This window comes from Phocoena phocoena, chromosome 13, assembly GCF_963924675.1.
Source record: "Phocoena phocoena chromosome 13, mPhoPho1.1, whole genome shotgun sequence".
Classification (NCBI taxonomy): Eukaryota; Metazoa; Chordata; class Mammalia; order Artiodactyla; family Phocoenidae; genus Phocoena; species Phocoena phocoena.
Window position 1 is genome coordinate 27,158,287 of NC_089231.1, and position 217,989 is coordinate 27,376,275.

Genomic DNA, 217,989 nt, shown 5'->3' on the forward strand with positions numbered 1-217,989 from the left:
CACATGATCATCTCAATAGTTGCAGAAAAAGTTTTGACAAAATTCAACATCCATTTATGATAAAAACCCTCAACAAAACAGATGTAAAGGGAACATACTTCAACATAATAAAGGCCATAGATGACAAACCTATGGTCAACATCATGCTCAATGGTCAAAAGCTGAAAGCATTTCTTCTAAGATCAGGAACAACTCTTGTCAGTTTTATTCAACTGACAATTTAGTATTGGAAGTCCTAGTCACAGCAGTTGGACAAGAAAAAGAAATAAAAGGAATCCAAATTAGAAAAGAAGTAAAATTGTCACTGTTTACAGATGACATGATACTATATATCAAAAGTGGTAAAGACATCCCCAAAAAGCAATTAGAACTAGTAAATGAGTTCAATAACATTGCAGGATACAAAGTTAATATACAGATCTTTTACATTTCTATACACTAAAAATAAACTATCAAAAAGAGAAGTTAAGAAGACAATCCCATCTACAATTGCATCAAAAAGGATAAAATACCTAGGAATAAATCTAACCAAAAAGGTAAAAGACATGTACTCAGAAAACTATGACATTGATGAATGTCATATTGAAGATGAGACAAACAAATGGAAAGATACACTGTGCTCATGAATTGGGAGAATTAATATTGTTAAAATGACCATACTATTCAAGGCAATCTACAGATCAAAGCAATCCCTATCCAAATAACTGTAGCATTTTTCACTGAACTAGAACAAATAACTCTAAAATTTGTATGGAACCACAAAAGACCGTGAATAGCCAAAACAATTTTGAGAATGAAGGACAAAGCTGTAGGTATTAGGTTTATATATACAAATTATAGTAATCAAAAAGTATAGTAGTGACACAAAACCAGACACATAGATAAATGGAGCAGAATAGAAATCCTAGAAATGAACCCACAGTTATATGATCAATTAATTTGACAGAAGAGGCAAGAATATGCAGTGGGGAAAAGACAGCCTCTTCAATAAATGGTGTTAGGAAACAGGACAGCTATATGCAAAAGAATCAAACTGGACTTCTTTCTCACACCACAAATAAAAATAAACTCAAAATGCATTAATGACTTGTATGTAGGTACCTGAAACCATAAAACTTCTAGAAGAAAACAGTCAGTATGTTCTTTGATATCAATCTTAGCAAAATTTTTTGGCTCTGCCTCCTCAGGCAAGGGAAACAAAAGCACAACTTTAAACAATTGTGCTTGATGGGACTACATCAAACTAAAAAGCTTTTGCGCAATGAAGGAAACTATCAACAAAATGAAAAGGCAGCCTACTGAATAAAAGAAGATATCTGATAAGCGGTTAATACTCAAGGTATACAAAGAGCTCTTATAATTTAACAACAAAAAATGAACAACCAGATTAAAAAATGGCCTCAGGACCTGAAGAGATGTTTTCCCAAGGAAGAAATACAGATGGCCAAAAGACACATTAAAAGATGCTCAACATCACTAATCATCAGGTAAATGCAAATCAAAAACCCCAATGAGATACCACTCATATCTGTCAGGATAGCTATCATAAAGAAAAAACAACAAATAACGAGTGCTGGCGAGGATGTGGAGAAAAGAGAATCCTCGTGTGCTGTTGGTAAGAAAGGAATTTGGTGCAGCCACTATGGAAAACAGTATGGGGTTTTCTCAAAAAAAATGAAAACTAGAACTGCCATATGATCCAGCAGTTCTGAGTATTTACCAGAAGAAAACAAAAACACTAATTCAAAAATATATATGCACCCCAATATTTATTGCAGTGTTATTTACAATAGCTTAGATATGGAAGCAATCTAAATGTCCATTGATAGGTGAGTGGATAAAGAAGATTATAGATATAGATAAATAATGGAATACTACTCAGTCATAAAAAATAAAATCTTGCCATTTGTGACAACATGGATGGATCTAGAGAGTATTATGCTAAGTGAAATGTCAGTCAGAGAAAGATAAATACTGCATGATCTCACTAACGTGGAATCTAAAAAATAAAACAAACAAACAAAACAAAATGAAAACAGACATAGATACGGAGGTGGTTGCCAGAGGGAGGGGGTGGGGAGATGGGTAAAATAGGTGAAGGGGGTTAGTAGGGACAAACCTCCAGTTACATAACAAATAAGTTATGGGGATGTAATATACAGCATAAGAAATATGGTCAATAATATTATAATAGCTTTGTATGGGGACAGATTTTTATAGACTTATCATGGTGATCACTTCCAAATGTCTACAAATGTCAAATCACTATATAGTACACCTGAAACAAACATAATATGTATGACTATATTTCAATTAAAAAATATTTTTAAACAAAGGAAAAAAGACAATTTTCCCTTCTGTGATGTGGAGTGTGGAATTGCTGGGGACCAGTTAGGAGGCTACTGATGGTGATGAGGACTAGGGTAGAGCAAAGGGGCAGAGTTGAGAGCTCTGGAGGAGATAAACAGAGTAAGCAGACCATGGATAAGGTTCAGAGATGTATTGGATGGGGGTGGGGGAGGGGAAGTGAGGTGTCAAGGATGACACTTTCTCAGCAGAGACACAGAAGGCTGAGACACCAGCTCTGCCCTGAGTATGGGATTGGCTGGTGGAGGAGAGAGATCAGCAAGTGTGACAAATTCACCAAATGGGAAGTTTCAATCGAGGTACCAACCAACAATGGATGCCACCTCCCCAGGAGGTGCTGGACCATGTACACAATTTTTAGACAAATTAGCTCAAAACTAGTTAAACTGTTCTTGGCCCCTTCATGCAGACTGAAGATTATAAAAGAGGTGGCAGAGTTGATAGAATAGTTGGTTTTTGAGAAGGATTTCCAATGTAGAGACCAGTCACCCCCCCCCAAGATAAAGGGGTGGGGTGGGGGTCAATGATACTTCTTAACCCCAGGCTTAGTGAGAGGGGCTTCCATGGGACCACCTGGGGAGCATGTCATGGATTCCCTGCACCTGGAATGCAGGGCACTGGGGCCCCACTCTTGCCTGGGGAAGATAAAGTGGCTCAGGGCAGCATGGTCCAGCGAGTGGGGAAAGTTCCAATAGAGTCCTGGAAGAGACGTGCGGCAGAGAGGTCAGCCAGAGGTCATTTGACAGGGGATTTCTGTGGAAGAGGGTAGCCTGCCAGGGGGAGGGACCCTTGGCAGTAGGGGGTTGTGGGGATGCACTGCTGGGGCAGAAGCTGAGGTGGGATTAGGAACTGTCCATCCAAAGGAGGGGCAGGGAGCTGAGCTGGAAGGAGTCCTGGGAGCAAACACACAAAGTTTCCCAAGGAAGAGTTGGCCTTAAATATCCAAGGGACCCAACCCTGCAGTGGGGTGGGTGTGGGGTGGGGTCAGACCTCCAGTCCCCAAGAAAGGGAGGAGGTCAGAGGGATAGAAGGCTGTTCCGCACCTCCCCCCTTCCCCGACCTTGTGAAAATCACAAAGAATGAGTTTGGTGAGTGTGTTCAGGCAGGGTGGGGTGGGGTACAGGGGCCTGGGACTGGGCTGGAGTAGTAGACAGCGCCAGATTTGGGGTCCTAGTCAGCGGAGCTAAGGAGTGGGTACTTTGTTTTCTAGGAGATGGGGCAACAAGGGAATAATGTGTCCGCATCAACTTTCTGGAAAAGCAACCTGGCAGAAGGACAGAGATTTGCTGGGCATCCAGCTAGGGGACATGGTCCCAGTGAGAGGAGGAAGGTGGAGACTTAGAAGGTGGCACAGGGGACAGAAAGGAGGGGTCGACTGCAAAGACGTGCTCTAAGGGGCTTTGCCCTTGACAATGGGTGTGTGTGTGCGTGCACTTTTTTTGATTGGGACGGGAAGAGGAGTGGGTGGAAATGGGGGTGGGGGGCTGGAGCCAGCATGGCTGGAGAATGGGGGGGATAGTGAGGGGTGAGGAGATGAGAGCCTACGGGCCTTGAGGAGGGATCAGGACTTTATTCTAAGGGCATGAGAAGCCTTTGGAACATATACACTGGGGAGTGACATGATCTGATTTATTTTTAAGTAAAATCCCTCGGGCTGCTCTGAGCAGAGTGGACAGGAGGGAAGGGGGCGGAAGTGGTTGAAGATGTACTTTCCTGATACACCAGGTAGCAGGAACAGGGACAGGGTTTGCCTAAAATGTCTGTGAGAACTAACATTTCAGTGAAACGGGAAAGCCACCAATCCCACATCACTGCATCACTTGTCCTGCTCCCAGAATAAGAGGTGGTTCATTTTGAGATACCAGACCAGCTAGTACCTTGAATGAGAAATTAGGGACACTAGGTGGGTAGGGAGCCACGAGAGGGAGCCAGAGCTGCCAGGACGAGCACTCCTGTTCTTTGCACTTGTATATGCTCTGTAGCCACCCCCAACACACATACCTGTAATTCACTCATTCACTCATCATGGCTTGAGTCACACTCACACTCTGCTAGGCACGGGGGATACACAGGACCTCCTGGGAAGGAGCTGTGTCTGGTGGAAGAGAGAAGTCATTGGGGAAGATTGAGTTTTTGCCCTCGTTCTCACCCCTCACCGTGTCCACACCCTTTGCTATGTACATTTACAGCCCTTGACAATGGCCTCGGACATGTGCATTGCTTTGCTTGGTTGAGGATGTTAGCAGGTTGATGAAAGCGCTTGCCTTGTCAGGGTGGCCCTCCTTGCCCTTCGACCATGGCCATGAGAAGAGCTTTCTCTGGGCAGCTGGACCCATTAGTGCAGGCCTGCCCTAGCCACAGCCAGCTGGTCCTGTAGCTGGATGCAGAGCAGTTGAGCCCAGTGTAGATGTCACCCCAGCTGAGCCCCAGACATGTGAGAAATAATGCTTATGCCACTGAGATTTCTGTGGTGGCTGTGTCGCAAGAGCTGGCTGGTACGGAGATGCACACTCTAGCTCCGACGTTAGAGTAGACTAGGCTCACACAAGGAAAGCACCAGGTATGTTTAGAAAACAGAACTTCTTCAGTTTAATTGCAGTGTGGGTTTCCTAAGGGGGAGGTTGGGTCAGATTACAGGACCTCCAATGCCATGGAATTCTATTAGTGCCGGGGGTATTTGTTAATCTTTTTTTGGCAACCCAACATCTGAATGCCCTTCTAAAGTTTGAGGAGAGCACAGGTCCCAGGGTAAGAGCTGAAAATGCCAAATCCTCACTTTCCCAGCCTCCTTTCCAGTAAGGTGTGGGCACACCACTTAGGCTCAACCAATCAGATGCACAAGCCCCAGACTCTGAATTGGCACAAGGCAGCAGAGTCCATTCTGGTCCAGCATCGGTGGGGGCGGGGCCTTACCCAACCACACGACCTCAGGCATCTTTCCAGGGTGCAGCCCCTAAGCATGGTTCTTAGCCCTCTGGAAAATCCTGAAACCCCTCTTCCCCCCATTAACTTTTAAATAAATAATTTTTCTACTTAAACTAGCCAGTGTTAGTTTCTGTTGCTTGCAATCCAGAATCCTGGCTGATAAAATCTGGCTGTACTGAGGTATAACTGAAGGTTTTTGAACTGGAGGGTGACACGACCAAAGGCAAGCTTTAGGAGAATTGATTCAGCAGCAGGGGGATGTAGTTAAAGGGGAAGGAGACTTGGGCAATGAGATCATTTTGTGTGTGTGAGAGAGCATGTGTGTGCAAGCATGCATTTGTGCACACGTGCCAGTGGTCAATGGGATAAACAGGCCCCTCCTTTAACCAGAAGTTTGGGGTCCCAATAATTATCCTGTCTGCACTTTGTGTCAGCTTTATCAAGAGTACAGAAGTATACGTCCATGTTCAGGGCCTCATGGTAAGCCTAGGTTGGACAAGGTGGCTGACACAGACCTCACTCTGCCTGGGATGGAAGGTAGGTCTGCAAATCATGCCTTGAGCACCTTTTCCCAAGTCAAACATGTGCAGGGTCTTCACACCAAAGAGCCTGGGATGGGGATCGGGTCAGCAGCCAGGACTGCACTGGGGGCCTGGCCCAGATAAGCTTTCATAGTGGAAGACAGAAGGTGAGGCAGGCCAGTGAGAGACAGAGCAGAGCCTGAGGCCCAGCACTGCCCTCTCATGCTCCCTTCCAGTCAATGCCCTCCCCACGTGCCTAGCCCCTACAACCACTAGGCTAGTTTCAACACTTCTAGAATGTCAGATACATGTGATCAGACAGCATGTAGTTTATTCTGACTGGTTTCTTTCTCTACGAATAATGCTTTCGGGACTCATCCGTGTTTGGGCGTGTATCACCTCTTCTTCCCTTTTTTATGGCTGAATAGTCTTGGCCAGTCAATGGGCATCTGAGTTGTTTCTAGTTTGTGGCTATTGTGAATAAAGCTTCTATGAACATTCAAATGCAGCTTTTGTGTGGACAGATATTTTCACTCCTCTTAGGTAGATACCCAGGAGCGGAAATTATGGGTTGTGTGGGAAGGGTCTTTATAAGAAAGTGCCGAACTCTTTTGCAAAGTGGTGGTACCATTTTACACTGCCGCCAGCGGTCTGAGAATTCTAGTTGCTCCACGTCCCCATCAACACTTGGTATGGTTTCAGACTCTGCTCTCTTAATCATTGTGTTCTAAGGCCATGGGATTCTCTAAAAATATTTTGGTTTCAGTTTTTTGAAAAAATTCCAATAAAAATTTAAATTATTTTTTCTCTGAATGGGTCCTCATGTAAAATTAACACTTCATTTCATTTTTTTCTCTGAATGGATCCTCATGAAAAATGTTATTTCCCTAGTGATTTCCCAGTAATCTTTTAAGGTCTCCATCCTGAAGAACCGAATGCGTAATTAACCACGGAGGTCAAACCATATGGTGCCAGCAGGGGGCGTGCGTCACCCACACTTAAACTCCACTTCTATTCCTCATTCAGTCTTTGAGGGGACCCTATACCATCCCTCAGCAGAACAGAGGAGGAGGTAAAGTTGATCTTTCCTGAGTGATGACGTTTAGGGCCAGAAATACCTTCCCCTGGTAGGGACTTGGGTGGCTCCAAAACACAAAGCTGCTCCAGGCTCTGGGGAGGGATGTGAGTGCTGACTGCTGCTTGGATGTCCTGCATCACCCAGGAGCTTTGAAAACTCCCACTGCCCAGGCTGCCCCAGACTGATCTCTGGGACAACCCAGGCATCAGCGTTTAAAAACTCTCCAGGTGGCTCTGATGTGCGGCCGGGGCTGTGCACCCTGGGATGGAAGCTTGTTAATCCTCTCCCATGGCCCAGGTGAGCTGATCAAGTTAGTGAGTTCACCTGGGACATATAGGTCACGGTGGCTCCAAATTTCAGTACATAGAAAAATCCCTGGGAGGAGAGGGGGGTTGTTGAAAATGTAGGTTCCAAGTTTCCCCCTCAGAGATTTTGATTCAGTGGTTGGGGGTAAGGGATCAGAAATTATCATTTTGATGAGTTGTTCCACAGAGTCGAATCCGGAGTCCTGGAATCCCACCTTAGGAAAAATTGACCTTGACAGCATCTCAGAGGGTAGGAGACTGAGAACAGAGGAGGGGCGGTGGTGCCAGGGGGTCCTGGGCACTGCGGCTTGAGGCTAAGGGCACTGTGGGTGGGCTCAGCTCCGGGCAAAGAGGTTGTGAGACACAGAGATGACAGAGAGGAACCGTGAAAGTCTTGTGGCTGTTGCAGACCAGCTCCCTCCTCCTCTCTGCACCCCACCTCAGGCTGGGGGGCCAGGCATGGCGGGCAGAGGCCCTCCTGCCCTCCTCAGTCCCCGGTGGTGGTGGGACAGAGGCCCCTCTGTCTGATCTAGGTTCTGCAGCAGAGGTAGAGCTGGAGAATCACGGTGGCCACTAGCTGGGGGGGCCTGTCATTGTTCCTCAATGTCCACCCGCACCTGCCACTCAGTGTCATAGAATGTCCCAGCTACCTGATGGAGAGTCCGCCAGGTCCAAATCCACAAAGGCCCCTGGAGCGCCCCCTGCTGTAGGCAGACAAGCAATGCTAGCCAGCCCTCATATCTCTTGTGACACTGTCACCCCAGGCAGTGCTCTCATCCTTCTTCATGGATTGAGCTGAAACCTGCCTTTCTGTAATCACCACCTGCGGGTGTAAGATTGCCCTTTCAGCCTTAGTCTAGACAATCATTCACATTTGTAGACCCTTGAAATGTCCTCTTCTCCAGGCCAAACGTGCTCAGAAGGTTATTGGTTCTGGAACACTTTACCAATCTATCTTGTAAAGTGTGTTTGCTTTTCAGCCCATTCTGTTTTCCTTGTAGCTGCTTTAGAGCTCTGCTGCAGTTTGCTCATTCGTGCATCCATTCATTCACTGAACAAAGGGGTACTGAAGGCCACAGTGTGCCAGGCATCTCATAGGTACTGGGAACCTAACAGTGAGCAAGGGGGCACCAGCCCTGCCCTCACAGAGCTCAAGGCTGGGAGAGGCGGGAGATGGGTAACAAGTAAGCAGGGCCTTACAAGACAGTCCTCCCAGGAAACTGGATTTCTCATCTGTTTACTAGTGTCTCTGATGTGTTAGTGTGGGTCGGGACCCACAGAGGAAGGAGGACACCGGCGGTTGGTCCTTGCCTACGGGACCCGAAGGAGGGCTTCTGCGACAATCTGAGATGATAACGAAGCATCACACACAACCCACCACCCCCGCCCCCGCCATACAAAATAAGAAAGAGAGAAATCCTCAGTCATGAACTTTTATTAAGCTTCTACTGTCTTCCAGAGGCTTCCGCTTACTGAGTATTTTCTCCAAGTGCTCAATATGCTTTAAGGAGTCATTCTCCCCCTTTTATAGGTGGGGAGACAGGCTTGCCCAGGCTGCACAGCCAGGAGGCGGTGGGCAGACCAGTTTTGTCTAATGACCTCACGCCACCAGGACAGAGGAATGAGAGGACTGAAAATTTCTAGCTTTCAGGATTTACATAGAAATCTTAAATTCGGGTTGTAAGAAATCTTAATAAAATAAAATAAGCAAGGAAGAGGAGTCCAGTGGCCCTAAGGGAAACTTGCTGATCTGGGGTAGAGAGAGGTCTCTGGTTCTCTCTCTCACTCAGAATCCCCGTGTGGGGCTGCAGGGATGGTAAGGGCTGAGTGGGGTGGGCATCCAGGTGAGCTCTCAGGGTTTCTATTATCTCCTTGCGAGCACAGAGGGCAATATGGGTAAATGGAGAGCTCTTGTTAGAACAGATGCTGGTTAATCTTGCCGGCCTGTCGGGGCACTGTGGGCGTCACCTAGGACTTGGCGGGCTTTCCCAGTGCCCTCAGCTCTGGCTGCAACACCAGGAACTCATGACTCAGAAAACACTCTGTGGGTGGTCTGAGGGCTCATCAGAGCAGCAGGTCTCTCCTGGCTGAATGGCCACTTCCAGAGCCAGCAGACTTGAGGAGGTGGAAGCAGAGAGCTCGAGAAGGATCCAGTAAAAACATTGCCTGCCCCGTAAGATGAGCAGAGGTCATGAATAATAGAGAGAAATGGAGTCCTCTGAGTCCTGGGGGCCCAGCTTGTTTGGGGCCCTGCCCTCCTCAGAAAGGTCTCAGGCCCTGGGGGCATCTTTCACGGCCCTTGGGGCTGTGAGGCTGGGGCATCTCTAAGGGAGATGCCCCACCTGCCCCTGCTGTGAGGCCAGGTAGGAAACAGATGCCAAGGGCTTGATGTCACCTGATTCTCCATGAAAGGGGGAGGGGGGCGGGTGGGGAAGGGAGGGGTAAGGAGGATAGCCTGTCCTCAGTCCCCATGAATAAGTCATGAGACCCAAAGAGAACGGCAGGTGCAGAGGAGGGGGCCGGAGAGAGGGGCCAGAGATAAAGCACCGAGGTTCTGCTCAGGGGCCAGCGAGGAGAGGGGAGCAGGGCAGCTGTGTGGGCATGTGTGGGCTCTGGCCCCCCCAGGCGTGTGCACGGGAGCTCCAGGTGAGAGGGCCGCGGGTCCAAGGAGGTGCAAAGGGGTGGGCACCGTGAGCCAGTGAGTGGCAGGAAGGGACAGCCGGCAAAATGATGCCCCAGAAGAGAAAGAGGAGGAAGGAGGACATCGACTTTCTAGCCCTGTATGAGCAGGAGCTGCTGGACTACGCCTCGGAAGACGACGAAGAGGAGCTGCAGCATGAGTACTACAAGGCCAAAGGTGTGCGGGGTCCCGGCCTGTGGGGCGGGGGCACAGGCGGGGCCCGCGGGGCCCACACCATCCTGTCCCTGGTTTCCAACCCAGCCCCTTTCTTGTGGACTAACCTACATCCCCTTGGGGCCTCCACTGTAGCGAGGGTCACAGAGTCTGATTGGCACAGAATAGACTAGAACCGAAGTGCCCACACTCTCCAGGTCCTACACGTCCCAGAAGCCATGTTCGCGCCTGGTCTCTGAGGTGTGGCCTGCATCAGGCTGTGCAGAGGCCTGTGGGAAGAGACCTGGTCATCAGCAGGTGCCGAGCAGGGGCTGGGGGCCGATGGAGGTGAGGGCCTGGGACTTTGCAAGGTGATGGCCCTGGCCCACATGGGGAGGGCAGCTGGTGCTTTGGACCCCGGGCCCAGTCCTTCCAGTCTCACCTTCCTCTGGGGTGTATGGGAGCTGCTTAGAAATGCTCTACCTTCTTGTCAGGTAAACCAGAAAGGGGTGAACGGGGGACCCAGGAGCCAGTGTTGGCTTTTGCAGAGAGATTTTTGTTGCTTTGCTGTTTTTGTTGGTGGTGTTTTACTTTTACAGTTAAAAAAAATATGATTGACTGTGAATGTCCATAGGCAGCGGACTTTATCACTCATAGGTCTGTTTCACTCCTCAATCCTGCCTGCCTGGCCCCTGAAGGCATTTAAATTCTCAGCGCTTTCTCTAAACTGGCTCACTTCTCCCTGTAAGCACCAGACTCCCCCATTCATTCACCAGATAAGTATCGAGTGCTTGCTCTGTGCCTGCCATGGGCTTGTTTGCCCTCCTTAATTCCTGTCTGCTGGGAGTTCCTTGATTATATCCGATTCTGTTGGGCTTGTGGCCTCAGCCATCCTGACCTCTGTGCGGGAGGTGGGGGTGGGGCTCCTTTATTTGTCCTGACTCCTAACCCAGCTCCCAGCACAGACCCAGGCTCAGAGAAGGTGGTCGCTGCTATGGCACTTTGAGGCTGTGACTCTGCTGAAGCCTCTTTCCCAGCGTGGTGTCCTGGGCACCTTCTGGGGTGGAGGTGGGTATTGTGGGGAGGAAAGAAGGACCTAGAACAAGTGAGGTATTGCTGCCTTTTCTCAGCGCGTGTGCTCCAAGCTCTGTCTGGTGGGGCTAGGGGCATCGAGGCTAGATGTGCGGGCAGCACCCGTAACAAATACTCTCAGCTTTGGGGTGATTTGCCCCAGCCAGCACGACTGCTGGTGAGAGCACTCGAAAACCTCTCATAGCGCCATCCCGTCCACTTCTGTTCATGGGTTCTGCCTGCCTTAGTGTGACTATATGATCCTTCACAGCTTCCCTCTTCTTTTTACCCTTCTCAAAGCCTCTTCACTTCCATTCTCACTTGGAATCCTCAATATCCCCGAGGACAGTCAAGGCAGGTGTGATTAGTCTCAGGTTAAGGACTGAGGCTCCGAGAACTGACGTGATTTCAGCAAGGTCACAAGCAGGAGAGACAAGAACTTCAACGGTTCCCAAGACAAGTCCCCACTTCAGGCCACGATGCTGTTCGGTAGAATCATGTATTTAATGCATCAGGCACCACGCTGAGCACTTTACCCATGTGGATCGGTTTAATCTTCACAACAACCCAACAAGGTGGGTTGGGTTCTTAAAATCTGCTTTTTCAGGTGAAGAAACTGAGGCACAGGGAAGTTAAGTAACATGCCTAAGATCACAAAGCTAGGAAGTAACAGAGTTAGGGGTCTTGCTGCTCCGGCTGGTCCTTACTTTTGTACTGTCCAATCTTGACTCTGCTGAAAAGAGCTGGAGGAGAGCAGGCCAGGGTGGGTGCCATGCTGACATTTCTAAGAGACACAGATGCACTGACTCCGCAGTCAGCTACAGGACTGGGCGATAAATGTGTAAGATTCTGACAGTAGTCGCTGTCTGAACTTTACCTGCACTGTCATTGTTACCCTCTCTGCTCTAGAACGATGTGTCGCCTACTCCCTTTGAGCACTGGGTTCTTGCATTATGTGGAGAATCTTGATGAGTGTTATGGGGAAGAAGAAGGAAGAGGAGGAAGGCCTAGGTTTCCTTCTCTGTTCCTCAGGTCACCTCCAGGCTACACTGGAGTTTACCAACAGCCAGAGGAAGGAGAGCAGCTTCCCTCCATGCCCTGAGGGTAGGCTGAGGCTGGGGCACTGGTCTACCTCCTGACTACTACAGGGCCCGTGAGGGGAAGAGAGTGGCTCCTACCAGAATCTGGGATCCGAAGGGACCTCAGAGGTCATGCTGCACAAGCTTCTAGCCCTGGGCCCCTTTTCTCTCCTGTATCCCAGACAGGGGGCTACCCAGCGTCTGTTGGAATAGTTTCCCAAGGCAGCCTTCCTTCTTGGGGATGTTGTTAATGGAGATGATGGTAGTGATGATGTTGACGATGGCAACAGTGGAGATGATGATGGTGATGTGATGATGGTAACAGTTTACCACTTGTGGAATGTATATCTTTCATCCGGCTGCGAAGGAGTGTCTGTAAGATAAATACCCAGAAGTGGAAATATGCTAGGTCAATGAGTATGAAAGTTGAAAACTTTGTTTTATTTGATTTAATCCTTATGATAATCCTTCAAGGAAGAAATTCTCTCTCTTTCGGTGATAAGGAAAATGAATCTCAGTAAGAAATTTGGTTGAAATCATACAGCCAGTATGGTAGAATTGAGATTTACATACTGGCCAATTTATTTCCATAGTCCACCTTCATTTCATTGATTGTTTCATTCATTCACTTGTGTTTTCATTCATTCATCCATGTAATTATTTATCGAGCATCTCCCATTTGTCATGCTCTGTGCTAGGAAGAACCCTTGTTGCTGTTGACAGTTCTTCTTTGTGCTGACCAGGGGATGTTACTAGTTGGGACCCTCCTCTCTGGACCAAACAGAGTTTTGTGTCTTTCATGAGATATCTGTCTTCTCTAAGATAGTTCTTCAGCTGTCTGAACTTTTTAACTTAAAAATTTTAAATTGAAGAATAATATACATGTTATATATATGTATATACAGCACATTATAGAATATATATCATATGTATGTGCACATATAAATTATATATGTAATATATATAATTAGCACAAAACTCAAAAAGGAACAGCTGATGAATTTTTACACAAGTGCATGCTTGTGTAACCACCATTCAGAACAGGACACAACATTTCTAACCTCCTGAAAGCTCCTTTAAAATTCTTCCCAGAGGTAATGGCCCTCCTGATTCTATCACATACATTAGTTGTTTTTTTTTTTTTTGCGGTACGTGGGCCCCTGACTGTTGTGGCGTCTCCCGTTACGGAGCACAGGCTCCGGACGCGCAGGCCCAGAGGCCATGGCTCACGAGCACAGCTGCTCCGCGGCACGCGGGATCCTCCCGGACCGGGGCACGAACCCGCGTCCCCTGCATCGGCAGGCGGACTCTCAACCACTGAGCCGCCAGGGAAGCCCCACATACATTAGTTTTTTGCTCTTGAGCTTCATATAAATGGAATCACACAATACACACATTTTTGTGTGTCTAGCTTCTCTTTCACTCAACACTATATCCAAGAGATTTATCCATGTTGTGACTCGTTATGTAGTTTGTTCTTTTTTATTATTTGTGTACTACTGCATTTTATAAATATATCACCATTTGCTTAACCATTCTATTGATGGAATTTGGGGTTATTTCCAGTTTTTAGCTATTATGGATAAAGCTGCTACAGATCTTGTACACATTTTTGGATGGACACATACACTCATTTCTCTTGGATTTATAATTGGAAGTAGAATCACTGAGTCATAGGGTGGGCTTATGTTTAGTTACCAGGACTCGTACCAATTTATACTCCCACCAGCAATGTATGAGAGTGCCAATGGCTCCACATTCTTGACAATACTTAGTATTTGTCCATCTTTTTAATTTTAGCCGTTCTGGTGGGTATATGTAGTGTCTCGTGGTAATTTTAATTTGCATTTCCCTTACGAATAATGATGCTGAGCCCTTTTCCCTATGTTTATGGGCCACTTGGATGTCCTCTTTTATGACATGCCTATTTAAGTCTTTTGCCCATTTTTCAACTTTATTGAAATATAATTAACAATAAAATGAATCTACTTTAAATGTGCCATTTGATGGGTATTGACAAATGTATACATCTATGTAACCACTAGTACCATTTATATATAGGGCATTTAAATTATCCCTCAAAAGTTCCGCGTGCCCCTTCCCAGGCAATTCCCCCTAACTTCAACCCTAGGCAGCCATGCTCTGCTTTCTGTTAAAATAGATTACAGTTCACAGAGCTGGCATTACATATCGTGTAGTGCTTTGTGTTTGACTTCTTTTGCTCCACATTGTGTGCCTGAGATTCATCCGTATTGCATATGTCAGTTGTTCGTTCCTTTTTATCACTGAGTAGGATTCCACTGTCTGGATATACCACACTTTTAAAAATTCATTCACTTGTTGATACATTTAGGTTGCTTTTCCAGTTTAGAGCTATTATGAATACAGCTGCTATGAAAGTTTGTGTGCAGATCTTTGTGTGGACATGTTCTCATTTCTCTTGGGTAAATACCTAAAAGGGGAATTTCTGGGTCTTATGGTAAGTGTATGTTTATCTTTAAAACAAATTATTGCCCATTAAAGCAATTGTCTGGTCTTTCTTTTTCTTACTGATTTGTGTGAATTCTTTACATTTTCTGAGTATGAGTCCATTTTTGGCGACAGGCAGACCCCGGAGATATTATGGATTCGGTTCCAGAGCCCAGCAATGAAGCAAATATCACAATAAAGCGAGTCATACCAATTTTTTGGTTTCCCAGTGCATATGGAAGTTATGTTTCACACCATACTGTAGTCTATTAAGTGTACAATAGCATTATGTCTAAAAAATGTACATACCTTAATTTAGAAATACATTATTGCTAAAAAATATGCTAACCATCGTCTGAGCCTTCGGCAAGTCAATCTTTTTGCAATAGTAATATCAAAGATTACTGATCATAGATCATCATAACAAAGATAATAATAATGAAAAAGTTTGAAATATTGCGAGAATTACCAAAACGTGACACAGAGACAGGAGTGAGCAAATGCTGTTGGAAAAATGGCACCGATAGACTTGCTTGACACAGGGTTGCCACAAACCCTCCATTTGTAAGAAACATGATATCTGTAAAGCACAATAAAGGGAATTGTGATAAAACAAGGTATTATGTGGGATGCCTGTGTGTGCCTTCCAAATATCTTCTAGTCTGTGGCTTGCCTTTTCATTCTCCTGATGGTCTTAATTTTAACTAATTTATCATTTTTTAATGGTTAGTGTCCTATTTGAGAAGTAGCTCTGTACACTTGGGGCAGCTATGGAGGTAGTTTCTTTATCCCTCTCCCATACCGCAGACTCCTTTCTCTAAACCAGGCATCTCCAGGCCTATATGTCTTCTCTCATGTGATGTGGTTCTAGAATTTCCACCGTGCTGGTCATTTTCCTATGAACACTCAGTTGGGAAACATCCTTGTATACGTACAAACCACATGGGCAACACTTCAGGTCCTGGAGTTATCTCAGGGAGGGCTCTAGGAGTTGTTTGCCCATCAGGAATCCCTGTGGTGTAGACTGTGAAGAATGAAGGCTTTGGTTATCACAAGAGACAGGGAGTCACACAAATGTACTGCTTCCTTTCTCCCCCTCACGGGGACCTTCATCAGAACCAGGGACATCAAAAGAAAAGACATCAACAGCAAACAGAACAAGCTTCAAGGGGACAAAGAGAGGGGAATTCAGTGCCCCTGCCTACAGGGACTCACTGGTAAAGATGTGTTATCCTGAGATTGCCATGGCAACACCCAGGAGGTCACAGGAGGTGAGGCCTGCAAGGCAGCCTTGTGTAGAGGGCAGAGAGAAAGGTGAGGGCCAGGGGCGGTCTCTGAAGAAGGTCTTGGCTAGGATGGCACACATGTGCTGTGCTGGAAAGATCACAGACAGGCATTGGGAGGCCTTGGGCTGGGCTCTGGTGTTGACATTGTGTATTGTGTGACCTGGGCTTGTCCCCTTGCCTGCAGGTTTCTTACCTGTAGAATGAATGTGCAGCATTAAGTGGGAGATTGTGGTCTCACAGCAGGGCTTGGTGTGGGTCTGACCCTGGCTCAGAGGCTTGCAGGTTGCAGCAGGGGTCCAGAGCGTGCTCTGTGGCTGGGCATCCCCCTGTGGATCTGGCAGGAGCTATGGCTTCTCCGAGCCCACGTAGGATTCTGGGCTTTCTTCTGAGCCTGTGGTCTGTCTTTTTTCCTCCTCCAGTGTACGAGGTGATCACAGCCACGGGGGATGTTCGTGGCGCAGGGACCAATGCCAATGTCTTCATCACCATTTTTGGAGAGAATGGGCTCTCTCCCAAGCTCCATCTTACCAGCAAGTGAGTACCCACTCAGCATTGGTGGGGTCCTGGGCTGTTAGTGGGGGTTGATAAAGTTCTGGAACCCATGAGAGAAGACAGGTGCGTCCACAGGTGTATTAAGTGGTGTGGGCCTTGCTAACAACCGATCACGTGCCAGCCAGGCCCCTCCCAGTGATTTCCTCAGCTCCTCTCTTGACTTTTTTGTGTATAGTAATGCTTACTTTGGATCTCAGAATTCCCAAGAATTCATATTAGCTGTCCTTTGATGAGGGAGCATAAGCCCTCAGGATCAAGAAACCTGGTCTAGGCCCAGCTTTACCATTTAGTTGCCATATAACTTTGGTCAAATCTCTTGGCATCCAAAGCTTTGGCTTCCTCATATGTCATCTGGAAGTGATAATCCTCATTTTACCAAACTCATAGGACTTTTGGGAAGAGGGGACAAGGTCATGCATGTGAGGGAGCCATGAGCTTAAATGCTCTGCACCTACGTCTCACCTGGGACCAGCATCAAACTGAACCTGCCTGCCCGCTAACACACACTCAAGTCAGTGCGTGTGTTTGTGTAGATGTGCTTGTGTGTGCGTGTGTGTGCACACTTGTGCCCTCCATTTCATTGTGTGCCATTGAGAGCAGAGGCTGCTGTCTCTTCCTTTCCATCCCCTCCCCCCCACCACACATGTGCATACACAGTTACTACACATGGCAACATTCTAGAGGAATCATGGAATTCCAGAGATGGCCAGGGACCTCACTGGTGGCCTGGGCAGCTGTTTTTCACCCTGTGCTGAGTGGAACAGGGGATTGGTCAGTTGGTTTTGGGCTCCCAATACCCTAGCATTCCTCCCCCTGGAGCAGCTTGACTTATGTTTATCATATCCACCGAGTTTCTCAGTCAGATACTCTTTGCACCATGGGCTCTGTAGCCAAGAAAAATTTGAAAACAACTAAATCTATTCCAACCTGCTCACGGGGAATCTGGGGCCCAGAGGGGAGTGGTGAGCAGCTCTGAGTCATGGAGCTTTTGATGGTAAAGCTGGTCCTCAAACCCCAGGGTCTTGATGCAGACATTTCCTCAAGCACATGACCCCGTGGCCCTAGAGGGTGTGTGGGAGACTCCCCTGCAGGCCTCCTGGGACTCCAGGGTGTGACCTCTGGGGTTTATAGCTTGGCACCTCCAGGGGCGGCAGGCGAAGCAGTAGAAAGGTGGGTCCACAGGCCAGGAGATCCACAAACTCTGTGCTTAGCAGACGGACCGGGCCCAGTGGAACACATTTACCCTGAGGGCAGCCTCTGGTGTAAATGCGGCAGCGTTGAGGCAGGCGTAACGTCCTATTTTGTCCATTTCCGCAGAACAGGGTACCTGCCCTCTTGTACCGCTTACACTGCCGAGTGACTCGCTTGTGGAAGCCCTTTGCTCCAGTGCTGGGGGCATGGTAAAGAGAATACATGAAATGCCCATCCTCTCTGCCATGTGTCCTCCCCGGAGTGCACCCCTCTAGGGAGAAGCCACTAGACCCTGGGGAGTCGGCCAGCTTCGTTTCTGTAGTCCCCAGCCTGTCTTTTTTTTTTTTTTTTTTAACAAAAAGAGCCATTTCCCCTCTTGTGGTGGTTCCTCACTGGCTTTCCTCCTTTCATGCACCTGGACCCTCAGACTTTCCCCCCTCACCTTTTTCCTCTGTCAAAACACCTTTTCAGGAAGGTCTCCAGAGTCAACTTTTATAACCCCATGTGAAGGTCTGTCACTGTGTCCCCTCGCCCTGGGAGTCTGAGTTCCAGCCTTCCTTCTCAATGGGAAGGAAGGCTGCGTCACGGTAAAGGGTCTCAGGCATGACTGAGCTGGCAGGGCCAGCAGGTCTCCGGGTGCTTCTGAAGCCACACAGAGGCAGCCAGCTTCTCTGACATAGCCTGCATGTGGGAATCAACTTCCCCCCAATTACTCCACGGGTCTGCTGGTAGGGGTCCCTCCTGTATCTGTGTCCTGCTCCAAGCTGGGCATCAGGGGCACAGATTAGGCCAGGATCCCAATCCAGCTGGTCCAGAGGGTTCAGGGGGCCGCAGGAAATGGGTAGTTTCAGGGATACAGGCACATTTGCAGCATCAGCTGTATGCCCTTGGAGAGGCTGGAGAGGTGATGCATAGCGGGATGCATAGGTGGAGCCCGAGGATGATGGGAGGTCTGTTTTGTGCCTGTAGCACCTATCCCAGTTCTTTGCAAATAGAGCTCACTAAACGATTTGGTATCAGCGTGGCTAGAATAGGACTTTACAGGGAAGGATATGTGATCTGGACCTCGACAGGTGAAAAGGACTCACAGAGGAGGGACAGAAAGAGGGTACTTTAGATGAGGGGTAACAGCTTGAAAAAGTATGGAGGCCACAAGGGACATTGCAGACCAATGGGGGCTGGATGGAGACTTACCGGCTGCATGGAGGGGCAGAGAGGAGGGAGGTGGGAAAGGCAGGGGAGGATCAGACTGGAGAAGGCCTTGTGGAGGCTTGACGTACGGTGCAGACAAGAAGGGTTAATCTGACCGCGGTGAGCAGGGTAAATGGGGAAAGAGGAGACCAGAGTCTGGCTGCTCCAAGACCTGAGAAATTGTCTATAAAGAGAATCGCATAGACACAATCCTCACCATCTGAGACCCTTCCAATTCAAGATGGAGATCTCGAGTCTGGGAGGGGAGTACTGCTTCCAAAGAAGTCCAGGTTGCCGTGTAACCAACATGCAGACGGCCACGGAGGTCCCCGAGCTCTGTGAGATTTAGATGCAGTTAGCCCAGCCCAGCCCTCACCCTCAGCAGTCCCTGGGGTCTGGCCCAGAATGACTACTGGTCTCGCAATCTCCTGTCCTCTCACTGTCTGCTTCTGTTCCCTCCTGGCCACACTGTGTCACCCCAAACCCACTCCCACACCCACACCCCTGTGTCAACTGGAACTGAGCTCCCTTTCCTTGTGTTACACCCACAAACACACACACATACATCCACGCAAGCACACATATACACATGCACACATGCACACACAAACTACAAGGCATTTTGGTGTGCATCAGACTTCACTGATAACTCGGGGCGCCAGAGTTCACATGGAAGCAACACAGACAACTTAAAATGGAATGCTAGATAGACGCCCCGCCTGCCCGCACCAAGGTCTTAAAGTTAAGCCACCACCCTTCCTGGAAGTTCTCCCCAACCCCTTTCTCTGCAGCCTCTGGCCATGTCTCTCACCCCACCCTTCTCTCCTGCCTCTCCCTCGTCCTCTTTCTTCTCTCTCCCATCAATTCCACTCTTTCTTGTGGCCTTTCTCCTCTGCCCCAGGCCTTTACCTTCTACTCCCGGGTGGCTTATTAGGACTTTTTATTCTCCAATACAAAATAATTCCTGCTGCAAGAAGAAACTCAGTGCCTGATGTTAAAATGCTGATGGGTCTCACCCTCATGGTCTGGGGTCTAAATTCCTCGGCACACGTTGGACCCTCTCTTAGGCAGCAAAGAGTGGGACACGTTCAGTTCATTCCCCTGCTAGCTGTCCTCTGCCCTGACCTCCACACTAGCGAAGTACCAACAGCTCTGGATCCCAGAGGAAGCCCCCTTCCCCGTTACCCAGGACCACCCCCAACAATGAATCACATGCTTTGGATATGGCAAAAGGATGGGATCTCATGTATCTTCTGGAACACGGTTCTCCCGTTGAGAATTCACCAACTGCAAGTGTGGTAGAATCCTGGCATTTTAGCCTGCTAGCTCTGCCCAGGGGGCAGCTAAAATGCCCTGTGTTGCCTGGAAAGGGTGGGATCCCTGTGGAACGGCAGGCACAGGCAGGGAGCTGTGTCCTGCATTTGAGGATTGACCAGGAGCTGTGGAAAACCTGCCATCTCCCACAAGGAAATGTGAAGAAGTGTCTATTTCTGATGTTTCTTTGGCCAGGGACCTCTGTCGTTTGCTGTTTCCACACCGCCTTCAGTCAGTTTTCTGAAACCCACCAGCATTTGCATTCTGACTTATTGGAAGGGGGGATTTCGGAGTCTGACCCCAAGTGGGTTGGGGTTGGAGCTCATCTGGGATTGTTTTGACCTCTCCCTGAGAGGAGGGAGTCTGTAGAGCCCTGTCTCTGCAGTCCTTTGCTTTCCCTTCTCTGAAGAGAGACCCCTGAAATGCAGAAGGCTTTGCTCTTGTCCGCCAGGATATTGGTTTCCATGTTGTAAACACTGTGGATGATTGCGTCACATTCTGTGACGCCCTGGATGCTCCAGTGTGGTCCTGAGACAGCGTGGAGCACACCTTCTGCCCATCCTGGCAAACCTTTCCTCCTCGTTTCCCTTCTTCCACCTCGCTTTTTAAAATGTCTTTTTTGAGTGACTGTAAAGCAGCATGGCCTATTATTTAACAAACACGCTGGAAAGCGCCAACCCACATTCCACCTGGTCGCGTGCGCAGGGCCTTTTTGAAGGTGCAGAGCTCCCCTTGCTGGATGCAGCTGCTGGAGCTGGAACTCTTATGAAAAGCACCCTAAAAAGCCAGCTGCTTTCCGTCCAAATCACACCTTGTGTTTTCTTTTCCAAATCACCCTCCGCTTCCCCTACTCATTGGCGTTGGTTGTTTCCCAAATTCCATGCACCCTCAGCAGATGAAGCCCAGCGAGCCTCAAATTCATTCCGAAGAATTCACCACAAGCAGCTGTGGGCTGGATGGAGCGGGGGGTTCTGAAACAGGGGACTGTACTTTTTTCATAATTACGAAATCAAGATGTGCTCCCTTCAGAAAACTGAAAAAAATGAACACAAGAATAAATAACCAGCACTTCATAATAGTCTTATTATGTAGACATGATGTTTTTGTATAAATCCTCCCCCTCTTTATTGTTTTTAAGTGAACTTGGTGTCCTTTTTGTATTGGTTGTTGTTTATACGTTCTATTTTTAACCTGCTTTTTCTTTTAAGCCTATTTCATAAACCTGTTTCTGTTGTATTAAATACTCTTTCACAATAGGATTTTTAATGGCTGCATAATATTCCATCATAGAGCTTCCCAGGGTGATTGCTTTGTAGGGTATTTATATGATATAGAGACTCCTGTCTATTCTGAAAATCGATTTCCTTGTCTTGTATACTGAAACAGAAAATGCCTCGTATTCATTTCCTTGTTTCCCATTCACACAGTCCTGACGCACATAATCGATGTTCATGTGTTTTGCAAGTCATTTAACAACTGCTTTGACTCTGCAACAGAATACAGGCCGTGTTGTCACTCACCCTTGGAAGTGAGATTCTGACAGGTCCATGTCGCCAGCCTGGGGGGGGGCCTTTTCACTCCAGCAAAACCCGGAAGTTCCCGCCACTCTCTCCTCCTGCTCTGTTCCCCGGGCTACACCACTGGGGGCTCTTCTCCCTGAAAAGGCGGCCTCGGTGCACATTTTTACCTGATTTTGTGAGCTCTGCACTGCTTTAGGAGGGCCCTGGGCCCCATGTCTCATGCTGTGCCCACCATAAGGAAATATCTCCCCAGACCAGACTGTTTGCCAGAGTGGGTCTGTTTGCAGAATCACAGCTTCTGGGTCTCTAGAACCTTAAAAGCCTTCTGTTACTGAGAGAGTCTGAGCCTTTGCTGCCTTGGGGAGAAGGCCTTTCACCTCCCTCTTTATTTTGAAACACGTGATGGCCAATGAACAGACATATCTTCTGCGTTTTTCTTTTCCCATGGGCTGTGTGCTGCTGCTGAAAGCCCTGGCCGGGAGCACTGAGGGAGGTCCACAGCTCTCAGCCCTGTGAGGCCTTCACTGTGGTAGCAGGAAGAGCTGCAAGCAGGCCTGGGCTCAAGCGGCAGGCGTCCTGGCCTACACAGAGGACAGAGCAGATGTCCACGTGAGGTTCAGGCTTCCACTCCCAGAGGACTCGGTGCTCCAGCCTTCCTGTGTCTAAGCTGATGGATGCTAGGATGCTCCCGAGTCTCGACTTGCTTGGGCATCTCATTGAGAAACATCACAGGTGCACTTGCTTCTGTTTGCACCCTCTGCGGGATGCCAGATACGCGTTCCCTCACTGCCCCCACTTCCCTGGTCGCTGGTTTGGGTTGAATGTTTCCTTCCTTGGAATGGCAGGACCATGGCCCACCACCCAAGGTTTGCATCCACTTGGGGCTGCCATTGCAACTCTTCCCAGCAAGAGCAAGGCAGGTGAGGAGGAGAGGCCAGGAGGCCTGCAGACCCAAGAGCACCATGGCATTTATCACACCTTCCTTCCTCCTCCACTCTCCCAACCCAGAGCAACCACAGAGCATTGGATCATGACTTTGGGAGCCAGGTTCTGGTCCCAGCTCTGCTACCAACTAGCAATTTGTTTGTTTGTAAAATGGGGCTAATGTTGCCCACCATGCTTGCCTTGATGATACATAGCAAGGATCCCATAAGAACCTGGGCGTGAAAGCAAGGAATGAATACTAACCATCCTTGCCCTCCACCTCTCCAAACCATGTCAGAAAGGAATCTCAGAATGGGATTGGCTGGCAGTAGCACTTCCTGGAGTGGGATGGTGGAGGAAGTAGGGGGATGCCAGCCTTTGGCTCTCCTCCAGGGCCTGTGAACCAAGTGCTGGTCTGTGCTAACTGTGCACACCTTCATTGCAGGAGCGAATCTGCCTTTGAGAAAGCCAACGTCGATGTGTTCCGGGTGAGAACCAATAACGTGGGCCTCATCTACAAAATCAGGTGAGAACCTGGCCCCTGACCAGGTTGGGTGAGAGGAAGGCAAGTAGAATAGGAACTGATTTCACTACTGACACTTTTGGGTGTTGATTGCTCTCCTGACATCATCTGACGGGTGACCAAAGGCCCAAATCTTTCCCTCCCACTCTGAGTCATTGTGCCCTAAATTTGCCCATTAGAGTTTCACTTCTTTGGGTTAAGACAACTTGAGACAATTTTTCACACACTTGGGAAATATGCTCTGAGAAACCCTAGCAAAGTGGTTAGTAGACTCAGTCCAGATTGCCTTCGTTCAAATTTCTGCCCTGCCATTTACCAGTTGTGGGACTTTGGGAAGGTTTCCTCTCCAGGCCTCAGTTTCCTTGTCTGTAATAATGGTGCCCAGCTCCTAGGGCACCATTAGAGTTAGTAAGAATTCAATGAGTCAGTGTTTAGAATATTAACTGGCATACAGTAAGCGCCCAGTGAGTGTTAGAGATGCCAGGTCACGTTGCAGGATGCCTTTTGACAGAGATCTCCCCTAATCTTGCTCTGTCTGGTGGAGTTTTTGTGAATGTGTGGGGAGGGATAACTCTACCAGCCTGGTTGCTGAGGAACAGCCTTCAATTGCCCCTGTTTGCCCCCCTCCACCTACTACCACCCCGAATCAAGTCATGCCCATTTGCCAGCATGTCAAGATCACTTATGGTCTGACTGTACCCAGACTAGAGGGCCTGGACAGAAGGGAAATGCTGCCTCCATTCAGTCCTTGTTTTTTTTTTCCTCCCACTAGAAAATATAGGGCCATGGACTCTCTTTACTGGGAAAATAAGGGACTTATGAGGGCCCTGGCACCGGTTGTGTGGGGAAAGGGGGTTATGAACACGGAAGGGGCTCTTATGGGGGAGGGTCTGGAAGAAGGTGTCAGTGTGTGGGAAAGGCAGCCACTAAGCTGAGGTCCACTATGTGCCAGGCTCCATGCCGGGCAGAGGCATGCATCCTTGGGTATATCATGTGTGTCATCCATGTGTGTATTGTCTTGGACTGTGGCTGTCCCGTTAAGACCTGCAAGCTGTAAGGCCTCACTGTGATGGGATGCTTGGTGCAAAGTGAGGTCGTCCAAGGGTCAAGTTCTGGGGAAGAAGCTGGGCCTCAAAGAGAAAACTTGCCAAGGATGAAGAGGACTGTAGGAAGTGGCAGAAGATAATCGGGGCCAGGTTTTGAAAAGTCTGGATCTCTGCTGCCCAGCGCGGCAGCCCCTGGCCCCACGGGGCGACTGGTCACTCTAATGTGGCTAGCCCGAACCAGATGCACTGTGTGTGCAAAAACACACCAGATCTTTGCAAAACTAGTATGAAGTAAAGGATGTAAGGTAGCTCATTAATAGATGTTTACACGGTTACCCACTGAAATGATAAGTGGATTAAACAAAATATATTATTAAAATTAGTTTCACCAGTGTCTTTCTTTTTCAATGTGGCTACTAGAAAATCTAAAATTACCTATCTGGCTCACATATGAAGCTCATGTGATATTTCTATGGGGCAACACCAGTTCTATGTGGCCATGGGGGATCCTCTGGGTGGTGGGACTGAGTATCTGGGGTGCGGGGGTGTGTCTGGGAGTCAGGGAGAGAGGGGAAGCTCAAGATGGTCCCGCTGCAAGCCTTAGCAATCCTGGATTTTCCATGGAAGGCAATATCTCCTTGTGGGCAATGTAACGATGCAACATTCATTCATAAGCTCATCCACCTTGCAAGGAGTCCCCACTTTGTAGATAAGGACACTGAGGTTGGAGAGGTAAAGTAACAACAACATCAAAATGATTAAACCTCTCTTGGGAACAAACATTGGGGTATTGGTATGGAAGGGGCGTCGTTTCTGTTCTGCCAGTGACGGTGCGGGTGTCTGTTTCTGCACCAGGATCGAGCATGACAACACAGGCTCGAACGCCAGCTGGTACCTGGACCGTGTGATTGTGACCGACATGAAGCGGCCTCACCTCCGTTACTACTTCAACTGCAACAACTGGCTGAGCAAGGTGGAGGGTGACCGCCAGTTGTGTCGCGACCTGTTGGCCAGCTTCAACCCCATGGACGTGCCCAGAGGTCAGTGCCCAGGCTGGCTTGCCCACCATCCCTCCCTGCCTGCACTGGGCTCACCCAGGCCTCTGTCTTGTTCTGGGCAGCCCCATCACCCCTTGCCACCTCTTCCTGTTGGCTAGGGCCCAGGGGAAGCCCCAGCTTTTCCTTGGGTCCCTCCCAAGAGCAAGTTCTGGGGGCTCATGGAAGTGGGAGATGCAGGAGGTCCTGGAGCCGTGATGGAGGAATGGGCACAGCCCTGAGTGTACCCTATGTTTTCAACAGCTCTTGTTGATGAGTATGTATCTACGGAGCGTTCCCTCTGAGTTCAAAGGCAGTTTTCCCTGTCTTCCTGTTCCCTAGCTTTTTTTCTGATGACCAAGAAAGGTGAGTTCCAGCCAGGGGGGCATGGTGGATGTGAATCGCAATCTGCAGCTTCCAGAGTTCCATCGTGCTGCCCCCAACTCCTCCTGATTTTATGAGGAGTAAAACAACTTATTTCAAGTACATTTGGCCCAAATCCTTAAATTCAGTCATTTTTAGCTCTACAGGAAAAATGGGAGGCAGGGGATCAAAGCATATAAAAATACACGTTGTATCTCATGTCCTATTTTATCACTCCTTTGTTACCTAAAGTCCTGACCTCACCTCACCCCATTATTGAACATATTTGTCTTTTCAAATAAGGGGACATCGCATGTGGGTACCATCATCATAATAGCCTGATTGCACAGAGTCATGGGCCATCGGAGGGGAAAGGAACTTGGCGGCCAGGAGAAGAGAAGTGACTTTCCCACGGTCACCCAGTAGAACACATTTCACCTCCCAGCACGTACCCAGCGGTCTCCAAGTGCCACTGGCTCTTGCACCCCCGCTGAGCACATAAACATATCCTCTCTTCCAATGGACTTCAGCTCTCAATTTCTCTGTCTACCTCTTATCTCCCACCTCCCAGCTGACCTTGAACACTTGCCCCATTCCTCTGTTGTCCCCATCACAATAACCGGCAACTTCACTGATTCTTTTTTTAAAGATATGTTATCTATCTTTTACTACAAAAGCCAAATTTGATCATTGCAGAAAATTTAGAAAATATGGAAACACAATTATATAAGAAGAATACCTGTAATCCCATCACCTGGAAAAACATCACTGGTGAAATTTTTGCGCACTTATTTCTAGTCTTTTCTATGAATATATAGTTTGAAAGGATGGGCTGTTACAACATCTCCTGTTTTAGAGCATGTATATCTCTAAGCCATTAAATGTCACTCAACACCCCTACTTGTAATGGCTCTGTAGCATTCTGGTGTAGGGAGATACCATCATTTATTCATTGAATCCTTTATAGTTGGACATTTATACTGTGTTCCCCCTCTAAATTTTTTGTTATTATAAATAATACTATTATGAACAATACACCTAAATCTTTGCACAGATAAATGATTCTTTCCTTAAGATAAATTCCTAAGTGGAATTTCTAGGTCAGATAGAATACACAGGGTTAAGGCTTTTAATGGGTATTCCCAAAGTGTGCTAGAAAGGACCCATCAGTGCACAGTCCCACCAACTGTGCAAGAGGACCCACTCCACTCGGCCTTGCCAACAGCTGGTAGTATTGTTTAATTTCCCAACTGGATGGGAACGGGGCTTTTATTATGTTTTTAAATTAATTTTTTATTGGAGTATAGTTTATTTACAATGTTGTGTTACTTTCAGGTATACAGCAAAGTGAATCAGTTATATGTATACATATATCCACTCTTTTTTAGATTCTTTTCCCATATAGGCCATTACAGAGTATTGAGTAGAGTTCCCTGTGCTATACAGCAGGTCTTTATTAGTTATCTATTTTATATATAGTAGTGTGTATATGTCAATCCTAATCTCCCAATTTATCCTCCCCCCACTTACCCTCTGGTAACTGTAAGTTTGTTTTCTACATCTGTAACTCTATTTCTGTTTTGTAGACAAGTTTATTTGTACCCTTTTTTAAGATTCCACATATAAGCAATGTCATATGATATTTGTCTTTCTCTTTCTGACTTACTTCAGTCAGTAGGTCCATCTTCACTCTCTAGGTCCATCCATGTTGCTGCAAATGGCATTATTTTGTTCTTTTTATGGCTGAGTAATATTCCATTCCATTCCAATATTCCATTGCATATATGTACCACATATTCCACATTGTATATATGTACCACATCTTCTTTATCCATTCCTCTGTTGATGTACATTTAGGCTGCTTCCATGTCCTGGCTATTGTAAATACTGCTGCAGTGAACATTGAGGTGCATGTATCTTTTCGAATTATGGTTTTCTCCAGTTATATTCCCAGGAGTGGGATTGCTGGATCATATGGTAACTGTATTTTTAGTTTTTTAAGGAATCTCCATAATGTTCTCCATAGTGGCTGTACCAGTTTACATTCTCACCTATAGTGTAGGAGGGTTCGCTTTTCTCCGCACCCTCTCCAGCATTTATTGTTTGTAGGTTTTTTGGTGATGGCCATTTTGGAAAAGGAGCTTTTAAATGTTCTCCCTTTGATTACTGGTGAGGTTGAACATTTTCATATGTTTATTGGCCATTTGTGGTGTGTGTGTGTGTGTGTGTGTGTGTGTGTGTGTGTGTGTGTGTGTGAATTGTCTGCCCATGCCCCCTGTGCCTGTCTTTTCTATTGGGGTGAATTTCACCAATTCTCCTATAGACCTTAAGCACTTTAATCCTTGATCCAGTCTCTTTATCAGGATCAATCCTTAGCAAATTGTCAAGCTTGCCATCTTTCTCTTTTGTTCTCTTAGTTTCCCCTTTCTTGACCTTTTCCCTCCTTTTAGCTCCTTATCCAACCTTCTGCTTTGGTCACATGAAAATCCATTGCTCCACTGTTAGGAGAAGAGCTTCTGAAAATCACCATTGAGAAAGAATGAATTAACTCAGCGGTTCCCCAACTTTCCACAAGAACTGTCCAGGGTAGTGTTTTCTTAAAGTCTCTGAATCAGGCTGCCTAACTGGGCTCCCTGGTCCTTTATGGGCTGGGGGGCATTGGGTTTTTAGTATTTCCAGGCTAGATTCTGGGAGAGGGAATGAAAAAAATGATCTTCATATATTCAGGGACTGTATCGGTAAACAAAAGGTTAAGTTTCTTTTCTTTTCACCTGGAATTATACTAACTTGGTGTTTGGAGGTCTTTGATCATCAAAATGGGGAAGATAATTATTTCTTTATTCGTAGTTTGACAGGTAAAAATGTTTCCAAATGTGGGATGTGGGCCACAATAGAAGGAGAAGAGAGGAAAGGGGGCATTTTCTGAGTGTATTCCATGCCCTCCTCCCCTTGTTCCCCTCTCCCCATCCCCAAGGGCCATCTCCCAAAGTTCTGGCTAATAATCAGCTGGAAACTTCTTTCATCCCAGCTCCTCAGGGAAGGTAGGTGTTCCAGGCTGACTGACCGACCCTTTGACCAAGGTGATCAGCAGATAATAGTGGAGTGGAGGGGACTGGGCCTTGATTAGTTTTCTAGATGGTTCCTCTACAGAGGATCTCGCTTATCATGCTTAAAGACACAAGTGCCTGAGGGGAGCTTGCCCTCCCTGGTGCAGAAGCTAAGCCGAGGTGCACTGGAACTGCTGTCCCGGACAAGAATATCACCCTCGCCACGTGGCACAGGGCCTGGCATTTCCTCTTTAGGCTTCTGTTTAAGTATACTTTGGGAGAGGGACCCAACATGTTCCTACCACCTCGAGGCGAGTGGCTGAGTCAGGGCTGTCCTCTTCCTCATGGAGCCACTGGCATGAGTATGAACAGAGACAGCGGGTTCAAGAAGAAGGAGGTAGAAGTCGACCAGCTCACAGTCATGTGGATGGAGGATCCAAGAACCTAGTTCTATTTCTTAGTTGTCAATCAGTTGGTAAAATCTGGCACCTTAAGGGAACCAGACAATAGGACCAACCAAAAAGGCTTTGTCTTTTGGTCTTCTTTGCATCTGATCACCAGGCCTGGGAGGATGTTGCTGGGGCCTGGGGGCCCAGGCTGTTATATCTCCCCAATCCATCTGGGGTTCCCAAATCCCAGCCACTCACATTCCTCCTTCAAGACTTTTGCTTTATTCAAATATCACTTTCTTTATTATTACTCTTCTTTAACTCACTTTTTACAACTTATATTAACTTGTAAGTATATTTTAAAAAGAAAGTTGAGGGCTTCCCTAGTGGCGCAGTGGTTGAGAGTCCGCCTGCCGATGCAGGGGACACAGGTTCGTGCCCCGGTCCGGGAAGATCCCACATGCCGCGGAGCGGCTGGGCCCATGAGCCATGGCCGCTGAGCCTGCGCGTCCAGAGCCTGTGCTCGGCAACGGGAGAGGCCACAACAGTGAGAGGCCTGCGAACCGCCAAAAAAAAAAAAAAAAAAAAAAAAGTCGATATAGCTATCATTAAAAACTTTATTGTTATCCTTTGCTACAAACATCAAGGATAATTAGCACATATTAAAATAAATATGCAACATTAGATAAGCCTCATGTATCACCCCTAGCATACCACATACCACCAGTGGTGTGCAAACTGCATCCTTGGAAACACTACCAGCCCTGCTCTGAGGGAAAGGGAAAGCAGAGGCCAGGAGGGAGGGGAGGAGGGCTGCGAAGGTATCTGGGCTCTCCTCTTCATGAGTCTTTGCTTCACTTTGTCCTTGCCACACTTCTGGGGGTGGGGGTGAGGGAAGGCAGGCAGGTGTTAATTACACAAATGAGTAAACTGAGGCCCGGGAGGTGGTGACTCATCCAAGATCAGACAGCCAATCACTGACAGAGCTGGGACTAGAAGGCAGGGCTACTAGTTGTTGGTGGAATGTGCCTTCTGTCTGCCCCTTGGACAGGGCAAGACCAAGGGCACCTGAGAGACCAGAGCCTGAGGGATCAGAGCGAGGGGCTCATGGAGGTCAGCTGGCCCAGCCTCCTGCTGTCACAGGAATCCTTCCACAGCATCCCAGCCAGTTGCTTCTCCAGCTTTGGTTTAAATCTAGCCTTTCTTGAGTGGGGAATGCTGCCCAGCCTCCCAGTGCAACCCATCCCACTGATGAGCGGCACTTGTTGTCAGAAGGGTCAGCCTGAAATTAAACCCCCATGAGTCTCCCTGAGATGTTTCCTAATCTGATTCAGACCTCCCCTCTCCCGGCGCAGGAGGTTTTCACGTTAGCCCTTTGGCTGTAGGAAGACAGGGCTCTCTCCTCTCAGGATTGCACCCCCAGGTTCCTCAGCCTCTCCTCTTGTGGTTCATCCCCAGCCTGGCTCCTGAGCAGCTCTGGTTTATCATTGCCCCTCAAGAACGTGCCTCCCAAGCTAGAACCCTGTGTTTCAGATGGGGCCTCATCAGAACAGCGTGCAGAGGGCCTCCCTGACTCCATTGCCTGCTTTTTAAAAATTATTGTGGAAAAATATACATAATATTTATTGCCTGCTTCTTTTAAAATATGATTGTGGAAAAACATACATAATATTTACCATCTTAACTATTTTCAAATGCACCATTCAATGGCACTAAGTACATTCACATTGTTGTGAAACCATCACTACAATCCATCTCCAGAATTCTTTCATCTTCCCCAGCTGAAATTTGTACCTATTAAAGAATAACTCCATATTCCCCTCTCCCTCCCCCAACCCCTGGTAACCTCTATTCTTCTTCCTGTCTCTCTGAAAATGACTACTTAGGAACCTCATATAAGTGGAATCATAGAATTATTTGTCCTTTTGTGACTGCTTATTTCACTTAGCATAGTATCTTCAAGGTTCATCCACATTGTAGCATGTGTCAGAATTTCCTTTCTTTGTAAGGCCGAGTAATATTCCTTTCCATTGTATGTATAGACCGCATTTTATTTATCCATTTGTCTGTCAATGGACCTTTGGGTTGTTTCCACCTTTTGACTATTGTGAATAATGTTGCTGTAAACATAGATGTACGAATATCTGTTCGAGTTCCTGCCTTCAGTTCTTTTGGATATATACCCAGAAGTGGAATTACTGGATCATATGGTAATTCTATGTTTAACTTTTTGAGGAACTGCCACGCTCCTTTCCGCAGCAGCTGCACCATTTTGCATTCCTACCAGCAATTCCAATTTTTCCACGCACTCATCAGTACTTGTTATTTTCTGGGGTTTTTATTTGTTTATATTTGATAATAACCATCTTAATGGTTGTGAGGTGGTATCTCAACTGTGGTTTCGATTTGCATTTCCTGGGGATAAGTGACGTTGTGCATCTCTTTATGTGCTTATTCGTCATTTGTATATCTTTTTGGAGAAATGTCCATTCAAGTCCTTTGCCCATTTTTTAATCAGGTTGCTTGTTTTCTTGTGGAGTTGTAAGAGTCTATCCAGAATATATTTCTGGATATAAACCCTTTATCAGACACGATTTACAAATATTTTCTCCCATTCCATGGGCTGCCTTTTGTGCTCTTTGTGTCTGCTGGTGCATAAAAGTTTTTAATTTTTATGAAGTCTAATTTACCTAGTTTTTCTTTTGTTGCGTATGCTTCTGGTGTCATATCCGAAGTCACTGCCAAATCCTATGTCATGAAGCTTTTGTCCCATGTTTTCTTCTAAGAGTGATATAGATTTAGCTCTTACATTTTGGTTGTTGCTTTATTTTGAATTAAATTTTGTATATGGTGAAAGGTAAGGGTCCAACTTCATTATTTTGTATGTGGATATTCAGTTTTCTCAGCACCATTTGTGGAAAAGACTGTGCTAAGACCATTCCCCATTGAATGGTCTTAGCACCCTTGTTGAAAATCATTTGGCCATATATATGAGAGTTTATTTCTGGGCTCTCTGTTATATTCCATTGGTCTAAATGTCTGTCCTTATGCTAGTACCACACCATTTTTATTACTGTAATTTTGTAGGAGTTTTGAAATCAGGATGTGTGAGACCTCCAAATTTGTTCTTCATTTTATTTTATTTTCTTTTTTAGATTTTTTGTGTGGACCATTGAATTTATTACAATATTGCTTCTGTTTTATGTTTTGGTTTTTTGGCCCTGAGGCATGTGGGATCTTAGCTCCTTGACCAGGGATCAAACTTGCAGCCCCTGCATTGGAAGGTGAAGTCTTAACCACTGGATCTCCAGGGAAGTCCCTCTTATTCTTTTTAAAGATTGTTTTGGCTATTCAGTGTCCCTTGATGTCCTGCTTCTTTTTTTCTACCTTTTTTTGTTTATTGGGATATACTTCACATACCATATAATTCACCCTTAAAGTGTACATTCAATGGTTTTTTGTATATTTGTGAAGTTGTGCAACCATCACCACAATCAAATTTAGAACATTTTTATCATTCCAAAAGAAGTCCTATACCCTTTAGCAGTCACTCACAACACACCCCTCCCAATACTCCCTAGGTCTAGGCAACCATTAATTCACTTTCTATCTTTATAGTTTTGTCTATTCTAGACATTTCATATACACAGAATCATATAATATGGGGCCTTTTGTGACTTGTTTCTTTCATACAGCATGTTTTCAAGGTTTTTTTTGCGGTACACGAGCCTCTCACTGTTGTGGGCTCTCCCGTAGCGGAGCACAGGCTCCGGACGCGCAGGCTTAGCGGCCATGGCTCATGGGCCCAGCTGCTCCGCGGCATGGGGGATCTTCCCGGACCGGGGCACGAACCTGTGTCCCCTGCATTGGCAGGCGGACTCTCAACCACTGCGCCACCAGGGAAGCCATGTTTTCAAGCTTTATTCATGTTATAGCATATATCAGTAATTCACTTCTTTTTATGGCCTAATAATACTCCTTTTTATATTTATACTACATTTTATTTATCCATTCATTGGTTAATGGACATTTGGTTTACATCCTGCTTCTTTTAATGCACCCTAAATTCTCATTAAGTATTTTTAACAGTGACACTACACCATAATCACCTGGAAGAAAAGATGAAAATGCTCTCTCCACCCCAAGTCCTCAGTCCTTGCCCAGGACTTAGAGGCTGCTGGAGAAACCTATGGATTCTCCTGACTCATCCCCACGTGAGTCAGCAGGTGTGGGTGTCCCAATCTTGGCTCACTCTCCACCACATCTCAACAAAAAAGTGATCCAGGCAGACATCACACTTCCTAATTAAGCATCTCAGATATATGTGCAGCCTGAACAGGGAGGTTGCAGCCACCTCTATGCTCATTTCCTTCTTAGAATGGGTGTCAGGGGTCCCGGCACTTTCTGGGGCCTGGGGAAGGTTGGCAGCTGCTTTTTCAGCATATCTGTGTTGATTATACCTGGAAACACAGTCTTGACTATCGAATCATTCCAGAAGCGTGGCGAATTTTCCCTCCTGCCATCTGGTTCTTTGCATTCCCCCACCTCCATTGACATGGACGCCTGATTCCCTTCCTGGAGGATTTATTTCATCCTGTCTGGAATGGCTCACCCTTTTGACACCCAGAACCCAGAGGTGCATTGACATTTACACACTGATGAAAGCCCTTGGCCAGGATCTAAGGACAGTCTCCCAGACCTCGAACTGAAGCTTCATCATTAGCAACTGCCATTGGTGATGCCCCCCCCCGAGCTGCTCTTAGATTCTGGGTCAGGGTGAAAACATGGTCTTTTCCCTCATGGTGCTCACAGTCTAAGAGAGGACAGACATTGCCATAGTACAAGGTATTCACAAAGAGGGTGGAGGGCATGATGGTTCAGAGCTCCCGTCTCAAGTCACAGAGTCCTAGGTTCAAATCCCAACAACGCCACCTACTAGCTATGGACAAAATCCTTCTTCAGACTGTGTCTTCGTGTGCATATACCTTACAGATAGTATCTTATTTAAAATTCATAACACCCTGTGGAAGTAAGGTCTATTATTATCTCCGCTTTGCACCTACAACGAAGGTCAGGGTGAACATCCATGACCCTGAGTAGTCTCCTCCTCTGTTTCTTGATCTCAGGCCAGCAACTCCCCTTTCTCAACCTGTTTGCTCAGACTGTGTTGGCTCTAGTGTCTGGCAGGCAGCGCTCTGAAAGCTGTTCTCTCCGGCACTAATAAACCATGCAGAGGTTTCAAGGGACCCATGGGAAATGGGATTGAAGCCTGAGGGACAGGATGAGACACCCTCTCCCCACCTACTCCCAGATTGTGGAGTGGAAGCCAGACTAGTGAGAGCAGTTTCTGGGGTTCAGGCCCCACCTCAGCTACCCTGAAAAGGACTGAATAGGACTGCTCTCACCAGAGCCCCAGGGCCTGCCTGCCTGCCTGCTGCCTTGGGGGCTTCTCCTTTCTCCCAGACATCTGTCTCAAGTCAGTTAGAGAGAAAATTGTGGATCACCCACTAAAATATATACCAGGGTCAGAGGAAACATCAGGGCCCGTGCCTCTTCCCCCTCACCTGCTCTATTTCACCCTCTCCTTCTGTTTTCTCCATGCCACCCAAACCCCATTGGGTCTAAAGCCCCAGCCTCTCTGGAAAGCATCACCTGTGCCCTTGCCTTGGGTTTTTCTCTCCCTGCAAACTCTGGAGAAAGTGAAGTCTGTGCCTTCCGCTGTAGTGCAGTGATTCTCAGAGTGGTGCCCCCACCCCAAAGGCAGTTAGGGGATGTGTAAGGAATCTCATGGGCAGAGAGGAGGAACTTTTCCACCTGCTCCCTGAGGTTCAGATACATTCTGGCTGAATCAGCTGTAGCCAGAACGAGCCACTGTGGCTGATGGGGGTGTGCTACAGCCCTCAGGAGTTTTGAGATGGATAAATGGCTGAGAAACACCATATCTCAGAGACCGCTATTTGCCTCTTTGGGTTCTAACTCCTTAATAAGTGTCTATCTGGTGTCTCCAGCTAAGCTCAGGTTTCTCTGAGGGTAACGCTTTCACTTGTGCCTGCGCACTTGGTCACTTCGGTGGGGCTTGGGTGAAGATCGATAAGACGCAAGCTCGTGTGTGTGTGGGTTGTGTGCAGACACACCCACTCATGAAGACCAGCAGCAGAGATGGGTGGAAAGAGCTCTCCTGGGGCACAGAGAGCTGGCTTCTAGACTTGCCCCTCTGTAATTGTGCCCCTTAGGCAAGTTACTTGTCCTCTGGGCTGCCTTCTCATCTTACCAGAAAACCCGGATGTTGTCCAAGGTCCCTTGAGGCGCTAGCTTCCTCTGGTACTCTGCTAGCTAAGCATCTCTCGGCCCTTTCACCTGGCTCCATGTTTCTTCCGCCCAGTGATCCCCTTGATGCTGGGTCACCTTTAGTGTGACATTCATGGGGCACAGCACCCACATGCAGTTGATAAGCACACTGCAGACTTACACAGGCTGAGAACGCAGGGCTACCCGTGCCTTTCTGGCCCCAGGGAGGCTCAGGGCACATCCCTGAAGCTGGAGGTGGGATGGGGGTGGCACTGAAAGATCAGGGGTGGGGATGTGGAGGTAGACAGGCAGGATAAGATGGAGTAGATTTGGGGTGACCCAGTGTTGGGGCTCGAAGGAGCATAAGCCAGGGACTCTCACCGGTAGGGAGGCACGGGCAAGACCTGTTTAGGGCAGACACGGCCTTCTCACTGCCAGTATGACGTCATTTCCTGCCTGCTGGCCAAGTAATTGTCCCCATCCTGGTGCCAACCCACAAACCCTCCCACCTTGAAAAGCACTGAGTTGATCACGTGGCTTAAGTCAGTACTGAGCCCACATTGCAACAGGAGAGCCTGCCAGCTTGGCAGTGAGACAGGCCTCTGAAGCCAGGAGCTGAGTTCCAGCTGGCCTGGGGGCTGTGCACACCCCAGGGCTGTCAGAGCCCAGGCACAACAGCTCATCAGGGTTTCAGACCAGGGCTCACTGACAGCTGAGAGGGCCCTTGCATTCAGAAGGGCCCGGAGTAAGGTGGGTCCGGCCACCACCCCTGCTCCCAGCTGGGACCTGTTCGTTAGGGACAAACCTTCTAAGGAGCATTTAGTCTTCTTTGGTGGATTAATAATAAATACGCCTGCAACCAGTTTTGTGTTGTGCTCCAAAGAGACTGAGGGGCTGGTAGTTGGAGGAAAGGGAGCCCACAAGGAGGAGCAACAGCTTGGGCAGGTGGGCTGCATGCAGTGTGCAGGCGGCGGGGAGGCAGATGACGTTCTCATTGCTTCCCAGTCTGGAGCAAATGGATTGGCTTTTTTTTTCTTTTTGGTTCTACCAAATGAGACAGCCAGTGCTGGGGGCCCAAAGTTGCCCAGAGCTGGGGACTAGGTAAAAATGACATTGCGTTCCTCTGGCACAATCACTGTTTCCACTCCTGTTTATTTCATCAGGTAACTGGGTTATAATTTCCAGCCCAGGCTGTGCTACACAATGATTATCACACAGCTCCGGGTGTGTACCAGGTCTTGGCAAGACTGTGTTGGGCACGGTGCCCAGGGTGCATTTGAAAAAAGGACAGCACAAGAAAGGGATCGTGATTAACGTCTTAGGGGCATGTGCAGGTTGTGTTGACCTGCAGTGGATTACGGACCAGCCAGAGAACTGCATGGTACAGGAGCAAATGCAAGCAGCCTGGGTGACTGATGCAAAAGACACCCATCGTGAGAGCCCTGCCAAATAAACCGGCAGCCCTGACCTACTCCCAGATTCTACTGGATGATATCATAGAGTAGTTAGATCATTAATTTAAAAATATAGCTCTCTGGGTCAGAAAGCACATGGGCTGTGCACCCTGAGTTCTAGTTCTGGCTTTGCCCCCAGCAGGGATGGGACATGGGGCAGAGCTCAGTTCCTCTCCTGTCCTCAGTTTCTTCCTCTGTGGAGTAGGGGCACCAGATGGCCTCTTGGGTCTTTTCAGTACTAGTAGAGTGTTTATTTTCACAAGCCACAGGCCAACAGAGGATTGTCTGGGGCTAGCCTTCCTCTACGGAGGCAGGAGGAGATTGGCTTTTGGCCCCTCCCCTTCTACAGTGGATGCTTCTTCCACATTTCATCCCCACCCCCTACTTTCTATTCTTTTGCACATGCGCATCTCCCCACCAAGAGCTCTGTCTCTGAACCCGCAATCTTTGTGGTCAAAACCTGGCTCTGCCTTTCTACCAGTTAAGCATGAACAGATGCCTTAATCTCTCTACCTCTATTTCCTCGTCTGTAAAGTGGGGATAACATTAATTCCCACTTCAGAAAGTGCTTGAGCTGGTTAATTAGGGGAGTGAACGTTAAAGGACTTAGTGCAGTGCAGAACATAGAATAAATGCTCAGTACATGAGGCAAGTCTGGTTGTCGCTGTTGTTACAAAGCCAGTGTTTCTCCCCCTGCTGCTTCTTCCACATCTAGGCTTGCGCTGACACTGAGATGCACAGACTCAAGATTCTGGCCTCTCAGACTAAGAAAGGACTTTGGAGGCACTAAGCGTCAGGATCCCCTCTAGAATCCGGCAGGCTCATCTAGACACCTGGGGATAGGCTCATGACCTTGACGGCAGCCAAAGCTTGCGAGGGGCACCGCTCTTCCCAAACCCCTTCCCTCTCCCTGACATTTCCCCTGAACCCAGCTCAAATGTTACTCAGGGTCCCCTAGCTCTATTTGCTGTGGCTGCTTCATGGGAATCATGGTTCCTTGGAACCCTACAGAGGTGGTCCTGGGCCCACGGACTCACAGCCACGAGGGCTTCGGGGTGGGGAGAGCAGGGCCAGCCCCGCAGCTCTCCTCCTCTGAACTTCACAGCAGCTTCCCACCCACCCCATCTGCTGCCACCTAGCATCGCAGAAAGTCATCTCCGGAAAGAGTGGGAAGAAGAGAACTGCTTTGAATGAGGCCCCAGTGAAGAGTACCAGATAATTTCAGTACCCAAAACGACCTTATCTACCCTCCTCCGTGTTCCAGAGAAGAGATCGGAAGCCCAGGGAAGTTGAGCAAGCTGCTCTTGGTCACACAGTGTACCTATAGGCAGAGCTAGAGCCTTGGGCTCAAGAGGCCGGCTCATGCTCCTCCAGTGTCATTCAGTGATTCAGTGGGCAGTGCGCATTTGTTGGGAATCTTCTCTGCACCAGATCCCGGGCTCAGGGTAAATATGTAAGGCCTTTTCTCTGTCGGAGCTTAGAGTTTAGAGGGGGAGAGAGTCCGGACAGTAAATAATCACAGTACAAAGGGATAGAATGTTGTAGGTGGGGGATGACCCAGGCCAACGGAAGCATAGAGGAAGGAGGAATCAGGAGGCCTTCATAGAGGAGGTGATGCTCAATCTGTGACTTCACGGGTGAGGAGTTCGCCAGGCTTTCAAACAGAATGAGGGCACTTTAGGAACTGATGGGTCTTGGTGGCACAGTGTCTCATTCACAAAGCTGGGGACAGACCCTCAAATTCGCAGCTTCACTGTGGCCTCAGGTTCCCTGAGACCACTGCCAGCAACATTCTCTTTCAACCAACCAGCCAGAACCTTTGGGGGAATTGATGGAATTGTATATTTGCCCCACACTTGGTTATTTTGGTTTTCAAATAGGTGTTTATAATAACCTTTGTTTCTATTTTTGGAAATTGCACTTGCGCAGAGCTGTATTATTTAATCATGAAAATGGGAGTTTATGATCCAGGTATTGCCTTGGCCTGTGGGTGTCCATTCCAGCCACCCATGGTTTCCTACTTGACCTCTCCCCTGAGCATCAAGTGTTTTTCATATTCTTTTCCATTATAGGTTATTACAAGATATTGAATATAGTTCCCTGTGTTAGACTGTAGCTCGTTGTTGTTTATCTAGTTTATATATAGTAGTTTGTATCTGTTAATCCCAAATTTATCCCTCCCCTTCTTTCCCCTTTGGTAACCATTAGTTTGTTTTCTATGTCTGTTTCTGTTTCATAAATAAGTTCATTTGTACCATTTATTTAGATTCCACATATAAGTGATATCATATGATGTTTTTCTTTCTCTGTCTGTCTCACTTCACTTAATGTGATAATCTCTGAGTCCATCCATGTTGTGGCAAATAACATTATTTCATTCTTTTTTTCTGGCTGAGTAATAGCCCGTTGTATATATGTACCACATCTTCATTATCCATTCATCTGTTGATGGACACTTAGGTTGCTTCCATGTCTTGGCTATTGTAAATAGTGCTGCTGTGAACATTGGGGTGCATGTATCTTTTCAAATTAGAGTTTTTGTCCTCTCTAGATATATGCCCAGGAGTGGGATTGCTGGGTCATATGGTAACTGTATTTTCAGTTTTTTAAGGAGCCTCCATGCTGTTCTCCATAGTGGATGTACCAATTTACATTCCCACCAACAGTGTAGGAGAGTTCCCTTTTCTCCACACCCTCTCCAGCATTTGTTATTTGTAGACTTTTTGGTGATGGCCATTTTGACTGGAATGAGGTGTTACCTCACTGTAGTTTTGATTTGCATTTCTCTAATAATTAACAATGCTGAGCAACTTTTCATGTGCCTGTTGGCCTTATGTGCCTATATGTCTTCTTCGGAAAAATGTCTATTCAGGTCTTCTGCCCATGTTTTGATTGGTTTCTTTGTTTTGTTTTCTTTTTTTTTTTTAATTAAGCTGTATAAGCTGTTTGTATGTTTCTGACATAGGGAGGTATTATCACATCCCCATTTTGCAGATGAAGGAAACAAAGGCACAAAAAGGTTAAGTAATTTGTTTATAAGTGAAGGAGCCAAAAGTGAACCCAGAGACTTGAACTTAATCACTGTGTAGGACAGCCTTAGAGACACCTCTGTTAACATTTTGTGAATTTCTTTTCTATTCTTTTTTTGTGCATGAATGTATTAAACACTATGTATTGATGAAAAATGGTATTGTATTATAGTCAGATTTATATCCAATTTTTTTCACTTAATAGCATTGACTAATCTTCTAAACTATTATTTTAAATGGCTGCATGGTATTTCATGAATGAGTGAATACTATAATTCACCCCCAACAATCCCTCATTTTGGATATCTTTAAGTTGTTCTCAATTTCTTGTTATTACTAACCGTGCTGTGATAGCCGTCTTTTTAGGTAATCCACGAACACAATTCTTTCCTAGCATAAACTGATTGTTATGCCCAGGGACTGAATTGTTGGCTCAAGGGGTTCACAGAATGATAAGTCTTTTGACATGTATTACTCACCTCGGGCAGCAACTGAGAAGTGCTGGCTTCCCAGCACTGTGGGAGGATAAACTCCAGCAATGGAGTGGAATCTGGGCTGGAAAGAGCGGAAATGCAGCCACAGTGGCTGAGGGCGCACGTGGAAGGGAAGGACCTTCGGCAGCGCAGCAGGAGTGGGGCAGGCGAGCAATGGGGGTGCGTGTGGAAATAGCTCCGTGGGGCTTGGCAGTGAGGGAGGTGAGCATGAGGTGGAGTAAAAGCTTATCTACTCAATACTGTCAAACACCTGATAGCATTAGGCTGACATCACAGTTTCCTAGGAAATATATGAGCTGCATATTTATTTGGGGGTGGGGGGGATGAAAAGTGCAGAGTACTTTTTCTTGATTACCACCCGAGAGCGACTATTCATGACTGAGTGATGTTTTAATGTTGTGTAACCAGGCTCGGCTGAGTTCAACCCTTGGCCTGTGTTCTAGCAAGTGTTAAGTGCCAAATAAGTGATGCAGACCCCAGAAGTTCTGGAATGGAGCACTTAGGGCTTGGGACGTAGGGCCCTTCAGAGAGAATCTGGGGTTTAAGCTACAGCCGGTAGGGTGGGTGTAATGACAGCTAAGGAGAGAGCCTTCTTGTCTGGATCCCTTGAGTCCAGGTGTGGGTTTCAATCTTTTCCAACTGTGAAAACTTGTGTCAACCCCCTGCTTCCACAGATTGCCTCATCGGTGGATGGTGACAATAGTCATTGCGAGGATTACAGGAGATAATAGGTGTGCTGGCCCACACTACGTTCTCAGTAAGCCCTGGAGGCTCTTATTATCTATTTTTTTAAAAAATTCTTTATTGGAGTATAATTGCTTTACAATGGTGTGTTAGCTTCTGCTTTATAACAAAGTGAATCAGTTATACATATACATATGTTCCCATATCTCTTCCCTCTTGCGTCTCCCTCCCTCCCACCCTCCCTATCCCACCCCTCTAGGTGGTCACAAAGCACCGAGCTGATCTCCCTGTGCTATGTGGCTGCTTCCCACTAGCTATCTATTGATTAGTGGGTGTGTCTGCAAGGGCAGCGAGGTCGAGGGCCTTATAGAGAAAGCAGAGGTGTTCCAGTCCTGTTTAAAGAATAGGGTGAATCTGGGTGAGAGATTTGGGCCTCTGGACTCGAGGGAAGAAGGAGGAAACTGTCTGGGGACAGCACTGGGGGAGGGAGAATTCGAGCCCATGGGCCTGGGAGGGCATTCACTGATCAGTGGCCATGACCTAGCTCTCAGCATGGAGCCTTGCCGCCCATCCTTGGGTTCTGCAGACCACATTCTCCCCATACCCATGCAGGCTTGAGTAGTTAGGGGCATTCCCTGGCTGGGGGGAGAGCGTTCCCCCTCGGCTTCCACCCCCAGGGCAGCCCCCCCGAATCTGTCTCCCTGCCATTTTCATCTCCTCCCACGCAGCGCCTGTGAGATCTCACTTCTGTGTGTTGGCATCCTTGCTCTGGGTGAGCGGAAGTGCCGGGTGTCAGGGTGTGAACCTGGCAGATGTGGTTGGGGGTGGGGTAAAATCAAGACCCGTCATCCTCCTTCCAGCCCTCCTCCCCAGTCTCACCTGCCAAAATAAATAAAGCCACTTTCTAATTAAACAGGATCTGGGGATGGGCAAAAGGCAGGGAAAGCAACTCAGCCAGCTCATCATTAGCTCATTCATGATTCTCTGCTTCCTGAAAAAGCCTGGACCACGTGAGCTTCTCGGAGGCTCAAACCACGTTGGGGATGGGATGACCTCTTCCTTGGCAAGTGGGCCAGAGGCTTAGTTATGGGGTCTTTGCTAGGCTTCTGCTGTTGGGCACACGATGAGCAGCTCAGCTGGCTCAGTTATGCACGCGGCACCAGGACTTGGGGCTTCCGGCCCCCTCAGGGCTCTGCTTCCCCCTGCCACCCAGGGTTGCTCTCTGGAGATGTGTCCCGTCACTGCTGTGTGCTGACTGTTCCAGACAGCGCGCTGGGGAGGCTGTGGGAGCCGCTGGTATACCCGGCGCCGCAGGAGGCGTCTGGGGCCTGCCAGTGCCTGCCTTTTCTGGAAGCCCGCACAGGCAGCTTCCGGCTGGTCCGCAGGGGACAGATTTCCTGTTTGGAGGGAGTAGCCTTGTGCCTCTGCAATGGGGCGTGCAGAAGCAAAAAAGGACAAGGGCAAGGCTGGACTTGGGTGTCCCCTGGGCAGGGCAAGAAGGACACAGACAACCCAATGATGTGGCCTTGAGGTAGCAATCTGTCTTTAAGCTGTAAATGTTACTATCTGTACAGCACCCCAGCTCAACGCTGTTTGGCTTTGGAAGGCACCAGGTGATCGGCACCGTGATCTGTATCTGTTGTATATTGTTCAGATCAAACGTTTCAATTAGTTTGTCCACTCCGAGCTCCCGCTGACCTTTAGTGGAAGGAGGCTACTACCTGAAAGGTTGGGTTGCTGGGTTCAGATGTACAGGCTATGCACTGCACAAGTGCAACTATGTAAGGAGACAGCTTTCACATCATAGAGCTTGTAGATTTATGCATTTATTATGACAGTTATCCAACAGATGGCAGTAATGTGTCTCGAGGAAGGGATCCCTTTATCTAATTTGCACAAAGGCACCATTTGGGCTAACAGTAATCCTGCTGAAAGGCCAGAGAGAAATCAGTTCTAGGGAGAATTTTATAACACATAATATGCCAAATGGGTAAACCACAGGCCAACTTTAGGGCTGGGGTGGGCCATCGCTAGTCCCTGTTTCTCCCATGCTCACTCAGGAAGGCGGATGAACTCCTTGTTAGTCCCTCCTCCAGCCTGACCTTCCCCTCTCTCCCCATCTCTGCTCCTTGCTCGTTCACAACCAGGCAGTGAACTGAAAGGCATAACGCCAAAGGTTACAGAACTGGACCTGCCATCGTCCCCACCTTCAGAAAACCCCAGACCAGACCCCCTTCTCCACTGGACTCAAGGGAACAGCAGGCTCAGCCTAGTCACACAACGTTGTAAGAGCAGGAAAAACGGAGCACAGGACCTGCTCCTTCTCACCCCTTCCACCCCAACAGAGAAAGGGCAACAGTTCCGCCCCCGTCAGAGCCCTGAGCCGCTTAGCTAGTGGTTAGGCTGTGCTGTGACTATCCTGCAACCAGCAGCTGACTCCCCTGAGCCAGGCAGCTCCATCCCCATCCAGGCCACAGAGAGCAGAGTTGCCTGCAGTCCTCTGCCAGAAACACACAGGACGGTGCCTGAGAGCACAAGAGGACACGGGGCAGGGGGTGGCCACACCCGGTCTTCTACCTGTCTTTGTGTGGACCATGAGTCTAGAAAGGCTTTTACATATTTAAAGGGTTGAAAAGAAATCCAAACAAGAAGAATATTCCATGACACAGGAAGCCTGCAAGCCCTAGAATATTTATTATTTGGCACTTACAGAAAAATGTTGCTGACCTCTGGCCAAGAGCATGAGAGCCCATACCATGAGGTATTCTGGAAACAGCCCTGGATTTGGAGACAAGAGACATGGCTTTGAGCCCTGCTGGCAACATTTAGCAGCTGTGTGTCCTCAGCTAAGCCACCTTGCTCTCTGAGCCCCGGTACCTCGTCTGTCAGTAAGAATGTTCACAGTACCTGCCCTCCTCACGTGGCCCTTGCATGGATCAGACTCCATCAAGGACATGCAAGTGCCTTGTGAACTGCAACCCCTGTGTGAAGATTTAGTATTATTTGCCAGGGAAGGTGAGTCATTCCTGGCCTCTTCTTTCCACCTTTCTTCTCGTCATCTTTCTCCAGACTGCCTTGCTCCCTTGGCCTCTGGGGCAGGGATTTTTCCTGGCCCTTCCCCTTTCCCCCTGGCCGAACCACCCACTGTGCCAGAAAGGCAAGTTTGCGTTTGTTGAAACTCTGATCACGGGAAATTGGGGGGCTCTCATGTGAACACTTAAGAGGAAGCCTTGCTGTACTGTGCTGGCCGTTTGCCAATGGTGAGGGAACGGAGCCCTGCTTTATTCTCTCATCAATATATGCAGTTCATCACAACTTAGAATGGGCGCTGGGCCCTAGGGCTTGCTTGGAAAATGGCAAATCAGATATTATGGGGTTCTGCCTGAAGAGGAAATATGGGAAAAGGGAGAGAGAACAGTAACAAAAGAAGCTTCTTTGTCTGTCTATGGGGCCTTTTTTTTTTATAATTAATTAATTTATTTTGGCTGTGTTGGGTCTTTGTTTCTGTGCGAGGGCTTTCTCTAGTTGCGGTGAGCGGATGCCACTCTTCATCGCAGTGCGTGGGCCTCTCACTGTCGCGGCCTCTCTTGTTGTGGAGCACAAGCTCCAGATGCGCAGGCTCAGTAGTTGTGGCTCACGGGCCTAGTTGCTCTGGGGCATGTGAGATCTTCCTGGACCAGGGCTCGAACCCGTGTCCCCTGCCTTGGCAGGCAGACTCTCAACCACTGTACCACCAGGGAAGCCGTATGGGGCCTTTTAAAGAGCAGATTTAAAAGGCAGTTCTTGGCCACTCCTCAGTGTGATCAAGGGTCATCTTCTATCCATCCAGCCAGCTACATGGGGACCCAGCACCTCATCCTGCTGTAGAAAGTTCCACAGAGTTTAGAAGACAGTCTAGCCTTGTTCCAGAATCGACTTCCTCCTGCATTCTGTTCAGCTGGCTTCCTGATCCCCGGGCACGGGCCCCTGATAGCCTCGCCTGGCAAGGCCTAGAAGCTTTCTCTGGCCTATTGGCCACTGACCCTTGGCTTATCATCCTGCTGCCTCACTTAGGCCCTGATACTCTGCTTCTCTGGTCTTTCCAAGGATGAGGATGTGTGTTCCCAAAGCCCTTCATGGGCTCCTGCTTTCCGGGCCTCATCTGCATGGGACTTGGGTACCTCTCCCATCCTCTGAGATGCTTCCTTGTTCTCCTGGCTTCCCTCCATAGTCTGCAAGGCTGCCTTTCCTGGTCAAATGTTGTGGAATTGCAGATTGAAGAGGACCCTCAGTGTTCTCACATCCCTCACCTCTGCCATTTTCTCCACAGCATCCCTGACAGGTGGCTCCCCACCAATGTGCTTGGCATAGAGTGACTGCTTAGGTGTCTCTGGGATTGGGAAACTCACTTCCCCCGAGGGCATCCCAGTCCTTTGTTGGATAGCCCTACATATTAGAAAATGTTTCTTTTGGTGAGCTAAAATATTCCTCTTTATAATTCAACCCACTAATTCAAATTCCGCCTTCTGGAATGATTCAGAGTGTCTGCTACTCCTTCCACAAATATTCCCTAGCCCCCTCATCCTTTCTCCTGCTTCACTGTGCCCAGTTCCCTTTGGGGTCCTGTTGCCCCTCTGACTGAAGCTCAGCAGTGGCCTTCAGAGCCTCTCCCAGTCCCCATGCCACCCTGGCACCACCGGCCCTGCAGAGGGGTTTTGCCTCTGTGTGAAGTGAGCCCTGGACTGCACCTGAGAAAGGACTTGAACCAAAGTGAGTGGCTCTCAGAGGCCCTGCCAGCCAGAGGAGGAAAGAACTCCTGCAGGAGGCCTGTGCACCTTGGAGGATGATCAAGAACGGGATTCGCTGGATGAACCCCCTGATGAAGCGTCCCTGGAAGGCAACCTGGAAATCTGCCTTGTTAACAAGCTCCCCAGGGAGCCTGAATGTGGCCCAAGTTTCAAGTCACTGAGCCGGGGTTTGCCTGTCTGGACTCTTCTGAAGGCCCTGGCTCCGTGTCCCGTCTCAGAAGAGTCTTAGTGGTGAAGCAAGAAGGGGTGGGAATCTGAGAACAACTGTCCTACTGAAGCCTTCATTTGGGGACAAAGATTGGAGGGTCTTCCCTCTCCCTGGATGGGTTTCACCAAGTAAAGATTGAGGAGAGAAAGAGAAGACTTTGCTCCTTCTTGGCTCAATGTCCTCAGCATGTCAAAGGCCAGCCATCAGGGCTGTGTGGGTGGAGTGTCCTCCGTGGGTCCCCTGCAGGATTCTGCACTGTGTCATCTCTAGAGGGCAGCCCTGTACTGCTGGACAGGATTCGAGATGGGAAGGGATGAAATTAGATTTCTTCTCACCTCCCCACCTCAGTCCTTTGCCCTGAGCAACTTCATGAGACTTTGAGATTTAGGAAATTCAATTCAATTAGCTTTTCAACATACTCAGTGAGACTCTAATATGTGCCCAGCACTGTGCTAGGGGCTGTGAGAGAAGCCATATGAGAGAAGGAAGTCCTGCTCCCAGACCTCTTTTAAGTTCTTGAGGAACATAGAATTCTCACCTGCAGGAAACAGCAAACAGCACAAGGAGGAGATGGTGAAACTTGGAAATCATTGACACAGAGAACATGGCAGAGCCAAGCAACACAGAGGAGCAAGACACGTGGGGGCTGGGACATGAAGGAAGGCTCTAGGGAGGAGGTGGGCAGAGGGGCTCTGATTTGGGCCTCAATTAAAACAGCTCTAATTTTTATCAGCTTCATAAGACATCTAAAAAAAAAAATGATTCTGGTACATGAAAAATAGAAAGCTATTGTAGGAAGGGGAAAGGGAAGGGAAGGTTGCCTCAGCCCTTAGAATTGTTGGCACCCGAAGAAAATCTAGAGGAATCTCCATTTCACACCACATAGCAATCCTTGGCTTTTGCTACCTCACCCTAAGGCCGGCTCCGGTTGGGGAGACCCGGGCAGGGCTCAACATGTTGTCAAGTTTACCTTGAGCTCCACCACCCCCTGACTTGAGGCCATGGCCAAGGCTTAAGCATTTTGGGGTTACAGAGAATGGATTTCTGTTCAATAAATGGAGCAAAGATACAGGAAGCTGATACAGGTCTTTAAATTAGGTAATGCCTGAACATGCATTTGCTAGCTATTATTGGTTCCTCTGGTCTTTGCATTGGTTATGGCCTTGACAACTTACATATAAATTCGATTTTTATTTGCATAATCAATTTTCCCCCATGAATTTTTATACTGTGATGCAGCATAGAGAACAGATTGGAGAAGACAGAGTAGAGGCTGGGGACCCAGTGGGAATCATTTCAGTATCCAGAGGAGAAACGCTGGTGGTGGGTTGGTTGTATTTGGGTTGATTCATGCATCCCAAGGCAACAAGTTAGTAGATAAAAACAGAAGTCCCCTCTACCTCTGATTTCTGCTCTGCACGCAGTTCAGCCATGACCATTTAGAACCAACGTCAGGCGACTTGTGTCTTGCTTGGTTATTGAAAGTAATGGTGACAATTCATGCATTGCTGGAGGGAAGGGTGGATGGTTGGTAGCTACTTTGGCCTCTGTTCTTCTCTACTCAGGACCTGAATGAGCTGAGACTTTCTCTGTCTTCATCTCCAGGTAACAAGTATGAAGTCAAGCTGTACACTGGTGATGTCATTGGTGCAGGGACTGATGCTGACATCTTCATCAATATCTTTGGAGAGTATGGAGACACAGGTAATGGGTTTGAAATCCTTTCTTCAAAAGCCATGCCCAGAACTACTTCTTAAGTGGGCTGTTTTCCACCCTCCTGGAAGAGGAAGGCAACTCCAGTCTCCTCTAGGCTCTCCTGTTGAGCCTCTCTCTTCTTCTTGTGACGTGGTTTGTCATGGCCTTCCTTGGGCAGCATGGTGTCCATCTTGTCAAGTTTGTGTGTGTGGTGTGTTTTCAGAGTAAGTTGTGCTTGGATTTTTGGTTGATTTAAAATCATCCTGCATCCTAGAACAGACCCAGGCTCCACATCTCCAGGGGACTCATCCTCACTTACTCTCTATCTATCTCCCTAGGCTCCATGCCCATCTTGAATTATATTTTGGGATGTGACTGGGCATGGCCTGATTCACTGCATGATTTGGGGCAAACAAGAATGGGGCCAGGGGATAGACTTACACTTGGCCTCCTAGGTGGAGCAGGAACTGAGGGCACAGACACAGCTGCCGGTGTTGGAAGGAAGTTCAGGCCAGCAGAACTGAGACAGGTGGTGTTGTCCTGCTTCTGCCAATTTAAGGGAATATTATAGGAGTTAGAAAGCTACAAAGACATGAATTTTGGACACAGTATATTAAATAATAAGAATGCATTGCTGGGATTTTAAGAAAAAAGAGAAATCTCCAGGTGTCAGAAATGAAGAGAGAACTTAAACTAAAGTATCAGCTGTGAATTGATGCTGTGGATCTTGGAATCAGGGAGCCTTTATGTTCAACAATCTACAGGATGGATTTCCATACACATTTGGGGTCAGAAAATGATATTTTGGCTCTGTATGAGGCAAAATATGCAAAAAATTAGAACCACACATAAAGCCAGGATCCCTGAAGTTCACAGGAACATCTTCAGTGAAAAAATAGACTAGGAAAAAAATTGCTCATCAGTATAGTAAACTTATCTCTGTAAGAACTCCAGATTAAAAAGACAGTTGATGGGAAATTGATATCTTAGGCTTACACACATGTGGGCTTGAGGTCTGATTTTACACTACAAGTGTGATTTGGGTACCCTCCCCTTCAGGCACAGAAAATTCGTTCCATGCCAGTAATACCCTTCGGTGCTTGGCAGAAGCACTTGCAAGACTTCATGAGATTCCCACAGATAAAGTACTGGAGATGAGTTCACGTTCCAAAACTACAAAACACTCAAGGACACAATCCACCATGACTAACCATCAATAGACACAACAGACAATAAGATTAAATTCTCCAGAATTTCAGGTAATAGAGTAATCTGAGAAAGGCTATAACTTAAGTATGTTTAAACTGTCTATAGACATGAAGGAAACAGTTAAGGAAAACAACAAGGCACTATGAAAAATATAGCAAACAGAAATACAGTAAATGAAAATATAGTTACTAAATATAAACACTTAATGGATGGGTTAAACAACACAATTAGAAACTGTTGAATAGAGAATTATTGAACTGTAAGAGAAATATAAACAAAACATGCAGATGTGGCTGAGACATAATGGGTTGGAAAATATCAGTGACAGGTCATGAGATGTGGAGGAGAGAATAAGTTCTGACATGTTGAACAGGAGTTTCAGAAACAGAATATATAGAATAGGTGAGAGGAAATATTTGAATAGATAATGGCTGATCACGTTTTTTCAGAATTAAGCAAAGATATGACTCTTCAGATTAAAGTAACAAAAGACACTGAACATGATAAATAAAAACAGATCCACATTTAGATTCATTGTAGTGAAGCCAAAGGCCAAGAGAAAGATCTTAAAAGTAACCAGATTCGGTGGATTATTTTCTATAAACACAATTAGATTGATAGCAAATTCCTATCAGCAAGCTATAGAGGATATAAGTTTATGGAATAATATCTTCAATCTTCTGGGAATTCCCTGGTGGTCCAGTGGTCATGGAACTAAGATCCCATAAGCTGGGTGGCATGGCCAAAATAAAAAAAGCAAAAACAAAACAAAAAACAAACAGGGCTTCCCTGGTGGCGCAGTGGTTGAGAGTCCACCTGCCGATGCAGGGGACGTGGGTTCGTGCCCCAGTCCGGGAAGATCCCACATGCCGCGGAGCGGCTGGGCCCATGAGCCATGGTCGCTGAGCCTGTGCGTCCGGAGCCTGTGCTCCGCAACGGGAGAGGCCACAACAGGGAGAGGCCCGCGTACCGCAAAAAAAAAAAAAAACGAAGAAAAAGCAAAAAAAACCCCCAAACTTCAATCTTCTGAGCAAGGACATATATCAACCTAGAATTCTGTCCTCAACTAGGTTATCATTCCAGAGTGAAGGCAAAATTAATGGATTTCCAAGCAAACAAAGAGAAATAGGACTGACCACTCACTCATAGACCCACGCTTAAATAACCACTGAAGGATATGCTTTAAGAAAAAGAAAATTGTACCCAGAAGAAAAGTGTGAGATGCAAGAAACAAAGGTGAGCCCCCAAAATGATAATTATATAACAAATTTAAGCAAGCATTGACTATAAAAACTGATACTAATAATAACTGTTATCAAGACATGAGAAAATGTGGACCCTAAACACTAAAAGATAGTGATCTTTGAGAAAGAAAGGAGATAATGAGAGTTAAAACATAACTTGGTTGTAGCCCATTCCCCTACCCTAGGAGAGCAGAGAAGTTGATTAACTTTAGACTTTAATACGTCAAGTATGCATATTAAAATTGTAAAAGTAACCACCCCCAAATAGAAATGTATAATTTCTAAATCAATGGAGGGAATAAAAGGGAATAAAGACTCAATCAACCAAATAGAAGTCAGGAAATGAAGAAAAAAAAAGCATGGCTACTAGCAAAAAGTAAGATAAGTGTGTAAATAATACAATAAATAGAAATAAACTAAACTCATCAATTAAAGAATAGATATTCTCATATTAAATTAAAAGAAATAAAATCCAGCTTAAATATATGATACATAAATGTCTGAGAATATATACAATGGAATAAAGTATACCAGGAACATATCAACTACAAGAAAGAAGCTGGTGCTGCTATATTAATAACCATCAAATTAAACTTGCAGACATTACACTTCATTAGAAATAAGTATATTATACAATGACAAAAAGAGCAATTAACCTGGAAGATATGATAATTCTGAACTTGTACAGTTTTAACAACATATTTTCAAAATATGTGAAGCAAAAAATAATAAAATTCTTGGAGAAACTTGACAAGTACATAATCATAGTGGAAGATTTTAATACAACACTCTCAGTAACTGATAAGTCAAATGGATAAAAATTTAGTATGGGTGCAGATTTTAACAACACAGTTAATAGCCTTGATCTAATGGAAGTATGTAGATTCCTAAATCCAACTGGTAGAGAATACATTCTTTTCAAGTGCATAATGACAAATGCAAGTGAATCAATAACACAGAGACAACATTCTTTGATCACAAGTCAATAAAATAAGAAGAAACTTCAACCTCTGGCCCCATTTAGAAATAAAACTTAATTTTCATAAAAACTAATGATCATCTATAAAATCATTAGAACTTAAAAATCATTAGAACCAATGAGAAAGTTTAATAAAGGTGTTGGATACAAGATTAATACACAAATATTAACATAAACAGCAAGCAAATATTTAATTTAAAAATATATGATTTACAATAGCAATTATATGTCTAAGAAAAACTAGCAAAAGCACATTCTGGAAAAAAATAAAGATTTCTACTTAAGGATACACAAGAATAACTAAATATATGGAAAAATATATTATGTTCATGGATGAGAAAAGACTTAAGTTCAGTAAGATATCCAAATTTCTCAGATTATTCTATAAATGCAATGTAATTTCAGTCAAATTCCCAAAAGGCGATATCCCACAGCTTAAGCTGCTATTAAAATTCATGTCCACAAAGGGCTAAGTATTGCCAAGATAACTTTGAATAGTGAAAATAATATTTACAAAATTAATAATATGAGGATATTTACCCTGCCAAATATTAAAACATTCAGATCTCTAAAAACTAAAACAGTGAGATATGGATAGAAGGATAAACAAATAAATGAATAGAATAAAGAGTCTAGAAATACACAGAAAGTGGTATAAATCAGAGGGAAGAGGATGAAATATTCAACTACTGATGTTTAAACAATTGTCTAACCATATGAGAAAAGATAAAAGTAGATCTTTTTACCTTTCTTCATACACAGAAATAGTTTCCAGATGGGCTAGAGACTTAAATGTGAAAAAGCAAACTATGAAATTTTTAGAAGAAACTTTGAGTGTCTTTTTAAAAATCTCAATTTAGGATGGAGTTTCTTGAACAATTCACTAAAAGCACAAACAACAAAGGGAAATATTGATAAAGTCCATTAAAACAAGAAAAATGTCTATATGCTAAAAGCCATAGACAAAGGAAAGACAATAGAAAAATATGATAAAGTACATGAACAGGAAAATTATGGAAGAGCAAGGTCTAAATGGCCAATATATATATGAACCAATCTCTCAAATGTATGTATTGAATATATATATGAATGTCTTTCCAAATAATCTTTTAACCTTTTCAAATAATCAAGGGAATGCAAATTAAAACCATAATTAGACGCCATTGTACACACACTGAAACAAAATTTTAAATATATGTGTTAATAATGATTGTGGGGAATGGGAACCCTCATGCACTGCTGGTGGTAATTGATGTAGTACAACCATTTTGGAAGGTAATTTTGCAATACCTAATACATTGAAGATGAATATACGTCAGGACCCGGCAACTCTATAGGTGTCTATTCAGATCAGTTCTTACAAATGGGCAGCAGAAGGTAAGTACAAGAGAGTCCAATTCAGTGCTATTTACAATAGCAATCAACTAGAAACAATCAAATGTACATCGGTGAAAGAATGAACACATAATAGTGTTTTCTTCATTCAATGACTATTATACAGAAGTTGGACGAATTCTGTTACTAGCATCAACAGAATAATCTCAAAAGCATGACATTAACTTAAAAAAAAGTAAGTTGCACAAGGGTGTGTGATGATAGGATGATGGTAACAGGAGCAATAGCAACGGCCCCGTCCCTTATACAGCACCTACCATCTCCAGGCACTGCCCTAAGGGCTTTGCACACATCCATTCAGTTAATTCTCACAGCAGCCCCAATGAGGTGGAGCCCTTATCATCCCTATTGTACAGACAAGGAACTTATCTTAAGACAGAGCAATGTGCACTATGATCTTATTTCTGTAAAATTCTAAACATTCAAAAATAATATATTTTCTTTATGGATACATACATGTGCAAGCAAAAATTCATGCGAACAATGGATACCAGTTGACTGTAGTGTTTGTTTGTGGGAGGGTGTGGTGGGGGAAGGGATGGACCATGAGACTTTAGACCTACCCGTCATGTTTAATTTCCTTTAAAAAAGAGAAATGCCTAAAGTTAATTACACAAAAGGTTAATATCTGTTATACCTCTTACATCTGGGTGGTGGGTACATGGATGACTATTATTATTATCTATATGTTTGAGTTGTGGCAATTTAAAATTTAGAAAAATTTAAAGAATCAAATTTTGGAAAAGGAAGAAAACAGAATAGCGTAAGCAAAAGGCTGGTGCTTAGGTGGGGTTGTAAGGGTTAATGTGACTGGTAGACCTTGGAGGGTAATAATGGAAAACTGAAAAGTAGAAGGAACAGGTTAGATCGAGTCCTAACTATGTGCTCAATACCTGTGTGCCTTTTGGCCAGTTGTTTAACTTCTCCAAGTCTCAGTTTCTTCATCTGCAAAACAGAGTTGACAATACTTCCCTCCTAGATTGTGCCGTGGAATAAGTGAGGGAAGAGACCGTGTTAAACACCCAGCAGTGTCTGACGATACTTATCATCACTGCTTTCCAGAGGAGTCAGGCCTAAGGAAGCCTGCTGGCTGATGTCAGGGTCCCAGGCACAGCCCCTAGACCAACGACCATGGTTGTGTTCCTAGTTCAGGACCAGCAGCCAGTAAACAAGGCAGGGCCTCGGGTCCAGGGATGGGGGTGCAAATCAGTTTACTAGGGTGGGGACTCTGGGCTAAGGCAGAAATCAGAAGCCCAGTTGTGGGTCCTGGGCACAAACCACACACAAGGCAAGCCTTGGCCTTGACTGCTGGCTGGAGGGATTTAAGGAGCCTGTAGATCTTGGGGTGAAGCTGCCCTTTTTTTTTAAATTAATAAACTTTATTTTTTAGAGCAGTTTTAGGCTCACAGCAAAATCGAGTGGAAGTACAGAGAGTGTCCACATACCTCCTGTCACAACCCACCACCTCGCACCGTGGTGACTTTTGAAACCATCCTTCAGTGGGCAGCCCATTAAAGTCTGGAGCTGTTTCTTTCTCATCCTCTGGTCTCCTTTGTAACTTTCTCATGTGTCTGTGCATACAGGTGAGCGTAGGCTGGAGAATGAAAAGGACAACTTTGAAAAGGGAGCGGAAGACAAGTTCACAGTGGATGCCCCAGATCTGGGGCAGCTCATGAAGATCAGTGTTGGCCACAATAACAAGGGGCCGTCTGCAGGCTGGTTCCTGTCAAAGGTGGGTTCAGCTGACTGTCTGTGGTCCCTTGGCCTGAGAGGCAGGAATTCCGGCTCTTCAGAAGTTATATTTCAGCCCTAACTTCCCTCTTTAGATCTGTCTCCACTCTTCTGCCTAAGTCCACTGGCCAACCATGCTGCCCTCCCAGTAGCCTCCGAGGCTTTGCCTGTGTTATCACCTTCCTAGAAGGACCACTTCTGTCAGCCAGGGTCTGATCATCCTTCAGGGCTCTACCATGAAGTGTTTCCCATCTGGCCACCAGAACCTCTCCCTCCCATGAATGTCTATAACCCCGCCAGGCTTGTAGCGGTTCATTTCACCTTAATCATAAGCTACATTGTGACTTATCTTGGCCTGTTGCTTTGTACCTCAAACTTCTGGATCTCAGGTCCTCATAATTTCACCTACCCAGGACAAAGTGAAGAATCAAGAAGAAAGCAAAAAGGCTTCTGAGAAGCTAAGACGTATCTGGCTCAAAGTTCATGAGGAGAGCTCATGTCCCTGGCATTACCTTGCCCTGCCCTGATTCTGAAGGCAAGACCCCTCAGATTCTCACCCAGTGCTTGCTTATAATCCCTTCTAGCAAACTTGCTACCTGTAATTTTAAACCTATAGCAGAAAATTAGAAGGAAAAAGAGACTGTAATTGGTAGGGTTATTGAGAACTGTAATGGGGAGTCAAAGAAGATATAAAAAGCCAAAAGAATATTGAAAAATGTGAGGTCATTTAGAAAATGGACTATGTATTTTCCTTAGTCATGAGCTCTCCATCTATTTCAGCTCATCACAGAATGATAGGAAAAGATTGATGTGTAACATATTTTGGAAAATACTTTGAAAAGGTCTTATGGCCTAAAAACAGAAAACCCTCAGATTATAATAATTTGACTATTTAGAATGAAGCTGTCTGATAGTTGAGGTTTTGTTATTCCTTAATTTATCATCTTGTGTCAGTTAGGAACATATTTGGCTGCAAGTATCAGAAAATTGAAGTGCAATGTTAACCAATCAGGGGCTTATTTTTCTCATCTCACGTGAGATACAGATATGGTCAGCTCAGGGCTGGTGCAGCTGCTTTCTGAGACACCTGGTCTCTCGCTGTGTCGCCATCCTCAGCACTGTGGCTTTCATCCTCCAGCTTGTTGTCTCATGATCACGTGGTGGCTGCTGAACCTCTCTGCATCTTATCTGTGTTCTAGGCAGGAAGAAAAGAGAAGACCAAAGGGGAAAGACATTTTTCTGGCAAGTCTTGCCTTATTTTGAGAGAAACAAAACTCTCCTTGGAACTTTTGCCTGTGTCACGTGGCCACCCTAGCTACGTTGGAAACTGGGACTTCAAGTAGGCTTTCCAGCCCTCATAGTAGAAGTAGGCTAAGAAGGTGATTGGAAAGGGTGTTGAGTAAGCATCCTTGAGTGTCTGCCACACGTCTCTCCATAACTAGCCTCAAAGTTCCTTGAGGGCACCTCCCAGCTCTTGGCATGGGACAAGGTGCTGAATCAGTGAAGCAAGGAATGGCCAAGTGTCCCTTGGAAAGAGCGGGCTAGCCTGGCCCTAAGAGCAGCCAGCCTAATTCTGAACAGGGTTCCAGGAGGCTAAGTGGAACTGCTGCTTGGATTGGAGAAGAAATGAGGCAGGAGTCCAGGTCCCAAAGAGCCAATGTGCGGGCAGAGGTGTGTCTTCAGGGCAGACAAGGGAGAGGAGGCAGGTGTGTTTTAGGACCTCAGCCAGGATGGGGCACAGAGCAGGTACCTTGCAGCCCAGTTCCTTCATCCTGGGAGGGAAGACTGAATGAAAACACAGGTGTAGTGGAAGGAGCTGCAAAGTGCACCCGACGGCCTGAGGGAGGTCTTGACGTAGTCATTGCAGCTGTACTTCTTGAAGGCAGCTTCCTTCTTGATCACCTGGGCCCTCACCCCCTATGCTCTCGGGAGCTGTGTGCAGGAGGCAGGTTTGCACACCGAAACAGGTCCTTTTGTCATCTTCATGCTCAAAGGACAGGGCAGCTTGGCAAGATGTGAAATATATGGGTGAGAACACTTTTTTCCTTTAAAACATTATAAATCTTGTTCTGTTACCTTCTGAAATTTGACATCGAAGCCAAGCAGACTTTTATTTCTTTCTGGACAAACTGTTTTGTGGTTTTTTGTTTTTCATCCAGGATGCTTATGGGATTTTTTTCTTTTTATTTATAATTTAAGTCTTGCTAGATAATGTCTAGGAGCAGGGTCTTTGTTAGTTCATTCATCTTCCCTCCTCTCCCCTCCTCTCCCATTTCCACCCTTCCTCCCTTCTTCCATCCCTCCCTCCCTCCTTCCTTCCTTCCTTCCTTCCTTCCTTCCTTCCTTCCCTTGTTTTTAACTTCTCTGGATCAAGATGAATCTTTTCCATGATGCCTAGGATTATTTGTTTGTTTATAGCTCAGAAAAAAGATTTCCTATCATATACTAGATTCTTGCTTGAATGGCTTTTTTCGGGTTTCTTCTTCAGGAGCACCAGTTATCCATTTATTGGATCTCGGCTCTCTGTCTTCCAAAGATCTCAGCTTCCTTTTTATTGCTTTCATCTCTATTTTCTTTGCATTCCATAAGAACTTGTCAGATTCTCCCCCACCTCATTATTGATTTGATTTTTCACACTACCAGTTGCATTTCTTTCTCCTATTAATATGCATTTTAATTCTGAATGTTTCTTCTAATTATTTTTTTCTTCTTACAAAAGTAATATATATTTATTGTAAAAAGTTTAGGAAATATAAGTAAGCAAAAATAAGATAATCTGAACCACCATAATTTCACCATCCAGAAATTACATATCCTCCAGACATTTTTCTGTGAATGAATACACATACGTCATTTTTAATAATGGGTTCATAATAAGCACAATGTTTTACAAACTGCTTTGTTTTTACTTTCAAATGTAACATGCCTGTTTCCCCATGCTCTTGAAATAGAATAACGTTGATATTTCACAACGTAATTTTTAATGCCTATAATATTTCATTGCCCAGATATACCATGAATTATTAAACCAATTCCCCTTTGTCGAACATTTCAATTTTTTTCTCAAAATTATTGATACTATAAATTGTGCTGCAACAAACATTCTTGCAGCTTCTCTTTATATACATCTATGATTATTTCCTACAATTAATTCCTAGGAGATGGTTAAAGGGCATGCAGAATTGTAAGAACTTTGATGTATTTGCTGCTGTATAGTATTGCTTTCCTGGATACCTTTCCCATGTAATCTAGCTCTCTTTTCATATCATTTTATTGCCTTTTCACTGCAGCCCTTTCTATTTAAAGATGTTTACTCCTGTTCATAAAGACCATATCTTCTTATATTCTATTAAGCATACCCGTTTCTTGAATTCTTTTTCTGTATCCTTTATCCAGTCCTTTCCAGAGTTCTGCTCTTCTTCTGATTCTTCAGAATGATGTTTCTTTCCTCCCTCCGTCTCCCACCTTCCTTTTCTTCTTTTCCTCTTCTTACTGGTTGCTAGTCAGACACTATTTTAAACCAGAAGCCCAAGCAGGCTACTTTCAGTGTGAGATTGGTTATTCTCTTTGGAGCCGGTGTTATGTGTAGGGGCAAGTTCAGGGCCTGGTTGTCAGGTCCCCACCTGTCCCCCGAGTGCCAAGGTGGGTGTCCCTCCAAAGGTTCACTGGCTTCTGAAGAACTCCTAACAGTCTGTTCCTTTAATGTAAGCCAAACCAAAATGCTCCTTGGGGATAAGACATAAAAATAATTCAGGAATTTTGCAGGTCAGAACACCTGGATTTACTAGATATTTTCCTGAAGGACGAATTACGATGAGAGAGGAGGAAGGAGGGTTTTAGGTCCCAGGTAGGGTGGGCTCAAGCTGAAAACCAGAGGCTAGAGGAAACCCTGGGGCACCTCTCATCACTTTGTGACTACACAACGCATAGCCAGCCCTAACCTCCTGCCTTCCCTCTTGACTGGGTCTCCACGCTGCCCCCTCCTCACCTAACCTCCACAGAGACACCAATTAAAATGCTGTTAAATTGTCTGCATTTCCAAATTTGACACTTGCACAGTAAGTGCTCCCACTCTCGAAGTTGCCCAGTTGGTTGCCTTGGACATCACACGACAACTGCTCCTTTGGTATTTATGTGTGAGGGCTTGGTGGGATAAATCTGAAAGCCAATATTATTAACCCCTTCATAAGTCATCTCCCTCCTCTTCTTCCTTAGTCAATTGCCCATGTGTGTTCCTCAGCCCCCTGTTCTTTATCCCCTCTCCGGGGCTGGCATCCTCCCTCCCCCAGGCTTTGCACATGGCTTGGGTCCCCGTGTCTGCTTAGTCCAACAATTGTGACTGACTCAACTGATCAGTTCAGCTCAATGACCACCACAAGAGCAAGAGTCACAGGATGGAGCATTGCGCTGCCAGTGGGCCTTGCCCTTGGCCCATCTGCTTCAGTAGAGGACTTGCTTGAGGCCCCACAGCTCTTCAGTGACAGTACTGGCACCTGCCCCAGGTCCTCTGGATTCTGAGTCTGGACACTCTCCACCGTGTCATACATTAGAAAATCCAGAATTGGATGGATCGCCTGCCTCATGCCTTAGGGAGCGTTAAGTTCAACCAGTACCACTGGCTCTAACAGGAAGAGGAGACAGAGGCTAATGAACAGATTTCAGGGACCTCAGGAAGCCCAACATGGCCTCATGTCACCAATTTATACTCAACATTCAACAAACATTTACTGATTGATTATTATATCCTAGGCCCTGAGCTACCAACTGCAGCTGTTGCAGTGGACATGGTTCTGCTTCTAAAAGAGACAAGACGAGTTCCTGAACACTTCCTTACTATAAGGCAGGTTACTTACTTTAACCTTATATTCCAAAACTTCAGGGAAAGTCCAGCTTTCAGTGAACAAACATTCTGTCCTAAGGGTCCCACATGTGTTGATCAAACCAAATTTCCCAGTTTGAAAATCAGAAAACAGAATCACCCCAACTTTAATACGAAGCAGGACGAGATGAGTCTTACGTGAGGTACAAAAAAAATGTTGGGTGAGTTGTGCCTGATTGAGCAACAGAGAGGGCTTCAGGGAGGGTCCGTTGGAGCTGGGCCATGAAGATGGGCAGGGCTTTGCCAGGAGGAGCAGGGAGGAGGACTTCTTTGGGCAGAGGGGATGACAGATGAGGAGCAGCTGGAAGGTGGCACATGGATACTAAATAACTGGACCAGGGCACAGGGCTCAGAGAACTAAGAAATAATGTCAGGGAGAAGGTGAGGGCGGGACCACCGCAGGCGCTGATCAGAATAAGCCATCAAAGGTCTTTATTGAATGAGGCAGCCGAGGCAGTAATGAAGGAGTGGGTGTGTGGGCGGGCTCAGAGGGGAGGGATGAAGTGTAGAGGAAAGGGTGAGAGCATTGGGGGTGTCACCATTCAAATGCTGTCATTTACCATTACTCATATTTGTGGTATGTTACACAGTAATTGACACGGTATTGCAGTGTGATGAGCGAGGTGCAGAGCGTGTGGGGAAGGAGGAGGACACCGACCCCCCTTCCTTCGCTGAGCTTTGTTCCCCCCATAGAACATTCCCTTGTTCTTCCATGACACTAGGTCTCCCCCGCTAAGCCCTGGATGCCAAGACTTTTTTCCAAGTAGGTTTGTAAACTCCAAAGTCTTCCTCTTTTATCTTCTCCTGTGTCAAAACCTATCTGTCCCTTGCCCTATGATCTAAGAACTCCAGATGTAAGCCACAGTTCAATAGGGGTTCCTGGAATGTGGCGATGACTGCTTATGAGTCAAGCAAGGGCCACCTTTACTGGATAACAGATATGCATTTTCAAAGGGATGGTTGGAAACAGGGATAGGTCTTACGTTCATTTCCTGCCCCGTGGCTGATACAGAGAGGGAACGCTGTGGATCACCCAGACTGTCTGCATCTCAGGCACCTCGGCACGTGGGCGGTAAGGAGGAGACCCTTCAGCTTCTCCAGATTGCCCTATGTGTGTGGGGTTTGTTTCTTCTGCCCAGAATGGGTCTCCGCTCCAATCAGGTTATGGAAAGTTGGTGGAAATTATTCCCATATGGAGGAGGGAGAGCTGCTGTGAGTCATGGTTGACTCTCTACACTGATCTGCAAGGTATCGACTCCAAGACAAACCCCATGTGCTCACACAGACATGTTTACCCTGTGCGGGAAGAAATGCAGGCCCCCGTGTCCTGGACTGTTTGGATGTGTCTGTGAACCCTCTGGAGAGAACAAGAAAGAAAGAACCCCTGCCTGGCAGCTTCATCTTTTCCTCCTCTTTTTCGCGGTTGGTTTATCCTTCTTGGCTTTCCGTAACGGTGGTCTCGCCTCGTAACTGCTGTGTCCCTGTTGCTGCAGGACAGAGCGGGCTCCACCGTGGACAGGCCCCCTTGTCTGGCTGCCATCTCGCCTCCCAAGGGCTCATGTCCCCTGGTTTCCCTCTTAGAAGGTCAGCCCAGCCTATAGGCTTGTCTGCAGGTGAGAATATTCCTCCAGGAGATAACAGCTCTTGTCTTCCATTAGGTTATTGCTTCTGTCTGTCTGTCTGTCTCTCTCACACACACTCCAGGTGTGTGCTTCTATCATTCATGATAAAGGCCACTCTGTCTTTCCAGTCTTATTTTACAGTTGTCTCTGCCAGAACAGCAGACTGTGAAACTGTGGTCTGGAGGGAGCACCACCATTTCATTCTGTTAGCAAAAACCATTCCTGAGCTGTCTTGAATTCTTAAAAGGAACTTTATGAAAACTCAGGGATGTCTGGGCAACTTGTGAACACAAGTGGAAAAGCTGCTTGTTCTCCCCCAGAGGGGCCCTTACTAATATCCTTTAAGCAACAGGGGTCATGGGTCCCAAGCAACAGGACCCATATCTGCAGAGGCCAGAATGCCTTTGGGAGAGTCCTCTGCCACGTCCCCCTGGACAATCTTCCTGTACCGACGTAGGCTCCTTCCACATCTCACCTCTCTGCTCCTTCCTACAGCACTCACCATTTGCTACTAGATGTGTTCCAAAATGTTCCACCCTCTGGGAGCCAGCCTCCTCCAGCCTCATCCTGCAGACCTTGGGACTAACAGATGTCGTCAGTAATTGTTTATATATTTCAATACTCATTTGGAAACTTTCCAGAACTGTTCCTGGCCTTTTATACTTTTTATATCAGTGCTTAAGTGTTTATGTCTCAGCCTTTCTTTGTGATTTCAGAACGTCTGATTTTTAGAGTCTTGTTGGTTATTCAAATATTCATTCATATATTTTCTCTTCCCTTTGTGGTTCAGCTGTGCAAGCTAGTTTTGTCCCACAGAGTTATTTAATGGCAACACATTCTATTTTTCAGATTAGCTGAACTTCTCAAGCCAGGAATGTCCATCAGCTATCAGGCCAGGAGAAGGCCCTTTATTGATGACATCTTTGTGAACTGTGAGGGCGGTTTGTCATTTGCTCTTGGAATTATACCTGGCACACCAGTCTGTGAACGTTTAAAGACAGAAATGGTGAATCTGTATATCTGTCGATCAGTAGACTTGACAGCTTATCTGATAAACTGAGTCTTTTCTTTCTTCACCTTGCTCTTCCAACCCTGTGAGGGTCAACGTAAAGGGGGTCAGGAGGTATAGCCCAGATCCTTGGCTCCCCAATCTCCCCACAGCCTCAACCCTGGGAGAGGAAAGACAGAGAGAAATGTGCAGATACATGAATTGGGAGAGGCTGGACTTCCTTTCAAGGCAGAACCCCTTCTGGACAGGCCACAGAGGTCTCCAGGCACTCAGCTCTGAAAGTACATACACGCAATAAAAATCAGCAAGCTCTGAAGGCTGACCCACACCAACCAAAGTTACAAGGGACTGATTTATAAACCAGAGCTTAAATGCTGATGTATCTGGAGAGAGAACCCTGGTGGGATGGCTGGTCCTGGCCACTGGCTCAGGCCACTGACCCCTCTCTGGTGGGTGATATACTCAGGAGTTCAGCTCTCAGCCCAGAAGATTCCTTGATGAACATTGCATTAGAACAAGGTGAGATGCCTTTAGGCAGACCAAGACATGCCCTGTTTCCACACTACAGACAGTTTGATCTTAGGAAGTGAGTCTTTCACTGAAAATCGGAGCCCCACTCTGTCAGGCAGTCCTGGGAGTACCTGGGCAGATATTTTTACTTTCCAACTCACCCTGTCTGTCACCAAATGCATCTGCCTTCCCATTATGACTGGAGGACTTCATCTGGTTATTGACGATCACACTTATCTTAGAGTGAGTTTTTAGTTGGATGTTCCTGGGACATTTTAGGAGGGCCCCTCAGCTCCTTGGTGAGCTCTAGAAAACACATTTATCTCAGCCTCGCCAACAGAGCTCACATGTGAGTCCCCGTGGGGGCTTCATGGATGCTCAGTTCTCCTAACTTCACTGTCAGTGGCTGACCTTTTCCAACCTGGTCACCAGATACTGGGATTCTGTGTGCCAGATTCAGGGCTTGTAGTTCCCTTTATGTGGACTCTGCTTCTCAGCAAGAAGGTCAGAATCCCAGCCTTCAGCAGGTGAGGAAGACGGTGGTCTTGATGCTGTCTGTAAATCCAGGCTTCCAGTTCTAGCTCCTCAGTCTCACAGGGTCCATCCTGCTAAGTTTCTTGCATAGCATTTTTTAAATGATCCTTAGCAGAGGAGGGAACAAGACTCAGTAATTCAAGGAGCTAATTGTCAGTCATCCCTGTTTGACTCTCAGTGCTTTGCAAGGTTTTCCTGACAACAGGTGTGTCCTTGTGATAAGCTTTCCTTGGGCCACGAGGAAGATGAGAAAGTATACTTGGAGTTCACTCAAGTGATGGAGGAATGGATTCGGTCACCAGGTGTGACCTCAATGACACTTAACCTTCCTTCCCTCTCTTCTCCTTCCCAGATTGTCATTGAAGATATTGGGAATAAAAGAAAATATGATTTCCCTCTTAACCGCTGGCTGGCCTTGGATGAAGACGATGGCAAAATTCAGAGGGATATCTTAGTGGGCGGAGCTGAGACCACAGGTAGAACAGAAGAAAGGGGGGGCCCAATTGGCTAATACTTCACTTTCTGCCTGAGGGTCAATGTTCTCATCTGTGGGTCTGGAGGCCTGCAGTCCAGTGGGAAGCAGCCATGTCTTTAGACCACATTCCTCCTGCCCCTGAAAGTGTTCTGTCCCCCCGGGCTGGAGTCTGGGGCTCTGCTGATACCAGAGGTGATAAGGTGCCCCTGAGCAGACACTGACTTCCCAGGGCAAGAGAAGTTATGCGCAGGATGGAGCCAGGGTGTGAACTCCCGACACACGTGGATATTTATGAGGATGTTGACTGACCCTTACCTCCTCCTACTATTGAGCGCTTCCTATATGGCAGACTCTCTCTAGGCACCTGACTCATGTCATTCCTCTAATACTCACAACAACCCTAGAGTATGGGAACGGTTACTGTTCCCATTTCACAGTAGAGGAAATTGAGTCACAAGTTAGGAGACCTGTTCCAGGTCACACAGCTGATAAGTGACAAATCCAGGATTTGGTCTGCCTCCTAAATCTCTACCCTGTGTGAGTTCCATGGAAAACCTGAAGCTCCCAGCATGGAAGTTCATAGATGTTCCAGAATATCAATGTTGGTGAACGCGCACAGCTGAGAACATGCTCTGGGACAGACCCTCCCATGGCTCCCACTGCAGAGAGAATGAGTCCAAGTTCTGGGGTATAAGATAAAATTGCTCCACGATTGGGCTCCAATTGACCATTTCAGCAGCATCTTTCAACATCTTCTACTACCACTTCCACACACACACTCCCTCTCCCTCCCCCGATCTGCACACCTTTCACTCTTTCCCACACCTACCCCCTCTCCCTGTTCCCCCCACCTCACCCACATGCCTTCCCTCTCCCCTCCCTTTAGCTGCTGGCCTTACTCTTTCTCTTCGGAATATGCTTTCTCCTCAGCCTGTGACACCATTTCTCTTCTTTCTGCTTCTCAACTTCCTGCTGCCAGTCGCTTCCTCTGAAACTTCCCCTACCCGCTCTAGACAGGGCTGTCTCTCCCTTCTCTTGCTGCAGACATTTTGGGAAGAACGTGACTGCTATTGTTTAGGAAACCAATGCTCCTCTGCTCCAGTGCTTTTCAACCATGGCATTATGGCGCCTTGGCCTGGGTGAGGGGTGCCACGTTGTCGGGTGTGTCACGATTTTGTATTCTATAGTTTGAAAATTATTTACTTAAAACATCCACTAGAGCAGATTTAATATGTCCCCTTTAACTGTGTTACTATTACTTGCTTCCAGTGGTAGACGAGGAGAAATGACAGTGAGAGGCTGGAATTGCTGACAACCTAGGCTATGACAGTATGTCTAGTGTGAGAACACCATCTGTCCATGTGTTGTGAAGTAAAGCTGGACACCCACTCTTTGAGGGCAGTGGCTATTCCTTTTTACCTTCATAGTCTCCCAAGGCCTGTCATAGAGTAAGCACTCAGTAAATGTTTGTTGAGCAAGGGAAGGTGCGAATGTATGAATGAATAATGCGTCCATGTAGTTGCATGTGCTATCTCCCAAAGACATTTTGTTTCTCTGAGATCAGGGGGTGGGGGTAGGATGAAAGGGAGGTGGGGGACTAACAAGGCTTAAAGTACCACTTGCCTTAGACTCTGGGACAGTGTGAAAAAAGGCAGACCACACCTTAGCAGAATTTCCTATAGTTTCCTGTTCAAATGTTTGTCTTTGGTGTTTTCCTTTAGTCTGTCTCATCTCAGAGTTTAATCTCCTCTTGCTGGCTCTTCCCCAGAACTCCATGTCCTCACATTGCCTTCTGACTGACCAAAACCCCAAATGGCCCAACCCACAATGTCTTCTCCCTCCCTCAGTCTTCCGCATCCCACCCCCTCAGGTGGTAAAGGAGGACATTAGTGCCCTCTATTAAGAGTTATGTTTTTAAGTTATGTGCAAAACAGCAAGCTCCATGAATCAGATAGTCCTGAATACAAATCTCTCTTAATCGAGGTGACGATTCTAATGAAATGAGACACAATAGAATTCATCTGGCAGCTATTAATAATATGCATGTGGTAATTAGCATTAATAATAAGTACTATTCTTAACCAACCCAAGCTCTTCCTTCTCTTTGTTAGTTTCCTGTAATGGGGGCTGGCAGCTTCCTGTAACCTGCAGTTTGCTCCTAAACTCAGGTGCACTGACACACCAACTCCAAAAAAGATAAAGGGAAGTGGAAAGGGGCACTGGATGTCGTCTGGGGGAGGAGGACTTAGGGGGATGGGGATGTACAGCAGAGGGAAGGTCTAGGGAGGTGTGGTCAGGTGGCAGAGAAGGTGGGTAGGATATTGTTGTCAGCTTGCACTGAACCCTCTCCTTCCCCCTGTTGTTTCCATACCAGCCATCTCATATATTGTCACCGTCTTCACTGGGGATGTCCGGGGTGCTGGGACCAAATCCAAAATCTACCTGGTCATGTTCGGGGCCAGAGGGAATAAGAACAGTGGGAAAATCTTCCTGGAGGGCGGTGTGTTTGACCGTGGCCGCAGAGACATCTTCAACATCGAGCTGGCTGTCCTCCTCAGCCCATTGAGCCGGGTCTCCATCGGACATGGCAATGTGGGAGCCAATAGAGGCTGGTACTGTGAGAAGGTAAGGGAGGCTGGGGAGGACCCTGCCCTGATTCAACCCTTCTCTTTAACTTTCAAATACAAACTCTAATCTGCATCCTACTTCCTACTTCCTTTGCACCAGTTACAAAGTACATGAGAAATCCCTCTCACGGGGCCTTTTTTTTTTTTATTCAAACAGAAAGTCACAAAAATTATAATCATCCTCATCAGTTCACTCAGTCCCATGTAATTAATTTTTTTTATCGTGATCTTTTGTTGGCACTTTTATGAGTTCATCAGTTTCCCATTAGAGTTCTGAAAATGCTTCTTCATTCAGTTCAGCAGTATAGTCAGTTACCAGAAACCTGTACTTGTCAGAGTCTTTTCCATGAATTCCTTAAAGATGAAACCCTTCTAGAGGAACATTTTCGCAAAAGCATCAGAGTACACCCAGAACTGTCTGTAACTGACAAAAGGCTTAAAAATGACCACGGTTAAAGATTTGATGAAAGTTCATAATAATGCAATTGACAAGGAAATTTCGTTATTTCTGAGATATACATTTTAAAGTAATAACTAGAATTATGACTTATAATATGATACCAGAACATATAAGATTTTTAGAAATTTCATGTAATGTCTGAAACATTTATATTAACATATTTCCATACAAATAACCCAAAGAAAGTTTAGTATGAGTTGCTTTTGTTTGTTTGTTTTTTATACTGCAGGTTCTTATTAGTCACCAATTTTATACACATCAGTGTATACATGTCAATCCCAATCGCCCAATTCAGCACACCACCATCCCCACTCCACCGCAGTTTTCCTCCCTTGGTGTCCATACGTTTGCTCTCTACATCTGGGTCTCAACTCCTGCCCTGCAAACCTGTTCATCTGTACCATTTTTCTAGGTTCCACATACATGCGTTAATAAACAATATTTGTTTTTCTCTTTCTGACTTACTTCACTCTGTATGACAGTCTCTAGATCCATCCATGTCTCAACAAATTACTCAATATCCTTCCTTTTAATGGCTGAGTAATATTCCATTGTATATATGTACCGCATCTTCTTTATTCATTCATCTGTCGATGGGCATTTAGGTTGCTTCCATGACCTGGCTATTGTAAATAATGCTGCAACGAAAATTGGGGTGCATGTCTCTTTTTGAATTATGGTTTTCTTGGGGTATATGCCCAGTAGTGGGATTGCTGGATCATATGGTAGTTCTATTTTTAGCTTTTTAAGGAACGTCCATACTGTTCTCCATAATGGCTGTATCAATTTACATTCCCACCAACAGTGCAAGAGGGTTCCCTTTTCTCCACACTCTCTCCAGCATTTGTTGTTTGTAGATTTTCTGATGATGCCCATTCTAACTGGTGTGGGGTGATACCTCATTGTAGTTTTGATTTGCATTTCTCTAATAATTAGTGATGTTGAGCAGCTTTTCATGTGCTTCTTGGCCATCTGTATGTCTTCTTTGGAGAAATGTCTATTTAGGTCTTCTGCCCATTTTTGAATTGGGTTGTTTGTTTCTTTAATATTGAGCTGCATGAGCTGTTTATATATTTTGAGGGTTAATCCTTTGTCTGTTGATTCATTTGCAAATATTTTCTCCCATTCTGAGGGTTGTCTTTTCATCTTGTTTATGGTTTCCTTTGCTGTGCAAAAGCTTTGAACTTTCATTAGGTCCCATTTGTTTATTTTTGTTTTTATTTCCATTACTCTAGGAGGTGGATCAAAAAAGATCTTGCTGTGATTTATGTCAAAGAGTGTTTTTCCTATGTTTTCCTCTAAGAGTTTTATAGTGTCCAGCCTTACATTTAGGTCTTGAATCCATTTTGAGTTTATTTTTGTATATGGTGTTAGGGAGTGTTCTAATTTCATTCTTTTATATGTAGCTGTCCAGTTTTCCCAGCACCACTTATTGAAGAGACTGTCTTTTCTCCATTGTATATCTTTGCCTCCTTTCTCATAGATTAGTTGACCATAGGTGTGTGGGTTTATCTCCAGGCTTTCTATCTTGTTCCATTGATCTATGTTTCTGCTTTTATGCCAATACCACATTGTTTTGATTACTGTAGCTTTGTAGTATAGTCTGAAGTCAGGAAGTCTGATTCCTCCAGTTCTGCTTTTTTCCCTCAAGACTGCTTTGGCTATTTGGGGTCTTCTGTGTCTCCATACAAATTTGAAGATGATTTGTTCTAGCTCCATAGAAAATGCCATTGGTAATTTGATAGGGATTACATTGAATCTGTAGATTGCTTTGGGTAGTATAGTCATTTTCACAATACTGATTCTTCCAATCCAAGAACATGGTATATCTCTCCATCTGTTGGTATCATCTTTAATTTCTTTCATCAGTGTCTTATAGTTTTCTGCATACAGGTTTTTGTTTCCCTAGGTAGGTTTATTCCTAGGTGTTTTATTCTTTTTGTTGCAGTGGTAAATGGGAGTGTTTCCATAATTTCTCTTTCAGATTTTCCATCATTAATGTACAGGAATGCAAGAGATTTCTGTGCATTAACTTTGTATCCTGCTACTTAACCAAATTCATTGATTAGCTCTAGTAGTTTTCTGGTAGCATCTTTTGGATTCTCTATGTATAGTATCACATCATCTGCAAACAGTGACAGTTTTACTTCTTCTTTTCCAATTTGTATTCTTTTATTTCTTTTTCTTCTCTGACTGCCATGGCTAGGGCTTCCAAAACTATGTTGAATAATAGTGGTGAGAGTGGACATCCTTGTCTTGTTCCTGATCCTAGAGGAAATGCTTTCAGCTTTTCACTATTGAGAATGATGTTTGCTGTGGGTTTGTTGTATATGGCCTTTATTACGTTGAGGTAGGTTCCCTCTATGCCCACTTTCTGGAGAGTTTTTATCATAAATGGTGTTGAATCTTGTCGAAAACTTTTTCTGCATCTATTGAGATGATCATATGGTTTTTATCCTTCAATTTGTTAATACGGTGTATCACATTTATTAATTTGCATATATTGAATAATCCTTCAATTCCTGGGATAAATCCCACTTGATCATGGTGTATGATCCTTTTAATGTGCAGTTGGGTTCTATTTGATAGTATTTTGTTGAGGATTTTTGCATCTATATTCATCAGTGATATTGACCTGTAGTTTTCTTTTTTGGTGACATCTTTGTCTTGTTTTGGTATCACGGTGATGGTGGCCTCGTAGAATGAGTTTGGGGGTGTTCCTTCCTCTGCTATATTTTGGAAGAGTTTGAGAAGGATAGGTGTTAGCTCTTCTCTAAATGTTTGATAGAATTCGCCTGTGAAGCCATCTGGTCCTGGGCTTTTGTTTGTTGGAAGATTTTTAATCACAGTTTCAATTTCAGTGCCTGTGATTGGTCTGTTTATATTTTCTGCTTCTTCCTGGTTCAGTCTCAGAAGTTTGTGCCTTTCTAAGAATTTGTCCATTTCTTTCAGGTTGTCTATTTTATTGGCATATAGTTGCTTGTAGTAATCAATCTCTCATGATCCTTTGTATTTCTGCAGTGTCAGTTGTTACTTCTCCTCTTTCATTTCTAATTCTATTGATTTGAGCCTTCTCCCTTTTTTTCTTGATGAGTATGGCTAATGGGTTATCAATTTTGTTTATCTTCTCAAAGAACCAACTTTTAGTTTTATTGATCTTTGCTATTGTTTCATTCATTTCTTTTTCCTTTATTTCTGATCTGATCTTTATGATTTCTGTCCTGCTAAATTTGGGGGGTTTTTGTTCTTCTTTCTCTAATTGCTTTAGGTGTCAGTTAGGTTGTTTATTTGAGATGTTGCTTGTTTCTTGAGGTAGGATTGTATTGCTATAAACTTCCCTCTTAGAACTGCTTTTGCTGCAACCCATACATTTTGGGTCATTGTGTTTTCATTGTCATTTGTTTCTAGGTAATTTTTGATTTCCTGTTTGATTTCTTCAGTGATCTCTTGGTTATTTAGTAGCATATTGTTTAGCCTCCCTGTGTTTGTATATTTTACAGTTTTATTCATGTAATTGATATCTAGTCTCATTGTTGTTGGAAAAGATACTTGATATGATTTCAATTTTCTTAAATTTACCAAGGCTTGATTCGTGACCCAAGGTGTGATCTACCCTGGAGAATGTTCTGTGCACACTTGAGAAGAAAGTGTATTCTGTTGTTTTTTGGATGGAATGTCCTAAAAATATCAGTTAGGTCCATCTCGTTTAATGTGTCATTTAATGCTTGTGTTTCCTTATTTATTTTCATTTTAGATGATCTCTCCATTGGTGAAAGTGGAGTGTTATTAAAGTCTCCTACTATGATTATGTTACTGTCAATTTCCCCTTTTATGGCTGTTAGCATTTTCCCTTTGTATTGAGGTACTCCTACGTTGGGTGCATAAATATTTACAATTCCTATATCTTCTTCTTGGATTGATCCCTTGATCATTATGTAGTGTCCTTCTTTGTCTCTTGTAATAGTCTTTATTTTAAAGTCTATTTTGTCTGATATGAGAATTACTACTCCAGTTTTCTTTTGATTTCCATTTGCATGGCATACGTTTTTCCATCCCCTCACCTGCAGTCTGTATGTGTCCCTATGTCTGAAATGGGTCTCTTGTAGACAGCATATATACAGGTCCTGTTTTTGTATCCATTCAGCCAGTCTATGTCTTTTGGTTGGAGCATTTAATCCATTTACATTTAAGGTAATTATCAATATGTATGTTCCCATTACCATTTTCTTAATTGTTTTGGGTTTGTTATTGTGGGTTTTTTCCTTCTCTTGTGTTTCCTGCCTAGAGAAGTTCCTTTAGCATTTGTTGTAAACCTGGTTTGGTGGTGCTGAATTCTCTTAGCTTTTTCTTGTCTGTAAAAGTTTAAATTTCTCTGTTGAATCTGTATGAGATCCTTGCTGGGTAGAGTAATCTTGGTTGTAAGTTTTTCCCTTTCATCACTTTAAGTATGTCCTGCCACTCACTTCTGGCTTGTAGAGTTTCTGCTGAAAGATCAGCTGTTAACCTTATGGGGATTCCCTTGTATGTTATTTGTTGTTTTTCCCTTGCTGCTTTTAATGTTTTTTCTTTGTATTTAATTTTTGATAGTTTGATTAATATGTTTCTTGGCGTGTTCTTCTTGGATTTATCCTGTATGGGACTCTCTGCACTTCCTGGACTTGATTGACTATTTCCTTTCCCATATTAGGGAAGTTTTCAACTATAATCTCTTCAAATATTTTATTAGTCCCTTTCTTTTTCTCTTCTTCTAGGATCCCTATAATTCAAATGTTGGGGCATTTAATGTTGTCCCAGAAGTCTCTGAGACTGTCCTCAATTCTTTTCATTCTTTTTTCTTTATTCTGCTCTGTGGGAGTTATTTCCACTATTTTATCTTCTAGGTCACATATCCGTTCTTCTGCCTCAGTTATTCTGCTATTGATTCCTTCTAGAGAATTTTAAATTTCATTTATTGTGTTGTTCCTCTCTGTTTGTTTGCTCTTTAGTTCTTCTAGGTCCTTGTTAAATGTTTCTTGTATTTTCTCCATTCTATTTCCAAGATTTTGGATCATCTTTACTATCATTACTCTGAATTCTTTTTCGGGTAGACTGCCTATTTCTTCTTCATTTGTTTGGCCTAGTGGGTTTTTACCTTGCTCCTTCATCTGCTGGGTATTTCTCTGTCTTTTCATTTTGCTTAACTTATTGTGTTTGGGGTCTCTTTTTTGCAGCCTGCAAGTTCGTAATTCCCGTTGTTTTTTGTGTCCCCAGTGGGTAAGGTTGGTTCAGTGGGTTGTGTAGGCTTCCTTGTGGAGGGGACTGGTTGCCTGTGTTCTGGTGGATGAAGCTGGATCTTGTCTTTCTGGTGGACAGGACCATGTCCAGTGGTGTGTTTTGGGATGTCTGTGAACTTATTATGATTTTGGGCAGCCTCTCTGCTAATGGGTTGTGTTGTGTTCCTGTCTTTCTAGTTGTTTGGCATGGGGTGTCCAGCACTGGAGCTTGCTGGTCATTGAGTGGAGCTGGGTCTTCACGTTGAGATGGAGATCTCTGGGTGAACTCTCGCCGATTGATATTACGTGGGGCCGGGAGGTCTCTGATGGTCCAATTTCCTGAACTCGGCTCTCCCACCTCAGCAGCACAGGCCTGACACCCGGCCAGAGCACCAAAACCCTGTCAGCCACACAGCTCAGAAGAAAAGGGAGAAAAAAAAGAAGGAAAGAAAAATAAAATAAAATAAATAAAGTTTTTAAAATAAAAAATAATTAAAATAAACATATTTTTAAAGTAATTTTTTTAAAAAAAGAAGAGAGCAACCAAACTAATAAACAAATCCACCAGTGATAAGAAGCGCTAAAAACCATACTAAGTTAAACATAAAAATCAGAAACTAGTCAGTCGCATACAGCAAACCCGAAGTCTACAGTTGCTCCCAAAGTCCACCACTGCAATTTTGGGATGACTCATTGTCTAATCAGGTATTCCACAGATGCAGGGTACATCAAGTTGTGAAGATTTAATCTGTTCCTGAGGCTGCACAGAGAAATTTCCCTTTCTCTTCTTTGTCCGCACAACTCCTGGGTTTCAGCTTTGGACTTGGCCCTGCCTCTGCATGTAGGTCACACTCTGGCATCTGTTCTTCACCCACACAGGAGGGGGTTAAAGGAGGGCTGATTAGGGGGCTCTGGCTCACCCAGGCCTGGGGCGAGAGGGGTACAGAATGCGGCACGAGCCTGCGGCGGCAGAGGCCAGTGTGACATTGCAACAGCCTGAGGTGTGCCATGTGCTCTCCTGGGGAAGTCGTCCCTGGATCATGGGACCCTGACAGTGGCGGGCTGTGCAGGCTCCTGGGAGGGGAGGTGTGGATAGTGACCTGTGCTTGCACACAGGATTCTTGGTGGCTGCAGCAGCAGCCTTAGCATTTTATGCCTGTCTCTGGTGTCCGTGCTGATAGCCATGGCTCACACCTGTCTCTGAAGCTCTTTTAGACAGTGCTCTGAATCTCCTCTCCTCGTGCACCCCGAAACAACAGTCTCTTGACTCTTAGGAAGTTCCAGACTTTTTCCCGGACTCCCTCCTGGTTAGCTGTGGTGCACTAGCCCCCTTCTGGCTGTGTTCACGCAGCCAACCCCAGTCCTCTCCCTGGGATATGACCTCCGAAGCCCGAGCCTCAGCTCCCAGCCCCCACCTGTCCTGGCGGGTGAGCAGACAAACCTCTCAGGCTGGTGAGTCCTGGTTGGCCCTAATCCTCTTTGCGGGAATCTCTCCGCTTTGCCCTCTGCAGCCCTATTGCTGTGCTCTCCTCCATGGCTCCAAAGCTTCCCCCAAGCCCGCTCCCGTTTCCACCAGTGAAGGGGCTTCCTAGTGTGTGGAAACTTTTCCTCTTTCACAGCTCCCTCCCAGAGGTGTAGGTCCCCTCCCTATTTTTTTGTCTCTGTTTTTTCTTTTTCCCTACCCAGCTACGTGGGGAGTTTCTTGTCTTTGGGGAAGTCTGAGGTCTTCTGCCAGCGTTCAGTAGGTGTTCTTTAGGAGTTGTTGCACATTTAGATGTATTTTTGATGTATTTGTGGGGAGGAAGGTGATCTCCACGTCTTACTCCTCTGCCATCTTGAAGGTCCTCTCAGTGGTGGATGCCATTTAAAAATTTTTTGACATTTACTTTACAATGCGCTTCAATTTATGTATATGTTCCAAGAGTTGAATTTAAGATTTTGACTTTATTTATTAAATTCAGTTTGTTAGTTTTGTTTTTGAACCTTCTATCTCCTTAATAGCATTTTGTCTGTTTGATCTATTAATTATGAAGAAAGATATGTTGAAACTTCCAATGTCGGTGGTAGATATTTAAATTTCTTACTGTAGAACTAACAATTTTTGCTTTATATAGTTTTAGGCTACGTTGTGAGGTGTAGAATTAGTATAACCTCTGGTTAATTGAATCTTTATCACAATCCTATCTGATACTATCTAGCTTTTAACTGATAAATTTAGTCATTTATGTTTTTTATAACTATTAACATGTCTGTTTGTCCTGCTTTTACTATGTCTTTCTTTTTTCTTTTTTTTTTTTTTGATTAACTGATTGGTTGTGGGTTTTATTTTCTTGATAGTGATTTGGAAATTATTCACTCTCTGGTTTTTTTAGTGGTTACTATTGAAATTTTAGCATACATACTTACTGGGACAAGACCTAAATTTAACCACCATCCCTAATTCCCTCTTAGACAAATCAAGAACCTTAGAAATTTCTAATGGTAATAATCCTGCATCTAGGTTGCATGCCAATTTTGAAAGTAGAGTATTTTAGCTCTCCTTTGAATTAGTTTTAAATTCACATATTATATGCTGTTGTTTTGTAGAGTCATATTTGTCCAGATTTACCTACCTGTTTGCCAGTGTGTTTGCTTGACAATTCTTCTTGCCTCTAAGACCTCTCTTCTGGTGTCAATTTTCTTCTTCCTCCTGAAGTAATATGCTTTAGAAGTTCCTTTGGTTAAGTAAGGTCTATTGGTGGTAAACTCTGTTTTTGTTAATTTGAAAATTATTTTATTTCATTTTCATTCTTGAAAGAAATTTCAGGATACAGAATTCTAGATTGAGTTATAATGCCCCCACCCCCCAATATCCTCTGGCTTCTGTTAGTCCAATTGCCATCATCTGTCTTTTCTCTCTTGACGCTCTTAAGATCTCTGTCTTTGGCATTCTGATGCTTCTCTTCAAAACATCTAGGTGTGTCTGGGTTAGACAGAATGCCATGTTCTAAACCCATAAGTTCAGAATGTGGGTAGAGATGGAGAAGGTGTAGGAGAGAAGGTTAGAATGCCATGTTCTAAACCCATAAGTTCAGAATGTGGGTAGAGATGGAGAAGATGTAGGAGAGAAGGTTAAATAAGGATCAAGTCCTGAAGAGGGTAGTTAGTTTCTGTATTAAATTATAGATATTAATCACCTTTTATGTGACTGACCTTTTTTCCCCAAGACAAATATAGGGTATTAATTTAGTATTCTAGTTAACTTGGTTCAGATGGAGATTTTACAATGTGCATAAGGAAATATGGTATTCAAAAAGGGTATGTGTATAGAGAAAAATGTTTGAGGTTTGGGCTGGTAAATTGGAATATGGATGATACCTACTTGGGAAGATTTCTTAGAGGAGGTATTTCTTGATCTAAGATTTAATGAGATAGGCAGTGGGAAGAAAAGTGACATTCCTTGAGGGTAGTAATGCAGACAACCCTAAATGTGGGGCTAAGGAGGCTGTTGAACATTACAAAGAAGTCCCAGCCAGGGGACCTACTGTAGGAGATGTGATCTGCTCCCCCAGGTGGTGATTTTGTGCCCCTTCACTGGCATCCAGCAGACCTTCCCTTGCAGCAGCTGGCTGGATGAGAAGAAGACAGATGGGCTGATCGAGAGGCAGCTCTACGAGATGGTGTCTCTCAGGAAGAAGAGGCTGAAAAGTAGGTGGAGGGGCCCAGAGCCAGCAAAGGCCAGGATTGTCAAACCACTGGGCGCTCCTTCTTCTCAATTCTCCTCTGGAAAGGAAGGGAAAGGGTCCCCCAGGGACCTCAGTTCTCCAAGGTACAGACCACACAGAATTACAGACATGGCACCAAGGCTGATACTCCAGCAGCCCCAAATCGTTAAGCTGCTGTGATGGGCTAGTTGTTAAACTGAATGGTTGCACACACTGCACTCTGAATGTACTGGCCATAGGGTGGGTGGAGTCAACTATTCCCCCTATTAAAAATATACTAATAGACTTTCACCATTAAAAGGAACATTAAGGCACACTCTCTCAAATAGCAAGGAATCCTTGGCTTCCCAAATTTAGTATTTGTTATAATGGGTTTCTGAGAGTAGGACACACCTGTATACAACCTGCACTTCAGTCCTGATCACCTTTGATTTGCTTGTCTTCCCCACTGGTAGCTTGAAAATCTCTTCACTTTTGAAGTTAATGGTACAACTTGACCTGTCTCTGCAGAATTCCCGTGGTCCCTGTGGGTCTGGACGACCGACTTGAAGAAAGCTGGTACCAACTCTCCTATCTTCATCCAGATTTACGGGCAGAAGGGGCGGACAGATGAGATTCTCCTGAATCCCAACAACAAGTGGTTCAAACCCGGAATAATTGAGAAATTTAGGGTAGGAAGAGGGACAGAGTGGGAGGGAAGAAAGAGAAAGGGGTGTAAGAAGCATTTGTCATGGGATTCTGGTTTCCTAAGCCAGGTTTGGATCAAGTTTGAAGACAAAAAGGTAAAATAGAGACCCTAGGCCCCTGCAAGGAATGCCACATTTAATGTACGGGCAATGTACTGATGGGGTACAGTTTAGATCTGGCCCTTCATCTGAATCAAACAGTCCAGAACCAAGCATGGGAGAAGAAGCAAGTATGTAATGGCTTTGGACATTCAGGAGCCCGGTGACTTGGGGAATCATTGTAGAACAGAGACCCTGAGCACAGTTAGTGTCAAACCGCCCAGTGTGGACTGAATTAGAGAGTGAGGAACAAATTTTAAGGAAAGTATACATTTTGGAACATTTAAAAAGAAATTCAGCTTTAAATTTTCAGTATGTATATAAGCAGAGCAAGGCTTGTTTTGTCAACGGAAGTGCTGCTCTGACCTTTAGGTAAGAATAATTTGTAATTTGCAGCTCTCTTCTCAGAGCACCCCCTTGGCGCTTCTATTATACCTTCAGTTCATTGCTCTTTATGTATTTGTCTTCCCGGCTAGACTTGGAGCCCCTAGGGAAAGGGCATGACCACTGTATTGATCTTTTTGTCTGTTTCAGTGCCCAGCAGAGTCCTGGGGCTTGGGCCTGTGCTAATTTGCAGGGCTGCCATATGGATTTTGTAATTGAAAGCTTATTGCTTGGAAGATTTTATTTAGTCTGGATCCTACTGTGGGTCAGTTATTTTTGTTCAGTTTCACCAGCCCAGATTGAACCTTAGCTCTACGTGGCTGTCTCTCCCTCATGTGCCATTGGTTAAAAGAGCACAAGAAGATAGAATATATGAGGGTGGTTTGAAGCAAACCCACCCTTGATGCTGAAGAAACAGCTCAAAGTGGGTACCCTCCTGGCAGGGGGTCAGCTATGAGGGTAAACACATTTCACTTGGTTCTGTCCACTCAGGCCTTGTTATTTCTCACCATAGATTGAGCTCCCAGACCTCGGCAGGTTTTATAAGATTCGGGCGTGGCATGATAAAAGGAGTCCTGGTTCTGGATGGCATTTAGAAAGGGTGAGATGTACCAACTTGGGGGTTAGAAGGTGGTTGGGAGAGGAACCAAAATGGTCTATTTCTAATGACCTTGTCTTGTTAGTTTGCCTTTATCTGTTGGGAGTGTGGGTGGGGAAGGGTTGTAGTGAGACCTAAATTTGGACACATGACACATGGACTTCCTGACGGGGACAGGACTTCCAAAGTAGACTAAGAAGTTGCTTAGGTTTCAGCAGACTTGCACTGTGTCCTAGTCACCTGGCTGCTAGGCAACTGTGGGTCTCCAGGGGACCAGAGGGACAAATATTAATCTGGCACTCCACCTTCCACAAGAGTCATCCCTAGGGGACGGCCTTGTCCTCCTTGAGATGAACTAGCAGAACGGGAACCTCAAGGCATGGATGAATACTTCTGGTACACCACTTGTTCACTCCAGGACTTCATTCCAGATGACCCTGATGAACACCCTGACCAAGGACAAGTATAACTTCAACTGCAATCGCTGGCTGGATGCCAACGAGGATGACAATGAGATCGTTAGGGAAATGACTGCCGAGGGTCCAACAGTACGGAGGATAATGGGCAGTAAGTATTGACTGGCTCTCATCCTGGGGGAGGTAATGGAACTCTTACTCGGTGTGCCAATGGGTGTCTAGCCCATGAGCTGGTAGTCTTGTCCACTATGCATCATCAGGCTCCTTCTGAATGAGGAATGGGTTTAGAAGGTCCTAGACTCAAGACCGGCTTTGTAGTAGCCATCTCCATGATGCTAAGGCTTTATGATGGGCATGGGTGAGAATGGGGAGATTTCTGGGTCTTCAGGTTGGCTATGAGGGCATGAGAAGAATCCACACTGAACAGTATTTCTCCACACACTCCCTGAAATTAAAGGAAACATCCTCTTCAAATTATGCATAAGATGGTCCTCAAAAAGGAAGGCTGGATCTGGGCTCTTGTAGCCACACTTGACTGCTCCCTTATGAATTCTCTATTTCTTTTTGCGGCTAGTAGAAGAGAGCTGAGCTTTTAAATAAATTTATTTATTTATTTTTGGCTGTGTTGGGTTTTCGTTTCTGTGCGAGGGCTTTCTCTAGTTGTGGCAAGCGGGGGCCACTGTTTATCGCGGTGCGCGGCCCTCTCACTGTCGCGGCCTCTCTTGTTGCGGAGCACAGGCTCCAGACGCGCAGGCTCAGTAGTTGTGGCTCACGGGCGCGGTTGCTCCGTGGCACGTGGGATCTTCCCAGACCAGGGCTCGAACCCATATCCCCTGCATTGGCAGGCAGATTCTCAACCACTACGCCGTCAGGGAAGCCCGAGAGCTGAGCTTTTAATCTGGAGTCTAGCATCCACATTCAAAGAGGGAAAAGGAGATCATTTTGCCTCTAGGTTATACCGCCAGAGTGCTGGCAAATACACGGCACGTGTCCTATCCTTTTCTCTTGGCAGACATTACTGAGTAATCACAGCATTTTCTCCCATTTAGTCTGAAATGAGCTTCATAGCCCTCAATATAGCACTGCAAGCAAACATTAGCAATTGATCAGAATTGGCACTTAATATAATTAACCTATTTTCTATCCTTATGGCTGTGCTTAATTTTTTTTAAATAGTAGAATAACATTGCAAAATTACAAAAAGTAAATTACGATGTCATCGATAGTTCCAGTAGTCCTTCTAAGTATTTGGATAGTGTCACTTCTCAGGCATTTGCGCACCCAGTAGAAGCTCTGTATATATAGTTTTAAACAATTTGAACAGAGTTAAGTACACAGAAACATAGAAACCCCAAACAGCAAATATCTAAAAAGGGATCACCCTGTTAGTCTAATTAGGCAATGCATGCAATTAGTACTATTTTATGATTCTTCTTCATTTTTAATTAAAATGGACTATGGAATTAATTAAAATGGACTAATTAAAATGGACTATGGAATATTTGTGTTCAAAGGTCCTTAAAATAGATTGATGCAGATAAGGAAACTGAGGAAGTTCTTGCCCTGATTATATAGTTAGAGACAGAGTGAGACCTAGACCAAGATCTCCTGCCTCCTAGGTCAGCAAATTATACTCTGCCTTTTCACATTCAGCAGTATTTTCTTTGGCAACAAGGCTATCATCTCCCTGTAAATATGATAAATAACATATGATTCCTGCCCACCCCCCAGTTAGGACTCTATGTGACATGTATCCCACCAAGGCAGAAACACACCCGCTGTTACCTGATCGGCCCTCTTTATGTGCCAGAATTGAGCCTGCAGGTATGAACAATTGAGGAGATGGTCTTGGGATCTAACTGCTTTCTAAATCCTTCTAACCAGTTCTCATAATTTTAGCTCCTCATCCTTATCTCCAAAGTTACCTGGTGCTGTCATTCCTAAGACTTTGCAACCTTACTTCTCAAATTTCACAGCTGATAGGTGTTAAGTCAGGGGTCTGGGGTGGGGGGCTCAGGAATTTGTCCAACAAATTTCTAGGGGCTGTGGGTGCTCCTGGTGAGGACCCACTGTGCTAAGGTACTGTGAAAAGCACACTTTTCTAGCTGTGCTCCAGCTTCTGAAATCTGGTTGCTGTTGTCTATAGTCATCCCTTTCCCTGAGCCTTATTGGTGAACATTTTTTGTTTGGTTAAATCTTTAAAATCTTTTGTTTGGTTAAATCTTTAAAATAAAAAAAAATCTTTAAAATTTAAATCTTTAAATTACTCACTATCAGGTATTTAAACTCACTATCATTTTAGTGAGTTTTTTTCAGAGAGAAAGCTGCCATTTTTACTTAAATGCCCAGGATGTTCTTTCACCTCCATCTCCTCCGTACCTTGACTGAAGCATGGCTCCCCTCCCCCCAAAACCCAGTTTTCCGTCCTCACAACTGTGGGGCTAGCGGGAGGGGGCATTCTCCTGACTCCCACTGCCCTTTTGGCCTTGAGGCTCACACCACCCACAATGTGGCCTCTGCCCCAGCTCATTTCCATCTTCTGTTCACTCTGGACATGTTCCTCTTTTGCAAGGTGCCCCCTGGTCATTCTCTAGACCCCTCAACTTCTACCATTGTTCTAGGACAGTGAACTAGTGTGCTTGGGCTGCCATAACAAAATACCACAGACTGGGGGGCTGAAACAACATAAATTTATTTTCTCACAGTTCTGGAGGCTAGAAGCCCAAGATCAAGGTGTTGGCAGGTTGGCTTTCTCCTGAGACCTCTCTCCTTGCCTTGAAAATGACCATTTTCTTGCTGTGTCCTCACATGATCTTTCCCCTGTGTGTGTGCTCATGTCTATGTCCTAATCTCTTCTTATAAGGACATCAATCATATTGGATTAGGGCCCACACATACGACCTCATTTTACTTTATTTACTTCTTTAAAGATCCTACTTCCAAATACATTCTGAGGTACTGACGGGTTATGACTTCAACATATGGATTTGGTGGGGGGACACAACTCAGCCCATAACAGATAGTGTCTCTGAAAGTATGCTCAAGGTCCCATTTATATAAAAATTGCCTAGAGTGTTTGTTAAAATGAAGATCCCTGGGCCCAATCCCAGATATACTGACTAGGCTCTCTGAGGGCTATGCCTGGTAATCGGTATTTTTATCAAACACACCAAGTAATTTTTGCACATATCAAAACCTGAGAGCTTTTGTTCCACTTCCATCAATGTCCATGTGGAAAACCCATTCATCCACATGCTGGTCCTCGTCCACTTTGCTCACCTCCACCTCCCTCCCATGCAACCAGCCACTCCTCGGTACCTCACTTGGGCTCATCCCACAAAGCTGCTCCTCTGAACTCTGACTCAGTCCCCACCTCTGACTCAGGCTCCTGCCCTCGCAGGCCTCTCATGACCTTGATGACACTCACACCACCCTTGAACTTGAACTCCATCCAGTTCCTTCCTCCCCACATTTCTCCTGCTCTGTCAAGGACTTGTGGGTGTGTGGAGGATGTATTTTAGGGACAAGAAATCATCCAGGGGAAAGAAAAAGTGGTCCTGAAATTGTGCAGGGTTCAGGTAGACTGTGGAGGAGGACATAAATTCAAGAAATACTCTGAAGGTGGAACTGGTAGGAGTTGAATGAATGCAGTAGACACAGTAGGGAGGTAAACTTCCCGCTGAGGAAGATGGGAGAAACTTTGTTCAGGCATTTGAGCTAGGCCTTGCATGGTGGGGATGTGATAGATAAGGAGAGATCACGGTGGGAGGGGCAGGAAGGAAGAGCATTTCTATAGGTTACATACAAAAACACCCTTGAAACATTTTAAACAGTGTATAAGATATGGGGCTATCATAGCTGTCTTTTGTTTGTTTTTGCCTTCTGTGATACTATTAAAGAACAACTGCAATTTAAAAAAATTCTCTAACGACTAGTATTGGATTGAAGTGAGATAAGCTGGGACCTGGCACCATTTACTGGAGTGCTTGAATCTCTAGCGACAGAATACAAAGCAACTATAAGGGACTAAATAAAACTGCACACATAACTGCAGTTGGGGGCAATTATAAGATACAAGAAGAGCACAAACCAACTGCCATTGCTGAGGTACCGGGAGCAAAAGCATAATCCCTGCACACAGCACCGCCAAGGGTGTGGACAGACACCTAAGCTGCCCCTCCAGCCTGACCCACCAATCCGCCCCCACCCTCACCCCATTTAAGGGACCAGCTTGCCCTCCTCAGAGAGCAAGCAAGGGCACCTGCTACTTGTTTTCACTCCCTTGTACTCTGGCACGAGTCCCACTAAAGCCTTGCCTGGATTTCTCTTCTGGCCTCTTATCAATTTCTATTGATTAAAGACTTCAAGGACCCGGGTTAGTGACAGAAGGGCTGTCTGTCCTGGCTATAAGCACAGTTTAATGCCTTCTGGGGGTCCTTGGCAGTACTTTGGAGCCCATATCAACTCGAATTTCTTTTCCCCAACTGTTCTTTCTGGCTCACATAAATTCCTCTTGTTCTTGGAACACTCCCATGTCCTCACTCACCTCTACAGGAACTCAAATCTCCTTTTCTGGTCTGGATGCTTCTTTGTAACAGTAAATAGAGCTGGTGGCAACATCTCACTTCCCCAGTTGGTACCAAGGTATACCAAGGTATAATGTGCAGGGCTTCCTGAAAATCCCTTCAGTGGAGAGTCTTGGACTCATGTAAAATGAGTAAATACCAATTTAAAACCAATTCTCTATGTTTGAAATTGTGTACTCCTAGTTTACTTAAAAAATAAGGGTCAGTCAAACAAGCAATTAACACCACGTCTGAGAGCCAAGATGCCTTCCGGGGTGATTGCACTGATTAACACAGACCAGGAGACACAGACAAAACACTCACCAGCCCACAATTTATCTCCACCTTGCCTTTCCCTCAGGAGCTATGTGAGATAGCAAAACCAATGAGATCTGCATTCTCCACCGCATGTCCAGCAGAAGGGATTACATACCACTGATGAGCCAGCAAGAGACCACTGGTCTCAAGTGCTGAAAACTGTGGCTTCTTGCTAATCAGGCTGAGCTGTAATTTTAAAATTAAAGTACAAGAGGCTCTAGTACTTACCCATCTGTTTAAAGTCTTTCACTGCTGATGGCTAATATAATTATTTTTAATTGTCCACAGACTTCTTGCCAGGAAGGTGCTTAGAACCTCAGTGGCAGGTGGGCTGGGAGTGGCCCCTAGAGAGAATTGGGACCCCTGACAATGTCCAGCCAATAGGACCTTCGAGCTCCTGAGCAAAGGGGACTGGGATTCCCAGGCATAGAGATTTCTAAATTCCCTCATCAGCTTGCCTCTGGGAATGGCCTAATAGATACAGCCCAAAAAGGCAAAACCGACCTTCATCAAAAGTCAGAATGAAGTGAGACTGGTGCCCTCCCTTCCCTTTTGTGCTTCCACGTTTCAGTACTCACTCCAGTTAATGCTCTTTGTTCCTCTTACTGTTAACACAGCCTATCATTGGGAGCGTAACACAAAAGCATCAGCTTCATTTATGTGAAGGCTAAAAGTTTAAAACATTTATCTTTTGCATTTTAACAGAGTTGACCGGAGAGGCAGCAGTGGTTGAATTTCAGGTGCTGTCCCTCTGAAGAGGGAGGGACAGGAGACCCTTGGGGGCAGGACAGGAGACACTGTTGGGGGCAGGAGACCTTTCCCCACTCTTGACTTCAGTGGCTACCTTTGCCAGCCCCACTCAGGCAGGTCCGTGGATAAGCAGTTATCCTTGACCTTTTCTTCTAACAAATGCTTTTGCTATAGACACTATATATTCAGACCCACATATTTAAAGGTCAAATTTAATTTTCAGATATCTTCATATCTCCAAATAAAAATGGGTCTATTACTGAAAAATTAAATTAAACTTACTGGTGATTTGTCTCATTCCTCATGTACTTTATCTTCATTTTAGATGGACCACCAATGAGTAGTGTCCGTTTTTTAAAACAGCTTTATTGAGGTATTCATTTTCCATACAATCCATTTATTTAAAGTATTCAGTGGCTTTTAGTATATTGATAGAATCATGTATCCTTGACCACTATCAAATTCCAGAACATTTTCATTGCATACCCATACCCATTAGCAGTCACACCCATTCCCCCACCTCACTCCTTATCTCTGTACTTACCCATCTGTTTAAACCAATAATCTATTTTTTGTCTCTATAGATTTGCTTGTTCTGGACATTTCATATAAATGGAATCATTTAATATATGACTTTTTGTATCTGTTTCTTTCACTCAGCATAATGTTTTTAATGTCCATTCACCTTGTAGCATGCAGCTGTATTTCATTTCTTTTAAATGCTGAATAATATTTCACTGTAAGGATATAGCACATTCAACTGTTAATGGACATTTGGGTTATTTCTACTTTTTGGCTATTATGAATAATGTGGCTATGAATATTCATGTAAAGTTTTTTTGTGGACATATGTTTCCATTTCTCTTGGATATATACCTATGAGCTGAATTGCTGGCTGTATGGTAATTGTTTTGAGTTTTGAGAAACTATCATACTATTTTTCAAACAGCTGCACCATTTTGCATTTCCATCAGCAATGTATGAGAGTTCCAATTTCTCTACATCCTTGCCAACACTTGTTATTCTTCTTTATTATTCTTTTTGCTATTGTTTTGGCTATTCTGGGTTCCCTGAAATTCCATACGTATTTTAGAGATGGCTTGTCAATTTCTACAAAGAAATCATTTAAGATCGTGATAGAGATTGCATTTTATCTGTAGATCAGTTTGGGAAGTATTGCCATCTTAACAATATTAGGTCTTCCAATCTGTGAACATCTTTAATTTCTTTCAACAGTTTTTTAGTTTGCAGAGCTTAAGTTTTTCACTTTTTTCTTTTTTATTGAGGTATAATTGACTTACAATGTTATATTTAGTTTCAGGTGTACAACATAATGATTCAATATTTGTATATATTGCAAAGTGATCACCACAGTAAGTCTAGTTAACATCCATCACAACACGTTGTTACATAATTTTTTTCTTGTGATGAGAACTTTTAAGATCTACTGTATTAGCAATTTCAAATATGCAATATGGTATTATTAACCATAGTTGCCATGCTGTACAATACATCTCCATGACTTATTAATTGGTTTTCTTGTTTTTAAAAATTTATTCATAACTATTTTATTCTTTTGTTTGTTTGTTTGTTTTTTGTGGTACGCGGGCCTCTCACTGTTGTGGCCTCTCCCGTTGCGGAGTACAGGCTCCAGACGCGCAGGCTCAGCGGCCATTGCTCACGGGCCCAGCCGCTCCGCGGCATGTGGGATCTTCCCAGACCGGGGCACGAACCTGTGTCCCCTGCATGGGCAGGCGGAATCTCAACCACTGCGCCACCAGGGAAGCCCTATTTTATTCTTTTTGATGCTATTTTGAATGGAAATGTTTTCTTAATTTTTTTTCAGATTGTTCATTGCAAGGTGATAGAAATACAGTTGATTTTGCTATATTGATCTTGTACTCCACAACTTTGCTGAACTCTTATTAGTTCTAATAGTTTTTAGTGAATTCCTTATGATTTTCAATATACAAGATCATGTCATCCACGAATAGAGATAGTTTTACTTCTTTCTAATCTGGATACCTCGTTGCCTTGGCTAAAACCTCCAAAACGTGTTGAAGAGAAGTGGTGGGAGCAGAGATCCTTGCCTTGTTCCTGATCTTAGGGGGAAAGCATCCACTCTTTCACCATTATATATGATGTCAGCTGTGGGTACTTCATAGATGACTTTTATGGGTTGATGATGTTCCCTTTTATTCTTAGTTTGTTGATTTTTCATCATGAAAGAGTGTTGAATTTTGTCAAATGCTTTTTCTGAGTCTATTGAGATGATCATGTGATTTTTGTTTTTTTATTCTATTAATATGATATATTACATTACTTGATTTTCAGAAATTTAACTTGTATCCCTGGGATAGCTCCTACCTTGCCATGGTGTATAGTTCTTTTTTATGGGGCTGGATTTGTTTTGCTAATATTTTTTTTAGGGTTTTTGCATCTGTATTCATAACATTGGTCTGTAGTTTTCTTTTCTTGTGGTATCTTTGTCTGGTTTTGGAGCAGAGATATGCTAGCCTCACAAAATGAGTTCAGAAGTATTTCCTTCTACTTTATTTGAGAAGAATTGGTATTAATTTTTCTTTACATGTTTGGTAAAATTCAGTAGTGAAGACATCTAGGCCTGAGCTTTTCTTCATGTGTAGCTTTCTGAATTCTGATTCAATCTTTTACTTGTTATAAATTTATTCATATTGTCTATTTCTTCTTGAGCCATCCTTTTACTCTCAACCTATTTGTGTCTGAATCTAAAGTGTGTCTCTTCCATACATCAGATAGTTAGATGCATTATTTATTCTGCCAATCTCTGTGTAATAAGGAGTATGACTTCTTTTTCATATTTGACTGCTGACAGCTTTCCAGTTACACCAGTAGCTTTCTGCCTCATGTCTGGGCAATTTGGTAAGAAAGCCTGGATGCTCCCTTCCTTCACACTTGTGGAAAGTTCAAGCCATACAAGGACCCATGTGAAGAAACTCTCACCCCTTAACCACCATAAAATGTCAAACCAGTCATCCCTCTCTGCTGTCCCCAGCCATTTTTGGGCCTGCTTGAGGGCCTATCATGCTCTCCCCAGAACTGCTCATTATGTGAATAATCATTTTATATTCACTCTTGGTACATGCGTGGTATCATCAGTCTTGATAGCTGAGCAAATTTGGAGTAGGGAGACCCATCCTGTCTCTGCAGGATTACCATGATATTTTGCCTTTTGATTGAAATATTTAGTCCATTTACATTTAATGTAACTACTAATATGGCAGGATTTATGTCTGCCATTTTGCTATTTGCTTTCTATATATCTTGTCTTTTTTTGTTGTTTCTTTATTCTTCCTTCTTTTGTGGTAAATAGATATTTTCTAGAATACCATTTTAGTTCCCTTGTTTCTTTTAATATATATACATATACATATATGTATATACAGTAAGAGTTATTTTCTTAGTAGGAAGAATTACACTTAGGGAATTATACCAGGGAATTACAATTAACATCTTAACTTATAACATTCTAGTTCAGATTAATACCAGCTTAATTTCAATAATATACAAAAACTCTGCTCCAGTGTAGGCTTGTTTCTTTTCACCTCCTTTGTGCTATATTGCCATACAGATTATATCTTTGTACATTATAAACCCACCAATGCAGTTTTATATTTATTGCTTTATGGAGTTGTCTTTTACATAAGATTTGAGAGGAAAAGAGTTACAAACAAAAATTAAAGTATACTGTCTATATACTTACCTAAGTCATTGCTTTTCCTGGTTCTCTTTATGTCTTTGGGTGTGTTCAAGTTACTGTTTAATGTCCAATGTGAAGGACTCCCTTTAATATTTCTTGTAGAGCAGGTCTGATGGTGATGAATTCTTTTAGTTTTTGTTTATCTGGGAATGCCTTAATATTCACTTCATTTTAAAAAAATAGACTTTTTAGAGCAGTTTTAGGTTCAGAGCAAAATCCCTCTGCTTCACTGACTGCTGCTTTTCATCTGAGTTGCTAGCTTCTCCTGGGCTTGACCTCTAATGTTGGTATCCCTCTATAGTCCTTGTCTGCATCCTCTCCATAGGGAATCTCATCTGGTCCTGTGACTTTCAATGGAATCTATATGCCTATGATGACCAAAGTCAGGTCAACACTCCTGACCCTCCACACACATATTCAACTGCCATCTTGACCTCTTTTTATGATCATCTAATACACACCTCAAATTTATAATGAATAAACAACCATTGATTTTTATTTCCAAACCCTTCATTCTCCCCAAGTGTCCCTATGGCTTGTTGCTAACACTATTCACCTAGTTGCCCAAGCCATAAACCTAGGAATCATCCCTGGTTCTTCTCTTTCCCTCAATTAACTATCCAGTCCATCACCAAGTACTGTTGTTTCTACCTCAAAAATATATCTCTAATCTACCAACTTCTCTCCATCTCCACTGCACCCCCAGTCCTAGGCATCCTCCTCTCTTTTCTAGACTACTGTAATTATTCCACTAACTGGCCTCTCTGATTCACTCTTTCTTCCCCTACAATCAGTTCTCCACATGGCAGCAATGCTCTTTAAAACATAGATCAGACTAAGTTACTTCCTTGCCTAAAGCCCTATAAAGGCTTCCTGTTGTATTAAAAACAAAAACACAAAGGAAGCCACATGTCTTACCTTAACCCTGTCCACCTCTGGGCCTCATCTCATCCCCTCCTTCTCCCTCCATTCCAGCCATATTGGCCTTCTCTCTGCTCCTGAAACATAGCTGCTTATCTCCAAATTGGGGCTTCACACTTACCAGCACCCTCTTCTCTCACTACGCCTGTGGCTGGTTCCTATCACCAACATTTTAGTCCAAGCCTTGCCTCCTTGCAGCAAGCTTTTCTGCATCTCTAAATCATCTTCACCCCCTTACCGCACATCTCCCTACTTCCATCACACCCTGTGGCATCACTCCATTATACTATCTTTGTTACAGATACAACTCAGAAATTTTCCTGTTCATGATTTATGATTTTACTGTCCATCTCTCCTCTCCACCCTTCCATTCTCAACTTTAATATAAGTGCCATTGAACAGGAGTCTGTCTTGCTCACTGCTGAATCCCTGCACCTATAATAATGCCTGCCATTTACTAGGCTTCAGTAAACAGATATTGGGCAAAGGAATGAATGAATGAATTTCACTTTTAGCTTAGGAAGTAAGGCCTTATGTGCCAGATGCAGGTTTGCCTGCTCGACTGTACATTTTCAACATGGGAAGAAGATGCTGCCCTTCCCATAGCAGCTGCACTTTGTGCCTTTCTCTCTGCTTCTCTTCCTGGCATGTCCATAGCACTGGGGAGTTCTGAAGAGAAGGGAAGGCTCAGTTCTGGTTCAAAAGAAAAGTTATCTTACTTTTCTTAATAAGACAGGACTCATGAATTGGAGGACAACCTAAGGCAAAAAGTCTACTGGGTTGGATGGAATCAAGTGCCAAAATGTTTGTATTAGACCTGTGGTCCCCAAACACTGCTAACTCCAACTCCACCAGAGTCCCCGGGGGGAGCTTGTAAATAATGCTGTTTTAGGGGTCCCACTCTGGAAACTAAGATTTGGGAAGTCTGAAGTGGTGCTCAGGAATCTGAATTCTTATAAAAGTTTCCCATGGGATTCTGACAGTTAGCCAGGATTGGGAACCTCTGGTCTGTCTGGGACAAGGGATTTGCAGATGAGCTGGCCCTTGACTGGTGTGAGGCAGCTGGCGGAATGAGCAAGGTCAGCCCAGATGAGAGCCGGGGGGAGAGGGGGAGGCAGTGCTCAGAGGTGGGGAGCAGCAGGGCCAGTGCTGGGAGCAGGGGGCTGCCAGCTAGTTGTGTCCCTCTCTCTGCCTGCCAGTGGCCCGGTACCGCGTGACAGTGTGCACTGGGGAACTTGAAGGTGCGGGAACGGATGCCAACGTCTACCTCTGCCTTTTTGGTGATGTGGGGGACACAGGGGAGCGGCTGCTCTACAACTGCAGGAATAACACCGACCTGTTTGTGAAGGGCAACGTAAGTTCCAGCAGTGCACCTCCCTCAGCCCCGCCCCACCCCTTCCCATTCCCTTATCTTCCCTGCTCTAAGTAGAGCTGATCACTGGTACTGGTGCCTCGACCATCAGGGAGGCTGTCTCTGGGTGTGCGAACAGGGAACTACATGCGTGACAGTCACCAAGCTCCTAAGACTGAGAGCTGGCCCACACCTTAGCTTTGAGAAGAGGGCAGAGCAGGAAGACACTTGGGGTGGGCAGGGAAGGAAGCTGGGCACCTTGTGTGTGGACTGAAGGTCCCAGGCATGCTGAAAGCTGGGACACCTGAAGGAACATTGCATCTCCACTAGGCATGACCACTGGTGGCAACTTGTTCGTTTCCTTTTTGAAAGAGAAATCAGGAAAGACGCTAAACATGGAAGTGGGAGAATTGGGTTCTATTCCTAGCCTCATTACAAACGTGCTGGGTGATCCCTTTGGTTTCCCCAACCATCACCTGGATTTACTGGGGAGGCTGTGTGAAACAATGGGGAAAGAGTCAGGAGGATCGGGGCCAGACCCTCCATTCTCTGAGCCTCAGTTTCCTTGCGTCTGAAATGGGGGAAAGGATGCCTACCTGTGGCTGGCTGTTGTGAGGATTAGAGGTGACAGATGTACTGCCTGCCAGCAGACCTGGCCCTCAGCACACAGTAGATGCTCAGTTAAGAGTCATAGTTCAATAATGTGAGACCCAAGTTTGCTCATCAGGTGAAGAGATTTGGTAAGCCTTGGTCCTCTCCTTCCTCTGCCATCTCTTCCTTAGCAAGGGCAGGGCAAGCCCTGGAATTCAAGTGGAGGTCTTTCTCCACCCTTTCCTACTCTTTTCTTTCTACATCTTCTGATTCCTTCCTTCATGAATCCCACCCTCGAGTTCCTGTTCCCAGAGGGTCCCAGGTACACTTGTGTAGACTTGGCAAGTCTGCAGCCCCTGCTGCATTCCTGCTGCTTCACTGGCAGGCAAAACTGTGAAATTAATAAGACCACTGGTCCCCCTAATCATTCCCTTTCTCAAAAGGGAGCCAGTGTCCTTCTGTAGCAAGGAGCCAGAGGAGATTAACCAAGGAATTAATTCATGATAAATGGTTAGTGACTGATAACAGCTTAATATATTAATCCTCCTAGGGGATTTGCCTTTTAAAAGGAGATCACAGGGAATGGCCATCATTTATCCAAAAATACAGATCTCAGTTGTTGGGAACTTGACATCGAACATAGTCCAGTGGGAGAAATTGAGGGAGAGGTGCAATTTGTTCTTTATGGGTAGCCCCTGGCCCACCTGTGAAAGACCAATAGCCCAACCCATTGGCTATGGCTTTTAGGATTTCTGGGCCTGTGTCTTCCCTTGGTGTTTGGGTCCCAGGGGAGCCACCGTCTAACTGGCCTTGCTGTCTTCCCCACAAAGGCCGATGAGTTCACCATTGAGTCCGTCACCATGCGGAAGGTAAGGCGGGTGAGGGTCAGACACGACGGCAAAGGCAGCGGCAGTGGCTGGTTCCTGGATCGGGTGCTGGTGAGAGAGGAGGGGCAGCCTGAGAGCGACAACGTGGAGTTCCCTTGTCTCAGGTACATGAGTCCTGTCTGTTTTGATTTTCTCCAGCTTAGGTTATGGGCCTTAGTTTTGGGAAGACTCAGCCTATTCCAGGTGCAGGGAGCAAAATCATAGCTTAAGGATATAGTTGGTCCAGAAAGAGAGGTGGCCCTGCTGGTGGCACTTAGACCTGGGCCTCATATCCCCGCCACCCCCAACACACACAGGTGATGGAACAACAGCATTGGTGTCCCAGTGTGGTGCTGCCACTAAGTCTATTAATTACCAAAATGCTGGCATTTTTCAGTGATAAAATATGGCAACTTCAGACTTTAACTGAGAGTTACCTCAGAGGCTTTGTTACATGCTGAACTAAACTTTTGAATTAAAGGTGGGTTTTTTCCCCATTTGGATGGCCTTCTACCACATCTTTTCCCTTTTAATATCTTGTCAAGATATTTTACTTTGTTTTCATTTCCTTATCCCAGCTTACTAGTGAGGTAAACTTTCTTTTCTCTTTTGTCTTAAGCATTTGGATTTCTTTCACAGCCAGTTTGGGCTCTATCAAACGTTCCTGATAGAGACATTTCTATAATGAGGAACAATACCAGCATTGTTTGTGCTGTCTGGTTGGCCATTCCCATTCACCCGTAGCAATGTCTGGGAGGTACACGCTTAACTGGAGCTTTGGATCAACTAGGCTCTGCAAATCCCAGGCCCAAGCTGAGTCTTGCACCTATGGACGAGGTGCTGTGTGCGTGTCCAAGGTCATTTCTCGCCTAAGGGCAGCCCTCCTCGGAGTGGGTGGGGGCAGGTTGCCTAACAGCCCGGCAGCGAATGCATTGCTCTTTCTCTACCAGGCACACAGACGCACTCGTGCACACATGTGCATGCAGACACATTTGCTACAGCTGATTTGCTTACCACCACACCAGCCCAGGAAGAGCAGTTTCCCAGCTATGGAGGGCCACTGGGGCAATCCCAGGGCACAATGATTGTGAAATGTTTTTGTCCATGACAAAGGCATCTACAGTCTTCAAAGTATGGCCACTGTTAGTACTAAGAGGATTACATTGGAAAGATAGGTAATGATGCAGGCAGTTCCAAGTCAGTGGCACTAATAGACAGAAAGAGGCTCCGAGTAAGGGTCGGGGAGCCAGGGAAGGCTTCCCAAGAGAGGCAGAACAGGACCTGGGCCTGGAAGGAAGATCGGAGAGTGAATGGATGGTGAAGAGAAGGGAGGGTGGGTCATCCAGGCTGGAGAAGTGGTGAGAGGCATGGGACTGAGGAGGGGGTTCGCAGAGGTTGGTAAGGGCTGCCTGGCACATGGGGAAGGAGTACGAAGAAGAAGGGGGTGGGAGAGTTCTGGTCTCTCCTCAACACTGACCCGTTTGCTCCCTGCTGGCCCCGGAGGCTGCCTGGCTGGGATGCTGGATGGACCAGGCTTCCTTGTTTTATTCCCATCCACTCAAAAGATATTTATGAAGCATTTATATACGCTTGCCCCCTGTCTTCATGAAGTTTGTTGTCTGGAGGGGAACTAAACAATAAGCAAATGAATACACTAAGAAAGCCACAATTGCTAACTCTGAGGACTGGGCTGGAGGAAACGCACAGTGGTGGCAGAGCTGCTGGAGAGGCCACACTGAGATGGAGAGGGTGGGTCAGAGACGGAGAAGGTGGGTGGGTCTGTCTTCATGGGGACATTTAGGCTGACTTCTTGCAGGATGAAAAGGAGAGTGCCAGGGGAAAGAGCTTGAGGGTTCTAGAACTCCAATGAGACCAAAGCAGGTGGACAAAGGAGAAAGCCACCTGGTGGGGTCAGAGGTGGGCAGAGGCCCATATCAGGAGGGCTTGGTGGGGCTCTTCTATTTTGGGTAGTTCCCTCTGGTTTCTGTGTGGAGGACAGGTGGTAGGGAGTCCAGAGAGGAAACAGAATGGCAGGAGGGGTCGTGGGGTCCATGACGGTATGTATTAGTTTGCTAGGGCTGCTGTAATAACGTACCACAAAGTGAGTGGCTTAAACAGCAGAATTTTGCCTCGCAGTTCTGGAGGCCAGAAGTCCAGACTCAAGGTGTCGGCAGGACCATGCTCTCCCGAAGGAGCTCTGAACAGGGTCTGCTCCACATCTCTCAGCTTGTGGCAACCGCAGGCGTTCCTGGGCTTGTAGATGGCCATCTTCTCCCTCTGTCTTCACGTTGTCTTCCCTCTGTATGTGTCTGTCTCTGTGTCCAGATTTCCACTTTTTATAAGGATATCAGTCATTTTAGATGAGGGCCCACCTTAATGACCTCATTTTAACTCAATTACCTCTGTGAGGACACTATTTCCAAATAAAGTCACATTCTGAGGTACTAAGGTTAAGGCTTCAACAGATCTTTTGTTGTGGGGGGACACAATTCAGCCCGTAACTTGGCAGCCTGGCCCCAGGTGGTGGCGGCGAAGGTGGGGGGAAGGGCTACACCACAGGTGGATCCTGGAGGTGGAGTTCATAGGACCTGCCACTAAGAGAGAGGAGAATTGGAGACCCCAGGTCTCTGCCTTCAGTAGGTGGGCAGAGGTCGCCCTCTCTACCGAAATGGGAGCCTGGGGAGCGAGGGCTGGGGGTGGGGATGGGTGGGCTCCGCAGGTCCAGTGCGGCCATGTTAGTTTAGAGATGCTTGTGCAAGTAGGCAGAGTCAGGCCTTGAGAAATAAATTCAGGAAATGAGAGCACAGAGATGGAATTTAAAGTCAGGGAAATGGAGGGGATCCTTTAGGGAGAGTGTGGATAAAGAAAATGAGGACTGAGCCCTGGGACAGGTGAGGAAGGAGAGGGGGAATGTGAAAAGGGGATGAGGAAGAAGTCTGAGTGTCCACACTGGCTGAATTGCCGCGAGCGTGGTGCAAGGGCCAGGAATCTGGCCACCTACCTGCTATGTGACTTTGGGCAAAGCTCTTAACTTCTCTGGTCTTCTGTGCCTTCCCAACCAGCAAGTGTCTTACGGTGATTATGAGGGTGAAATCCGGTTGCACTTTGAAAGGAGCCAAGTCTGCTGATGACACAGGCGATGCTGTTGCTGCTGCTGATTGTAGGGCTGACTAGGAGCTGAAGCCTCTGACATACCCCAGGGCTCTCCATGCCCCCAAACACTTACGAGTTCACACATTTTTTAGAAAATGGATTCTTTTTTTTTTTTTCCCCTGATCTATACAGTAGGTCTTTGTTTGTTATCCTTTTTAAATACAGCAGCGTGTACATGTCAATCCCAAACTCCCTAACTATCCCTTCCCTCCACCCTTCCTCTCCAGTAACCATAAGTTCATTCTCTAAGTCTGTGAGTCCATTTCTGTTTTGTAAATACATTCATTTGTATCATTTCTTTTTAGATTCCTCATATAAGCGATATCATACGATATTTCTCTTTCTGAGTCTGACACTTCATTCAGTATGACAATCTCTAAGTCCATCCATGTTGCTACAAATGTCATTATTTCATTCTTTTTTATGGCTGAGTAATATTCCATTGTATATATGTACCACATCTTCTTTATCCACTCATCTATCGATGGACATTTAGGTTGCTTCCGTGTCTTGGCTATTGTAAACAGTGCTGCAATGAACATTGGGGTGCATGTATCCTTTAGGACCATGTTTTTCTCCAGATAAATGCCCAGGAGTGGGATTGCAGGGTCATATGGTAGCTCTATTTTCAGTTTTTTAAGGAAACTCCATACTGTTCTCCAGAGTGGCTGTACCAATTTACATTCCCACCAACAGTGTAGGAGGGTTCCTTTCTCTCCACACCCTCTCCAGCATTTATCGTTTGTGGAGTTTTTGATGATGGCCATTTTGACTGGTGTGAAGTGATATCTCATTGTAGTTTTGATTTGCATTTCTTTAATCATTAGCGATGCTGAACATCTTTTCATGTGCCTCTTGGCCATCCGTATGTCTTCCTTGGAAAAATGTCTATTTAGGTCTTCTGTTCATTTTTTGATTGGGTTGTTTGTTTTGATGATATTAAGCAGCATGAGCTGTTTGTAAATTTTGGAGACTAATCCCATGTTGGTCCCATCATGTGCAAATATTTTCTCCCAGGCTGTGGGTTGTCTTTTCATTTTGTTTATGGTTCCCTTTGCCGTGCAAAAACTTTTGAATTTAATTAGGTCCCATTTTTTAATTTTTGTTTTTATTTCCATTACTCTGGGAGACGGATTGGAAAAGATACTGCTGTGATTTATGTCGGAGAGTGTTCTGCCTATGTTTTCCTCTAAGAGTATTACAGTGTCCAGTCTCACATTTAGGTCTTTAATCCATTTTGAGCTTATTTTTGTGTATGGTGTTAAATAATGATCTAATTTCATTTTTTTACATGTAGCTGTCCAGTTTTCCCAGTACCATTTGTTGAAGAGACTTTCTTTCCACCATTGTATAGTCTTGCCTCCTTTGTCATGGATTTATTGACCATAGGTGCGTGGGTTTATTACTGGACTTTCTGTCCTGTTCCATTGATCTATAGGTGTATTTTTGTGCCAGTACCATACTGTTTTGATGACTATAGCTTTGTAGTATAGTCTGAAGTCAGGAAGCCTGATTCCTCCAGCTCCATTTTTCTTTCTCAAGATTGCTTTGGCTATTCGGGGTCTTTTGTGTCTCCATACAAATTTTAGGGTTTTTCTGTTCTAGTTCTGTGAAAAATGCCATTGGTAATTTGATAGGGATTGTATTGAATCTGTAGATTGCCTTGGGTAGTATAGTCATTTTCACAATATTTAATCTTCCAATCCAAGAGCATGGTATATCTTTCTATCCGTTTATGTCTTCTTCAATTTCTTTCATCAGCATCTTATAGTTTTTGGAGTACAGGTCTTTTGTCTCCTTAGGTAGGCTTATTCCTTAGGTCTTTTGTCTCCTTAGGTATTTTATTCTTTCTGATGCAATGGGAAATGGGATTGTTTCTTGACTTTCTCTTTCTGATCTTTCATTGTTAGGGTATAGAAATGCAACAGATTTCTGTGTATTAATTTAGTAGCCTGCAACTTTCCCAAATTTATTGATGAGCTCTAGTAGTTTTCTGGTAGCAGCTTTAGGCTTTTCTATGTATAATATCATGTCATCTGCAAGCAGTGACTGTTTAACTTCTTCTTTTCTAATTTGGATTCCTTTTATTTCTTTTTCTTCTCTGCTGTAGTTAGGGCTTCCAAAACTATGTTGAATGAAAGTGGTGAGAGTGGGCATCCTTGTCTTATTCCTGATCTTAGAGGAAATGCTTTCAGCTTTTCACCATTGAGTATGATGCTAACTGTATGTTTGTTGTATATGGCCTTTATTACATTGAGGTAGGTTCCCTCTATGCCCACTTTCTGGAGAGTTTTTATCATAAATGGGTGTTAAATTTTGTCAAAAGCTTTTTCTGTATCTTTTGAGATGATCATATGGTTTTTATTCTTCAATTTGTGGATGTGGTGTATCACATTGATTGATTTGTGGATATTGAAGAATCCTTGCACCCCTGGGATAAATCCCACTCAATCATGGTGTGTGAGCCTTTTAATGTATTTTTGGATTTGAATTGCTAGTATTTTGTTGAGGGTTTTTGCATCTATGTTCATCAGTGCTATTGGCCTGTAAATTTCTTTTCCAGGGGTATCTTTGTCTGGTTTCGGCATCAGGGTGATTGTGGCCTCATAGAATGAGTTTGGGAGTCTTCCTTCCTTTGCAATTTTTGGGAAAACTTTCAGAAGGATAGGTGTTAGCTCTTCTCTAAATGTTTGATAGAATTCTCCTGTGAAGCCATCAGGTCCTGGACTTTTGTTTGTTGGGAGTTTTTAAATTATAGTTTCAATTTCAGTGTTTGTGATTGGTCTGTTCATATTTTCTAATTCTTCCTGGTTCAGTCTTGGGAGACTGTACCTTTCTAAGAATTTGTCCATTTCTTCCAGGTTGTCCATTTTATTGGCATACAGTTGCATGTAGTAGTCTCTTGTGATCCTTTGTATTTCTGTAGTGTCAGTTGTAACTTCCCCTTTTTCATTTCTAATTTTATTGATTTGAGTCCTCTCCCTTTTGTCCTTGATGAGTCTGGCTAAAGGGTTATCAATTTTGTTTATCTTTTCAAAGAACCAGCTTTTTGTTTCATTGATCTTTGCTATTGTCTTCCTTGTCTCTATTTCATTTATTTCTGCTCTGATCTTTATGATTTCTTTCTTTCTACTGACTTTCAGTTTTGTTTGTTCTTCTTTCTCTAGTTGCTTTGGGTGTAAGGTTAGCTTGTTTATTTGAGATTTTTCTTGTTTCCTGAGGTAAGATTGTATTGCTATAAGCTTTCCTCTTAGAGCTGCTTTTGTTGTATCCCATAGGTTTTGGATGGTTGTGCTTTCATTTTCATTTGTCTCTAGGTATTTTTTTATTTCCTCTTTGATTTCTTCAGTGATCCATTGGTTGTTCAGTAACAAATTGTTTAGCAGCAAATTGTTTAGCCTCCACATGTTTGTGTTTTTTATAGTTTTTTTTTCTTGTAGTTCATTTCTAGTCTCATAGCATTGTGGTCGGAAAACATGCTTGATATGATTTCAATTTTCTTAAATTAACCGAGGCTTGCTTTGTGGGCCAGGATGTGGTCAATCCTGGAGAATGTTCCATGTGCACTTGAGAAGAAAGTGTAATCTGCTGTTTTTGGATGCAATGTCCTATAAATATCAATTAAATCTATCTGGTCTATTTTGTCATTTAAAGCTTGTGTTTCCTTATTAATTTTCTGTCTGGATGATCTGTCCATTGATAAAAATGGAGTGTTAACATCCCCCACTGTTATTGTGAAACTGTCAATTTCTCCCTTTATGGCTGTTAGTATTTGTCTTATATGTTGCGGTGCTCCTATGTTGCATGCATATATGTTTACAATTGTTATATCTTCTTCTTGGATTGATCCCTTGATTGTTATGTAGTGTCCTTCTTTGTCTCTTATAACCGTCTTTATTGTTAAGTCTATTTTGTCTGTTATGAGTATTCTACTCCAGCTTTCTTTTGAATTCCATTTGCATGGAAGACCTTCTTCCATCTCCTCACTTTCAGGCTGTATGTGTCCCTAGGTCTGCAGTGGGTCTCCTGTAGACAGGATACACATGGGTCTTGTTTTCAAATCCATTCAGCCAGTCTATATCTTTTGGTTGGTGCATTTAATCCATTCACATTTAAGGTAATTATTGATATGTGTATTCCTATTGCCATTTTCTTAATTGTTTTGGGTTTCTTTTTGTAGGTCTTTTTTCTTTCCTTCCTCTTTTGTTCTCTTCTCTTGTGGTTTGATGACCATCTTTAGTGTTGTGTTTCTGTTGCTTTTTCTTTTGTGTGTGTATATCTATTATAGTTTTGGGTTTGCTGTTCCCATGATGTTTTGATATAGCAGTCTATATATGTACAAGGTTGCTCTAAGTTGCTAGTCTCTTTCCCACCTAGAGGAGTTCCTTTAGCATTTGTTGCACAGCTGGTCTGGTGGTGCTGAATTCTCTTAGCTTTTGCTTGTCTCTAAAGCTTTTGATTTCTCTGTCGAATCTGAACAAGATCCTTGCCGGGTAGAGTAGGCTTGGTTGTAGGTACTTCCCTTTCATCACTTTAAATATATCTTGCCACTCCCTTCTGGCTTGTAGAGTTTCTGCTGAGAAATCAGCTGTTAACCTTATGGGAGTTCCCTTGTATGTTATTTGTCATTTTTCCCTTGTTGCTTTTAATAATTTTTCTTTGTCTTTAATTTTTGTCAGTTTGATTACTATGTGTCTCAGTGTGTTTCTCCTTGGGTTTATCCTGCCTGGGACTCTCTGCACTTCCTGGACTTGGGTGGCTATTTCCTTTCCCATATTAGAGAAGTTTTTGAGTATAATCTCTTCAAATATTTTCTTGGGTCCTTTCTCTCTCTCTTTCCCTTATGGGACCCCTATAACGAGAATGTTGGTGCATTTAATGTTGTCCCAGAGGTCTCTTAGGCTGTCTGCATTTCTTTTCATTCTTTTCTCTTTATTCTGTTCTGTAGCAGTGATTTCCACCATTCTGTCTCCCAGGTCACTTATCCATTCTTCTGCCTCAGTTATTCTGCTATTGATTCCTTCTAGTGTAGTTTTTATTTCAGTTATTGTATTGTTCATCTCTGTTTGTTTGTTCTTTAATTCTTCTAGGTTTTTGTTAAACATTTCTTGCATCTCCTCGATCTTTGCCTCCATTCTTTTTCCGAGGTCCTGGATCGTCTTCACTATCATTATTCTGAATCCTTTTTCTGGAAGGTTGCTATCTTCACTTCATTTAGTTGTTTTTCTGGGGTTTTATCTTGTACCTTCATCTGGTATATAGCTCTCTGCCTTTTCATCTTGTCTACCTTTCTGTGAATGTGGTTTTAGTTCCACAGGCTGCAGGATTGTAGTTCTTCTTGCTTCAGCTGTCTGCCCTCTGGTGGATGAGGCTATCTAAGAGGCTTAGAAAATGGATTCTGATATCTTGGTGAGGTGTGTGGTGATGGCATTTGCTGCTTCAGGACCCAGGAGGACTCTGAAGAACCTGGAGGTAGAACCTGGGCTCACAAACTGCTTCTTTCTTCACCTGAGCTATTATTTTACTCCCTGGGAGAGGAGAACAAGCCAGACCTATTTATCAGAACTTCTTTGCCAGGATCAGGGAGTGGTGAGCATCTTAGCCATGGTAGATGTGTGTGTGTTTATGTGTGTGTGTGTGTGCCTACCTGTATACGTGTGTGTTTAGGTGCATGTGTTTATGTGTGTGTGCATGTGTTTATGTGTGTGCATGTGTTTGTGTTTATGTATGTACGTGTGTGTGCACACGTGTGCATACTTGCACATTTTTGTGAGCCCAGAGAAAGAGTAATAAAATCTCCAGCAGACTGGCTTATCCATTTAGCAACATCTCACTCTGAAACTGGGCTGAAGTGTTTGAAGCTGAAAGAAAATGACTATATTTGGAAATACCTATTAATATCCTGCAAGTATTTAGGTGGAAACTGAAATGACAAGTCATGGTTTCCTCTGCTGCTGGGGAGGGCCTGGGGATGGAGAAATGGTGGAGAGAAAGAAGGGAGAGCAGATGGGATTTTGCGATGGCCAGTGACCTGCTGACTATCCATCCTCCCTGTCCCTGTGAGCATACTGACAGGGCCACATCACTGCCTTCTCCTCCGTGGTCTCCAAGTCTGTGGGAGATGCTGCAGTGACCTCAGCAGGACAATCAGAGGTTGATTGAGGAGCTCTAGTCAGCACTCCCTTGCTCCCCCAAATCTCTCTCTTACCCTGTCACCAAAGCCATGAGTTTGTACCTTAATGTCTTATAATCTCAGACGGCTTTTGGTGTTCTAGATTCACAGCATGAAAGCTCATGGGAAGCATAACAACTTAATTGTCAGCTAGTGTTTTTTTTTTTAATTGAAGTATAGTTGATTTACAATATTGTGTTAGTCTCAGGTAGTGATTCAATTATATTTTTCAGATTACTTTACATTATAGGCTATTACAGGATATTGAATATAGTTCCCCGTGTTATACAGTAGATCCTGTTGCTTATCTATTTTATGTGTAGTAGTCAATGGTAGCTAACAGCCAGCTGATAGCAAGGTCCCATGGGAATGCAAGATCATGTACTTGGTGGGGGAGGGCAAGAGCAAAGAGATGTGAGAGACCACAGTGTTGCCTGAATTGACCCTGGGGAGGGGAGCAGTATATTGGCAGAGAGGACTGTGGTTTAGAGAAGCCTGAGCTCCATGTTGGGAGCGCTGGGGAGGAGACAGTGCTTTAACTTCCTTTGATAGGTTCTGTGGCCCAGGGATTGCCTCCCTCTAGGGAGTATAATAGGAGTGGGCTGCAAAGACAAGCACCAAGATGTAGACAAATGGTCAAGAAGCAAGTACCTTGGTTTCCCCATTGCCCTGGAGAACACTGAGGGTGTCTCTTCTTTTGCCATCAGCCCATATCACAGACTGTCTTGAGTACTGGGGCCTGGATAACTCGTGCTTGCACGATTGTCTGATTTCCCAGCCTGGGTCTCTGTGCTCTGTGGGAGCAGTGCTTTTCAGGCAAATTGGTCCAATGTCTTTTCCACTGGCAGATGCCACGGCCCACTCTGACATATTGATGAGTCATAGCCCTCAAATCCTAGCCCTGCAGGGTCCAGACCCAGCTTCTCCTTGTTGGCAAATCTCATTCATCCTTGAGGGCTCAGATCAGTGGCCCTTCACCATGAGCCCTTCTCACTTCTCTACACTTCTGTTGCACTTACTTTGGTTTAACATCCATCCTTGTCTTGGTCTCTGGTACCTCAGCCAGTCTGTCCTGCCTTCTTAACTAGACTGCAGGTTCTCCAGGGGCTGGGCTGTGTCTTATTCATCATAGTGCATCTTCTCTGCCTTCTCCCCACCCCAGAGCTCTCATCACAGTGCCACGCACATGATGGACTCTTAGAAAAAGAGGTGGGTTGTTTTTTCTTTATGATAACGATGACACAGGTGTTCATGGCTTTTAGGACAGGCTCTTTACCATGATTACCGAGGTTCCACATCAAGTGACCCTGCCACCTCTTCAGCCTCATCTGCCAGCACTGCACTGTTCACTCGTTCCATTCCATCCACACTGGCTGTCCGTCTGCTCCTGGAGGCTCCACTCTGTCCTAGCATGTTGTTCACTCTGAATGCGCCTCCTTCCTCTTCTGGTTAACTCTTTGTCATCCTTCCAGTCTCAGCCAGATATCACCTCCCCAGGGCAGCCCTCCTTCCCTAGTCTGGTTTGGGATCCTTTGTTCTGAGCTCTGGTAGAACCATTTCCCTTTGCTGAGTTCAAAGCTCTGGCCTCCTGGTGACTCTGCATGAATTGTGTGATGGTTGGTTGTCAGGCTGCCCCACTCAAAGAGCTAACAGCCCCTCGTTTGCCCAGCAGGTGGTTGGACAAGGATAAGGATGATGGGCAGTTGGTCCGAGAGTTGCTGCCCAGCGACAGCAATGCAACACTGAAGAGTAAGTTGTCCTGAGGACAGGTGGTAGGTGTGCCCTGGGCAGGACAGACGCCCTCCCTTGGCAGCTTAGAAGGCAGCTGGGGAAAGCACATGCCCTTCACTCCACGGAGGCAGCACTGGGCAGGGTGGAGAGGAAGAGGCTCTGAGGGAGGATCTGGAAATCTGTCTGTCTGCGCTGTGCACACAGCTGCGTTATGGCCCTCAGTGTGGGGCCCTGACGCATGTGGGCCTCTGTCAATGAGAGTAACAAGAGCAGTAACACAGGCTAATGTTGCCCATTGCTGGGGGTACCTATCATTCAGGGCCTGGAGAGGATAAACACGTTTGGAAGGGGCTGTACAATGAAAACATTGTTTTCAATGCCAAGAATTATCCTGGAGGCCTTACAGCTTTCCTTAATGGTGTTATTTCTTCAAGTGCCTTGGTTTCATCATGAGCATTAGACAAAGTTTAAAAGAAACATACCCAGAATCCTCAGTAATACCAACACCTCATTTCTTTTACAAGACCTCATATTTATCATTGATTATCTCATGTAAGCCCTGCGATAACCCCAGAAGGTAGGCAGAGCTGATGTTGTTATGCCCATTTGTCAGATGGGGACACATCTGGTGGAGCTAAATATCTTTGTAAGGTCAGATAGAAAATTGAAGATTTGGAATTCTACATTCTCTGAATGCAGAATTACAGAATTTAAGAGCTGGGATGATCCTTAAGAGATGAACTAATGCCCCCATTAGACACATGACCCATGCCTGTGGCAAGGGGATCCCCTAGTACAGCCAGGTCTGCACCCAGCAGTGTACCAGTGCCCAGGAGTCTGTGTCTCCCTGCCTTGCCCTTTCTACTCCAGCAAGCCCTGCTTTACCACATGGAAAGGACCCTTCAGGCTTTCCACTCCCAAGTCAGAGCTTTTGAAAGGATTTAGATGGAAAATGGTGTAAAGAAGAGGTCTTTTTTTCTCAGTTCCTGCTATATCTTTACAGCAAGAAGGACAAAAGCCACTTCCTCGGTGCCCTCAGGTGTCCCTGGAGGAGTGGGTCTGGGCCATACCCACAGGTCTGGCCTCTACCAGGGCCTGACGGGTCTGTAGGGCTGTCCCCGCAGCAGCTGTGCTCAGCTGCCTTTCTCTGAGTCTTTTTTGCCAGTGCTGGAAGGCCCCTAGACAGCCATGCACAGCAGGCCTTGGAACTAGCAACACTTGCCTTCTCAGTGCTTCCCTCCTCATTCCCAAGACCCATACCCTGCAACAAACCTATAGGACTTGGGGTCGTGGCTCAGGTTATCCCAGGACTTGCCTTTTACCAGGCCTTTGTATCCTCCCTTGTGGACAGACGATGAAGACCTTTCTAGGTCATAAGATGGAGTAGCATCAGCATGGCATTTCAGTTGAGAACGGGGCCGAACGGGGTCCATGTTAGGGTTTCCCTCATAGCTGACTCCTTCTTCTTTTTTTTAATATCTCCAACTATTTTATTTTAATATATAAACATCAATACATAATAGTTCAAAGAAAGTAGTTGTGATTATTTCAATATCATGCCAGAAAGTTTATTTGCTAAAACTCAGCTTCCATTTCTCCATTTTCTCAATTTTTAAAAAATGAATACAAGGTTACTTTCTTAAATGATTGTGTAAAACACAACTCTCAAATATGCTTAATGTTGAATGCCTAGTGTTTAATGCTAGGTTGGCTCCTTCTTAACTGTTGCCATCTTGAGCCAAATACATTCTCTTCTGAAGTTCAGATTCCTCACCTGTAAAACCGAGGTCAGAACACTCAGCACTAACACCGTGTAAACGTGCTACACACTGTCTGCAGGGAGGTAGATGCTCCCTTTGCCTCAGTTTCTTCATCCATCAGATAAGAAATTGCATGAGGTGTTTGCTTTAAATCCTTGTCTCCTACATTTTAGTATTCTTTGCAAGCCTTCCTGTTCCCAGTGCATTCACACCCTGTGGGGCAGGCCAAGCAGGTATTAGAATTCTGATTTTGAGATGAGGGGGGCTGGTGGGAGCCACCCCCCCAGTCTCAGGGTTACATAAAGAGAGCAAGACCCTGGGTTCCCAACCCCCAACTGAGCTCCCCAGCCCTGGCGGAACAGCCTCCTGCCCCACGCTCCCTCCCGCTCACCCTGCACTAAACCCTCCCTTCCTGCCTCCTGCCTCGGGCTGTTCAGACTTCCGCTATCACATCAGCCTGAAGACTGGGGACGTCCCTGGGGCCAGCACAGATTCCACAGTCTACATCAAGCTCTATGGGGACAAATCTGACACCATCAAGCAAGATCTTCTTGTATCTGACAACAACCTGAAAGACTACTTTGAACGTGACCGGGTGGATGAGTTCACCCTGGAGACCCTGAACATTGGACCCGTAAGTCTTCTTCCTGAGACCATGTGATGGCATCTTACCCGTTCACCTGCGTGTATCTGCACATGGATACACACACACACACACACACACACACACACACACACACACACACTTACAGACACACAGATGAACCCATTTTGAAGGAAAAAAATGCCCAAGGGCATGGGTAGTGAAGTATGTTGTTTTCCAGTTATGACCTAGAGCAGCAGAAGACATGTGAACAGCGGTCAAGCTTCCAGAATCTCTTTGGGGCTTGAAGATATATTCTTAGTGGTTGTAATCCCAACATTTCCTTTACCTCCATAGCCAGGACTGATGGACCTGGGTCCCAAACACTGGAGAAGGGGACTGTGGTGTACAGGGAAGGAAGAGAGGAGGAAAAGCTGTAAAGAGGGACTGAAAATACTTCCCAATTCCAAACTAGAGTGTATATCAGAGTGACGCTCAGGAAGCCTGTTTCAGTGTTTACTCCCAGGCCACACCTGAGAGACTCTGCCTTAGAGGATGGGGCCCCCAAGGGTCTCCCTCCATCATGTCTCCAGGTGGCCCTGCTGCGAGGGGTCTGAGCACTTCACCTGGAGAAGTGTGGATCTGACTGCCTGCACTCAAGTGTTGGAGACTTTTCTAGAAAGAGCTGGGCTTCATGTTATCACCTGCCCGTCTCAGGCGGTGGCTTGTGGAAACTGAGAGGGTTACAACCTCCCCTTTGCTAACCCCTTCCCCTCTTGGTGAGCCTCACCTTATTTCAGGTGCTCTGGGGAATGGTCTCATGTCAGTCATTTATATCTTGAAGGTAATGAGCTTAAATCAAGATTTTCCTTGATCCAAATGTATTTACATTTTAAGCTGAATTAATAATTGTAGACTGAAATGCTGTTTGCATTACTAAGGATTTCTGGCAACAGCCAACAGATAAATGAGACATCAGAGGGATGGGGGAGTGCGTTTGGGCCCTTCTTGTGTTTCTGAAACCCCCTCAACAAACAGCGTGGCCAAGAGGGTGGGAGCGTGGTTTCAGGCTGCCGACTGCCTGGGTCTGAAGCCCAGTGTTTCCACGTACCGGCCATGTGCAAGTTACTTCATCTCTGTTTGCCTCAGTTTCCTCATTACTATCAAAAGGGATCCCAATGGGATTGTTATAGCGTTAACTATGTTAGTAACACCCACATGCAGTAGTGTGTTCAATAATCACTAGCTGTTATTGACTGAACCATTGCTCACGTCCGGTGCTGGTCGTTGTGGAACTGACAGGCAGTCCCTGCCATTAAGGTGCTTTCTGTCACATCAGGTAGAAAATACCTGTCCCAGTCTTTGCTCTGTCACAGTCCCAGCACCACAGAAAGACAACAAAGCTCTCCCGTGCCCCCTGGCACACACCCCAAAGGCTCTCAGGCTGTGTCTGTAGATATAGTCGGTCTCCTTCCCGCAATTCCAGGGGATCGGGCTACATGCACTCAGCTGCGATAGTGCTTCCGTTACCAGCTGCAAAGGTGCACTTAGTATGCATAAGAGTGAGAGCAAGGCTTACAGGGACAATTTTCTAAACCTAGCCTTTGGGCACCAGACTCACGGCAAGCGTCACTCCTCCAAACCACCACAAAGAGGATCTAGGGGGTGCTGGAAGGGATCTCAAAGGCCATCTGATAATTCCATCTGATGTTAGAATTGCCCTGTATACAGCATTTCAAAAAAAACATAAGTCATTTGAATGTTGAAGAGCTAGGTACATTTAAGGATGGTAACATGATCATTTATGCGCTCATCTATGTTACCTGTGGGCAAAGATTAACATAAAATATAAAATAGTGAAGCAACTGAACTATGGAGTATTATAGGGAAAAAATGCACTTCAGTGCTAAGAGTGAGAGGAGGAATTGGACACAGAATGACAGAGCCCTAAGAGGCTGTCTGCATATTCTATCACCTGTAGGATGGCTGTGTCGAAGAAGACATGTAAAAATACGTACAATAGTGGATGGTTTAAAACAAAACAAAGCCAAATCACCAGCGTAGCTGTCAGAAGCTGTTGGTGAATATTTTGAACGTTTGCTTTCTTGTGCATTCACCGCATTCTTAGGAAGTCCACCACCTAGCTTTCAGTACATACTGGAGCTTTCAAAGCTCCTGCCATACCTGTTCCCACACTTGTTTCTCACAATGTACCCAGGAGGTGAGCTGGACTAAAGACTTGAGGACAGAGGCTCCAAGCAGCAGAGGTGGTGCCCTGGTGCCCTGGCTGGCTGGGGGCAGGCAAGCCTGGGACCCAGCCTCCTGCTGCTAAGCCTGCGCCTCGCAAGGGACTGGAGACCGGGTTGGGGAGGGCCATTTGTGCCGGTGTTTGGGGGTGGGTAGGGATGGAGGGATGAAGGTTTCTACGCAGTGGCTCCTTGCTCACTTGCACCCTGGGTTTCCTTCCAGATCAACCGGCTGGTGATCGGGCACGACGGCACGGGCATGAACGCCAGCTGGTTCCTGGGCAGCATCCAGATCCACGTGCCCCGCCAAGGCAAGCAGTACATCTTCCCTGCCAACCGCTGGTTGGATAAGAACAAGGCCGATGGGCGCCTGGAGGTGGAGCTGTACCCCAGCGATGTCGTGGACATCCAGAAATGTACGGAGGTGGCCGTGGTGGGACCGTCAACAATGTTCCCCGTAGGGTGGGGCAACAGGGAAGGAAGAGGGACTGTGGGCGACTTGGGTCTTGTCTCAAAGGGAGGAAGCTTCCAGTTGTCCCTGGTACCAGGGTTCTGGGAGGGAAACGGGGCTCCTTTTACAGATGAGGAGACTGAGGACTCAATGGATAAAACATTGTTTTCGGGGATAAAGGCAGCAAATGACTTTATTAAGAAATATACTTTCTGGGAATTCCCTGGAGGTCCAGTGGTTAGGACTCCATGCTTCCACTGCAAGGGAAGCCATGCAGCATGTGGGATCTTAGTTTCCCGACCAGGGATGGAACCCATGTCCCTTGCAGTGGAAGCATGGAGTCCTAACCACTGGACCTCCAGGGAATTCCCAGAAACATCTTTGAATGGAGGTGAAGTTCAAGGTGATCTGGCCACCATTGCACATGATGTGAGAGCCATAGATTAGGTAGGGGTCAGAGAAACAAGAGGTTATCTAGACGGTCAGGAAGACCGTGGGACCAACCCTGGTACAGACAATGTCCCTCCCCTCACCTGTGCGTTTCCGCACCTACCCTGAAAGCAGCCATCCAAGGCTCACTCCCACAGGAAGCTTCTCTGAGAAAGAACCCACTACAAACTCAGCTCTTCCTCTTCCAGGCTCCTTGTGTCTTTTCATTCTGTGCATTTTCTCTCCCCAACTAACCTGTAAATTCCTTGAGGGCTGTGTCACATATATACAAAGCATATACACATGCTTTGTAATGGTACCTGCCAGTATGAAGAATTAACTCCTTCCCTCTTTTTATGAGTTAAAACTTGATTTCCATCATAGTAATACAGGTACTAGTTAACAAGATAAAGACGAAAAAGCAGGAGTTCCCTTACCTACCTCTTCCCTCAACCCATCCCCTTTCTTCAGAGGTAACAGCTTTTTAATTACTTTAGCTTTTTCCTCTGAAATGTATCTCCATATTTTCAATAATATGCTTACCAATTTCTTGATTTTTCAGTCATAGACGTTAATTACTGACTTCCTACTATGCAAGAGGAGGATGTAGCTTTTTTAACACAGGCTCGTGTGCATCACGCACACACACAATCCCCTCCTTCCAGCCTTCAATAATCAATATTTGGTTTGTACATATGATAACCATGTAAATATTCTTCACTACTGACACCTACTTATAACAATTAAGTTTAATTTTTAGACAACTTTTTGTTTTTTCTGGAGTTAATAATAGCCTCATTTGTTCATTAGCAGAGTTTTTGATATACCCATCTATATTTCTATATACCCATCTGTATACCCACCTATCTGCCTCAGTGTGCTAGGGCTACCATAAAAAATATCACAGACTAGGTGGCTTAAGCAACAAAAATGTGTTTTCTGCCAGTTCTGGAGGCTGGAAGTCCAAGATCAAGGTGTCAGCAGGTTGGGTTTCCTCTGTCCTGGGCTTGCAGATGGCCACCTTCTCACTGTCTCTCACAGGGTCTTCCTGTGTGCATGTGCATGTCTGTGTCCCAATCTCTTCTTACAACGACACCAGTCATTGGATTGGGACCCACCTTAATGGCGACATTTTAACTTCATCACCTCTATGAAGGCCCTGTCTCCAAATACAGTCACATTCTGAGATACTAAGGGTTAGAGTATCAGCATGAATTTTGGGGGTACACAATTCTGCCATTACACCATCTTATCTCCATCTTCCCAATAGAACTAAAATTCTTTTCATATGTTCAAACCCAACAGGAATTCTGTTGCTTTCCTCTCTGCACTCTTCTCCCCCACTCCCTGTCTCAAGGGAAACTCTGTCCTGTTCTCTAGGCTGCCATGAAGCTGTCCTTTTGAGACTTCCTTTCTACTATCTTTTGGACATTCCATTCTTCTCTCATCTGGGTCAAATCTCCTGTCTCCTGGATTTCATGCCTTCCTCTGCTTTGGTTTATTCCCTCATTTTAGAGGGAACACATTCTCCTCTGCAATGGAAAATTTGAATGTCTGCAAATGTCTTTGGTCTACTCTCACCATTGATCCATAATTTGGCTTGTTAGAGAATTCTGAGTTCGAGCTCAGAGTTTAGAAGGAATTATTCTACCATCTTCTAGCTCCCAGGGTTGCATTTGGGAAGTCTGATGCCATTCTGTTACCCAACACTTTGGGTTTTTTCTCTCTAAAAGCCTATAGGATCCTATTTCTCTCCTTAGCATTCTGAAATTTCATGATGTCCTCGCTGCCTTTTGTGATTTTAGTTTCATCCAATCTTCTGGGAACTCACGGGCTCCTTCAATCTAGAAGCATTTTTTAGTTTTGGGACCCTTTTTTGTATTTATTTCTTTGACAATTTCCACCTCTCTATTTCCTCTGTTTCCTTTAGAACTGAACTTGTAGTGAGATGCTGGACTTCCTCTGATTTTCTTACCTTTCTATCATTTGTTCTTGGGAAATTTCCTTTTTGATCTTCAGAACTCTCCTTGACTTTACCGTTGCTTTGGAATATTTTATTTCAGCTAATACCACATTCATTCCCAAGAGCTGGCTCTCGTTCTCTGAATGCTCGTTTTTCTCTGTCCTAATTTTGTATAATCCTGGCTGCTATTTTTCTAAGAACCGAGAGAGGGAACTGGGTTCAGGGTTCTCTCCATTCACAATGCCGGCTTTTCCTGAGTCCCCCTGTTGTCCATCTGCTAGCCCACCCTCACTCCCAGCTGAGGCCAATATATCTAGTTCAACTTCTTCAGGCTCTCAGCTAGTCCTCTTGTTTTCAGCCCCCAATTTCTCACATTGCTATGGTAGTGGGAGATCCCTCATCTTGTTGAAAATAAGTCTTAACTTGAAAAAAATTGATTTTGTCTTATAGCATTGCTGAGAGGGCAAGTCTTGTAATAGTCACTTTGAATAAATATGGTCCCACAGTTCTGGGAGACATTTTGCTCTCCTGTGGGAAGTGCCCTCTAGGGGTAAATACCTGTAACACATTTCCACCCTCTAACAGCTTGATCAAGTATTACTACTTCAAAATACAGACAATTCTCTGTGTAGCTGTATCTGTTGATATCATCTGAAAGGTGCATATGTTTAAATGAAAATTATCATTTCAACCCCTCCTCCTTTACTGGAAATAAGGAAAAGAAACAAACACACAGCCTTCTACTTCTTTCTGCACTGTGGTATCTGCCCAGGGGTAGGCACACAGCAGAGGTGCCAGCTGGTGTACTGACTACTCTTCGTCCCTGGCTCCAGAGGACATGTGTGACACACAGGATAACTGAGCTCTGGAGTCTGATGGCTTGGGTTTGCCATTTCCAGCACCTACTCAATTCTTCTAAGCCTCAGTTTGGCAATCTTCAAAATGGAAATAATGGGGTTTATGATATTGACGGGAGGGTTGGATAGGATAATGCCTAAGAAGCACCAGACACAGGGTACAGGCTTGCGAAGTGTTTGCTTTGTAATGATTACTACTACTGTTATTACTAAATGTCCCATTTCTCCCCCATGTGCCCACCCAGTGATCCACTACGAGGTTGAGATTTGGACAGGGGATGTGGGCGGCGCAAGCACCACTGCCCGAGTCTACATGCAGATCTACGGCGAGGAAGGCAAGACAGAAGTGCTCTTCCTCTCCAGCCGCTCAAAAGTGTTTGAGCGGGCATCCAAGGACACATTCCAGGTGTGTGTGGGCAAAGCAGTGGGGTTGTCAACAGAGGGCCCAGCAGATGTCTGAAAGTGGAGGGATTGGTTCTCAGCCCTGGCTTCTTATTAGAATCACCTGGGGAGCTTTAGGAAAAAAGGGCTGCCTGGTCTACGCCTGCATCAGTTAAATCAGAACCTTTATGGTGGGACGTGTTTTCTGGGAATGTTTCTGAATGCTTTACCAGAGATACTAATATGCTGCCAATTCTGAGAACTGCTGGAGCAGGTGATTCTAATTTAGCAAAACACGGCATGAGACCCTTGGTTACTACATTCATTCCCAGCCTTGGCCTCCGATTCTACCACTCACTCAGCCTGAGGGCGGGGCCGTGCCTCCCAAACAGGATACTGGGAAGCTTGGAGTCTCCCGGCTGTGTTCTGAGGGCCCCAGGCCTCCTCACTTCCCTTCGAGTAGAGGAGAAAAAGAGATGAGAGTGCGAGCATGTCGTTGACAGGAGAGGAAGGAGGATGCAAGGGTGGTGCCCCTGGGGGCGGCACATGAATGTTTTATGTGGGACATGAGTGCGTGTGTGCATGTGTGTGTCTGCAGGCCTGTGTGTGCGTGAAGCGTATTCATGCTGGCTGGTCTATGAGTGTCTGTGTGCCCCAAGCAGCTTGGCCCTCAGCAAAGAGTCCTAACCCAGTGCCCAGCAGAGAGGGTCCTGGCTGAGCTGGGCCAGTGTCACAGGTGTCTGGAATGTTAGCACTGAAGGGGGCCTCCTGGAGTCCAACCCCTCATTACACTGCTGAGGATGCAGGGGCCCGAGCGGTTCACCTCTCTGAGCCTCAGCTTCTTTATCAGCTCAAACCTAGCTTCATAATACCTGCCTGGCCTGCTTCACAGCCCCTGGAAAGATCAAAATAGTCAAAGTCAGGGAATGTACTTGGGAAATCAAGTCATGCAGATGTAAGAGCAAGTCATCTTCTGGATGTGAACAGACTGCATGGCTGCACATGGTGGTGGCTGCATTCACGGCTGGGCAGACAGATGGGGGGAGAGGGGACAGCAAGTGAGCTGGCTTGCAAGGATGCTGTGACCTGGAAAGCACTAGAGAGGAGATGGAATGTGCTGAAGAAGGGACTTACCGTATTGAGAGCCCATCCCCTATGTAGCTGGGAAAAATAACGTTCCTCTTCCTGGGGGCCCTGGGCTCCATTCTGGCTAATAATTTTCTCACAAAGATGGTTTTGGCTGCATTGTGGCTTCATGAACCGGGAGTCAGAAGGCTCGAGTTCTCATCTAGGCCTGGGCTCCAATTATGGGACACTGAACAACTCATAGGACAGCCCTGGGCCTCAGTTTCCCCAGCACACAAGCAGAGAACTGGTGGGACTGGGCTTTAAGGATTGTCAAACACCCAGGCAAGGGCCCATCAGCACAGGGAGCCCTAAGAGTGGCCCGACCGGCAGGAACTCCATGTGAGCTGTCCCCTGAGCTCTGCGGGGGCCAGACCACCCCTCAGTAGGAGGCTCAGAACAGAGTGGCAGATCGAAGGTCAAGGACCTGATCCTCTGAAGCAAAGCTAAATCCACGGACACTGCCTTTTGAGCCAGCCACGTGCTAGGCCCAGTGGGAGAGAAAAGCAAGAACGAACAGTCCCTGCTCTCAGGAATTCCCACTTGATGTGCAGACACCAGAGCTCATGGGCAAAGAGGGCATCCAGGCCGGGCCAAGCTCTGGGCCCCCTCCCCTCTGAGCTCCCAGGGAGAGGAGACACTGGTGTGCAGGAGGGGCCTGGGGGAGACTTCTATTTTTTGAAAAATAACACTTATTTTTTGCTTCTTGCAAAATTTATATATAATTAATGCTGGAAAAAAAAATGTTCGGAAGGAGAGCACAGAAAAGCACAAACTAAAAAAAAATAAAGTAATAATAAAGCTCAGGAATGAGAATGAATAGGTTTTAGAGGTAGAGGAAGGAATGAAGGCATTCTGCGTGAGGGAATAAAGATGAAGATATGGAATTAAAAAAAAAAAAAGGAATGAGGGCTTCCCTGGTGGCGCAGTGGTTGAGAGTCCGCCTGCCGTTGCGGGGGACACGGGTTCGTGCCCCGGTCCGGGAAGATCCCACATGCCGCGGAGCGGCTGGGCCCGTGAGCCATGGCCGCCGAGCCTGAGCGTCCAGAGCCTGTGCTCCGCAACGGGAGAGGCCACAACAGTGAGAGGCCAGCGTACCGCAATAAAAAAAAAAAAAAAGGAAGGAGTGGTGTGTGTGGGGTGTGTGTGTGTGTGTGTGTGTGTGTGTGTGTGTGTGTGTAAAGGGGGAAAGAGACAGGGAGGGAGACCATCTTTGCCCTCTGTACAGGGGTTTAGAAGGACACCCGCTTGGGGGGAGGGGGAGGCGGGAAGGGAAACCAGGCTTGCGTGCACGAGAGGAGGAGCGGTGGCAACTTTGAGCTCAGAGGTCCCAGCCTCTTCATCCCACACTCCTGGCGCAAGACGAGCCAGGCTCCTCAAGGGGCGGGGCGGATGCCACCCCCCACCCCCAGCCACTGCCCCGCGCTTTGAGCAGCTGGAGGCGGCGGACGTGGGCCAGGTCTTCAAGATCCGGCTCGGCCACACGGGCGAGGGCTTCAGCCCCAGCTGGTTCGTGGACACCGTGTGGCTGCGGCACACGGCAGTGCGGGAGGAGGACCTCACGCCCGAGGAGGAGGCGCGGAGGAAGAAGGAGAAGGACAAGTTGCGGCAGCTGCTCAAAAAGGAGCGTCTGAAGGCCAAGCTGCAGAGGAAGAAGAAGAAGAAGAAGGGCAGCGACGAGGAGGACGAGGGGGACGAGGAGGAAGAGTCCTCGTCGGAGGAGTCCTCGTCGGAGGAGGAGGACGAGGAGACCGAGGAGGAGGAGGAGGAGGAGGAATTTGGACCCGGGATGCAGGAGGTGATCGAGGAGTACAAGTTCGACGCCCACCGCTGGCTGGCCCGGGGCAAGGAGGACAATGAACTTGTCGTGGAGCTGGTGCCCGCAGGCCGAGAGGGTCCCGAGCGTAAGCCTGAGGAGGTGTCATGGGGGGTGGCAGGGAGGGGGAGGGTGCCCAGCTCTCCTCTCACGTGGGGGGCCCATGGCTCTCCTCACCTGCCCTCTGCTGAAATGCCTCCACGGACAGTTCTTTGCTGGGGTTGGCATTGCCCTTGTCCTGAGACTCTTGGAAGGAGCCCTGGTATAACTCGCTGTAACTCCACGTGGGGGCCATCGGTAGGAGGGTTGCTGACTGTGAGTTTTGCCAGGACTCTCAGCCTCTTGGGCTTCATGGCAAAGGGAAGTCTTGGATAGGGAGGAGGGACGGGTTCAATTCTAGGTTAATGTAGATGCGGGTGTACCCGGAGGTCCTTCCTACTCCCACCATCTGGCTAGATCAGAGCGGTTGAGCCTTAGGTCCACCCCGAGGCCCAGGTGTCCTCAACACTGTGTGTTTTGTGTCCCCAGCCAACACCTACGAGGTCCAGGTGATCACGGGGAGTGTGCCCAAGGCTGGCACCGATGCCAATGTCTTCCTGACCATCTACGGGGAGGAATATGGGGACACGGGAGAGCGGACCCTAAAGAAGTCGGACAAGTCCAACAAGTTTGAGCAGGGGCAGGTAGGGCTTGGGCTCTCTGACCCCAGGCGGTGGGTGGGACCCAGATGGAGAGAGCCCTCTGGTGATTCCTGAGGCAGCTCCACCCAGCACAGCACTGCTGTGTCCAGCGGTGTGGTCTGTTCAATCCAGCCAGGTAGAATGGAAGTGCCTCTTCTGTAAGTACCGGCGCTTTGTGGTGGGGACCTAAGAAAGGCACAGGTGGGGATCAGTGCCAGGAAGCCCACAGCAACTAACTGGAGATAGTATAGGTAGCAGATGCTCAGGTGCTGAGTGAGTGGGGCAGGGGTTCAAGGAGGACGTGCTGGCCGTAAGATGGTGCTTTGGGGGAATCTTAGTGAGAAGGAGGGATGTGAACTGGGCCATGGTGGGTGACTATTGTGTCCATGTCTAAAGATTACAGTGAGAGAGGTGTTCTCTGAAGATGTGACCGCATGACAAAGACGTGGGAGTGGAAGTGTGGAAGGCCAGTTGGAGGCCAGTGGGTCTTCTCGCTATGCTGTGGTTAATGCCAAGCCATGGTGGGCGCTGCCTCTGGGAAGCTTGACGGGACCAATTTAAGGGGTGAGGGCATGAGAGCCTTGAAGGACAGGCTGAGAAGCCCGACCTGCATCCTGGGGCAGTGACGCCACGAAGGCTTTTGAGCATTTAGAGAAATGCATACCTCTCCCTCTTCTAGGTATAGTAGGAAAAGCATGGAAAAATACATCTGTCATTCTTGTCCTTTGAGATTTTACTACATCTTCTGGCTAGACTGTCTCTCATCTCACCTTTCCCATTTCTGCCCCTGTCCCAAAGCCAGATTCCCTTATCAACACAGAGGAAAACCAGAAATAAACCAAATTCATTAAAAATATTTCTGGGCTCATTGCTTGATTTATTTCAGATATCCCCTGCTTTTTCTTTCAACACTGCCTTCCTATGACCTGAGAATCAGGATTTATTTCTGTGTTTCAGTACTTTCATTTAAAAATTATAGCCACTATGATGGCTGGAATTGGAAGAAAATTGCTATAGAGGGTGTAACTGGTACAGCTGATGAAATTTGAATAGGGACTGTATGATAGATAATAGTGTGTTGACTTTAAGTTTCCTGAATTTGGTCATTGTACTCTGATTATATGAGAATGTCCTCGTTCTTAGAAAATCTATGTTGAAGAATTTGAGTAGAGGATCATGATATCTGCCATATACTTTCAAATGATTCAGAAAAAAAATAGAGAAAGGGCAAGAGAGTGTGGGAGAGAAAGCAAATGTTGCAAAATCTAAGTGAAGGGTATACAAAATTTCAATGGGTCCTGGTATCATCTGCTTCCTCCAGTGCATATGTGTATACTTGTATCGTACACAGTCTCTCTTCTCACCTGAATGGTGAGCAATCCAAGTCTTACACTCCGAATTCTGTCAATCACTTTAGATTTGCACTTTGGCTTATAGTAGGTACTTAATTAAAATTTATGGTTGAAGGAGTTTATGCACGTATGTGCACACGCAGCACGTGGTCTCAGCACACACCCAAGCAGCAAGCCGTACACACACACACACACACACACACACACACACACTCCCCATAACACAACTGGGAGCGCCCAGCCAACCTGTTTTCTCCTCTACTCCTCTCTTATGGTCACCTTCGTCACCCTCCTACTCCTCCCTCCACCTCGCGGGACACAGTGAAAGTGAGACCTCCCTGGCAGGTGCAGGTGTAAAGACAATAGTGCAATAGGTGAAGGGAATTAAGAGTTGCAAACTTCCAGCTATAAAATAAGTAAGACACAGGAATGGAATGTACGCATAAGGAATATAGTCAATAATGTTGTAACAATGATGGTAACTGGTCTTTATGTGGTGATCATTCCATAATGTATAAAAACAGCAAAACACTATGTTGTACACCTGAAACTAATATAATATTGTATATTAACGATAACTCAATAAACAAAAACCAATAGAGTAGACTGAACACCAGACAACTGACTGAATTTTCCATTCACCCTTCCCCCTGATGCTTTGGGTCTTACAGCCGGTCTCAGGCTGCCCCAGGTCCTGGGAAGGTGAAGCTGATGGCGAGGTGGGGAGGGCTGCCCCCCAGTGTGCTACTCTGACCCTTCCCAGACAGACACCTTCACCATCTACGCCATTGACCTTGGCCCCCTGACCAAGATTCGGATTCGCCATGACAACTCGGGCAACAGACCAGGCTGGTTCCTGGACAGAATAGACATCATTGACATGAACAACGAGATCACGTGAGTGGGACTGGAGGGGAGGGAGGGAAGGCCATGCCTGCCACGAAGTAGTCATGGAAAAAAGGGTGGGGGTGGGGTGGCTGTGATGGGTGAGGGTTGGGGTAGGGTGGCTGTGGTGGGTGAGGGTGGGGGTAGGGTGGCTGTGGTGGGTGAGGGTGGGGGTGGGGTGGCTGTGGCAGGTGAGGGTGGGGGTGGGGTGGCTGTGGTGGGTGCAGATGGGGGTGGGGTGGCTGTGGCGGGTGAGGGTGGGGGTAGTGTGGCTGTGGTGGGTGAGGGTGGGGGTGGGGTGTCTAGGATGTGGGTTTGGCCCATGGAGCTGGCTGGGTGGGCATTGCCTCCCTCCCTTCCCTCTCCCTGAGCAGCCCTTCAGCTGCTTGTCCTGTCAGGTGACAGTCTGGTAGGACATCCAATCCAGTTCTTGACTCCATCATTTCAGAAAGTAAGGTTTTCTGTCCTTGCCATGGCCCAATCTCCATGGCCAGACTTAGAACCCATAAGTCTCTCCATGTACAAAGTGACTTCCAGGACATTGTTTTAATGTTCTAGACTAGAAATAAGCAAACTTATTCTGTAAAGGCCAGAGAGCAAATATTTTAGGTTTTCAGGGCCATTTGGTCTCTGTAACAACTGCTCGACTTTGCCTTTGCTGCAGAAAAGCAGCCATAGATGATGCTAAGTGAATTGAAGTGGATGTGTTTCACTAAAACTTCATTTATAGACACTGAAACTTGAATTCCAAGTAATTTTCACATTTCACAAAATATTATTGTTTTTAGATTTTTTTCAACCATTTAAAGATGTGAGATCTCTGCTTAGTTTGTGGGATATACATAAGCAGGTGGGCCAGATTTGGCCCACAGGCCATAGTTTGCTGGCCCCTGCTCCAGATTCACAACTAGCCCCAGGAGCTCGCTCCCCTTATCTCCTCCTCTTCCCTCGCCATCCTTTCCCATTGGTGCTGTACAGTTTCTTTTCTTTGTTTCCTTGGTATTGAGCAGCAATAAGGGCTCTGTGCTGAGCCAGCTCCAACCACTTGCAAGTGGAGAGAGCAACTCTGAGCAAAGCCTGCCCTGGGAGATAGATGTAAAATCATGGGAGACTGGTTCAAGATGGTGGAGTAGAAGGACGTGCGCTCACTCCCTCTTGCAAGAATCACAACTAACTGCTGAACAATCATCGACAGGAAGACACTGGAACTCACCAGAAAAGATACCCCACATCCAAAGCCAAAGGCAAAGCCTCAATGAGATGGTAGGAGTGGTGCAATCACAATAAAATCAAATCCCATAACCTCTGGGCGGGTGACTTATGGACTGGAGAACAATTATACCACAGAAGTCCACCAACTGGAGTGAAGGTTCTGAGCCCCACATCAGGCTTCCCAACCTTAGCATCTGGCAATGGGAGGAGGAATTCCTAGAGAATCAGACTTTGAAGCCTAGCAGGATTTGATTGCAGGACTTCAACAGGACTGGGGGAAACAGAGACTCCACTCATGGAGGGCACACACAAAATAGTGTGTGCACCAGGACCCAGGGGGAAGGAGCAGTGACCCCATAGGAGACTGAACCAGACCTACCTGCTTGTATTGGAGGTTCTCCTACAGAGGAGGGGGGCAGCTGTGGCTCACCACAAGGATAAGGACACTGGCAGCAGAAGTTCTGGGAAGTACTCCTTGGCATGAGCCTTCCCATAGTCCACCATTAGCCCCACCAAAGAGGCTGTAGGATCCAGTGCTGGGTCACCTCAGGCCAAACAACCAACAGGGAGGGAACTCAGCCCCACCCACCAGCAGACAAGCCTATTAAAGTTTTACTGAACTCTGCCCACCAGAGCAACACCCAGATCTACCCACCACCAGTCCCTCCCATCAGGAAGTTTGCACAAGCCTCTTAGATAGCCTCATCCATCAGAGGGCAGACAGCAGAAGCAAGAAGAACTACAGTCCTGCAGCCTGTGGAACAAAAACCACATTCACAGAAAGACAGACAAAATGAAAAGGCAGAGGACTATGTATCAGATGAAGGAACAAGATAAGACACCAGAAAAACAGCTAAATAAAGTGGAGATAGGCAACCTTCCAGAAAAAGAATTCAGAATAATGATAGTGAAGATGATCCAGGACCTTGGAAAAAGAATGAAGGCAAAGAGCGAGAAGATGCAAGAAATGTTTAATAAAAACCTAGAAGAATTAAGGAACAAACAAACGGAGATAAGCAATACAATAACTGAAATGAAAAATACACTAGAAGGAATCAATAGCAGAATACCTGAGGCAGAAGAACGGATAAGTGACCTGGGAGACAGAATGGTGGAAATCACTGCCACGGAACAGAATAAAGAAAAAAGAATGAAAAGAAATGAAGACAGCCTAAGAGACCTCTGGGACAACATTAAACACAACAACATTCACATACAGTGGTCCCAGAACGAGAAGAGAGAGAGAAAGGACCTGAGAAAATATTTGAAGAGATTATACGCGAAAACTTCTCTACCATGGGAAAGGAAATAGCCACCCAAGTCCAGGAAGTGCAGAGAGTCCCAAGCAGGATAAACCCAAGGAGAAACACACTGAGACACATAGTAATCAAACTGACAAAAATTAAAGACAAAGAAAAATTATTAAAAGCAACAAGGGAAAAACGACAAATAACATACAAGGGAACTCCCATAAGGTTAACAGCTGATTTCTCAGCAGAAACTCTACAAGCCAGAAGGGAGTGGCATGACATATTTAAAGTGATGAAAGGGAAGAACCTACAACCAAACCTACTCTACACGGCAAGGATCTCATTCAGGTTCGACAGAGAAATCAAAAGCTTTAGAGACAAGCAAAAGTTAAGAGAATTCAGCACCACCAAACCAGCTCTACAGCAAATGCTAAAAGAACTTCTCTAAGTGGGAAACACAAGAGAAGAAAAGGACTTACAAAAACAAACCCAAAACAATTAAGAAAATGGTAATAGGAACATACATATCGATAATTACCTTAAATGTGAATGGATTAAATGCTCCAACCAAAAGACACAGGCTCGCTGAATGGATACAAAAACAAGACCCACATATATGCTGTCTAAAAGAGACCCATTTCAGACCTAGGGACACATACGGACTGAAAGTTAGGGGATGGAAAAAGATACTCCATGCAAATGGAAATCAAGAGAAAGCTGGAGTAGCAATACTCATATCAGATAAAATAGACTTTAAAATAAAGAATGTTACAAAAGACAAGGAAGGACACTATGTAATGATCAAGAGATCAATCCAAGAAGAAGATATAACAATTATAAATATATATGCACCCAACATAGGAGCACCTCAATACATAAGGCAAATGCTAACAGCTATAAAAGAGGAAATCGACAGTAACACAAAAATAGTGGGAGACTTTAACACCTCATTTACATCAATGGACAGATCATCCAGACAGAACAGAACTGGAACAAAAAATCCTAAAATTTGTATGGAGACATGGAAGACCCGGAATAGCCAAAGCAATCTTGAGGGTAAAAAACAGAGCTGGAGGAATCAGATTCCCTGACTTCAGACTATACTACAAAGCTACAGTAATCAAGACAATATGGTACTGGAACAAAAACAGAAGTATAGATCAATGGAACAGGATAGAAAGCCCAGAGATAAACCCACACACCTATGGTCAACTAATCTATGACAAAGAAGGCAAGGATATACAATGGAGAAAAGACAATCTCTTCAGTAAGTGGTGCTGGGGACTTCCCTGGTGGCACAGTGGCTAAGAATCCTCCTGCCAATGCAGGGGACATGGGTTTGAGCCCTGGTCCGGGAAGATCCCATGTGCCACAGGGCAACTAAGCCCGTGCACCACAACTACTGAGCCTGCTCTGTAGAGCCCGTGAGCCACAACTACTGAGCCCATGTGCCACAACTAACTGAAGCCCATGCGCCTAGAGCCCATGCTCTGCAACAAGAGAAGCCATTGCCATGAGAAGCCCGTGCACTGCAACAATGAGTAGCCCCCACTCCCCACAACTAGAGGAAAGCCGCATGCAGCAATGAAGACCCAACACAGCCACAAATAAATAAATATAAATTTTTTTTAAAAAAGTGGTGCTGGGAAAACTGGACAGCTACATGTAAAAGAATGAAATTAGAAAACGCCCTGACACCATACACAAAAATAAACGCAAAATGGATTAAATACCTAAATGTAAGAACGGACACTGTAAAACTCTTAGAGGAAAACATAGGAAGAACACTCCTTGACATAAATCACAGCAAGATCTTTTTTGACCCACCTCCTAGAGAAATGGAAATAAAAACAAAATAAACAAATGGGACCTAATGAAACGTAAAAGCTTTTGCATAGCAAAGGAAACTATAAACAAGACAAAAAGACAACCCTCAGAATGTTAGAAAATATTTGCAAATGAATCAACAAACAAAGGATTAATCTCCAAAATATATAAACAACTCATGTAGCTCAATATTAAAAAAAAACTAAACAACCCAATCAAAAAATGGGCAGAAGACCTAAATAGACATTTCTCCAAAGAAGACATACAGATGGCCAAGAGGCACATGAAAAGATGCTCAACATCACTAATTATTAGAGAAATGCAAATCAAAACTACAATGAGGTATCACCTCACACCAGTTAGAATGGGCATCATCAGAAAATCTCCAAACAACAAGTGCTGGAGAGGGTGTGGAGAAAAGGGAACCCTCTTGCACTGTTGGTGGGAATGTAAATTGATAGAGCCACTATGGAGAACAGTATGGAGGTTCCTTAAAAAACTAAAATTAGAATTACCGTATGTCCCAGCAATCCCACTACTGGGCGTATACCCAGAGAAAACCAAAATTCAAAAAGACATATGCACCCCAATTTTCATTGCAGCACTATTTACAATAGCCAGGTCATGGAAGCAACCTAAATGCCCATCGACAGACAAATGGATAAAGAAAATGTGGTACATATATACAGTGGAATGTTACTCAGCCATAAAATGGAACGAAATTAGGTCATTTGTAGAGATGTGGATGGACCTAGAGATTGTCATAGAGAGTGAAGTAAGTCAGAAAGAGAAAAACAAATATCATATATTAACACATATGTGGAATCTAGAAAAATGGTACAGATGAACCAGTTTGCAAGGCAGAAATAGAGACCCAGATGTGGAGAACAAACATCTGGACACCAAGCGGGGAAAGCGGCGTGGGGGTGGGGTGGGGTGGTGGTGGTGCGATGAACTGGGAGATTGGGACTGACATATATACACTAATATGTATAAAATAGATAACTAATAAGAACCTGCTATATAAAAAATAAATAAATAGAATTCAAATTTTTAAAAAAAAGGCCATTCAGAGAAAGAAAAATTAGAGCAGCAAATTTGCTCTCTCTCTCGAAGAGACACCGTCTTCCCCGACAGTGCCTGTGGCCTCCCATGACCTTTATTAGCTCAGGAATAAGGCCTTTGCAGCCAAAAGGGTAAATGAACACTGACCTCATCCCTCAGCTGCCCCTGGACCCAGTCATATGTCTCCATGCAAAGTGACTCCACCCTGACTCCCCTTTGCCGCTCATGCCCCACCCCCAATCCATCGCCACTGTGTCAGAAAAGCTCAGCCAGACCCCCTCTCCCCATCTTCAGCACCCCCTGGTCAGAGCCTCCTGGCTGGTGCCTCTGCTTCACCCAGGCCCTCCTAGTTTCTACAGCCATCCAGCCCTTAGGCCACGTCCCTCCTCTGCTCACACCCCGCAGAGACCTTCTTGGTGATGAAACTTGGGGCCCAGCAGCCACACAGAGTGTAAGGGGAAGAGCAGGGGCAGAAACCCAGAGTTCTGGAATTCCAGACCCACTCTGTTGCTACGCTGCTCTTCCAGTACCACCAGTTGACATACTTGATGTGCTCCAGCCTTTTTGCACAAAATGGGAACACATTAAATACATTTTACAGCGTTCAGTTTTGCAATCCACTCATTCCAGTTTAACTTTCAAGTGAAACTCATACTCTTAGTGGCCCCGAGCTTTGTTCCAACGCTCAGTTTAAACCTCCTGTTGACCTGACCCAACCCCTGGCTCTTCCTTCCATTGCCCTTGCTTAAGTGGAGTGGTGGGCATACCTGCCCAGAACACCTGCATGCCTCTCTTCCCCTTTGCTTCTGAAAAATCCCTACCTACTCCCCTCTGCAGACCTGCCTGAGCAGGATTCATTCCTGTGGGAGGAAGGGGAGGGGCCAGTAGGCCCAGTCCTCCACTAGACCTCCCGTGAGTGCTTGTTGTTGCTGTGAGGATAGAGGCTAAACGTCCAGCGCTCAGGCCCATCCTGGCTCCAGCTCTGGTTCTCCTGCCTGCGGAGGCTGCGGCCATGGGCGAGTTAAGAGCCTTTAACTTCATGGTGCAGGTATCTCAGGGACCACGGGGGTGGTGCCAAGAAGCCAGGCTCTGATTCCCCACGCGTGCGCTCTTCACGGGTGTGGGAGGGCTTGTGCCTTCCCCTCTTACTGACTTTTTTCTCTCCCAGCATCAGTCTCCCCCAGCTCTTTCTTTATGCATCTCTCTCCCTCTGTCCCTGTCCTCCTCCAGCTTCCCATACTCTCATTACTCCACCTCGGCCCCAATCCCACTCTTTTCTTTACTTCTGTCTCTCTCCCTTAATCAGCCATAATTTAGAACTAAAGCCTATTATTCATAAATTAGTAAAAGTTTAACTTTCCCACTCATATATTTGAAACCTGAGAAGTGGAACGATATACATTTTTCACTTAAACACTAATGTCATAGCAATTTGGTTTATATCTCCCAAGGTTGAGCTCCTCCCACCCTTTAAATCCACATCTCTCAATACACAGTTGCCCCTCTGTGCCCCATCCGAGCCCCTGGGCCGAGGTGGCGTCCTCTGGCGCTGCCCCTCTACCATGCTGACGTTGGGAAGCAGTAAGGACTGTAGGAGGAGGTGGGGCTCAGACAGGGACGAGACCCCTGGCCTATACTGCTCCCACCTCTCCAGACTTTGACCAGACCCTGAATGCATCTTATGCACCTGGACAGCGGTGGGGAAGGGGTGCAGATGGGGCTGTAGAGATGGGCTGCATCCCCAAACCCTCTGAGTTGTTCTGGAAGCTCAGGGGCCCAGTGGGAACTGTCCAGCCCACAATCTCCAGAGATCCCAGGCATGGACTGAAGAGGAAGAAAGGAAGCGTAAGAAGAATCATCATCATTTCACATAGTTTTAGCAAATTCCTAACCAAGAGCACACTGAGAGCCAGGCATTTTTTTGAAGCACTTAAAGATGTTTGAGTCAGGAAATTCTCACAACCAGCTATGAAACGGGCACTATCATCCTCATTCTACAGAGGGTTGCCTGATAAACCGCAGAATGGCCAGTTCGATTTGAATGTCAGATAAGCAATGGATAATATTTTAGTATAAGTGTGTCCCCAATACTAGATAGGACATACTTATATTGAAACATTATTACTTGCTTATCTAAAATTCCAATTTAACTGGGAGTCCTGTGACTTTATTGGCTAAATCTGGCAACCTTTGCACAAAGACGTAAAGAAACTTGTTCAAGCTCACGTGACCGTAGGCGGCAGAGCCAGGATTCAACCCCAGTCTGGCTCTAGAGGCGAGTCCTCATTTCCCGCACCCTGCTGCCTCTCTCGGCCCCAGTCCTTCTTTCCCTTCCGTGCAGGCGCCTTCCTTGCTCTGGGTTCAGCCTCTCCACTGAGGAGTCTACCTTGGACCTCCCTTCCCTGGGTGGCGCCCGCTGTCTGCTGTGCCAGCTCCTTAGCCATACTCTTTGCACCTTCCAGAAGCATATTTGGGTCATTCCATTAAAATCCACTAATTCAGCCCTTGGGTATGAAGCCCCTCCTATGTGTACAACATTCTCTGCCAAAGTGGCTCTGGCTAACAGGTTGATTGTAGAAAAGGCTGGAACAGTCCCCAGAAGCCCCTTTTCCTCTAGATTCCTCCAATAGGACCCTGACTGAGAGTTTGCTGTGCTCCAGGCACTGTTACCCAGCCATTTGCAGTGGGGTTGTATGGAAACCACATCCCATGTTTGTTGTCTACTCCAGCCAAGGGACTAAAGGGGTGACTCCCAGGCTAGGTGGGATGGGAGGGCAATGCTGGGGGTGCAGGGGAAGACAGGGGAGCATTTGGGCCCCATGATGGCCTCTCGTTCCTCAGCCCATGACTACTGTTTCATGACACCTTTCCAAAGAGACACCCCTCAATTCTCCTAACCCCCTGTCCCCACAGGTACTACTTTCCGTGCCAGCGCTGGCTGGCAGTGGAGGAGGATGATGGCCAGCTGTCCAGGGAGCTGTTGCCAGTGGATGAGTCCTATGTGCTGCCACCAAGCGAGGATGAGGAGGGTGGGGGAGATGACAGCAACCCCCTCGACAACCTGGCCCTGGAGCAGAAAGGTTTCCTAACCTAGAGCTGATTTCTCCCCTCCAGCACCCCTTTCCTCTGTCTCTCCCCAATAGGTCTCCATCTTTCCTTCCCCTGTGGGCTCTGGGCACTTCCTTCCCTGGGAATCTATCTGTTCTCTCATTCCTCCATGGCAAGAATGGGGAGGTGAAGGGAGCGTATTCTCACATGTCTAGCATATGGCTGGGTATAAAGTACATGGCCTAGCATGGAGTTATTGTCAGGAATAGAATGGAATGGAAGGAATGGAATGGAATGGAATAGAATAGAATAGTTATAGCTGACTCTGACTTAGTTTTGTGTCCTCCCCTCCAGGCACATTATAGACTCTCAATATGGATATTTTCGTCAAGGGAAAGAATGAACTTTCAAGAGTTCTATGATGCTTGTGTTCCCTTCCTTGAAACATGCATCCCTAAAACTTCCCAACCTGAAGGAGTCACACCAGGGCTCCTGGCTGTTGAGTCTCTGAACCCCACAGTCACCCCAAGTCTTCCCCAAGCATCCTACAACTTTACTGATTGAGGGTTTTCTGAGTGAGCTGGACGTGGGGTGGGCGGACCTCATCTCTGCCTTCAGGAAGTTTCCAGACTAAAGGCGGCTGCAGAAGAACACATGCTACAAGTAAAGTGATTCATAAAAACAGCCAACACGAGCAGAGAAACATGCTCAGTACATTTTCTTCCTCCTCCCTTCATGGGAGGTGGAATCTACCACTCACTTCTCCACACTCTTCTCCTGGCAGATAAATCTACCACATTCTCAGTGACCATAAAGACCGGGGACAAGAAGAATGCGGGCACCGATGCCAATGTCTTCATCACACTCTTTGGCACTCAAGATGACACTGGTAAGAGAGCAACGCAGGGCCGAGGTTCACCCACGTTCCCCTCCAGGGAGACTGGGAGATTCAGTGCAATTTTCCAAGGAAATACTGGACATGACTCTCCCTCTTTCTCTCTTTTATTTTAAGAAACCATATTTTAAAATTCTCTTTATTATTTTATTTTATTTTATTTTATGAAGAATACTTAACATGCAATCTATTTTCTTACCAAATTTTAAATGTACGATACATGGTCATTGACTATAGGTATGTGGTGTACAGCAGATCTCTAGAGCTTATTAAACTTACTAAACTGAAACTTTATGCCTCTTGGTTATTAAACCCCCATTTCTTCCTATCCCCAGCTCCTGATAACTATCATTTCCGTCTTTGATTTTATGAATTTGATTTTGATACCTCACTTAAATGGAGTCATGCTGTATTCATCCTTTTGTGTCTGGCTAATTTCACTTAGCATAATATCCTCAAGAACGATCCACATTGTTGCATATTGGAGAATCTCCTTTTACAAGGCTGTATAATATTCCATTGTGTGTACATACCATATTTTCTTTATCCATTCATCTGTCAATAGACATTTAGGATTTTTCCCATTCTTAGCTATTGTGAATAGTGCTGCAATGTACACATGAACGCTAATACTTTTCAAGAATCTGATTTCAATTCTTTTGGATATATACCCAGAATTGGGATTGTGGGTTCATATGGTAGTTCTCTTTTTAACTTTTTTAGGAACTTTCGTACTATTATCCATAGCAACTGCATCATTTTTCATTCCCACCAACTGTGTGCAGGGGTTCCAGTTTCTCTACATCCTCACCAACACTTGTTGTCTTTTGGTTTGTTTGGGTTTTTTAAAATTTATTTATTTTTGGCTGCATCAGGTCTTACTTGCAGCACATGGGATCTTTCATTGTGGTGCCCGGGCTTTTTGTTGCAGTGCAAGGGCTTCTCTCTAGTTGTGACACGTGGGCTTTGTAGTTGTGGCACACAGACTTACTTGCCCCGTGGCATGTGGGATCTTAGTTCCTGACCAGAGATGGAACCCACGTCCCCTGCACTGAAAGGCAGATTCTTAACCACTGGACCACCAGGAAAGTCCCCTTTTGTTTTTTTGATAGTAACCATCCTGACAGGTGTGAGATATCTCATTATGGTTTTGATTTGCATTTACTTCATGGTTAGTGACAATGAGCCTTTTTTCTTATACTGTTGGCCATTTTTATGTCTTCTCTGGAGAAATGTCTATTTAAGTCCTTAGCCCATTTTTAACTGGGTTCTTGTTATTGAGTTGTAAGATTACTTTATATATTTTGGTGATTAACCCCTTATAGATATATAGTTTGCAAATATGTTCTCCCATTCTGCTTTTGTTTTTTTGCGGTACGTGGGCCTCTCACTGTTGTGGCCTCTCCTGTTGCGGAGCACAGGCTCTGGATGCGCAGGCTCAGCGGCCATGGCTCACGGGCCCAGCCGCTCTGTGGCATGTGGGATCTTCCTGGACCAGGGCACGAACCCGTGTCCCCTGCATCGGCAGGTGGACTCTCAACCACTGTGCCACCAGGGAAGCTCCTCCCATTCTGTATGTTGCCTTTTCACTCTGTTGTTTCCTTTGCTGTGTAGAAACTTTTTAGTTTAATGTAGTCCCTCTTGTTAATTTTATTTTTTGTTGCTGTGCTTTTGGTGGCATATTCATGAAATCATTGCCAAGACCAATGTCATAAAGTGTTTCTTTTATGCTTTGTTCTAGGAGTTTTACAGTTTCGGTCCTTCTGTTTAAATCTGTAATTCATTTTGAGTTGATTTTTATGTACAGTATGAGATAAGGGTCCAAATTAAGTATTTTACACGTAGACATCCATTTCCACCATTTATTGGAGAGGCTATCCTTTCCTCATTGTGTATTCTTGCATACCTCTGACTCTTGAAAGATTTCATGCAACTAGCCCCAACAGAGAAAGGCAATTCCTTTCTTCTTAAAAATCTCCCTGTGAGATGACTTGTCTGCCCCGGTTGTGAATACCAGTTCTTTTAAAATTCTTCCTAAATCTTACTAAGTCAGGCCTACTGCATTCTGGGGTCAGAGAGCCCCCTGCCCTCTCTTGGTCCTCACTGCTTGCCTCTACCACCTCTACCACCTTTGGAAGCCATGTCAATCATCTTCCCTTCGGTATCCTCTCCCCAAGTAATGGTGCCCAATTCTTTGTCCAGGCCTTTCTGAAAGTTTTTACCATTTCCTGTGCCGTTCCTTGAGGTGTCACTCTGTTTGACTTTCAAAACTGTAGCAAACGGGCTCCTCAGTCCAAACAGAGAGTGATCTCTTCTCTGTGTCTTTTGCCAGCTTTCTCCTTCTGTTCTAAAGGCAGAGGTAGCCCTAACTCTATCTCTACCTCAATAACAACCTGGGAACCAGTGGCTCTTCCCAACCTCCAGTGAGATTCAGCCAGTGGGTTCCATGGTACTCTCCGTATGAGATGCTCAGGGAGTCTTGGGGTCCTTCTGGAGCCTCTGTCAACGCAATCAGAGAAGGTGGAATATAGTGCTGGAGTCAGCCATCCACTTGGACCATATGTCCAGCCATCCTGTCTGAGTTCAGAGAGGAACCAGTCCCTCAAATATGTAGTCATCCCATATTTGCTCAAAACCCTGAGTGTCCAGAGCTCTATGCCAAGAATTGCTGAAGAATGAAGGAGCTTAATCCCTGACTTTGGGGTGCTCTTATTCTAATTCAGCACTGTGGTGATATAGAGCATGGACTCAAGCTTGACTGATTGGTTTAAACTTCTGCTCTACCACTTATTAGCTGTGTGACCTTGGGCAAGTTCCTTAATCTCTCTGTGCTTTAGTTTCCCCCATTTGTAAAATGGAGATTATATTAGTACATGCCTCATAGAGTTGTGTATTTAATGAAATTGAACATGTAAAATATTTGAGACAAAATGACACTCAATAAAACATTTATTATTATTATTATTATTTACTAGGTTAGGTAATGCAGATATAATGAATGAATCAGGCCAAAACTTATAAATGAACGTCCTTGCAATAGTTACTGAGCCATGGTCAATGAAATTGAGGGGCCCTAACAACTGCTTTTATTTGCCAAGGAATTGCTATGTGTTAGGCACATTCTTGAAGACGCAAGTCATCATGTTATTAAATACTCACAACGACTCTATGGGGAAGACCATCCCTTTTGACATTCGAGGAAACCAGTTTCAGGGAATTAAGTAATTTGTCCAAGGCCACCCAGATGCTAAGTGGCAAAACCGGGCATCTAACCAAGGTCTGTCTGACTCTGTGTGCTGAAACCAGTCTGCAATGAGTCTAGATTATCAGAAGACTTCCTACATGAGGTGGGACTTACAGGGTTAAGGAGACTTGAAAGCTGAGGCAGGAGGAGATGGTGATGATCCTGAAACCACCTTAAATTTCAGACTGACACGCAGCCAGAGTCCCAGGACAGATAATGTATGTGAGATGGCTGGTCAGGGGCATTTGAAGCCAACGCTCCTTCTGTCATCCAAATAAGAGTCTCCAGAGAATTCCACATGCCCCATCCCTGCAGGGGAGGCCCTGTTTCACCAGGGAGCGTGGGAGGGTGGCTCTGTCACTGGCTTCCTCCCGGCCATGGAGACACGTGGGGATTGTGAAAGGGGAGCACACATTGACTTAGGGCCCCAGCACTTCCTTCTGATGACCTTGGATAAGGCACTTAATTTCTGGGTGTGTCTCCTTTTCTTTAGATGCAAACTGGAAATAAAAATATATATGTCAAGGGCTTCCTTGGTGGCGCAGTGGTTGAGAGTCCGCCTGCCGATGCAGGGAACACGGGTTCGTGACCCGGTCCGGGAAGATCCCACATGCCGCGGAGCGGCTGGGCCCGTGAGCCATGGCCGCTGGGCCTGCGCGTCCCGAGCCTGTGCTCTGCAACGGGAGAGGCCACAACAGTGAGAGGCCCGCGTACCGCAAAAAAAAAAAAAAAAAAAAAAAAAAAATATATATATATATATATATATATATGTCAAAAGATTATTGTAAAGCTTAATAAAAGGACATACATACACACACAAAATGCCAAAGACCCCAAGTGGATGGTAATTGTACAGTCTAAATTTGATGAAAGTTCAGAAATTTGGTCATTATGAGGAGAGACGAAAAAAGGTGGTCAGACTAGGTTGGGAGGTCTCAGGCCCAGCCAGTCATTTGGGGTCATTTGGTTGGCAGGAATGACCCTCCTGAAATCCTCCAAGACAAACAGTGACAAGTTTGAGAGGGACAGCATCGAAATCTTCACAGTGGAGACCCTGGACCTGGGAGATCTGTGGAAAGTCAGGATCGGCCATGACAACACAGGTCTCTGCCTTCCCTCCCTCTTTTCCTGGCTAAGAACGTGAGGACCATGGTCAGGTCCCCGTGGGTGTCTAGGCAAGAATCTGAGGTAGACTTGGATGTCATCTGCCTTCCATAATGACACAGCTCAGTTCCTCCAGTCTGGTAGAGTCCTGGCTGCACGCAGAGATTCTGGTCAAATTGATCAGGGAGGAGCCAGGACGCTGGTGACTTTTAAAGCTTTCCCCAAAACCGCACTCTGAGAAATTTCAGTGGGCAGCCAGATTTGACAATCCCTGATCATTGGTCCTCAAATTTGAATGTGTATCAGAGCCACATTGGGGGGCTTGTTAAAACACAGATTTCTGGGCCCCACCCACAGCCTTTGGTTGGAGTAGGTCTGGGGTGGGACCCGAGAGTTTATGTTTATCACTGGTAATGCTGAGGCTGCTAGTCCGGGGGCTTCACTTTGAGAACCACTGATGGAGCCAGTTCTTCCCAGAACCCACTGCAGCCAGACAAAAGCTGTGCCCAAGTTTGTTCTCTCTCAGTAAAGCAGACTCATTTTCTTGGTCTTCAAACCATATCTTCTAAGCCTGAGGAAGGAGGCCTTCCTCCTTCCCTCTGGGACTGAGGAACAGGGTCTCTGCCTGGCTTCCATTTCTTTCTTTAAACCTGAGCACTCATTTTCCCAGGGAGGAGCATCGATCCTTCACTAGTTTCCCTTGCCTTCATGCATCGCAAACTGGGAGCCCAGTGTTTCGCCCCGTCACTGGGTGGAACTATGGAGTCCTCGTTAACACAGGCTCTCTCTGGCATCTCTGGGCTCCCTCTTTGGAGCACCTTCCGCCTTGGACAGTGTGCTCGCTTCCCTCCCCTCAGACTCTCTGCCTCCCGTCATCTCCTCCCCATGCTCCTTTGCTCTTGCTAATTTCACTGACAGTAGGCTGGGTGTGACCCACCTTCAGCTGGGTGCAGGGGAATCAGTTCAGTAATGCTGTAAGCAAAAGGGATGGCATGTTCACGGTGGAGCTATAAGCGCCAGCCGTCGAGTAGGGAAGGATGTTTGGAGTCCCTGAAGTTGTTCACAGAAAACCATCTGTGTAGAGGTCCTTGATGAGTTCTGTGTCTCCTTCCCTCCAGGCAAGGCTCCAGGCTGGTTTGTAGACTGGGTAGAGGTGGACGCCCCATCCCTTGGAAGGTGCATGACATTCCCCTGTGGCCGCTGGTTGGCCAAGAGTGAAGACGATGGTGCCATCGTCAGGGACCTCTTCCACGCGGAACTTCAGACAAGGCTGTATACACCATGTAGGAATCTTGCACAGCAAGGCTGGGCCTCCTCCTGCACCCCATTGCTCACCACCCCAACTCAGTCCCGGTCCATCATCCAGTGTTGACCCTTGGCCAGGCACACCTTGGAAATTCCCCTGGCCCTGTGCTGGCTGTGGACAGAGCCCTGGACCCAGGGAAAGGAAATATGGGATGTATTCCACACTGTACCCCAAACTAGCTGGTGACAACAGGCAGAGTGCCTGTGCTTTCAGCCAGTCTGTTGTACTAGCTCTGTGATGGGAGAGGCACGGAGACCCTGGTCTGAGGTGATGGGAGCTTTCTGTGGGCACTAGGCATGACAAAACACCTCCCCTCACCCTGTGGTTGCTAGGCAACCATGTGAAGGTTCAGGTCCCTGGGTAGCAGCTCCCAGTGAAGGGACCATCTGGGGTGGTGGTGCTCGTGAAGAACTTGACCTGCCTGTGTCCTGTTTTCACCTCCCCTCTGACTTTGCCCTCTGTCCCCCACCCTTAGTTGTCCCTTACGAGATCACCCTCTACACCAGTGATGTCTTTGCCGCTGGGACAGACGCAAACATCTTCATCATCATCTATGGCTGCGATGCTGTGTGCACCCAGCAGAAGTACCTATGCACCAACAAGAGGGAGCAGAAGCTGTTCTTTGAGAGGAAGTCCGCCTCCCGCTTCATAATGGAGGTACCTGGGTCTGGCAGGCAGCCGGGGGAGCCAGGACTGGGGGCGGGATGGACCAGAAGACAAAAAGAGCCCTTTGTCCAGAGTCTGACATGTGCCTTCCCTCTGATGCACTGCTGTGAGTGAGGGAGACAGGCAGTTTATCCAACCTCTCTGAGCCTCAGTGCATCTGAATAGCCAGGAGGACAGTGAACCTGCCCTTCCAGGACTAGTGTCTGAATCAAAGGCGATCATGAGTGCATGGGGCTTAGGGAGCTAGAAGCACAATTCCAGTTCCATTGGGGCCATCTCCAGTGCTACCAACAACAGACACCCGTGGAGAGAGCCGGCTTCCAGGCTTCCTCGTCATACAATTGTCTCCCGTTCGTCTGCTAAGCTACGGCCAATCCTCTCATATACAAAAGAGCATCCGTATATTCCTCGGCTCCCCCTCAACTCTGGCCTGAGAGTCGTTCGACGGTTACTGTGGATGTATGTCACCACATCCACACCTTGGTATTCTCTGCACTCAGTCCCGTACCTCCCTGTGCACTCCACCGCGTGCCAGGTGGGGTGGGAGAGACAAGGGAAGAAGAGGACCCAGACTATGCCTGCAAGGGGCTTGCAGTCCAGCTGGGGAACTCCAGATCTCACACGAGGCTAATGAGAGAGTCTGGCGATCATCATAGTAACTGATCCTGGGGGTAGGAATGAGGCACAGAGTTTAGTAGCTTACATGAAATCACACGACCAAAGCATAGTGGAAGCAGGATTCAAAGCCAAGAGGACTGGCTCGCAATATGTGCTCTTAGCCGCTGTAGTAGACTAGTCCATGGTGATGAGGGCAAACAGCAGGGCTGGCTGAGACTGCTATAGGTGCTCGGAGATGGGAGAGGGCTCCCTGGAAGTGGTGGTTTTGAGCTGGACCTGAAAGTGGACATAAGCGGGAACAGGGAGGGAAGGCATTCCTAGCGAGGGGAACATCACGGCCAGAGGTGGAAGTCAACACAGCAAGTGGCTTGAGGTTTGGCCAGAGGGGACAGGAGGAGAGTGATGCAACTTGGGTAGAGGACGAGATGGAGCAGGACCTAAAGGGGATGACTCTGCAGGACGAGAGATGGGCGCCAGGTAGTGGGGACCTTTTCAGATGTGCCCCTTACTTTCTGGTGGGAAACAAAGTCCAGAGCCCCTTCCTTCTTCCTCGGGCTGTGTCTGCCCTGGGGGACTCCCTTTCCCCTCCCCACCTTCTCTGGGAGCAGTCAGCACTTCTGGGAAGTTTGCCACCTTGGTGGAGTTTTGTTTGTTTTTTGCAGTACGCGGGCCTCTCACTGCCGTGGCCTCTCCCGTTGCGGAGCACAGGCTCCGGACGCGCAGGCTCGGCAGCCATGGCTCACGGGCCCAGCCGCTCCGCGGCATGTGGGATCCTCCCGGACCGGGGCACGAACCCATGTCCCCCACATCAGCAGGCGGACTCTCAACCACTGCGCCGCCTTGGTGGAGTTTTTTAACAAGGAAAATTCAAGGGTGATTCATCTACGCACACAGAGCAACACTTCACCCACCCGAGATGTCAAGGCGTGTGCGTCATGCAAGCCTGATGCCGTCAGGGGCCCGAGCTGTGATTACACCTCAGCATGGCTTCTGGGGAGTTTTATTAATGAAGTCCGCCTAATGGGCAGCTATAAGTTGCCAGCAATTTGTTGCTATCTTATTTCTTTTCAAATCTATCTGGGAGCTGCATGTATGAGAGCTTAGGAACAAATGAGATCGCTTTGTGTCCCTGTCTCTCCATTTCTCTTTTCCAGTTGATCTTCAGATAAGAGGTGGAGCACTGGGTTGCGAGCCCATAACCCTGCGTTCTGGTTCTGCTCAGCCTCTAACTCATGAGCAAGCCCCACCCTCTCTCCGTGGCCTCGTCCTCAGACACACGGATCGGCTGGGAAAATAACAATAGCTCATAATTACTGAGCACTTCCCACGTGCCAACCTTGTCCTCAGCACTTGGTGTCCCAAGTCACCATTCCAAGAGTTAGGCTGGCAAACGATCCCATTCGCCAGCTGCCTGGCAGCTCAGCGTCCTTGAGTGCAGGTTCTGTGAGCCACGATCTCACCCGTAGCTTCCTGTTTCTCCTGTTGCCAAAGGATAAGGCCCTGTGAAATCACTGGTCTCCGTTTAATGATTCAGAAAGCCCGGGGACTCGTGGGGGACACCACTTCTCTGATGATGCATGGGTGAGCTGGCCAGCGGGGAGTTGAAGCGGAGCTGCCGGGCAGCAGAAGCAATGACAGTTATAGCATCTTGTTAACTCAGGGCGTCTCCAGCAATGTGGCGCCATATTGGTCACTTGGAAGGAGAGAATCACTGACAAGAAGAAGCACGTCTGCGATCTTAGATGTAGGAGTGACCTCGAAGGGTTGCTCTGCCCATGCCTCTGCCTTCAGCTGAGCAATCTTCCTATTTGATAGATGAGGCAGTTGAGACCTGGAAGGTCAAGTGCCTTGTCTAGATCACACAGCTCGTAGGGCTGCAACTGGGAAGGATGGACGTGGGGTGGGAATAGGGGGAGGTTTCTCAAGCAGTGCTGATGGGCCTTCCCATGGCTGCTGACTGTGGGCGTGTGTGTGTGGAGGGTATGCAGCGGTGGGAGCTGTTCTAGTTCCTTCCCAGGCCACATCTGTCTAGAGTTATAGAGGCTTTGCATTTGATGAATGACTCAATCACTCATTCAGATGCCATTCACTCATCGGGAGCTCTCATCCATCCTGGAGCCGTCTCTTTGTAGCACTGAGACCTTGATGGAGCAGGCCAGGCAGGTAGCTTTGCACAGTTGCTACCAGGAAACTCAAGTCTGCACACCCTCTTTAACCCCCAACTGCCAAAGCAAAAGGCCTGAATTCCGTGGACCAACCATGAGCCAGAGCACCTGGGTATAACCATATTTCCCTACCCTCTTTTCCCTTTACCCCGACTTCCTTGTTTATATCCACCTGTGATTGCTCAGATCCCCATAGGGCTGAGGCAAGGTGTGAACTGATACATACAGCACCGTTTCAGAAGAGAATATGACACATGAGAACTGGGAGAGGCCCTGGAGTGGGACCTGGTGGGATGATGGAGGGCAGCCTGGCAGAGAGAGAGAGCCGGGGAGACAGGTGCCAGCTGAGTGGCTGCCTTGCCTTGTGTCTGGCCACCTCCCTGCTTCCTTAGAGGGCTCCGAGGGAAGAATCTGGGGATCAGTCACTCCTGACTGAGTTCCTCCCTTGCACCTTATGCCCATAGGCTCCAGGCAGGAGAGACGGGAGATCATAGCTCCTGAATTTCAGGGACTCACTGTGGCACGCACGTAATCAGCTTTTTCATTCAAGGGGATGTTCATACATACCTTGGTGGTTAAGGTTCAGCACTGCATGTGAGAGAACCCAGCTGACTTTGTCATACCCATTTTTCAAATGAGGAAACAATCATTCTTTCATCCTTCCAGCCAGTAGTTATTGAGAATCTAGGTTCTGGGCTTTGGGGATGCAGTGATGAGCAAAACAGATGTGATGCCTACCCTTGTGGCTTTCAGTTGTAGAGAAGAAGGTATCACACCTTCTTTATCACACAGGTAAATGCGAACTTCTGAGAACTGCTGTGGGGGGTGGTTATGGGGTGCTGTCAGACCCTAACCTGAAGAGATTTGACTTTCTTAAGGTGGTCAAGGGGGTTCCCTGAAGAAGTGATCCTTGAGCTGAGACCTGAATGATGAGGTTGAACAAACACTGGTTTAGGTAAAGAAGAGAAAAGGGAAGGGGCAGGGGGAGCATGTGCAAAGGCCCTGTGACAAGAGAATGTAGAGTTTGAGGGACTGGAATTTGAGAGCTATAGAAGAGGAGTGGCTGGAGATGAAGGGGGCTCTTGGGGGCCAAGGAGAAGGTAAGGGTGGTAAGAGAGGGCATGGGCAGAACTAGAACTCATCTTCTGATACCCCCCAGTCAGTTCTTAAGCCACTGCTAGAAGACAAGGAGCTGGGCTCCACCATGAAAAGGGGGGGGGGGCAGCCTCCCAGAGCTTGAGTGAACTGAGTTCTGAAGTCTAGGCTGATGTTAAGCTTTGGGGGAGGAAGGGAGGGATGAGCAGGGCATATGTAGGGGAGGGAGGGGGCTGGCTTGACTGGACAGGAGGGAACATACTGGGAGAAAGTGACCCCAGGAAGTTCAAAGGGACTCAAGGGTGGATGCCCTGGGGAGGCAGGGTTTTGCTGAAGTTGTACTTTCCAGGACCTTTCAGCCAACATCTGGTACATTTTCTCCTTTCCAAAGTTAGAAGACGTGGGAGAAATCATTGAAAAAATTCGGATTGGCCATGATAATACGGGCATAAATCCTGGTTGGCACTGCTCCCACGTGGACATCCGCAGGATCCTCCCAGATAAAGATGTGAGTTTCTGACTGATCTGTCCTGCTGTTTCTTTTGTCCCTTTTCGGAAGAGATTAAGGACAGATTCTTTGTGAGAAATGGTAGCCTTTTTAAGTTGAGATAAAATCATCTAAGGAAAATTCAGCCAGTTCACTCCGAGTGCAGGAACTAACTCAGGTCCAAGGCAGAATCTTTTAGAACCTGGCTTATGGGTCAAGGAGGAGGGTCTGGGCAACCATGTCTCTGCTCCCCACCCCCAAAGCCATACTACCAGTGAGTGACCAAGTGTGCCCTTCCTGCAACTCAAGGTCAACTCAGAGAAAGAAACCCACCTAACCAACTTGGAAAACATTCCAAAACCACGAAATTCTAAACCTAGGAAGCAGCTGTCAGTCATGGCTGTGGTATGAGCTGGGAGCTGGGAGCAGTTTAAAAAAAACAGAGCTTCCTCCCCTTTCCTGCTGAGTCTGAGTCTCTGGGATGGGGTTCAGATATCTATTTTTAAGTGACTCAGGGAACTCCACCTTCAAGAGCCTACCCCTGACATGGTGTGGAAAGTGCTTTAAGTAAGACTGGATCTGCCGGAATTGGGGCAGGCCGAGTGGGGGTGGGGCTCCTCTGTGGCTTTTGTATTATCAGTAGGGCTCCATCACCCCTGTCCTTGGTTGGTCCCCATGAGTGTTGACACGGTGACGAATGACTGAAGTTGGCAGTTTCCACACTAAGGGCTCAGTTTCCTCCTTCCTCCTCATCCCAGGGCACAGAGACCTTGACCTTCCCTTGTGATCGATGGCTTGCCACCTCAGAGGACGACAAGAAGACCATACGAGAACTGGTCCCTTATGATATCTTCACTGAGAAATACATGAAAGATGGGTCTTTAAGGCAAGTCTACAAGGAAGTGGAAGAGCCTCTGGACAGTAAGTGTGGTGTGATCGCCCTCAACACTGTCAGCAGAGCCCTCCCTTGTAGGGCGCCTGCCCTGTGCTGGGCGGAGCCTTTGCACCCAGGAGGTAGAGTCTATAATTATCTTCACTCCATAGAGAGGGCAACTGAGGCTCACAGAGGTTACGTAACCTGCCGAAGTTCACTCAGCTAATAAATGGCAGGGCTATTCTTCAAAGGTACTCAGCTATCTCACTCCGAGGTTTGTGTGCAAATCCTTTCCCGGTCTGACAGTGTGATCATACATCCAAATGTGTGCCCTCCTGTGCCTGGACTGTACTGGTCCTTGTTCTCTCCCTTGCTTAGTTAATTTGGCTACTAATCTGCAGGGCTTGGTCCTCTCTGCTCTTGCTGGATCCAGCTGTCCCAACCGAGTATGAATCAAATAGCATCCTGGCTTTGTACAGAACTGGAGCTGCGGTGTGTTTGTTCTCAGGGGCTAGGTGCAGCTTCAGTGTCCAAGGTCATGGGTTTCTTTTCTGTATGCACCAGTTTGCTTGTTCTCATTGATGAGGTTTTTTCTGCCTGAATTGCCCCAGCCTGACCACACACTTCTTGCTCTCATTCCTTTGCTTTTGAACTACCATTTTCTGGTTCTCTTCTTACCTCTCTGGCCGGCCCCTGAGTGCCGTTCTCCCTTCTCTTGCTGGGTGGTGTTGCTCCAGGCTCAGCCCTCAGCCTCAGCTGAGCCTCTGCTATAGCTCTCACATTTCCTGTAGTCTGAGTTGCCATTTGCTTCAGAGAGAAAAACAAGTGTTTCCTCAATAGCATGCCTTTCCCTACCCGTATCCCTTTCTCCAAATTTGCTTTGCTATTGAATCTGGTGGATAATTCCCTTTTCTCCTTGGATCCCAGAGGATGCCCAGGAAAGCTGGCCCGGTGGCACACTTGGCTGTTCTGTATTAATCACATGCCACAAACCCTCTCTGTGCTGGGTGGTGTTTCTAGGGAAACATCTTTCCACGGAGAGCTGTGTGGCCTTGGTGGGATAGGGAGGGAGGAAGATCCAGGAATAGTAGGATTTGACTGCATGACCACATTGCTCAGCACCCGGACGCTGAATCAGTTTTCCTAATTCCCAAGGACTGGAGAGAGTGGCGGGGGTTCGGGGGTGGGGAGAAAGGGGCAGGAAGGCCATTTAATCGCAGCCCTGGGGACACAGCACCCCACTCTGGGATGAGGGCTCCTAGAAGAGGTCCCGCCCAGGTGTGAAGCAGGGCTGAGCGCACAGCCAGCAAATGGATGGGGAGAGAAAATGAGGGGGGTGGGGACAGTCGACTGTCGTGTCTAAACCGTGGCAAGATTCCTAATGTTACCTCATGTCAGTATTAGCCAGACAGGCGTGGGAGATGTTGACTCTTTTCGACACGAGAGGATTTGTTTAATGCGCACGTGAAATGCTGGCCAGATTCTGAGCTGAGCCGAGCAAGGTGGGGGTGCTGGTTCCTGTCCTTGAGGGGAGAGGCCTGTGAGAGCAGTGCACCAAGGAGGTTTAGCCAGCACAGTGCTGGGTGGGGTGGCAGAGAAGGGAGGGTGGGAAAGGGGACGTAGGGAGGGGGCAGAGTTCAGGATTGGATGTGAGTTTGTGCTCTGTGGTCTAGTCAAGGTGGACATGGGGGTGTGGGTCCAGAGCACAGGAGGGAACTGGGCTGGAGATGCAGCAGCGGGGAACTCACAGACGTCAACACCCGGAGCATGCCGGGTAAGAGGACTGTCCTGGGAGATGTGGGCATCCGAGGGTAGGCAGACGATCAGGAACCTATAAAGCTGCTCAGGGAACAGCCAGAGAGGCAGAAGGAGAGCAGGAAAGAATAATGCTGTGGAATCCAAGGGAAAATGAGGGTAATAATAGGAACCGTGTTCTGGGCATGAGCGTGTTCCATACCAACCGGTAAGAGCAGCTCACGTCACCTTACTCTCCTACATTTAATTACATGTGGTTTTGAGCCCACTTGCAAGGGTTGGTAAGAAAGTCCATCTCAGTCACTGCAAGGAGGGGGCATCCCCTTTTCTAGGGTCTTATAAAAATCCTGAGGCTCACATCAGGGGCCTGGCCCTTAGTCTAGGTGGGAACAACCTACACCTGTGGTCTCCTGCCACTCAGTGACACTGCTGCTGCTTGCTCCCCGCCGACATGCAGGTTTCGTCTCTCTGGATGGCCAGCAATGCTTCTCCATGGACCCTGGCTTTGTCAAAAGACCCTCTCTCTCTCTCTTTTTTTTTTAATAAATTTATTTATTTTTGGTTGCTTTGGGTCTTTGTTGCTGCGTGCAGACTTTCTTTAGTTGCGGTGAGCGGGGGCTACTCTTCATTGCAGCGTGCAGGCTTCTCATTGTGGTGCGCAGGCTTCTCATTGCGGTGGCTTGTCTTTGTTGCGGTGCACGGGCTCTGGGCACGCGGGCTTCAGTAGTTGTGGCTCGCAGGCTGTAGAGCGCAGGCTCAGTAGTTGTGGTGCACAGGGTTAGTTGCTCCACGGCATGTGGGATCTTCCCGGACCAGGGCTCAAACCCGTGTCCCCTGCATTGACAGGCGGATTCTTAACCACTGTGCCACCAGGGAAGCCCCAAAGACCCTCTCTTCAGTCTGGAGGCCTCCTTGCTTCAAGTCCCCAGATAAGCCAGGCAGCTGTCTCCTTATTGGGCCCCTTTGTGCAGGTGAGGATTTCCTACCACCCATAGGGACTCTCTAACCCTCACCTGCTCCCAGGCTGGGGAAACTGACCTTCTTCCCAGTTGGACCATTTCCGCCTTCACCTCAAAGCCACAACTTTCCTCCTTCCCCTTGGGGATAATCCAGCTAAGTCCCTTCTTCCCTGGCCTGAAACTCCAAAGCCCCGAGGATAAAGGAATATGGAGAGGAGACAAAGAATCTCAGCCTTCCTAAAACCAAAGCCTTGCCTTTCCCTCCTGGGGTGCGGATTGGGAAAGGGGCTACTTTGTTCTTCCCTGATGAGTGTATAGCAGCAAAACAAAAACAAGACAGTGTTTAGTTTCATTTTCCTGAATAACTTTTAATAACTGTCACACCAGTATTTATCGAGCCCTTTCCAAAGGCCATAGGAGATAAAGGAGTGGATGGCAGTGACTGTGGCTTTGGTGAGGGGGGTTTCCCTGGAGTGCTGGGGGCAGGCTGGTTGAAGAGTAAATGAAAATACGAAAGACACTGAGGGGAAGCTATTCTTTCAAAAAGATTTGATTTTTTCCATAAACCGTTTAGAAGGATCTGGCACTGATACCGGTCACCCTCACATGGGAAGGCACCTTACTGTCAGTGTGTCACGGTAGATAGATTTAGTGACCACGGTGTGCATGTGTGTCAGGCAGTTTCCTGAGTCTTTCCCCCGGAAGCTGTAAGCAGCTGGAGGGGTGGATGGTTTGAGGGGGCTGGAAAAGTCTCTTGGAGGTAAACTTCCCACTGGTGAAGCCACTCCGACCTGTAGCAGAATGTGCGTAACAGACAAAAGGAGGACACTCAGTTCTCCTGGAGTCCCGGGCCACAAGCTGAATACCGCCTACAAATCCAGTTCCCCCAAACCTAAACAATGCCATCCCTTTCTTCCCTTTGTCTGTCCGGCTGCCCACCCAGTTGTGCTGTACTCGGTGCAGATCTTCACAGGAAACGTTCCCGGGGCAGGGACGGACGCCAAGGTCTACATCACCATCTATGGAGACCTCGGGGACACGGGAGAGCGGTACCTCGGCAAGTCAGAGAACCGCACCAACAAATTCGAGAGAGGAACGGTAGGCGGAGCCCGCCGAGTTACCCCGCCCCTCTCCTCCCTGTCGCGTTATCATTATGGGGGGTGGCGATGAAAGGGGCCAGCCCTTCTTGTCTTGGAACTTTGCGGGATGTCATGCACCCTTATGTGGGCATTTGCCCCCCACAGAGTCTGCTCCCCTTCTCTCAGCCTACGCAGGGTCCTGCATGTGGAGTAGGGGTGGGGCTTGAGCAAGTGGAGTAGGGGTGGGGCTTTGAGGACTGGGTTGTCTTCAAAGAATCCAGCTCACTGCAGTGGGTCACGAGCATGGAGTGGTGAGCGCCTGCGGAGTGGTGAGCGCCTGCAGAGTGGCGGTGTTGCCCGGACAGCAGCTTGAACTAGGGGTCTGGAGGCCTCGTTCTGCCATCCACTCCTTACGTGGCTGAGCATCTCTGGCCTCAGTTTCCTCATCTGTGAAATAAGGAGGCTGATGTGAATCAGCTAAACTGTTGTGCAGAGTCCTGGGCAGCACCGAGGCTGGGCAGCACGGGAGCCACAGAAGGGTAGGGGCAGCAGACGGGCAGCCACTCCTCCCGCACGGGTCCACTCTGACCTGGCCTATCTATTGGAGGGCCAAGAAAGCCCTCTATTAAGCAAGGGTCTCTGTGGCTACGGAAAAGCCTTGAAAACCACCCCACTGGATGGTGTCCAAGGCCCTGCCAGCTCTGACCTAACAGTGGTTTTACAAAAAAGAAGATATCCGACCAAACTTGCCTTCCCACCAGCTTGGCCTCCCTCTCCCCGCCAGAGATCCCCTCTCTGGAAGGTGCCCCTGCCGCCTTCCCCATTCACTGTCCCTCGGCCTCTCTTCCCCCTCCGTTCACCGAAATCTGCCGAAACCCCCAGACCAGGCTACAGCTGTGGGGATGAAAGCAAGGTGATTGGCTCTAACTGAGTCTGCAGCCCTCCCTGTGGCCGAGTGCCTGGGGAGATTCCCGCATCAACCAGTGGGTGTTTATCAGGGGTCTCCTTAAGCCCGACCCCCAGCCAGGCATGACCTTTAGTGCTGAAACATTCGCAACTTGGTGAGGAGGAAAGTAGCTCTGGGCCAAGAAAAGCAGGTGTCACTAAGCAGGTCTGCAGCTGGTGGGTAACCCCAGGAGCCAGACCCCCTGGAAGGAGCCCCAGCCTGACCTCGAGGTCTGGGAGGAGTCAGGCCCCAGGGCTGCCTTTGCTCTATCATCCAAATATGACCCCATTACCTTTAGCTTTGGTTTACTGCTTCTGGAATGGGAATAGCTACTTAGACGCCTGAACTGAAAAACTGAACAAGAGCGCTTTGTATCAGGGAGAAAAAATTTATAACACACACACAATATAGTTGTTTGCCACACTTACAAGGTAGCTAATTGGAGGTCTATTCATTTTGGAAAAATAGAATAACAAGGAGGTCAAGTGACTCATGTGGTGTGCCTGACTCTGAAGTAGGGACGTTATTATCAGGCTGACTCACATATGCTGCTCTGGCACGTGGCCATGCCATGCGGCGCAGGCGTGCCCAGACCTGCGGCTGGGGCCAGATCACATGCGTTCAGCTCCTGTCTCTGACACTGACTAGCTGTGTGATCCTGGGCAAGTTCGCTAGCATCTCTGTGCCTCAGTTTCCTCCACCATAAAATAAGTTCACTGAATTAAAACATGTGAAGTGCCTAGAACCATGCCTGGCATGAAGCTAGCTCCTTGTTAGTGCTGGCTGTTGTTGAGGCTTGGGAGAGCCCACCTTCCCTGTAGTTCATCACAGTGCCTGGAAAATGCACCATCAGACAGCAGCGTGCGCCATACGGATGACAGGTCGCTCGTTCGTGGCTAAATCCACAGGGCCTAGCAGAGTAGGCGCATAAATATTTTTTGAGTGAATAAATGAATGAAGGTATAAATGAAGGTGATGCAATCCATTCTCCTCTGTATTTAGATTCAGATTTTTTTCTCTCTTAGCAATTATGACATCACAAGAAAAGTCTCTGCCTCATCCCTTTCTCTTCCTTCCCTCCTGTGTTGATGTCCCACTGGGGGAGCTGCAGCTACTTCTGGCTCAGTCACTGATGAGTTAGGACTTTAAGTTCACTGCTGAGCATCTAAAAGCTTCCACTTCTCTACTTATTTGCTCCAGAATCTAGGAGTCACCTGGACACCCCTCTCCCTATCAGCACTCCCTTCCCACCCATATCCAATCAATCTTGGAGAGTCGTGGAGAGGATCTCTTCTAAATAACTCTCAGATCAGCCCGGTCAACTTTGTCACCACTCAGCCCTTCCTTATTGCACCTTGCTTAGTGAGCCAGTCTCGTCTCCCTGCTCCAGGCCCCTGAAATCCAATCCATCCTCCAGCTGTCCCCAATTAACCCTTCCAAAGGTGGCCGAGTCACTCCCTCACTTCAACCTGTCAAGCTCCCCACTGATCCCAGATCTGGTCTGAGCCTTTCATGGGATTCACAAACCTTCACTGCCTGCCTAGCCAGCCTGCATAGAATGTCCCCCTGGGCCCCAGTTTCCAGAATGCTCCACACTTTCTCCTGTCTCCACTTTTTTCCAAGCCTTTTCTCTGCATCTGTGCACATACGCACATAGGAAATACAGAGTGCTGCTCTGTGGTTTTGACTTTTTACATAAAAGGCATCATCATATATGCGTGCTTTTTGCATGCAACGGAGTATCTTCGAAATCTGTGTCAGGAGAGTCAAACACAGATGTTGTCATCTTGTTCTTTGTAACCACTGCACGCATAACATTCCACACACGACATTGCCATGGTTATTTACCATTCCCTAAGCACTGTGGACACCGAGGTGGGTCCCAATTTTCCACTGTAAAAAGATATCCTGCAATAAGCATCCTTGTGCACGTATGAAGGTGTCCCCCCAGGACAAAAGTGGAATTGCTGTGTCGTAAGGTGTACCCATTTTTGCTCTAATGGACTCAGCCACTTGCCAGTGCCCCAAGGCCTGCACAGGCCCACAGCCGCCATCAGCATCACACCATCCACCCGCACTTTCCTCAGCCCCCAGCCTGCCCTGCCCTGGCTGCCTAGAAGGCCCAGCCCCCCAACTTCAGCCTAATGCCTCCACCTGGCAAGTCTTGCCAGCCCTGCCCCTAGTCCTCACGCAGGTGGTTGTTCCCACCACCTGGGCTGTCCTGAGGAGGAGCCCAGGGTGTCCTATCATCCCTGGGTTCCCAGCACTCAGCACAGGGACTTAGCATATCTTTCAGAAGGGAAGTGGGTGTCATTCAGGGTCACCTCTCCCTCTTCCCCCTCCCCAGGCTCCTGCTGGCTGTGTTTTGACCCCACTTCTAGAACTCCACATCTCACTGAGCAATCCTAAAAGAATGCAAGCACCCAAGAGTGCAATGTCACATCACTAAAGATATAATCAGGGACACAGAGAGGGGCCAGTGTCACACCCCCTGACAAAATCCCTCATGAACCCACAGTCCAGGTGATATGCCCTGTGCTCTCCCCAGCCTGGCCCCCGCCACAGCCTCTCCCCTCTCTGCCTGCACTCCTGCAGCCTGACCTGGCTCCTCCAGCTGCCAGCTTCCCCTGGGAATTTCAAGCCCCCTCTCATTATTCAGAAAGATTTCACCTCTTCCATAGCTCTTACCGTCCAGCCTCCCACCTGACCTCAAGCCAATACTCAGCATAACTAAGGATGTCCAGGTACCAGGCTGAGCACCCCACTCACACAGCTCGTCAGGGTCCATATTCCAAACACCCACAGGGCTTATCCCAAGAGGAGCCGGACTGCAAAACGGGGCCATTGTGGAAGCGAGGCCTTGGAATACCAAATTCTCTGCGTTAGGGATTTGGGCCTGGAAGGCTCCTGGCTAGAAAGGGTCTGTTCAGCCCAACAGTTGAGGGGGATGGAAGGTACTGGATGGATGGGGTTGGAGTGGGTGGAGGTGGGGAGTGCCCCGCCACCCAAGTCCACACATCTGGACTCCCCAGGCCGACACCTTCATCATCGAGGCTGCTGACCTGGGTGTCATCTACAAGATCAAGCTCCGCCACGACAACACCAAATTGTGTGCAGACTGGTACGTGGAGAAGGTGGAGATCTGGAACGACACCAACGAGGACGAGTTCCTGTTCCTGTGCGGGCGCTGGCTGTCCCTGAAGAAGGAGGACGGGCGGCTCGAGAGGCTCTTTTATGAGAAGGTGCGTGAAAGGCAGCCGGGGGGCTTGGTTCAGCCATGGCCTGTTATCCTCATACCTGGGGTGGCTCAGTGGAACACAGGGTGCCAGAGGTGTAACGGGCCTGGGCTGTGCTCCTCCGGACAGGAGTACACTGGGGACCGGAGCAGCAACTGCAGCAGCCCCGCTGACTTCTGGGAGATCACCCTGAGCTCCAAGATGGCCGATATCGACATCGCCACAGTGACAGGGCCCATGGCTGACTACGTTCAGGAAGGCCCAGGTAAGTCAAGCAGAGAACTCATCAGAGGAGGAGCAGGCACATGGATGTGTTTCAACTGTTCTTGGACAGGCCATGTGTTGACCCCACCATCATTTGACCTACGTTTAACACTTTGTAATTTGCACACGGTTTCCTCACATGTTGTCTATTTCCATCCCCACAATAGCCCTGTGAACTGAGAGATGTTGACCTAAAACAAATAGATTGCCAGTCATTTCTCCAGTGAAAATGGGTTTATTCAGGATCAGCAGAGAATTGCAGCTTGGAATCTGCAACCAGGGCAAGCTACGTGCAATTCCCCATAGAACAACGGGAGAAGAACTCTTTTATAGAGGAGAAAATGAAGTTGGGAAGGCTGTAGTAAATGAAGAGTCCATGGCTGTTCACTGGCTGAGTTGTTGCCAGGAGAGAAGAGGAGTCTTTCTTCTTCCTGTTGGGCTCTGCCTGTTGTCACAAGGCATGAGCGCTCCCCCTTCTGGTCTCCTGACTCTATGTAATTGAGGTTTCTATTTATTAATTTTTTATATTTTCTCCTCTTGATCAAGACCTTTCTATGAAATTATCGCTGATCAAGAGTCAGGTCTTCTGGTTTCATCAGCTTTTTGTCCCTTAACGTCAGGAAGGGCCTTTCCTGGGTATAGTGTCCCATGTTGGAGAGAAAGTGCACAGATTGGAATCGTAATGAGATCACATTTGAGTAACAAGGAGGGGTAGGAGAGAGACCTCTCGAGCATTGTTTTAATCTGAAGTCTATGTTACAAAGATAATAGACTCTGGAGATTATCTGAAGTGTTATGTCATCATCAAGGTTTGGAAAGAAACTTCTGACAGACCTGATCTGGATATCTTGGGAAAGTTGTCTCATCAAATATTGTATGCTTCAATTCCAGGAGATATTTACTTTCATGTCACTAGATGATGTGCAAGTCCAATCAGGATTTGGAAGCCTTCTTTGTCACATGAATCCAAGAGTCTATTCCCGGGAGTTTGGCAGCGCAAGTGTTGGTTAGCAGTACTTGATAGGGGCCTCTCCAGAAAGACTGAAGATAGTCTTTCTGGAGATATCTCTTCCAATAGACAAACTATCCAGGCTGTAAGGTGTGATGCTTAAGGTCTTTGTCCCCAGAGAGCACGCTGTGAAAAGGTTGCTCTACAAAAAACACGATTATTTTTAACAGAATCAGTATGAGAATATCTCTCCTTTTATTGGCTGTGGCTCAGAAAAAGCAGAAGCCAAGAAGAGCTTTGGGTGTCCTGTGACTATCTCAAAGGGCGAGTGTTTGTGAATTCCAAAAGGAGTGGATCTAAGATTTAGAAGGATCAATGGCAAACTTTTGGACAAGGTATTTGGAAGGTTTCTACAAATGTTGCCGTTGAGTCTTAATAATGCCGTTAGTGCACTTGACTAACCAGAGCATTGAGGGCGATAAGCACAGTGAAGTAAAACCAGCCAAACAGTGCAGACTTGTCAAAGGACCTGACGAGCAAAACGAATTCCTCAATCACTGTGAAGTTCGAGAGGAGTTCCTCAGGTAGGGAGAATCTTTTCCAAAAGGACTTGAGCCACAGAAGAGGCAGTAGCCTGTCTGCAAAGGAAGGCTTTAGTCCAGTGTGAAACATACAGACCATGACTGAAAGATATTTATCTCCATGAGATGGAGGAAGTTGTATGAAATCCATTTAGCAGACCTCAAATGGTCCATTAGGAGGTTTAAAATGTCCAGGGGCAGTACAAACAGGCTTCCCTGGGTTGTATTTCAGATAAGTGGAATAGTGAGGTAGGCACTTTTTGTGGCCTTGTTAATGTTTCCTCACTGCTATTGATTCATGGATGCTATCTTTTTGCCAGTAGACCAATGGTTTAATGCATGTACAATGGTGATTAGTGGGAATTTTAGATCTCTAGTAGGACTGGGTTGTTATTTGGTCCAAATCAGAGCTTTCTCTTTTTATCAAACCAACAACTGTTGACTTTTCAATCTTGCTTTTCTTTTTTCTGAGGCCAATTGTTGGGCTTCTCTAGCCAGTTTCACTATGTTATCATTTGGGGAAACATCCCTTTGGACCATGACAGAGGTTTGACTTCTTTCAGTTCCGTTAAGGTCAGCATTCCTTGCAGAAATGTCAGCAAGGTGATTTCCCTCAGCTTCCAAAGAGTCACGTTTAGAATGCCTCAGAATCTTATCAATAGCTAAAACATTGCATCCAATAATTCCTGAACATAGGGATCATTTTAAATTTTATTTCCACTGGAAGTAAAGAAGCCATGCTCTCCCCACAACATTCCAAAATCACAAGCTATTCCAAAAGCATATCTACTCTCAGTATGAATATTGACAGTTTTGTCCTTGGCTAAATTACGAGCTCGTGTAAGATTGTAACCTATGGAGATCACTTTTGAGTAACCATATGAACCACAGGGCTGAAGTAGCCATAGGTAACAACATCAAAAGGAGTTGCAATAGCATACCCAGCGCATTGTCATTTGTCACCTTCTGAATAAGAACTATCAATGAACCATGAGAAGTCAACATTACCCAAAAGAATTTCCTGAAAATCACCAGGCGGAGTCAGGAGGTGACCCATCAGCATTAAGGAGTGGTGAGGGACTTCATCACAGAGGGAGAGGAGAAGGGTAGCCAGGGTAAGGTTATTACAACGTAAAAGAGTTACGTGGGGACTTCCCTGGTGGCGCAGTGGCTAAGAATCCGCCTGCCAATGCAGGGGACACGGGTTGGAGCCCTGGTCCGGGAAGATCCCACATGCCGCGGAGCAGCTAAGCCCACGCGCCACAACTACAGAGCCTGCGCTCTAGAGCCCACGAGCCACAACTACTGCGCCCACGTGCCACAGCTACTGAAGCCCGCACGCCTAGAGCCCACGCTCCGCAACAAGAGAAGCCACCGCAGTGAGAAGCCCATGCACCACAACGAAGACTAGCCCCTGCTCGCCGCAACTAGAGAAAGCCCGCGTGCAGCAACGAAGACCCAACACAGCCAAAAATAAATAAATAAATATTTTTTTTAAAAAAACCAAAGTTATGTGAGGAGCAGTTAACCAAAGGACTTCATAGGAAGTGAGCTGGCTGACTTAGAAATGTTGAGTATGATGAGAATTCAGGAGGGCTTCTAGAAGTTAAAGAAGATCCCACAATGATTTTCTCAGTAGCCCTTAACCAAAAGGGCAGTGGCTGTAATGGCTCTAAGGCAAAGGTGGTATCCCAGTGGCACAGGCTCCAGTTGCTGGCTACAATGCCCTATGGGCCAATGGTGGTCCCTGTGTTTTGGGGTAAATACCCCAGGGATAGCCTCTTCCTTTTCATATACCAAAAGGGAAAAGGAAATCTGATTTCCATTTGGGATGCCCAAGGGCAGGTGGGTTCATCAAACTCTCCTTTAAGGCCTTAAAAGCTATGTAACTGGTTCTTCCCATAATATTAGGTCACGGTTGTTATTGTTTAGTAAAACATACAGAGGTTTGGCCATAAGAGAGAAATTTGGAATCCAATTTTCGCAATAACAAAGTAGCCCAAGAAAACCGAGCAGTCAGTGCTTAGTTTGGGGTTTGGGGAAACTTGGGACACCATGAAGTCTATCTGGAACTAGGTATAGCTCTTGTTGTGATATAAAATGCCCTAAATATTGAAACAAGGTTTGGACAAACTGCAACTTTTCTTTGGCAATCTTATATCCCTTCAAGATTAAAAGCTTTAGCAAGTAGACACTGTCTTCTTATGAGGAAGCTTGAGAAGGAGAGAAAAGAAACAAATCATCCACGTGTTGCAACAAAGTAGATCCCTAGGGAAATTTATATCATCCAGATCAGCCATCAGGATTTGTGAGAAAAAAGGACTCCTAGAAAAACCCTGAAACATTGCTGTCCAGGGGAATTGTTTTTCTTCCCAAGTGAATGCAAAAAGGTATTGGCTAGCTTCATCAACTGGAATACTAATTGATGTACTGCATAAATCATTTACAGTCAAGAATTTGCTTCAGTGGGAATGAATATTAGTAACATTTGAGGTTTAGGAACAATAGGGTGTTGAGGGATAACTGTTTTCTATTGCTCGAGGTCCAAGACGAACCTCTACCCTTGACCCTTAGGTTTTCTCACCAGCAAATGGGAGAGTTACAGGGGCTACTACAAGAAATAATGAAGCCTTGAGCCTTGCAGTCTTCTATTATTGACTTTATGCCTTGAAGGGCTTCTTCACTTATACGATATTGATGAATTCTGAGAAGAGATTTTTGGGGATCTATCTGAATCTTGGTGGGAGGTACACTGTGAATTTTTGCCAGTATTGGTTGGAGGTTTTGCCCTTAAGGAAGCTGGTAGCTGATTCAATAGGGACAAATCATCAGTGTTTCCAGAATCATCTCTACTACTGTCAGAGGTGGAACAAATAAAAAAATGTCAAAGGGTCATTTAACTCATCTGGTTGGCTGCTTTGATGACTACTGTCAAGTTCTAGAATTATTTCCCCTTTGGGGGAGAAATTCCAACATGACACTTCTCTAAGAAGTCTTGGACTAATAAATGGGAGTGGAGGAACAAAGGAGAAAAGGGTGTGTATTTCTCAAAGGGCCTAAACAAAAGGGAATAGGTTCAGAGACAGGAACCTCTTTGAGGTTCATTAGAGAGCCCCACTATTTGAAGTGTTTTAGCACTCTGGGGCAGGGGCTGCTTGAGTAGGGGGGTTGAGCATTGGGAGTGTGGCTCCGTGACAGGACTGGGAGAGATTCATTCCCAACCTGGAGAAATGTTTCTCCGAGCTGATTAAGAGGGGGGATTGGGCAGAGCTCCTGTATTTTCTGTGAGCCCTGTCTGAGAACTGGGAGAACGTTGGAGGTCTGAAGGTGCCTGAAGCACTTAAATCTGTAGCAGTCTCTTTTCCAATGTCTTGTATGTTTGCCATAATAGCAGAAACTAAAGAGTTTAGGTTTTGTTTAGGGGCCTTCAGTTGTTGGCGATGAAGAATAAGAATTTTGGTGGTCCTCCTTTTAGGTGGCTCATCTAGAGTGCGAGAGAGCTGGTGTGCCAAGTTAACTAACCTGGAGTGGACACAGTTTACCATTCCATCCTGGTCCTTTTTTGATAGAAGGGAAAGTTTCCTGTTTAGCTATTAATAAACACAGAGTTAAAAGCTACTCAGGTGGAATCAATAATCTGAAGTCAATTATAATAGTTATGAACAGGTTCATCAGATTTTTGTGTGCAAGCCTGAATTTTGTTGCAATCAACAGGCTTTGGAAAAGCCTTAGGAATCGCCCGACGAAGTCACCTAGCGATTGCCTGAGCCTGATCATATACCTCGTTTCATTGCACTTTGCTTTATTGCGCTTCACAGATACTGCGTGTTTTACAAATTGAAGGTTCGCGGCATCTCAGTGTAGAGCAAGCCCACCGGCGCCATGTTTCTAACAGTATTTGCTCCTTTCCTTGTCTTTGTGTCACATTTTGGTAATTCTTGCAATATGTCAGACTTTTTCATTATTATTATATTTGTTCTGGTGATCCGTGATGGGTGATCTTTGATGGTACTATTGTAAGTGTTTTGGTGTGCCACAAACCTATATAAGATAGGTGAACCAATATAAGATAGTGAACTTAATCAATAAATGTTGTGCATGTTCTGACTGCTCTACCAACCAGCCATTCCCTGTCTCCCTCTCCTGTGGCCTCCCTATTCCCAGAGACACAACAATATTGAAATTAGGCCAGTTAATGCCTACAGTGGCCTCTTGAGTGGTCAAATGAAAGGAAGTTGCAAATCTCTCACTTTAAGTCAAAAGCTTATAATGACTAGGCTTAGTTAGGAAGGTAGATTGAAAGCCAGGACAGTCTGAAAGCTAGGCCTCTTGCACCCAAGAGTTGTGAATGCAAAGAAAAAGTTCTTGAAGGAAATTATTATAAACGTGCTACTCCAGTGAACACACGAATGATAAGAAAGTGATACAGCCTCATTGCAAACATGGAGAAAGTTTTCATGGTCTGGATAGAAGATCAAAGCAGCCACAACATCCCCTTAAGACAAAGCCTGATCCAGAGCAATCCTTTAACTCTTCAATTCTATGAAGGCTGGGAGAGGTAAGGAAGCTGCAGAAGAAAAGTTTGAAATTAGCAGAGGTTGGTTCATGAGGTTGAAGGAAAGAAGCTGTCTCTATAACATCAGAGTGCAAGGTGAAGTAGCAAGTGCTGATGTAGAAGCTGCAGCAAGTTGTCCAGGAGATCTAGCTAAGGTAATGAAGGCAGCTACACTAAACAACAGATTTTCAATGTTGGCAAAACAGCCTTATATTGGAAGAAGATGTCATCTAGGCCTTTTATAGCTAGAGAGAAGTCAATACCTGGCTTCAAAGCTTTAAAGAACAGCTGACTCTCTTGTTAGGGGCTAATGCAGCCAGTGATTTTAATTTGAAGCCAATTCTCATTCACCATTCTAAAAATCCTAGGGCCCTTAAGCATTATGTTCAATCTACTTTGTCTATGCTCTATAAATGGAACAACAAAGCCTGGATGACAGCACATCACTTTACAGCATAATTTACTGAATATTTTAAGCCCACTGTTGAGACATACTGCTCAGGAAAAAAAAAACAAAAAAAGATTCTTTTCAAAATATTACTACTTATTGACAATGCACCTGGTCACCCAAGAGCTCTGATGGAGATGTACAGTGAGATTAATGTTGTTTTCATGTCTGCTAACACAACATCCATTCTGCAGCCCATGGATCAAGGAGTCATTTTGACTTTCAAGTCTTCTTCTTTAATAAATACATTTTATAAGGCTATAGCTGGCATAGATAGTGATTCCTTTATTAGATCTGGGCAAAGTGAATTGAAAGCCTCTGGAAAGAATTCACCATTCTGGATGCCACTGAAAATATCTGTGATTCATGAGAAGAGGTCAAAATACCAGCATTAGCAGGAGTTTGAAAGAAGTTGCCTCCAGCCCTCATGGATGACTTGGAGGGGTTCAAGACTTCAGTGGAGGAAGTAACTGCAGGTGTGGTGGAAATAGCAAGAGAGCTAGAGGTGGAACCTGAAAATGTGACTGAATTGCTGCAATCTAATGATAAAACTTTAGCAGATGTGAAGTTGCTTCTTATGGATGAGCAAAGAAGGTGGTTTCTTGAAAAGGAATCTACTCCTGGTGAAGATGCTGTGAAGACTGTTGAAATGACAATATAAGATTCAGAATATTACTTAAACTTAGCTGATAAAGCAGTAACAGGGTTTGCGAAAACTGACTCCAATTTTGAAAGAAGTTCTAGTGTGGGTAAAGTGCTATCAGAGAGCATTGCACACTACAGAGAAATTGTTCATGAAAGGAAGAGTCAATCGATGAGGCCAATTTCACTGTGGTCTTATTTTTCTTTTCTTTTCTTTTCTTTTTTTTTTTTTTTTGCGGTACGCGGGCCTCTCACCATTGCCGCCTCTCCCGTTGCGGAACACAGGCTCCGGACGCACAGGCTCAGCGGCCATGGCTCACGGGCCCAGCCGCTCCGCGGCATGTGGGATCTTCCCGGACCGGGGCATGAACCCGCGTCCCCTGCATCGGCAGGCGGACTCTCAACCACTGCGCCACCAGGGAAGCCCCACTGTGGTCTTATTTTAAGAAATTGCCCCAGCTGCCCCAGCCTTCAGCACCACCACCCTGACCAGTCAGCAGCCACCAACACCGAAGCAAGATCCTCCACCAGCTAAAAGGTTATGACTCACTGAAGGCTCAGATGGTGGTTAGCATTTTTTGGCGATAAAGTATTTTTAAATTAAGGTATGTCGTTTTTATAGATATAATGCTATTGCACACTTAATAGATTACAGTCTAGCATAAGCATAACATTTATATCCACTGGGAAACCAAAAAATTTATGTGACTCACTTTATTGCAATATTTGCCGTATGGCAGTGGTCTGAAGCTGAACTTGCAGTGTCCTCAAGGTATTTCTATAGTGAAATAGCAGGATGGCTTCCCAGTTGTGAGTCTAGACACCTTTCAGGATTTTCCCAATTAACGGTTTTCTTTTTTAATAAATTTATTTATTTATTTTTCTATTTTTGGCTGCGTTGGGTCTTTGTTGCTGCACGTGGGCTTTCTCTAGTTGCAGCGAGCGGGGGCTACTCTTTGGTGCAGTGCGTGGTCTTCTCATTGCAGTGAAGCATGGGCTCTAGGCATGCGGGCTTCAGTAGTTGTGGCTAGTGGGCTCTAGAGCGCAGGCTCAGTAGTCGTGGCACACAGACTTAAATTGCTCTGCCACATGCAGGATCTTCCTGGACCAGGGATCGAACCCGTGTCCCCTGCATTAGCAGGCGGTTCTTAACCACTGTGCCACCAGAAAAGCCCCAATTAACAGTTTTCATTCAGTGCTGGGCCTGGCCTTCACCACCAAGCATATTCACTGAACTGAATATCACCACTAGCTGATACGTCAGAGAAACCAGGTTGATGAGTTTGAATGACTATATTAAATTCCTCCTCAAATCTGTAAGGATCATTGGTTACTTTGGGAAAATCTTTGACTATGGCTCAAAGTTCAGCTTTATTCCTGGGAATATAAGAAATTAAGGATTTAGGAGGGAGGAGATCAAGATGGTGGAGTAGGAGGAGACCAAGCTCAACTCCCACCATAAACACATCAAAAATACATCTACAGGGGCTTCCCTGGTGGCGCAGTGGTTGAGAGTCCGCCTGCCGATGCAGGGGACGCGGGTTCGTGCCCCGGTCCGGGAAGATCCCACATGCCGCGGAGCGGCTGCGCCAGTGAGCCATGGACGCTGGGGCTGCGCGTCCAGAGCCTGTGCTCCACAGCGGGAGAGGCCACAGCAGTGAGAGGCCTGCATACCGCAAAAACAAACAAACAAACAGACAAAAAACATCTACATGTGGAGCAGTTCTCACTGAAAATAGACTGGAGGCTAGCAGAAAGACACATCAACCAAGGCTGTAAAGAAAGATCCACGTGGAAGAGGGAAGGGAATCGATCAGGTCAGGACCTGTGCCCTAGGAGGGAACACAGAAGAGGAGGGGATGATTACACTTGGGGAGTGAGCAGTTCAAGTCACATACTGGACACCCCTGCCCTGGGGTCTGACACCAAGGAGACAACTTCCCTTAACTGGCTTGAAAACCAGTGGGACTAACAGGAGGCTGTAAGAAACCTAGACTCTGCACATAGGCTTGCTTACTCCCAGGAACAAGGCAGAGGAAGCAGATTGACACTTCCCAGGACTCCAGCCTGTTTCCCACATCGAGCACCCACTCCACCCCTCTAGCTCCAGTGCAGCTCCACTAGGGTGAAGGCTGGCATTGCCAAGGAGAGTATGCAATTTTGTGGGGGACAGAGCCAGCTTGGACCTGGCACTTCATCTGAATAGGGTGAGCGTGGCCATTACTGGCACTCACAGAGATGGTAGATCAAGAGCACAGTGGAGCTCTGACCGACGTACCAGGACCAGCCAGTGCATGCCCCGGCCCACCCTGGGTGCCCACTCTGACCTCTCTTGCTCCAACACTACTCCCCTCTTGGACAAAGGTGCTAATGCTGGGAGGGGGGAGAACCCACTTAGAAGGAACGGAACCAGTTTGGACCTGACCCTCAGGACTTCTGCCTCGGCACCCTGGGACCTGACCCCAACCCCAAGAGGGTGGTGTTGGCCACTGAGCATAGCAGAAGCCCTGGCTCATAACCGGCTCTGGCTCTAGCCTCTCCATCTCCAGCCCCACTTCCCACCAAGGTGATAGCTGCCCGTACACCCCAGGGAAGACATGACTTGTGCTGACTTCAGATCCAGCTCTCTCACCAAAGCCATTGGGCACACACAGACTGCATAGGACTCCTCCCACACAAGGACACCCCTTCAAGACTGGGATAGGTAACTGTTTTACCCAATTTCATAGAGACAGAGAAAGTTAAGCAAAATGTGAAGACAGAGGAATGTGTTTGAAATGAAAGAACAAGACAGAAACTCTGAAAAAACAACTAATAAAACAGAGGTAAATAATTTACCAGATGAAGAGTTCAAAGCATTAGAAATAAGAATGCTAACTGAACTAAGGGGAAAAAATGGATGAACACTGAGAATTTTAACAAGGAACTAGAAAATATAAAAAAAGAACCAATTAGAGCTGAAGAGTACAATAACTGAAATGAAAAACACACTAGAAGGAATTAACAGCAGACTAGGTGATACAGAAGAATGCATAAGTGATATGGAAGATAGAATAATGGAAATCATCCAATGAAAACAGCAAAAAGAAAATCAAATTTTAAAAAATGAGAAGAGTTTCAGGGACCTCTGAGAGAACATGAAGCACATTAACACGCGCATTGTAAGGATCCCAGGAGAAGGGAGAGAAAAAGGTCAAAGATGTATTTAATGAAAGTATGGCTGAAAACTTACCGAACCTGAGAAATGCAACAGATATCCAGATACAGGAAACCCTGAAAGTCCCAAACAAGATGAACCCAAAGAGACCCACAGCAAGGCATGTAATTACAATGGCAAAAGTTAAAGGCAAAGAGAGAATTCTAAAGGCAGCCAGAGAAAAACAGAGTCACATATTGTAAATCAACTATACTTTAATTAAAAAAAAAAAAAGGACCAGACACTGGGGAAAAAAAGAGTCACAAAAGAACGCCCATAAGGCTATCAGCTGATTTTTCTGCAGACGCTTTGTAGACCAGAAGGGAGTGGCATGGTATCTTTGAAATGCTGAAAGGGAAAAACCTACAACATAGGACACTCTACCAAGCAAGATTATCATTCTTGCTGGAGAGATAAAGAACTTCTCAGACAAACAAAAATTAAAAGTTCATAAATACTAAACCGGCCCTAAAAGAAATGTTAAAGGGTCTTCTCTAAGTGGAAAAGAAAAGGCTGCGGAGACTTCAAGATGGCGGAGGAGTAAGACGTGGAGATCACCTTCCTCCCCACAAATACATCAGAGATACATCTATATGAGGAACAACTCCTATAGAACACCTACTGAACGCTGGCAGAAGACCTCAGACCTCCCAAAAGGCCAGAAACTCCCCACGTACCTGGGTAGGGCAAAAGAAAAAACAGAGACAAAAGAATAGGAACAGGACCTGCACCTTAGGGAGGGAGCTGTGAAGGGGGAAAAGTTTCCACGCACTAGGAAGCCCCTTCACTGGCATAGACGGGGGATGGGGGGTGGAAGGCGGGGGGGAATTTTCGGAGCCACAGAGAAGAGAGCAGCAACAGGGGTGCAGAGGGCAAAGCGGAGAGATTCCCGCACAGAGGATCAGGGCCGACCAGCGCTCACCAGCCCGAGAGGCTTGTCTGCTCACCCGCCAGGGCGGGCGGGGGCTGGGAGCTGAGGCTCGGACTTCAGAGATCAGATCCCAGGGAGAGGACTGGGGTTGGCTGCGTGAACACAGCCTGAACGGTCTAGTGTGCCACAGCTAGCCGGGAGGGAGTCCGGGAAAAGTCTGCAGCTGCTGAAGAGGCAAGAGACCATTGTTTCCTGGTGCGTGAGGAGAGGGGATTCAGAGCACCGCCTAAACGAGCTCCAGAGACTAGCCCGAGCCGCGGCTATCAGCGCAGACCCCAGAGACGGGCATGAAATGCTAAGGCTGCTGCTGCAGCCACCAAGAAGCCTGTGTGCAAGCACGGGTCACTCTCCACACCTCCACTCCTGGGAGCCCGTGCAGCCCACCACTGCCAGGGTCCTGTGATCCAGGGACAACTTCCCTGGGAGAACACACGGCGCGCCTCAGGCTGTTGCAATGTCACCCTGGCCTCTGCCGCAGCAGGCATGCTCCGCATTCCGTGCCCCTCCCTTCCCCTGGCCTGAGTGAGCCAGAGCCCCCTAATCAGCTGCTACTTTAACCCCGTCCTGTCTGAGCGAAGAACAGACACCCTCAGGCGACCTACACACACGCAAAGGCGGGGCCAAATCCAAAGCTGAACCCTGGGAGCTGTGCGAACAAAGAGAAAGGGAAATCTCTCCCAGCAGCCTCAGGAGCAGAGGATTAAATCTCCACAATCAACTTGATGTACCCTGCATCTCTGGAATAACTGAATAGACAACGAATCATCCCAAAATTGAAGTGATGGACTCTGGGAGCAACTGTAGACTTGGGGTTTGCTTTCTGCAAATAATTTGTTTCTGGTTTTATGTTTATCTTAGTTTAGTATTTAGAATTTATCATCATTGGAAGATTTGTTTATTGATTTGGTTGCTCTCTTCCTTTTTTATATATATAGACATATATATCTTTTTCCTTTTTCTCTTTTTGTGAGTGTGTATGTGTATGTTTCTTTGTGTGAATTTGTCTGAATAGCTTTGCTTTTACGATTTGTCCTAGGGCTCTGTCTGTCCTTTTTTTTTTTTCAGTATAGTTTTTAGCACTTGTTATCATTGGTGGATCTTCTTTCTTTCTTTATTACTTTTTTTTTTGTTTTTTTGTTTTTTTTTTTTGCCGTACGCGGGCCTGTCACTGTTGTGGCCTCTCCCGTTGCAGAGCACAGGCCCCGGACGCGCAGGCTCAGCGGCCATGGCTCACGGGCGCAGCCGCTCCGTGGCATGTGGGATCTTCCTGGACCGGGGCACAAACCTGTGTCCCCTGCATCGGCAGGCGGACTCTCAACCACTGCGCCACCAGGGAAGCCCCTCTTTATTACTTTTTAATTATTTAATTTTTAATAATTTTTTTATTTTATTTTTCTTTCTTTCTTTTTTCTCCCTTTTCTTCTGAACCATGTGGCTGGCAGGGTCTTGGTGCTCTAGCTGGGTGTCAGGCCTGTGCCTCTGAGGTGGGAGAGCTGAGTTCAGGACATTGGTCCACCAGAGACCTCCCAGCTCCATGTAATATCAAACAGTGAAAGCTCTTCCAGAGATCTCCATCTCAATGCTAACACCCAGCTCCACTCAACGACCAGCAAGCTACAGTGCTAGACACCCTATACCAAACAACTAGCAAGACATGAACACACCCCACCCATTAGCAGAGAGGCTGCCTAAAATCATAAGGTCACAGACACCCCAAAATATACCACCAGACGTGGACCTGCCCTCCATTTACATTTAAGGTAGTTATCAAACGTGGAGCTGGGAGGCCTCTGGTGGACCAATGTCCTGAACTTGGTTCTCCCACCTCAGAGGCACAGCCCTCATGCCTGGGTGGAGCACCAAAAGCCTGTCATCCACACAGCTCAGAATTAAAGGGAGAAAAAAAGAAAGAATGAAAAAGATAAAATAATTTTAAAAAATAATTATTAAAAAAATATTAAAGTAATAAAAAAGAACGAAAGAAGAGAGCAAACAAACCAAAAAACAAATCCACCAATGATAAGAAGTGCTAAAAACTATACTAGGAAAAAAATTTAAAAAACGGACAGACAGAACCCTAGGACAAATGGTAAAAGCAAAGCTATACAGACAAAATTACATACAGAAGCACACACATTCACAAAAAGAGAAAAAGGGAAAAAAAAATATATCATTGCTCCCAAAGTCCACCTCCTCAAGTGTCCATCAACAGATGAATGGATAAAGAAGATGTGGCACATATATACAATGGAATATTACTCAGCCATAAAAAGAAATGAAATTGAGTTATTTGTAGTGAGGTGGATGGACCTAGAGTCTGTCATACACAGTGAAGTAAGTCAGAAAGAGAAAAACAAATACCGTATGCTAACACATACATATGGAATCTAAAAAGAAAAAAGAAAAAATGGTCATGAAGAACCTAGGGGCAAGACAGGAATAAAGATGCAGACCTACTAGAGAATGGATTTGAGGACATGCAGAGGGGGAAGGGTAAGCTGGGACAAAGTGAGAGAGTAGCATGGACATATATGCACTACCAAATGTAAAATAGATAGCTAGTGGGAAGCAGCTGCATAGCACAGGGAGATCAGCTCAGTGCTTTGTGACCACCTAGAGGGGTGGGATAGGCAGGGTGGGTGGGAGGGAGACACAAGAGGGAAGAGATATGGGAACATATGTATATGTATAACTGATTCACTTTGTTATACAGAAAAAAGTAACACACCATTGTAAAGCAATTATACTCCAGTAAAGATGTTTAAAAAAATGTAAATGCTCCAACCAAAAGACATAGACTGGCTGTATAAACAAAATACCAAACAAGACCTGTATATATGCTGTCTCCAAGAGACCCACTTCAGATCTAGGGACACATACAGACTGAAAGTGAGGGGATGGAAAAAGATATTCCATGCATATGGAAATCAAAAGAAAGCTGGAGTAGCTATACTCATATCAGATAAAATAGACTTTAAAATAAAGAATGTTACAACAGACAAGGAAGGACACTATGTAATGATCAAGGGATCAATCCAAGAAGAAGATATAGCAATTATAAATATACATGCACCCAACATAGGGGCACCTCAATACATAAAGCAACTGCTAACATCTCTAAAAGAGGAAATCAGCAGTAACACAATAATAGTGGGAGACATTAACACCTCACTTACACCAATGGACAGATCATCCAAACAGAAAATTAATAAGGAGACACAAGTTTAAATGACGCAATAGACCAGATAGATTTAACTGATATTTATAGGACATTCCATCCAAAAGGAGCAGATGACACTTTCTTCTCAAGTGCACACGGAACATTCTCCAGGATAAATCACACCTTGGGTCACAAAACAAACCTCAGTAAATTTAAGAAAATTGAAATCATAACAAGCATCTTTTCCGACCACAATGCTATGAGATTAGAAATCAATTACAGGGAAAGAAACGTAAAAAACACAAACACATGGAGGCTAAACAGTACGTTACTAAATAACCAAGAGATCACTGACGAAATCAAAGAGGAAATCAAAAAATACCTAGAGACAAATGACAATGAAAACATGATGATCCAAAACCTATGGGATGCAGCAAAAGCAGTTCTAAGAGGGAAGTTTATAGCTATACAAGCCTACCTCAAGAAACAAGAAAAGTCTCATAAACAATCTAATGTTACACCTAAAGGAACAGAGAAAGAAGAACAAACAAAACCCAAAGTTAGCAGAAGGAAAGAAATCATAAAGATCAGAGCAGAGGGGGGCTTCCCTGGTGGCGCAGTGGTTGAGAGTCCGCCTGCCGATGTAGGGGACATGGATTCATGTCCCGGTCTGGGAAGATCCCACATGCCGTGGAGCATCTAGGCCTGTGAGCCATGGCCGCTGAGCCTGCACATCCGGAGCCTGTGCTCCGCAACGGGAGAGGCCACAACAGTGAGAGGCCCGCGTACCGCAAAAAAAAAAAAAAAAAAAAAAAAAAGATCCGAGCAGAAATAAATGAAACAGAAACAAAGAAAACAGTAGCAAAGATCAATAAAACTAAAAGCTGGTTCTTTGAGAAGATAAACAAAATTGATAAACCATTAGCCAGACTCATCAAGAAAAAGAGGGAGAGGACTCAAATCAATAAAATTAGAAATGAAAAAGGAGAAGTTACAACAGACACTGCAGAAATACAAAGCATCCTAAGAGACTACCACAAGCAACTCTATGCCAATAAAATGGACAACCTGGAAGAAATGGACAAATTCTTAGAATGGTATAACCTTCCAAGACTGAACCAGGAAGAAATAGAAAGTATGAACAGACAAATAACAAAAATCAAATTGAAACTGTGATTAAAAATCTTCCAACAAACAAAAGTCCAGGACCAGATGGCTTCACAGGTGAATTCTATCAAACATTTAGACAAGAGCTAAAACCTATCCTTCTCAAACTCTTCCAAAAAATTGCAGAGGAAGGAATACTCCCAAACTCATTCTATCAGGCCACCATCACCCTGATACCAAAACTAGACAAAGATATGACAAAAAAAGAAAATTACAGACCAATATCACTGATGAATATAGATGCAAAATTCCTCAACCAAATACTGGCAAACAGAATCCAACAACACATTAAAAGGATCATACACCATGACCAAGTGGGATTTATCCCAGGGATGCAAGGATTCTTCAATATACACAAATCAATCAATGTGATACACCATATTAACAAATTGAAGAATAAAAACCATATGATCATCTCAATAGATGCAGAAAAAGCTTTTGACAAAATTCAACACGCATTTATGATAAAAACTCTCCAGAAAGTGTGCATAGAGGGAACCTACCTCAACATAATAAAGGCCACATACAACAACCCTACAGAAAACATCATTCTCAATGGTGAAAAACTGAAAGCATTTCCTCTAAGATCAGGAGGAAGACAAGGATGTCCACTCTCACCACTACTATTCAACATAGTTTTGGAAGTCCTAGCCATGGCACTCAGAGAAGAAAAAGAAATAAAAGGAATACAAATTGGGAAAGAAGAAGTGAAACTGTCACTGTTTTCAATTGACATGATATTATACATAGAGAATCCTAAAAATGTCACCAGAAAACTACTAGAGCTCATCAATGAATTTGATAAAGTTGCAGGATAGAAAATTAATGCACAGAAATCTCTTGCATTCCTATACACTAATGACAAAAAATCTGAAAGAGAAATTATGGAAATACTCCCATTTACCATTGCAACAAAAAGAATGAAATACCTAGGAATAAACCTACCTAGGGAAACAAAAACCTGTATGCAGAAAACTATAAGACAGTGATGAAAGAAATTAAAGATGATACCAACAGATGGAGAGATATACCATGTTCGTGGAATGGGAGAATCAATATTGTGAAAATGACTATACTACCCAAAGCAATCTACAGATTCAATGCAATCCCTATCAAATTACCAATGGCATTTTTTACAGAACTAGAACAAATCATCTTAAAATTTGTATAGAGACACAAACGACCCCGAATTGCCAAAGCAGTCTTGAGGGAAAAAAGCGGAACTGGAGGAATCAGACTCCCTGACTTCAGACTATACTACAAAGCTACAGTAATCAAGACAATATGGTACTGGCACAAAAACAGAAACATAGATCAATGGAACAAGATAGAAAGCCCAGAGATAAACCCACACACCTATGGTCAACTAATCTATGACAAAGGAGGCAAGGATATACAATGGAGAAAAGACAGTCTCTTCAATAAGTGGTGCTGGGAAAACTGGAAAGTTACATATAAAAGAATGAAATTACAACACTCTCTAATATCATACACAAAAATAAACTCAAAATGGATTCAAGACCTAAATGTAAGGCTGGACACTATAAAACTCTTAGAGGAAAACATAGAAAGAACACTCTTTGACATAAATCACAGCAAGATATTTTTTGACCCACCTCCTAGAGTAATGGAAATAAAAACAAAAATAAACAAATGGGACCTAATGAAAGTTCAAAGCTTTTGCACAGCAAGGGAAACCATAAACAAGACAAAAAGACAGCCCTCAGAGTGTGAGAAAATATTTGCACATGAATCAGCAGACAAAGGATTAATCTCCAAAATATATAAACAGCTCATGCAGCTCAATATTAAAGAAACAAACAACCCAACCCAAAAATGGGCAGAAGACCTAAATAGACATTTCTCCAAAGAAGACATACAGATGACCAAGAAGCACATGAAAAGCTGCTCAACATCACTAATTATTAGAGAAATGCAAATCAAAACTACAATGAGGTATCACCTCACAGTTAGAATGGGCATCATCAGAAAATCTACAAACAGTAAATGCTGGAGAGGGTGTGGAGAAAAGGGAACCCTCTTGCATTGTTGGTGGGAATGTAAATTGATAGAGCCACTATGGAGAACAGTATGAGGTTCCTTAGAAAACTACAAATAGAATTACCATACGACCCAGCAATCCCACTACTGGGCACATACCCTGAGAAAATCATAATTCAAAACGAGTCATGTACCACAATGCTCATAGCAGCTCTATTTACAAAAGCCAGGACATGGAAGCAACCTAAGTGTTCATTGACAGATGAATGGGCAAAGAAGATGTGGCACCTGTGTACAATGGAATATTACTCAGCCATAAAAAGAAACGAAACTGAGGTATTTGTAGTGAGGTGGATGGACCTAGAGTCTGTCATACACAGTGAAGTAAGTCAGAAAGAGAAAAACAAATACTATATGCTAACACATATTTTTGGAATCTAAAAAAAAAAAACGTTCTGAAGAACCTATGGGCCGGACAGGAATAAAGACGCAGACGTAGGTAATGGACCTGAGGACATGAGGAGGGAGAAGGGTAAGCTGGGACGAAGTGAGAGAGTGGCATGGACATACATACACTACCAAATGTAAAATAGATAGCTAGTGGGAAGTAGCCACATAGCACAGGGAGATGAGCTCAGTGCTTTGTGACCACCTAGAGGGGTGGGTTAGGGAGGGTAGGAGGGAGACATGGGAAGGAGACCCAAGAGGGAGGAGGTATGGAGATATATGTGTATGTATAGCTGATTCACTTTATTATAAAGTAGAAACTATCACACCATTGTAGAGCAATTATAGTCCAATAATGATGTTTAAAAATAACAAAGCTGCAACAAGAAGTAAGAACTTCTAGGAAAGGAAAAATCCCACTAGTAAAGGCAAATAAATTCTATGACTATAATAGCTAAAAGATAGACATGAAGATATAAAATATGACATCAAAAACACAAAACATGGGGGAGGGGAGTAAAAAAAATGTAGATCTTTTAGGCAGTATTTGAACTTAAAAGACTACCAGTTTAAAACAAAGTAGATATAGTTATGGGTCAACATATACAAACCTCAAGATAACCACAAATCAGAAACGTACAATAGATACACAAAAAACTAGAGAGAAAGGAACACAAGCAAATCATCAAACTGAAAGGGAAGAAACTAAAAAGAAGAAGAAAAGAACTACAAAAAAACAGGAAACAAGTAACAAAATGACATAGCTATCGATAATCATTTTAAATGTCAATGGATTAAATGCACCAATCAAGAGACATAGGGTGGCTGACTGGATTAAAAACAACAAGACCCATCTATACTGCTACTTACTAAAGGCTCACTTGCAGAGAGGCAATTTTAGGCTTATGGTAATGTTTGGAAGCCTCAAAGTACCAGTCTAAATACACATTCCATTCAGTTCTAGAAATTTTAGCACTATTGTATTCCAATTTGGTTTTAAATAAATTCAGTTTGGGGATTTCAGAAGTTCCATTTGGCCATTGATATTCTAAATTGCCTTCGGTCAGGTAGATCCATTTAGTTAGAAATGTGTATGAGGAAGAACTGAGGTTTTTACACATAAAATTGACCAGATTCCCTGTAGGGGTGCCCTCAAAATATTTAGATAACTGGGATCCTATTTCTCAGAGGTTTTTCTATAGAGTAAAAGAATAATTTTTAAAAAGATTAAAAAACTCAACCATCTTACATTTTAAACAACTCAGTTCAATAGCTTAAACAGTTCAAATATCTCAAACAGCTTGCAAAGGAACTGCAGGCCTAACACTAGCAAGTTCTAAGGGAACAGGTTGGTCCTAGAGGAGCCAGGCCAAATGCTTCTCAGCCCACTTCTCATAGAACAACCCCTACTCCAAAGGAATGAGTCAAAGGTTGAAACAGCACAGTTGCAATGAAACAGCCCCCGTTCCAAAGGGAACACGCTGAAACCTAACCAGTTTCAGTTGAAAGAGTCTGATCTCAAAATCTGACCAAGGTGGCAAATGAGTGCTCATATACAGAACAAGGCCTTAACCAGAAAGGACAAAACCTTAAAATAGATCCCAGATAAAGCCTGGAAAGCTTCAAATGCAAAGAGAGTATGAGCTCAGATCCAGGAGAAAGACATACCTTCAAACTCCAGGGTTGACAAGAAAAGCAGTGGGCACAATGGGCTCAATTGTGGGTATCTCACCTGTTTGCTCACCAGCCCCAGACCTGTCGGGGCTCTTCTCTGGATCCCTGTACGGGCCCACCAAAATGTTGACCTAAAACAAATAGACTGCCAGTTATTTCTCTAGCAAAATGGGTTTTTTGGGATCAGCAGAGAATTGCAATTCGGAGTCTGCAACCCTGGCAAGCTACCTGCAAGTCCCCACAGAGCAAGGGAGGAGAACTCTTGGAAAAGGCAGTTGGGAGAGTTGTAGTAAACAGAGTCCAGGACTTTTCACTGACTGAGTTGTTGCCAGGAAAGAAGTGAAGTCTCTTGTTCCTGTTGGACCCTGCCATCATCATAGGGAGTGAGAGCTCCCCCTTCTGGTCTCCAGACTCTAGTTGATTGACGTTTTTGTTTATTACTTCTGTTTACAGAGGGCAGCAATTAGCCTCCTTTACAGATGGGGAAACAAAGGCTAAGAGAAGTTAGGATGATGATATCCTTAATTTGCTGATCTACCACCAGGAAGGTATCATCCTAAACTCTGCCCTCACCCAGACTGCCAAGAAATAGTTTCAGCCCAGAGAGCCTAGGACAATTCTCATGAGACAGATATCAAGAGCAGCAATGAGAATTCCTTGTATGTTGTTTAGGACTCAGCCATGCAAATTTTAGGCATGAGCAGTGGTGGGGGAGGTGGGTGGGAAGAAGAAGTCCTGAGCTGGTTTTTTGGAGATTTAAGTTCCATTTCTGACTCTGACAAGAAAACGTGTGGCCTTGGACAAGTCACTCTTTTAGCTTCAGTTTTTTTCCTGCTTCTTAAAACAATATTGTAATCCCCTGAGAAGTTCATTTTTTCCAACCAGATTTTTGAGATAAGGCAGTTGTATATTTTTCTGTTGGACATTTAAATCCACTGCTTTTCTGCTCAGTTCTCTTAGATATAAGAGCATGTCAACCACTATATTTTTCTCCAGAAGACCACATGGAGGGTCTGTGGGATAGGATTGGGCAGAGAGCCAATCTTTTTATACTCTACCTTCCTAGACAGGACCCACAAGAAAGTGCTTCTCCTTAATTAAGCACGATGATCAACTGTGGAAAGGCCAGTGGGGCTCTCCTTGTAAAGATGAAATGCAGCCATGGGCAGAAATCAATGCAGGTAATTCCAGCCAGGAAGGTCTAGTCTGCAATTTTTCAAAGGGCTACAGATTGCATAACCTAACATCTACTACCCCAGGGCAGTGTCTCCCTAGCTGTTGAGGAAGATGAGCCAGGAGAAGGTTTTCCAACCTGTTTCAGTTAGTAACTGCAAGTAACAAGAGACCTAAAGATAGTGGCTTAAATGAACAAGGAATTTTTCTTTTCTTACACATAAAAATTCAAAGAGAAGCAGTTGAGAATGATATAGCAGCCCCCGTGAATTCAGGGACCTAGGCTCTTTCAACCTGACCACTCTGGCAATCTTACAAGTGGCTTCCATCCTAAAGGTTGCCCATGGTTCCAAGATGACTTGGAGCTGGAGCTCCAGACACCACATCCACATTCCAAGCAGAATGAATGGAAGGGTAAGGGGCAAAAAGGTGCTCCTCCCAGTTGAGTCAGACCCTTTAAAAGAAATTTCCCAACATTTTATATATCATGACCACCCCTAGCTACAAGGAGAATGGAAACTGGCTGGGCAACTAGAACTCTACGCCATACTACCTGAGCAAGTTTTTATGCTGTTTAATCTGGATTGTTTTGGAAATGAGTTCCTTCTCGAACTTTCATTTACCAGGTTACATATATAAATGCTATTTTATTATCTTCCCTAAATTCCTACTTTCCGTGAGACCTTGCTTTTGCCAACCTCAGTTTTGCTGCGATAAGCTTTTCAGGCATCTAAACCCTGTACTTGGCTAGCCATTATCGTTCTCACCCCACTTCACATGGGAGTGCTATGTGCAACTAAGATAATTGGTCAACAGGGCTTTTAGATGTGGCAACGATGCTCTCTTTGATCTTCTCTTGGGAGTTACTAGCTCCCTCAGTCCTTGGAGGGTAGATACTTGCCAGTCTGAAAAGCTCTGTTGTACTTTGTCTCAGAGGCAGGGAGCTGAGATCAGTGCCTCCAGAGGTCATTTCCAAGTGTCCGAGCCTACCCTGGTCCACGTGGCCCGTGATGAGGCTGGGCTCCCATGATCTCTTGCAGTTATTCCCTACTATGTGTCAGTCACCACGGGGAAGCAGAAGGACGCAGCCACCGACAGCAGGGCCTTCATCTTCCTCATCGGAGAGGATGACGAGCGCAGTAACCGCATCTGGCTGGACTATCCCCGAGGGAAGAAGGGCTTCAGCTGCGGCTCAGTGGAGGAGTTCTATGTTGCAGGCTTGGATGTGGGCGTTATCAAGAAAATAGAGGTGCTGGGCCCTAGGGCCTCGGGATGGTGATCACCCCTAGGGAAGGAAGGAAGGAACTGACCAGTACACAGGTGGGAGGGTGAATGGGCCCAACCTGAACCCCACTCAGAGCAGGCAGCAGAGAAGGAGCTCCTGGCTCCTGCCATCAACTAGCTGGGTGACCTTGGTTGCATCACCTGCCCCTCCAGGTCCGTTTTCCACCCACCCAATGGGGATGCCTGTGTATTCGTTTTTTATCGCTGTGTAACAAATTACTACAAACTTAATAACTTAAGGCCACACAAATGTATTATCTCACAGTGTCCTGAGTCAGAAGTCCAGGTGTGAGTTAGCGGGGCCCTCTTCTCAAGGTCTCACTGGGCTGAAATCAAGTTGCTGCCACGGCTGGGGTCTCATCTGAGACTTCGGGTCCTGTCCCAAGCTCAATGGCTGTTGGAGGAATCTGTTTCCTTGTAGTTGTAGGACCAAGGCCAGAGGCTGCCTGCATTCCCTGCCACGTGACCCTCTCCAAAATAAGGCAGTTTGTTTCTTCAAAGCCATTCAGAGAAGATCTCTTCTGCTTCAAATCTCTCTGACTTCTTCCATCTCTGACATCTAGACCCTCTTTTAAAGGGCTCACCTAATGAGGTCAGGCCCACCTAGAATAATCTTTTGATTAATTCAAAGTCACCTGATTAGAGACTTTAATTACATCTGCAAAATCTCTCCACCTTCACGGGAGGGACTCTGGTCAGTGAGTGCGAAGCACATTGGAAGGCAACGCTGAGGGAGGAGGCAGAAGAGTGGGGAAGCGGACCCTGAGCAGGGAGGGCTTCTTTCCCAGTTGTGCCCTGTCCTCATGGACCCTGTGTGTCCCCTCCTAGCTGGGCCACGATGGGGCCTCCCCCGAGAGCTGCTGGCTGGTGGAGGAGCTATGCTTGGCTGTGCCCACCCAGGGCACCAAGTACACGTTGCGCTGTAATTGCTGGCTCGCCAAGGACCGAGGAGATGGAGTCACCTCCCGTGTCTTTGACCTCCTGGATGCCATGGTGGTGAACATCGGGGTGAAGGTATAGAGGGCACCTGTGTGTGTGCATTGTGTGGCTAAGGGCAGTGCAGGCTGAGGTGGGCGAGCAGCAGGGGAAATGGAAGTGAGAGAAGCAGCAGACTCCTCCCTCAGGCACTGGCAGGGGCTGCAGCCCTATATAGCAGCCAGACCCACTTTGCTAGGAGCCAAGAGAATCAAGTCTCTTCTTGTCTGCAGCTCTGTGACCTTGCACAAGTCATCTGGCCTCTCCAGGCCTTGGTTTTCTCATACAGCACATGGAAATAATGCTTTCCATCCTGTTCCATGTAAGATCTTGATGAGAACTAATGACACCATGAACAGTCCAGAAAAGCTTTGCATGCTCTACACAGACATGCAGAGTCATTATTCTCCAAAGGATGCCGCAACAACACCAGTAGGCCAGTCATGAGGACAGAGGGCATTTGGGAGACTGTGAGCCTCTGGGTCTCATAGTGTAGTGAGTGCTGTCTGCACAAGACCCCTTAAGGGGAAAAAGCTGGAAGGCAGGTGCTCTAAGCTCCTGTCCCATCTCCACCTCTAACTAGCCAAATGACCTGGGACAAGTTGTATAAAGTCACAGGTCGGTGTCAGGCAGGAAACAGGATGCCTGGGTGCTGGGGCCCAAGGAAACGTGGCCAGCTGGTGGCGCAGAGGCCTCTGTGTCACATGACCCTGCAGGTTCCCTTTCTCTCTGAAAAGCTGTGGGGTAAACGGAAGGTCCCAACCCTCATCTCTATTCCTGAATCCAAACCAATGCGCTACTAGATTTAGGTCAGAAGCCGTCACACAAAGGTAAGGAGAAATCGCTCTGGGCCTGAGCATGCCCTGCCTATATAGTATATGGAAACAGAACGAAGGGCTGAATTATGGGCTCTAAAAAACTCTTGCCAGGCAGGAGTGTGGATGCCTGCCCATCCCCTGCTTGACAGCCAGAGAGCAGAACTTTCTACGGCATCGATACCCCCCTCCCTTGCTCACCCATCTCCATCTGTGGCCAGACAGTCAGTGCAGGAGAGCACACAATTCATCCAGGGACCTCCGTCCTGACCCAATTCCCAGCATGCACGTGGGCATGTGTGTGTGTGCCACTCCCAGCGCATACGCACACCCCACTCGGTACAGCTGCATCTCCCTCTGAGCTCTTTAGTCTGTGGAAATCCAGACCTACACCCCAGTTATTCATGTTACAAAAGAACACACGTTTGTCACTTTACAAAGAATTGTAGGGCTCTTTGGACTGGCCACCTCCCCAGGACATCTGATATCAGACTGGAATTACAAAAGCCCTGTTTCTGTGTCTCTTTCTGGAAACACACCTATGACATAAAAAGAGATGTGTCTGCATAAAGGAGAGAAAGATGGACACAGAGAACACAGGAGTCTGGAGAGATCAACCTTAAAGGGACAGTCTCCATGGGGCCACCAAGCACTCACTTTGATCATTCTGTTTCTATGTCTGCTGGATTAGAGCAAAATAGTGTCAGGCTTCTGCTTTCATTTCTGATAGCTCCGTGCCCATCACAAATGCCCTTGTTAGGTGGTCTAAGAGGATTTTCCTGGTAAAGCAAGGTGCTCTTCAATGACTCCCTTGGCAAACATGTCCTCCTGGCCAGGCCTGAAATACTACTTCGAACCTTGCAGTAGCATGGTGAAGATTCTAGATGCTGCTTGAAAAGGCACATCACTGCCATGAATAACTTGGGTTATGAGTCCGAAAGCACCTGGGTGATGGGGACCTAGCGCCTGCACGAGTGACAGCAGCCACTGGGGAAGGGAAGGGCCGGGTACAGGTATGTGCAGAGGAGATGCTCAGCCTGGCACATCCTTGGCCATGTGTACAAGCCTCTCCAGAACCTTCGAGACCTAATTGCTAGTCCTTGGGCACCTGGTGAGAGGCGTGGAGTAAGAAGCCAGGACCAGAGAACCTTCCAGGTCAGGGGTGAAGATGGCCCCTCTTGACACGAGGCTGCCTCTTGGAGGAAGAACCAAGGCAGGGGCCTCGGTGAGGGCACCACCGTCCTCGGAGGAGTAGGCTCCGCCTCCAGCAGAGACAAAGGGAAAACGTCCTCTTTGGAGCAAACCTCAGGCAAAAGGGCAAAATTCCAATCTAAAGTGAAAACCACGTACAATAGGCGGCTGTCCCACTTCACAAGTGAATGGAGGCAGAAGTCCCTGAACCATCAGACTGGGTGCGCTTCCCACTCACCGATGTGCAGGGTGTGTGCTGGCTGCAGCAGGAAGGAGGGGGTCCCCCAGAACCATCCCCAAGGCGAAGTGTCTGTAGCTCTCGCAGCTCTACAAAGGGCTTATCCCTATTTTATGGGGGAGGAAGCAGAGGCTGGAGAAGGTGGGGCCTCTGTCCAGGTCAACAGCTAGCACGGGACGGATCTGGGACTCAAATGGCGCCCTGCATGGCTCCAAAAGCCACTGTCTGGCCAACACACGCTGCTGGGATGAACAGACTTAGGTTGGGATTCGACTGACAAAGAAATCAGTTAACGCTGGGGCTTTTGGTCGTATTCCTAGTGCGCACGTGTTCTCTATCGGAAACTGAGCTCCTCTCCAGCACTGAACTGGACACAGCCAGGGACACAGACAGTAACAAGGCCTAGCTCTTGCTCTCCAGACATTTACAGTTGATTAGGGGGAGATCTCTTTTCAGAGCCATGGAGCTTGGAGGGCGTGTTGTCTTGCCCCAGTGAGAGTGAGGCAAATCCGTGGGGTTAACGGTTGAGACCAATGCCCAGGACCCACATCCCTCTCGTGGCAGGTGCTCTATGAAATGACGGTGTGGACGGGTGATGTGGTTGGTGGTGGCACCGACTCCAACATCTTTATGACCCTCTACGGCACCAACGGCAGCACAGAGGAAGTGCAGCTGGACAAAAAGAAGGCCAGGTATCTGGAGGTGGCCCGTGCCCCTTGCCCCTTTGCCCCTCCACACACCCAATCCTCCACCATCCAGCCCCATCCTGCCTTTAAATAGACTGCTCCCCTCACTCTCCCCTCATGCCCTGGGGCCTCCATGCCTCTGTGTGATTTCTCCCTCCTGGAATGCTCTTCATCCACTCTCTCTGTCTCAAGATCCTTCTGTTTCAAGGGCTAGCTCAAATCCACCTCCTCCAGGAAGCCTTCCTTGATCACCTCAGCCCATAGCACTCCTTCCTTCCTACCTTCCGCCTTTCCTTCCTTCCTTCTGTCACTCAAAGATGTTTACTGTAAGGTCTGTGTTAGCTGATAGCGTTGTATCATTGTGTATCTCCTGCTTTCATTCTTTGTATGGTAGTAATGTAACCTGTTCACATCAGGGGAAGCTGGGTGAAGGGAACACAGAAACCCTGTTCTATTTTGCAACTTGCCTGCAAGTTCAAAATGATTACAAATAGCGTAAAATAATTTTAAAAATATTCAAAAACAATTGAACACCTATGTCAGACACTGTCTCAGACATTGGAGAAACGGTACAACCGGGAAGAGAAGATGCTCAAACTCACAAAGCTTAACATCTGAGGGAACCACAGCAACAGCATGGACACTGAAGTGGGCTTATTTTGTGCTGGACATTTTTCTAAGCCCTTTGAATGTATTGATATACCTAGTCCTCCCTACAACTCTATGAGGACTGTTATTATCATCCCCATTCTATAGGTAGGAAAACTGAGGCACAGCAGGGTCAAGTCATGTTGCTCAAGGTCCCAGAGCCAGTAAGCTATGGCACTGGGCACGGCACCCAGGTGGCCCCAGTCTTAAGCATTAGGTTCTACTGCCTCTTAAAATAGTTATTAGTAATGGCAATAAAGGTGAACCTCTTGTAGTGATTCCTGTCTGCGCCTTCCAGCAAATCCTCAGCTTGGTCCTGGGTTTTGTTTGGTTTTCTATGTTCAGCCATCGTCCCCTAAACCATCCCTGACCCCTGATATCTTAAGCATCAGAGGGGAGAGACTCAGAGCCCAAGCCTAGGATTTCTAAAACCCATCCACAGCCACTCACTCCTGAGGCCACACTGCTGCCTCCCCAGGCTGGAGGGCAGGATCCAGAGAAGCCTCCTTTCTGAGTCCTCACAGCTCCTGACTCTGGCCTTGCATGTAGCAGGCCTCAGTAAGTACTTCTGGATGGCGGCGGTGGTGAGGATGGTGAGGACGATGCTGAAGCTCTTGGGAGCCAGGAACAAGTTTCTTCCCACGGACAGAGCCGTTCACGAGAGCGGGAGCTCGGCTCATCTCACGCAGCTCGTGCCCGGGGGTCTGATGAGAACAGTTTTTGCCTGTCTTCTCTTAGCACTTCTACACTCTCATTATGCAACTCCTGTTTCCTCCTGGAATTCTCCCCTGACCAATTCTCCCCTGATGACGATTGTAACAATGGCTAACATTCAATGAGCACCTGCTCCCTGCCAGGCGCCCTTGTAAGTGCTTTTTAAAGATATATTAACTCACAACCAATAAGGTGCCTGAGACACAGAAAGGTGAAGTAACTCCTCAAGGTCACTCAGGTAGTAAGCAGGCGAGCTGAGGTTCGAACTCCTGAAATTGTGGAAATAAACGAAGGCCGAGTGAGAACAGAGGCTATTTCTTTAGCGCTTGCTCTAGCAAGGGTGTGAGCCACCATCACTTTGTTTGGCAGAGGCTAAGGCTGTCAGGACTCTGGCAAAGCTTCAGAGTGTAGCATTACTGGGGCCATGGCGAAGCTGAAGGGGAGCTACCTAGAATCGGGCATCTTATGTGATTGAATTGGGGAACGTATCTGGGTTTCTCTGATTGTCTTGAGTTGGGAGAGGGGGCAAATCAGGGAAGCTGGCAGTCACTCCCCGCATGCTGACCATCATGGGCCCGCTGCTGGTGAGGCGGCAGTCTGGCTGCCTGGGATGGCTGCTGCTGCAGAGGTGGTGGGTCAGAGTTCTGTTATCATCTCTGGTCTAGCCAGTGTCTGTTTGTATCTTCAATCTCTCACAATATTTACCGCTATACTTTGACCCTAATCTCCACCCCGCCTCCAGATTCCTGGAATTTCTCGGATTAACTATCCCACGCCTACATTCCACCTTATTTTATAAACACACGCAGACACAGTTGCTGGTAGGAAAGATAGATACCTCCTTTCTGGTAGTATCTAAATTCCAAAAATGTTGCTTGAAAGTTATACCATATTGTAAATGCTTCGAGGCACCTTGTTAAAGAATTTTGGTTTTCCAAATTAAGATTTATTCTTTGGAGAGAGCCATCATTTCTTAATTATTCTGGAGGGCAAGCTCAGGGCTCTTACCCAAGACATATTTTGCTTCATTGCATTTGCAAGTGGCCCGAAGTTCGGCCTGTGTCTTGGAATCCTCATTATAGGGGTCAGCATCTTGACTCCGGGACTTGGATTGTAAGGCCCACTGGGCTTGTGTCGTGCACACAGTTTAGTGTTGTGCAAGGGAGCCTTTCCCAAGAAATGGCGTGTGACCAGGATGGAGGCAGAAACGTGCATGTGTCGCACAGAAAGCATTGTGTAGGTTTGCCTGCTGCAGTGCCCCTGTTGTAAAATGCTATACCCAGAGGCCAAATTTGATAGCAATTCCCTCAACCCCACTCCCCAGCTAAAGTTCCCAACTTGTCATCTTGCCACTTTGGGGAAAACTGTTCTGGTAAATTAATTCACAGTGAGATGGTTGTGAATGCATGTGGCATTCAAAAAAGTGATGCCCTCAAAAGGTAATGCTTAAACCCAAGGAATGACTGTCTAACAGTGGAACTTGAGGCAATTAGTTTCTAATGGATGTAGGGGCTATTTTTAGGCAAATAGATGTGGTTTTTCTCTAGAGGGAAGTAAGCGCCTGTAAGGAATCATTCCTAGACCCAGTGGAGACACCATGAACTGGGAAATTCTTTGGTCTGGAAGCAAACCAGATTCTCAGAGTTCTGTTGGCTTTGCCCTTCTGGATGGCCCCCTGGCTTCCACTAACCCTTAGTGCAAAGAAGACGAAAAGAGACTCAGCTCAAGAGAACGCAAACGGAGGGCAGAGCCCAGATGGCTTTCCAGTTGCCACTTCAGGAGGCATTTGGGAGCCACTAGTGACGGTGGCCTGGGCTTAGCTTGTAATAGCTTGTAAGTTTTGAGTCTTTCCTTCATATCTTTCTCACTTAGATCTCACACTGCCTGGTCAGTGATAAAGCTCTGAGAATGGAAAGGGCCCATCTTTGGGGACTTCATGGGCAGGGGAGCTGGTGGGGAGGCTCCTGGAGTTGGTCAGGCTTGGAGGGAGGTCTCAGGGCTGAGTGGGAATGGTGGTAGTCTGAGAGAAGAGGCAAGCGGGCTGAGTTCCAGGGACGGGTGCCTTTGAAAGATCAGGCAGTTGGAAAGTCCTAGCACCCACTGCTGGGTGACCCCTCTTGACACATCATCTTCAACTCAGAGGCTGCCCTTTTAAAGGACACTGGAAGATTCGAACATGTGCTGGGCCTGATCATGGCATTTGAGGATGGTAGAGATTTTGAACCTGTTTGAGATTTCTTTAACTTTGATCTACTCTCAGACCAGGGCAAGGATGCTCATGAGATATGGATGCAGACGCGTTGATGCAGCTCCCGGCTGGGCAGCAAGTTCAATGATCTTATTGATCCCTGAGGAGCCCGGTTCAGAGGAGCCAGGGCCTGTGGGCTCTGCCTTTTACCCCTCTGTCACATCAGCACCTGTGGACACCTACACCACCGCTGAGGCAGTCCTGCTGCTACTCACCAATGCCTGGAGTTCTCTCTGTGCTGGGTCTCTCATCTGCGCCCCCTACAGTCCCGAAGTGCACATTCTTGCCACTTGGGTCTGTATTAGTTTCCCGAGGTTACGATAAAAATTTACTACAAACCTAGTGGCTTCAAACAATGCAAACTTAGTCTCTAACATTGTGCTGATGAGCACTTCGGGCCTGGAGAACAGAGGTCTGGTGGCTACTGCAAGGGCCTGGGGAGGGGAGACAGTAGAGGCACCGAGGTTGGCCAAACTGTTGACAATTAAACAATTGGCTCTTGGGGCAGAGCTGGGGCCGACTTATTAAGGGTTGGCCAGTGCTGTCCTTAGAGGGACAGAGCTGCCCCCAGTTGCTGTGGGATGGAACATGGGCTAGATGGCCACTGCTACTGGAAGGAGCTGGGTCTAACATGAAGCTACAGGTGAGCCTCTGATCCCAGCCAACTCCGGAAGCCCCAGCCTTACCTCTAAGATGCACAGAGGCAAAGTGCCTGAGCAGCTGCCCCAGGGAGGCTGGCTTTGGACCCATAACCTTCTTCCCTATCTTCCAGCCACCCCCTCCGCAGGCTCCCTACCCATAAATCTTCCCCAGCTTCTTAACAATGTCTAAAACTTTTCCATTAAATACTGGCCCTTCCAGCCTAAGGTTTTGGCTTTGGTTAGCCTTAGGCTGTCCTCCGTCACAGAGACTGGTGAATGAGTGGGCGCTAGGCTGTTTCCCAAGGACAGCCTTTGATGGGGTGGAGAACAGAAAGAAGGGATAACAGGAAGGGAGTGAGGGGCAGCTAAAGCTGCTGAGCTCCTTCAGGTGGATGAGCAGGACAAAGCCAGGGCCACTTCGGCAACCCCAACCTTCTGAGCCAGAGGCAAGGGGACCTGACTCAGAGGCTGACCACTTCTCCAGCGGGGGCCCCTCAGTGTGCGGCTCTCTCTCGTGTCAACTGGGATGTCTTGAGGGGCTTGGAGCAGCAGGAAAAATGTGGCTGGTGAGCTGTGGAGAAATGAAGGGCCAATGAGGGGCTTTCCTTTCAGATGCAGGCCTTTTACCCTGAGGAGAGGGGTCTATCCAGGTGTAATCGGGTTTAGCCTTTAATGGAGGGTGAGGGGGCAACTGTAACCCAGTCTTTGGTTTTCTAAAAGAAAAGCTTATTTCTCTCTCCCTTTTTCCTTACACCTGCCCCACCATAAAATCTCCATAAAAGGGAGATATTTGGCTAAATTCAAAGGGCGAAAATTTTTTTAAAAATACAGAGCACAGATTTCTAAAGTTCCTTTATTCTGCAAAATTATACACCTGACAAGAGTAAGGAATCAATGAGTTGAAAGATTATTTGAGAGAATCTCCACTATGTGAGATGAGCTTGACAGGGGAGTTTGTGAGCACCGCCTTCCAGTTCCCACGTGACCAGAGGGACAGACAGTTTAAACTAGAGCAGGAGGGATTTAGGGCAGACTTCTGGGAGAGTGTTTTTACTTCTAATAATCATAAAGGGCACATAAGCAAGTTATCAAAGGGATTAGGCCTCTGTTCCACTGCTGTCTTGAAGACGAGGGGTAGTTAGTTCTCAGTCTGCAGCATTTGCAGTCCCAGCTCCCACTGGCTGTGGCCTCTGTTATTAAAAGCACGTTTTGTTCAAAGAAGCATAAAATTGCCATGCAGTGTCATATCTTCAGTGATACCTGCATTACCCCCAGGGGCTTATCAGCAGCAGCATCTAGAATCAGTGAGCAGTCGACCAATGTCAGCACTGAAGGTCGCATTTTGTATGCAGCACTGTGGGAAGAGCAGTAAGAAATAAAGATAGTGTCTCTGAGATGATGTGGTCATTCGGTAGCAAAATAGTAATAGCAACAAAAGCAATGTTACCTAACTGCCATTTTACAGTTATTACTAGTGTTTCCCAACCTAGGGCCACTGCCTTCAGTTATGCATATTCTGTACAGAAAAATGTGAACAGCACTATCTAGAGTTGTGCAGTGCACAACTTGCCCCACCATTCGTGGCAGCCTGTCACTCATAGAGTCTCATTTAAAATCTTGCAGGTATGGAATTTTTTTCACATTTTAAGTTGATTTCACACCCATTTGGTCCTCATGACAGTTTTATGAGATTGCCAGGCCAGTGTCATTTTCCCTAGACTACAGATGAGGAAAACAAGTCCCAGAGAGGAGCTGGGACTGTTCCATGTGGTTAGCAGAATGAGATTAAGACCCAGAACTGGTACCTCTTGAATCAGGACCATATCTACCAGCAACTCACTTAACCCAGTCTTTTGGAAACACATCTGGGGTGCAAGAGACAGGCTAGTTGGGAGTCACTGGGAGCTGAGAGGCCTCTTCTTCTCTCCTTACCCTGAATCTGGTCTCTGGCATGGCCTCGCCCTCTAACCATGGCCAGACTCCCTTCTTCATGCCCCTCCTCTCCACCCCCAGATTTGAGCGAGAGCAGAATGACACCTTCATCATGGAGATTCTGGACATCGCCCCGTTCACCAAGATGCGGATCCGAATTGATGGCCTGGGCAGCCGGCCCGAGTGGTTCCTGGAGAGGGTAACATGGCTGGACCCTCACCCTCCCTTCCACCCACTGCCCACCCGTTCTTCCTGCTGCTTTGGGCTGTCAGTGGGCCTTGTTAAAGTGCAAATGTCACCTTAAAGGGTCGTTATGCGGACCTGGCCCAGATAATCAATACGCCCTTTGGTGTGAATTAATCAGAGAACCTAGTTTTATTTATTTGAGTCCAGTCAAAACTGAATCAGCTGCCAGGGAATACAGCCTGCCCTGTCAGTGCAGTGTGGACAGAGACAGGGTGTGGGCTTCCTGGAGGAAGCGAGTTGGGAGGGGTGAGAGGGGAGCAGGAACTGGGGCGGCAAGGCTCCAATGGTGGGAACATTAGGCAGACGGCAAGGAGGCTTCCGGTGCCCCTGTGATCACGGTTAGCTGGCTGCCTCTTCTTCCATCTTGGGCCAACGCTCCCCTCTGAGTCATCCTCTCATCCCTCATCCATCAAAGGCCATCTGTCCCGAGTCCCCTCAGGCTCTGCTCCCCTGTCCAGCCTTTAGCAGATTTTTCTTGAGCCAACAGTAGGGTGCTCCCACCAAGGGCAATCTGGTGAGCTTGGGTACACAGTTCCAGGGGTCTGTGGCTGACAGTGGTTTGGTTGGTCTGTTGTTCTGTCATTCATTCAGCAAACATTTCTCATGCACAGTGACGGGCACCTCTCGGAAATATATTTAGACGAATTGCCCATTTCCAACTCCCCAAGTGAGGGTAGTCATGGCAGGGGCTTCAGACCCTGTGCCAGGCCCGCGGGGCAGGGTCTTTTCCTGGAGAGGACCCTTTCCTCATGCCTCGAGTCTAAATCAGAAGAACTTGTCTCAGGCCTGGGATCGTGGGTCTCGGGGGTCCAGATGAGGGGACTGCATAGCGGGTGGGCAGCTGGCAGAGGTGAGGGAGGTCTTCCCACGCTGGCCCCTCTCCCCCAGATCCTGCTGAAGAACATGAACACTGGAGACCTGACCATGTTCTACTACGGAGACTGGCTGTCCCAGCGGAAGGGCAAGAAGACCCTGGTGTGTGAGATGTGTGCCGTCATCGACGGGGAGGAGATGATGGAGTGGACTTCCTATACCGTCTCAGTGAAGACCAGTGACATCCTGGGTGAGTCAGTGGGTCCCTCCCTTCTCCTATACCCACCTGCCACTAACCCTGCCCCTCCTTACATTCTGGCTCAGGTCCTGGGCCCTGGTCAAGACATTTTTCTCTGGATGGCCTTCCAAAAGTTGGTCAGGCCAGCTCCTTTCCACGGTGTGCCACCTTCTGCCTGAATAAAGTATTCCTCCCAGTGACTGACTCGGCCCCGTCCTTCCTGCCTCAGGGAAGTGAGGGAGAACGTTACCAGGCCGTATGGTCAGCACTTTTGAAAACGGTGCAGGAGATTAGCTCAGAGGCCCTCTGTCCTCCTGCTGCCTCCTGACACCCCTCACCCAGGTGCCATGCATCTTGGATGCCCCTGGGTTCCTTCCCACATCCCTGTGCTTGGCCGCCATCTGCTGTGTGCCAGCTTTGGCCTGGGGTCTTAGGATGGGATAAGTCCCTGAGCCCGTGTGTGACTGACATTTGAGGGCAGCAAAGACAGTGAGGCTGTGACAGAAGTTGGCACAGGTGCTGGGAACCCAGAGGAGGGCACCTTACCCAGCCTGAGATCAGAGGCAAGGGTCATGGAACTGCTTCCCAGAGGTGGTGCCAAAGTCTGGCCCAGAAAGACAAACAGAAGCTAGTGAGGCAGAGGGGACAACAGAGGAGGGGCCTTCCAAGCAAAAGTACAAGCATGCTCAAAGGCCAGCAGCTGAGAGGAAAGCAATGCCTCCTGCCTCCCCTCCCCTATACCAAGCCTGCTCCCCAGCAGCTGGTGCAAGGAATCTGGCAAACTCACTCACACTACTTATAAATGGCTAGTGAGAGAGCCCCTTGTTGGCTCTGGTAGCTTACATTTTCAACAGAGAAGCATTCAGCCAAAGAAATGAAGCATCTCCGGCGTACATGATGGGTCAGGACAGCTGGCAAAGTGTTTTTTGGCACCTCCCTTCTTCCTTTCCTCCTCAGAGTGAAGCCTTCACTCTCTTCGCTTAAAGTTCCAAGTGTTCACAGTTTTCGAGTCCCTCATCCCGTCATGATGTGCTCTCAGAAAACAATAACTACATTTTTAACCACAGGGTGTGTATCAGAAAATCTTCAAGGAGTGACCTCTCCTAGAAGCCTTTTCTTTTCAGCTGGGGTCAATACCTCTATTTGGCTTAAGCAAATGATGTGAAGCTCTAGCGTAGAATGTCAACCAGAGACGGATCTGGGAACAAGGAACTTTCACATTTTACAGGAGGGAGTTTATTTCTAAACTGTAAAGCCAGTCCACACGGCACATGTTTAAGTATGGGTGTATTTCCCCCAAACTAGGTGAGCTCTTGTACCAAACCATTCACACTTGGTAACCAGGATCCCAGTTAACCCAACAGCATTTACAAGCCACAGAGGTGAGATGAAGGATAGAGTTGTAGACCTGGGAGCCCTATGACACTGACCAGCCCTTTCTGACCTCACCCCTGGCCTCGATGACTCTGAACTTGCCCATGTGCCCCCCTGGCTCCTCCCAGGATCCCGAGAGTGAGGCCAGAACAAGAGAGCTATGATTCACAAAGTCCAGCACCTAGAGCCCTTGTCTTGTGCACCCCAGGAGCGGGCACCGATGCCAATGTGTTCATCATCATCTTTGGGGAGAATGGGGACAGCGGGCCCCTGGCCCTGAAGCAGTCTGCCAACTGGAACAAGTTCGAGCGGAACAGCACCGACACATTCAACTTTTCCGACATGCTGAGCCTGGGCCACCTCTGCAAGCTGAGGGTCTGGCACGACAACAAAGGTAGCTCAGGCTCAAGGTCAGGGTGGGAGGGAGGGCAGGCCTCAGCTCTCCACCTGAGCCCCACCCCGTCTCCCTGGCAGCACGTGGATCCTTCTACCCCAGGGTGACAGGGAACAGAAAGCAGTTGATTGCCACCATTTTTAAAATTTTATTTATTTTTGGCTGTGTTGGGTCTTTGTTGCTGAGCGCAGGCTTTCTCCAGTTGCAGCGAATAGGGGCTACTCTTCATTGTAGTGCGCAGGCTTCTCATCGCGGTGGCTTATCTTGTTGCAGAGCACAGGCTCTAGGCACACAGGCTTCAGTAGTTGTGGCACGTGGGCTCAGTAGTTGTGGCTCGCGGGCTTAGTTGCTCCGTGGCATGTGGGATCTTCCTGGACCAGGGCTTGAACCCGTTTCCCCTGCACTGGCAGGCGGATTCTTAACCACTGCACCACCAAGGAGGCCTGATTGCCACCATTTTGACCATTCCATCAGTTAGAACAGCCAATGTTTCTGGGCAAATTTTAGTTCCTCCTGCCCCCCCTGCCCCCCGGGGTGTTGAGTAGCTCTTAATTTTCTGTTATGTTGGGGCATTAATTCTACTTAGTTCAGATATAAAAATTAAGAAAAGAAGGGCTACATCACCAAATTCACTTCCCATGGATTTTCTATAAAGGATTATGTTTGTTTATTTATAATAGCTAGTCTAAAATTCGTCAAATTCACTTATAAATATGAATGATAGGGTAGACTATAAGCCAAGCAAGAAATTTATTTTTAACTTCAAAATACCTAAGGAATACTTTATCATATCTGTAATTGTGCTGAATTTTTTCATTATCCTTTTGTTGTCTTCAGGCCACTCTGAACACTTTTTTCTGGCTTTGGGTCTTTATGTTACACATTATATAATTAGAAAAGAGTTGTTAAATACTAAATTTCACCTCCTTGAGACACATTACTTTCTTAATTTATGTGTTCTAACTCACCCTCTTGTCTTCCATTGAAACTGGCCTCCACAAAGCTACTCATCCAAATCCTTCTCCGGTCTTTCCTGAGTTTGCCCCATGAGTGGCCCAGAGGCGTCCTGAGTGTTGTATTTGTCCTTACGTCTTCCAAATCCTGACAGAGGACCAATATGTCTGTCATGGCATCTGATGAAGCCCAACTCGGCAGCTTTAACGTGGGTTAAACAGTAAAGTTTTTTCAGTAACATGGGATAAGCTCTTATTAGGCACAGAGAAAGTACTCAGTCTTCAGAGCAATAATCTAATGAAGACTTGCACAGCCCTCAGCTTTCAAATCTCAGTGTACCCATTCAGTCATTCACTGAGCGAACATTTACAGCATTCACTACGGTCCTAGTGCTCTGTTAAATATGAAAGGTACAAACATTTGACCCTCACAACAATCTTGTGAATTCCTGCAACAAAAGCACTGAATTATCTCTCTTTTCAACGACCAAGGAATATTGAGGCCCTGTGAAGTTTGAACAACTTACTCAGAATCACACAGCAAGAAAGAGACACAGCCAAAACTCAAATTCAGGTCTTCTGATGCCTGTTCTGGGATACCAGCCCATCCTGCCAGTTCCATTCTGCACCCTCACCAGCCACTGTGCCAACAGGTCAAAAAAGAAGATGAGGAGACGAGGACAGCTTCTTCTACCTCCTTTCTCCCCCATACATGTTTATTGTCAGGGTACAGGGGGAGGATGACTTCTCCAGAAAAGTGGAAGGGGATGCTTACTCCTCTCCTGTTCATTCTGTGTCATTATACGTCTATGGAAAGAAGCATACTTGCAAAATATTCTCAAAATATCCCTAATGAATCTCTACTCTTTCCCAATAAGGAAGCAAAACAAATATCCCTGAATTCTTTCTCACTCTCTCATCATCCATTATGATTGTTTTAGAACTAGTAGAAGGTTGGCCGGTGGTCGAAAGTCTGGCTTAACAACAAGAGCCAAATTGTTAAGATCATCTCCTGCCCCAGACAGCTCATAAGATCAAGATGAGCCGCTGCCCATGACACGCCACAGATGGATCACTCAGTCAAGACAATCACTTCAGTGTTTGAGCAAGATGCCAGGGGCTCAGTAAAAGCGCTGAGCCCCAATGTGTGTGTCACCACAAGCCTAATTAGAGTGTTTTGACAGACCAGATTGATGAGGGTGGGTGGGGATGGGGTTTGTCTACCCTAATATCCATGCATACAGTTTCCTGTTGCAGTGTCCACGCCAGAGGCAAACCATAGTTTAGGAAGTATATTCCTGGGAAGTGTGCCCCTGTCCTAATCAGAAAGAAGCACATTTTATCTCTGGACTGCCAACACACCCTGGCAAGGCATTACTCTTGAGAGCAGGGGCCATGGCTCATTCATATTTATTTTCATAACTGCCTACAAAGGTGCCTGTGGCACAGTGGAGGCTCACTAAATCTTAGCTTAGTTGAGACTCCACCCCTCCCCCACTCCCAGGACAGAGCTGAGAAATACCAGGGCCTTTAATTCTGTTCTTCCACTGCCCCTATCTCAGAAGCAACAGAGAAGCAAAGGGACTAGAACCTTGAGAAGGAAGAAATATTATTCCCAACCAGTCTGAACAATCCCCTTAGGGTTCAACCACATGATGGGATCAGAGGTCAAGGGGCTCCCTGATCACCTCCTGGTCAGGTCAGAGAACTAGGCAGGGTAGAACTTCATGTAGACCATGATGACCTCCATCCCTTTTCCAAGAAGGGGAGACAGTGTCAGGGCCATTTTTAATATGAAGGTTTCACTCACAGGGTTGTGAGGGTGGAGGGGATGACCAGAAAGACTGAGGATGCCCGTGTTAAATACCACAGTTCTGGGTAAACACGCTATAGCCTTTGGAGCTGTGTAGCTGTCCAGGGTACTGACTTCTCTCTGGCGTCTCTCAATTCTGGACTCTGCCACCTGTTTCTAGGGTTCCCACATTTGAGGCTGACTGTTTTCAGACTGGACTGTTATAGACTTCCCTCAGCTTGTCAAAATGGTTCAACTTACCATACGTCTCATCCTCAATTCACAGCAATAAAAGACAGATAATTGCTGATCCAAGATCAGAGTTCATCTCTGTTTCCTGTCTTCAAAGGCTGCTGTCTTCAACTCCATCTTATCTAACTCCACCTGACTAAATATCTGAAACCCTACTGGTTCTTTGTTCCTTGGATGACTTCTGTTGCTACCACATCTTCAAAGTCTGCCTTCTCCTTCCATCCCCATCTGTTTCTCATCACAGACTTTCCAGAGTCCTCTTAGGCATTCCTGCTCCGTGTGGTATCCTTCCTTCCAAACTACCTAGGAAAGCAAAGGCACACATATTTGAGAAAAATGTTCCAGAGAGTCAATCAGTAACATTCCAGGAGTCAGGGATAATGTTTGCCTGTAGTGATGCCTATGTTTTCCCCTTTCTTGTTTTTCTCCTCCTACCTGACATGTCCTCTTCCCAGACAACATGAGCCTTTCAGTTCCTCTACTACTGTAGTCCTAATGATTCCTAACAAGTCCTAACAAGTTTTTATATTGATTTCAGTCAATAAATCAAATATAACCAATTCTCATTATCCACAATACTTTTGCACGCTAAAGTTGCTGCAAACAATGAACCACTCTCCTAGGGAAAATACAAGGTTAGGTTCCTGCAGGCCTCTGGTCACAGCATTTTCATCAACCAGTCAATACATAACTTTGTTTTATGTGTGTTCCTGTTTAAAGACACCTCATCTAATATATATTCTTGATTAATTTTTTAACACCTTTATTGGAGTATAATTGCTTTACAATGGTGTGTTAGTTTCTGCTTTATAACAAAGTGAATCAGTTATACATATACATATGTTCCCATATCTCTTCCCTGTTGCATCTCCCTCCCTCCCACCCTCCCTATCCCACCCCTCTAGGTGGTCACAAACCACCTAGCTGATCTCCCTGTGCTATGCGGCTGCTTCCCACTAGCTATCTATTTTACGTTTGGTAGTCCATGCCACTCTCTCACTTTGTCACAGCTTACCCTTCCCCCTCCCCATATCCTCAAGTCCATGCTCTAGTAGGTCTGTGTCTTTATTCCTGTCTTACCCCTAGGTTCTTCATGACATTTTTTTTTCTTAGATTCCATATATATGTGTTAGCATACAGTATTTGTTTTTCTCCTTCTGACTTACTTCACTCTGTATGATAGACTCTAGGTCTATCCACCCCACTACAAATATCTCAATTTCATTTCTTTTTATGACTGAGTAATATTCCATTGTATATATGTGTCACATCTTCTTTATCCATTCATCTGTTGATGGACACTTAGGTTGCTTCCATGTCCTGGCTATTGTAAATAGAGCTGCGATGAACATTTTGGTACATGACTCTTTTCGAATTATGGTTTTCTCAGGGTATATGCCCAGTAGTGGGATTGATGGGTCGTATGGTAGTTCTATTTGTAGTTTTTTAAGGAACCTCCATACTGTTCTCCATAGTGGCTGTATCAATTTACATTCCCACCAACAGTGCAAGTTCCCTTTTCTCCACACCCTCTCCAGCATTTATTTTTTCTAGATTTTTTGATGATGGCCATTCTGACTGGTGTGAGATGATATATCATTGTAGTTTTGATTTGCATTTCTCTAATGATTAATGATGTTGACATTCTTTCATGTGTTTGTTGGCAATCTGTATATCTGCTTTGGAGAAATGTCTATTTAGGTCTTCTGCCCATTTTTGGATTGGGTTGTTTGTTTTTTTGTTATTGAGCTGCATGAGCTGCTTGTAAATTTTGGAGATTAATCCTTTGTCAGTTGCTTCATTTGCAAATATTTTCTCCCATTCTGAGGGTTGTCTTTTGGTCTTGTTTATGGTTTCCTTTGCTGTGCAAAAGCTTTTAAGTTTCATTAGGTCCCATTTGTTTATTTTTGTTTTTATTTCCATTTCTCTAGGAGTTCTTGATTTATTAACAGTGAACTCATGGTCATCAATACAATAACTCATGCCTAAAGGAACATTAAGTGACAAATCTATTTTCTTTGTAAGGCACATCACAGCCTTGTTGCACTTAGAAACACTAGACAGCTCTCTAGGACTATGCTTGGGGGACATTTAAAGCAGCAAAATTACCAACAAAAAGCATAAAAATGTAAAAATAAAAAACCATAGCACTAAATAGACCACACAAAGGACACTTATTCATAGTGTGAGAGCTGAAACAAGGAGGCAGAGCACCATCTTGTTTAACCTCAGCTGGCGACATGTGCATCAGACAGCTCAAATTTTTGCCATTCTGCACATGTCCATGAATAACTGTGAAAGCACTGTGAGTATTGATTTTAGGGTTACAAATAAATTTTAGCAAGTAGGTTAATTTGTAAATATGGATAATACACAAATAATAAGGTTCAACTGGATCTATCTTTGAAAAAGTGATATTTAAGCTAAGACCTGAAGTATTGATAGGAATAGACATTTGGTGGGGTGTGGTGTTTACCAAAAATGAAGCATATTTGAGGCAGAATGAACAGAAAACATAAAAGTCCTGAAATATAAAATATATTGATATGTTCCAGAAATGAAAGAAGAGTTCAGAATGACTACAAAATAGGGAATGGGGTTGGGAGCTAGAAAGTAGACTGGAATCAGGCTGTGCAAGGTATTATAAGCCATGTCAAGGATTGGGTCTTTATCCTAATTGTCCTGAGAAGCCATCAAAGGATCTCAGAACAGTAGTCACATGGGGAAGATTATCATAGTATCTGTGGGGGATAGGTAAAATGGAAAAGAAAACAAACTTCAAAAGACTGGCTAAGAGATGATGGGAGATAAGGATGATTTGCACAATGATGGTAGCAGTGGGAAATGGAGAAAATGTAGAAAGATTTGAGAAATATTTAAGGCAGAAAGCTTATTAAAGGTTTGGCTAAGAAGGAAACTTGAGCAAGAATGGTGAGGATGCTTGAGGAGTTTCTTCATCTTGATATGTTTAATTTAAAGGTCTGGAAGACATCTAAGAGGTGATAGCTAGTAACAGTGGGGTCTGGAGCTCAAGAGGAAAACTAGCTGGGAGATATTGATCTAAGAATTGTTAGTACAGAGACATTACTGAAGCCGTGAGAGTGATAAGAGCATTTGTGGAGGAAGTGCAGCTTGAGAAAAACAAAAGTGGCCGAGAGCAGATTCCTGAGAATTCTAACCTGAGGTTAGATAATAGAAGGGAAGGAAGAGGAGAAGGAGGAAGAAAAGAGGAGGAAAATGGATTGCCTTAACATTTTTTTACTTCCAAAGGGGAATGTGTCTGGGGAGACGGACCCTGTCTGGGGAACTATGTAATGTTGAGGATCGTTCACTGGTCATGAAATCCCAAGAAGTGGTGTGTTGGTTCATGATGCCATAGTTTCCTGGGCATAAATTTAATAAAGGAAATATGAAAATACATTTGTTTTCAAATAGCAAAGAAAGTTAAACTATTGAAAATGTTTATTTCTCCCTAGCAAATTCCCAGAATCCCTTGATGAGGATTTTTTTATGCAGCCAAACATTTAAATCACTGTAACAAGGGAAAAGGAGGGGAAGATAAAGAGCCTTCTGTCATTTATGGATTCATGTTTATAAGACAAAAATGTTCGTCATTGCCTCCTAAGTACTCCTCCCCACGCACACACACAAATTGTCAGGGAAACTTTCTCACCTAGCTTCACCCTCTCTGTTTTCTTGTCCTTTTTATAAAATGGAATTGCCTTTTTATTCCTGACTGTTCCAGTCCATCCAGTGAATGGTGTGGTACATATGAATTTGCAACAATGAGAAATCTCTAAGATGAACTTCCATTAAAAAGGTTTTCTCTTCTCTTTACTCTCTTCTCTTTCCTAGCTCTCTGAACTTCGAGGCCAGCCCTTGTTCAAATTTTACCTGGCATGAAATAACTTACATCTTTGGCCAAGCTAACAGTTATTCATAAATAGATACCTAAGAGATGAGTTTTCACCTGGAATTCTCTTCCCCTGATAAATTCTAATGCGTCCTTCAAACTCCAGATTAACTACCACTTTTTACATGAAATGAAATTAGATCCTCCTTACTCGATGCTCCCGAACTGTTCTGTTTATAACTCTATTCATAGCGCCTACTGTGCTGAATTGTAATTGTCTTGCCAATTACGACTGGCAGATTTTGAATCTCTAAACAGTAGGTCTCTAACTTGTTTGATTCAACTTTGAATTCTCAGTGCCTTGCACTTAGTAGCTATTTAATAATTATGTGAACAAATGACTAAATTCATGTCAAACATCAGCTTGTAGCAGCTTCTTAAGCCTAAATGGATGACTCCAAATGCCATCCTTTTCTGGACTCCCAGGGAAATATCTTTCTCCTCTCTGTGTTTGAGAAGCTCCAGATGTAGCACATTCTATCAGACACTCCTTCAAAGCATTTGTAATTCTCCAAAGGCAGATTTAGTGGGTCGAATGTTCCCCCTGAATTCTTGGCCACCTAGAACTTTAGAATGTGACCTTAATTGCAAATAGGGCCTTTATTAGTTAAGGAATTTGAGGTGAAATCATCCTGGATTTAGGTTGGTTCCTAAATCCAATGACTTCTGTTCCTATAAGAAGATGAGAGGACACAAAGAGACATATGGAGAATAAGTCCATGTGAAGATAGAGGCAGAGACCAGAAATAGAGAACACAGCTCAAAGACATTGAATGCCAGGGATTGCCAGGACCTACCCAGAGCTAGGAAGAGGCCAGGAGGATTCTTTCTTGGAGTCTTCAGAAGGATCATGTCCCCACTGACACCTTGTTTTCAGACTTGTAGCCTCCATGGTGGTGAGAGAATAAGTTTCTTTTTTTTTTAAGCCACCAAGTTTGTGGTAATTTGTTACAGCAGCCCTAAGAATTGAATACAGTAAGGAAGAGGTCCTTCCAGGGAATAGTGTAGACTTCCTGAGGGCTCCAATTCAATCACCTCTCTGCAGCAAAATATCTGCCTCAGGATTTGCTGCTGGATAGAAAAATATTCAAGGCCATTGGGCCAAGATAAAATGCACCAAATCAGAGTGAAGTCCCATCAGAGAGCCTGAAGTCAGCAAGGTTAACTGCAGCAGCTTAAAGTACAGTGAGGTGGTCCAGAGCTATAATTCTCAAGGTGGTGTCAAGTTGGGATCTGCTTGACAAACATTGCTCTTAACTTTTGCAGCTGGGATCTCCATAGCCCTGCAGGCAGTTCAGTGGTAACTGGGGCTCAGAAACCAACTATTCTTCTAAGCAGGAAAAAGAGGAAGAATCTAGAACTAAAAGGCATCAGACTAGCTTCCGTTTCTACTATGTGCTTGACATTGAATTCCAGCCCCTGAGACTTCTGCCTTGTGACCTAACTCCAAACATGCACCCTGCCATGATTACATCTCCCTGTTTATGATTAACAAACTCTCTTATGTACTAACCTCCTCACTGTAAGTTCTTCCTATTGCCTTACCTTACTTAAACCGTCCCCCAGAATAGTCATTATATTTGTAACTACATGCTTAGCCTCTGTCTCCCTTACTTATCAGCTCCATGAGTACCATTTTCATACTCATTGCTCTTTCCCTAATGCCTATCACACTGCTTGTAATATAGTAGGAACTTAATATAGAATTTATTTATACCTCTGTTTCAGTCCCTCTGATCATTCCTGTCTTTTTATGCCTCCACCACAGGGAACGCACATTTCTCCCAAATCAGAATTTTTCCTTGTGTCTTAGTACTTTCAAAAACTGAGTACCGGCCATGAACCTCAGGGTCATCACTAGGTCCTCTAATAATGGCTGTCCCCACTCCTTAGACACTATGCACATATCTAGATTTTCTCAGTTTTCTCAAGGAAAAAAACTGCATTTTTCTTCTATGCAAAAACTCTGCATTCAAATTTGTCTCACCACTGTCAAAACCTTGAAAGAAAAGGGAGGCAGTTCAGCACCTTGGACAGCTCTAAGCCATACTAACGATTGTTTGTTGCTACTACTTTGGCTCTTCAAAGAACTTGATGCCTCCCTTGGATAGCTCAAGACTGATTGCCTTTGACCCCATCATGGCTCTTGAACCTAAAGAAATCCCAAGTCATTGATGTCAATCTCTTCCCTTTGTAAGCAGAGAAATGGCCTTCTCCTTTCCAACCAGACTTTGGATCTGAAAGCAGGATCCTATCATCGGCAGGGAAAGAAAGATTTTTGTGTCTTCATTGAGCCCAAGTGGTTGGGATACTAGGGTCAGGAGAGGAACAAGGTTCTGTGCCTAACTTTTTCTTGATAGTAACTTTCTCTTCCAGAGATGAAAGTTTAAATATTAATATAAGTCAAGACAGCTAGATATGTATAATGAACTTCCACATAACCATCACATGGATTCAACACATGATTTGTCATACCTGCTTTACCCTTTTTTTTCTTTTTTGGCTTCTTTTTGTTTGCTGAAAGATATAAAATCAAATCCTAAACCTCATGTCATTTCGCCCAAACATATTTAGTATGCTTCTCTTTTAAAAGTAGATATTTTCTCAATGCCATTATCACACTTAACAATGATTTATTTATGTCATCCAATTTCCACTCCATATGCAAATTTCCTTAATAACATAAAAAATGTCTTTGTACTTTTGGTTTTATGTGAATCGGGATGCAAAGAAGGTCCACACAGCATATTTAGTTGTTATGCTTCTTTAGCCTCCTTTAATGAAGAGCCATACCTAATCCCTTTATTTTTTCATGCCATTGACTGTTGAAGGAACTGGGCCAATGATCTATAAAATTTCCACACTCCAGACCTGCCTGTTTGCTTCTTCTTGGTATCATTGCTTCCTTATTCTCCATATTTCCTACAATCTGGAGGTCAGCTCTAAAGGCTTGATTAGCTTCAGGTTCAACATTCTTTGGCAAGAATGCCTTATAGGTGGTATCAAGGCTACTTTAAAATGGGACCTGTGTCCTTCATATTACATCACAGCTGTCTCAGTCTCACTGATGCTCACATCTAATGGTGGATCCAGGGGCTGTCTACTTGATTCCTCCATTGTAAATTTCCCCCATCACTCTTCATCTAATGGCTTCTCCCAGTGACGATCAGTTAGGGTTACAAATGATTTTCTAATTGTTATTTCTTATCCACTTATTAGCTAGAATTCTTCTGTAAAAAATTGTCCCTCAGGCTATTTGATTACCATGAAATATAGTTCATAAATGAAAATCAAGATAAATGATTAATTCTTCTCCTTAATTCCAATCACCCAGATAGCTTTTACAACACTGAACAAATTATAACAGAGTGTTTATTTTCTAATTCATCTTGTTCTTCTTGCTTGCTTCCTCTGAAAACTCTGATGAAATCACAGAATGAATTTATATATTTTCTTTTGAATAATATAAATTCATAGAAATATAAAGGACCACAGAAATCACGTATTTTAACCGTCACATTGCTCAAGTAAGGAAACTGAGGCATGGAGATATGATAATACGTTCAGTATGGTGGGTATGCTGAGAATGCAGTCCAGATTTGCCAAATCCATGTGTGTCATTCTGGGCATCCTAGTTTGGATGATGTACATGTGAAAGTGTTTGTGGAAGAATAATAGCTAGATTCTTGTATTCTTTAATAGCTAGGACTGTGATGGTTCCATAACTCATTTCAAATCATCTATTTATCTTGTTTAAGAAATTTTGTTTACCCACATGGACCTTAGCTTGACAAAAAAAAAAAACCTGAGAGTTCACTATAGAAAGTAAATATAATTTATCAATTCTATGTTTATTGAGCATTAAGTCAATATCCCTGTGATGCAATCAAGAAGTCATAAGACATGGTTCCCACACCTTAAAATCTAACTGGAGAAGTCAGACATACAACATAAAATCACCATAAAAGAGTTAGTTCATGTTCATGACCTCAATAGCAAAGATTTCCCAAGCCATCTGTGTTCATAGCCAAGTGAATGGACAGATGATGAATGCTATGGGACTGGGGAGTTTGGAGGGTTTCATGGAGGAGGTGGGGCCTAAGTTTTCCAGAGGATAGGTGGGAATTTAGGGCAGGGAAATAGCTTGGAGCCTTAATGAAGAGGAAGGAAATGCTAAAGTGGTGCTGAATAAATCTATCTAAGTAGGGTGGAGGATTTGCATTAGGGGGGTCTTCCTTACTGAGGTAAGGAATGAAGTGTATGGAGACAGGGTGAAGAAAGCCCTACATATGAAAACACAGAATTGGGCCCCTTTTTCCCATCAGGTATGGAAGGCCACTGAGGAATCGCAGGTAGTAGGTGGCATGATGAAATCCAGGAAGCATGTAGCAGTCAGTCTCTCTCCCACTCAGAATCTGCCCTCTCTTGGTTGGAAAGATTGGGACCCCATGCTCTTTCAGTTTTTAAGCTGTTTTCTTATAGTAAACCTTAGGACATTTGGGATAAAACAATCGATTCTACTAGGGCAGGCCTCTGCTCCCTGGTGGGGCTTTGAATTATTTTCCCCCTCCACTCACAGAATGTTGCCACCAGTGTCCTTCTTCCTCGTTCTTCCCTATTCACTAATAGTGCACACTCATGCATTCAATAAACATGTGTTGAATAATGTGTTATAAGCATTGCTCTAGGCACTAAAATATAGTGGTGGATATATCAGGCAAGACCCCTACTTTCATGGGGCTTACAACCTAGTAAAAGACAGGCAATATATAGAAAATGTGCAAGGAAATAAAAACAAAATTATTTCAGATTGTGAAATGGGTATATGTTGATGTGATGGCAAGTAATAGAGGATGAGGAAACCTCTGCAAATAGTGTGGTTAGGAAAGGTCTTCCCAAAGACAGGACATTTGATCTGACGCCTCAGTGATGAAACACTATGGGCATTCAGAGCCTGGGGTATATTTTTCCAGGTAGACCAAAAAGTGTATGCAAAGTTTCCAAGGCAAGACTGGATTTCATATATTAAGGTACTAAAAGGCCAGTGTAAGTGAAATATAGTAAGTAAAATTGCAAGTAGTGTGAAATGAAAGCAGAATGGAAAGGGACAAAGTCATGCCGATTCTTAGAGTTGTTAGTGAGCTGTTTGTATTTTATTCTGAGAGTGCTGGGAAGCCATCGAAGGGTTTTCTATGGAGAAGTCACAAAATCCTATTTATGATTTTAGAAGATCACTACGATGCATGTAGAAGGGTAGTAATTATACCATTGCATACAGAAGTAAAAGTCTGGCTAGCAAGTAATTATCCATCAATAAGAACAAGGTAGAAAATTTCTTTTGTGTGCATACAATGGAATACCATGCAACTGTGAAAAATGATGGGCAGATATTTATGTACTGATATAGATTGTAAGTGAAAAGGTAAGATGTCAGGCAGTGTGGGGTGTTTGCTATATTTGTGTAAAAAAATAAAGTAGGACTCTAAAAGAGGAGACTTTGTAAAGAAATGGATTCTCTAATGGTGCGATTCAGATGGTTCCCTATTGGTCTATGGTGGAGACCATCCAGGTAGTGCTGGCCACACAACTAGCCATGCTATAACTGTCGGTCTGTCAACTTCTCTGGTGCCTTCACCAGCAGAACCCAGCCACATGGCATCAGCCTGCCCAGGCCTGCCTGTTCCCATGTTTGATAGGTTATTAGTCTAGAAAGTTGTAGTAGGATCCTTGTGAATCACATCCAACATTTCCAAAACAAGGCAACTAAATAAGCAGTGAGCGTGAGGCTGAGAATGAAGCTTCTTCATCTCAGAATGGTTGGGGTTAGCCTGCTATTTACCATGGAAGAAGTTTCTTTGCAGAGTCAAACTTGGAAAGAGAACTGGGGATGGGGTGAGACAATGCCATGCTTTCAGAGGAGAGAGGAAAGGGGGATGCAGAGGGAAGGGAGCAACCTGCCAAGAAGCACCAGGGCAACCCGGGCCAGGTAGGCTCCTCCTCTGGTTGTCTCCAACCACACACTGGGGCACTGAATTGCCTGTGGATAAAGTCAAAGCCAGCCCAGAATCCACCCTTCCCATGAGCTCACTGTTTTCCTCTGTCACCACCCTGCCTGGAGCTCAGGAATCGTAATTCAGGAGTGAAACCTGCCCAGGACGTACAGCAGGGTGAAGAGTGCATTCCAGCAACAGAAGTGATCGCATGATGACCCACCTCTCCGGTTAATGTCATCCCCCTCCACTAACACTCACACACACTTATGCACACGCTAACACAAAATTCTCATTGATTCCCATTGATCATTATTGCCATGATATCATAGAAAGACCATCATCCTGGAGAAGAGATGACTCTGATACATTAAGCCAAGGTGTGGCTCTGGGACCAGCAGAACCAGGAGCACCTGAGAACTGGTTAGAGAAAGAAATTCTTGGACCCCAGGACCCCACTACAAACCTAACTGAATCAGAATCTCTGGGGGTGGGGCCCAGTTATCTGTTTTAACAAAGTCCTCCAGGTAATTGCCACGCAGGCTCAAGTTCTCAGCCTTGGCTACACATTGGAATCACCTGGGAAGCTTTAAAGACTGTTGATGCCTGGGTCACACTCCAGAGATCCTGTTGTAGTTGATTTGGGTAAGGCCTGGACAGGGAATCACCTCATTCATATTCTCACACACACACACACACACACACACACACACACACACACACACACACACGGTAGGGGATTGGGGGAGAGCAAAGAATATCTTCCACTTGGACATCTTCCAACAGGACCAACGATTTGTCTTCTCTTCCTCTGCCTCCCTCTTCACTCCCTCTTCCTTCCTATGTTCCACTCTGGAAGCCTGTTAGGACTGCTTCCATGGGTCTGACATGCACCATCTCTAGACTGAATACTTCGAACCTTATTAAGCAGTTGAATTAGTGTATGATAGTATCAGGAATCATCTCAGAAAGCAACCAATTTACAGACTTACAGATGGAACTGGCCCTAATGCAGGAAAGTCAATATATTTATTGAGTTTTAAAAAGTTTATCATAAATACTGACATTTTAAAATAAAGCACCTTAAGTGTATCTAATAGAATGTAAACCCTCGAGCAGTTTGATGCCCACATTTATCCACTTAAACGAATACCCAGACTGTTACTAGTCAAATATTTTACATCATTTCTTAATCTTTTTGAACTTATATTCTATGCAATTCTGAAAAGATGAGGAACAGGGAGGTGAAGTAACTTGCCCAAGGTCACATAGCATGTATATGGCAGCTCTGGGTACGAATCCAGATATCTTGCTTCGGATTCTGTTATTTCCATTTATTACTAACCATTTGTTATTTACATTTTGAATTTAAATAAAACTTAAAATATGCATGCCAAAAAATTTTTGTTGATAAAATAACTCACCACTTTTTAACTCGACAGAACTATTTTAAAATTTAACTTGTTTTAGGACTTGCTGTTTAGGACTTGCTCTTAGGACTAAAACATAGTAAAGATCTATGTTTTAAAACATATGAAGTACTTTTTACACTGGGAATGAAGCTATACTAGGACTGCCAGTATGTATGCTCTGTCCATGAGCCTTAATATCTACTCCCTGCAGACTGGGCGACTGGAAGTGTGTGTCCACCTTTGTATGTCTCTTTGTGTTTATAACCCTTGAGACCAATGGCAAGTTCTAGAGTTGTTGCTTTGAGCAGTGTCTGATCCTAGAGAATGGCTTTTTTGTGGGAACAATGGGACTGCCCCCACGGCCCCAAGTGGCACGAGAAGGCAAGATGTGAGACTAGAATATATACATGCCTTCCTTGTAGGGTTGCCTTGTGGAATACTATGGACATATACATATTAAAGGACATACACGACCCTCTAAGAGTTCATGAACCCAAGTTAAGGATTTTGCAAAGAGAATTATAGCCTCTGGGCTAGAAGTGTCTCAGAGATAATCTAACCCAACCCTTCATTTCATCAACAAGGAGACAAAGGCCCAGGAGGAGAGAGAACTTGTCCAGGGCCACACAGCCAGTGGGCAGGGGGAATGGAAGTCTGATAGGGGAGGGAGAACACGTTCAGCTCCCAGTCCCCATGTCTCTTTCCTACAGGGATATTTCCTGGCTGGCACCTGAGCTATGTCGATGTGAAGGACAATTCCCGCGATGAGACCTTCCGTTTCCAATGTGACTGCTGGCTCTCCAAGAATGAGGGCGACAGGCAGACAGTCCGTGACTTTCCCTGTGCCAACAATGAGATCCACGATGAGCTGGAGGAGACGAGTACGTGTGGAGACCGGTGGGCGCTGCTTAGATTCAGCCTGGGCTGAATCTTCAGTTAAACGAGAGTTAGCTCAGGAGGGAGGTGGGAACAATGTTGGAAAACCTAAAGAAGGAACTCTTACAGCTGCAGGGGAATCAGATGCCCAATGAAGGAAATAACATTGGAGAGATGCATAAGTAAGCACCCTAAATATTATTTCGTGGACCTGGAACAGCCAAGATACTGGTACCAGCTCATGGCCCCAAATCACAGGGACTAATCAGGTAGAGGAAAACCCACGGGGGATAAGCTTACTCTGCCCTGAGGGCTGGGCTGGCAGTTTGATGTGACGCTCCCTCTGGTTTATTTTTCTGTCATGGACTCTCTCCAACTGATGTCTGTGACAACAGCCACCAAATCAAGCCTTCCTGGAAACAGAATGTGCAGGGCAGCCAGCTTCTCCACCAACCACTTTCTCTTTGGTTCCTTCCTCAGGGGATGTTTAAAGGGAAAGAGTAATTGGTCCCTAAGGTGGATGGCCATCCAGGACCGGGGAAGTGTTTCTTTAATACAGATGCTAGTATCTGCATCCAACAGATTTGACAAAGGCTTATCAATAGCAGAGCCTGATGTGAAGAAAGGATCTTCCAACCTTAGTTATTAAGGTAACACTACCTGCATGAAGACATAAACCCCCAAATCTCAATGGCTAAATACAACAAAATTTGTTTCTCACTCACATAATAAACCATCCAGTGCGAGTGTTTGGCAAGAGGCCTTCCACACTGTGATTCAGGGACTCTTCTCATCTGTCTGCCATTTTCAACACGTGACTCCCACATGTCTTGCAGAGGGAAAAGAGAGCATGGAGAAGGCACACTCCCCTACCTTAGCATATTAACTCACATTCTGTTAGTCATGCAGCTCCACCGAGATGTAAAGGCATCTGGGTAATGCCATACCTGGCTGGACAGTCACTCCCTGGCGAGCACTGTACACCACGTGGCAAGGGAAGCGTGGATCCTTGGTGGAAAGCCACTCAGCCTTCTCCACCATGCCATCAAAACTACCCAGTGATGGACTTAGCTACTTCGAGAGGCAGTGAACACTGATGTCCCTGGTAGCATTCAAACAAGGGCCAACTACTCATCTATCAGCTTTACTGCATGGGGATTCCCGCCCTGATTCAGAGGGTGAACTCTCAGCTTCTGTAATTGCACTTACTAGGAAGTTACTGGGGGCCCAGTTTTATTTTAGATGCTAAGTGTGATGCACACTGCTTTGTGATTCCTAGTTTATCTGTATGGACCTTTGTCCATGTGCAGTTCTCCCTACACAGGTGTAAGCTCCCAAAGGTCAAGGACAAAATCACTCACGTTTGTAGCCCTCTGCAGCTCTCTAGGCTTTGGGGCTTAGTAGGTATACAAGTCGTTAGTGCTCAGCAAATGGAAGAAGATGCAGTCGGTCGTTTTCCTTAGAGCCTCACAATCTCATTAGAGGGAGAGGCTAATATACAAATGCCAACACAAGCAACAGAGGCTCCTTGGGCCATTGGTGTTCAGGGGAGAAGAGATTCGTCAGGCTGGGAGAATAACCACTGAGTTTCCTTCCCAGATTTCCTGCCAAACAGCTGCTAAGACCTACGGGATTTGGGTTGGCAGGGAGATGGGCAGAGGGGAAGCATCACTTGCATTATTTCCAGAAGGATGTGTGTGGGCTAGAGATGGGAGGGCAGGGACACGGAGCCCAGGAGATGGCCTGGATCAGTCCGTCTTTACTAGGAGCCTGCAGAGGGCAGAGTGGCGCCTTCTAGGCTGCCCACAGGGGGAGAGACAGTGACACCCGTGTCCTAAGATGGAGGCTTATCCTGGGGAGAGCCAGGGACGCAGTTCCAGCCAATCATTTCAACCCTCAGCTAATTTTATTTAACCACTTGGCAAATACTTATTGAAAACCTACTAAGTGCCACTAAGTGTGGGTTCTGGGGACACACTAATGAAAACCTACTAAGTGCCACTAAGTGTGGGTTCTGGGGACACACTAATGAATAAGGCAGAGACCCTGCCCTCATGGCACTTACATTCTGTGTCTGTGTCCCCAGGGGCACCTCTGGGCGCTTGACTTGTGAGAATAAATATGCTCTCATACTTGAACAGAGCTTCACATGTGTGAAAGCATTCCACACGTCCCTTGCTCTCACCGGGTCCTCGCCACCCCACTCCTACCCTATGAGCTAGATAGGGGGCAAATTCACCCCTCTATATCATAGGTAAGGAAAATCAAAAACCAGAAAGGTGAAGTGACATGTCTAAGGCTCTCCAGGCCCGGGACTCTCAGCCCCATGCAAACCACATGGTAGGAGCTCGCCAGAGAAGGGTCCTGACAACATGAGTTGGGGAAGGTGATGTGGAGCAGTAAGGTCCTGACGCCCACCAGATGCCCAGGCGTCCTCTGGTGCTACTCCATGGAATCAGGTGCCCCTGCAGTCCTGGCCTCAAGGCAAACACCTGTCTGTTCAGGAGTTGCTCACCTGATGGGATGTTGGATCCTCTCGGTGCATCCTGGGTTGCTGGTTCATCTCCCTCTGAGGGTGCCACGCCCAGAGCCCAGGCAAGATGTCAAGGGTGGCCAGATCTCCTCTCTCCTCTCCTGCCACCTGCACCACATTCACCACATTCACTGCTTTGCTGGTGGCCCCTTCATGTGAGTGACGCGCACGGTGGCTGCTGAGCCACTTTCTCCAGCCGGGCTGGTCCTGTATGGGTGTTGGCCCCAGGGTGAGCCTCATATGGACCCCTCCTAGGCTGGGCTCCTACCGGCCCCACTCTTTCAGGTCCCTGGTCCTCCTCTGTCTTTTCCTCCCAGCAACCTATAAACAAAACTGAGAGTCATGCCTTCCACATTTTTATCAAGCCATTGATGAAATGACTTTCCAAGGTGAACATATGCTGATTGAGAGACTATTGATGAAGCTGGCCGCATTTGTTTCTAATCTGTGTAAATGTCCTCACTTACACACCTTCCTTCTCTACCTTCTCCCCGGGGCCATGAGGAGAGGATTGCTTATGGTCCACATGCGCTGCTTCTCGAGTGTTCCACTTGAGTTGATCGTAGAGAGCAAGTAGGTTCCTAGCGCTCCCTGCCTCCTCTCCTGGGCTCTGACAAGCCATTTCCTCTACACTGCCCAGGATCCACTTTGAATTCACAGGTGTCTGGTTTGCAGAAATACTTTACCAGCTGCTGGGAAAGCAGAATGGCAGTGGGACCACCCCCTCCCTGCAATGGCTTCGAGCCATGGGCAGTGGCTCAGCCATTTCACGTCCCTGGGCTGTGAACGGTTGGGCCTGCAGAGCCCCGCTCTTCTTCCAGGGCTTGTGTGGATCTCTTCCCCTATCGTGGGCATTTTTGCCCTGATTCATTCTACCTGTGACTTGAGAGGAGTCACAAAGGCAACAGTTTGCTGAGAGGCCAGGATTGACGTTACATGGAGCTGTAGGCACAGCCATCCCTTCTAATTGTCTTTATCACATGTCTGAGATAAAAGCACAGAGATCAAACTATCCCTTTGGATCCAGAATCCCAAATCCTCAATGATTCACCTACTGCAGCAAGAGCTGTATGCACAGGGAAACCTCCAGACAAATATTGTGTCCTCCCGTGTGCCAGCTCCATCCCAGCCTGGTCCCTGGGGAGTGGGGCTGGATCATGTGGATTTCAAGCCCCTCTCATGCCCCTCAGTATCTTTGCTTACGCTGCTCCCTCCTCCTAGAGCATCCTTCGGTTTTCCGCTGATCATAATCATGGCTCTTTTTCAAGACCAAGCTCATACGCCATCTTCTTCATGAAGCTTACTGCGATTAGCCCAATCATTCATTGCTCACTCAACAAATATTTATTGAGTGCCTATGTGCCAGGCACTGTTCTGGGCTCTTGGGATCTATAAGTGAGCAAAATGAAGACCCCTGCTCTCATGGAGCTTACATTCAAGTGGGAGGGGGGAATACAATAAACGGTAAAATAATCAGTAAACTCCTTAGCATGTTAGAAGGTACTAGGTGATAAGAGAAGATAATAGAGCTCAGTAGGGCAGGCGCTGGGAAAATCAGGCAGGAAGTGTGGTTCAGGTGGTCTGGCAGACTCTGTGAGAAGGTGACATCTGAGTAGGGAGGAAGGAGGGGAGGGAGTGAGTCAAGCCAACATGGGTGGGGGTGGGGAGAGAAAGGGGACATGCTCAAGGCAGAGCTCTGAGACCAGAGTGTGCCTCCTGTTCTGGAATGGCACGGAGGCTGAGCGGAGCGAGCAAGGGAGAAAGTACTGGAAGGTGAGGTTTGAGAGGTAATGGGAGCCTGCTTCACCCTCCCTCCCATGCTATTTTGGCCCTTCGTTTAAGGTTATTCCGTCCTGTGGTGCAGTCGGTGTTTCTGTCTGGGGCTAGAGATGAGTTCTAGTGTTGCCCAGAGTCTAGCCCAGTCCTGACACTTGGCAAATGCTGACATGCTTGTGGGAACTGCGGGGGAGGGAGGTCGTGGAGCTGAGCATGACACCAGAGTGAGAGCTGTGACAAGACAGGGAATGAGACTGCTTGCTACAGAAAGTTTGAGGCAACTGGATCTTCCCCCTCCCCTTTCTGTAGCTGGGCCCCACCTCTCCTCCCTTCTCTTTGCACACCGTCTCCACTTTGCATCTCACAGACTCTTCCATCCCTGAGAACCGGGCCCCAGCGTCTCTCTGAAAACTCATCCCAACCTCATGGATCCTGGAGGCAGAGGCGTTTGGCCCTTCACTCCCAGTGGCTCCCATGCTTGCCAGGAAAAGAGATTGCTACTATAAATAAAATGAGGACACCACTCTAGACCCCAAATTGAGGCAGGTTCTATTTATAGTGCCTCAGTTGTAGCAATTTTAACCTGCGCCCCACCCCAGCCCCCTTAAGGCTGTGATCTAAGACCAGATGTAGGACCTGCAAGGAGTGGCCAGTTTGCTCCTGCTCTGATGGTGGGTGCTGCTTCCCCTCTACTGACTCTCTCCCACCTTTTCCACCACAGCCTATGAGATCATCATAGAAACCGGCAACGGAGGCGAAACCAGGGAGAACGTCTGGCTCATCCTGGAGGGCAGGAAGAACCGATCCAAAGAGTTTCTCGTGGAAAATTCTTCTAGACAGCGGGCGTTTAGGAAGTAGGAAGAGGGGTGCCCACAGGGGAATGCGGATGGGTGGGGCGCGTAAGAGAGGGACCCCAAGAACCAACCCTTTTAGTGGGGGCCATAAATATACAAATGGGCTTAACCAGCAAGAATTTATTGAGTGCCTACTGTGTGCCAACCCCATTCGAGCTCCAACGGATGAAACAAGGAGATTTAGAAGAGGGAAGAGAGGGGACTGTCATTTAAAGAGAGCCCCCTCTAAGAAACTAGAATCTATATTATTCCAACTACTAGAAAGAAGGGATAATTTTGTAATATGATAGAAGTGCTAATTATGGCTACAATGGCAATCATAGTACAATATATAAATGTTTCCAAGTGACATGTTGTACGCCTTAAATTTACACAATAGTATATGTCAAATGTATGCCAATTTTTAAAAAGTTAATAGAAAACTACAACAAAAATCAGTTAATAAATTAATTAAAGCAAGCCCACTCTGCGGCAGGACCGGGAATCACACAGATATTATCCTGTGTCCGTGCAGATGAGGAGCTCACAGTCTAGTTGAAAAGGGAGACATTCACCCATAAGAATGCAGAAGGATCATATAAGACAGCGTAGACTTTTAGGAGGGAGGGAGGGGAGAGCCTCTAAGATGCTTTATGGGAAAATCAAAATTGGGTCTCGTGTAACAGGTGCCTCTGCTCAGCACTCCCGGCTGCCTGCCACACGCCGGAGACTCTCACCGCCTCCTGCACGTCTGAGCCACCTCTGAACTGCTCAGAAGCCCCCTTCATCTCCCCGCTCTGTCCAGAATTGCCTACATAAAATCTCCCCCTGCCATAACCCCACTGTACCTTCTATTCAAACCCCTCGGAGTGGGGATGGTTGGAGCTGACCCCACACCTGCAGACTGCCCCTCCCCCTTCTTTTCCACTGCCGTTTCCCTCAATGAACCCAGCCAAGTCAGCACTCCCCCCAGAAATGTCTGCACCTCCAATCCCACTGTTCCCATCCCTTGACTTTGCCAAGTCAGATCGACATCAGAGGACTCTTCCCTTCCCCCGCCTCTGCTCTCTGAATCTCATCACCCTCTTCAACCCAATGTCCAAGGCCCAGGACCTCACCCACCTCCAACACCATTCGATATTACCAATCATTGATTCCGGGACCAAGTAGCCGGAAGGGCTTTTTAATGGTTATGATTGTCTTGTTCCGAAACTAGACTGAACCCTTAAGCAGTGGAGACCTGACATCAGGTCTTGCTTGCTATTCTATCTCTGTTCTTCAGGCCAGTGCTTAGGATACAGTTGGCACTCAGTAAATGCTTACTTCCTTTAGTGGGCATGGGCAGTTCTCACTGGCCATATCTTTGCATCCTGCAGGGGGACCACGGACATATTTGAGTTTGACAGCGTCTATCTGGGAGACATTGCCTCCCTCTGCGTGGGCCACCTCGCCAGGGAGGACCGGTTCATCCCCAAGAGAGAGCTGGTCTGGCACGTCAAGACCATCACCATCACCGAGATGGAGTACGGCAACGTGTATGTCTTGGGCCTCTGCCCTCTTCCCCAGGAAGTGCCACGCAGTCAACGGGGAGGGCCTGTGGCCAGACCAGATGGCAGGGTGTGAGGTGTCCCCTTTGAGGTGAGGTCACCTCACTCAGGAGGCGTATGAGGCAGGAAGGGAAGAGGCAGCTACACTGGTTCTGGAGCTTTCTGAACCAGAGGCTTACCCCAGAGGCAGGGGACTAGACTGGATGACCTTGGGTGCTCCAGTGATGCTTCTTTGGAAGGAAAGAAGAGCCAGTCAGACAGGGCCAGACGGCTGAGTCTTTCCTTCCCTTCCCCCATGATCACTGTATAATGATAAAGAGATACAGCTTTGAAGCCTGCTGCTCCACAGTCAGAGTGAAAGCCTGTCATTCCTGTGGGCAGAGTAGAGACCAGCTGGAGTAATCCCATGGCCCACGGGCCCTGAGGACCCCAGATAAGGAGATTTACATTTCCCCCACCAAGGCCTTCTGGGAAGTCAGGCATTTCTGCAGGATTAAGGGTCTTAGTTACCTGGGTAACAGTTCACAGCCATCAGTTTTTCTAATTAATACCACTTGGTAACCGCGTTGGAAGACAGAAAGAGCCCTGAGGCTCTGGGAGGCAGGAAAGACACTAAGAAGGAACCGGGAGATGAGCAAGGGGAGGCCAAGGGCAGCGCATGCCTTGGGGAGGGTAGGCCCAGAGAGCAGCTAAGGCAGCTGGACATCCCCCCAGAACAACTGCCGCCCCCCGACCCCAGCTCCCCTCGTGCCCCTCCCGGCCTGGCCCTGCTCCTGGCAACGCCTTTCACAAGAAGCGCATGGGACAGAAGCAGCAGCCCTGCCTTACCAGGCGGGTCCCAGCTGCAGGCTCCAGCCTTCAGGAGCCCAGCTTCTCAGAGAAATGTCTGTCCACATTAGACCTGCCACCTGCAGGCTCCCTGGAATTGGCTGCCTCTGACCAAGCTTCCACTTTGGGGATTAAGCAGGAAAGGTTCTCACATTTGAACTTCCGTCTTAGCCATCTCAGGCTGCCATAACTGAATCTACAGAGTGGGTGGCTCAAACAACAGGCATTCTTTTCTCACAGTTCTGGAGTCTGGAAGTCAGAAATCAGGGTGCCAGCAGGGTTGGGTTCTTATGAGGCCTCTCTTCCTAGCTCACTGTGTACTCGCATGGCAGAGAAAGAGAGAGGGAGATCTGGCGTCTCTTCCTCTTCTTATAAGGGCACTAATCCCATCATGAGTCCCCACCCTCAGGACCTCATCAAAACCTGATTACCTCCCAAAGCCCCCATCTCCAAATACCATCACTTTGGGGGTTAGGGGCCTCAACATATGAATTTGGGAGGAGAGAACTCAGTTCATAGCAGCTTCCCTCTCGGGCTGCAATGTTATTTATTGCAATGTTATTTATTGCTCTTTTTGAGAAAAGAGCAATAAATTTACAACAGTAAATTCTGTAAGAGCAATACTGACGAGGACTTGAGAGCTGGGATACAGGGGCCTGGAAGAGTTCCAGCTCACCCAGCGAGCCAGGGCCAGGTCAAAGCCCCTTCTGCAACTTGAACTGTCTCCCTACGGCAAGGAGCGTGGCTCCTGATACTGCACCTCTGCAAATGCTCCAAATAAACAAAACGATACAATACAATAATAAGTCACCACCTGAGTTAGCTTTAAATCCACAGTGTTGGCTATGAGAGAGAGAGCCAAAGATCTCAGCACCACTCGGCACCTTCTAGTGTCAGGAGGAAGAGGGTGAAGAACTTCCCATCTCACAGTCCTGGGGCCGTTATAGGATTTTTTCATCCAGTGGAAAGAATCTGCCACTCCCAGTGAAGCATCTTTTCCTACATTCTCAAGAGTGTGGCCTTTTGTCAGCATGGTGCTTGGGCTGGAAGGGGAGGGAGGGATGTCCATGGGGTGGGGATCTTCCCAAAGGGAAGTGGGTGCAGGGAGTGCAGATACCCAGATGCTAGAGTTGTCACGGATCAGCCGTGTAGCCTCAGGCCATAACCCAGCACCTCTCAGGGAAGAGAGCTGGATGCCTTCTAGAGTCTGGTGGCAGGGGAAGGATGGCAGGGGTTCCAGCCTGGAGGGCTCTCAGAAGTCATACTCCAGCCTACCTACCCGCGCTGGTCTCAAGCCTGTGATTCCTGGTGTATGAGAACCTCCCCCCAACAAAATATCACCTCTATACAGAGAGGGGACAGTACAGGGGTGTTCCATCATCGTGGCTATTTTCGTATCACCATTCTAGAACACATTTAAATTCTGCCATGTAAAGACCACTTAAATAGCATTGTATGTGGATCCACAGTTCCTTTCTAACCAGCATGTTGGACCATAATATTTGGATTTCCATGAAATACAAATTAATTTGATCTCAATCTCATAAACACAACAATCTCAAATTTTTATGTTCCAACCAATTCCAGTCCTGACTCTTCTTCAGCGTTTCTGACCAGCTCTTTTTCGTCACTAATATCCTCAGGACCTTGGTGGAAGGACACACAGAGAGGCTTTTGTTTCTTTTTTTTTGTGAGGGGGGCGGGGTACGCGGGCCTCTCACTGTTGTGGCCTCTCCCGTTGCAGAGCACAGGCTCCAGACACACAGCCTCAGTGGCCATGGCTCACGGGCCCAGCCGCTCTGCGGCATGTGGGATCTTCCCGGACCGGGGCACGAACCCGTGTCCCCTGCATCGGCAGGCAGACTCTCAACCACTGCGCCACCAGGGAAGCCCTGTTTCTTTTCTTAAAAAACCAAAGTGGAATCGTTTTATCCCATTATCATATATAATACATAATCATTTTAAAATTCAAATAAGGCAAAAAAGTGTGTAAAACAAAGTAAAAATTCTCTAAAGCCCTACCCATCAGAGATGGCCATCTTGAGCATTTGGTGACTCTGTTCTCTCTGGCATATTTCTAATGTCTCACACACACACACTGTTCACAGAAGTGTGATCATATTCTACTTGGTTTTTTTAACATGTTCAATTTTTTGTTTGTTATTCTCTGCCTTGCCTTTATTGTCGCCCATGACCCTACCCCCATTGCCAGTGGGAACAGCCTGGCATGTTCTTCTGCAGCTGGAGTCTTAACGCCACAAAGCCCTGAGGTCCCACATTTTGGTGATGTTATAATTACGTCTATTAGGAAACATTTCCTTATAACTACACCAGTGAATATTTTTCAGCCATTAAAAACAACAAATTAGGTTTCCCTGGTGGTGCAGTGGTTAAGAATCTGCCTGCCGGGCTTCCCTGGTGGCGCAGTGGTTGAGAGTCCGCCTGCCAATGCAGGGGACACGGGTTCGTACCCCGGTCCAGGAAGATCCCACATGCCGCGGAGCGGCTGGGCCCGTGAGCCATGGCCGCTGAGCCTGCGTGTTCGGAGCCTGTGCTCCGCAACGGGAGAGGCCACAACAGTGAGAGGCCCACGTACAGCAAAAAAAAAAAAAGAATCTGCCTGCCAATGCAGGGGACACAAGTTCGAGCCCTGGTCCGGGAAGATCCCACATGCCGCGGAGCAACAAAGCCTGTGCACCACAACTACTGAGCCTGCGCTCTGGAGCCCGTGAGACACAACTGCCAAAGCCCACGTGCCTAGAGCTTGTGCTTCTCCATGAGAAGTCACTGCAGTGAGAAGCCCGCGCACCGTGATGAGGCATAGCCCCCACTCGCTGCAACCAGAGAAAGCCCGAGTGCAGCAACAAAGACCCAACGCAGCCAAAAATAAATAAATAAATTTATTAAAAAAAAAGAAAGATTTAAATATGTACCAGAAGACTTGGATCAATTCCCAGGAAGTATTGTTGAGTGAGAAAAGTAAGATATGGGAAAGAATGCATTATACGATGCCATTTTGTAAAGCGAACACTGACGTCCCAAATGTGTCCGTGTCTATGTGGGTCTGTGCAGGGTTGGGTGAAATGGAGGGAAATTTGGCAAGATACATCTACAGCTGTTACATGGGTTATCTGAGGTGAAGGCGAGATGCAGGAGGGGTACGGAAAGAGAAAAAGGAGATAGAGCCAAGCAAAAAGGAAAAGAAAAAGAATGCATTTAGAAGAACACCCATATGATCACAGGATTTTTGCATTTATATAGAATTATGTATATTAGTGGGCATTTGCATAAAGAAATACATTTTAAGTGAATGTTTAAGCAAAGAATGCGATTATATCTCCCTCTTAGAAAGTATGGTATGTAACAACAATCTAGATTTATCAAGTGACGAGTTGGGGGCAGAGAGATCTCAAGACAGAGTAATGATTTCTTGTGAAGTGTCTTTAAATGGCTGGCTCGTCAGGTGGCCAGGCAGGCTGTCTCCGGGCCCCAGCTCTGTGTCAACTTGTGCAGTGACTTCTCTTCTCCAAGCCTTCATTTCCTTTCTGTGAAATGGGAAGACGAAGTCTACGTATGACTCAGGGTTGTTGTGGGAGTTGATGAGATGCACAAATGCAAAGTCCGGGCATTTAGTGAGCAAGCAGAAAACCAAGTTCTTTTTGCTGTTATGTATTTTCATCTAAAAATTGATTTTGCACCACTGGGCGCGCCCTTTCAGGGCTGTGTTCCTGAAATCATTAGCCAGTGCCAGGATTGCTTATTTCCAAAGCTGTTATTTCCAAGCGATTTGGATGGGAAAAAAAACATGGCAGTTGTTCAGTCCAAACCTCTAGCACTGCCAATGGGAAAATCAAAGTCACATAGGTAGTAGGTGGCAGGGCTGGGGCAGACCCCAGGCCCCCTTACACCCTATGCAGTGTTTTCTCACTGTGCCCTCTGACTTCTTTCTTGGTAATTATTGGACTCACTGTCATTACCCAGAGGCTAACATTGTGGCGGGGGGAGGGTGTAAAGAAGGGACTTTTTGGTCCAAGACCACTTCTCTTGGCCCTGGACTTGCTTCTGTTTGTGGTAGCTTCTTCAGTACTTTGTACTGAAGTACTTTGCACCCCTTTGTACTATGTTGTCCATGAGCACATGCGTGTATGTGTATGCACACGCAACACACACACACACTCATAGTTCAACTCAGCCAAGTGCGAGGGTTTTGGGAGCATACATTTCATAGCTACTTTTCCACTTGGCTCTGCCTGAGATTGTTGTTCTGGATCCCATAGCGCCTCTAGGTGACAACACTGGGTAACATCATTCATCGGTCCCTTTGAAGGGGCAAGGGGATCAGCCTGGTTGGCGTGGAGTGAGCTTAGAGAAAGGCAGACAGCAGGTCAGAAAGGTAAACGCTGGGAGGAGGGTCGGATCATGTAAGGTCTTGCAGGCCTTTGTAAGGTGGTGATTTTTATTTATTCTGGGAAGCCGGTCGAGGGTTCTGAGCAGAAGGATGACATTCTTGGGCTTACATCTCCACGGGATCACTTGGATGCTGTGGAGAGGAGTCACGATAAGTAGCGAGAAGCAGGCAGACCAGTTAGGAAGCTGACACGTTCCAGGTCAAAGATGGTGGTGACCTGGATGAGAGGGGCAGCAGGGCGGAGAGTGAGATAGCGCATACTTTTTCAAGTGGGCTGATTCTGGGCCTGTTGTGAAGATGGGGTCAATGGGACTTGCTGGTGGATCGGATGTGGAGTGTGAGGGGAAAAGGAAAAGGAAAATCAAGGAGCAACTAAAATTATGAAGATGTCACTCACTGTCAACTCTCAGATAAACGAGACCCATCTTCACATTTTAATGCAGACATTTCCTGCCTTAAGATCCTGTCACCTGGGGAAGGAACCACTTGTGGATGCCCAGGGTCCTGGGGGAGGGCGTGAGCCTTGGCTGGTGTGCACTAACCTCCCCGACTCCCCCCGCTTCCAGGTACTTCTTCAACTGCGACTGCCTCATCCCCCTCAAGAGGAAGAGGAAGTACTTCAAGGTTTTTGAGGTCACCAAGACTACGGAGAGCTTTGCCAGCAAGGTCCAGAGCCTGGTGCTGGTCAAGTACGAGGTCATCGTGACGACGGGCTATGAGCCAGGGGCGGGCACCGATGCCAACGTCTTCGTGACCATCTTTGGGGCCAACGGCGACACGGGCAAGCGGGAGCTGAAGCAGAAGATGCGCAACCTGTTCGAGAGGGGCAGCACCGACCACTTCTTCCTGGAGACGCTGGAGCTGGGCGAGCTGCGCAAGGTGCGGCTGGAGCACGACAGCAGCGGCTACAGCTCCGGCTGGCTGGTGGAGAAGGTGGAGGTCACCAACACCAGCACCGGCGTGGCCACCATCTTCACCTGCGGCAGGTGGATGGACCAGAAGCGGGGCGATGGGCTCACCTGGAGAGACCTCTTCCCTTCCGTATGAGGGCTAGAGGCCCTCGCTCCCCCTTCCCACCAACTTGTCCCAACCACACCCGCTACCCCCCACCCTGGCTTTCAGCGGTCCTTTCCCAAAAGCCTCCTGGAGCTGGGACTGGGGACCAGAGCTCCATGGTCCTTCAGAGGCCATTGTGGGCAACGGCTTGTGGGGTCCTACACCCTCTCAGGTCTCCTGGATCCAGATGAATCCATCAACCTGTGTCATAATCCGTTGCTGTACAAAAATAACTTTTTGCATTTTCTTTTTCAATAATAGCAGTGACCAGGCTGAAGCTTGCTGCCAGGTGTGGACGGGAAATTGGGGCTTCACCCAGGGGATAGAAGTGGGGAAGAAGAGGCCATCAAGATGATGTATTTTAAGCAAAAACTAATTAACACTTTTTTCCCAGAAAAGCTGGGCTAATTAAATTATCACCAACCACACCCTGCAAAGGACTCATCTGGGCATCTGCTCACTTAGATATGCATCCTTTTTCCCAGTTGCAATAAATCCAGGGGCAAACAGAGAAAAACATCAGGAGGAAGAATTTTAGCTGGAAGGATTTATGACCCTGTGAACCGGTACATGAGTCTTTCTGTCACTTTACAAAGGACGCATTGCCAAGTGCCGGCTGGCTGCCCCAGCCGGTGATAACACAGTTGAGACCCGGAGACCTGAGCAGGTGATAGGGTGCAGGGAATAGGGGGAAGAAGGTGCCTGGAACAGTGCCTGGAACTGCCTGGTCCCTGCTGCACCCGGGCTTGGAGGGGAGGAGGGCATCGGTGGTGTTTAGAACTATGGCTCACTGTGGGCAATGTGGACTGAAAGCTGAGAAGGGACTGGAACAAAATAAAGATGTGGTCTCTGCCCTCAAGGGGGATGTGACCCTGATGGAGAGGCAGCAAGAGAACCATAATTCATGGGCATGCACAGATGTGCACGTACACACACACACACACACACACACACACACACACACACACACACATCCTGATCAACAATCACAGCTGGAGTGCAGTACAGCTCAGCCCCTGACTTCTGATTTTCCTGCGGAGGCAGGGGTGGGACTGAGCAGAAAAGTGCATCAGGCCAGGAAGTCTTCCTGTAGGAGGTACCCGGTACCAGGATTTCTGCTGTGTCACCATGGACCCTCTAGCCCAGACAGGTGTAAACTTAGTGAGGCTTCACGGCTCTGAGCTCTCGGAGACCCTTGGAGAGAGGCTGTGGCAGTAAGCACAGGGCCGGAGGCAGCAAGAAGCAGTCTTAAGTCCCAGCTCTTCCTTTTCCCTGCTGGGAGAGCTTGAGCACATTGCCTCATCTCTCGGGCCTCAGTTTCCTCATCTGTCAAATAGGAAGAATGATAATACCAACCTTGTAGGCGACTATGAGGACTACGTGAGTTAAAATGCAGACAGTTAATTCAGCGCCTGCACTGAAGGGTTTGTCCATCACGTTAAACAAGCAGGACTTAAGGGGGCTGGGGCGGGGTGGGAGAGAAGTAATCATTAAATAGCTTTATTTGTATCTTTTTCTGGAGCCGGTTCTTCCCTTGTCCCTGGATGAAAATTAAGGCGAGCCTCATAACTCTTCTGGACTCTCATAGGTAATAAAACGTCCAACAACCACTTTAAAGTCACAAAGTCCATCTCAGTTCTGTAATTTAAATGTGTGGCTCCAATACAAAGGCCAAAACATTCCACTCAGAGTTGAGCCTCCTCCCGTCCCCCAGTTCAGTCCTATCACAAGTGGTAACGAGAGTGAGTGTAGAGCGAGCGTGTGGGTGTGTCAATGTGCACACAGGTGTGTATGTGTGTATGAGTGTGGGGTCAGCCTCGCCTCTCGTCCCCACCTTGCCCTTTTACCCCTGCTCCCCGCTCTAGCTGACCCTGGTTTCCCACCCATGGGGGGCAGGGAAGAGAGGTGACGAGGACAGCTTCCTGTTGGGGGCGCTACTGTGGTCAGTGTCCTTTCTGGACTGGCAGCTGTTTGGAGCCTTCCTCCCATGAGCACTTGTGTGGGTTCTAACTCAGGCCCTTCACCACCCCCACCACCCCCACTCTGTCTTGCTTAGGATCTAAGACACCCAATAGGATGTCTTCTGGCATCCTTTGCTCTGACAAACTCTGGGCATTCAGACCACTTGTCTCTGCCGTCAGTGGCCGGTCAGCCCATCCCTCATCCACACGATTTCTCTGGACACATCCCTTTCTCCAAATAGCCCCACTGAAACCCCAGTCACTAGCCTTGGACAAAGGGCAGCCAAATGGAAGGAAGGAAGGGAGGAAGGAAGAAAGGAAGGGAGGGAGGGAGGAAGGGAGGGATACTCCCAGCCCACCCTCAGCTCTTTCTGAAAATCCTGCCCTCGTATCCATGGCCCCTTTCTCAGGCTCTCCATCCTCTGTCATACCTGCAGGAGGAGGCTCAGCTCAAAGTTAAGATAGCTTTCTGCCGTGTCCTCTGGCAAGTGCCAGTCAGTCTCACCATGGAATGCATCATCTATTGTCTTGTGGAACCAGCCAAGATTGGATGGGAGAAGCCCCTTGTTTTGTCAGCTGCTGATGTGCTCAATGTTGGCTCACTCTTACTGGGATAGGGCGGGTCTGGTTTGGGGACAGACCCCATGACCTGAGTCAACTTTCTTTCCATCTCTTACCTTCCCTGCCTCCTCTGCTTCCCCTCAGGGGACTTGTTAAGATCAGATGAAACTACTGCTGTGAAAGCCCCTTCGAAACTCTTATGCCTTCCGTTCATCCCGGTGCACTTCATCTCACACAGGGCACTCCCCCACCTGCCTCATTCCCCAAGTTCTCGGGACCTGGGCCGGTTGCCCACAGATCTGCGTCCAGCATGTTACCCTCCAGCAAGGCCACACCCACCATACCCTCTGCTGTGCCTCCTCTGGGGCTGTTCCTGTGCTCTTAAGTCTCCTCACCACCGTCCACCCCTCCCTCCCACCCTGTTCTGAGGCCCCAGGCTTGGAGGGTATAATGGTCAGTAAAAAAAGTCAGACAGAGCAAACAAATATGGTATATCATCACTTAGGTGTGGACTCTAAAACAAACAAACAAACAACAACGACAAAAAACAGACCAGACCAGTCTAGCCTCCCTGCTTTGTAGGGGCGGGAACTGAGGACCAGAGCAGGCCTCTGACTCACCAAGGGTCCTGCAGGGGCAAAGCCGCACTTGCACTTGGCTATCTGACGCCCTTCACACTCTGCGGAGGAGGTGGGGGAAGACGTGCACAGTGCACATCGGTGGAGAGGGGAGTCTTGCAGAATCCACGTGTGTCAGGTCCCATCCCCACAGCCCTGCGTCTTTGCGCTGGCACTGCCTTTCCCTTGGGGCCCTACACTTCTCCTTCCTCCACCCAGGCTGCAGGCAAAGGTCGAGGGAGACCCACTTACCAGGGTGTTGGGGAGAAGGGTAGAGAAAGGAGGAGCTCCTGCTGCCCTCTGCTCCCACCTTCTGCTGCCCCCGAGCCTGCCCTCTGCCCTGAGGAAGGGGTGCCAGACACCCATGAGAAGCCCCCAGGGGAGGGCTCGCTCAAAATCTCACCCCGTCTGCCTCTGGGCTGGGCTTTACCTCTCAATTCCTGCCTCTTCCTTGCAAGCCGGCACAGGGATCCCCCTTTTGGCAGGGCAGAAAGGAAAGCTGGGATCGGGAGGAACAAGCAGGCCGCCCAGGGTGCAAACTTGAGGGAGGCGCTAGACCTCAGGCTTGTGCAAAGCCAGGGCTGGCACCCGAAGCTGGGGTTTCCTTAAACATTGCACCCAGGGCATCTCTCTTGCCTCACCCTCAGCTCTGGCCCTAGAAGAAAGACAATCTTCTACCCAAAGCCCCCACAAAGCTCTGTACCCCAATAGTCTGAATTCCAAGGCTGAGACCCAGCAACCAGCCATGGGGAAGATGATGACATACCCTTCTCTTGGGAAGGTCCCTTCTGAACCCCTCTCACCCTAAGGCCCCTGCTGCCGACATGGCCCCTTGTCATCACTGGGGTGGTCAACCATGGCAGGTGGTCCTGGATGCCACCTCTCCTCCAGCCAAGACCAAACCCCTCACCAGGGCTCTGGGTGAAGAAGACAAAAGATTTTTTATAAGGATGACTTCTTGAGTGCCAAGGTTTTATATCAGTGTGATCTTTCCTCACTTGATTTAGAGATAAGTCAGCATTAAAGAATATTTGGAGAGAACCTTAAATGTAATGCTACAAATACAAACAAAGTACTTCCAAATAAATATCCCGGGGGTCCACGTTAAAGAAAAAAGACTCATTCGCAGTTAGCACAAGCTACTTACACAGGGACTGGTGCACCAAAATCTAAGAAACACTTGCTCTTAAGCAGGTTAAACAAAAGCCTTCCATTTTATTTTCTCAGCTCTTTGGCTAAACAACACTTTTCTTCCAAGATTTTGATATAAGTACACTCATCCCAGTTCAGATACACCCCTTCTTGAATTCTGGTTATGTGGGCTCCAATGGCATGAGGTCAGAAGTCCTATGGGTGCCCCACTTCCTGAGGACCCTTGGTGTTGTGTGTCTGTCCTGAACAGGTACCCCCATTAGTCCCAACCCCTTGACAGAGCTCAGCACCAAGCATCACTCACCCACAGACACCCAAATGCCCTGAGTGAGGGCAAGATAAAGCTTCCAGGGACAGGTGGGGGACCTCAGCCCTGGACAAAGGGAGTAGTGGAGCCTAGAGGAAAGGAGATTTGACATGATGGGCCTGCGTGAATGACTTTTTAAGGGAGGAAAGAACATTTTACCCTAAATTTAAAAGGGGAACTTTGGGCCCTGGGATGGTGGAGGGGGTGGGAGGCAGTGTTGCTAATGAGCTGGAGGGAAGATGCTTCCAGCCTTGAGGACTCAATGTGGCTTTTCTTCTAGAATCTCCAGCTGAATGTGGAAAAGACTTTTAATGAAGCAGCGATTCCTGGTGTCTTGGTGTTGAGGCCTCAGCCACCAGTCCTCCTACTGGATAGACGATTACCAGTGGCTGACCATGGCGTGGAATGGCCAGAGGGGAAGAGCAGACATTGATGGGGCCTGGGAAACTCTCCAGGAAAAGGAGACAGAGAGAAGGACAAGAGGAGAAATACTATGGAAGGCAGGGATTTAACAAAAAACAAAACATCACCAACATCATCTTCCACATGGCTAATATTTATGGAGCGCTGACTATATTCCAGACAGTGCCTTACACACGTGAGCTCATTAAATCCTCAGAAAGACCTACGAGGCAGGTGCTATTGCTATCCCCACTTCATAGATGAAGAAACAGAAGCACAGAGAGTGTAAGTAACTTGCCCAAAGTCACACAGCTAACAGGTGCCACAGGAAGTCCAAGGGCAGGGGTTCTCCTCAAATGAAATGTTAGCTGGAAGCTCGAGGTATGTAAAGGTGGAAGGACTTCAGCTGTGGCTAGTTGGGGGCAGGGAGTGTTCTGGGACAGAAAGTGCTCAAGAAGTGCAGGCCCCGTGGGAAGGAACCCTGCTTGCAGGTGAGGCTACGTGCAGGGCAAAGGGGAGTGCGGAAAGGACAGTGCCTGGCGGGGAAGGCTCTGGTTTTCTGCCTCCAGGTAACGGAGAGTGTGGGGGAGAAGAAAGGGCCAGAGGCCAGGTGTCATCTTGGGGCCACGCAGTGTCTGCTGGGGTGCAGCAGCTGGGAAGGCCTGGGAGTGAGGTGAGGACAAGGTGCAGGTTAACTTGCTGGGTCACCTCGACTGGCCACGGGGCGCCCAGATTAAACATGATTTCTGGGTGTGCCTTTGAGGGTGTTTCAGATGAGATGAGCATTTGAACTGGTGGACTCAGTAAAGTAACCAGCCCTCCCCTGTGTGCGTGGGCCTCATCCAATGCCTGGAGGGTCTGGATAGAGCCAAAAGCAGAGGAATGGAGAATGTATCCCCTTCCTGCCTGTCTGCTTGAGCTGGACATCGGTCTCCTCCTACCAGTGGGACTGGGATCTTCCCCACCGTTCCCTAGCTCTCAGGCCTTCTGGACTCAGACTGAATTATACTGTTTGCTGTACTGGGTCTCCAGCTTGCAGAGGGCAGATCATGGGACAGCTCAGCCTCCAGAATCATGTGAGCCAATTCTTCCTCAAAATAAATCTCCACATATATAATATACATATGATATATAATATATATCATATCAATCCCATTGGTTCTGTTTCCCTGGAGAGCCCTGAGAATCACAGCTGGACTCTGTCCTCCTTGACCTCCTGAGGGTTATGGAGCCTACGAGTCACGGGCAGAGCTTGGGTGGTTTCTGAGAAGTCTGTCCTCCTGGGCACTGAGATAGGAGGTGGGAAAGGGGTGGAGATTCACAAGGCTGCCTGTTGGCCCATGTGTTGGATAGGCAAAAAATCTGAGGAAAGAGAGCCACTCCCCCAGCCCCAGAAGGCCATGACCCAACAGAGATTAAGTAGACAAGGACAACAGAGGTAGTCCAGGGAGATGTTGGGGGAAGGAGCCTGGTCTGCCATCCTCATGCTTACATTTGGCAAACCGGGGACGGGGAGTGTCCACATGGCTGGCTAGTGGCGGGGCAAGGGCTAAGAAGCTATGGTTCCTGAAGGAAGAGACACAGGTGGAACTGGGTGGAAAACAACAGACAGCATTTTGGATCATCTCACTCGAAGGAGAACTGGGGATTCTGAACATTCATTAACCTAACGAAAACCATGGACTTTAGTTAATAATAATGTATCAATATTGGCCCCTCCACTCTAGCAAATGCATCTAACCAAGACAAGATGTTAATTACAGGGGAAACTGGGTGGCCATGAGAGAACATATGGGAACTCTCTTTATTTTCAATTTTCTGTACACCTAAAACTGTTCTGAAAAATAAAGTCTCTGACTTTAAAAAAAAAAGTTCATTAATATGGGTTCTGCTTGCAGTTTATGAGAGAAAGCCATCTTCCAGTCCACTGACCCACACTTTTCTGAGAATAGACTCTAGACACCACAAAGAGTATCTGACTTTGGGCTCTTAGGAAGGAATAAAAAATCCACTCCAACTTTCAAAAATCAAATTCCTTCTCTCCTATGGAGAAACTGAGGAGCCTCCAGTTCAAAACACAAGCGGTTACTTTTGAAATTGATCAAAAATGGGAACTTTCCTCCTTTAAGATCCATAAAGTTCAGGAAACAGGTTAATGAGATGATTCTTCACAGAATAGAACATATTCTTTGAGAGATAAAGAGGTAAAAGAAAATAATAGATGAGAGAGGAGGAGGAGGGAGAGGAAGGGAGTTGGGAGGGGGAGAAGTGGGGAGGCTGAAGGGGCGGGGAGGGAGAAGGGAAACAGGTGAAGCACAGGGAGAGGATGAGGAGACAACAGACACTGTCCCGTGTCCTGGATGAACACAGGTCTGTGAGCGGCTTGCTCTGGAGGTTTCCTGGGTGTGCACAGAAATAAGCACCCTCCACGAGTGAGATGTAGTTAGCAATGCAGTTCATTTTTATTAGTTATAAATAAAGTACAAAAAATCCACCAAAAGTGAATCTAAGCATTTACACAATTCCTAATGTCTCCGCCTTTTCATTGATGCACTATTGCTTTAATATTCATAATAAATATTCTTCTAGCTTTCTGCTATAAAATAGTCTATGTAGCAAAATGTTGCACAGCACAACAGAACAGAACAGCAGGAGGATTACAAAAAAGGACAATCAACACTGAGGATAATCCTTTCACTTACCAGGGGCAACCAAATTACCCCCTCGAGGGCCTGGTGTTGCTGGCTCCATAGCTGAGAAATGAGCCACTGCCAAGGCCAGGGGTGGGGCTGGGGAAGGGGAAGGCTGGGGTGAGGAAGGGCGGCGGACAGGCCAACCAGGGCAAAGGGCACTTCCCACTCCGACCCCACAGAGCAGCATAAGGCATGTCTGTCCAGGAGCCCTGCCAAGGGGCAGCGTCCGCCAGACCCGGCAGTGTGGTTGTTATGCCCCAGTGGGCAACTCCACAGGCTGCCTTCACAGAAAGCAGGTAAGCACGGCTCCAGGGTGGAGGCAGAGGGGAAGCTGGGCAGGCAGCAGGCCGGAGGCCCAGGGAATGGGACCCACAGTCCAGCCAGAGCAAAGTTGGGGCTTAGGCACCCTGCACGGCCCAGCCACTCTTACAAGCCTGGCCTGGCAGCGTGGTGAATCTGGGCCTCCGCTCCCTTCCCAATCAGCACCGTCCCAGGGGCCTCATGTGGAGGGTGGATTTCTCCACCACGCAAAGGCAGTGATGTCAAGAGGCAAGAGGGAAGGATGAGCTGGAAAGAAACGGGAGGAGGCAAGGCGGGACGAGGCTGACATGCAGAGTCGGAGCAGCTCAGAGGCTGCCCCTGGGGACAGGGACCTCCGCTTTCCTTTTGGCTCAAAAACTGCTGGGCTCACCGCTGTGCCAGGCTTTGAAGCTACTGCTTCCTCAAACTCTCCCCTCCCACTCCTCCTGGGGGGCAGTGAGATTGGAGGCCCACACCCGTTCTCCACAGCACTCCCTCCTGCCCACAGCCCCCTCGGAGCAATGGCAGAGGGTGAAGGAGATGCTGGGAGGAGAGACCATGGGTCCAAAATCTGTGCCCCAATCTGCTGTCAAGGGCGATGCCTCAACAACAAAGCCTCCTGGAGAGGGTAGGATGGGGGTGCCAATCCCAAATGCCATAGTCTGGGGCTTATAGTCTGCCAACCCCATCCCCATACCTAACAAGACACGGATTTTAGCTCACTCTCCAAATGACCACTAAACCTTGTGAAAGCACATGTCCAGGGATGTGTCCACCCATCTTGCTGCATGTAAAAGGACAAACATCCTTCCAGGTTTCTCCTTTGAGCAAATCCGCTGGATAAATTCTCAGTCCACTCTCTTCCTCTCCTCACCTCTCCTTCCCTCCTTCCCTGCACCCTCCCTTTCTTCTCTCCTAAGAGGATGAGGGAGCACAGCGTGGTGGGCTCCCACCGGCTCTGTGTCATATTCTATCCAAGTCTGAGGGACCCTAGAGAAACCCTCCAGTTCACCTTCCTCACCCCAGTCCAGAAAACTGCGACTCAGGGAGGCCAAGGGACTTGCTCAAGGTCACGGGGAAGTTTGCAGAAGAGCTGCTGAAAACCCAAGCCTCCTGACCCCCGGTTCAGAGTTCGTTCTAATAAATCAGGCTTTTGGCTCTCAGATGCTCCTGCTGGTAATGTCCAAAGGACCCAGTTCTGGAACC

The 217,989-nt window shown here is 46.3% G+C and overlaps 1 protein-coding gene across 2 annotated transcripts; it reads left to right on the top strand.

Annotated features, from left to right (window-relative positions):
• Nucleotides 1-9,923: 9,923 nt before the first annotated feature.
• On the top strand, nt 9,924-208,781 carry LOXHD1 (lipoxygenase homology PLAT domains 1). 2 transcript variants are annotated; one of them, XM_065889869.1, is made up of 41 exons: nt 9,924-10,053; nt 16,354-16,468; nt 23,072-23,152; nt 25,051-25,235; nt 47,578-47,676; nt 54,078-54,226; nt 63,132-63,255; nt 65,629-65,879; nt 75,145-75,280; nt 75,808-75,968; nt 76,981-77,067; nt 77,496-77,631; nt 88,973-89,127; nt 90,546-90,706; nt 101,579-101,655; nt 103,835-104,031; nt 106,450-106,642; nt 110,172-110,332; nt 112,868-113,336; nt 113,777-113,931; nt 116,044-116,177; nt 124,433-124,599; nt 125,352-125,456; nt 129,681-129,809; nt 130,929-131,093; nt 131,592-131,773; nt 136,052-136,168; nt 136,906-137,068; nt 140,679-140,833; nt 144,793-145,002; nt 145,126-145,261; nt 167,225-167,433; nt 168,297-168,482; nt 171,252-171,379; nt 177,638-177,755; nt 178,691-178,865; nt 180,436-180,621; nt 195,644-195,814; nt 200,840-200,972; nt 202,328-202,486; nt 208,301-208,781. In XM_065889869.1, the coding sequence occupies exons 1-41, from the start codon at nt 9,924-9,926 to the stop codon at nt 208,779-208,781; spliced, it is 6,831 nt and encodes a 2,276-aa protein (XP_065745941.1). The 2 variants fall into 2 exon arrangements, with proteins under 2 accessions (XP_065745941.1, XP_065745942.1); XM_065889870.1 differs by lacking the exon at nt 168,297-168,482.
• Nucleotides 208,782-217,989: the final 9,208 nt, after the last annotated feature.

Bases quoted from the DNA above. Each gene is read 5' to 3' on its own strand.
- LOXHD1 (XM_065889869.1), top strand. From the start codon at position 9,924: ATGATGCCCCAGAAGAGAAAGAGGAGGAAGGAGGACATCGACTTTCTA. The intron at 136,169-136,905 runs GTGAGTTTCTGA...TCCTCATCCCAG, and splicing joins GGATCCTCCCAGATAAAGAT to GGCACAGAGACCTTGACCTT. The intron at 167,434-168,296 runs GTGCTGGGCCCT...GTCCCCTCCTAG, and splicing joins GCGTTATCAAGAAAATAGAG to CTGGGCCACGATGGGGCCTC.